The 287,263-nt window shown below is 47.1% G+C and overlaps 1 protein-coding gene across 3 annotated transcripts; it reads left to right on the top strand.

Moving 5' to 3' along the window:
- The first annotated feature begins 5,625 nt into the window (after positions 1-5,625).
- Positions 5,626-187,945, top strand: CDK5RAP2 (CDK5 regulatory subunit associated protein 2). Of its 3 annotated transcripts, XM_060154500.1 has the most exons (37): positions 5,626-5,729; positions 15,149-15,216; positions 18,202-18,269; positions 37,573-37,683; positions 41,455-41,531; positions 47,737-47,860; positions 50,365-50,519; positions 54,901-55,063; positions 56,521-56,574; positions 57,418-57,537; positions 60,174-60,266; positions 67,277-67,495; positions 87,854-88,024; positions 91,769-91,909; positions 100,428-100,525; positions 105,365-105,495; positions 107,009-107,118; positions 109,247-109,375; positions 116,447-116,542; positions 118,375-118,562; positions 127,104-127,536; positions 137,917-138,127; positions 146,485-147,061; positions 149,634-149,866; positions 157,472-157,520; positions 160,188-160,393; positions 164,678-164,797; positions 169,101-169,217; positions 171,262-171,451; positions 172,430-172,551; positions 173,591-173,839; positions 176,523-176,600; positions 177,627-177,892; positions 178,992-179,135; positions 183,829-183,955; positions 187,389-187,435; positions 187,853-187,945. In XM_060154500.1, exons 1-37 carry the CDS (start codon positions 5,671-5,673, stop codon positions 187,907-187,909), a joined length of 5,601 nt encoding a protein of 1,866 aa, XP_060010483.1. In that variant the 5' UTR covers positions 5,626-5,670; the 3' UTR covers positions 187,910-187,945. The 3 variants fall into 3 exon arrangements, with proteins under 3 accessions (XP_060010483.1, XP_060010481.1, XP_060010482.1); XM_060154498.1 differs by lacking the exons at positions 5,626-5,729; positions 15,149-15,216; positions 18,202-18,269; ... (2 more) ...; positions 47,737-47,860; positions 169,101-169,217 and having other exon boundaries at positions 50,369-50,519; XM_060154499.1 differs by lacking the exons at positions 5,626-5,729; positions 15,149-15,216; positions 18,202-18,269; ... (2 more) ...; positions 47,737-47,860; positions 67,277-67,495 and having other exon boundaries at positions 50,369-50,519.
- The last annotated feature ends 99,318 nt before the right edge of the window (positions 187,946-287,263 follow it).

Raw genomic sequence — 287,263 nt, forward strand, 5'->3', positions numbered from 1 at the left:
GTCAGAATGACTCATCTCTTTTCTTTGTGTCCCTAGAATCTTACACTTATTTTTCTTATACTAACAAAGTATTTCAAATGTTTTACTTTGATTTATAATTACTTATCTGCATTTTAACCAGCTGGTGACTGCAGGGATACTAGTAATTCAGTGAAAGGCAAATGGCATAATGATTAAGAGCCTGGGATTCAGAATAAAATTTGGGTTCAGCTCCCAGCTCCAACATTTAGCAGCTGGATGGTCAGGCAAATCCCTCTCCTCTCTAAGCCTCAGTTTTGTCAACTATAAAATTGGAGCATAATCAGTCCGTTTCAAATGGTTACTGTGAGGATTGAATGTAAGGTTTTAACATAGCGCCTGGCACACAGAAAGCACTCAGTACATGGTAACTGGTATCAGTTATTCATGGAATATCAGAGCTGAAGGGAGCCTCCATGTTTTTGTTTAATGTACTGAGTTTACAGGTAAGAAAAGAAGCTGAGAAAGTAGAATTGGCAGGTCTGAGATCATATGGTGTTGATGTGTATTACCCTCTTTAGCCTAATGATCTACATGCTCTTCCCTTGATATGGAGTATTTCTGTTTTCTTCCCATCTTGAGAAGTTAGGACTTGAGTTAATTTGGCAAACTGGCATTGAGCTATGTGCACAGCCTGGGGTTAGATGCTGGTCCTAGAAGGCATCACTGGCTTAGTGACCAAGCACACTATGGGGAAGACAGTGGGTAACAACTGGGAACTGGTCAGGGACTGCTGGTGGTGAGGGTTGGCTGGGAAGAGTTCCTGTGAGCAAGGGGGCAGGTGACAAGCCAGAAATACTGCTGACCTTGGGACCAGACAGACCTGGATCTGAATCTTGGCACACCTGTGTATTCAAAGGATGACTTGGCCAAAACTAGGACAATTTGGGCAACGAGAGAAATAATGATAGTAATGTATTTTAACTCACAAAATAAAGCAAATATCCACGAGTTCATACTGGTTTAAATAAACAACTGAATAAATGAGGGAGAAGAGAAAGCTCTTCCTTACAGTGGCATTCCAATTAATAAAGATAGAAGGAATGATGAAAACAGGACATTGTCAGCTGGCAAACAGCCCTGTGATAATTGTTTTGGGTGAGAATTATCAATGGGGGCTTCCCTTGTGGTGCAGTAGTTAAGGATCTGCCTGCCAATGCAAGGGACAGGGGTTTAAGCCCTGGTCTAGGAAGATCCCACGTGCTGGGGAACAACTAAGCCTGTGGGCTACGACTACTGAGCCTGCGCTCTAGAGCCTGCAAGCCACAACTACTGAGCCTGCGTGCCACAACTACTGAAGCCCGTGCGCCTAGAGCCCGTGCTCAGCAACAAGAGAAGCCAACGCAAAGAGAAGCTCGCACACCGCGAGGAAGAGTAGCCCCTGCTCACTGCAACTAGAGAAAGCCTGCGCGCAGCAATGAAGACCCAATGCAGCCAAAAAAAAAAAAAAAAAATTATCAGTGGATGCTAAAATAAGTAGGTGAAAATTTGATGAAAAACAGGATATTTACATAGTTTCAAATATCAACACAAGATTTTTATTAATTATAAAAATAGTAATTTTACCATGGAGAATCTTGGCAGATACTACCTTACGCAAGAAAACAGAGTTAACAGCACCAATTAATGAGACATATTAACATCACCTGCCTCCTGGTACCTGAGAAAGGCACAGCATCACTTTTGTGGTACTTTTGCCAAAAGTGCACAACCTCAGTTTTATCACGAGGAAACACCACATGAACCCCCAAATAGGAACATTCTGTCAAATAACTGGCAAGAACTTTTCTGAAGTGTCAACATCATGAAAGGCATGGGCAGAGGAATTGCCACAGATTGGAGGGGGGTGAGGAGACATAACAGCTAAATGCAATGTCAAATCCTGGATTGGATCCTGAGCCAGAAAAATGGCATTAATGGGAAAATTGATTAAATTTTAAAATGTCTGTAGTGAATCGTATCCTTTCAATGTAATTTCTTATTTTTGACAATTGTGCTATGGTTATGTATTGGGTTGGCCAAAAAGTTCATTCAGGTTTTTCTGTAAGATGGCAGGGAAAAATCCGAACGAACTTTTTAGCCAACCCTAAAATGTTAGTAATTTAGGAAGCTGGGTGAAGGCTATACAAGGAAATCTTTGCACACTTTTGCAACTTTTTTCTAAGCCTGAAATTATTTCTAAACAAAAAGCTAAGGAAGAAAGAGAGAAAGAGAGAGAGAGAGAAGGGAAGGAAGGAAGTGTGGCCTTGGGCAAATCTCTTCCCCTCCCTGAGTCTTGTTTCCTGACCTGAAGCGCAGGGCAGTCATCCCAATCTACTTCACAGTGTTCTAAGGATAAAATGAAATAGTGCGAAGTAGCAGTGTGTATGTATTGATTCTATAAAAAGCTATTCTTGCCGTTAGTAATGGCAGCTTCTGTGTCTTGAGGGTTCTACCCTAATGAGAAACATCTGGCTGCAAGGGACTTCCTCCCAGCCATTCAATATGACCTTGCCCAAGGAAATAATAATGCCAGCTTTGTGGCTGGGTGGCTGTCGTCAGGGAGATGGCGCCAGATAGCCCAAACAGCTGGTGGTAGTGACGTCACCTCCAGGCTTGGCAGAAAGAAAGGCCATGGTGAGACAGAGACAGGGCAAAGGGCTTCGTCCCTGACCATGAAAACAGGAAAACAACTTCCCAAATAGCCCATCTTTTGTGCAATTGATTCTATTTTCAGTTTCCTGGTTCACTAAAATGTTAGCACACAAACCAGGAATATGGCCATTCACCGAATGGGCAATGGATTAATCATAAGGAGAATTCCTCCCCGGCTCTTCCTTCTTTATAGATTCCAAAGTATCTAATGTAACCAAGTGAGCTCAGCATTGTCTGTCCCATTTTACACAGGAAAAACCGAGGAGCAAGGGGAAGAGACGCCAGGTCCCAGGATAAGTTGGAGGACTTTCCAAAGTCAGAATCCAGGCGCCCAGACTTCCAGTCCTGAAATTATATTGCCCACACTCAGATTCATCTCATGGCCACCTCGAAGCACATGCCCAACGAGTAGAGTCTGGTGAACACATCCCTGAAATACCGTTGTCTGAATGTAGACCTCACCTCTTAATCCTAAATTCTAAAGTGGAGAAAAACAAACAAATAGAGAAGACAGGCTTCCTGAAACAATTAGGGTTTTGGGGTTCAGAGGGACCTAGGCTCAAATTCCAGCTCTGCCACTTAGCAGCAGGGAGACCATAAATTATTTTTACCTCTTTCAGCCTCAGTCTTCTCATCTGTAAGAGAAATGGGGATAACAGTAACACCTAGCTGAGGGTGGTTGTGAGGGTTAGATGCGGTGGTGCCTGTGATATACCCGGTACGAGTGTCACGTAAGGAATGTCAAACTATGCAAATCCTCTTCCTTGTGTCCTTTCTCAAGAGCTTTCATCTGCTGGATGGAAAGTTAGTTCCTTCATCTGGGAAGTGATGATTTGTAACTCAGACTCCCTCACCAGAATAGAGCTGGTTGTGTGTTAGTAGCTTTGAAATCAACACAAAGAAATCTGCTCCAGAGCTGTGAGGTCTGGAGACATCCATCCAGTCCCACCCTCTTATTTTACAGCTGTGGAAACTGAGGCCCAGAGAAAAGGAGCAGTCTGGCAAAGATCAGAGAGAGTCAGTGGCAGAACCAGGGCAGGAATCCTGACACGCCAGCTTCCCTGCTTTTGGACACACTCATCTCATTGGTTGAACTTAGCATTGGCAAGGACTGTTGGTTCCAGGGATTCAGGGACTGCCCCTTCCCTGTGTGCCGGCTGGTTCCTGCCCACTGTCTTTCAGGCTGTTATTTTATTGCTGATTCTGGGGGTGGTTGAAGATCTGGGAATGGAAGAGGGACAGGTGCAGGACCATGAGCCTTGTAGCCTTCACTAAAGGGGTGTGTGTGTGTGTGTGTGTGTGTGTGTGTGTGTGTGTGTGTGTATGAGAGAGAGAGAGAGAGAGAGAGAGAGAGAGAGATGGGATTACCATTGACTGAGCTACTAAATGTATCTTAGGTCATCTCTACATTGTCATAAAAACCTTGCAGGATAATATGCAAACTATTATGTATAGAATGGATAAACAACAAGGTCCTACTATATAGCACTGGGAACTATATTCAATATTCTGTAATAAACTTATGGAAAAGAATATGAAAAAAATGTATATACATGTAACTGAATCACTTTGCTGTACAGCAGAAACTAACACAACATTGTAAATCAATAATTCTTCAATAAAATGGATTAAAAAAAAACCTTGCAGGATAGGTATTAGCCCCATTTTCCAGACTGATTGAATCATTCACTCAACATATATATTTAAACACCTGCTGGGTGGCAGGCACAGTGCTAAGTATCGGGGATACAGCCGTAAACAATTCAGAACACAGTCTTTGCCCTCACCGAGCTTCCAGTCTACTGCAAAAGGGATACAGTTAAAATAATTATATACGGAAGTATAGAACTGCAAAATGTGGTAAGCGCCACAGAGGAAAAATACAGATTGCTAAGAATACAAGAAAGGGCTTGATGTAGATTAGAGGATTAAAGAAGGCCTCGTTTGGAAAGAACGAGGAAACTGAGGCTGACAGAGGACAGGTACATCTACCCAGTCACTCATCTTTTCAAGTTATTTTCAGGCAGGACTGAGAACAGTCCTGACAGTCTGCAGAGAAAGGGTAGCAACACCGAGTTAAGAGAGGAAGGTCGATTTCACTGGCCAAGCTCTGTCAAATTATCTAGGTGTTTGGTGATTGCTATTTGCTTTAAGAAGGGCAGCCAGGGTTATGCAGAGAGCTCGGATATAGTTGGAACCACGGGTCTGGCTCCAGTTGACCGACTTATGGTACATGACCTTCGGTGAGGCTTTCCTCTCTCTTGGGCTCAGTTTACTGATCTCAGGTGCATTTGAGCCCTAACGGTAATAAAGGCTCACCAGGTGAGAGATTGGAGCGGGAGAGTCCCTGACCACTAGGCTCATAGGGATGAGCTGCTTCGTTTCAAACTAAGTGTGCAAATTACTGCTTGAGTCAGGATTCTGTAGGTAGGATTTTTCTAAAGCGAGGCAGCACCGGATTATCTGAGTTTCAACTCAAGGCGGAAGACTTTGGGTTGCCCAGACCCTAAGGTTCGGAGTCATTATTCTAGAAAAGTACATATCTGGCTAGGTACTCTGCGGGTACCAAGAGGTGCTGGATTCCCATCTCCCGCTTAAATTAACGGCCCACGGCCGATTCAGCCCTCAACAAAGATGGCACCTGCCCTGGCCTCGGCCCGAGCGCCCTCACTAAAAATGGCATCCTGCCTCTCTTTCCTTAAGTCTTGCTGGCGCAAGTGCAGACCCCCCGCCCCCTGCCATTAGTTAAGATGGCGCCCGCCCGCGCTGCCCGGCCCGGCCTCGGCTTCACAGCGCGCTCCTCGGTGACCCCGCCTCGTTTCCGTAGGAAGAAGCGCCGGGAAAGATGGCAGCGGCTGCGGTTTGAATTCCAGCGGCGCCGCCGGAGTCCCAACGAGACCTGGGTTGGAGGGGGCGGGGACCTTGGGAGCCGGGCGGGTCGCGACGGGGGGCAGGAGGGGGGGAGGGAAACCAGTGGCGACGCCACCAGATACCAACGCCGCCACCTCCTCTGTGTCCATGATGGACTCGGTGTTGGAAGAGGACGTCACCCTCCCCGGGATACGCAGCGGCTGCAGGTGCGGCCTGGCCTTCGGGGGTTCGCGGTAACCAGGCCGGGGTTCCCGCTGATTGGGGTTTGCTCCATCCGAGACTTGGGGTTTGCTCTTTGGGTGTTTGAGGGTTCTGGACGTGGTCAGTATGTGGGATGGGGTTTCTGTGGGGGGGAATCTCTTTGGAGACCCGCCCACTGATACTGAGTGTAGGTTGTTGGGCGGTCCCGACCTGCCCCACGCCCGCCTCTCGCATTTCGGGACATACTTTGAAGAGGCGGTGAGGGACAGGTAAAGGGTTCTCTGAAAGGGTGGGAGATGGGGACCTCTTGGAGTGTGCAGTTAGTGGGGGCTAGTTGAGGGGCGGGGACCTTGAGGGTACGTGATGGTTCATGCTGGTTTGGGGGTTTGCTTTCATTATGGGGAGTGCACTTGGTCTGTCCAGGCTTTGCTTATGGGGTCACATAGTGGCCACCAAAACTCGGGCTATGGAGTGCAGCGGTTAGGAACCTTGGCTGGAGTTGAACAGAACTGGATTCAAATCCAGCCCTTTAAACTAACTAGCTGTATGACCTTGATAAAATGGTTTAATCTACTTTCCCATCTGTAAAAGGAGGCTGGCAGTAATATCCACCCAACAGAGTTGGGGTGAGGATCAAAAGAGAAGATGCCCACCCAGCAATTTGCTTGGCAGGAGTAGTGCCTGCCATATAATCAGTGCTTAAAAAATGATTCGGAGGACTTTCCTGGCGGCCCAGTGGTTAAGACTCGACGACACCAATGCAGGGGGTGCGGGTTTGATCCTTGGTGGGAGAGCTAAGATTCCACATGCCACGGGGCGGGGTCAAAAGATAAAAAAAGAAAAAAGAGATTCGGTGTTGTCACTATCATCATTATCATCATCAACAGTAATACAAATTGGGGAATAATGTCTGAGAGTGGCCTCCCCACGCACCTGTCCCAAGAGGCAGTTGGAGTCCACATTGCTGGTGCGGCAGGGGTCTCTCCTGGTAGGAAGGCCTGACAGAGCCCTGCACTGCTGCAGGGTTGGGGCCCTTTGGTTGTCCTGGGCTCCTGGTTGGGGAGAGGGTAGAAGGTCTCAGAGGTGATCCCTAACTGAGAATCTGCAGTGTTTATCCAGCTCTGCTAGGGACAGGCTGCTTCTTTTAGTCAACAGATCCTAACTGAAATGGTGACATGTTATTTGTTGTGCAAATCTGGACGGTTTTAAGAGTAAAATGGGCACAGTTAATTTATGCCTGAGCAGCAGGCATAAACAGGTCCTGTCTTGGGCAAACCTTGGACAAATGGTTACTCTGTTTATTGAGGACCTACTAGTTATCAGGCACAGAGCAAGGCCCTTTGCAGCTCCTGCATCATGTCCCTTTCTCTTCATCTTTCTGCCACTGCCCCAGTATATCGCAGTATGACCTCTCATCTGGATTGTCGTGGTTTCCTTCACACCTCTGATAGCCTTTTTTTTTTTTTGCGGTATGCGGGCCTCTCACTGCTGTGGCCTCTCCCGTTGCGGAGCACAGGCTCCGGACGCGCAGTCTCAGCGGCCATGGCTCACAGGCCTAGCCGCTCCGCGGCATGTGGGATCTTCCCGGACCGGGGCATGAACCCGTGTCCCCTGCACCGGCAGGCGGACTCTCAACCACTGTGCCACCAGGGAAGCCCTCTGATAGCCTTTTATACTACAGCTTCAAAGCTCTTTTTAAAATATAAATCTGATTGTCACAGTCTGCTGCTTTACATGTTTAATGCTTTTCATTGCCGTTAAGGTAAAGTCCATTATTATTCTCTCAGACAGCTTTTCACATCTCAGCACCAGTTGGCCAAGCAGTTGGGTTTTGGGACCTAGACCTAACTGGGTTTCAATCCCATTTCTTCCACTTAAGAATCCTGTGACCTTGGGCAAGTCACCCTCTGTGAGCCTCAGTTTTCATTATCTGTAACATGGGTGAGTCTAAAAGGGTTTAGCCTAATGTCTGACTCAGAGTAGCAGCTCAACAGAGCATCAGATATTCTCCTTTCCCTCCTCTCCCTGCCTTTGCTGGTGATCCTGGTGCTGCATACATTCCTGGTAACTAATCTCTTACCCACCTACTTCATACCCTCCCTGGCTCCTCTCTGCCCTCAAGATGAAGTTCTTTAATATGGCTTCTGAGCTCTTTATACTCTGTCGCATCTACCTCACTAACCTCCTGTGCTCCCTCTTCCTTCCCCGTCTCCTCCGCAAGCCCGTCACTCTTGCTGGCTGCCAGACTGTTATGAATGATCTGCCTTGTTCTTTCTTACAGCTGGGCCTGTGTACTTGCTGTCCCTGCGGCCTGGATTGCCCCCCCGCCCCTTGCCTTATTATTTTTCAGGTCTCAGTTTAGATGGTACTGCCAGGAAGTCTTCACTGATATCCCCCTATCCCCACCTGGGCCCTCTGTTCTCCTCTAGTCCCCCCGTCACTGACCTGTTCACAGCCCTCATTGACCTCACTGAATTTTTTTTTTTTTTTTTTGGCCCCACTACGCCACATGCAGGATCTTAGTTCCCTGACCAGGTATCGAACCCACACCTCCTGCACTGGAAACTCAGAGTCTTAACCACTGGGATGCCAGCGAAGTCCCATGACTTCACTGAATTTGATTAACTAGTGTGGTCCAGTCAGCATATAATTTGAGCCACGTATGCAATTTAAAACCTTCTAATAACCGCATTAAAAAAGTAAAAAGAGACTGGTGAAATTAATGTTAATAATGTTTTATTTAACCCAGTATTTCCATATATTATCATTCTAACGTGTGAAAAAAATTATTAATGAGATATTTTATCTTCTTTTTGATCTTACTAAGTCTTCGAAGTCCAGTATGTGTTTTACACTTACAGCCCTTCTCAACTTGAATGAGCCACATTTCAGGTGCTCAGTAGGTCCAGGTGGCTGGTGGCTCCTGTACTGGCTGCTGCAGGTATGACTGTTAACTTGCCTGTCTCCCAGATCAGACTCTGACCTATGTGAGAGCAGGGGCTGCATGTTGATCATCTTTGTAACCCGACTTCCTAATGTGGTATCTGGCTCATAGTAGGGGCTCAGTAACCATTTGTTAAATCACTGAATAAACAATGATCTGGTGGGGTGACAGTTTTATCCCCCTTTTACAGGTGAGGACACTAGGGTTCAGAGAGGTGAAATGAACGGTCTGGGGTCCCACAAAAAGTACATGATTGAGCCAGGATTTAAATCCAGGCCTACAGACTCCAAAGCCTGGCTATCAGTACCAATTCTTGCCTTCCAGCCAGTTCTCTGAACCAATTCTGAGGGGATTCTGGGAGGATTTTTTGGAGCTGCTGGTGCTTGAACTGGCCCTCAAAGAGTAGCGGAAACGTCCTGAGAGAGTCAGCTTCTCTGTCAGGTGGTCACAGTGGATGAGAAAAATCCCTGCAGTAAAATCTCTTTTTATGCTAACATGAGTCCTCTTCTGCTTGCTAACATCCAAGCCCCAGTTTTAGAGACTAGACCAGAGTCCAGTTTGTCCTTGGACTTCCGTTGAATTAGGTCAGTGTGTGTTATTCTCTCCAAACCTGATCACCTGTGGGTGCCCCAAGAGCTCCGGCCCCTGGAGCCTCACCTGAGCTAAGGCCCTTCATTAGGGCCTGCCTGATGGTGTCGAAAGAACTTGCACTTTGTACGCAGGATGTCTGCGTCTGCATCCTGCCTCAGCCAGTCACTAGCTGTGCTGCTTGAGTAATTCGCTCCACCCTCCTAATCCTCAGTTTCTCTTCAGTGATAATATCTGTTTTGTTGGGTGACTTTGTGGATGAAGCAAGATTGTATGTATTAAGTACCTAGCACCGACTGGGGAGTACATTAAATGTTGGCTGTTTTTGTTTCACCGTTACCATGTTGTACTGTTTCCTGGACAAAGTCCTCTGTGCCCACACCCCTGGGTTTACCCGTTTGTTTTCATGCCCAGGATTCTGCCTCTCCCTGTGAGCTTCCTAAGGCCTGGCCCAGGCTTGTACATCTATGGGTTCCTCAAGTACATGGCCATTAAGTGCTTGCTGCCCCGTTAGGGGCAGACCAAAAAGACGTGTTTCTTATAGCTTTGTACACAGTTTGTACTTTCTCAGGCAAAGAGTGCCTTTATGGATTTTGTAGAAGGAGGTTGAGAAAGAGGATGGTGGAATGAAATTTCTGGTGAAGGCTTGAAAGCTTAATCCAAGGCCGACCTTGGACCAGAGGTACCCCTAGGCTGTGAGGTTTGAGGAGGTGTTCTCCGTCGCCAGTGTTGTTAGCTCAGTGAGCGCAGGCAGCACGTCTGGCTTCTTCCCCACTGTATCTGCCCTAGAACTGTGTCTGGCACATGGTAGAGGCTCAACAAATATTTGTTGAATGAATCAATTTTGTTCAGTCTCCGTTTAAAAAGATAAATACCATGAATATAGGCTCCATATTTAGTAGTAAAATGCTGCTTTTGTAATCACTGTGTGAAAAAGTGCACAACAGAGTGTCAACTGACACAGTCTTCATGGAACACAGTTTGGCGTTAAAAATGTGCCTTGTGGTTTTTTTTTTTAACAGCTTTTTGAACAGATACAAATCTAATTTATATGCTGTAAATTTCACCCATTTGCAATATACTATTCAATGTGTTTTTTTTAGTGTATTTACAGAGTTGTGCAGTCATCACCATAATCTTAATTTTAGAACATTTTCATCATCCAAAAAAGAAACCCTGTGCCCATTAACATTCGCTCCCTGTCTTAGCTTGGGCTGCTGTAACAAAAAAACTATAGGCTGGGTGCCTTAGAGACAACAGACGTTTATTTCTCAGAGTTCTAGAGACTGGAAGTCCAGGATCAGGGTGCCAGCATGGTCAGGTTCTAGTGAGGACCCTCTTCCGGGTTGCAGACTGCCTATTGGTACTGCTCATTGTATCCTCACATGGTGGAGAGCAGAGAGAGGAAGCAAGAGCTCTGGGAACCCTTAAGGGCACTAATCCCATTCCCAAGGATTCCACCCTCATTACCTCATCTAGACTTAACTATCTCCCAAAGGCCCACCTCCTAATACCATCACTTGGGGGGGTGGGTAGGGTTTCATCATATGAATTCTGGGGGGCCACAAACATTTAGTCTATAACATTCCACATTTCTCCTCCTTCCCCTCCCCCCAGCCCTAGGCAAGCACTAGCTACTTTTTGTCTATAGATTTGCCTATTCCGGACATTTCATATAAATGGGATTTTACCATACGTGGTCTTTAGTGAGGTTCATCCATGTTGTAGCATGTATTAGTATTTCATTCCTTTCTGTGCCTGAATAGTATTCCATTATATACAGGTATTGATGCCATATTTTGTTTATTCATTCATTGGTTGATGACATTTGGGTTGTTTCTGCTTTTTTGGCTGTTATGAATAATGTTGCTATAAACACTTATTTGGGTACAAGTTTTTGTGTGGACATAAATTTTTGTTTCTCTGGCAGTAGGGTTGCTGGGTCATATGGTAACTCTGTATGTTTAACATTCTGAGGAACTGCCCAACTCTCTTCCAAGGTGGCTGCACCACCTGACACGCTCACCAGCAGTATATGAGGGTTCTTATTTCTCCATTGCCATGTCAACACTTGTTATTGTTTGTCTTTGCTTATAGCTATCCTTGGGGATGTGACAGGGTATCTCATTGTGGTATTGATTTGCATTTCCCTAATGACTAATGATGTTGAACATTTTTTCATGTGCTTATTAGCCTTTTGTATATTTTCAAATCCTTTGCCCATTAAAAAAATGTGAATGTGTTTAGATCCAGCAATTCCACTTCTTGCTATCTATCTGACTAGAGAAATCCTCACACATGTGCACAATGAGACCTGTGTAAGGAGATCCAGCATTGTTTGTAAAAGGAACAATTTAGAAACATTGAACTACCATCAGGAGACCTGGTAAATACACATCTTTTCTCAGGTGTCTTTCAGACTGTGACCCATTGGCAACTCATGAAACTGAATGTAGTAGGTTGCAACCAGAATTAAAAAAAAAAATTGAGTAGAACAGAATAGAAGGAATTTCAAGAATGAAGGGTAATATATTTCCTTCTATGGGTTGGGGTCAATAAAATTTGCAGACACTGCTGTACATTGCTTTGTAGGAGTTAAAAACACTGAGGTAGATCTGTACTGTCATGAAAACATCTTTAGGACACATTAGTGAAGAAAAGATGCTGCATATACGATTACATACATAGGGAAAGGTTTGGAATGTCTTGCTGACAAGAGTGGTTACCTCTTAGGAGGAGACCAAGATGGGAGTGAGTAGTCAAGGAGAACTTGAAACTTGTCTATTTTGTATTTATATATATTTTTCTCTCATTAAGAATACATGACATAGAATGAAAAACAAGTTGTTGAAAGACAGACAAGACTGTACTTGGTATAGTTGTTTTCTGAATGTGATGTCCAGTCCGTCCACGGCTCTCATAGCACTTTGTCCGTGAAACGTTCCATCCTTGTTGGACCTTGCGTGGATGGACAGTTGTTGGCTGCCATGTACAGGCTCAGGAGATCGCCCCTTTTGGGTGGCGGTGGAGCGAGCTAGGAGGATGAAGTGGTTGGTGAAGCGCAGGTGAGCGTTCGTTCATTTACCCGACACATAGTGGACAGGAAGCAGCCACACGGCCGTGCGCTGTGCAGACTCTGGAAGGCCCTGCCTCGATTCATGGGGACCTCGCCACAGCCCCTTGAGGAAGGTGCTGGCGGGGGCCAGGCTGGTGTAGAGGCTAAGAGCACGGGCTTTGAAGTCAGGCCAACTTGGTCTTTCAGCTTATTAACTTTCCTGGGCCTCCCTTTTCCTCATTAAAAAAAATGGCAACATCTAAAAACTACCACCTACCCCTGAAGGGCCGTGGTGAGTAGTAGGCGGGAGGCTGCTTGTCGCTGAGCGTGGGGTCTGTTCAGCGCGGTGCCCCTGCAGGGTAGTGGTTACGCTTAGGCTGTGTTTTGCATGCGAGGAAACTGGCCCTGACTATGTGCCCCATTGAGTAGGAGCTTTGGGCAGCCCGGACGCTGGTTAGCGAGTGTCAAGGACACGGAGACACCGGGATTTTGGTCTCAGCTTTACTACCAACCGCTTGTGATTCCCCCCGCCGGTGCGCGGGCCTCTCACTGTTGTGGCCTCTCCCGTTGCGGAGCACAGGCTCCGGATGCGCAGGCTCAGCGGCCATGGCTCACGGGCCCAGCCGCTCCGTGGCATGTGGGATCTTCCCGGACCGGGGCACGAACCTGTGTCCCCTGCATCGGCAGGCGGGCTCTCAACCACTGCACCACCAGGGAAGCCCCCGCTTGTGATTTTGAGCAAATATGTTCCTTCCCTTTCTGGGCCTTAGTCTCCCCCATCCATACCATGACAAAATCATGTCTAAGCCCTTTTCCTTTGCTTGCCTAGTTTTGACTACAGGTGGGGCCCCATGAAGCCCCAACTTTAGTTCTCAGGCCTAGAGTGAATGATCAGAATGGGATACAAAAAGGTGAATTCTTAAAGGTGGAGGTGTGGCTGGAACTGACTGAGACTGCGCATGACAGAGGTTCATGGCATTTAAAAAGTGGGCAGGTAAAGTCCAAACGGAAATTTGGCAGGAACCAGGCCGGAATTGCTGCATTAAATAGTGGTTTCTTCTCAGTTGCGGTGTCAAATGTCATTTTGCAGACTTCGCTGGTTGCCTGTTGGAAATTTGCCTAAGACCAAATTCTCTGGCTTTGCCTGCCACGTGGTCTACAACGGTGATTGACCTTGGCTTGAGTAACTGATGGGCCGTTTCCTCCAATAGTAGTAAATTAATGGCCGTGGTGGAGAGAACCCCAAACTTGGGAATGTAGAGACCAGACTGTAGGCTAAGCTTGACCAGTAACCTGGTTTGTGATCTTGGGCCACTGGGCCACCATCTGCAAAGGGTGGTGATCGAACTTGATTTTAATTTTTACAATTCAGTTTAGAAAATGGAGTTTGTCCTTCATGTGATACTTATTGGAGGAAATTGAGAATTGTAAAATTAAAAAGGAGGAAAATATCTCTCATTTCCCTGCAAATTATGATTTTTAATATTTCAGTTGTCTTGTTATATATATTTAAAGCCCACCTAGTTTCCAAGAAGGATTTGAGGTGTCTTTAGTGTACATGTATTTTGTTTTTCAATAATTGAAGGCGTATTCTACTTAGGTTTTTTTTTTTTCCAGTTATCCTCAGAGCAGACACTTTTAATGTAATCATTTTCTTGATGTTGGAATTTTACGACATCCAGTTTTTGGCTTGGTTCTGATCTTGAAGGTTCATTCCAACACCAGAGTTTGGTTATCAGGCAAAATTGTCCTAGGAACAGAATGGAAAGAGCAAACTGCCAAGAAGTCAAGCTGCACGTCCATCACCTCTTAGTTTACAGCTTGGGACGGGGAAGCATTATTGGGGGTTAGACATAAAGGGCTCGGATTCTGGCCTTGGTTCTCTACTTAACTGCCGTGAGACTGAGTAGGCTGCTGAAATTATCTGGGCTTTAGCACCTTCCTTTGAGAAATGCATAGACCCTCAGGGAATTGGGCAATTCTCATGATGGTAAATCTTTTGTAAGTTATAGAGCATTGTATGTTTCAAGGTGACGCGGTGTTTTGCTCCCATTTATGGAATACTCACAATACGCCAGGTACTTGCCGGACACTTGTTGTCTCAGTTAATTGCCAGTTGCTCTATCAAGTAGCTGCTGTTCTCCTTTTACAGACGGAGGAAGCGAGGCTGGGAGAGGTATGTGGCAGAGCCTAGAACAGAATCCAGGGAGGTGTGTTTCGTGTTGAACCACACCTCCTGTTATGGTTTAGTTTTCTGTCAGTGTCTCCAGATCCTCACTGAACCTGTTTTTATAATTCAACCAGTAAAACTTCTTGAATCAGTGAGTTTTGCATTTTTGTTTGATATTCTTAAAGCGTCCGAATTGGTGCCTGATTCTTGGAAGCTTAGATTTTGGTTGTGATAGGCATATTAATAATGATAATAATAGTAATGACAAAAACAACGCTAGATGCCATTTAGCGAGCACTTACTGTGTGCTGAGTGTTTATATATTGATACATTAACTCATTTAATCTTTACAGGTAGAGGGTGGTATCCCCACGTAACGAATTAACAAAGTAAGACTCAGGAACATCAGTAGCGTATATTTGGCATGGTGCCTCTGCACCTAGCCCATCTGTGGCCCACAGAACCCTTGACGTGTGAATGAATGACTGACCTTACTCAGTTGTTAAGTGTTAGAGCCAGACCTCTGCCCCAAAGCCTGAGTTCTTAACCTCTGCACTGCATGCCTCACAGGTAGCTGGCTGGCTGTGACCTGATGACGGACAGTCCGTCTGATAGTCTCTGCTGTTCAAACACTGACGCTTCTTTTATCACACGTGTTCTCTCCTAGTGGCCTTGTTCCCAATTTACCAGATGACCTGGATGGCATCAGCCCCATTGCTGGTTTGGGAAATGGTGGTAAGTACACAAAGTAAGAACAAGGGAAGTAGACGCGAGGCCACGAGGGCCTTCAGGCCTTGAGCCTGGGCCTGAGCTTTGATGGTTCCAGGGCCCAGAGCTAGCCTGGCATGGCTTGGTGCTCCCAGGAGGTACACAGTATTTTGTATGCATATTGACCTGCTACTTAGTCCTTTCATAAACACTGGACTAGAGGAATTGATGTCCTTTGGGCCATATTTCATGAGTTTCATTTCTTGCTACCACGCTTATAGGGGTTCAGCCAGTGTTTGCTGAACTGAATGACCAGTGGAGGCTGGATGTTGAATCGGTGACTCGGTCAGGTTCGGAGGATCTGTTGGTCCCTGCTGCCGAGTGGCTGGAGGCCCCTGAGGGCTGCTGTCCAAACTTCAGTGTGCAGAGGCCTTCCTGGCAGGCTGCTGGATTCCAGTTGCCCGCTGAGGCCCAGCATTCCTACACGGGCCTGCCCTTTGGAGACAAATAGTTGGTTAGACCACAGGAGACAGCGCTGAGGAAATAGGCAGTCTGCTGTGTTGAAGCTGGACCATGAGGAGACTTTCTGTTTTGCAGTTTGGGTTTTGCTAAGCGCTCTTCATAATTTTTGTTTCCGAAAAAAGTGGATGCTATCCTAAGTATCTGTGGGAAGTGCTAATAATTTGCCACGTTGAAATATCTTAGAGATATTTTGACTTGTTCCCCCCCACCCCAGAATGATGAGATTATGTGCAAAAGGAAGAAGGTTTTAGAGCAGACAATGATGTAAGTTTCACAAGGTTTATTGCTGGAGACTCTTGTAACTTACAGGCCACCCTCAGGTTTTCCTTTAGAACCTATTAACTTTTACTTCAAACATACAATCCCGCAGTTTGGTTTCTCTTTTTCCTGCCCAGGCAGTTAGGAGCAGAAAAGTCATAGGCCTCCTCCTTAATTCAGCCCACGTTATACATCTGCTTCACGCCAGGCTCTGGGCTCAGAGCTGGGATTCCGATCATGGTTCCTATCAAGCCTAGAGGGCAGACAGCTAAAGAAGGATCAGGACAGATCACAGGGTCAGTGTAACGAGCGAAGAAGTAAAAGGAGCTGGGAGAGGGGATGAGAAGGAGATTTACCCTCAGATGAAGGAGGGGGTGGGCGGGAGTTTCCCAAGAAGCTGAACTGGAGCCAAGACTTGAAGAATGAGTGGGACCTAGGTGGGGACACAGACACAGGTGACAGAGCACAGCCCGTCTGAGAAACAGGAAGGCAACCCGCGTGCCCCGGGTCTGGCGCATGGGGCTCTGCACAGTCCCCCACTGCCCCGCTCCTGAGCCGCTTGTCGGCTGAGCGCCGAGCGCCACGCCCGCTCCCTCCTCTGGGCCTTTGTCCTCATCTGCCTGCTGCCTGCCTGAGTCTGTATGACTCAGCTCAAGCCCACCGCCTCCTTGGCTCTCCCTAGGCTGCCTTAGGTGTGCTTTCCTCTCTGAACCGTATGTATTTCCCTGCATTTCGTTTTATCTGTTCCCGTTGGCTACTTAACAAGTACCCAGAATCAGACCCCTTCTCACCCTCCCTCCCTGGCCTAAGCCATCAGGACCTCTGGCCTGGATTCTCCCAGTGTTCTCCTAACTGGTCTCCTTGTTTCTCTCAAAGCGCCTTTTAATCTGTTCTCAGCGAGGCAGGCAGAGGGAGCCTGTGGAAACCCAGGTCCCATAACGCTGCTCCTGAGCTCAGAATCCTCGGCGTCCTGAGAGGAGCCAGTGAGGCCATACCCAGCCCGTCCGCCAGCACCTGGCTCACCCACCCGGCTCACCCACATATGCCCCTTTATTGCTCTCGCGTCCATCGGCCTCGTGGCTGGTCCTCAGATCCACTGGGCATCTCCCACCCCAGGCCTTTCCCCTGTGCCTTCTCCAAGTTTGCCCAGAGGTCACCTCCGCAGTGAGCCGTTCCTGAATTTAACCACCTTATTCGAAACTGCAAGTCCTCACCCCACCCTTGCTGTTGGTGTTTCCTATCCTTGCCCACTGTATTTTTCTCCGTGGCATTTATCACCTTTGAACATACTCTGTAACTACCTATTGTTTTGTTTATTGTCTGTCTCCTCTTTCTAGACTGTCAGCTCCTTCTGTTTGTTTTGTTTCTAGAATGGTGCCAAGCAGAGAGTAGGCCCTCAGTGCATTCTTGTGGGAAGAGCGAATTCATTCATTCACTCAGCACACATTTCCTCAACACCTGAAAAGCGCCACGCACTTGTGCAGCGTGGAGCAGTTTGCTTACATCCCCGTCTTGCCCACGGGATCGGGATCCTCTTGGGTGCAGGATCAGTGTCTCTCTCACCGTTGCTTCCCCAGCACCTCGCGTGGTGCTTGGCGCCGAGGAGGGGTGTAATACGTGTTTGTTGAATTAAAGAAGCTGTGGAAAGATTTGGGTACTGGCAAAGTCTTGAATCACTCTGAAGCAGGATTTGCCAGTTTCTGACCCACTGCCTGCTTTTGAAAATAAACTTTTATTGGATCACAGCTTCTTTGTTTTTGAACTGTCCACGGCTATTTTTGTGTTGAGTGGTTGTGACGGATTTGAGGCTTTGTGTATGGCCTGCAAAGCCTAAAATGTTTACTGTCTGGCATTGTAAGAAAAAGTTTGCCAACCCCTGCTGTCAAGTCAGTCAGACATGGTTTGTTTTAATTGCTGACACGTGAAGATGATATCCTGTTCAGCAAAATAATTTTATGACAAGCAGTAAGGAAGTACATAGCGGGGCAGTTCTCCTTTGTTTGCCCCATGTATTCTTCGGATTCATCTTCTGACATTTACGTTGTTACATTGGGGCTGGTTCAAGTAGTTCGTAAATATTTGAAATACAGTGGCTTCGAGCTTTCTGTAGACTCAAATCACAAGACAGAATATATCGTGGAAGCTAGTCATTTTTATTTTTCTTCCCTAAGGGGGATGCTGGGCAGTCTGCATACCGTGACGTTTTCCTGTGTCTGTTTTACCTTTTCATAGCGCTCCCACATGTGTCGGAAGAAATGGTGTCTCCCACCAGAGCCCGGAACATGAAGGACTTTGAAAACGTAAGTGGAGATACCAAATTACCATCCCTCACAAATCACGTCTGCAGCCACTGTCCAGCCAGACCCAGGAGGGAGCTGTATTTCTTAAGAAGCATCCAGACTGGATAAGGCCAGGGTTGGGAGGAATGCCAGAGCTCGTGGGTGCTCTCTGGGTGACCTTCACATTCCTACACAGACGGCCCTTTGTACACAGGCCAGTTACGGGTTCCAACAGGATCAGTGGTTTCCAGCCTTGGGGAGTTTGGTGTATTTCTGGTGTCCCAAATAAGAGGATGTCACCATGTAGCACAGCTGAGAGGCACTAACATGTATTAAGGGCTTTCCTGTGATGTAAGCCGTGTTATTTATGGTTCCCATTGAATCCTCACTGTGACGGAGGTATTTTGTATTATCCGCATTTTACAGGTAAAGAATCTTAAGACTAGGGGAGGCTCGCTTACGGTCACATCATACTTGAGTGACAGAGCTGGGGTTTGAATCCAGGTTTTTAATGACTCCAAAGCAAAAAAGTTATTCTTTTTGCTGCGCTGTGTGGCCTCCTTGCATTTTGCAGGCTGCATCTTTGTTGCTGTCGAATGAAACATGAGCGGCCTGTTCCCACTGCTGTGTGGTGATTGTCTCAGAATGGATTGCTTAGTGATGGATTTGGCTTCAGTGCTTACTGTCTTCTAGCGTTGTGTGTTTCATTTGTTAGTGGACGGGGTTTGTTGTCAAGTAACAGGAAAAGAAGGTTATTTTCCCAATTCCAGTTCTCCTTAACAAGTTACCTGCTCAACGCTCTCATTTGTCATGGGAAGATCTAGACTCTTCTTCATTTGCAACCAAATGAAATCCATACTGTGCAGGACACGGGAGATATTTATCAGAGAGAAGATGGAGGACACAGAGGGAAGGACATACCACCATCATGTTTCTCTCTCTCCAGTTGTCTTTCCTGAAAAGAGTGGTACTGTCTCTGGATTTAATTTAGAATACTCATTACTGCTATCAGTTATCTGCAAACCACCAGTGACCAAATGAAGAAATGACTTGTCAGATCTCTAATGGAAACAAGTAATTTCTGAGCTTTGAGTTGTTACAATTTCAACTCTACAACCCGATCTATGCTGTGGGGCCTGGGGCCTGAAACAGATGAGATTTGATGATTCCACATCGTGTATAATTAAAATGTGCTCTACTATTAAATGGTTGTTCCTGCTTTATCATAAGAGTAATAATAGCTACTGTTTATTGAGCTCTTGCTCTGAGCTGGGAACTTGAAGCGTTAAGCTCTTCATATATATTACTTTAATATTGAAGCAGCTCTGCAAGATACAGAGTTATTTAAGTTTTGAAGGGCACAGTTTTGATTTTTATTTCTAGATGGAAGAATTTAACAGAATCTCAGAATTTCGGCTTCACGTTTTGTTGTCTGCCTTTTGAACTGGGAGAAATCTCTGAATTGAATCCAACCCTCTTTATTATATGTAGGAGAAACAGAGGCTGAGGGATGCAACATGGCAAAGCTGTTTTCAGAGGCAGTCTGTGCTGCCTGAGGACCATGGCCTCTGGAGCCAGACTGCCTGCTCATCCACTTCTGCTGGGTGACCTTGGGCCAGTCACTTAACCTCTCTGTACTTTCTTTGTCTTTAAAATGGACATGTTACAAGTTCCTACTTCATAGGGCTGTTGTGTGGATTCATGAGTAAATATATGTGAAACACATATGCCTAGCACAGAGTTCATTTTGTGTGTTACCTATTTCTCCTTCTTACTGTTCTATTTATTGTTGTTATTTTTGTCTACTCTGCCATGTGATTCACGTTTCCCTTGCTCAAATGTGTTCTTGATGACCCAAATACTGATTTTCTTAAAGGTGAGGGAGAGCCTTCTCTGCCAGTATGTTTTAGGATTTATGTTTTTTCTTCATGACTGTGGTCCTTTGGCTGCTGTTAGGTTTTTTATGGCATTGATATTTTTTATTGTAGCATTTTCAAGAGCAAATTCTGCAGTTGAAATTGAAATGACCACACTGTTCTCAGTGTCTCGCTTTCAGGTCTTTATAAAACACTGAACATTTTCCTCTGGCCTGAGCTACTAAATGCGTGATCTCTGTGTTGGATGCTCATAGGAAATGCTCCTGGCATCTGATGCTAATTTTAAAGTCCGTGTGCATGTTAAAGAGGGGACTAGAATACTTTTGATTTAAAGGGGAAACTCGTGGTTTCTTTTATTCTAGTCTTAGATGACAGATATCTGAACATCAGAGTCTACTAGCAAGGGTCTAGCAAAATACGGGCCTCCTGGTTTTGCTTAGAGTTCATCCATTCATCAGTGAATATTTTCAAATATATGTCCTGTGCCAGGCTGTGCCAGGGGCTAGGGAATTGGCAGTAAATTAAGACCCTGTAAGTCTCCCTGTCAAGAGGCTCGCAGTCTAGTTAGGGAGATGGATAGGAAAATAGTGCAGTGCTAGGGGTTAAGTACGGGGTGCTCTGGGGCACAGAGCAGGGGCCCCGAACCTGGCCTAGGGGACTTAGGGCAGCCTCCCTGGAGGAGGGTCATCAGGAAAAGTCGGGATTAGGGTTAGCCAAGGTGAGAGGACTGAGAGAGCACCCCAGGCACAAGGGCTCACATGTGACGACGTAGAGAGAGGCATGATGGCGTGTGAGGAGGTTGGGAATCTAAGTTCCCTTTGGCTGGAAGGAGGCGGTAGGATGGAGGGCCTGAGAGAAGTGAGGCCACTGAAGCAGGCAGGGGTCAGATTCTGTAGGCTCCTGTATGCTACACTGCTGCTTTTTAGTTTTTTCCTGGAGATGAAGGGGAGCCAGTGGTGGATTTTAATCTGGGGAGGGAAGTGACCGGAATCCTGCTTCAAAAGATCGGCCAGGCTGGTGACTACATGGATGGAGGAGGGAGCGAGGCTGGTGGCGCTGTGATGGGTTGAAAGACTACAGTGAGTCATGGTCGGGGGGAAGGATGATGCCTGAGCTAAGGGGAGGGGTCCAGAGGTGTTGGGAAGAAAGTCTGCCCGCATTGTCGGCTCACCCTACATCTGACACATGGGGACTCAAGCCCAGAGAGGCCGAGGGACTTCTTTGGGTTCTGACCGCAGGCCTCTGGCACAGGAGGTCTTTCTGTTACACTCTGAGTCCTCGTCTGACATGTAAAAGCCACACGCCTTCTTGTGGGCCTTTAAACCGGTGACCCATTGTCTAGTGCCCTCGTCAGCTGAGGTGTGATCACCCGCACGGCAGGCCTTATAGCAGGAGGTTGGCAGATTAGTTAGCAGATTAGCTGGCAGATCAGTTATCAGTCTGGTCTTCAGTGGGAGCCTTTCTAGCTCCCCACTATAGTGGGGGGCTCCCTGGACCAGAGGAGTATTGGCTGAGATGTGTTTTGTAAAGGACTGTGCTTACCTGGTGTGATCTGTTTCAGAGACTGCAGTTTCTCTCTCTCTGTCTCTCTCTCCCTTTGTTTCTTTCAAAATGTTTTGAGCAAGTGGGGAGACCCAGAATCTGGTTCATCATGTCCAGTCCGGGTAGCTATCTTTTTTCTTTTTTTTGCGGTACGCAGGCCTCTCACTGTTGTGGCCTCTCCCGTTGGGGAGCACAGGCTCCGGACGCGCAGGCTCAGCGGCCATGGCTCACGGGCCCAGCTGCTCCGCGGTATGTGGGATCTTCCCGGACCGGGGCACGAACCCGCGTCCCCTGCATCGGCAGGCAGACTCTCAACCACTGCGCCACCAGGGAAGCCCTGGGTAGCTATCTTTATCCGTATGTAGAAGCGTTTAATTCTGGCTTTTACTGTGACAGAGGGTGACACGTGTAGCTTTCCACGTCTGTTGATACAAGTGGCTAGTATTATTTAATGACTGTCTTAAGTTCATAAAGACTTGTTTTCAAAGGGATGGATTGAACCATAATTTACGTAATCTCTTCCTGTGCGACGTTCAGATTGTTTCTAATTCTTCACTATTATAAACAAAGCTGTGGTGAATATCCTGGCGCATGTGTCTTTGTACAGTTATGTGGTTATTTCCTTAGGATAGACCCTGCCGCTCTTGTTTCAAATCCACCTGCCCTGAGGTGCTGGTGTTCTCGTTTCAAGGCCCTTACTCCTTTTTGTTGAAAAGTCTTGGTCTGAGCAGAGGCAGCTGGTCAAGTTTAATGTTTTATCTGTGGTATGGCCAGGAGATTTGCATCTTCAGATTTGCTCTGTAACCTCCATATGGTGGGTTACTTCCTCACAGAGAATAGCCCCCTTCACTCTCCAGCCCCACCCGGCCTGCACGGCCCTTGAAGCTTCAGAAGCACGGTGGTACGGGGACATGACACGCACTTGGAGATGACCAGAATTGGGTTTTAGGTCTTGGTCCTGTCACTAACTGACCTGGGGGCTGATACGGTCTTTCATTCAGAATTGTCATGGGGGTCATGTGAGTTCTGGTGTGGAAAGCACCTAGCGTGATGCCTGGCACACAGTGGGTGCCCAGTGCCTGCTGGTGTGCCCTCTGAGCTGAGGATTCTATCACAGCCCCCTCGGTTCTGCCCCATCAGTTGTCAGTTTCGGCTGATCCTTCTGGGATGTTTCTTTGGCTTTGGAATGAAATCCCTAACTTCTTGCCACGGTCCCTGACACCCTGCGTTGTGTCATCGGTGGTACACTTTGTGCTGCAGCGCGCAGGCTGCTCTCAGCCACGCAGTTGGGCCTTCCCACGTCTCCTCCCTCTGCTGGGACCGCCCTTTCTCCTCCTCCCGAGGGGCAGGCCCCTTGCCCTTCACGTCTCAGCCTTGATGTGACCTTGTTCGAGAGGCCGTCCCTCACCCCCTTCCCCAGCTCGCTCGGGCCAGTCTTTCCCACCCTGAGTCCCATGACTGACTGTAATGGTGCATTTTATTGGTGTGGGTGCTTAACACGTGTCTCCTCTGCTTCGTCCCTAGTGCTCAGCACCGAACTGAACAAGATGGTAGTCACTTAATAAATGCTTGTTGATGAGATGAATTTGTGACCTTGTATAAGATACTAAAGCTGTAAACTTTGGTTGCCTTATCTGTGAAATGGGAAAAGTAATACTTAACTCCTAGGGCCGTGGTGAGGATGAAGTAACATATGCCAGGACAGTGCCTGGTATCCCGGGTCTTAAGCAGATGCAGGTGGCTGCCACGTTCTTGTGAATCAAGTGGCTGGAGCAGTGTAGCAGCAGGGAGGGAGCACGCAGACGCCCCAGTCTTAGGAGAGCAGGCAGTGATGAGGGCGACGGGAGGCTGAGAAGGAGAACAGGGACGCCTTTAGAACCAGGCAGGAGAGCAAGAATCGCGTGGGGTGCAGGCCGGTGGACGTGGTTGAGGCCAAGTCTGGAGCTGACAGAGTGGGTGTCGCCGCCACCCTGGGGTGCTGGCTCTGCAGGAGATGGGGCCTGTCAGTGCCTGGGGCCTTGGGAATCAAGTTGGGCTTCTGGCTGTGGGATGTCTGTGCTCCGTGCAGAGGTTCACTTGTGTGGTAGGATGGCCTCCTGTGTGTTGGATCGAATGCTGTGAGTTCTCGGACCTCTGCACGTCCCAGCCATGCCTTCCAAAGACCTGGCCAGATGGCGGGCTGGGCAGTGTAAATTTTTACAATCTTTTTTTTTTTTTTTTTTTAAGAAGCAAAACTCAACTTTTATTTGTAACTTTTTACAAGTAACAAGTTAAAAGATTTGTGGAAATGATCCAAAGTGATGAATTTTGTCTATAAATGTGGTCCAAAAAAATGATGTTGCAATTTTTATTGCTATTTCCTAAAATGACATAATGTTCAAAATCCACTATTTTAAAATTATTTTTGTGTGAACGCTTTTTTCTCTTTTGTAATTTTAAGCAAGCTACTATAGGTTTTAAAATTTTCAAACAGTGACATACAACTTAAGCATTACACAATAACAGGAAATCTTTACAATCTTTTTGAAGGCCATTTGAAAAGAGATTTTGATGGTCATACAAATAATTACTCTTGAGCCCGATAATCCATTTTGGGAAAATTTGTCCTGAGGAGACAACCCAGTGGGAGGAAGAAAGCTCTGGGCATGACGGTGTTTGTTGCCACATTGTACGTAATTGGGAAAAATTGGGAACAAGGGAATTATATTTTACGTTTGTTATCTCTTTGGCTTATTGCAACAAGCTTGTGATGAAGGTATTTCACAGGTGAGGAAGTGGCGGTTGGAGAGATTAATGACTTGCCCATGAGTTTAGCGTGATTGAGAAACAAAAAGAAGGCAAAATTGGGACTTCCTTGGTGGTCCAGTGGTTAAGACTCTGCGCTCCCAATGCAGGGGGCCCAGGTTCGATCCCCGATCAGGAAGCTAGATCCCACATGCCCCAACTAAGACCCGGTGCAGCTAAATAAATAAATAAATAAAATAAAACATTTAAAAAAAGAAGGCAAAGTTCAAACCTGGTCTTTCTGGTTGTAAAGCCTGTAGGCTTCTAGAGCACACTGGATCCATAAGTGGGCAAGAGAGAAAGGGTTAAGTGATGGACTGTGAATCAATTCAGTGGAATTTAGTGCAGTCATTTTAAGTGATAATTATGTGAATTATGCAGCAACATGAAAATATTTAAGATATGTTAGGGGAAAACAATGGATTATACAAATTCATTTATGTTATAATTTTACAAAAAGATGTGTATTCATGAGCAAAGGCTGAAAAGAACATAAATAGAGTTGCTTTCGTAAGATAGTTGTATTCCAAGTGTTATTTGGGTTTTAAAATTCTGTCATTGCTACAGTATTGTTTGTTAATAAATAGATGTTTGCCTAGTAACAGTTTTCTGGATGATTTGAGGACACCGGGCGAGTACTGGAATCAGAAACTAATTCCGAAGTGTCTTCCTCATTGTACTAACCTCACTTAGTTGCTGCTGGCAGAATTGCCTTACATGCAGTATTGTTTACCAGAGATGAACTCTGGGCAGCAAGATTTCATGGTTTTTTTGTTGTCTAGGTGAATGGTCTAACAGTTTTTGGACTTTCAAAGAGGATAAACAATTGACAGTGGCCCGAAGATCTGCGTATTGAGGGCTTAGTGAGAACTGGATTCCTTTTGAAAGCTATCCTGTGTTTTCTGCTTGCTCCGTGCCAGGCTCTGCCAGGTACTTTAGCTCATTTAGTTGTCACAACACCCCTGTGAGGTAATTGATTTTTATCCTCATTTTATAGATGAGCCGACAGTGACTCAAAGGTGTTAGTTTTCCCAAGGTTACGCAGCTTACAAGTGACAGCATTGGGAGTTCATCCGTTTCCTATTCTGCTGACCCCAGGGCCCTTGCTCTTATTCCTTGTGCCTTGAATTGAAAGGTGATCTGGAGGGTGAGCTTCAGCTTTGGAGGCCCAGGCTCTTGCAAGCCGTTGAAACTGATTGCCAGAGTTAGGTATCTTGCTGAGAGTTCAGTTGGTTGGAGTTGTCCTGATTCTTTTTTATGTTGTTGGCTTTTGTTTTTCTTCCCTTTTTGATGTGCTGTAGGCTAGGAAGGCCTTTGATAGGGGGTGGGGTTGGAAGTGGGAATGGGAGGAAGCCACAATGACCAACTAGTAGCTCCTTCAGGGTCTGTCCCGCTGCTGAGCTGCGGCCGCTCCAGCTCCTGGAAGCTCCACCCCATGATCAAGTTGGGATGGTTCCCATTTCAGATGTTGCAGCTCCACAGTCACACTTGAGTTGCAGGAGCCGGAATGTGGCAGGTACAGTCTTGTGTTAGCTTACTTTTTTTTTTTAAAAGTACTATTTTTATTTTTTTAATTTATTATTTTATTTATTTATTTATTTTTGGCTGTGTTGGGTCTTCATTACTGCACACGGGCTTTCTCTAGTTGCAGGGAGCGGGGACTACTCTTCGTTGTGGTGCACGGGCTTCTCCTTGTGGTGGCTTCTCTTGTTGTGGAGCATGGGCTCTAGGCATGCAGGCTTCAGTAGTTGTGGCATGCGGGCTCAGTAGTTGTGGCTCACGGGCTCTAGAGCGCAGGCTCAGTAGTTGTGGCGCACGGGCTGAGTTGCTCTGCGGCATGTGGGATCTTCCCGGACCAGGGTTCAAACCCCTGTCTCCTTCATTGGCAGGCGGATTCTTAACCACTGCGCCACCAGGGAAGTCCCTAGCTTACTTTTGAGCATTGAGTTTCTGTCATATTTGGTGGGTTTTATATTTTGAGGTATTTATAACTGCTGTATGGTAAGCTGTTTCCAGTGTTTCCAACTCAATTTTTTTTTTCATTTCTTGAACTTGTTTCAAGTACAGATGAAGAGTACAAATGAAAAGAATATTAATATTTTAAGTTCTTATGCTGTGCCAGGCACAATACTAAACATCCCAATTAATCTCCTTTAATCCTTATAATAGCTCTCTGAAACAGGCATTATTATAATCCCATTTTTATAGATAAAGGAACTGAGGCACACAGAAAAATGAACTTGACTAAGGTCATAAGGCTAGTAAGGTAGTCTGGACTGTATTCATTCATTAATTTGTTCATTTGTTCAACAAATGTTGAATGTCAACAAATTCAACAAATGTCTGCTGTTTTCCAGACACTGTGCTAAAATCTCAGGGGAAATAGCCATGAGCAGATAGATAATAAGGTCCCTGCCCTCTAGAAGTGGATTATATTCATATGACAAGCATGATAGTAAATAACACACGTGTAAATAAATAGTATGAATACAGATCGTGACAACCTCTAGCAAGAAGACAAGAGGTCTGTGTTAGAGAGTAACTTGGTGGAGGTGGTGGAGACAGGTCTGCTTTAGAGCAGGTGACTAGGAAGGGCGTCTCTGAGGTGCTGACATTTGAGCTGAGATGGAAAGGCTGAGACTGAGCCACCCCGGGAAGTGCTGCAGGAAGAGCTGTGCAGGCAGACAGGGTGGCTTATGTGAGGACCAGGAGGGAGGCCAGGGAGGCTGGAGCGTTGTGGTGAGGGTGAGGGCTCTACCCGAGGCCGATAGCGGAGCCAGATCACACAACCCTGGGGCCACAGCAGGAAGCTTTATTCCAAGAGTGATAGAAAAAAAGCAATGGAGTGATGTTAACCAGATTTGTCTGACTCTGAAGCCTATGGATCTCTCCTTGCCTCACTTTGCCTTCAAGAAATTCTTAAATGTGTCCATTCATCCGGCCATTGGGTATTTAGCGACCATCTCTTATGTTTTAGACTAGAATACACACAAAGATATGGTTCCCCATCTCTTAGAGATGGATTGGGTAGAAAGGCAAATAACCCAACTGGTACAATGCAGTGTGATAGTTGCCATGATAAAGGAATTAGAGGGTGTGTGGCAACATTTAGAAGGACCCCAGTACAGCCTGATGGGGTAGTCAGAGAAAACTTCATGAGGGCAGTGGTATTAAGCAGAGAAATGAGGCTGACGTTGTTGCAGAAAAGATGTTGCCTGTATTTCATTGTATTCATTTGGGCTTGTCTGGCATTTGCAGTGACCTTCTGAAGGCTTATTTACCTTCCTCTCATTAAAAAAAACCACAACAACTTCTTTACCTATAAATAGGACAAATATTCTTTCAAGTGTTGCTAAGAATTCTAGCAGTGCGCACAATGTGGGCATTCTAAGCCCACTCCATAAATAATTTATTGGTAGCCGAGTAATAGAATAAGGTTTCTCTTTATAGGAAGCATCTGGCGGGGTAGACTTTTTTGTTTGAATGAATGTTTTATGTGCTGTTTCCTTAAAACATTTAAAAGGAGGCTTTAACGAACCTACCAATTGTTTCTTGCGCTGTTCTTCTTAGCCACAAAATTGAAACCTTAAGTGTTAACAAGGGGCCAGGGGCAGAGAGTTTGAAATATACTTAATGTAGAATATGTTAATCTCTTTCTTTTATCAGTCATAAAAGTATTAAAAAGTTTTTTAGAAAGAGTATTACATACTATTACCAATTATTTTTTAAAATGCTGAAGAAAAATGCCAATGAACGTATGTTTATGGTGATGTATTGGCATTCAAGTATGGCTATTAATATTTTGCTATATTTTATTTTACTTATTTTAAAATCAACTTTATTGAGATATAATTTACATGAAATAAAACTCACAAGTTTAATTTTTTAAATTTATTTTATTATTTTTTTTGTGGTACGCGGGCCTCTCACTGTTGTGGCCTCTCCCGTTGCGGAGCACAGGCTCTGGACGTGCAGGCTCAGCGGCCATGGCTCACGGGCCCAGCCGCGGTATGTGGGATCTTCCCGGACCGGGGCACGAACCCGCGTCCCCTGCATCGGCAGGCGGACTCTCAACCACTGCACCACCAGGGAAGCCCTAAGTGTTGGCTGAGTTTTGACATATGTATAGTCCCTTGTAACTTTCGTCATAATCGAAAAAATATATATTTATTTATTTTTAATTTTTTTGGTATAGGTGTATACGGCTTTAGGCTCATGTGACTGTCAACCACAATCAGAATGTTCCGTAATGCCAAAAAATGCCCATGTGTTGCCTCTTTGTGGTCAGACTGTTCACCCCAGACCTCTGGCAGCTAATCCTCTGTTCTTAGTCCCTATAATTTTGCTTTTTCCAGATATGATATAAATGGAAGCATACAGTATGTAATCTTTGAGGCTAGCTTCTTTTCCTCACCATAATATCTTTGAAGTTCATTCATGTTGTCGTTTATCACTGTAGTTGAATATTTTTCCATCATATGGATGTACACTTTATTCATTCACCCTTTGAAGAACATTCAGGTTCTTTCCATGTTTTGGTGGTTATTAATAAAGCTACAGTAAACATTCCTGTGTAAGTTTTTTTTGTGTGGACATAGGTTTTTGTTTCTCTAGGGAAAATACCTAGGACTGGGATTGCTGAGTCATATGGTAAGTGTAGTTTTTTTTTTTTTGGTAAGAAACCGCTAAACTGTCCTCCAGAGTGATTGTGCTATTTTGCATTCCCATCAGCAGAGTATGAGAATTCCATTTGTTCCACATCTTTATCAGCATTTGGTATTGTTAATTAAAAAAATTTTTTTTAAGTCATTCTAATAGCTGTGTAGTGGTATCTCATTGTAGTTTTAATTTGCTTTTTCCTAATGGCTGAAGATGTTAAAGATCTTTTCTTGTGCTTATTTGTCATCTGTATATCTTCTCCTGTGAAGTTTCTTTTCAAATCTTTTGCCTGTTTTTTGTTTTTCTTTTAATTGAGTTGTTTTCTAACAATTACATCTTGGGAGTTATTTATGTATTCTAGATGCAGTTCCTGTCTTGGATTTGTGATTTGCAAATATTTTCTCTCTGTGTAGCTTGTCTTTTCATTCTCTTAACACTGTGCTTTTCCAAAGCAAACGTTTTATTTAGATTTTGATGAAGCTCAGTTTATTGATTTTAAAAAAAGTTTTTTATGCATCATATTATAGCTAAGAACTCTGCCTCGCTGTAGGTCCCGAAGATTTTTCCCTGTGTGTTCTTCTGAAAGGTACTGTAAGGTCGAATCTTAACAAACGGCACCACGAAACAGAGGAAAGCTTCAAGTGAGCTTTATTAGGGAGCACTCCCGGGCGAGGTTCACTGGTCTGAGAGAAAGGGGGCTAGAAGTCGCACCCCGGCGAGGGTTGGGCAAGATTTTATAGGGGAAGAAGGGAAAGGGGTGTGGTGAATCTGGGAGGGCGCAGGGTATTCCTTATTTGGTGATCTTTTCGGGTATCCTGGGGGACCGTTAGCCCCGCCCCTCGAAAGGCGGGAAGGCTGGGCTGGGTTCAAAGTCCCCAGGTCAGTTCCTGGAACTGGGTGGTCCGGAATGTCTCCAGGGCAGTTTCTGGAACTGGGTGGTCCGGAGAATTTCGGTCTGATGCAACCTGTGAATCTGATTGTGTTCCCCTGCCTCGGGCCAGTTGGCCTTACAGGTACAATTTTACGTTTTACATTTAGATCTGTGATCTAATTTGACTTAATGCTTGTTTAAAGTATGATAGATCAGGGTTCATTTTTTTGTAAATAGATGTTTGATTGTTCCGATGTCATGTGTTGAAAATGAAAACACTATCCTTTCTCTATTGAATTGTCTTTGCACCTTTGTCAAAAATCAATTGGCCATAGTTGTATGGGTCTATTTCTGTATTCTGTTTCACTGGATTCTTTTTCAAAATTGTTTTCACTCACCTAACTCTTTTACTGTTCCAAATAAATTTCATGATCAGCATGTCTTTATCTATAAGAACTCTTGGGATTTTGATTGGGATTGTGTTAAATCTATAGATCAATTTGGAGAGAATTGACAACTTTATTATATTGAGGTTTCCAATCCATGAATTTGGTAAGTAAGTCTCCTCACTTATTTAGGGTCTTGATTTCATCAGCATTTTGTGCTCTTAAGCATATATAATGTCTTATTAGGTTTATACTTAAAAATTTCACTTTTTGGAGATATTGTAAATGGTATTTAAAAAATTTTCAGTTTCTGATTGTTCATTGCTAGTATATTGAAATATGATTGATATCTGCAAGTTGACTTTGCTAAACTCACTTAATGAATTCTGGGAGCTGTTTTTGTAGATTCCTTGGGATTTTTTAATATGTATGGTCATTATATACAAATAAAGATTGTTTTATTTCTTCCTTTCCAATCTGGATGCCTTGTTTTCTTCCCTTGCCTTACTGCGCTGTCTGGGACTTCAAATACAGTGTTGAATAGGAACTGTGAGAACCGATATCCTTTCCTTATTCTTGATGTTAGGGGAATAACATTCAATTCTTCATCTTTAAGTAAATATGTTTTTTGTAGATGTGTGTTTTTTTGTAGACATCCTTTAGCAGATAAAGGAAGTTTCCTTTAATTCCTAGTTTGCTGAATTTTTATCCTGAGAGGCTGTTGAGTGTCAAATGCTTTTTCCTGCCTCTGTTGATGTGGTCGTATGTATTTTTTCTTCTTTAGTCTTTTAGTTTGGTGGATTACATGGATTGACTTTGGAATATTGAAGTAACCTTACATTCCTGGGATAAATCCCACTCATGATGTGTTAATATGTTTTTCCAACTCGTTAAAATTTAGTTGAGTATTTTGTGTCTATCATTCCTGAAGGATTTAGTCTGTAGTTTTCTTGTAATATTTTGGTCTGATTTTATGAGGGTAACGCTGCCCTGACAAAATGAAGTGGGAAAGTTCCCTCATCTTCTATTTTCTGGAAGAGATTGTGTAAAATTGGTAGAAATTTAGGTATTTGGTGGAAATTGCTACTGAAATCATCTTGATTTGAAATTTTCTTTTTTGGAAGGTTTTTTATTACAAATTTTAAGTTTTTAAGTAGCTATAGGACTATTCAGTTTCTCTTATTTCTTCTTTGGTGAATTTTGATAATTTGTACCTTTGAAGGAATTGTGTTATTTCATCTAAGTTCTCCAATTTCCATGCATAGGTTTGTATGCATTATTTTCATATTATCCTTTTAATTACTGTGGGATCTGTAATAATAACTCCTCTTTCATTCTTGATATTGGTAATTTATGTCTTTTTTTTTTTTGCCAGTCTTGCTAGAGGTATGAGTTTCATTGATCATTTGAAAAGAGCTATCTTTTTTTTTTTTAACATCTTTATTGGAGTATAATTGCTTTGCAGTGGTGTGTTAGTTTCTGCTTTATAACAAAATGAATCAGCTCTACATATACATATATCCCCATATCTCCTTTTTAAATTGATTTTTCCCTATTGTTTTTCTCTTTTCCATTTCATTGATTTCTGCTCTTATGTTTATTATATCCTTCATTCTTTTTGCTTTGGGTTTATTTTGCTCTCTTCATGGTTTCTTAAAATAGAAGCTTAGATTATTGATTTGAGATATTTCTTCCTTTTTAAAAAAATTTTTATTGGAGTATAGTTGATTTACAATGTTGGGTTAGTTTCCGCTGTACAGCAAAGTGAATCAGTTATACATATACATATATCCACTCTTTTAGATTCTTTTCCCATATAGGAATACAGAGTATTGAGTAGAGTTCCCTGTGCTATACAGTATGTCCTTATTAGTTATCTACTTTATATATAATAGGTATATATTTCTTCTTTTCCAAAGTATTTAATAATATAAATTTCCCTCTAAATATTACTCTAACTGCATCCTACAAATTTTGATTTATTTTCATTTTCATTTATTCAAAATATCTTTTGATTTTTCTCTTTTACCCATGGATTGTTTAGAAATGTGCTATTTAATTTCTAAGTACTTGGGAATTTTCCAGTTTTCTTTCTGTTATTGATTCCTAGTTTATGTCCATTATGGTCAGGGAATATAGTTTGATTTTAGTTCTTTTAAATTTGTTAAGGTTTGTTTTATGAGCCAGGATATCTTGGGAACTGTTCCACGTTCACTTGAGTTGCTGGGTAGAGTATTTTTATAAATTTATTTATTTTTGGCTGTGTTGGGTCTTTGTTGCTGCGCACGGGCTTTCTCTGGTTGCGGTGAGTGGGGGCTACTCTTTGTTGCGGTGTGCGGGCTTCTCATTGTGGTGGCTTCTCGTTGCGGAGCACGGGCTCTAGGCGTGCGGGCTTCAGTAGTTGTGGCACATGGGCTCAGTAGCTGTGGCTCATGCGCTCTGGAGCACAGGCTCAGTAGTTGTGGCGCACGGGCTTAGTTGCTCCGCAGCATGTGGGATCTTCCTGGACCAGGGCTTGAACCTGTGTCCCCTGCGTTGGCAGGTGGATTCTTAACCACTGAGCCACCAGGGGAATCCCTAGAGTATTTTGTAAGTGTAAATCAGATCTAGTTGGTTGATGGTGTTGCTCAGCATTTTTATATTTTGTTTATTTTTTTGGTCTATTTTTTCTTTGAGAGATGAGTATTGATGTCTCAAACAATAATTGTGGATTTGTTCATTTCTCCTTTCAATTCTATCAGTTTTTGCTTCATGAATTTGAGGCTGTAATGTTAGGTACATACACAATTAGGATTGTTATTTTTCATTATTATGTAATGTCCCTTTTATGCCTGAATACTTTTCTCAGATATGAAAAACCATTCCAGCTTTCTTTTAATTAGTGTTTGCATGGTACCTCTTTTTCTAACTTTTATTTTTAATCTACCTCTATCATTATATTTGAAGTGGGTTTCTTGTATACAGCTTTGGGTTTTTTATCCATTCTCATAACCTCTGTATTTTAATTGTTGTGTATATCATTTACATTTAACATATATCAATGTATTTTAATTTAGGCCCACCATTTTCTTACTTGTTTTCTGTTGTTTCTTCTGTTTTTTTTTGCGGTACGCGGGCCTCTCACTGTTGTGGCCTCTCCCGTCGCGGAGCACAGGCTCCGGATGCACAGGCTCAGCGGCCATGGCTCACGGGGCCAGCCGCTCCGTGGCATGTGGGAATCTTCCCGGACTGGGGCACAAACCTGTGTCCCCTGCATCGGCAGGCGGACTCGCAACCACCACGCCACCAGGGAAGCCCTGTTTCTTCTGTTTTTGATTCTTCTGTTTCCCGTTTTAAATCTTCTTTTGGATTATTAGAATTATTTTACTGTTTCATCTAAATTTATCTATTGAGTTTTTGAACATATCTCTTTGTATAGGTTATTTTAAAACATTAAAGAATTTTTAGTGGTTGCTTTAGAGATTATAGGAACTTTTCATTTCACCATAAGTGAAATGTAAAAACATTGCCACACCTATCCCCAGTATATTTTATATCCAAAAACATTGAAAATACCACCAGACTATGTTTTAACTTTTGCTTTACTGTCATAAATGTTTTAAAGAACTTGAGGTGTTTTCATTTCTACTGTTCTTCTAGATAGTTATCTAGATATTTATCATTTTTTAAAAATTGAAGTATAGTTGATTTACTACCATTTGCTTTTCTCTTCCTTCCTTCTCTCTTCCTTCTTCCTTCATTTCTGAAGTTTCCATCTCTCTCTGTAGTATCACTTCCCTTTGGTCTGAAGAACTTCCTTTAGCATTTCTTTTAGAGCAGATCTTTTGGCAGTGGATTCACTTGGTTCTCCTTCATTTGAGAATGTCTTCATTTTACCTTCACTGCTTAAGAATTCTAGCATGACAGTTTCTTTCAGCATTTTAATAATATTGTTCCACTGCCCTCTGGCCTCTATGGTTTTGACTGAGAAATCTGCTGTTATTTGAATCTTTGTTCCTCATAAATGTGTCATTTTTCTCTGGCTGCTTTCAAGAGTTTTTGTTTGTTTGTTTTTGTTTTATGTTTTTTGTCTTTATTTTTCAGTGGTTGCTAGATGTGAATTTCTTTGAACTTATCCTGTTTGGTGTTTGATAAGCCTCTTTAGTCTGTATGTTTTGTGCCTTTTTCAAAAGTTGGAAAGTTCTAAGTTGTATTTCTTCAATTTTTTTTTTATACTACACTCTCCTAATTTTCTCCTATTTTTCTGGGACTCTGATGAAAGACCTTTTGGTATTGGCTCAGAGGACCCTGAGGCTCTCTTAATTTTTTCTTTTCTAAGTTTTTTCCCCCCTGTTTTCATATTGGATAATTTTTGTTGATCTGTCTTCAAGTTCACTGAGTATTCTGTCATCACCATTTGTTGAGCCCATCCAGTCCATTTTTATTTGGTTTTTGTATTTTCCATTTCTAAAATTTTTATTTGGTTCTTTTCTACGTTTTCTGTTTCTTTGCTGAGACTTCATTTTGCCATTCATTTCAAGACAGTTCACCCTATGTCTTGGCATTTTGCCAACATCTTAATCACTTGACTTTAAACCATGTTTATGAGTCTTTTTGTAGTTAGAAGTCTTACATTTTGATATAATCAAATCATATAATTTATTCTTCATTCTTTGTGCCTTTTGTTGACCCTGTCTTAGGCATCCTCTATACAGTATTTTATTTCATTTAGTACTGACAAAAGCGTATTATCTCTATATTATAAGTGAAGAAACTGAGGCTCTGAAAGGTAGCAAATCTAGGGTTACTCTATGAGAAGCGTTAGGATTGAACTTCGTGTTGTCTCCAAAGCCCCTGATCTTTCTGCTTTGCCTTTGAGAACTGAGCTGGAGTAGTGACTTGGAGAATGGAAGGGGAACAACAGATGCATGAGTTATGGCTGGGGCAGACACACTGGGTTTAATACAACATCATCAGCAGTCTCTTCACAGTTCAAATAGTCTTTAAAAAGGATGCCTTCATCTAATATTATTTTTAAGTTATTTTTTGTTAGGAAATTTATACTAAAAAAATTCAAAAGGTAAAAAGGTTATATAGCATATACTTCCAGATACATACCATTTATATCAAGCAAGTAAGCATATCTTCCCCTTACTTTTTACAATGGTAGCCTGCCACATATAATATTCTATACCATAGTGTTTTTGTTTAACAGTGTGTCTTGATAACTTCCTTTGAGTACACAGAGTGATCTCTTATTCTTTTCAGTGGCTCCATAAGATTCTGTTGAGTGGCCATATCATAATTTACTTATAACCATGGACTGTTGACTTTCAAAAATGTGAAAAATGAACTGTAACATACATGTAGGAGCACGTTTAAATCACGTGAGAACGGTTCAATAAATTATCAAAAAAGTGAACATAGGGCTTCCCTGGTGGCGCAGTGGTTGAGAGTCCACCTGCCGATGCAGGGGACACAGGTTCGTGCCCGGTCCAGGAAGATCCCACATGCCGTGGAGCGGCTGGGCCCGTGAGCCATGGCCGCTGAGCCTGCGCGTCTGGAGCCTGTGCCTCGCAACGGGAGAGGCCACAACAGTGAGAGGCCCGCATAATGCAAAAAAAAAAAAAAAAAAAAGTGAACATATAAGTAGCTTTAGTGTGTATGCTAATTTCTGTTCTTGGAGTTAGGTTAACCTGCTTTAGAAAGCTTGCTGGATGTTACAAATCAATCAGGTGTTTTCTGTAGGCAGTGAGGTTTACTTGACACATCATAGTCACTAGAGCCAGACAGCAGGATATGAATCTCAGCTTTTCCACTGGCTATGTGATTTTTGATCATGTGTATAGCGGGGGTAATCTGCTCTCAGAGTTGTTTTAGGGGTGCAGATATTGTATTTAAATTACCTAAGCTCAGTGTCTCTTACATAGCAGGGTCTTGGTAAATACTAGTTTTCTTAATCTGTTTTTTTTTAATTTCCAACTTTTAATTTTAACAAATCTTAAACTTATGGAAAAGTTGCAAAATAGTACAACAAACAACCATATATTCTTCATCTAGATTTATCAATTAATATTTTGCTACATCTGCTTTATCTCTTTTTTTTCCCCTCCCTCCCCACTTATTAGAGAGCTAGTTGCAGGCATGTGACAGCACCCTTAAGTACTTCAGCATGTATCTCTTACTTAGGATATTCTCCTACAAAATCGTAATACTCTTACCTTATATAAAATTGTTATTCAGATTCCCCCAGTTATCTCCATAGAGCTTAAAAAAATTTCAAGATTCACTATATGATTTCACTGTACTTAGTAGTCAGGCCTCTATTACTTCCACTTATTTAAAAGAGTCCCCCAGCCATTTTTGCCTTAAGATTGTCATTAAAATTTTTGAAGAGTCCAAGCCCGTTGTTTGTAGAATGTCTTTCAATTTGGATTTGTTTGATTGACAACTCTTGATTAGACGCAAGTTAAAGGTTGTAGGCATTTTGGGAGTTCCCTGGCGGTTCAGTGGTTAGGACTCGGTGCTTTCACTGCCGGGCCTGGGTTTGACCCCTGATCGGGGAACTAAGATCCTGCAAATGGTGAGGTGCAAGAAGAAAAAACAAAAAGACTGTAGGTGTTTTAACATTTTAAATGCAATTGCTTACTTTCAGTGACTTAGTTCAGGAGGCACGAGATGTCATTTTGTTCCACCAGGAGGTGGTATTAAATATATTCTCTTGATTAGGGTGGTGTCTAGTAGGTTTCTAAATTGTGAAGATACTCTCCTTTTGTAAATAACAAGCCATCTGTGGGGTGATGTCTTGAGACAGTGGGAATATCGTGTCTTCCAGTGTTCTTTCACCTGACGCTTTACGCATTGATGATTCCTGCCTGAGTCAGTTATTACCATAGCAGTTGTATAAGGGTGATTTTCTCTTCCTGTTATTCTTCTACATTTATTAACTGGATCTCTTTTGTAAAGAAGAGCTTCCCCTTTTCCTTTCCTTTTCTTTCTTTACCTGTTTACTCACTGTCAGTGTGGAGTCATGAATCCTCTCTCCACTCAGTCATCATTCATTTCAGTGCTCAGATGGTCCTGAGTTTGGCTCTTACTTCTGGGTTAGTACAGTTATAGCAACGGTAAGCTTTTACTCCATTTGTAGCCTTGGAAGCTATGGGGGTTCATGCAGGTATTGTCCCTTAGATCTTACTTTTGATGACCCATCTGTTCTTATTTTCTAGCAAATCACTGAATTGAAGAAAGAAAACTTCAACCTAAAGCTCCGCATCTATTTCCTCGAGGAAAGGATGCAACAGGAATTTGATGGCCCCACTGAACACGTCTACAAAACTGTGAGTGCCCTGCTTCTTGCCGCCATTCCCAGTGTCTTTTCTAACAGTCATTCTAAGCAGAAGTTTGATTAATATTTGTTCTCAGAGTTGGCATGAGTAGAGAGCACTGCTTTCACTTCATTTGAATTGATTACAGGGAGCATGAAGAGATAATAGGATGACCTTAATATTATGCAAAAGGCGATACAAGATTAATTTTAAGGGAGTCCTTCTCTCTTCTTAAAGTGGGAATTCTGATTTACCATATCTCAGTTGCCTTTTTCTCATTATTTATAATTTAGACAAAGACAGTGAAATGGTAGAATGTCTTTGGAATTGAATCCTATTGTTACTGACTAACTTGTGTAACTGTAGGCAAGTCACTTCAGCTCTCTGGGCTTGCTTCCAGAGTTAAGTGATAATCCCTCTGTCTTGGGGTTATTTGTGTGGATTAAAATGAGTTGACAGATGAAAAGCCTCAGCACCCAGTCAGCGCTTGACAATGATCATCATTGTCTTCTTGGGGCTTCCGTGGGCGGCCCGAAGGTAGGCTTGTCATTTTTCCTGTGATCTGACTCTTCTGTATTCCTGGTGTGCCTGCTTATCACTGTCAGAAGAAAGAGTCTATTCCTATCTCAAGTCTTGACCTGGAGGTCTCTGCCTGAAAACAAACCTTGGTTCTGAAAGTTGAAAGAAGAACTTGGCTTTCTTGAAGAGACATGAGTACAAACAATATTTTAGTGCCCGTTTCTTGACTTTCTCTAGGAGATTAGCCCTTGGCCTGAGAATTCTTCCATTTTTTCTATTCGGAAGTTTGCACCAGTGGAAGCTTTTGAAGGAGGAAAAAGAACTCTCCTTGAGTTTTAGCGGACGGACTTAAATGGGCTTGTCTTGAAGAGGGATTGTACTGTACTTCTGGGCCTTTTCAACCATTGAAAAGCTCCCTTGTCCCTCAAGACACGATTTCTCTTTCTTTATTGTGGGAGAGAAGGACAGTGAGGGTCTCCCCTTCTCTGGAAGGAAGTGGTGGTGCAATCAGAATTTTAAAGAAAACCCAGTAACCGAAAATATTTTGTATGCAAGTATGATTATCATGTATCTCAGAACGAATATGGGTGTTAGGACATCAAAGTAAGTGAATTGCCTCCTCCTGGTCGGGAACCTGTCCTGGGCATTTGTGCATTCAGCAGCTTGTTTTAATTCTCAAGACAGTCCTGTACAACAGAGGTGGTCCTCACCTTGCAGGAGAGGCAGCTGAAGCTCAGGGAAGATCAGCAACTTGCTCCCTGTCGTATAGCTGCTGTGTGAGATGGGTTTTGGGCCCGGGTCTGCCTACCTCATTCTACTACACAGTTTCAGCTCTTCTTTTCCACTGTTTGGCTAGATGACTTGATTTAATTACACTTTTATTTAAATTTTAATTTTTTGGATAGGTGTACATGGTTCAAAATCAAAAAGCGTAAAAGGTATACACTGGAAAGACTTTCTTCCACCCTTGTCTCCTAGATTCCCTGGATCTAACCAATATCATTCATTCCTCAGGCAGAGAAATTTGATGTGTACACAAGCGAGCACTGTGTGTGTACGTACATGTGTACAGACCCCCTTTTCACATAAATGCGAGCATGTTCTGCTTTGCACCTCGCATTTTTCCTTAACAATATCTTGAATGTCTTTCCTTAATAGTGGTTTAAGAGCTTCTTCATTCTTTTTTATAGTGATATTCCATTTTATGCTTATAAGGTGTCTTGATTTTTGGTTTAGACATTATGGTCGCCATGTATATAAGTTTATAACTTGAAGTATTGAGCTTGCAGAAAAAAGTCTAGTGGACCTGTTAGCAGTCCATTCTTTTAAATTTGCTGGGCTGGGGTGCCAATTGGTTCATCAGAAAGCAAAGCACTTAGAACATGATATCAGCTGTTATATAGAAGCTCTCTGCCCTTCAGAGAGCTGGAACAGGAATCTTCTCTTTGAAGGGTGTTTCTGCAGTTTTCACAAAACCACAGTTGAAGACATTGTGCACTGTCACTCAGTGTCCTTTATGCCAAGATCAGTTTCTTCTAGAAAAAGTTCTGCTGCAGAGATGACTTCTTTAGTTCCTGTTGTTTGACAGTGAAAAAAATAACACAGTCTGAGCCTTGTCTCGTAGCCTCTTCTCATTTGTTAGTTCATTCAGTCCTCAAATCCACCATGTCAGGTGGGCTTCATGTTTTTCGTGTGACACTTGAGGGATCCAAAAGGAGACACCTGCTCTCTGACCTCCTGGGCTTGTGTTTCTAAGGACAGTTACAGGCTCGCACTCGCACTTTCATATTGGATGTGAGCAGGAAGGCAGGGCCTGCGTCTGCCTCGTCTACCGTGGTGGCCTTGGTGCTTAGCCTGTGCTTGGCCTGTCACAGGGGTTGGTGTATGTCTGTGAGGTGAAGGAATGAGTAAATAAACGAGTATCCACTGACTTGCCACAGTTTCCTCCTGGGAAGGAGTGGAGGCAGAATTTGAAGCCAGGTCCGTCTAGTCCCAAGGCTGTGGTCTTTCCATTCTGGCTGACTTCTCAGTCAGGGGTGCTCTTCCCCCCAGGGCTCCTTGGCTAAAAGGAGGTAGACCTGTCCTCGGAGATTGTAAATTTTACCGGAAATGGTATTTTTATTTAAAATAATACACATGTAGTATGGAATAAAATGTAAAGTTGGCATAAAGTATTAAAATAAAGCAGGAGCAAGAGTAGAGAAATCTTGGATTTACAGCAGTCCCCTGCAGGCTGCGCACTCAGACCTTCCTCTTTACTGCATGAATTCACCTAATATTCCGTCTGGGGTACATCTGTGGACTGGTTTGCGAAGCTGATCTCTCCCCGCTGCCTCATGTTGTGACCCGTGTGCCAAAGAGTCTGTCTTTGGATTCTCACGTGAGTTACAAGCCCAGGACCATGTGTGTCTCCCTTTGTTCCAGTCACTTACGAGGAAGACGGCTGGGGAACACTGTGGTGTCCCCTCTAGACAGCGGGCCCTATGTGGTCACGGCTCTTTGGGAAGGGAGCACCCTGAGATCTTACACTGAAATGAGACAGGCAGTGATGTGGCTTCCTGCTCATCCATCCACAGGTTTTATGTTTTTTTTTGTTTTTTTTTTTTTTTTTTTTTTGTGGTACGCGGGCCTCTCACTGTTTTGGCCTCTCTCGTATGCGGAGCACAGGCTCCAGACGTGCAGGCTCCGCAGCACGTGGGATCAGGCTCCAGACGTGCAGGCTCCGCAGCATGTGGGATCCTCCCGGACCGAGGCACGAACCCGTGTCCCCTGCACTGGCAGGCGGACTCTCAACCACTGCGCCACCAGGGAAGCCCGGTTTTATGTTTTTGATGCTGTAACACATTCCCACTGCTACACCACCACATGCATGATTGCAAACAACCAGAAGTAATTGCCTTGGAATGGTAAAAGCAAGCTGCAGAATTGATTGTAAACTTGCCTGGTGGAGGGCAAACAATTTTTAAATCAGCCTCACTTGTATGACATTTATGCCTGAACGTTTGAATGCTCTGGCTCTTAGAAGCTTGGAAAATTTACATAATTGTTCCAAGCCTTGAGAAATCCAGGGCCTTCTTTGGAGCCCACCAGTGTTCAGTAATTCCCTTTTCCCTGTGCCCCGAGGCTAATGAGGGTTTGAATCTAATATCCGTCTATTATGAGCATCACGGAGCCAGTCCGTGCTGAAAGCAGGTTTCCCACTATAGGCATTCGGATGTCCTGTGCTTCACACTGTTTCTTTTCTTTCCTAATCTTGTCTGGAAGAACATCGAGCTCAAGGTGGAAGTAGAGAGTCTGAAGCTGGAGCTCCAGGAGAGAGAGCGGCTGCTCATCAAAGCCTCGTGAGTACCTGTCCCCCTGCCGCGAGCTCACAGGTCGCCCAGGGTTCTGGTGGTGGAGGCTGGGTGCGTCGGTACAAGAGAACCTTGTGTTTCTAAGCCAGTTCTTCTCCAGCGGGGCTCTGAGGACCGCGAGGAAATTTACATTTTTATTTAATTATTTTTCAACAAACTTTTAAAATGTAACATACTTACAGGAAGATGAACCGATCGTAAGTGTACATACAGCATGATGATTGTCACAAAGCAGGCACAGCTGTGGGCCACCTTCCAGATCAGAAACCAGAACATCACCAGCCCCCCGGACGCTTCCTTTGTGCTCCCAGAACTTACCTTCTCCCTCAAAGATAACCGCTGCTCACCGCTAGCATCCGCATTGCTTAGTTCTGCCTGGTTTTGAACTGTATAGAAAAGGAATCGTACACTGTGCACCCGCCCTTTTGTGTCTGGCCTCTTTGCTTAGCCATGTGTCTGTGAAATCCATCCCTGTTGTCAGTTACATCAGCAGCTCCTTCATCTTCATTGCTGTGAAAGGCTGGGGGGCCTCAGGGTCCTGAAGGACTCCTGCGGTGGGTGAGGCAGGGGGGCGGAGGGTGGGGCTTCAACCAGAGGAACTCGTTCTTGTATGTGTTTTATGTACTAGGATCCCTTGTAATATTTAGTTTATAAGAGGGGTTCTACTGCTTTAAAAAATTTGAAAACTATTACCTTAGTCAATCAATCAGTTAATTAATTTAAATATTTATTGAACAACAAGCCCAGTTCAGAGGATACAGTCTGTGACTCAGTTGGTCATTCATTCATTCGTAAACATTTCTCACGTAAGTGTGCCACACACTGAGGATTTGAGAAGAGATGTCCCTTCCCTCAGGAGCTCATTGGAGACGGGTGAGCCTGTGAACGGGGTATGCTGGAGGTGCAGTGACAGAGGGCGTTTGTGGGCACGGGGTGAAGCACCAAAGTGTGCTGAGTTTCGCTTGGTGAGAGAGGAGTAAGACTTCCCAGAGTTGACCCACCACGGACCTGGCTGGAAGCTTACATGGAAACGCTTCATCTGTCCTAGCAGCAGAGCTCCTGCTGGGTACGGCTGCCCAGGGGCGTAGGGCCTTTGGCCTAGGGCACAGCTGCGCTGCTCTGGGCCAGGCCACACAATTCCTTTTATTGTCACACAGCCAGCAGCCGGCATGGACTGCTGTGGGCTCTGAGTAGACTAGAGGTTCCCTGGCCCAGGCTTCTCTGAGTTACGCTGACTGTGCACACGTGGTATTTTCTGAGTGAGTGAGTGATGAATGAATGAACGAACAAACTAGATTGACACTTTTTTTTTTTTTGGCCATGCTGCTGGGCTTGCGTGATCTTTGTTCCCCATCAAACGCGGGCTCAAGGCAGTGAAAGCGCCCAGTCCTAACCACTGGACTGCCAGGGAATTCCCTTAACACGTTGTTTTTGTTGGTTGCCTTTGTTGTTGTTGTTTGGAAGCACATCGTTCTCTGGGCAGGAAGTCAAATTGACTTTACCAAGCCTAGAAGTCAGTAGCAGAATTCTGTCTGTTTCCTACTCTGTTCACCCTGCCTGCTGCAGATCTCAGCCAGGACTTGTTTCTAGCCAGGCGTGTGCACATGGAAACCCGGACTCAAAAAGGCCACGTGCGTGCCTCAGTACCAGCGCACCGAGCTGAGCGTTTGGGGGCTGGTGCCCGTGTCTGTATGCACAGATTTTCCAGCTGCCCAGACTGGTGTCCAAGGCCCTTTTTGGTCTGACCAGCTTTATTAATTTATTCAGAAAATATTTATCAAGCAGTTGTCGTGTGTGGCACTGGCCTAGGTTCCTGGAAATAGAGCCATGATCCAAACAGACACATGGGGCTTACATTCTGGAAGGAGTGATCGGGATAGAATACTTGGAGTAATAGATATATAAATACAAGTTGGGAAAAGAGCTGTGAGCGAAAGGGAGGAAGCTAGGAGAGTTAGAGCAGCAGGAATAGGTCCGTAGCTGTAGGTGTGTGGCCGGGAAGGTGGCATTTGAGATGAGATTGGATCTGGCGGTAAGTAGGCCTTGACCAGGGGGAAAGGGTGGAGAAGGTGTTGAAGGAGGAGGGACTGTGCAGGTCTCAGGAGATACGACAGGTCTAGGGTGCTCGGTCTTGTCTTGCAGGGTCTTGCGGCCTCACTAGAGATTTTGGTCTTTATCCTGAGATCAGATGGAAAACAGTCATGGGTTTTAAGCAGCTGACACAATCGGGGCTTTGTTTTTTTCAAAGGTCACTCTGGTTGCTGAGTGGGGAATGTTTTGTGGAGGGAGCCAGGGTGGAAGCAGGGAGTCGAGTTAGGAGGCTGGGCCAGTAGTTTAGGCAAGAGATTTGTGATGAGCTGCATGGGGGGACTGGGGAGATGGTTGGGAAGCAAAGTCCACAGGGCTTGGTAATGGTGGGAAGGGCGATGTCAAGGATGCCTTCTAGGGCAGGGGTTCTGTTTAAGAAAGTCACAGTGACTTCACTGCTCCAGCTTTCTCTCCACCAACACTTTATCCCAGTAGTGCACAGGTACTGAAAGTGTCCTGCCCCTGCTGCTCTAGCTTTGCCTTGGCAGGTCTCTTCTGCTTCCCGTCCCCTCCTGGCCCAGATGCCTTTCCTGTCGCCTCCCCTCCATAAAGGCTCATGCTGAGTCCCGTGGCTGCCCGTGGTCCACATCTCAACCTATGTACAGACTGCTCTGGCATGTAATGGCAATCCCATGTGTATGTAACACTTTACAGTTTATAAAACGCTTTCACATCCATTTATTGATACATTCCATCATTATCCTGGGAGCTAGGCAACTTTCTAGGAAAACCTTTTGTAGCGGGGGGAACTTAGGCCTGGAGACGGGAAGGACCATGACAAAATCACTTAGAAAGATCAGAGCTGGGATTAGAACTCAAGTCCCTGACTTTTAGCCTAGCACTAGGTTTCATGTTCTTTATTTTCCTGTATGTGATTCTCACTTCTCTAACATGACTGTACATCTTGTGAGGCCAAGAGCCTGCTCCCCTACTTGAGTGGAGATGGGGCCAGTGGAAGGGGCAGGGGCTCTGGGTTGGCTCTGCCAGTAGGTGGGTCTTTGGCTTCTGAGTCTTGGCTTCTCAGCTGTTCCTACTTCATGGGGCCTTTGTGAGAATTACCTGCCATGGGCTAGGTGCCCTGTCCACCACACGTCTGCTAAAGGTGCCTTTCTTTACCCCGAAATGCCCAGCACCTGTCACAGGAAAAGCCCCTGCTTTTTCTAAAAAACTATAATTAGAATGGAAAGAGTCAAGAGGAAATGTTGAGGGTTAGAAAGGGTAGTGAGGGTGGTGTTTATAGACAGTTCTGTCTTATATTGGGTGGAAAGCTGGATTAGACCAGTTTCTGTAAACCTTTCCTCTCCTTAGGCCTTGCTGTCTATCTCATCTGTTGCCCCAGATTCTGTAAAGAGAGAAAGGGCAGAAGGAGAGAACGAATGTTTACTGAGATCCTGCTTTGCCCCAAACCCTGCACCTGGCACTTGACATGCTTTATTGCAGTTGATTTTACAACAGCTGTTTGAGGCAGCCAGTGTTCCCATTTGAGTGGAAAGAAAACTGAGGCTCAGAGGAGTAGGAAGTCTTGCCCAGGTTGGTGACAGAACTGGGACTGGCCTGGTCTGAGCTCGCTCTGCCTTGCTCTGGAGTAAGTATATAGTTTGCCGGCTTTCTATTCTTGTATTTCTCACTTACAGTAAGGGGGCATTAAAAACGAAAGCAGACATATTGTCGGGAGTAAATTTTATCTCTGTGGCTTTAAAACACAAACAAAAACAATAATTCCATCAGGAGGGGAAAATTGCGCCGTACTGCTGAGTGTAAATTTTATTGCTACAGAGATACAAAGATGATAAATGAAAAGTTGGAACATTTGTTATTGGGAATATATTTTATTGGTATAACTAAAGTACAGCCAAACTGAATAATACCAGTACTTGTTAAAAATTGTAGTCAGCCCCTCGACGATGTATATGATTCAGACTGCAAAACAGAAATGTTTGATCTGGGCTGATAGGAGGGAGCCGGTGTATTTGCACGTGCTGGGTGGTGGAGGCAGGGGGAGGGGGAGGCAGTCGAGCGGGCCATTTTCTAGAGAAGTCTCTATGAAGCCCAAGGGCTAAAACATTTCTGGTGGTTAGTGGAAATTTGGGACTGGAAAAATCCTGTGTCCAAGGCTCAGGAGGGAGAAGCTTCTAGTACAGAAATCTTCCAGCCATGTATAATGCCTCTTGAGGAGTGGTGGAAGTGATTGTGAATCATTGTGAATTCCAGACAGTACTGATCAGGAAATGAGCTGAGGGAGTGGCGGCTCAGGACGTTTCATAGCAGTGATCAGGAGGTGACCGTGGTGGTCTTAGTTCTGGCCAGAGAGGGTCCATTCTCAGCTCAGATGCCAGCAGAGGCGGTGGAACGAGGCCTCTTACAGTGGTGCAGCAGGGGCCAGTGCTGCGGTGGCCTCGGGGACAACAGGCCAGCAGGCAGCACTCAGATCAGAGAGGAAGGGCACCGCGCTACGGCCACCACATGTGTTAGCACATTAGTTCTAAGAGGTAATCATCTCATTTTTCAAATGAGGAAACTGAGGTGTAAGAGGTAATTTACCCAGAGTCACGCTGAGGACATAAGAGAGTCAAAATTTGGAAGCAGATCTGTTCAGCCTCAGAGCCACTGTTCTTTCTTTCCAATTGTTCACATTGAATTCCATTAAAATGGTATCATGACACTGGGGCCTTCTGAAGGCTTATTGGTGAAAGGAAACAAGATATGAATAAAGTCTTTATTTGCAGGCGACTCATGTTCGAGGCAGCAAGGATGGCCCTCTTGACTTTGCATTGTTCTCAGTCAGAAATTCACATGGCCTGTGCATGTGAGTGTCTGATCACGTGGCCCCTGGTTGGAAAAATGTTATATACCCTTAAAGTAGGGCATGGGAGGCTGGTGGTGAATAGACTTATCCTTTTGCAGCTTTTCTGAAAAGCTAGCTTTAGGTGGAGCCGTCTCCTTCATCATTCTGCCTTCTGGAAACCCGCAGTCATTTTAGAAATCTGATGAGACCTGCCTCTGAGTCTGTGTCTCACAAATTCACATCCGGCGCTGTTTTTCGAGAACCAAAATGAAAGGCGTCTGTGGTCGTAGCGCTGTGTCTGGTGTTGGTGGGCCAGCCCCACCATGCTGGTCAAGCAGAGAGAATGTTCCACGATGCCCGGCGATGTGAAGTCTGCCTGTTATGTTGGAGGTGGTGGAGGGCGGGTAACCTCCTCTCCTCAGGCCCTCAGTTGCCGCTCGTGCTTGCCGAGTGGTCGTGCTGTGTTTGAGATGCTCCTCCCTCCAGTGGCAGAAGACCTTTACCTGCAGGTTTATTTTCGTTGTCTCCAGCTCCTTGCTCACTGGTTTGTCACACCAGCGCCCTGCCTTTCCTGCCGCCGGTGGAGGTGTGCTTTATCGGAAGTTTCGTGGTGGGGAATTCGGCAGTAGCTGTCGAGTGTCTTAAAAACGAGCTTATCCTTTAACCTAGTAATTCCCTTTCTAGGAGTTGACCCTAAGAAGATCACTGGATAGTATGCGAACTATGTGTATATATCATATATGTGTTTTATTTATTTATTTAAAAAAAAAATTTATTTAATTTATTTTTGACTGCATTGGGTCTTCGTTGTGGTGTGCGGGCTTCTCATTGCAGTAGCTCCATCTTGTTGCGGAGCACGGGCTCTAGGCGCACGGGCTTCAGTAGTTGTGGCACGCGGGCTCAGCAGTTGTGGCTCGTGGGCTCTAGAGCGCAGGTTCAGTAGTTGTGGCGCATGGGCTTAGCTGCTCTGCGGCACGTGGGGTCTTCCCGGACCAGGGCTCGAACCCGTGTCCCTTGCGTTGGCAGGCGGATTCTTAACCACTGCGCCACCAGGGAAGCCCCTATATATGTGTTTTAATTGAGATGTAATTGGCATATAACATTGTGTAAGTTCAAGGTATACTGCACGGTTGACTTGATACATTTATATATTGCATTATCTGTGCTTTTGAATTACAAATCTTAATTTAAAAAAAAAAAAAGCTCAGAACAGGTCTGTGGGAGAAGTGACCAACAAATATTCTTTGTCTCTTTGGAGCGGTTGGAATCACCATCTGACTGTCACTCTTGTGCATTTTATGCCTTTGCCTCTTTTCGCAGCAAAGCAGTTGAGAGCCTCACCGCAGGGGGTGGCTCTGAAATTCAGCGGGTGAAGGAAGATGCTCAGAAGAAGGTGCGGCAGGTCGAAGAGCTCCTAACCAAGAGAATACTCCTTTTAGAAGAGGCAAGTCCGGACTTCCCTGGCCGTCCAGTGGTTAAGACTCTGTGCTTCCACTGCAGGGGGTGTGGGTTTGATCCCTAGTCGGGGAACCAGATCCCGCATGCTGCGTGGTGCGGCCAAAAAAAAAAGAGAGGCAAGTCTGAAAACCCTGAGGAGAATGTGTTTCCTACAGCGGGTTCGTAACCGAGTGGGCAGAATTTTGTTCCTCTTGTCATAAACTGTCAGGGTTTCAGCAGGGAGAAGAGCCCCCCGTTGCTGAGCACCTCTTGCGCTCCAACCCCGGTCTAGGCACTTTGCGTATGGAATTTATACCCTTACACCCTGCGCGCTGGCCTTTATCGTCTCCATCCTCTAGATGAGGACACGGAAGTACAGAGAGAAATACTAACTAGTCCACGTTTAGTCCCGGATTTAAGTTACAACAGCTGATTTTACAGCCTGTGTCCTGACTGCAACACCACCCTTCTTTTTATCTAGTTTAGTTCCTTTACTTTACAGAAGAGGGAGCTGAGGCCTGAGGCCCAGAGAGGGAAGGCGACCCGCCTAACACAGCTAAGCCTGGAGCCAGGTTTCCTGACTCGTAGGCCATGCGTGGCCACGCAGCCCCTGTCCCCAGAGCCCAGCCTCCATCCCACCTGTGCCAACTGCCTGCTTCCTCTCGGGGAGCCGCTGTGTGTAGCTCTTCTTTCCCCCCATTCTCAGCCTGTGGTGGGAATCAGGACGCTCCTTGGCCAAACAACTTTATCTCCTAGTTGTTGAAAAGCTTTCCTCCATATTAAGCTCGTCATCGAGTGATACCAGTTCCTTTTAATTCTTGATCTTTGAAGTCTGTTGTTTCTCTACCCAAAACCCTGATTCTTCTTGGCAGATAAGAGGAGAAATGACACCACAAAGCACTTCTAGATACAAAGAGCAGATTCATTTGTACTCTATTTTACAGCTTATAGTGGTCATGTTCACATCGGCCCCCTGAGGGTGTGTAGATCCTAGGTCCAAACTACAGACGAGACCGGCTCAGAGAGCTGCGAAACTTAGTCTTGGTCATAAGCAGTAGAGCTGAAACCAAAAGGAGGGTCTGCTGAGCCCGAATTCTGAACTTTAGTTAAAATGTAATTCTGAGACTTCTAAGAGACTTAATCTGTTGGTTCAGTCATCTTATTTTTTCCAGTAAGTGCTTCCCCAGGTTTTAGGGTAGCAGCGTGACTGACAGTACCGCGCTGAATCCCTGCTCTATCACTAGCTTGTCACCTTGGAGAAGACATTTGCCTTCTCTGAGCCTCTGCTGCTTCATCTGTGAAATGAGGCCAGTGGTGTCTGCCCTGCAAGGGTAATTGTAGTACCCGCAGTGAACTAACGATTTACGGAGGGCTTACCATGTCTGAGGCACCCTTCTCAGCCTTTTCATACACTGACTTAGTTTATCCCTTCAGTAAACGTATGAGGTAAATGCTTTTACTATCCCTTTTTAGGAACAAAACCAAAAACATGATGACACAGGCACAGAGTGGCCAAGTCACTTGGCGCAAGGTCACCCAGGTAGTAAATGCCAGGTGGTCTGGCTGTAGAGCCTGCATTCTGGGCTGGTCTAGTGTCTCTGTCAGTATGTAACTTTCTAGGATTGAGTGAGGATCAAAGATAGTATAAGTAAAGCTCCTTGCTCAAAGCACCGTGGAGGGAAGGGCAGGGAAGAGGAAGCCAGCGTATTTTGAGCTTCCTGTGACGCAGTAGGCATTTGACAGTCTCCCAGCAACTCTTTGAGACGGTGGTTATCCCTGTTTTATAGGTTAGGAAACGGGCTCAGAGAGGTTAAGGGACTACTCAAGGTCACCCAGCAAGTAAGTGGTGGGAGAGCTGGGTTTTGAATCCAGTTCGATTTGCCTTTCATCTTTGTGATGCAGTCAGAGGCAGCGGCATGAGGGCTTGGAGACTCACATCTGCTATCCGGTCCCTTTCCTGAGCACCAGGACCTTTTTCCCCAACACAGACGCTGCCTGCGTGATTTAGGCAATTTCCTTTTTGGCTTCTCTGAGCTCTCAGGAAGAACATAAGAGTTTTTTACCACCTAAATCACCTTGGAGATACAGAAAATGCACTTTAGAGTTGTGTAGTCATTATCTTAAAAATAGTGAGGGGGCAGTGGGGTGTGGGAAGAATTTGCATGGAGATTATGGTGACTCCTAGGAATTTATGTATGTTTAGGTATCGAGAGGCACATTTCTCCTCGTTCTCATTGAAACTGTAAATATTGATCGGATTTTTCAAAACCCAAAATACGGTTCTTGTAGAGTCTTTTCCATTGGAAATGCCTATTATTCTTCAGGATACAAGAGGGGAAAAGTACCTGGTGAATGTATTTATTACTGATTCTCCCCATGTGTAGTACAATTCAGAGAGGGGAAATGTGCTGGAGAAAAAGTCATAAATATTTATATTTTAATCCAATTTCCTTTCAAAGTGTTCCCAATTGTATTGAAAAATTGCATCAAATGCGTTTAATTTAACTCTAGGATGTGAAAGTCGCCCAAGCAGAGCTGGAAAAGGCCTTTGCTGGAACAGAAACAGAGAAGGCTCTTCGGTTAAGCTTGGAAAACAAGCTTTCAGAGATGAAGAAGATGCACGAGGGGGATCTGGAGACGGCTCTGGTCCTGGAAGAGAAGGACAGGTCTGGCTCTTACCCCTGTGATGCTCTGACATCCATTTATCTGGCAGCATGATCCAAAAAAAACGGAAAGAGTTGTTGCCTTCCTACCCTTTTCCCCTTCTTTTTCTACTTGTTCCCCATAGTGAGAAAACTAGGGATAAAATCAGGGTGAAAGGGAAAGGAATAGGGTAGTGATATGAGGACAGAGATAGAATTAGTAGACAGAAGTTCATGCCGAAAAGTTCTACTCAGATACTAAATTTAGCATTCAGGTTTTGGCTATAAGCTTCCTGGTAGCCAAAGGAAAAAGGGAAAAACAATTTTGGTGGACATAAGATTCACATTGCTCACAAGACAAAGCAAGCTAGTAACTCAGGAGAAGCCCAGTTTTACTTGTCATTGTCAGAGAGACATTTCTCTTGTAGATTTTCCCAAAGGGAGTAGTAAGTGACTCCATCCCCACAGTAAAATACTAGTGAATTTTTTGTGACCGTTCTCCATCATGTCTTTTAATGCAGGCTGAGGGCCCAGATTAGTACAGTGCGAGGGACCAAAACAATGTAGACCAAGTACAGAGCTCTTCAATGGTCCAGAAATAAAACATGTGCCGTTTGGTCCAGAGAAGTGCGTGGGCCATACGGCTTTTCAGCAATCTTAAATGCCCTTTATGTCTTGCAACCAAACTTTGAATCAAAACTGGTCAGGAGAGGGTGGAGGTTTTATTCTTTACCGTTTTTGCATTTTGATACTCTTGCCTTGCTTTGGTGGTTACTAAGTGGAAGGTTGAGTTAACTAAACAAAAGTGAGACTTCCGGCTAACCTCTGGCCCATCCATTGAAGAGCCAAACTAGTTTGGAAGTCGACAGAAATTGTTCTAAAGCGTGATCAAGGAACTGGAAGAATACAGCCTGGCCGAGTGTCGTGGTCTGGAACGGGGGCGGGGCGATAGGAGGAGCTGGGGAGAGGGAAGCTGGGGCAGGTCCTGTGGGCCTTTTGGTAGAGTTTGGGTTTTGTCCTCAGGGCATGTGAGGAGCCACTGAAGAGCTAAGGATGGGGGTGGGGGGAATGACAGGATCAGATATAAATTTCGAGCCCTCCCTCTGGCTGCCCCCTGGAGGATGGATTGGCAGGGGGGATGATGCTGAAGTTCAGATAAGAGGACCGAGGTGACAGAGCTCGGGTTGGGGAAGAGCAGGCAGAGACACTGGGAAGGTTGGACTGGCGTGATGGCTTGAAGGGCTTGATGGCTGCTGGACCTGTGGATGAGGGAAGAGGCCGCAGAGGTCCCCCCGACCCAGGTCCTGAGCGTGAGCAACCGTGGGATGGGAGGGCAGTTTGCCGAGTTTGTGGGAAAAGGGGAGAAAGAGGAGATGTTTTGGGGTGGAGGAGGTGGGAAGATGAGCTTTCAGTTGGGACGCATTGGGTTGAGGGATTGCAGGCACCAAGAGGAGAGTCCAGGAGATGCTGGGCCTGTGGAGTGAGGCCTGAATTAAAGGAGATGCAGGTTCATTCCTTCCCCAGCTGCTGAGCCTAGCCTCGGGCTGGGTGCCAGGAATGCAGAGGTGAACACTGTCTTCCTTATATGGAGCTCCCATGTGGGGGAGGAAACACGCGTTAAAAACAGAAAGTCACAAGTCACGATTGGTGCTGGAGGTAAGTTCCGGGTCTGGGCTGTGACAAAAGCCAGGGAGTGATCAGCTCTGCCTGGGTGTGGGGCAGGGAGAGCTTAGGAGAGGAGAGCTCTGGGCTTGGGGTGAGGCACCCTCAAAGGTGGGACGCGTGGCACAGTTTAGAGCAGCCTCGGTCCCTGTTAGCATACGCTGGAGAAGCTTGGTTGCCCATCGTTTTGGCAGACGGAGCCCTTTTGGGGAAGGGTTAATGCTTGCTGAGTACTGACTGTGGTCCGGGCAGTGGGGTCTCCGTGGACGTGGGTGATCAGGTCGGGGCCTCCCTAAGGCTGCCTGCTCCTGGGGTCTCCTACCGGTCCGGCTGGGGAGGCACCGAACCGTGATGTGTCAGTCCTGCAAGTGCACCCGTCTCTCAGGGATAGAGGTGCCTCAGGCACGCTCCCGGCAGCCAGCTCTGGGTTTCTGCCCGCTCGCTTGGGTGTGGCCCTCTGTGGTGGAACTCTTCTGGGCCTAGGATCAGTGTGTTCCGCCCCTGAAGGCAGACCTGCCCCAGGAAGCTAAATTGAGGTCAGAGGTGTGAGTGAATTGGATGGAGCAGGGGCCCTTCGTCACGCCCTGGTGAGCTGGATCCAGGTCTGCCGCGTGACTGACCACCACCGCTGAGCAGGGCCCTCACCAGGACGGACACTGCCCGTGTCCTGGCCTCCCGCCGGCCTTTTCAAAGGTACATGCTTTAGCTCCTTGATTTCCTTCAACTGGACCTTACAGCTAGTCCGTATCTCTAAGACAGTCAGCCTTGAGGAGCCCTGCAGGTCAGTATGGCCAACAGACATATTTTATTTGACCCAAACAGTACTTTGAAAAGATGGAATTTGTTGCCGATGTTAAAAAAAAACCAAATGCCTAATTTCACGTGAAAGTCTAGATTTCCAGCTTCTCTTGAAAACCTGGAAGGCGTGGCAGGACTGGGCCAGGGTCTTGCTGGACTGAGGCTGCTCTCTTAGGCGGGCTGGTGCACTAGGCTGGCGACAGTCCCCACAGGCCTTCCCTGCTCATTTCCATCCCTATCTAGAACTTGCTTTAAGGTAACTAAAGCAAATCAATTTTATCGAAGTATAAGTTGCACGCAGCACGACACATCCATTTTAAGTGTGTAGTTTGGTGACTTTTTACCTCTCCAGTTGACTGTGTGATGATTTCAAAGTTGAACCCCTAGAGGGCAGTCTTACTCCTCCGAGTTTTGCGGGGCACCGCGCTGGTGCTGCCCGGTTCCCTCTGTACCCAATTATTTTAGTCCTTTTGGGGCGCCATAACAAAATACCACAGATTGGGTAGCTTACAAACAATAGAAGCTTATTTCTTACAGTTCTGGAGGCCGAAAGTCCGAGATCAGGGCGCCAGCATGGTTGGGCGACGGCCCTCTTCCAGGTCGCAGACTTCTTATTGTGTCCCCACCTGGTGGAAGGGTGGGGGATCTTTCTGGAGTTCCATTTGTGCTGCCATTCATGCGAGTTCCACCCTCAAGATCTTATCTCCTCCCGAATGCCCCACCTCCTAATCCTGTCACCTTTGGGGGTTAGGATTTCAGTATAGGAATTTTGGGTGGACACAAATTTTCAGATACTCAAATACGCATTGCTAGACGCTTTAACTGCTTTTAGCTCACTTCTCACCTTCGCCCTGGGAGCTCGGGAAGCTCTCTCAGACTTGCAGGCCTTTGCTCTTTCTACCCTACTGAGTTGCTTTCTAGGCTTAGCTGCAGAGACTCTTCTGAGAGTCCTTTGACAAAATGCTAATTGCTCAGTGTTTTAAAAAAAATAATTATAGCCATATAGCCACTTGTTATTTGTTGAGTTCTGCCATGTGCCTGGAGTTGTGCAGCATTTTAAATAGCTTATCTCCATTCCACATAAGCAAGTTATGGCCACTTTATAGCCGAGGCAGTGCAGGCTCAGAGAGGTTAAATGACTTGGCCGTGGTCAGGGGTAATTCGGTGGCCCGGAGAAGGGTGTGCTCAGCTCTTCCTGAGGAGGGCCTCTGGGGTCTTGAGGGGATGTAACGCCTCACTGGCGGTGGCGGGATGAATGGGTGTTTATCAGGTGGATGCAGGAGCAGAGGTGTGAAGGGCATTCTGGGTAGAGGGCGTGGTGTGCGCAGGGCAGCCCAGCTCCTGGACAGGTGTGGGAGGGAGGCTCTGAGAGCCAATGAAGAGGGTGTCCGTTTCCTGTGAGAGGCGCGACGGACGCCGTCAGCAGCACCTCTGATCTACTAGGCCCGAAAAGACAGGGCCGCGATCGCCTTGCTGAGGAGTTTGGCCTTTATTTTGGAAGCCAGTCTGTTTTAGACTTTGCCCTGGGAAGCCTTGGCAAGACGCTCTCTGGTTTTCACGCTCACTGGAACCATTCTGCTTTACTGGTCAGGTTTGTTGAGTCTCACTGACAGATTCCTTAGGGAGAGATTTCTTGCCCCTCCCCACCCCCCGCCCCCCAAATTCATAATCCACTGCTGTCGATGGTGGGGGCCAATGAAAGTCTTTGAGCGGGAGTGTGACTTGATGAGACCGTAGTCTGGCAGCTCAGAGGATGGATTGACCAGGGCCGGGCTGGAGGCGAATTCTGGCCCCAAATCTCCCACCTGCAAAATGTGGTTCCGTTTATGTTCGATCGTTGGACGTGTCTACTTTGAAGATGTCTGGCCCTGTTACCTACCTCCTCCTGCTACACTGAGCTAAGAGAACAGCTTAGAATTAATATTTAAATTTTGTTCTCTTTCAGACTGATTGAGGAGTTGAAGCTGTCTTTGAAGAGCAAAGAAGCTTTAATTCAGTGCCTGAAAGAGGAGAAATCTCGGATGGCATCTCCAGATGAAAACGTGTCATCTGGAGAGCTCCGAGGACTTTCTGCTGCTCTGAGGGGAGATGAGGAGAGAGGGACCGAGGTGAGGTGACGGGACATGGAGGGGAACTTTAATTAGCAGACCTGATCCCCCTGTGGGAAGTGGATGCACATTCAGTCCCCAGGGTTCGCACACAGTGGCCTTCAAAATATTAGCTCCCTGTTGTCTGCTGAGGAATTACCAGAAAGTTCCTTTGTCAGGGGCCCTGGCATTTCTTTTATCCTTCCAGTCTCGTGTTCATGTAGAGTCGGTTGAAAAAAAAACAGTCCAGGGACTTCCCTGGTGGTCCAGTGGTAAAGAATCCGCCTTCCAATGCAGGGGATACGGGTTTGATCCCTGGTCAGGGAACTAAGATCCCACATGCCTTGGGGCAAATAAACCCGCAACTACTGAGCTTGCGCGCCTCAACTAGAGAGCCCGCGTGCCACAAACTAGGGAGCCCACACGCCCTGGAGCCTATGTGCCACAACTTGAGAAGAGAAAAACCCGCACACCACAACTAGAGAGAAGCCCGTGCGCCACAACGAAAAGCCTGCGTGCCACAACTAAGACCCTATGCAGCCACGCAGCCAAAAAAAAGAAAACAAAACCTTTAAAACAAACAAAATAGTCCACACCTGCACGCCTCTGTTTTCCTATGGGTTAATTTGTCGATGCCCGGGGACTTTATTTGCACCCACTGGGTTTGGTTTGTCTCTGTGGTTAGAGGCAGACTTGAGGCCACCTTCGGTTGGAAACTTCAGAGGCAGCGGGGAAGGGAAATAACTTGTATTGGGCCTGGCAGCACTCGAAGGGTGTCAGCGTGCACCTCAATTAATCCTGGCACCTTGCAAGGCAGAGATCACGGTCCCCTCGTCGGGTAGAGAAACACGCTCAGAGGCGTCGTGATATTTTCCCAGGCTCCAAGAGGTGGGTCGCTGGTAGAGACCCCAAAGCCCTCCTGGACCCCTGCCCCTCCTCCCCCAGGCCACCTCCATGCCCAGCTGTTTTGAAGTGGGTGGGCAGGCCTGGAGGTGCAGGCAGGCCTGGTAGCGGCTTTCTGGTCCTGGTTGGACCCCGGGTGGCTGCCGTGTGTGGTCCCTAAACGCCAGGGGACGTCTCAGCGCTCATGGACTGTCTCAGTCGCTTTGTGGAGCAGGGTCTCCTTTGTCCCCTCCGGCCTCCCCGGCTAGCTGTTGGCTGTGATTAGCCCACGTCTGCTCCTCCTTCCGGCCCTTCTCGCCCCGCGGGCGCTGTGCTTCAGTGGCTTTTGCGCCGTCCCGTAGCTCTTTGGTTCACGCTCCATGGGGCTGGTGGTCAGCCCGTGCGGGTTGCTTGTCTTTACATTTTCTTAACTTGGGTGCATTTCCGGGGAGACAGAAGGAGTGGATGATTGTTTTCATGAGTTCCTCAGCAGTGGGGTGGGGAATGGAAAGTAAATGCAGTGCTCATTCTAACCGTTCTGGGGAAGCTGCTGGATGCTGGATCCCTTCCGAGCACCAATGAATGCCTTTTCTTAGGCTGCACAAATGGAGGAGGAGAAGGAGAGAAATCGCTTTGAAGAGAGGATCCAGGTATGCTGACACAATTTTTACAAACGTATTGAGGATTTATCCCTGCCTCTTGCTTTCTTCTGAGTGCAACAGATAATCCTGTGTGACAGTAGCTGTCACTCGTTGAGTCAAGCTCTAGGTGTGTCAGAGAGGAGGGTTTCGTAGCCTTCACGATAACTCTGGAGTAGGCGTTCCCATTTTGCAGATGTAACACATGGGGCTCAGAGAGGTGAGGCTCCGTCCCCAGGGTCACAGAGTTGGAAGAGGTGTAGCAAGGATTCAGACCTGCCAGGCCAATCGCAGAGCCACTGCTGCAGGGTCCCCTAGTCACAGCGGCCGCCATTTGTGTAGCGCCTGCCAGCGTAGAAAGTGCTTTCACGTCCATTATCTCATTTGATTCTCACAACAGCCCGGGAGGGAGGCAGCAGTGAATATCTTTAGAAATGAACTCAGACTATAAATGTATATATTCGGTCTCCATCAAACCAAATTCTCTGCTGGCTTTTGTAGCATTAAGGAGTGAAATTAATGATCTGTCATTTCCCCCAAATAACCTGCTACGGTTTCAAAGGCTCTGCTGTGACTGTATTCAGATTCCAGAAGGCATTGGAGTCCTTTCCACGGGAGTAGCTGTCATCGTCTTAACTGATCTGATCCCCTTCCTACACCCAGCCTTGTTGCCGCGAGTGGTAAAGCAGTAACTTGGAGCTGATGCCACGATTCTCAGCTCTACTTGGAAACATTAATCACAGGTTGACAGGAATGATAGAATAACTGCGTTTGAGTGTGCTCTTAAAGTTATATTTACAGTGCATTTTGGTTAAAATGCATCAACTTAGTGAATCTTTTTCTAATCTAATTTAGGCACTTCAGAAGGACCTGAGAGAGAAAGAAAGAGAAATTGCTACGGAAAAGAAAAATAGTTTAAAGAGGGATAAAGCCATTCAGGGTCTAACCATGGCACTAAAGTCGAAGGAAAAAGAGGTATGTCTGATACACCTGAAGTGAGACTTTTCTTTATTAGCTTCTGTGACAGGCCTGTCTTACCCTGAATTTTTAGCTTTAGGTAAAAAGTTTATAAGAGAGGGAGGGAGGGAGACGCAAGAGGGAAGACATATGGGAACATATGTATATGTATAACTGATTCACTTTGTTATAAAGCAGAAACTAACACACCATTGTAAAGCAATTATACCCCAATAAAGATATTAAAAAAAATAAATAAATGAAACTCAAAAAAAAAAAGTTTATAAGAGAGCTGAGATGAGTATAGAAAGTGGGGAAAGGGTCCTGTAGTCAATTAGAAGTTCTTTTGTAGAGTAATTCAGTGCTGTCCAGCATGACTATAATGCGAGTTATGGATGTAATTTAAAATTTTCTAGTAGCCACATTAAAAGAAGTAAAAAGAAACAAGTGAAATTAATTTTAAAATACATACATGCCGGATGTCAACATGTAATCAATAAAAGAAAAATAGCAATGAGGTATTTAACATTTTTAAACTCTGACTTTTGTCACCATATTGGACAGCATGGGTCTAATCTTTTGAAAGACAACAGAAGATTGAGATAAAGGCGTTTTGGGAGGCAAGGCCATGACTGCGACATCTCACCTGGGTGGTCTGCAGGCTCCTCAGATCCGGCACTTTCTCAACAGACCCATCACCTCCATCGCCGCCCCCATCTCACCATCCTACTCCATTTTCTCTGCTCTTGCCTGCGTTGGTGGCACTACCGTATCCCTAGTCGTGCCAGCCAGAAGTCGCCCTTGCCTTCCGCTTGTTGCCTTTGGGATCCAAGGTGGTGGCTCATGGTTCTTTGCGGTTCTCCTGTCACGAGTATAGCCATCAGTTATGTCTCAGTAACTCCTCGGCACAGATACAGAGAAGAAAACACAGCTCTGCTTGCCAGTCTAGTGGGGAAAAAAGACAGCATGAAGGTGTTGTGATTGAGGGAAGTGCAGGGGGCTGTGGAAGCAGAGGGGAGGGGGCCTGGTCCAGGTTAGGGTGTGGATGCGAGGAGCGGGGAGCGCTTCTTCCTGGAGGAGGTGTCTGAGCTGAATCTTAAAGGAGGACCAGGAATTAGCTGGGAAGGGAGGCGGAGACTGGGAGGCCATTTCGCGCAGAGGGGAGAATGCTGGTCAGAGCCTGACGTTAGGAAAGAGCCCCTTGTGTGTTTGTGGAAACAGAACGGTTTGAGGTTCTCAGAGATCAAGCGCAGAGCTGAAGTGAGGCGAGAGGAGAAGCTGGAGGGGTTGCAAGGGGCAGCGGAGGTGGTGGAACTCAGAGGGTAGCAAGGCCACTGAAGGCTCCGAGCGGAGGGGTGTGGTCACGTTTGCATCCCAGAGCAGCCTGTGGCTGTACTGGGAAAGGGGACGGCAGAAGGGCAAGAACGGAGGCAGGGAGGCCAGTAGCTGAGGTGAGAGCCCCCTAATTCAGAAAGGCTGAATTAGAGCAGCGGTCACAGTAAGTAGGAGTGGAGGGGTGGGGCGTATTCAAGAAATACAACTAGGAATAATTAAAAATTAGAAGTGAATTTGGGGAACTTTGATGATTAGATGTAGGACTCGGGAGAAGGAGCAGTCAAGGGTGACTTCTGGCTGCGTGACTGGGGATATGGTGTGCCACCACCTCCCTTAAAAGCATAGACAATGGAGGATCATGGTGAGGTGGGGGCGGCGATGGAGGTGATGAGCCTGTTCAGAAGGTACCGACTTTGAGAAGCCCATGGACCGTTCAGGTGAGAAGTCCAGGAGGCAGATGGATCCGCGAGTCTAAAGCTTGGAGAAGGCCCAGGCCTGGAGGTGTAGGTCTGGGAGTCAGTCGTATACAGATACGAGTGAAAATTCTGAGAGTTGATCTACTTATCCGAGGATAGCGTGGGGTGGGAAAGGAGGCTGAGCATCGGGCCGCAGGGGACAGCAAATTTCAGGAACAGGGAGAGGAATGCACAAAGGGGGCAGGAGGAATGGCTGCAGGAGTGGGACGCCGACCAGGAAACTGGGGCTGAGGAAGCCAAGGAGGTAGGAGTTTGAGTAACCACCAGTGCCAGCCGCAGCGGAGATTTGGTTCATAATCGTGGTCAGTGTGATTTGTCTCGGGTGTGGGGAGTTCAGGGCCCAGTGGTCGTCGGAGACCCTCTGCTGTGCAGGGCACCGGTGTTAGGGCAGTTCTGGCTGCTGGCAGAGTTCAGGGTGTGGCCAGGGGAGTTCCTCGCTGACTCTGGGCCAGAGGAGAAGGTCACTGGAGGGTGAGGAGTTCTGGGAAGAGCCAGGCTCGGTGGTTGGGTGGGTCATCTCTGTGGACAATAATAGTAACTCTTAGCGTGAGCCGGGCATGACTTGAGCGCCCGTACCTCTTAACGTTGTTCAAGCCTCACAGTGCTGTGGTTGGGTGAGTGGTCGTATCTTCGTTCTATAGTTGAGGGAATTAAGTCTCAAAGAGATGAAGCGCCTGGCCTGAAGTCATCCAGCTAGTAGACAGGCAAACTAGAAATCCCGCTTTTCTGACTACAGAGCCCTCGGTTACAAGCCCTTCCCAGTCCAGCAGGAAAAGCTTCTGGGCTGAGCACAGAGAGGAGAGCCCAGTGCATACTTGGCTGCTCTTCCTTGTTTTTACCCAGATTGAAGAACTTAACTCTGAAATTGAAGAGCTCAATGCTGCCTTTGCTAAACCCCGAGAGGCCCCCCAGAAAGCACAGACCCAGAAATTCCAGGTAAGTGTTGGCTTTGTTTGAAGTGGCTCTCTCCATGATCCTTCCTCCTGGGGATGTCAGGGCTTTGCAGCTGAAAGGAACCAAGGGAGCTCTGCGTGGTCTTTTTAAAAATTAATTAATTAATTTATTTTTGGCTGCGTTGGGTCTTCGTTGCTGTGTGCGGGCTCTCTCTAGTTGCGGCGAGTGGGGGCTACTCTTCGTTGCGGTGCGCGGGCTTCTCATTGCGGTGGCTTCTCTTGTTGCGGAGCACCGGCTCGAGGCGCGCGAGCTTCAGTAGTTGTGGCACGCAGGCTCAGTAGTTGTGGTGCACGCGTTTAGTTGCTCCAAGGCATGTGGGATCTTTCTGGACCAGGGCTCGAACCCGTGTCCTCTGAATCGGCAGGCGGATTCTTAACCACTGCGCCACCAGGGAAGTCCTCTGAGTGGTCTTTAGTAGAAGAGTTCACTCAGTCTAATTAAAGGAGTATCTTCTGCAGCTTGGGTGCTTCTCCAGCCCCTTTCTCAATATGACAGTGAAGATGGTGACCACTACGCCCACAGTTAGGAGTGCTGAGCTTAGGCTGTGCCAGGAGTAGACCGTGCGAGATGTGTGGATTATCTCATTTAATCTTCACCACCCTGTGGGGAAGGTAATTTTCACCCCCCTTGTATTTGAGGGGTTTGTGAAGTTCAGTGAGGGTATACAGCTTATTCACGGTCACACAGCTTTGCAAATGACAGGACCAGGGTCTAAATGTGGTAATTGCTGCTAATAAAAGCTGCCATATTGAACATGTACTATGTGTCAAGCCCTGTGCCAGGTGTTCTCCGTGGATTAGCTCAATAAATCTGTACAGCAGCGCCACGAAGTAGGCACTGTTAATATCCTTGTTTACTGCTGAGGAAATCCAGGTTCAGAGATTCAAGTAGCTTGCTCAGGGTCACAGAAGCGGTAAGTGAAAGAGCTAGGATTTGACCCCTGAATCAGTCTCGCTCCCAAGCCTGTGCTTTTCCCTTCACCCACTACGTCTCCTCACCTGGCTTGCCTGCTCCCTGCCAGCTTTCTGTTCCAGGCTTTGGTTATTTGACCCGCCTTTTGTTTTCCCTCCAGCGTTGCACAGCAAGGGCTCCTGCGGTCATCCCCTCAATCTTCCCTCTTGCTAATTTTAGTTCAGTGTTTTTTTTTGGTTTTTTTTTTTTTTTTTTGTGGTACGTGGGCCTCTCACTGTTGTGGCCTCTCCCGTTGCGGAGCACAGGCTCCAGACGCGCAGGCTCAGCGTCCATGGCTCACGGGCCCAGCCGCTCCACGGCATGTGGGATCTTCCTGGACCGGGCACGAACCTGTGTCCCCTGCATCGGCAGGCAGACTCTCAACCACTGCGCCACCAGGGAAGCCCAAGTTCAGTGTTTTGAATTAACATTTTCTTCCCATGTTTCTAGTTTCCCTCTACAGTGTATACCTGTTACTAATAACTAATGAATCAGTAATGCTCCATCATGGGATTAAGCCCATACTGCCTTAAAGCTCCACCCTCCCACTTCTTCCTCCCATGTTGTTTTTGGTTATAAAGTAGAAGTTAGGAGTTAAATCTAATTTAGGACTGTTTGGTTCTTCAGATTCATATCCCATGCCTTATCTTTTCAGAGCTTTGGTTCACAGTAAGAGTAATTGAAGTAATTTGGTTTAAGTCCGGGTGCACTAGAAGCAGAGACAAATCTCTGTCTTTGGACTCACAGACTTACCTTCCCACCATTTTGACAGTGGTTGATGAAATGGAGCTGAGATTACACTTTACACTGAGTTTTTTTCCCTTGCTTAGAAAATAACAAGGCTTAAAAGCTGAATTCTTAGCAAAACCAATTCCTTGAGAAGAAAAAGTGTATGTTGGCAATTGGTAAGCAGAGACCAGACATCCTTACGTCTTGTGATATTTTACTTGTTGGGCCTTGAAGGAAGGAAAAGAGTCTTACACGTTTACGTGTTACCCAGACTTATTACATCCATTGATTAATTTCATAACGCTCAGTCCTCGTCTAAAAGTGATCTTTGAGGTCTTGTAGTTTACAGTGTTGGCCGGGTTTCTCATCTTGCAAGGTATGGAGATCAGACACTGTTGAAATTCCTCAGGTTCTGCATGGCACGTTGGCTGTTCAGAGAGCACTCATTTAATCCTTACCCACGGAGGCAGAGTGCTCGCCCGTTTGACAGGTTGCCAGTACTTGAACTCAAAGTCTGACTCCAAAGTCTCTGCTCCTTCCATTTTTCTGATTATGTGTGTGAGTCAGTACACACCAGACCCTTATATCGGCTAATTCACTGCGAGGTATGTATAATTTGAATGTTGCACAGACATTTGAAAATGCATTGTCTTTCACATTTTGGGCCCTTTTTGGGATGTCAAATGATTTGAACTAATTGCAGCATGAGTATAAGAGCTAAAGCTCACAGGGGTGGCATCAAGCGTGACAGTGACAAGTGGTATTCCGACTCTTGGAGCAGTTACCACAGTGCAGAGAGGTAGATTCTCATCACAGGTGTGACTCTGCGAAGGTTGCAGTGTGGCCTGGCTGTGCTACCTCTGAAGCCATTTAAACAATGTATTTTCAAATTGGAAGTAGCGGTTATGTCTCCTCCCCTCCCTGCTCGGCTTTATAAAAGTAAAATTGCACGTTGCAGGAAACTCATAGAATATTTAAAATGGTGGAAAGAGGTTGATAAATGTCACCAGTAAACTCACGTCTAAAGATGTTCACTGTTAGCACCTTGACTCTTTTCAAAGCGTATTTGTACATATATATATATATATCACCTTTGAAAAATTAAATAGCATTATAATATGTATTTTGTTATGTAATCTCTTCTGTTTTAACATTTTTTCCCTGGCAGTATATATAGATCTAACCAATCTTTAAAAAAATATATTTTGAGATAATTGTAGTTTCACATGCAGTAGACTTCTGTGTACTCTTTACCTCGTTCTCCCAAAGTTAGCATCTTATGTGACATAGGACAGTGTCACAACCAGGATATTGGTGCAATCTGTTGGCCTTACTCAGATTTCAGCAGTTTGACATGCAGTCATTTGTGTGTGTGTGTGTGTGTGTGTTGTGTGCTTTTTATACAGTCTTTTTAAACAGCTGCATATAGTCCATTATATGTATGTATCATATTATTTTTACCCTGAAGAACCTGGGGTGGGACACGAATTTGAATCCTAACTCTGCTTCACTAACTTGTATCATCTTGGGCAAGATATTTGCACTCTCCCAGCCTGCTTGCGCATTGTAAAATCTGGGTAGTCACATTTATGTCACATAATCCTTACAAGGATTAAATAAGAACATGTATCTGGGCACAGGTGGTAACTCAGTAAATGTTAACTCATCCTTAAGTTGGGTGATGTAGTTCTGGCATGACAATATAGTAGTTTTTACTTTGGTCTATTTTCAGCTTCTCAGTTAATGGTGTTATACACGTAGCTTTTAGTTTGAGGAAACTCTCCATATTATCTCTTGATTGGGAATGAAAGATAATAGAGTAAGTGATGGAAAAGGGAACCTAGATTTACTTATCCTGCACCTGCTGAAATGGGACTTTATGTGTCAAATTTTACCTTCACAACAACCCTGTGAAATAGAGATCATTCTCACGCATGCGGAAACAGAACTTCAGAGAAGTTAACTTCTCCCAAGTCACACAGCTAGAACTGGTCTTTGAACTCTGGGCCTTCTGACTCTTTCTTTATTGGACTCATCATGTTTCTGTACTGTGGGGAAGAACAATTTGTTTCATATTATTTGGGCTTTAGTTTCTTTTTTAGGGGGGTGGGTAGGGGGTGCTTTAGTTTCTGACCATGTCTAACTGGGTCAGGTATTTGCCACCTGATTTATAAGCACCTGACTGGTGTTATAGAATCTGAAAGTCAGGGTGTCTTGCAGGAAAAGGTAAAAAAAATTCTCCAAAGAAGTTTTCCAGAGGGCCATCTCAGGGAAAATTAACATGGGAAGTATTTTTATGAAGTGAATCGAATGTATGAATTTGAATTCTTCGAGCTCAGATTTTTCTAGAGGCTTTGTTATCGTTATTTACATGATAATCCCACAGAACTTTGATCGCTTGATAACATCTATTATTTTAGTATCAACCATTGCTATCCTTTGTTTAACAAGCTCCTAACTGGTGTTCTCCCCTTGAATTCAGTCTGCTTGTTTTAATTTTTTGTAGTTTATTGGTGTTAACTGGAATCTGCCCAGGAATGGGCAAGACAGAATAGTGCTCTGGGAAGAACACAGGCTCTGGAGTCGTTTGAATCCCGGATTTAATCACTTACGGTCTGATGACAGGCTAGTCATTTAACAGTTTTGAGCCTCAGTTACTTAAATAGGGATAATAATGTGTACTTTGTAGGGTCCTGTGAGAGACTGAGATACAATACGTGTAAAAGTGCCTGGTTTAACCCCGCATACATAATCAGTGCTTAATAAAAGGTAACTACGAAAATTGTTCAAGGTGAGCGTTTTCCCAAATCATTGTTTATCTTCTTTTCTCTTTTTGAGTTTATTTAAATAAGCACTGCCCCAGATACATTTTTTGGGTGGGCCCGTGACCTAGGTTTCCCATTTCTTTATTTTAATTTTAAAGGAAACTAAAACAGAAGCTTCTCATAAAACCTACTTTGGAAGTTGAATGGCTTTCTCCCTCAGCCTCTGTTGCTGTGTCCTAGACAATAGTTGGGGAAGCATTGGACCAGATGGCTGGGTTGTAGGGGCCCAGGAACAGCGGAACCCCTCTGCCTCCGGAGTGACCGTGGTTGTAGCCCACCTCTGCTGAACAGCTAGGACTTCACTGTCCACAGAAGCAGAGATGGATTTCTTGGGAGGGCCCGGAAGCTGGGGCCAGTCCCTTTACTCCACAGTCTGAGCTGCGACCTTGACAGCTCAAGTGTCCCTTGCTTTAAAATTTTTAATCTTGTCCTCAATCTAATTCAAAAGACAGATTTTGTAAAAAGTTAATTTTCTTCTGAGTATAAGTATTATATATGTTTCAAAAATTTTTTCAGAAGACTGGCAAGAAGGGAAAAAAGGGAAATCAGGAAGTCCCCCAACCACTATTAACGCCTTGTTGTTTTTCCTTCTAGGCTTTCTCCTATGCATAGATTTTATTTTTTAGATCGTTTACAATTTGATTTTTTTAAAATTTATTTATTTTTGGCTGCGTTGGGTCTTCGTTGCTGTGCGCGGGCTTTCTCTAGTTGCGGTGAGGGGGCTACTCTTCGTTGCGGTGCATGGGCTTCTCAATGTGGTGGCTTCTCTTGTGGAGTACGGGCTCTAGGTGCTCGGGCTTCAGTAGTTGTGGCTCGTGGGCTCTAGAGCGCAGGCTCAGTAGTTGTGGAGCACGGGCTTAGTTGCTCTGCGGCGTGTGGTATCTTCCCGGACCAGGGATTGAACCTGTGTCCCCTGCATTGGCAGGTGGATTCTTAACCACTGAGCCACCAGGGATTTTTTTTTTTTTAATGTAACATAGTGACTTAGAAATATTCACATATTATCAACTTTTTGTAAATGTAGTTTTAAGGTTTTATTGTGTGGCTTTGTCTTACTTTATTCGCTTTCATATTCTTGCACATTTAGGTTGTTTCTTATTTTTCACTGTTTTAAGTAGTTCTTTGATGAATGACTTTTTTTTTTTAAAAAAAGAATTTATTATTTATTTATTTATTGGCTGTTTTGGGGTCTTCATTGCTGCACGTGGGCTTTTCTCTAGTTGCGGCGAGCGGGGGCTACTCCCTGCTGCGGTGCGCAGGCTTCTCACTGCGGTGACCTCTCCCGCTGTGGAGCATGGGTGCCGGGCACAGGGGCTTCAGCAATTGTGGCTCGCAGGCTCAGTAGTTGTGGCACACGGGCCTAGCCGTACCGCGGCATGTGGGATCCTCCCGGACCAGGGCTCGAACCCACGTCCCCTGCACTGGCAGATGGATTCCCAACCACTGCGCCACCAGGGAAGCCCCAATGACTTTGTATATAAGGCTTTTCCCCCTTATATTTTGGATTCTTCTCCGAGATTGAATCCTAGGAATGGAATTATTGGGATGATTGTGAACATCTTTATATAATACACACATACTTGATGTACATAATCTGTCCACGGGGAGTTCTGTCAATGTACATTCCTGCCAGCATATTTCTTGGCTTCTAGATGCTTGGTCAGTTCTTGAAACGTGAATGTTAATTGTGCCATTTCCCAATAAGTTTGCCAGCACTGGATATTCTCATTAAAACAATCTCACTTGTTAAGTGAAAGCTTGTTTTAATTCGCTCTTTTTGATTAGTGGTGAGTTACGACATTTTTTCATATGCACGATAATCACATATGTATTTTCTCTAATAAACTGTATTAATGAAATAAACATGTTCTTGACACGCGTAGACCTCCGACTCTGCTGAACTTGTAGCCTCTTGAGGTGGCTATCGATTACTAGGTTGACCTTCCTTTTTCTCTAGATGACTGTGGGTTTATCTCTAACAGAGATGAACATTGCCAGTGCTTGAATCCATCTCTGCTTTTCAAATAAAATTCTTTATTTTCTATCTTTTAAAAATAACTTAAATTGTTTTTTTAAACTATTACAGAAATAACATGCTCACTAACCTTACAACATTTGAAAATGCAGAGAAGTAAAGGAAAAAAATCATCTGTATTCCCACCCTACTAAATACAGTTACTACTAACATTTTGTGCTTTTCTTTCTCATCTTTAAAAAAAAAAGTTTTTACACAATAATTGTAGCCTTTTCCCCCTTAACATCAACGTTGTAACATAAACACTACCCTGTGTTATTTCAAAACTTTCATATTATTTGTGCTGTGGGTCCTGAATGTTATGTTAATCTCCACCTCCCTCCACCCCACCTCCCCCCACCCCCGACCAAAAAAAGAAAAACAAAACTGGTGAACAAGGAGCACTGATTTCTTGGTTTGTTTCCTGAGCTGTGAAAATCAGCCCAACTCCCCTTCCCCTCCTCTTCTTCTAGGGGTCTGAAGATTACGAGGCTGCTCTGTTAGAAAAGGCAGCCCTTTTGGCTGAGCTGCGCTCAGAAAACCTCACCAAGAGCACAGAGAACCACAGACTGCGTAGGAGCATTAAGAGAGTCAGCCGGGAGCTGAGCGACCTGCAGCAGGAGAGGGAGAGACTGGAGAAGGAGCTGGAGGCAGCCCACCAAGAGAGGAGCAAGGGAGACCGCATCACCCACGTGAGTGCCGCTCGGCCCTCGAGGTAGTGGGCAGGGCGCTTGCGCTGGCCGGGGCTCTTTGGCTGTTTTAGGGAGACAGATATTCATCGCCGAAAGCTTAGAAAAACCGGAAGAATATAAAATATTTCACTCACCATCTCATCACCTAGAAATGACCAGTCTTAGCTATTTGATGTTCTAGTCCTTTTATTCTCTCTCTCTCTCTCTTTCTGTCACACACATGCACACACACACACACACACGTGCACATTATTGGTGCACATTATTGGTGTCAAGCTGAAAATGCATTTTTGTATTGTTTCTTTTTTTTTTTTTTTATTCAATGTTCTCCCTTTGGTGTGGGGCCGTCATGAGTGTTCTTCAAAAACGTGTTTTTTTGTGTGTGAACATAATGGTTCATCACTTGAATGTGCTACAGTTTATTTAACTAGTCCTTACTGTAGGATGTTTAGTTCATTATATATATATTTGCCTTATAACAAATGCTGCAGCAAACATCCTTGTACATAAATATTTATCCACTGATTATTTCCTGATAGAGGTATAATTACTGGGTCAAAGAGTATGAATATTTTAAAGACTATTTTATAGATACACCCAAATTGTTCTCCAGAAAGATTATACCACGTTTCCCTAGGTGAGAGTGATCTTTTTTTAAGACTACTCTATTTAGCATTGGATGTTAGTATTTAAGAAATTCTCTCTGAATTTGGTAGACAAAAAAGTTGATCTTTTACAGTTTCTGTTAGGTTTAAATGTAAGTATTCCGCATCCTGAGAGTCACGTCCAGATCCACAGCCTCGGTGCAGTCGGGTAGCACAGGGACTGAGTCTGAGTGATTGTTGACACTCAGGTTAAACGAATTCCCTGCACGGGCGCCTGGGGCAGGCAGAGTCATTGGAGTAGAGAGCTTGAAGGAGAGCCCGCAGGTACCAGAGGTTAGTTCTCTGGTGGCTGCTGTTGGCAGGGACGGGACGTCAGGACCATAGTTTGAAATCCTAAGGCTGGCACTGACAAGAGGATTGAAATATAAATGTTTGTCTATTTTAACAGAAATTTTAATGAACATCAAGAGAGAAATAATGGAAACTTAGGAAAATAAGAAAATGTAGCCTATAATTCCACCACCCTCATAAAGTAACTCTGTTTTTCAGTATCACCCTTTAGTGCTGGTGCATTTGGGGCCCCAGTCCAATCAGAGGCTAAATGCTGTTGTGTGTTCTTTGATCACTTTCTCTCTCACGGCCATCTCCGCGTGTTGTGTAGGCTCCGGAGCAGTCATGCTGAATGATGCATACGCGTCATTGAATAGATTTCACGTGATTTACTTAATAAAAATTTCCTGCTCTCTTGGACGTTTTGGCTGTTTAAGTAATGCCACAATGAACATCTTTGGGCATAAAGGCATTTTTTTTTTTTTTTCTTGAAATCCCAAGGATAGATTCTGAGGATTATACTAGTTAATCATGCTGCCAAATTATTTGTCCAAAGGGCTCACCCAGTTTATGATGCAACCAGCAGTATTGGTGTATACCAGTTTATTGCATGTTATTAAAAGACCTGATATTTATTCAGTGTTACTGAAAACCAAATGTATCTAGTTGAGATGCTGATGGAAATACATGGCATGAGCCCTGAATGTTTTATTTTTTCCTTAAGGGAGGTGAAAATGTTATACATGACAAAATGCAAAGCAGTGTAAAACCCAGAGCTAATTCATGCAGCTTACGTAGTCAGTGCGAAAGATCCTCGTGGGACAGAGTAGTCAGGGAAGCCTTCTAGCGGAGATGACACTTAAGTTGAGTGAGCAGTGTGAGGTCTGAGTCGTGTGCCTCTGTGGATGAGGTAAAGAAAAGACTGGCCAGAGGGTCCTTCTCTAGAGGTCAGTTTTCATACCAATTCTTAGATCGTTCACTGTTGGATAACATTTTTTTTTTTCAGTTTAGTTTGTCCCCTCCATCCCCCTGTATCATATAAAAATGTTTATTCAATAGAAATTGGATTCGGGAGATACACACACACACACACACACACACACACACACACACCCCTAGGTGTATAAAATATGTAATTGTTTCTTTACATTATAACTTACACTTGAAATGGCTATATAACATTACATCAAGTGGATACGCTGTAATGTATTTACCAATCCCTCTATTATCAGACAATGTTGGTTCCATAATTCACTTATTCATGAAAACTCTAGTGCTTCTAAAAGAATTTTGGACTGCTGTTGATAAGATTTATTCCTAAGTAACATGCATACGCCTTCATAAGGAAGCAAGGAATGCTTGGCAAGGAATGGAAGGGACATGTGACAGTGAGAGGGAGAGACTAGAGTGAAGTATACTACGGGTGGGAGTTCTTTTTTGTTGTTGGGGATGGAAACCCAGGTTTAAGTAACTTAGGCAGAAAGGGGAATGCATTGCCTTGGGTAACTAAATGGCTGGAAGGACAGGGGTGACAGGAACTCTGCCGGGACCGAGTCCGTGTCTCTCTGAGAGCTGGCTTCTCTTTCTTTTTTTCTTTTTTTTTTTTTTTTGTGGTATGCGGGCCTCTCACTGTTGTGGCCTCTCCCGTTGCGGAGCACAGGCTCCGGACGCGCAGGCTCAGCGGCCATGGCTCACGGGCCCAGCCGCTCCGCGGCATGTGGGATCTTCCCGGACCGGGGCACGAACCCGTGTCCCCTGCATCAGCAGGCGGACTCTCAACCACTGCGCCACCAGGGAAGCCCTGGCTTCTCTTTCTTGCGTCCTCTTACTCCAGCTCCAAGTGGTTGGACCCAGCATTGCCAGCCCTGCTGGGATCACAGCTCCCCAGTTTAGTAAATGAGATGAAGGAGGACTCTCACACCCCACTACCCCTGTTGTCCCCTGGTCTGGAGGGCCAGACAGGTGAGGTATCGAGAGGCCCAACTTGGGTCACATGCTCATTCTTTGTCAGAAGTGAGTGTGTGTGTGGTTGTGCGTGCGTGCGTGAGTGTGTGTGTGTGTGTGAGCTCGTGTATCATCACTGGCAGCTTCCCCTAGAACCCCATGTTTGGAGGGAGTGAGCAGTTATCCAGAGAAGGCACGGCTTTGTTTCGGGGCCGTGGGCACCAAAAAGCAGCTGTGCCTCTGGATGCTCACATCAGGTGAGCCTGCCTGTGACTCAGGGCTTCCTAGTGTCTCGTCACGGCTGCTTTTCTACATCGAGTCATGCACGTTTCTGACAAGAGGATCTGGCCGTGCTTTCTTTCTTTTTGAGCATGTATCGCATCACAACAGTACCTCTGCTTAACTTCTGGTTTCATCCTAAGAATTTGACTGTGTCCATCTCGTGAGCATGCTTTGCACCCGATCTTGGGGGCACTGGCCTGTTCAGCGTCTGGGGAACCCTGCTGGGGATGACTTTGCCTTATGGTGCTAGGACGCATGCAGAGGTAGAGTGTAACCCACCAGCCTTGCATGGCTTATCAGCTGGTTCTGTTAACTAGGCTCTTTAATTAACTAGAGCCTCCCACTCACCAGTTGCTATTGCTGTTGCTTTTGGATTGAAACAAACAAAACCCCAGGCCTTTTGGTGGCCCCTGTGTCTGGCTTGGCAATGGAAAGGACTCCCATTCATGCATTCAGCCACATTGAACGCTTTGTGCAGGCCCTCAGCTCTGCCTGGGGACAGTTCCGGGACGGAGATAGGAACAGAGTAACCACGGGAGCACAGAGCAGGATTGGAGAAGGCTCCCCGGGAAAGTAACTTTCGAACTGGTTCTGAAGTTTGAGTTGAAGGTTACCAGCTAGGCGAGGGAGACGAGGGTTTCGTATAGGAGGTGAAGGTACACAGATGTGAGAGAGTGTGGTGTTTGGGGGAAGAAGAGTTTGGGGCTGTAGTGAAGGGTGGCTTTAACCTAGAGAGAGGCTGAATTGTAGAGGGCCTTGGATACAGAGTTTGGGAGTGTGGACTTGACCTGCAGGCAGTGGGGCCGCTGTCGAGGGGGAGTTGAGCAGAGGATTGTTAGATTTGCAGTTTAGAGAGACTTGTCTGATGGAGGTCTGGAGAATGGGTTGCCTGCAGAGAGCCCGGAGACAAGAAGATGAGAAAAGGTACGTGACGTGTGTCAGGCTCCGGGAGGTGGGGGATAGAGGGGAAAAAGAACCTGCTCCTCTGTAACGGAGCCGCTCAGGTGTGGCTTCTGGGCTGTCTGGGTGCATAGTAAGCTCCCCTCCAGGACTCGTGAGTACTCAGCATTTACTCGAACCTCACTGCATCCCACAGGTAGAGCTGAAAAACACCGGGAAGAAAATGTGTTCCAAACACTGGTCTTTTTCTCAGTCCACATTCAGCTCAATCCTCAACACCCTCTGTTAATGAAAACTGCTGTTACAGAGTGATAGAAATGAAGCAGATACGATTTCTTAGGCGTATTCTTCTCCAGTGCACTTTACAGTTAATACAAGGACTGCCTGTCTTTCCCTTGGTGCTCACAGCCCTGTGATTGGGCATACAAAAGGTTTTTTCCCATTTTATAGATTAATCAGAGCCTCAGAATTTTTGTTTTTCTTTAATAAATTTATTTATTTATTTTTTGCTGTGTTGGGTCTTTGTTGCTGTGCGCAAGCTTTCTCTAGTTGCGGTGAGCCAGGGCTACTCTGCATTGAGGTGAACAGGCCTCTCATTGCGGCGGCTTCTCTTGTGGAGCACGGGCTCTAGGCACGCAGGTTTCAGTAGTTGCAGCACGTGGGCTCAGTAGTTGTGGCTCGCGGGCTCTCGAGCGCAGGCTTAGTAGTTGTGGTACATAGGCTTAGTTGCTCTGCGACATGTGGAATCTTCCCTGACCAGGGCTCGAACCCAGGTCCCCGGCACTGGCAGGTGGATTCTTGAATTTTTTTTTTTTTTTTTTTTGTGGTACGTGGGCCTCTCACTGTTGTGGCCTCTCCCGTTGCGGAGCACAGGCTCCGGACGCGCAGGCTCAGCGGCCATGGCTCACGGGCCCAGCCGCTCCGCGGCATGTGGGATCTTCCCGGACCGGGGCACGAACCCGTGTTCCCTGCATCGTTAGGCGGACTCTCAACCACTGCGCCACCAGGGGAGCCCCGGAGCCTCAGAATTTAAATGGCTTGATCATGGTCACATAGAAAGTGATAAATATGTGACATGGATCCAAGTCTGTGGACTCTTAATTTCAGGACTTCACCTAAGATACCATGCTGAGGCTGTGCCAAACAATATTTATGTTAAGAATACTGTGCTTTTAGCAAAAAGGAAGATTGATACAATTTCAGCTTTTCAGCGGACTACAATAATCCGTTTTCAAGACCACCCAACTTGAAGTATTTTGGTTATTTGAAGCTTTCAGACTTGTAATTTCTTTCTTTCTGTGTTTCAAAAGCATTTTCAGAGGTTTATGTAAAGTCATAAAATTAAATGAGATTAAAGGCATTAGGGTCACGGAACAGTAAGGGTGACCAGTGAAATGGAGGCAGATGAGTAAGGAGAAGTGCCGCTTGTGAGAGCCGCCACAGTGCTGAAGAGGGACTTAAAATCCAGCTGGGGCTCCTGGCAGCGAAAGTAAAAAGGGAAATTCAGTTACAAGGTCTCTGGTGTCTATAAGAACACGTTAAGGTAAAGGGACAGCTTTTGCTGGCACTGAGGCCTGAGGGAACTATTTCCTCTGGTGGGTTTTTATAAAGAGTTCTCTGAGCAGTATACAGACTCTTCGACAATACCCCATTCAGTAGAAGCAGTTTTGCACAGGGCCAGATCAATGTCACCCAAGTCTGTTAAGCTTGTAAGTATTAAGGTTTTCAGTCCCTAGGAATCTCTAGCTGTTTCCCATTATTTTCGTTTCTTGGACAAGAATTTCAAAATAAGTGGGAAATACTGCAGCCCTGTTGAGAGATGATCCCCAACTCAAAGCCTTTGCAGTGGTCCCCTGTCAAGCAGTATGGGCTTTTGTAGCATTGCCTGAATTCTTTCTGATGGCAAGCCAGCCTCTCTTGGATGTGATCAAACCATCCTTTGCTCATGCCAGAAACATGTATTGCCGTCTCATTGTGCCTGCTCTTGAGCATTTTGGAGGGAGACAATGCCTGTCTGAAAATGCAGCTTGGATCCGAGGCATCTGGATTCACTGTGTCTGATGGTGCGTGAACACTGAGACGTTTGGCTGTGAGAGTCAGCTCATTGTTTGTTTGTTTTAATTGCCTGTGATTGCAGTGACCTAGTAGTGCCAGGCAGCTCAGCACGTGTGGTAATTTGCAGTTTGCTCATTTGTTTATCCAGGGGACATTTATTGAGCACTTGCAGTGGTGCAGGCACTGTCGGTAGGCTCGAGTGAATCCAAGCTTTGGCCTCTACCTCGGAGTCTTTTACGAAAAGGAAGGTCAAAAAGTGAGGATCTCACGGGTAGATTCCCTTCATTGTGTTATACCTCCTTGCCACCAGAGGGACCCACATCCCTTCAAAGAAATTGAGGAGGCCTTTGCAAAAAACAAACAAAACCCCCCACTATTCCCAAGTCGGTGTCCTAACTGTGATGTTTAAAGTGTCCCAGCTTCTGTGGTCTAACAGGAATGCTGCTTGGATTCTCACATCCTTGCCCTCACATCCCTTGTTTGGCTCCAGAGACTCAAGGCACGTGTGTGTGTGTGTGTGTGTGTGTGTGTGTGTGTGTGTGTGTGTGTGTGTGTGTGTGTTCAGGCGTTCTGTGCGCTGCTCGGGGTGGGTGCAGGCAGGAGAGGAACAAGTCATAGTCTTTTTCTTCTCCTTTATAAGCACCGTTTATTAGACATTGGTTTAGCCTGTTCCCCAGACTGTCTCATAACGCTCTCATCTGTTACGAGACCTGTCACCCACTACTCTGACAAGTGTGTGCTTCAGTACCTGGGCCCTTCGCTCTGTGGGGATGCATTTGCTGGCTACAGCCCAAAGATCTAATTAAAGTTGTACCCGTCACCCAGCTGGCTAATCCTGTGTGCTTTGACAGGAGCGGGTTTAATTTCAGGGTGGCTCAGCCTGAACCCCTCCGGTTCTCACGTGTGTTTATTGACGGATAGCTCCAGATGAGGTTGCGAGAGCATTCAGGACATCTTTTGGTGAACCGTCATCAAAACCTGGCATTTGGAGACAGTGTCTGTAGGCTGTAGGCTAGTTGGTTTAGGGCTAAGACCACAGACCTGAGGTAGTGTGATTTTTACCAAGGGTCAGAGCTCCCCCCGCCCTTTTTCTTAAGGTCAGGTGTAAAGATTTTGAGTCGGTATCCTTGTAGAATGGGCAGTTTATATGACCTGTGTGGGAGAAGTTTTGTCTTTGCAAATTCCAGTTTCTCATAAGAGAGGCACAATGCAGAGACTTGGGAGTCAGACCAGATTTGAATCCTGGTTCCATCGCGTGCTGGCTGTGGGGCTGGGAACCAGCTACTTTGCCTCTGCAGACTGTGGTGTCCATTTCTTGTCAGAAAAACAGATATCAGTTGTGAGGATTCTATGAGATAAGGTATAGCACTTAGCGTTATATCTGGTGCATCATAAATGATCAGTAAATATTAGCTGTTTTGTTGATGGTGATGACGTCACTGCCTTGGGTGCTAGAAACTTAGCGATTTAGTGGGTATATTTGGGACAGGGGAAAACAGTGCCGGACTTAGGTTGGAATCTCAGCGTCAGCAGGTGCTTAACTCTGAGCTTCCAAGCCAGTTACTTAATTTTTCTAAACTAATGTTTACTCCCCTAAAATGGGGTTAATGATATCTAATTTAGGATTAAACAAATGGATAATAAAATTTAATGCAGGAGTAAATGGCTACTGTGGTTCCTGGCTCACAGAGGGCGATGCTTATTACATTAGATTCCTTCTTTTCCTTCCTCTTTTCCTGCTTTTAATGGTGTGTCTCAAGACTTGGGGTGACACAGCCCAGCCCGCTAGACTCTCTGACAGGCACTGCTGACTCGTAACTGTGTTCTGCCTTTTCACCAGTCCAGGCAACAAAGCTGTAAATTTCTTCGTTGATCAGCACTCACCTCTCCTCTGAAGAAAGTGCTCGTCTGTTCCTTTTCAACTGATTAATCCCTCTAGGAAGGGCGTCAGAACCCTTTTTGAGTGACAGGCCCTGGGTGTGAGTGGCTCCTGTGTGGGCCTGCTGGGGAAGCTGGTTTAGAAGGCTGTTCCCATCACTTTTCACAGGGAATTGCTATCGTGTCTGGGGTGCAAACAGAGAGGCTTTCCCTTATCTCTGGTTCTTCCTTCATCATTTCTGTGCTAGGCTCTGTCCTGGGCACTGAGAGTACAGGACTGAATCAAGTCAGACACAGTCTCTGAAGGAATCTAGTAGAGAAATATAAAAGAAACGCAGACAAGAGCTGACTAAAGTATAGCATGACGAGGGCTGATAGAGGGATGGCCCAAGTGCTTTGGGAGCACAGAGAATGCAGCTGTGCTGAGAGAGGTGCCGGGGAGGGGGAGGGAGGCTTCACAGAAGAGGTGGGTTTGAGCTGAGACCTGAAGGCTAAGTAGCAGTTTGCCTGGGGGTGAGGGGGACAGGAGGTGGAAATGCATTCCTGATAGAGGGAAGGCCAGTGCAAAGGCTGGGGCATGAATGAGCCTGGCACAGGGGGAGCGGGGAGGGGGCTGGAGGAGAGGGCAGGTGGGGTTTTGGAGACGTGTGGTGCCTCGCCTGGCGCCTGACAGCTGGGCCTCGGCCCCCGCACAGCTTGCGCTTCAGCACCTTTGTCCGTTCGTTCTTCCCCAGCTTCCTGGTGGAGCCTACACGGAGCTCCCTACTCAGAACTGCACTGCTCGCAGCCAGTACCACGCATGTTTGTTGGTCTCTTTGGCAAGGACTGTCTCATTTCAGTGGTTTCTGTTTATTTATTTTTTGAGCATATGAATTCGTTGTTCAAATGAACTCTTCTGGAGAGAAAACATAGAAAAGTGGAGCTGCTCAGGGTGGGGTGGGGTGAGGTAGCAGGCCTGGGAGCCCCTCTCTCCCCACCTCGCCCCGCTCCTGCCTCAGCCCCCAGCAGCCACGCAGCTCCTTAGAGCGTGGCTGGAACGCCAGTATCTCCTACTAATTCTGGAGATTCTTACATCACTGAGTTCCTGTACCTCATTAAGATTTTGGAGACGTTTCCTTTGTATATTTAAAGGTAACCACTGAGCACTTTGACAAGCTTTCTCACAGTGAAACCTGATAAGATGGAAATTTGATGGATGAGAACCTTCTCTTTCTCCATCTGGCTAGAGATAAAACAAACCAGCTGCCTGGAGAAGGAAGTGTGAGGGCCTGGCTTTTCATTTCTAACGTGATTCTAAGATTACAGGGATATTTTATTTTTCATACAGCCCACTTAAAAAGAAAAAAAAAAACTGCCCTGAGAGAGCTCTGATATGCAAAGGCAACGCTCAGCTCAGTGTTGGCCCAGAGTGTGCCTGGGAGTCTTCAAGGAATATGGCCCATTTGGGTGGAAATTGAGGCAGCTCAGTTCATGGCATCATGCAGACTCGCTGGGGCCATTCTCACTTTAAAGCAGGATGGTGGTCTGGTGTAGGATAGGGGTCTTCAAACTTTTTCCCCTTGTCTCTTTGTTCAGAAGCAAGTAAACAAATGTACGTAAGGGAGCTCTGCAGATTCCTGCATTAAAACCAAATATAAATTTCCATGCTTTTCCCCAGCCAACCGACTCAGTTTCTGGAGGAAGGCCCGGGAACATGTAGTTAGATGATGCTGAGAGCCGGCCAGGCTTGGGCATTGCTAATCCGAGGGCTTCGCAAGTTCGGTTTGAAAAACCACTAGTTTAGTAAAAAGAACACAGATAGACCTGGTTTTAAATCCTGATTCCACCACTTTTTACTTTGGTTAAGTTGCTTGAGCTCTCTGAACTGCAGTTTCCTGATTGGTACAATGGGTGTAATCAGAACCTCTACTCTGTAGGGCTGCTGTGAGAGGTGGATGAGGTGTGATGGAGGTAAAGTGCCCAGCACTCTCCGAAGTGCTGTAGAGGTTTATAGAATGAAGTGGTGGGTAACATTTTGGGAGGATGATTGCTGAGGGCCAGAGCAATCAGGGAGGGCTTTGTTCGAAGGGGTGGCCCTTGGATTGGCCCTTGTAAGATAAGCGTGCTGTCTCCAGGCAGAATTGGGGAGATTTTACTATTTTGTTTCCAGATGGAGGGGACGGGCTGGAGGCAGGCGGGGGCCTGGAGTGCTGGTGGAGCAGTTGGGTGAGATAAGGCTAGATGGAAGGTAAGCTGGAGCTGCTGGAGGGAGCCCACCGGAGGGAGCCCAGAGTGACCACTTGTTAGGAGACTTCGTCCTGCAGTTAACTCAGAGTCCCTGAAGGGTTCTGGGCAGAGAGGTAATGATCAAAGGAATGCATGTGGTTTGGTGGGTGAACGCAGTCAGGAGAGCACTTAAACAGCGGTTGCCGTTGACCAGATGGGAGCCACGTGCTGAAGAAGGCAGTGCGGTGGGCTGGAGGGAGGGAGGGGGTGCTTCTCTCTCTGCCCCCAGTGCTTCAGCTTCGCCCATCCTGCCTTCTAATGCCTCCTCCAGGGAGGAGGAGGGGCTGATCTGGTTAATCAGAGTCCAGGATATTCACTGGGCCGTCCTTGCTCCTGGGTTACTGTACCTTAAGAACACAGCTTCTGGATTCTTCCGCTTTCCTGCTGCAGACCTAGCCAGGCTTGGCCCTTGCTGGGCTGGCTGACGTCCTCATTTCCTCAGTCGTCTTCTTTTTCCACTTCTGCCTCTACTTGAGTAAGAGGACTCGGATGGCTCCCTTAAGCTGCATATCCCCTCCCTGTTCCCCCCACCCCTGCCCGCCCCCCCCGAAAAAAAATAAACAGCCCTCAATTTTATTAGAAAGCTCTACTGTGGTTATGAGATTGTCCAGACTTGTACTTTGCTTCTCAGTTCTGCGATTGTTTCCTATGTTCAGTGCCTCTGAGAACTCTGGGGGTGTGGGGAGGGCAGTAGGAGTGGATGGCAGGGCAGGACTTGGGCACTCATGGCCATGTAGGAGCAGCAGAATCTCACTCTTCATCTCTCACGGGCTCTGTGTGGAGGATGCGCTGGACCTTCAGGCCTGGGTCTCCTGTTGGATGAGGAGGTGTGTGTGAGAGGCAGGGGGAAGAGCTGAACCTTGGATGGCAATGCTGTGCCCAGGCGAGGAAGCGTGGGAAGAGAGATCGTTCTGGAGCGGGGGTTGGGGGCTGTAGGGAGAGGCGGAGGTGACACAGTATTGTCTCCTGGGCACCTGCTTCTGTGCCGGGCACCCATCTCTCAATTAACCCTCCAAGAATGCTAGGAATCTATATTAGTATCTCCATTTACTGGAAAGGAAACAAAGATTTAAGTTATCTATCTCTGGCCGCACAGCTAGTTAGCAGTAGAGCCAGGATTCAAGGCTAGGTCTGCCTGTCTTCACAGCCCAGAAATATTGAAGGAGGTTTGGGGAAACCACCCAAGTTTATCAATTTTCATTTCTGATTGTTTTGCTCAGGCGAGACATGCCGTTTCCATACCTCCCCTAAACATTTATTATGACTCTGCTGGTGCCGAGCCCATGAGCCCATCAGCTGTCTCTGTGTTGCCATGGCAGCCACTCCTCCTCAAGGCCACCTTGGCACACATTTCCCCCTCCCTGCACTGGTCCTTTGACTTCAAGCCTTCTCCGAGTGCTCTTCATGTGAGGTCCAAGATCCTTGTTCCTGCCTCGTTCATTAGCTGGTTTATTCCATCCATCCCGAGTCCTTGAGAAACTATAAAATTAGCTCCGGGGAGTGGACTATTGACCAGTGGAAGCCCGTGTCGCAGGGTGGTTTTATACTTTCTTTGGTTTTACCAGTAGTGCAGCTGAGTGGGAAGAGTACAGAATGTGAGGTCAAACTGACTTGGGTTTGATTTTCAGCACCAGAACTTTCTTGTTATAAAGCTTTGTGAAAATCTTTCAGTCTCTACAAGCCCTAGGTTCTTCTCTGTAAACACAGGACTAATAATACTTACTGTGTAGGCAGTTTTAAGGGTTAGAGATGTTTTATGTGAAAATGCCTTGGCCTTGGTAAATAGTAGTTCTGTTACTAAGCTTATAAGAAGAGAAACAGTTTGTACCCTTTGGTGTCCTGACTTTCCTTGAACTCCTGATTTACGCTGAGAGCGCTCTACCCCCCAAAATGTACACATGAACAAATTTCCATGGACTCCCAGGGACCGACCTGTTCAGTGGCCCTCAGGTTAAGAACCCCCCAATCTGGAGGAATGACAAAACTATACGTCCTTGGTGGGATCCTGGAACAGGTATGTTGTTTTCACGTTGTCAGCTCTATTAGGTTGAGGGATACATGGGGGAGAAAAGCAACAACATAGTGGCTTTTATCACGTAAAACATGTAAGAAGTTGTTAACCTAGGTTGCTGAATTAAAAAAAAAAAGAACTGGAGAATGGAATAAATGATTGCCGAACACACGCACATAGACAAAACCTTGACCAGACATCAAAATACGGGTCTGATAGGTGTTTTATAAAGGAGGGAACTGAATCTGGGAAATGATGTTAAGTGGACCTGTAATTACTGTGCACATGAGCAGTGTATACTTTTTACTTAGCATAATACACACATATTTTAAAATTAAAAAGTAGACAGGATCTTTCTAGGATGGCAGGTGAATTTATTGTGAATTTAAAGATGTACCTAAGTGGCTTAACAAAAGATTTCATTGTCCCTTTCTCAGCAGTTTTCAGGGGGAGGTTTGTTTAAAAGCAAGTGTCAGATGACCATTGAGTGGATTGGGATCACTGCATTAGTGGCTGATAACGAAGAAATCCAAACCCTTGTCATGTGTGGAAGCGAACTGAGAGGCTTGGAATCAGACAGGTGCTGTCCCTTAGTGACTGTGGTTTTGGGAGAATTACTTCACCTATCTGGACCTGTTTCCTCGTTCATAAAATGGGAGCAGTCCCATCTACCTCCTTCATTTATTCAGTCGTCCAGCAGATATTTACTGAGTGCTGTTTTGGTTATCTGTTGCTACATAACAAATTACCCCTGAACTTGGTGTCTCAAAACATTACCATTTTACTATATCTCATGATTTTGTGGCTTAAGGGTTTGGGCAGGGCTCAGCTGGGTGATTTTCTGCTCTCCATGGCCCAGGTCACTCATGGCATTCAGCTGGTGGATGGGCTGGTCTGGAGGATCCATAACTCTTCACTCACATGTCTGCTACCTTTTGGGGGATGGCTGGAAAGCTGACACAGCTGGGATTGTCAACTGGAGACCTGTGTGTGGCCTCTCCAGCATGGCAGCATTAGGGTAGTCGTGCTTTTTGGATGGTGACTCATAGTTCCAAGAGACACGAGTTGGAGGCTGCCAGTTTCTTAAAGCCTGGACCCAGAAACTGGCTTAGTGTCACTTCTGCCATATTCTATTGGTCATGGTAGTCACCGCACTGCCCAGACTTAATAGGAGGGGACACAGACGCCACACCTTTCAATGGGAAGGTCAAAGAATTTATGGCTATCGTAAATCTGCCATGAGTGCCTACTATGTGCCAGGTACCATTCTAGGTGCTGGAGATAAAACAGTAAACAAAATACACAAAAATCCCTGCTTTCATGGTAGGGGAGACTACAACCAAAACATACACATAATTAAACACCGTATGAGCAGATGCGATGAGGAAGAATAATGAAGGGAAGGGATATGGGGAGTGAGGTTGCGGTGGGACTTGTGGCGGTTATTTTAGGTGGGCCGGGCTTGGGAAGACTGGACTGAGAAGGTGACATTTGAGCTCAGACTTGATGGAAGTGAGGGAGCAGCCTTGGGGAATTTTCCAGGCAGGGAGAGGAGCGAGTAGAAGAGCCTTGAGCTGGGAGTGTACGTGGTATGTAAGAGAGACGGCAAGAAAGCCGGGTTTGCCAGAGCGGAACAAGTGAGGGGAGAGCAGCAGAAGAGGTCAGCGAGGTAGTGGGGGTCGAGGTGGAGTAGAGCCTTGCAGGCCACGTGGGTTGTGAAGGTTACGTGGGTTAACGCGATTTGACATACCGCAGCTTTCTTAGCAGTGGAGCCCAGGCGTGGGCGGTCCCGGGTGTGGGCGGTCCCGGGGCAGCCCCAGGCCACTGCCCACCAGCCGTGCCTGCTCCTCTGCGCTTGGGCCCCGTCCTCGTTCGGACTAGGACAGCTCGCTAAGCGGTCAGGAAGGCAAGACGATCACGAAACGTTCATCATCTGCCTGTTCTCTGGTAGCATTAGTAAGACAGATGGACTTTGTCCTGGTGGCCTTTCTGATGTCGGGGGACTGTGAGAGAGTGTGCGAGTGTGTGTGTGTGCTTGTGTACGCTCACCGTGGGCGATTCTTGAGAGATCGGCTTTTCCTTAGAACCGTCCTCAAAACTACTTTCATGAATGGCTAAAGACAGTTTGCACAAGGGGAAATCTAGATAATCAGATATATCAAAGCTGATGGTGGGGGCCATTAGAGACGTGCTCATTCAAACCCTTTGAAGGACCATCTGATACCAAGTAAATTAGCAAAGATTTAAGAAAATAGTGCTGGTGAGATTGTGGTGAAACGGGAAACTTAGGCTTTGTTGGTGGCATTTCAGCCACTGTCTTTTGGGAAGAAAGTGAATTCTTTTGTAGAGAGAATCCTCGGACCATGCTTATTATTATTACTCTTTGGTCTAGTAATTCCACTCTTGGAGTTTTAGCCTAAGAAAACAAACCAGAAGTTAGAAAAAACCTGTTTTATGCACAGAGCTGTTCTTTGCTCTATTCCCCGTAAGAGCAGACAGAGACGGTGGGGAAATAGGAGAGGTAGGATACTCTCATTAAAATGGATAGATAGGAAGATTGTGCATCACCCGGTGACCTCATCTAGCCTTTCTCTGGACTCAGAGGAGGACAGCCAAGTCGTAAGCTCAGGCGCAGCAGCTCCGGGGACCTCCGTCTTTTGTACTTTTTTTTTTAATAATTATTTTCTGGATGTTACACTCTTAAACTTTTCTTTTTAACTTCTAAGATTTTTTCTTTATGTGTCATCATTGTTTAATTGGTGTGTGCTCTTTGTAGCTCATGGTGTAATGGAATAAAGTAACATTTTTGGGATAAAATCCAAACCAAAGTTAAAATTGTATAAAAATTATGGCTGCAGATGGACAAGGGCTGACAGGAACGTCTGCAGTGGGAAAATGTCTTAATTTGTTGGCCCAACTGTATTGTGGGAGAATGTTTTTATTCTTTAGCTTTAGAATTCTGTGACTGTTGCTTTATAATAAGATCTTCTTTCCTCCCCCTAGAATTGAATTTCTGTTTACATTTATAATTCATGATAGGTTCTTGGTCCGGTTGTTTTGGATTAAAGGCTTAGGACAATCTTATCATCATCTGTTTGCCCAAGAAAAAGAGTAACATTTAATCTTTGAAGTGGTTTCTCTCTTTTTAAAAAATGTTACTTTAAAAATGTTTACTTTATCCCCCATTATGAATGTGGTCTATACTTAGTATAAAATGTTTTAAAAATTGAGAAGAAATAATTGAAAAGATCATCCATGGGCTTCCCTGGTGGCGCAGTGGTTGAGAGTCCGCCTGCTGATGCAGGGGACACGGGTTCGTGCCCCGGTCCGGGAGGATCCCACATGCCGCGGAGCAACTAGTCCCGTGAGCCATGGCTGCTGAGCCTGCGTGTCCGGAGCCTTGCTCTGCAACGGGAGAGGCCACAACGGTGAGAGGCCCGCGTACCACAAAAAAAAAAAAGGTCATCCATAATCATGTGTTTTGGTAATTTCTTTCAGGTTTTTAATCATTACTTTAAAAAAAGTACTTACTAAAGAAAAATGCCAATGCACAGAAAAGGAGAGAGGATAGTACATTGACCCTCTGGTAATTGTCACCCAGCTCAGCACTCATAAACTCGTAGCCAACCTTGTTTCATCTGTACCCTGTACTCCCAACTCCCTCTCTTTCAACACTCAAGTATTTTAAGCAATTCCCAGGCATATTATTTTGTTGGTTTTTCAGTGTGTTAAAAAAATTTTTTTTTCCACTTCAGAAAGATTAATAATTTCTTAATATTACCAACTAGCCAATTAATGTTTAGATTTCCCTGTCTTATTTAAAAATTGTTGTAAAACAGTTTGTTCAAATCATGATCTGGACGTTGTACTGATTGATAAGTCTCTTTTTTAAAAAGTTTTACTTTTGAAATAATTTTAGACATAAAGATTCGAAATAATAACAGAGTTCCCATGTATCCTTCGTCCTGCTTCCCTAATGTTCACGTTTCACATAACTATGGAACACTCAACAGAATCAGGAGATTAACACTGATACAATATTGTTATCTGCAGACTGTATTTGAATTTTGCCAGTTCTCCCATTAATGCCCCTTTTCTGGTCCAGGATCCACATTGCCTTTAATTGTCATGTCTCCTTAGTTTTGTCTAATCTGGGACAGTTGCTCAAGTCATTGTCTTTTGTGACCTTGACTCCTTTGAAGAGTACTGATCAGTTATCTTGTTACTGTCCCTCAATTTGGGCTTGTCTGATGTTTCTCTCATGATTAGATTGAGGTTATACATTTTTGGCAAGAATAGCGTAGACGAGATATGTCATATCTGGAGGTGCATAATGTCAATCCGTCTTATTTCTGGTGCAGTTAGTGTTGGTCACTTGGCTAAGGTGGGGGTCTCCTGGGTTTCTCCACAGTAAAGTTACTATTCTCCATTTGTGATAAGTATTTTGGGGGGAAATACTTTGACACTATGTAAATGTCTTGTTTCTCCTCATACTTTTAAGAATCTTATTGATGACCCTTACCTACAACAGTCATTACTGTGGTGTTTGCTGAGTGGTGATTTTCCATCATTCCTTCTACACTTATTAGTTGTAATTCTACTGTAAGGAAGGGCTGCCCCTTCTCCTGCAGTTATTTATTGTATAGTTGTTTATATCAGTATGGACTCATGGATATTTGTTCTATTCTGTAGGTTGTTAAGCCGTTACTATCGTGTTTTATTTTCTTGTTCAGATTGGCCCAGATATGGCCATTGGGAACTACTTCAAATTGATTGCTGTGTCTTTAACATTTCTTGAGCACTTCCATACTTGTTAGGGTCACAGGATGTCCTGGACTCTTCTTGTATTTTCCCTAACCCAATCCTGGAATCAACCATTTCTCTAAGGATCTCTGGTTTCCTTTATTGGAGAATGATATTTAAGAACCAAGATCTGAATGACAGGTACCCTCATTACTACTGGGGTGTCAGTACTTCTAGGCCTTGGCAGTAGACAGAGCTTGAAAATATGTTTGCATACATGCACATACACATCTGTATTTATTTCTATGTCCAGCTCTGTGTGTGAGCAAGTGTGCGTGTGTTTGTGTGTGTGTATTAAGAAAAGGAAGCTAGAATGAACTCAGAATGAATCAGTAGAATCAGTATGAATTTGTGAGTTCACACTAGCCTTCCCTAACTTTCTTAATTATTATTTAATCTACAGGTTATCTCTCCTTTTTTTTCTTTGAAATTTATTTGTTGAATAAGTTGGGTCCTTTGTCCTTTATTGTTTTCCACATTCTGGATTTTGCTGATTGTATTTTTGTAATGTCATTCAACGTGTTTCTCTGCTGACTTTCATTTCTAGTAAATTGGTAGTTAGATAAGGTGCACGATCAAATTCAGGTTTAATCTTTTGGCAAGATCACATCATAGGTGGTCATTTGCACTTCCAGCAGGAGGTACATTGTATCTGCTAGTCCCTGTTTTTGTGATGTTACTTCCAGCAGGAGGTACACTGTATCTGCTAGTCCCTGTTTTTGTGATGTTACTAGCCGTGGATGATTGTTTGCAAAATGGTGATAATCTAATTTCATCATTCCTTCTTCTTTTATAGCTGTATACTTGTATGAAGAAAAATTTGTTTTTCATTATCTATTTAGTTACTCTGGGGTGTAGTTCATACAAGAAAGACAACGGAAGAATTCCCTAAAACCTTCTAAAGGTGACTGTATTAGTTTCCTATTGCTGCTGTAACAAATCACCACACCCTTGGCCGCTTACCAACACACACCTGCCCTGTAGTTCTGGAAGTCAGAAAGCTGAAATGGGTCTTACCATGGCAGGGCTGTGTTCCTTCTAAAGGCTCCAGGAGAAGATCCATTTCCTTGCTTTTTCCAGCTTCTAGAGGCTGTCTGCACATCTAGACCCGTGACTCCCATCTATCTTCAGAGCCAGCAATGGCTGGTGGAGTCTTTTTCGTGCTTCCCTCTTCCACTTTTAAGGATCTTTGATTATATTGGGCCCACCTGGATAATCTCTCTATTTTAAGGTCAGCTGATTAGCCACCTCCATTCCATCTTCAACTTTTATTACCCTGTAATTCAGCATAGTCAGAGATTCTGGGGGTTAGGATGTGAACATCTTTGGGGGGCCGTAATTCTGCCTATCACAGTGACCAAAGGGTTTTTTATTTTTTAATTATTATGAACTCATAGCTTTTTAACATTTTTGATGTATTTTAATTCATTGTCATCCTTGATATTCTAATTGTCCTATCTTTCGACAGTGAAAAAGCTTATTCGAGTTGATTCCTGAGTTCTCTGGACGTGAATGTGTAATCTGACAGCTTCCTTCCTTTCTGACATGATAAGATGTCTGAGCTCATACTATATATTCCTGCCCCAGGCCTGGAATCATCCCTTTCTATAAGGCAAACTCTGGTGTGATTTAGAATCACCTGGAGGGCTTATTAAAACACAGCTTGTTGGGCCCTCTTTCCCTCCCTTCATAGTTTCTGATTTAATAGGTGTGGGTTAGGGCCCAGTGATTTGCATTTGGGGTTCCCAGGTGCTGCTGCTAACTCCGTTCTAGGGACTACACTTTGAGAACCACTGTTTTAAAGAACCCTGTTGGTTTTTTGTGGTGAGCAATGATATTTAGAGGAGGATAGGAGGATACTGATTGTAGGCTTTTTCAGTGAAAGGAAAGAAATAAAATGTAAGTTCATATTTGTATTTCCAATTCAAATTTAGAATTACATGTTTTAACTTCTTTTATATTTGTATTTGTTTTCTCTGAGGCTTGGTTCTTATGATAGTGATAATTACTTATTTAATAAATATGTATATATCTATGCACACAGTTTCAGAGTAACAATACGAATATCATTTCCTGCAACATGATTACTGAAAACAGTTTGCGATTTTTGCAGCAGTCCCATTGACATTGGAGAAATATCCCACTAGGGGTGTACAAATTAGTCTGCTTTTACGTTACTGAGATCATTCCTCTCTGGTTGGTTAACCAGTCACTTTGATACACAGTTAAATTCTTTTTCTGTTTCTTTTGCTTTTAGTTTTAGGAGATTATTATTTTATTTTTAAAATAATTATCTGAACATTTAAACAACTTCACCGGCACATCTGTAAAATGAGTCTACTCTCTCCTGTACCTCGTTCTCTCCTTTTCCGTACAGGCAGCCATTATTTATGGTTAAATAAATGGCAGTATGCTAGACATACATTTTTTTTCTCTTGGGGTCCACACCACTTTCCACCCCACATGCCCACCTGCGCAATATGTTTAGAAGATTACTTGAGGGCGGGATATTTGTAGAGTCCTCATTCCTTTTCCTTTATAGCTTCAGAGTGCTCCGCTGTGAGAATGCACCAGAGTTTGTTCCTCCGTGGGTGGACATCCGGGTTGTTTCCAGCCTTTTGCTGTTATGAATAGTGCTTCAATATTATAAATAGTACAGATTTTGAGGTAGTTAAAAATCACACTGTATACTGTTTGTTTTCTGTTTTTTTCCTTAACAATATAACATCAGCATTTTCCATGTTATTATAAATGTCATTTTTTAAGACAGTTTTTTTCTGATTATGAAAGTAATACAGACTTAGAGATTTTAGAAACTCAGAAAAATGAAAATCAATGCAAAGTCACCCATAATCTCTCTACTTGGGGATACTGTCATTATTTTGGTGTGTTTCCCCATAGCCTTGACAATATTTTGTGTAAATGCTTAGAAAACAATCGCATCATATTACATAGCATCCTGCTTTGTTTTTACTCATAATTGTGATTTTTTTATACCATATGCTTTTTATAATTAATTCTCTGTTGCTAGATTTAGACATTTAGTTTCTTTCTGGTTTTTCAGTATTGTTAATAATTTTGTGATAAATGTCTGTGCATTGAAGCTTTCCCCAAATTTATTATTCTTAAAAGTTGGTTTTTATAAGACTTTAAATGGGAAGGAAGCTCACGTTTGTTAAATATATCTATTTAGCTTGCTCTCTTACAACAGTAAGGTAAACAGGTGAAAGATTACCTTGAAACTTTTGTCAAGTAAATTCCATTTTTTCTTTTTTCTTCTGGTAGGACCTTAGAAATGAAGTTGAGAAATTACGCAGTGAAGTGAATGAAAGAGAGAAAGCAGTGGAGAATCGTTATAAGAGTCTTTTGAATGAAAGTAATAAAAAATTGCACAGTCAAGAGCAAGTGATAAGAAATCTAACAGAAAGTGCCAGTCAGAAGGACTTGTTGCTTCAGGTACCACAACAGTTTTTCTTTTGTATTTAAATCTTTTGACTTCGGCATAGGTTTTTTTTGTTTTGCTTTGTTTTTTAAACTTTTTTACGGGAATGCTTATAAAAAGGTAAGGCTGGGCAAAAAAAGACTGTGGTCTTCACTGTTATTTATCGGAGCGCTGTAGAGCTTTCTTTATGCCATTTGGACATCAGTCACCAGGGAGGTAAGTTTGTAGAAATGAAAGCTTCGAGAAGAGAAGGGAGTTGTCCTGGGTCACGTGACTAGTAAACGGCAGGGCCTGATTCAGGCCCTGGCCTGCTTTGCTCTAGCGCCAGCCTTCTGCTGCGGTCCTGGCTTTCCTTTGTGCCATGCTGTCTCACTCCTTTGTATTTTTCTTCTATCTGTTCCTTTTTTGTCATGGACTACCCTTATCATCTGATGGTATATTGGATTTTTGATTCAGCTCAGAATTACGGGTAACCATGGTGGAGTGAACATGCGTGTTTGACACTGCTTCCTCCTGAAGCCTCATTAACGTGACGGTGAAGGGGTGAAAAGGTATAAACGCACAGGACGAGGAGAATGGGAATGGTGGAAGGGCAGGTTGCTGTTTGAATGATAAGTGGTAACTACATAGGATTCAGCTTTCTCCCGTCTGCCTCATGTCTTGGGGATGAAAAGCCAACAAGAAGAAGCTGATTAATCCTACAGAACCCAGGAAGGCTCAGCGGGCAGTGGGGGTACCTGGTACCTTTGTCAGCAACAGAGGTTGCTGGAATGCTGGGCAGTTAGGTGGCCTTATTGTCACCAGCACTATATGGGAGGTTTACTCTGTGGGGACCTTAAACCAGAGAAGCTCTGGCCTGGGGCTCACCAGGTGCAGCTGAAAACAGGAGTGGATCCCTCAGTGAGAAGGAGTGGAAATGTGCGTACCAGCACGGAGAGTCCTCTGTGGACCCAGAAGACTGAAAGATGCTGACTGACAGTAGGGGGTCCTTCAACCAAACAGCCGAGTCCCCGCCTGATCACCTCACAGTGAGGCTGCCGTTGAGGTACCTTTTCCACACTCACAGAGCTTCTGGACACTTCTACCCTTAAAGATACGTGGGTGGCCCGAGTTCCTCAAACAGGAGAAAAGCGTCTAAGAGGAAAGACAAAGACAGAACAAAGCTACGTAGAGGAAACAGAAACAGTGGAGGCGGAGAAGAAAACTAGACAGCTTTTCAAAAAACTCAGTACTGTAACATCTTCAGATAAGAAATGAGTTCGGGATCTGATAAAAAAGATATTTGGGAAAAAGAGGGATGACCTTATTGGAAATTGGAAGTATGATTACAGATATAAAGAGCCTAATAAAAGAGTTAGAAAAGTTGCACGAGAGTCAAGTACATCTTCCAGAAAATATAGTTAAACATAGAAACAAACAAAAAGGTGAGCAAATGAGAGAAGAAAGATAAGAAAATCAGAGGCTCGAGTCAAGGGCTCCAATATATGACGAACAGAAGTTCCAGAAAGATAGAAGAGGCAAAGCAGAGGGAAGGAAAAGTTCAAAGTAATAGGAGAAAACTTTTCAGAATGCAAGGGCAGATATCTCTACCTTGAAAGGGCCTGCTCTGTCTCTGGCACGGTGAATGAAGAAAGACATCTATCGCAATTTCACAATCCTGTGTCACTGTGAAATTTCAGAACACAGGGGCAGAGAGGGGATCTGAAAGGCTTCCAGAGAGAGGAAAATAATAGGTCCCATACAAAGGATCCAGACCCGAAATGACATCAGAATTCTCAGCAGCAACATTGAAAGCCAGGGGAGGGAGGGAGACGCAAGAGGGAAGAGATATGGGAACATATGCATATGTATAACTGATTCACTTTGTTATAAAGCAGAAACTAACACAGCATTGTAAAGCAATTATACCCCAATAAAGATGTTAAAAAAAAACATTGGAAGCCAGGAGACAGGAGAGCAGTGCTTTCAGGGTTTTGAGGAAAAGTGGTTTCCAATCCAGCATTCTGTAGTCAGCCAAGCTGGCAGCAAGAATGAGGGCAGAATAAAGGCAATTTCAGGTATTTGACGCCTAAACTCATCTTGCCTCCATGTGCTCCTTGCAGGAAACTGCTGGAGGACGAGTCCGTACAAACGAGGAAGTAACACAGAATGGGATCCGGAAAGTAGGGAATTCACCTGGCATGTGGGGAAGGCAGATCCCAGCCACTTACGCAGAAGCCCAGATTTGAGCCGTTGAGGGAGGGCTTAGTTGGGATTTTTTCAAGAAACTGAAATAGAGCCCATCATTTACCTGATGTGTCTTGACTCCATGTAGAAGAATTTATAAGTTTGGAGATAAATTAACACTAAGTACATAATTCAGTTTTATGAACTAAGTAAACACAACAAAGCAGTTGTTGCTAATTCCAAGAAAAGCAAGGAATTAAACATGAACGGAAATGTCGCCATGGAACACCATTTGGCTGGGCTGTGGACAGTATGTGCGTGGCCATAATCACGTAAATGCAGAATGTTGATTTAACCAAAATCGTGATGTAACTATTAGGAAAAGCATTGGGGGGTGGATGATGTGAGAGCTGCATCCTTAAACTTCTATGACAGGAGCCAGTTAATAAAATCTAACCTTAGGAAATCAAGCCATGTGAGCATAGGAGCGCAGTGTAGAAACATGGAAGTAAATAACAGAAATCAGTAGAGTCAAAAGCGGTTTTTTTCTGCGAGTGGGACTCAGAGGTGAGAAGTGGCGAGCTAGGGGTGGCTGTTCCCTTCTAAGCCTTGTGGGCCCGTTTGTTAATGTGTATGTATAGTTGGACTTTTAAGAAATAAAAATGAAAATTGTAACTCAAGCGCAACTGTATGATGGTAATTCTGAATTTCTGTTTTGGTTATTTGATTCCCTGTTACAGTTCAATGGGTTTTTACAAAAAATTGCTTCTACTTTCTTGTTTGTGTTCAGCTATTTTAGAAATGTTTGACATGATGAATTAATTCTGATGGGTGATTGGGAATGAGATGAGGTTCTCACCCTTAATTTCCCACAGAGAGTGGACGGACACTTAGTGCAGGAGTTACCAGGTTTTAAATTGTTAGGAATAGATTTCTGTGCTTGAATTTGGCCGAAAGACCAGAGAAGTGGTTTCCAGGCCTGCAGTATCGTTGGATGTGACCTCGTCTGAAGGAGCTGGTGAACTGGGCTGTATGGTGTCTCATCGTGAAGGAGGAGCTTTCACCTGTGACCAGACCCCCAAAGTAGTTGCAGTCTTGCCTTTTTCTTCCTGGAAGTCAAATCTCCTCGTAGATATGGACGGTTCAAGTTTTGTCAAATTTGTAATGTTTCAGGAGCGCCTAGACTTTGTTGGGTTTCGATACACAGTCCCTCTAATCACTGCACTAACCCTGTAGCATGGGAAACAGAAATCACACCCTGGCCAAGGAGGACCCAGGATTGGAGCCTGGGTCGTGGGACCAGAGCCTGGGCTTCGTCTTCTGTACCCGCTGGGAGGTGTCCCAGTGGTGGCGAGAGGGGAGGTTTGTAATGACTGCCACTGTCCTTGCCTGTGCCTTGCTGGCGTGCTGCGCTCCTGGTTGTAATAATGCACAAAGGGATTGCATTACCATTTGTAATTGCCTAATATGTGGGGATGTTGGCAATTGTTTAAATTGTGAAAAACAGTAAATCTTCCCTTAAAGAGTTTGGGACCATCGCTTAGTATTTTTTTCTTGATGACAACTTCCTTATGATTTGTTTTCTTCCTTAGAAATTCAGTGAAAAAGACTTGGAAGCAATACAGCAGAACCGTTATTTAATGACTGCGGGGGATCTCGATTTCAGGAGTGAAGACTTAATAACAGAAAAGTGCTCTTCTCAGTCACCAGGCAGCAAAAGCATCTTCTCCGAGGTAAGCCCGCCTGAAATTGGACATTCACATGCAAATTCATATCCTTTCCTGACACATATTTGATGACTCCTCTGACCTGAAGATCCTCCAAGGCCCTTGTGCTGGTAAATGAGCTTACAGCAGGTAGGAGGAGGGGTTCTCAGTCTTCCCTCCTTACAGATTAGTATCCTTCAGCTGAGTGTTAGTATTTGCACTGCTCAGGAAACCGAGAAACTAGAGCTTGTTCAAAGATGAGCCTCATGTTTGCCCTCCTGGGGGCAACTCTCTCAAGAACTATGTAATCTCGAGGTAAGAACATTTTCCAGTTGAACATTTCCATGCACACCTACAAGGGCACAGCAGGCCCTTTGTGATCTGGCCCCAAGCTAGCTCTCCATTCTCCTTTTCTTTCATTCCCCATCATCTCTAACAGCACCTCACTTCCTGCAGATTCCCGAAAACTCCGTGTTTGTACCTCTCTGTGCCTTTGCACATGCTGTTCCATCTGCCTGGAATGCCTTCTTCTTCCTTGTTGACCTGGTGGCTCCTGCACACCCCTAGGGCTGCCGCTCTGGTGTCACCTCCTCTGGGCTCCTTGCCTGGCCTGCTGAACGCGACGTCTCCTTGTCCACCCCCTTGTGCGGCACTTTGCACATCCATGCACCGTAGCGCTTAGCCCTTGGGTTGACGTATGGAGCCGCCTTGGTGCTTCCCCTCCCTGGAGCCCTGCGCACCCCAGGAGGCACCTCAGGGGAAGGGAACTGGTGTTCGTGTCTGAATCCCAGTGCCTGGCTCAGTGGACGTTTGTTGATTGAATGACTGATGATATTGGTTTGTGGAGATGCGTCCAGATTGTTCTGATGTGCAGCTTGCCTGTACTACAGCTAGGCAGCCAGAGGTGGGAAAGAAAGGCGTTCACTGTCGGCCAAGGTTTGTTGTTTTTTTTTAAGCCCGGCTTTAATTAAGTACATACGTTCAGAAAACAGGGAATTGTTATGCAAATTTTTCTCTGATGAATGACTCTGATCATGACTTGTGGTTTTTGTGAAGGATGATTCTCAAAATAATTAACAACCAGTGTAGCACGGGCACAGCCATCAGAACAGACTCAGGCGCTAGGGCTGGAGTGGGGTCCCGGAGGCCTCCTCTTGTGCCAGGCACCAACCCTGTAGTTCCTGGGTCTTGGAGAGGGGCTGGGGTGGTTGGGGTGCATGGATCAGGGGTTAGTTTACAACTGGTGTAGACGTGTTTCCGTATTTTAGCACCAGTACCGGCCGTTGCACTGTGTATCCGCTCCGTATCAGCTCTGGTCCTGGAGCGCACCGCTGCCTGAGCGGTGGGGGTTCCTTCTTAACTCTGACCATTTGTGGATTTGCGTTTTGCCATCCCTCTTGAATAAGAATGTCAGCGAGAACTTGGCCATTGGGCTGGGCCGGAAGTCTGGAGGCCTGGATTCCTCTCTTGGTTCTGTCACTTCACTTGAGTGACCTTGGGCAAGTCCAGTAACTAAATCTCAGAGGGCTAATGTTTTGTGATTTAGTTGCTTTATTTTGTGAATAGTTCCTTTATTTTGACCAAATTTAGTTGGATATTAAGATGCACGTTAACCCATAATCAGACACAGTCTTGTTTAACTGTTTTTTAAAAATTGAAGTATAGTTAATTTACAATGTTGTGTTAGCTTTAGGTATACAGCGAAGTGATTCAGTTATACACGTGTGTGTTTGTGTGTGTGTGTGTGCATATATTCTTTTTCAGATTCTTTTCCATTATAGGTTATTACAAGATACTGAATATAGTTCCCTGTGCTATATTGTAGGTCCTTGTTGTTTATTTTATATATAGTAGGGCGTATCTGTTCATCCCAGATTCTCAATTTATCCCCTCCCCCCTTCCCCTTTGGTAACCATAAGTTTGTTTTCTATGTCTGTGAGTCTCTTTATGTTTTGTAAATAAGTTCATTTGTATCGTATTGTTTTAGAGTCCACATATAAGTGGTATCATGTATTTGTCTTTCTCTTTCTGACTTGCTTCACTTAGTATGATCATCTCTGGGTCCATCCATGTTGCTGCAAGTGGCATTATTTCATTCTTTTTTTATGGCTGAGTAACATTCCATTACATCTTCTTTATCCATTTAGCTGTCGATGGACATTTAGGTTGCTTCCATGTCTTGGCTATCGTGAATACTGCTGCTGTGAACATTGGGGTGCATGTGCCTTTTTGAATTAGAGTTTTCTCCAGATATATGCCCAGGAGTGGGATTGTAGGATCATATGGTAGCCCTCTGTTTAGCTTTTTAAGGAACCTCCATACTGTTTTCCATAGTGGCTGCACCCATTTACATTCCTACCAACAGTGCAGGAGGGTTCCTTTTCTCCACACCCCCTCCAGCCTTTATTATGTGTAGACTTTCTGGTGGTGGCCATTCTGCCCGCTGTGAGGTGGTACCTCATTGTGGTTTGGATTTGCATTTTCTCTAATGATTAGCGATGTTGGGCATCTTTTCACGAGGCACAGTCTGTTTTGAAACAAGATGGAAGCCCATCAGGTTTTTTAGATGGACAAATAATCACTAATTTGAATACATTTAGTTAAACTTCACTATTTTGAATCATGTTTTAGATATGTAAAAAGTGTCTAAATGTTGAACAGAATGTTTCTAAATTTACTAACAGAGTATTTTAATATTTCATGTCACTAGTTTGATCATCTGTACCGCATTGTTTTTTAGTTTTTTGTGCTGGCTGCTGTCTGTACTTCTTAGAAACACAAGTATAAAGTCATCCCGTGGGCATTTCAGTCATATTTTAGATCCTGGTGATGCTTAAATGCCTGTGCAAAATACCTACATATTTTAGCAAAGGTTTTAATTCTGTTCTGCAAGAGTAATTGCAAATCGAGGATAAAAGGTTATAAATGATCATTTAGGAATTGAAAATTTCTAGGTGTCAGTTTAAGAAATCCCAGCTGTTGCAGCCTACGGTATTTTCCCCCCAAGAAAGGTATACTTTTCAGGTTGTAGTTCTTTCTTTGTAGGAAACATGGATTTATTCTGCTCTGCCCTTGGCCATTTTGTGTTGATTTTGGGTTTATCCTCTGCCCATTTCTATGAAGAACTTGAGGCTGTGATGATGTCTCCGTTGGCTCTGGGCAGTCTGTTTTCCTTCTAATCATGTGTGATCCTGAGAATTAATGCTAGATGACCAGGGAATTGAAGAACAGAGAGTAAAACACACTGACCATATTTAACTTGCTGCAGCCAGAGATTTATAGTTTGGCTATTGACATGGTTGGGACATTGCAGCTGAATTTCCTGAGTATTAAAATAAATGTCTTTGTTGCAGAGCTGTGATATAGCAACTGAAATAGACACCATCTGTCAGGCCACTAAATTGCCCTGATTACCAAGAAGTGAGCCATTAAGGTCTCTCTTTACATATCTGCTGCCTCTTCAGATTGTGGTCTGCCCATTACATACGTTCCCTTCAAGTCATTGAGGAAACTATGGTGGAGTAGAAAATGCCTCGGCTTTGGTGTCAGAATGTCCGTTCAGCCGCTTATTAGCTCTGTGATCTTGGGCAAGTCACCTCCTCTCACTGAAGCTCACCTTCCTAATCTGTAAATGGGGAGTTACATGCCTACCTCCTGAGAGGATTAAAAATAGTGTGAGTGTATTTGTTAAGGTTCTTTTAATTGCAAGGTGTAGGATCCAACGCTGAGGAGTTTGAGCAAAACAACAATGAAAGGGAGTATTTACTGGGAACATACCGGAGAGTCTCACAGATGCCAAGGGTCGTAGACTCTGGGGCTCTGTCTTGTTTGGAGAGGCAAGGTGGAGGGCAGGGGTGGAGAGTGGGGATGGCGGGCAGAGGGTAGGGGACAGGGGGGTTGGTTGCTGCTGCTGAGCAGGGGCCCCCTCTGGGCCACTTGGCCCTCTGCCTCTGTGCCGAGGAGACCCACTGGTTTGCCAGCTCTGCCGAGGGAGCCAAGCGACGTCGTTCTAATGGGGCATGATTCAGCGCAGGGGAGCAGGTGATTGATGCAATGGGACCCAAATGGCTCTGAAGAGTTCATTTATTTAACATGGGTGAGCAATTTGCTTCTAGGAAGACGTTGACTCACTCTGACTTCCATTATGCAAAATAGCCACAGGAATCTCCGCTCTGAAGAGTCACATTGGTCCCTGTGTTCCCCTCTTACCTTTTTAATCATCATTTCAGCGAGCATCTGTGGCAAGCACTGTGCCTGGATCGGGGTGCTGCTGCCCGCAAGGGGTCCCCAGGCCTGTGAACATGTGGTTGGTACACGAGCTCCGGGTGAAGGTGAACCAGGGTGCCGTGGGGCTGGAGGAGGGTCTCTGTAAGGGACCATGGAGGGTGTCAGTGGAGAGGGCTCGACTGATGAAGCGTGGTCTGTGAGGAGGAGGGAGTTTCCTGGTTCCACGGAGATGGAAGGGCAGGAGAGCAAGCACAGGTGTGGCCGGCTGCCAGGTGGAGGGTGGGGGCTGAGGTGAGCAGTGACCTGGAAAACCTGGTGAAGGTTTGGAATGGCTGCCTGAAAGGAGGGGAGGGGAACCAAGCTGGGCACCCAGGCCCTGCACCGCAGTGGGCAGTCCTCTAGGGCTTCCAGCCAGGCCCACGGTGATCCAGTTAAGATACAGGGTCGCGGGCTTCCCTGGTGGCGCAGTGGTTGAGAGTCCGCCTGCCGATGCAGGGGACACGGGTTCGTGCCCCGGTCTGGGAAGATACCACATGCCACAGAGCAGCTGGGCCCGTGAGCCATGGCCGCTGAGCCTGCGTGTCCAGAGCCTGTGCTCCGCAACGGGAGAGGCCACAACAGTGAGAGGCCCAGCATACCGCAAAAAAATAAAAAATATATATATATACATATATATGTGTGTATATATATATTTTTTTTTTATACAGGGTTGGGATTCTTTCACTGGATATGTACATCCCACAGCTGAGTCTCCCACATCCACCTGAGGTCCACATTTATTCATGTTTTTTCCTAGTCCTTCTTGGTTGGTTACTTATCTAAGCACAAATTCTGACTGCCACTTGTTAGCTGAATGGACTAAAACACATGACCTGTCGTCTCAGAGAATCAGTTTATTCATCTGAAAAGTGGGAAGATTAATATACCTCCTTGGTCGTTATTGTGATTAGAGATGACCTATGTAAAGGACCTGGCCTAGCATTGGAGCGTAGGAATGGTAGTTATGGTTGACACTCCTTAAGTGTTTACTCTGTGCCAGGCATCCATGTGAGAATTTTGTATAGATTAGCTCAGTTAATCTGTTTCACAACCCTATGAGATATGTAGAATTATTACCTCTACTTACAGGTGAGGCTATTGAAGCACAGAGAGATTGAGTAACTTGTTCAAGGTCACACAGCTAATAAGGTCACACGCTCTTAACAGTCCCTGCCCTTGGTGGTAGATGCTCAAGAAGCAGTAGGTTTTTCTTATTTTCGTCGTCACTGTTGCCTGGCCTTTATGTGGCTGACAGCGACTGTGTCACCTTTGTCAAACTCCCAGTGCTTTGCATCCATCATGGGTCATTCACGGGTGGACCAAAGAGCACAGGCCCTGGAGCCTGGCTGCCTGGGTCCACACCCTGCCTCACCACCCTGACTCCGTGCCTCGGTTCCCTCATCACCAAAATGGGGAGAGTGGTAATGCTTGAGCTCACTGGCTTGTGAGGATTAAGTGAGAAAATGCTGGAGAGCACTTTGTACCACGGCTGACATCCTGAGGACATGGTAGCCTCTTCGTCTTGATCCCCGGGTGAGTTCCTCCCAGGCGCTCCCCTGGGGCCCTCTGTCTACGTGCGGTGCGTACGGGTGGGAGCCGACACTGGTGACTGTGTACAGAAGGCAGGTGGGAGCTCCTTGTGCCAGTGTCACGTGGCACGATCTACAGAAGGGCCTGACATTTCTAGCAGTGTGGGTGGCCAGCTTCTCATGACCAAGCTGGTGGGTTAGCATTTAAAACCCTCAGTTGGCAGGTGCTGCCTTTGCCTCGTTTCGTTCAGGGCTAGAAGCCCAGCAGCGTTCTCCTGGGTCAGGGGCTGCTAACCTTTTTGCCATCTGCATCCCTTGGGTAGCGTGCTGGAGCCAAGGACCTCTTCCCTGGAAAAGTATTTAAATGCACAAAATATGTGCACAGGATTATAAAGGAAACCAATTATTTTGAAATTTGGTTATCAAAATATAAAAACAAATCAGCTGTAGAAACGGTGCTTCCTTATTAATGTGTTAAATAACAAGACCTAGTGGTGAAGAGTGGCTCCTGCCCTTTTGGGGTAGTGATGAGAATAAATACTTTGAGATACTCGCAACATATACAGAGTAACTATTGCTTTTGATGACAAAATCTCAGGAACACGCCGAGTACTACTATGGTTTGTAGCAGTAACAGTGTTCCTTCAACCCCTAAATGAAGGAAACGCTCAATTTCAGTTAGAGGTTAGCGGCAATAAAGATGTACCTTTTTCCCCTCGTTCATGTTTGAGTTTTCATTAGGGTTGGAAGCCCTATCCTGGGTCATTATCTGAACTTTAGGCGACAGGCTGAGTCCACGAGACACAAGGGCTGCTTGCAGCCCCTCTCTCTCCACTGACCCAGTGTCTCCCTAGCATTAAGGAGCTTCTGGTCTGCGCCAGGCGCTGTGCCAGGTGTCCTGCACGCTTTACTTCTTTATTTTAACATTTTCTTCTTATTTTGAGATAATATCAGATTTATAGGCAAGTTACAAGAGTAAAGGGTTTTGCTTGTCCTGAGCCATCTGAGAGTAAGTTGCCTGTGTGAGGCCCTGTCAGTTCTGAATACTTGAGTGTGTACTTCGTGTCAGCAGGGACCTTTTCCTGTATGACACAGCACAGCCGTCACAGCCAGGGACTGAGCAGAGACCCTCAGACTACCATCGAACCCTCAGGCTCATTCGTGTCTCACCAGCTGTCCCGTAAAGCCCTTTGTAGTGGAAGGAGCCAGTTCAGGATCTTGTGTTGCATTTAGTAGACGTTAGTCTCTTGACTTTCACGGCCCTGAGACTTTTGAAGCATCCAGGCCAGTTCTGTCGTGGAGTGTCCTTTCGTTGGGTCTGTCTGATGTTTCTTGGTGCCTGGCTTCAGGTGAGGCATCCTTGGCAGGAGTGTCACAGGACCAGCGCTGTGTCCTCAGTGTGTCCTGTCCGACAGTACACGGCTTAGCTTTGTTACCTAAGCATTACCGGCCATGCTGACTTGGGTTAACTCTGTGAAGGTGGTGTCTGCGTGGTGTCTCGACTATGCAGTTACTCTTTTTTCCTTTGTAATTAGTAAGTAGTTGAGGGGAGGTATTTTGAGTCTATGTAAATACGCTGATCTTCTTCAAACTTTCACCCGTTAGTTTTAGCCTCCTTTTATGTTTCTTCGCTGAATAGTTTCTTACCATGATGGTTAGCAAATGGCGATTCTTCTAATTCCATTATTCCTTCTACATTTATTAGCTGTTCTGTAAAGAAAAGCCCGTTCTTCTTCCCATGTACTCATTTACTCATGTCCGTGTGGATGTGAGTTTCTGTTTCACTCAGTGGGTTATAATGTGTTACTGTCATTGTTTTGATGCTCAATTGTCCCAGGCTTGGCCTTTTCAAACTGGCTCCTGTATCCTTTTGACAGTGCTCCATTATTTAAACACTTCCTTATTTTCTGGTGTGACAGAATGCTGTAGACGTGGATTGCTTTTGAGTTTCATTGCATCAGTACTGGAATTGGCCATTTCCCCTGGGATCCTTGATTCCTTCCAGCACACAATTGAACTTGTATCTGCTCTGTAACTCCATAAGGTGGTGGCGACTGTTGTCCAGCATTTTACAGGTGGCTCTAGTAAGTAACTTCCTGAGGTCCCAGAACCAGGAAGTGACAGAGCCGAAATTTGAACTCTAAAAAAATTTTCACATTTGTGAAATTCACAAAATTACATCCTCACTTCATCGATGAGGAGCCTGAACCTCACAGAGGTTTGTTAAGCTGGTTAGCTGAGGTCACATAGCTAGTAAGTGGCAGAGTCCCCCTCAGATCTCTTTATCATCAGTCTGTTCATGGTGCCTTGAAAGCGTGGCTCACCTGACCCCTACTATTTTAATGTAAGTCCCTTGTCCCTAAAACTTGTCAGGTTTTGGTTGATGAATTTCTTTTCTTTGTAGCAAGAACAAGCGTGGAAGGGCATTCTTTGTAGTTTTGTGAAAACAATGACCAGCAGCTCTGAGCTGGGTTGGGGCGGGGGGGAGGGCAGAGGAAGTTTCACGAAGGGCAGTTGGGTATTGTCGGGAGCACAGCGCTCGGCTTTCTTCCTCCGTGAGTGATGTGCGGTCATTCCCCACTCCCCCTGCAGGTGGTGCCCTCTGACTGCAGCCTGATCCGGAGCCAGGCACAGGGGTTCACCTTTGTTTGGATTTATAAACCAGAACTATCCACATGTGTTTGCATAATGTAAGGATGTGCGCTTTCAAAATTCTTCTCTTAATGACAGATGCCCATTGTCGTTTTCAGGAAAAACAACAATTAGGCTATGAAGAGCTGATTCAGGTCTTAAAGAAAGAGCAGGACATCTATACACATCTGGTGAAATCTCTGCAGGACTCCGACAGGTAAGGGTTTCTGTTTGGACATCACGCGCATGCGTAACACACATATTCTGAATAAATGCTGGTAGTTTCTGAGGCAGTGAAGCCTTCCCACTTTGCTTAGGAAGCTTAAAGTGCTTGGATGGTGATTGCCTTATTTAAATCAGATATACCTATTTCCTAGCAGGAATTGTCTGATTTTTTTGGCAGCAAATGTAGGATAAAAATATCATTAATACTAATTACTCAGGTTTTTATAATACTTTATTATAGATTTAGAAAGCGCCTCCACGTGTATTATCTCTTATAATCCTCACTGCTGTTCTGTGAGGTAAGTAATATCATTATCCCTACTTTCCATAAGTGACTCGGAGTGACTGGTGTCTTCACAGAATTGCCGAGGTGATTTGGTGCAATGAGATGTGGGGAGGAGAGCTGATTATAGGCTAGTGGTCTTGCCACTGCCCTGCCTGTGTCCACGGGCAAGTGACACATCTGGGCCTCTCTTGGCCCAGCACTGGGTTGGCCTCAGTGATTTCTCCCATGGAGGAGTCACCTCTCTGCACACTGGGATGGTTACGGGTGGAAAGATATGATGTCTGGGGTTCATTTCCACACTGCACAGCAGCGCAGGGAGCAGGCGGGGACACCGATGGAACGAGAATGGCCACGGCTCCTTGGTTGTTGGGACAGGGGTGTGGGCAGGTGTGTGTGTGTGGGGGGCTCATTATACTGACTTGTCTTCATGTGCTAATGTCTAAAATTTTCCATGATAAAAAGTGAAGAAAACCCAGCCCTCACTGCTGCCTCTCTTCTGCCCTTCACTCCAGCCCTAATGGGGTCCTCACTGTTCCGGGGCGGGGTGTCTCCTGTCTCTGCTTTCAGCAGCTATCTGCACCCTGCTCTGCGTCCCCCTCATCCTTGAGGATTTGCCTCAGGGGTTCCCCTTGTCAGGAGGCCCGCTCTGTTCCTCTGCCCTCACAGCTGCCCTCACCTCCCTTTGTTACTTGGCTGCTGTGGCCTGCGTCTGGGCCTAGAAGGTGAGCACCCCCAGGGCAGGGGTTCTGTCTTGCTGTCTGCATTTCCCAGTGCCTGTTACGGGGGCTGGTATGGAGTAGGCACTTGGGAAGTGTTCCCGGATGAACCCCCTCCCAATTCTTCTAAGTTATGAGTTTTCAGGATTTTTAATCTGAAGCGAGTTTAAGGAAAATGAAAACATGCTGATGAAATTCTCTGAAAGTGAGCTTTTTCGAGAAGCCTCAGCTGCTCATCATTTTCACTTGGGGGAGGGGTTGAGTAGCGCCGGGAACCTCAGAGGGGGAATGGGCACAGTGGGTTTAATTGTGTGGCTATTCCGACGGGAGCCAGTTCTGACTCTGGGCACCGAGAGGCCCTGGGGTGGATGTGGCCGCTGTCAGGCTTCCTCAGCGTCACTGATGGCGGCTCTGAGTTTCATAGGCTCTTCCTTAGTGAATAACAAGGTGCATGGGACCAAGGTGGGTCAGGGCTGTGACTAACAGAGATGCTTAAAAGGTTTCCTGTTCACCTTCAGAGTCAAAATACATTCAGCAGCTCTGAGCTCTTGGGTAGGTCACTTTTCACCCTGAGCCTCAGGATATGTATTTGTGCAATTGAGATTGGCCTGCCTATAGACCTACCTGTTTACCTACCTCCCTACCTACCTTCCAGGGTTGTTTGAAACGAGATGATAATGTGTAAAGTCCTAATTCTGCCTGGCAGATAGTAAGCACTCAACAAATGGTAACGTTTATTAAGACTAACAGCAACGTGAAAAGCCTCCATAGGCCTCAGTGTGCCACTGTGCATAAACTCAGCTTGCAGGGGGTTTTGAGCCTTCAGACCTTGCCCTAGCGAGCGGGCAGAATTGTGGGCTAAGGCCGGTGGAGCCCCCTGGGGTAACTCCAGCATTGCTCACTCTCTGGAAACTGGCAGTGAAAGCTGGATGACTCTGGAGACGTGTGACGTACTTGTAACTAAAGTTGGAAAGGGGGAGCGGGAGGGAGGAACTGACCAAGGGCAGCTGTGTGCCTGGTCCTTTCCCGACACTTCAGCCCCATATCACAGAAGTGGAAATCTGCTCTTGGAGATGTTAAGGAGATGTTGAGGGTATTTCCCAAGCTCCTACACTTAGGGATTCTCAGAGCTCAAATCTCCATGGCTCCTGAGCCCAGGCCCTTACTGAGACAGCTCTCATCTGGAGGACAAGGACAGTTTATACTTTGCCTATAACTCAGGTTTTCTCAACCTCAGCAGTGTTGGGATTCGGGGCTAGATAACTTTTTGTCCTTTTTTTGAGGGGCCGTCTTGTGCATTGTAGGATGTTTAGCGACATCTCTGGCTTTTGCCACTACATGGCAGTAGCACCCTCCCTGCCCCAGTTGTGACAACCAACAGTGTCTCCAGGATTGCCACATGTGCCCTGGGGGGTTTAAGTCATCTCCAGATGAAAATCACGCCTGTAACTCAGGAGTAGCAGAAAGCTTGGCATATAAATGTCTGCTGTATGGGAGTCATTAGAATACGTGGAAGGAAGGAGGTGATGTTTGTCGAGCACCTCGTGTGTGTCAGGCACTGTGCTAAGCTCTTTCCGTTATAACATCTCATTTAATCCTCAAAACACTCTTGAAGGAAAGGCACTGTCCCCACTTTACGGATGAGGCTGGCAGGACTCAGGCAGTTTAGCTGACCGCCAAGGTCATGGAGCTCGTGAGTGGTGGCACTATGGGGGCGTGCGTCCTCCGGCTCCTCCCCCACTCCACTCCAGAAGGAGGAAGGCTCAGGGCTGTCCTTTCTTTCTGAGTGAAGCTCCTTTTGTTCCACCGACTCCTCACACCTTGCAGAGATCGTGGAGTTGGGGAAACAGAAATGACAGACGCAGGAGCAGCAGCTGTGTACTTTTCACCCTGTCAGAAGATGGAAGAGGGAGTGAAGCCGTCGCTTTCCTTAGCCCTCATTGGAGGAGCTTCGCTAAAACAATCTCCTTTCTTCCCCCACTGGTTAAACGTGTCTGCGGCCTAACCGCATCCAAGCGAGTGCTGTGCTGTGACACCTCTGTAAGGTTTCCATCAGCCTTACAAATTGATCATTATGATTGTCTTGAAATGGAGCTAGGTACAGGCTGCTGGGAGGGCCCCTTCCCTTGCAAGGAGGCTGCTTCACAGTGAACCATCTTCAAAGCAGCAAGCATAGAAGATTAGACATAATGGTTTATTTTCCTTCCAATAGATGTTGATTTATGTGTGCGGTTCGATGGACGGAGCTGGAAGGAATTGCTGGAGGATAAGTGGGGCTTGAGTCTGTGGCGCACATATTTTAGAGCGACGGCTCCTAACCATTTGGGGGCTGTGGACCCCTCTCGAACAGTCTGATGAAAGCTCATGGACCCTCTCCCTAAAACAAATCCACATTTTCATACACTTCTTCCAGCAGTTTCAAAGTGTTGATGGACCCTTTCAGGGAAAAATAGGTCAGACGCTGGACAGAGTGACGTATTTCTTGGTATTTAAAAAAGGCTTTCTGATATGTTAAGGCGTTTTCGTAGTCTCAAAAAATGTTCACATACTTTGACCCAGTAATTGCACTGCTGGCAATTCTTAAGAAGCTAACCCTGAGTATGAAACAAGGCTTTAGGTGCAGAGATTTTCATTGAAATAATATTTACATTACTCAGGTGTCTGCTGGAGCCTCTGTTCCTCTGAGAGAACCGGTTCAGACCCCTGCCACGTGCACATCGGTAGGAGTCCGGAGCCCTGCGTGAGGAACTGCACTGCCTAGTTCAGTAGGCACTAGCCATGTGACTGCATACATATAAATTAAAAAATTAAGCATTCAGTTCCTCAGCATGTAGCCACATTTCAGATGTTCAGTGGGCACGTTCAGCTACTGGGTACCATATTCAGCAGCGCCGATACAGAACATTTGCATCATTGGAGGCAGGTCTGTGGGACAGTCCTCCCCCCGTCAGTGCAGATTCTGGGAGGTGTGCTTCTTCATGGCCTCCTCTGAGTTCTGGGTTGCTGGCTTCTTGCAGGCTCTCTGTGCAGGTCAGTACCATATTACACTGACCCAGACGTGATACTTGACATCACCACCCCTCCAATAAAAATCCATTCTACTCTGCATTTGTGAGTGGCCAACCCATTACTGTAGACTTCTTTTGACCCCTAAATTGGGCCTTCTCTTCCTCCTATTATTGACTCTCAGTCTTCTCCTTTTCTTTTTTCTTGTCCCTGCTGCCCCTCACCTTTACCTCCAGTGCCACCTCTTTTAGGGGTGACATGGCCGACGTTCTCCTTGTCGCCTTCTCTTCTGTGGAGAGCCTTCCTTCCATACCCAAGCCCATGCGAGGCGTTATTCCAGAGAAACATTCTGGGGAATTAAATTACTTCCACCTAGCTACATCTGTAGCAAAAACTTGGAAATGACCCAAATGTCCACTAATAGGGGATGAGTTAAATGGTTGGACATTCACCCGATTTAATGTTATATAGTCATTAAAAATGACATTTGCAAATTATTTCTGAAAATGTAGGGAAATATTTAAATGAGAAATGCACAACTTAGTATTATATGTCCAGAATGATTTCAACCTTATAGAAATACTCAGGGAAAAAGATTGGGAGGAAATAGTCTGCCATGTGTTTTTTGGTAGTCGGGTTATGGTAACTTTTGCTTTTTTTTTTTAATACGTTTCTATTATAAATGTTCTATAAACATGTATTTACTTTTATAACCAGAAAAAACCCCACAAATGGCATAAAAATCAAAGGAAGGCTTGCTGGGCTTTGCATCTTGAAGCACAAGTAGGTCTGTTTTAAAATTCCGGTGTCTTGTTTTACCAAGTGTCAGCAACCTGCAAGCTGAGTTGAACAGCATCTTTGCCCTGCGGAAGCGGCTGGAGCGCGATGTGCTCTCCTATCAGAACCTGCAGAAGGCCCTGGAGGAGCAGATCAGTGAAATCCGGCGGCGAGAAGGTACGTGCTCTCTTGTATGTATTTCCCTTTGGTTTTCCCACCTGGAGGGCCTTGGCTGAACTTTAAGAGAGTCCTAAGGCTGCGGTAGGAGGCGAGGCACCCCGGGGATTTTGTCTGGGAAGGCTTTTTTGCAGTGATGGTGTTACTGTTGCTCTCCTGGTCTGTACCTGTCTGGCTTCGGCTTGTGGAGTCAAAGGGCCCAGCAGGTAGTGTTAATTCCGCAGAGGGCCTGCTGCAGGACTGCTTCCTCGCTGCCTCTGCTGTGTTCTGCATTGTTTGACTCTTCTAACTCCAGATAACCTTGGGGCCTTGCCATTTCCTTTCTGTGGTCATCACCCTAAACATCTGGGCTCTGCCTACCACAGCGCCCACTGCAGAGAGCCCCACTGCACAGGCACGTGCGGGTGAAACCTCTGTTTCCTGCTGAAGCATCGCTTTTCACACTGTCATGACCGCACGTGGATTCAGCTAGGGAGGGTCCTGTGGTACGGGCACTGCTGTGCTCATGACAGCTGTATCTGGCTCCCTCCTTTGCTAGAACCTGAGCCCCGTGGTGTCTGGGTTGGCGTTTTCCTTTCCTTATCTCTAGCCTTCCTTTCCTTTCTCTTCCTCATTACTGATTGTAATTCCTGCTTACAATCAGTAATAGCAGTGGTAGGTTTGACATTTCCTGAGCGCCCGCTGTGTACCAGGCACAGCGGCAGGCGCTTAACTCCTCACCTCTGATCCTGACCGTTGTCCCACTGGATCGAGTAGACATTGACGTCACATCACAGGTAAAGAAACCGAGGTGGCAGTGGGGGTTGATTTACCCAGATTGGAGGCAGGACATCTTCCTTCGAAGTCTAGCTCTTTCCTCTATACGAGGCGTATCAGCTCTTACCCACATGTGTTGAGTGAGATCATGCTTGTGGATATGCTCCACTCAGTGAACAGCGTGACCCTTCTCTGCACCTTTGCTCCCTGTGAGAGGGTGACCTTTGGTGCAGAGAAGGCCGACCCTTCCGTGGGTGACCCGAGAGTCTCTCATCATAGATCTCATAGGCGGTTTCTGTACTCGGTGTGCTCGCTCCCATGGCGGGCTCTGGGGCCGGTAAAAAACACATCAGGCGCTTTTGAGTTCTACCCTTGAGGCTCACATCTAATTTTCCTGTATTTTCACTTAAACAGAATCACTCCCTCATTTAAATTGAAAATCACTATTTGCTTGTGCCACTCAGAATGGACTCCAGGTACAGCACTGGATATGCAAATTATAATTCAGAGTTGGCCACAGTGAAAGCCTACAGCCCACGATGAAACCATACATTGAGATACCAGCCTGTAGAGAAAGAAGAAAATTACTTTTGCTCCAAAGGTGGTGCATTAAACTCCCTGTGTGTGCTTATCTCCCTTTCCCCCGCTACCCAATTCAAAGTGCCTTAGATGGATTGCACGGGGAATTGTCTGGGAAGGATCTACTTCTGATGTTCTTTTTCTCCTCCTCCCCACTTTTTTTTTTCTTTTGGTGCAGAAGAACCATTTTCATTTTATAGTGATCAAACATCTTATCTGAGTATTTGCCTTGAAGAGCACAATCGGTTTCAAGTGGAACATTTTTCTCAAGAAGAGCTTAAGGAAAAGGTATTGACCTATTAACTTTCAGTGCTTTGTTGGTTATTTGTTGTCTCTTGGGTTCCTGATCAGAGGTGTAAGATTCTGAAAGCCCTTCTCCCCGCCTCTCTTCCCTCTCTCCCTGCCTATCTTTTTTCCCCTTGATGTACGTTCCCTGGAGTCCCTACCCCGTGTCTGATGCACGCCTTCTGAGGCTTGAGGACCCCACCCAGGCTCCGTCTCCCCTGGGAAATGCTCTCTATCCCCCCTAGAATTAGCCACCTTTCCCTCGGGTCATTCTCCTCTCTTCTTGTACCTGACTGCACTGATGTCCTTCTCATACTGATCTATAATTATCTGGGTATTCTTCTGTATCTCCACTAGGCTGTGAACATCTTAAAGCGAGTGAGTGTATCTTATTTATTTCTGATTTCCCAGTGCCTGGCACACATAGTGGGAGGTAATTGATGCTTTTTGAAAGAATAAAGGTTCAAGGTTGATCGGTAAATCTTTTCTAAAACTGGAAAGGTTTTCAATCTGTTGATCATTGGTGTGGTTAGAGTGGCTTTGTATTTCAAGGTTCTAAGAGCCACTGATAAGAACAGGAAGTGTGAGCCCAGAGGACACTGTGATTTATTATAAAATTACCATCTATGTATGACAGGTTGAGTTTCTGTCTGGGAATAACTCACATGCCGGTGGAGTAGACAGTCATGTGAAGGAGCAGTGGCAATGTGGAGTGCAAGGGTGGCTGTAATAGGCAGAGGTGCGAGGTTTAGGGGTAGCCGAGAAGGAGAGGTTAGCTGTCGGGGGTTGGGAGGTACTCACTGGATCACAGGAAACTTCTCAATAGAAGTGAGACCTGAAGTGGTTTTGGAGGTTGAATAGGAGTTTATATAGTTGGAAGGCTTTTTCAGCAGAGAGAGAGAGGAAAAACAGCAGATGCAAGATGCAGAAGAGATAAGAAGGAGAACTATAAACATGTTGGTGTTTTGGGAGGAGTGGAGCAAGAAGCATTGAGGCATCTTTTAGTGTTTCGAAGATGAAAATAGACATGGTAATAGCCACTGCGCGTACCTACTGTGGTTGTGTTAAGGGCAGGAGCTAGTTCCCTTTGTTGGCACTTAGTGAATGTTTGTAGAATCAGAATGTTTTCTTCTTCCCTCTATGATATAACCTCCTTGAGGTTGGGTCCGAGTTGTGTTCATGTTTTGGTGCAGTGGACACCTGCTGTGTGTGGTCAGGGTGGGATTTCCCACTTTCTTTGAGGGGCTAATGATTACCCCCTTCAGAAGGGTTTGGAAAATCACTAGCCGTTGTGATTTGAAGTTTGCAGGGAATGAAGGCAGTGTCTGCTCAGATGCTTATGTACCTGGCCTCGCAAGGCCTTTGCCTTAAGGAGGAGCCCTGGACCGGGAGTCCAGGCCCGGTTCTGCCTCTGTGCGGGCAGCTGCCCCTGCCCACACGACCGGGCACTTTGGCTGTTGTTGTATGTCACTTAATTCTCCAGGCACCCCAACTCTGGGACCTTGGGCAGTGAACTTCTTTGTGTCTCGGGCTTCTTGTTGTAAAACGGGGACAGTCATACTGCTCTCCGCCTCCTCGGGATTTTTGTAAGGAGCGACTGACTAAAGCTTGTGGGAGTAGTTTAGCAGCCGTGAATTGCTTTATGACTGAGGACTGTTGTTATTATGGACGGTGCTAGAGAGGCATAGAAAGAGGAAGGTGGATGCTGTAAAATAAGCCTCTGGCAAGCCTCGGAAGTTTCAGTCTCGGGGGGTTTTCCTCCAGAGGGTCTCAAGTACAAGGCAGAGGCCATATCTGCGTCACGGACAGAGTACTTAGACCGTGCCGAGGGCTGTAGTGTGCTGTGACCGTGATCACGTTCAATGCTCACGGGAACCCATTCCACAGATGTAGAAATGGAGACTTAGACCAGGCAGCTTGCCCAGGATCTCTTTGCCTTGAAGTCTGGCGCTGGGGTTAGAATACAGAAATGCTGGTGTTTTTCTCACTGTACCCAGGGTAGCCTGAAGCCTGGAGTCAGGCCACCTGACTCTCCGTGACTGTGATGCAGGACGTCTTCTCCGTAGCCGTGGCCCCGGGAGGCAGCAGTGTACCCGTGGGTAGTCAGTCCTCTCCTGCCCTTATCTCCCAGGTCGGTGACCTTATCCAGCTGGTGAAGGAGCTGTACGCAGACAACCGGCACCTGAAGAAAACTATTTTTGATCTCTCCTGCATGGGCTTCCCGGGAGAGGACAGGCCTGAGTCGGCAGATCAAATGGAGGTAAGAAAGGATATTCTCGTCCTCGCGTGCTAATTACACAGAGAGTGACACCCCCCCCACACGTCTCCAGGCTGCATCTCTTCTGGGAGGTCTCTGTTGGAACTCCCTCTGCCGTAGACGGGGCTTGAGGGCCCTCTCAGGTCAGCAGGTCTGTCGGAGCGTCCCGCAGGTTTGGGTCGTATCCGCGTGGACACACTCGATGTGCTGTGATGCTTTGGACTCCAGTCCGGCCCTGGGATCTGGGCGTAGATGGTACATCTGGATGATTGGTCTGGTCTCAGGGGCCTGGAGAGTTGCCACGTCACCCACGTAGCTTGGGTGGTGTAGCTGCAGCCTTAATGAACCCCTTACCGTGGAGAAACACACGAGAAAACACACTTTTCATTTACTTTTTGTATTAATCCTCTAAATGCGTCTTGTCACTCCCACGGCATCTGGCTTCTGGATTTGACCAGATGTGTGCAGTTTATTCCCACGCGTACCCAGGATCCCCTGCACTCTGCCGTGTACCGACGACCCGACAGGGAGTACAGAGTCGGCGTCCCGTGAGCCCACAAATTCAGCTTCCTGACTATGGGAGTTTTCCACTGGTGGCATTTGAAAGTCTGGGAGGGCCACGGAAGGTTAGATCTGGTGTCTGCACTAAAGCGCGTGTGGTTCCTGGGCTTTTGTACTCACTGAGGGTGTGGGCCCATTCCGTTAGCCCACCCCAGGGAAAGCGGCGGGAGCCCCTTCACCCTGTGACTCTGGCTCTCTGCTCACCTTTGTGGTGTGTTGGCTCCGATTTTCTCTGTTCTCAACCCGACCGCACAGTAGAGGGCCCTGATGTTGTGACAGCGAGGAGAAGCTTGCCACTTCCTCCCTCTAGTCCCTACCTGGCCTGACGCTCCCCCAGGAAGCGCCTTGCTCCATGCCTGTGTTATGCTACTTAGTTTCAGAAGACTGGAACTGTTCTCATCATGAAATGCACTAGGGCCTTTTGTACTTGGATCCCCCAGAACCTTCCTGGTTGGGGTTGTCTTGAACTCAGCCTGGCGTGCCAGGTAAATGGAGGTCTCATTGCCACACCATTTCTGGGGAAGGATTTGTCAGTCTTCAGCTGTCTCCTCCCACGTTCAAGGTGGGAAACGCTCAAAGGTGTTTATGCGGAGCTCTGGCCATCTGCTCCCTTGGAGAGAGGGAATGTTATTGAGCTTAGTCTCCAGGGCTCCAGATAATTTTGAAAAGCAGGAATATCTGCAGCCCATTTAGGGAGAAACAAGTCTCTTGGTTTGTTTTTCCCAATGTGGCATTTTTTTTTTTGTGGCATTTTTAATAAGCAGCCCATTCGTCACCTGCTTCATTTGAGTGTCGGACGGCGAGTGTTTGTTCATTTGCCCTTTGAAAGAAATCTGTTAAATGTCCTATTATGTCCTTTGGAGAACAGAGGGATTTTCCTCTTGCCACTCTGAGATCTTAATAGCAGCCGATTCAGATTGGAGTCATCTGTCAGGTTGCACATCAACTTGATGTTCCCTATGAATAGTCGTGTCCTTCGCAGCACAGGCCCCGTCTTCCCCGGCAGGCGATGGGGAGATCCGCACGGGCAGGATGGTGCTCCCACGATAATCTTGAGCTGAGGGAGGAGAGGCTGTTAGGGGTGAGGGTGGGATGGCAGCAAGGAGAGGCTGCTGTTCCCTGGGAGTGTGTGTGGCTCTCCTTGGTTGAGCAACGAGGCAGAGACAAACGGGAAATGCCTCCGTGGTCCACAGCCTTTTCTGGGCAGCAGGGCTTGTGGAGTAGGGGCTGGCACTGCTCCAGTGCTCTGGGAGCCTACAAATCAGAAAAGGAAAAAAACAGACAATTTAAAAAATTCAGTAGTTTTTCCTCCAATATTTAATTAACCCACAGCATTGCCTAAAACTTGGAAAATAAAGAAATGACCCCTAATCCTGTCACATTAAAACACAGTTAATTAACATCCTGGAATCTTTCCTTCTCTATGTGTGTATTCGAACGTGTGCGTGCCCACCCACAGTACATACACAGTCCTGTTTCCTGTTTCTTTCCAGTGGCTGCTGTGTTATAACCTCTTATGCCATCTTAGAGTGCTAGCTGCGCCACTGTTGTCGGACATGTAGATATTTCCGGTGATGCACCTGATGAATGTCTTTGGACACAAATCATTTTCAGGGTTTAGGCTTTTTTTCCTTAGACTGTGTTCCCAGATGAGTAATGACTAGGTCAAAGGTCCAGACACAGATAGATATGTATATAAAATAGGCACGTGATTTATTTTCGTATTACACACCCCTGCCTCCGCAACTTTTAATTCGACAAAGGCTATAAAGAGTAGGAAGCCCTTGATTCATTTTGGCAGCTGTGTCTTCAAAACGGTGGCCCTGGGCTGGATTCCCTCCTGCTGGGCACACAGCGCTTATTCCCTGCATGCGGGCAGGTCACTGAAAAACCAGCCAAACCAACAAAAGGCCAAGAAGAGGCATCCTTTTATTTTAAAGTACATCAAGAAAAAAAAGAAAAAATCTGTAATGAGGTTGCCCCTATTTCCTTGTATTTATTTACTGGTTATAGTTTATGTATTACAGAACGGTGTGGTTGAGAAATGCCGTTCAGGAGTGATTTGAGCGGACTGCAGTGGCAGCGGGGGGGCGGTGAGCATCGTAAGCCATGAGCTGTGTGACGTGCCGTTGTCACCCCTGGGGGGTGGGATTCGTGGGCGAGCGCTCAGAAGCGGTTAGTCGCTGTCATTATTTACTTATGTTGTCATTTTTAGGGGATGGTTAGAAAACTGCTTTTTTTTTTTTTTTTTTTTTTTTTGGCATGGAGAGGAAACATGGATTAAGGGGCATAATTAATTGAACTCAGATATATGTAGGGCTGTCCTTTTGAATAAGAAATAGACCTTGGGCTTCCCTGGTAGCACAGTGGTTGAGAGTCCGCCTGCCGATGCAGGGGACATGGGTTCGTGCCCCGGTCCGGGAAGATCCCACATGCCGCAGAGCGGCTGGGCCCGTGAGCCATGGCCGCAGAACCTGTGCTCCGCAACGGGAGAGGCCACAGCAGTGAGGCCCGCGTACCGCAAAAAAAAAAAAAAGAAATAGACCTCATGTGACTCAGAGGACAGAAGTGGTACTCAGAAGTAGAAGGTGCTTGTTAACATCTGTTATTATCAACAGAATGAAATTTGGTTTGTCAGAAGCAGATTGAATTTCATTGAAAGGAGGAAGTTTCTAACATTTTGACTTCATAAGTTATTATGAGTTGTACCCGATTTATAAAGCCCTTGGCACCGTGCCTGGCATGTAGTAGGCACTCAATATGTAAAACACAGCTATTTTAATTTTACTTTTTTAGTAAATTAGTGGCAGAGTTGGAACTAAACCCTTTTCTGAGTCTGTTCAGTGTTGTTTTAGCAACACCATAGGGCAGTGCTTCTAAAGTTTACCGTGCGTGTGAATTTCCTGGGGACCTTGTTAACGTGAAGGTTCTGGCTCAGTGAGCCTGGCACGGGGCCCGGGAGTCTGCATTTCTCACAAGCTTCCGTTGCTCCAAAGACTACACTTGGAGTAGCAGGACCGGGGTAATCCCGAAAACCTGTTGGTTCCAGCTGTCATTTTGAAAAAAGTCTTGATTCATTTGTTTGTCCTTTTAGCAGTGTTGTCTTGAGCACCAGGCCCTGGTGTTAAAGCGGAACACAGACATGGTCCCTGCCCCATGGAGTCCGTGACGCAGATAAGCGGAGGTTGGCGAGGGCCTGGAGGAGTGCACGCGGGCGTGGAGACGGGCCCGGCCTCCTCTTGTGAGGTCAAGGGAATTTCCTCCTGGAGGAAGCAGGGGGCCTGCAAAGGTCAAGAAAGAATAGCTCAAGAGGCAGGGGGAGAACCAGGCCAGTGAAGTTGTTAGGGAGCGATGCTTAGGGAGGGCGTGCTTATAGTGTCACGTACTCTGAGAAAACAAGAGAAAAACGGCTGGGAAATCATTCGTGACCTGGGCAGTTTCAGCAGAGTGAGGGGGACCGAGGCCACGCGGTGGTGGATGGAGGAGCGGTGAGGGTGGGGAAATGAAGGCGGCGCCGGTGGGCGCTTGGAGGTGTGGGGCACTTCTCCAGGTGGTGGTGGGCCCGAAACAGAGCCCACCTGCAGTGACGCATCAGTCTCTCTGGGATCTTGCCTTTGAAAACTGATAAGTCACATATGGCATGCGGGACATTTCTCTGTGTCCACAGCATTGAATTTCTTGATCATTGCTGGAAACTGGCTTTTAATTTTAATCACGTCTGCAGAGGTAAAGAGAAATGGAAGAGAATGTTTATTTCAGTAAGTTGAATCACGGTGTGGTTGTGGTTCCGGAAATGAAGGATCACTCGGATGCTTTTGCTGCTCCAACTGGAATGACACGGGTTCACAGTACTCTGCTCGGCTAAACTTCAGGGAGACCCTTCTCTGATCCACAGGGTTGGGGAGGAGCGCCTTGCTGCCTCTTCCCTAATCCCAGGAGGGTTGGTTCCATCTCCTGCATTAGAAGGTCTTGGGGAGCTTTCATGAGCAGTTTCTGGAGGGCGTTGGCAGCAAAAGCCACGCTGCAGAAGGTGAGGATGGAGAGTTCTTTCGAGAAGCTTGGAGAGAGGCAGGCAGCACTCAGTGACCAGAGCTGCTGATGAACCAGGAAGGAAAAACGTAGTTATTTTGCTCTTTTTCAAATGAGAGCGGCTTTCCCCCAGCATTTTATTATGAAGAAATTCTAGCAAAGTGAAAAGAACTTCATGGTGGACACCCATATACTCACCCCTTAGATTCTACTATTAACCGTTCCCACCAGCCATCATATCTTTTTGATAAATTTCAGTATAAATCAGAAACATCAATACGCTTCCCCCTAAATACTTCAACATGTATATCTTTTCCTTCAATATGTTTATAGTTATTTTTTCTTTTAAGTTTAAATTTACACACGATGAAATACAGAATTCGTAAGTCTTTGTTTGCTAAGTTTTACAAATGTATGTACCTGTGTAACCCAAACTTCTATCACGATCCCTCGTGTCCCTTCTAGTCGATTCCCACTCGCCCCCGCTCCAGCCGCTCTTCTCATTTTCTTCCACCATTAGTTTTGCCTGTACTAGACTTTCATAGAAACGGAATCATAAAGCATCTTCTCTTCTGTGTGAAGCTGCCTTCACTCAGCGTGTTTTTGAGATTCATCCATGCTGTTACGTGAATGAATAATTTGTTCCTTTTTATTGCTAAGTAGTATTCCATTGTATACATATATTCTAATTTCTTTGTTCGTTCTGCTATTGATGTACATTTGGATTGTTTCAGGTTTTGGTTATTATGATAAAAGCTGATGTGAACATTCATATACAAATCTTTTTTTTTTTTTTTTTTTGCGGTATGCGGGCCTCTCACTGTTGTGGCCTCTCCCATTGCGGAGCACAGGCTCCGGACGCGCAGGCTCAGCGGCCATGGCTCACGGGCCCAGCCACTCCACAGCATGTGGGATCTTCCCAGACCGGGGCACGAACCCATGTCCTCTGCATCGGCAGGCGGACTCTCAACCACTGCGCCAGGGGAGCCCTATATACAAATCTTTATGTGGACATATGTTTTCATTTCTCTTGATGAATACCTAGGAGGGGAATTCCTGGGTCATAGGGTTATTAGCTTTATAAGAAATTGCCAGGACTTCTTCTAAAGTAGTTTAACATTTTATACTCCCACTGACAAATTTGATTGTCCTAGTTGGTAACTTGAGCATGTTTTAATAATGAGGGAAGAAACCAACAGAGGGAGAGAAGTTCCTCATCCGTATTCAGAAACTTTTATGCCTTAGGAAATACACTTACACATGTTTAGCGTATTGAATGCTTGATAGTGTAGTAAGATTTGTAGACTCATCAGTCCTCTTTGATCCTGATTAGGATGGTTGGGTTGAATGTATTCTGATCCTGGGAAGTTTTCTGTAAAAGACTTTGTGAAGTCAGTTTGCTTTGTTTTGTTTTTCTTCTTCCAAAAAAGGGTTTCTTTTAGAAGGAAGATCAGAAAAGTTTAACTTGGGCTGGGAAAATTATGGGGTGATTGACTAAATGTGGGAATTCATGAAATCACGGTATGGAGATAGAACCTTAGATACGTCGTATGTACAACATGCCCAGCAGGCGGCTGGGACTCAGCTCATGTTTTAATGCTGTGGTGCAGTGGTCACTACTTCATTGGTGAGATGCGGTTTGGTACAGTTTTTGAAACAGCGTTGGCTACCTTCCCTCTCACTTTTTATTTGGTTAATCCGGGTGTCTCGTGCCTAGAATTTTCCCTCTTCCAGAGAGCTGAGATCTGGCCCTGTTGAGAACACTGAATTGTCTGTTCTGTAGAACGCAAACTGCAGAAGCTTTGGGGTTTACACTTCTTCAGAGCATTAGGGATTTACGCAGTCTTTAGAAATAACTCTCTTTCATTTTCAAAAGCATAAAGTTATTGTCAGGGAAGCTGGATACTCTACTCATTAGCGATGAGGACTTTTTTGTCAGCAAAATGGCAGTGTGGCTGAGACTGCCCGTCTCAGATGTGTGACAGTACAAAAAGAGGTTTATCCCCTGGGCTAAATAGAAGGGATGCATAAATTGGACACACCGTAAATTTCATTTACTGCTTTCTCGCTATTTGATGGTTTCAATTCCATCAATAGCTGTTTTCCAAAATCTTGTTACTTTTATATAATCTGAAAGTGAATTCAGCAATGGCAGGGATGGGAGCAGCACAGCGGACAGCACAGTCAATTTCCAGCAGCTCAGGAAGGCCATGCGAGGGCAGGGGGAAATGGCTTTCCTTATTTCTTGGGGAATTTGTCCTTAAATTATGCATGATCCCAGGCAGCTGTGTGTGATTTGCCAGAACTAGCAGCTCTGACTTCGGCTAATTTTTATTTCTTGGCTTTGGCATTTGTCTCTGCCTCTTTTTTTGGTTTGTTTTTTGTTCTGCATCTTTTAAAAAAGACATCACCGACTTATTCATACATATTCATGCTGCACTCATTTTTGGGTTGCATTTTCACACCATTCCATGCTCCATGTAGCTTCTGGCTAGCAAGGAGGACGAGGACTCAAGCAGAATTGGAGAGGATGACAAGAATAATCTGCTGAGTGGCGAGCGTCTGGAGCAGAGGAACAAGGTAGGAACATCTGCCCCTCTCTGTGCCCAAGCCCGCCTCCAGTCTGGAACGAGTCCGACGGGTTTTCTGTTCCTTCCGTCTGTGCGGAGTGCCTGCCGTGCGCCAGCGGGGAGCACAGAGAGGAGGTCTCTTCCCTTCCGGAAGTGACAGACGGGGTGGTGGAGCCAGTCATGAACCAGGAAAACGAACATATAGTTGCAAATAAAAACGAGTCTGTTGCAGGAGAGTCGCAGGCATTGGACACTGGGCCTGGGCAGCTCTTCAGAGCTCTGACCCAACGCATTCATTTTACGCATTGGAAACTGAGGCCTAGGAGGGGAGATGGTTTATCTGGGGCTCAGAGTAAGGCAGTGACAGAGTTGGGACCAGAGCCCTTGTCTCTGGACTGCTGTGAACTCCCAGATCATCTGTGTGTAGTGTAAGGAGCCACTGATAGAACCAGACTTCCCTCCTCTGGGTCCGTCTGCAATCTCCTGGTCTGAAACCCAGCGTAGCGTCATCTGGGCGGTGTTGAGAATTTCACTCCAGGCACACTGAGGCTGAACATTTGGAGCAGATATTCTCCAGGGTTGAAAGAACCGTAAACACTGGATGTGGTGGGAGACAGGAGGCTGCAGATCGGGCGTTTGTGGCCTTCAGGGTGTTCAGGTTCGTGGAGTCTTGAGTGAGAGATCATTCTCATGAGCGTTTTGGACAGCAAAGCAGTTAAAAGTGGGGGCTCCGGAATCAGGTCTGATTTTGAGTCTTGGTCACGATCTCTGTGACCTTGCGTTAACCCTTGCTTAACCCCCAAGTCCGAGTTTCCCCATCAATGAAGATAATAACACCGCTTCCTGGTTAGAATTGTTGTGATATTTAAAGAGAAGGTATGTACTAAGTGCTCAGTAAGTGGTAGCAATTGCTCTTTTTATTATTATTATATTCTAGACTTTTCCTTCGGTGGAGGTTGCTTATTTAGGTGGATTTAATGACTAGATTGGTGGCAAACAAGACCCTATAAATGACAGCTCATCTGTGTGGGTCTTGTCTTCCGTTTAAAAATCTTCATCATTTTACACATGTGGAGAGAGGGGTGTAATGGCCAGTGTGTATATCACCAGCAGTAATGAAGTCAAGAGGAGTTATTTATAGACTGATAGAAGAAATTTACAGCTTTGGAAAGTGAGAGAAGGAATGCTAATTGCAGCACCTCAAGACATGCCCAGCACAGGCTTTAACTAGATGTTTCCTTGGTACCACTCCTCTGGGACCTTCAGCGACCCAAGAAGGTGGATCTGTGAAGAACACGTCTCCATGGGAATTAGGAACTCTCCACCGTCCTGATGAGACAAATCAAAGTCACAGTAATGAGGATGTGTCTGTAAAGAGGTTGCTTTCTGATATATAATGAGGAGGATACATTGCAAGAAGCATATAATAAATGTCCAAAGCATTGTTAATGGCAGTTAACAATGTTCCGGACCCTTCTTAGAAAGAATTTACAGGAAGTAGGCCGTGGGCTGAGGGAACACAGCTGTAGCGGGTAAGACACTGCGCCAGGAACTTAAGTGGGCCAGCCATCTCATTTTGTTCTCGTAGCCGCCATGGGAGGTGGCGTTACTGTGCCTAGTTACGGATAAGGAAACTGAGGGTGAGAGGAAGTGATGTAAACATCTCCGTGCCCTCAGATGAGCGTGTGTGGACCGCGTGCACCCTCCCTCTCCCCTTTCATTTTCTCTCGGGTCTGCTTGCCCTCACTCATCACTGTTTGTCTCCATCCTCTCTCTCTTTTCCACGTAACCCCCTTCCCCTCCTTTGTAGTCCATTATCTGACCACATACTTTGATTTGCAGATTATGGAGGTCAATTCCAAAGGGGGCTGCAAAAATGGATATTTAAGGCACACAGATTCCAATATTGTAGACTCCGACGGAGCCCACAAATCCGGCTGCCCCGGAGACCAGAGTTTGGAAGAAGGCGAGCTCCTGAGCCTGCTCGCCCCTCTCTTCAGTGAGAAGGCCATACGGTTACTGGAATCCAGGTAGACATGGGACCCAGGCACTGCAGTTGTCTCTGGTTTGAGGGGAGAACAAACTCATTTTGCTAAATGGATTTAGATGGCGGTGCTGTGTAATTTACCTGGGAGAGCTCCCGAAATGGCTTGGAAGGAATCTTGCCAGTTGTGCAATTAAGTAATTAGGCTGCCTGCTCCTTGGCCGCGAGGGGACTGCATTCAGCAAAGCCGCATGCAAGGCCAGCGTAAAGAGGAGAGAGAAAGCTTCCTTCAGGATTGTTCCCGGGAGCCCGGCAAGGGCTGCCTGGCTGTCAGCGCGAGGAATCAGCCCTCCCGAGATCCCTTCCGCTTTCTACAACAGCCTAAAAAACTGCCCCTGTACTTGTGACTCTGCTGTTTCATGTTGAGCTTGAACTACAATTCCCTTCTCATTATATCTGCCGGGAGTCTTTCCTATGTGAGGAGACACTACAGGGTGTTTTCCTTAAAACGAAAAGGGAGAAATATTCAGTACATTTGTATTTTTAAAATTAGTCCTTCAGGAGCGGATTTCCTTTCTTTCCCAGTCTTTCCAGGCCACTAGCAGCTGCTCTGGGCTTTGGAGCCAGAGGGAGCTGTGCTTGCTTTCCTCTCTCAGTGCCTCCGTTTCTCTGACCACTTCTTGGGGTTGCTGTGAGGAGTGGAAAAAATGCTATTCAAGGAGAATGGCTGGCACGTGGCGTGTGTTCAGTGAAACCTTTCATTCTCCTCCAGCACAGACAGAGAAAGGGAGCCGGTACCACCACCCAGGACGGCTGGCAGGAGCCTAGCAGTTCTCATGTCCTTGGTGGGCTCAGCCTCGTACACATTTTTTCAGCTTTAAAAAGGACGGTAGTGTTCTGTGAGCTCCGGGAGGCTACCCTCCCCAGCCCCTGACATCTGCTTAACATTTTTCTAGCATGAGTCCTCATGCTAGGGGGACACGCCCAGTGGCTGTTCTGGTATATTATCACAGGCAGTTGGGTGACCATAATGACACTTGAGAAATGGAGGATTTCCTCGGCATCAGGGGCTCCTGTGTTAAGAGTTAAAAGGTGCACCTCGCTCTCTCTGAGGACCGCCTAGGAATGCACTTGGGTGATGTGACCTGGGAAGGTAACAGTGGACTGGTGGGAGTGCAGGGAATTGGGGCCCACATGCTCCCTCCTGGCAGGGAGGAGCTTTTCAGCCCCAAATCATTGTTGTCATGCCAGCCCGTGGCCTCAGAGCTTCCAGTCTTTCAGTAGAAGCCCCAAATTTGTATGCTCAGTCTCCTGATTTTTGAAAATTTAGACTTCATTACAGTTTTAAAGAAAGCGCTTTACGCGCCGACACTCCGCAGGCAAGCTTGGGACATCAGCCATTCAGTTACCTGTTCCCTTGTAGGCGTCTGTTCCATCAGCTTCCGGGCCATCGTGGGCCAGCTCTAGTGTTAGAAAAGGCTTTCTTAAATGCTGGCCGGCATCTGCTGCTCTGATCCTGCTTTCTGTGCAGCTGCCTTTCTTGGTGCACCGCTGAGCCCCAGGACGGCAGGTTCACGGCTCCGAGGGCCCTCCTGAAGGCCCAGCTGTGGTCTTTTAAAAAGACCGCTTGGGTAACTAGGATTCTCATTGGCCAGGGAAACACTAATTTTCTGCCCAGATAGTCTCTCCAGGAGTTCGGTGTTTTGATCCCCCCAAAAAGCAGGGTATTAGAGTCAGACAGACCTGTGCTCCGGTCCAGCTGTACCGTTTAGACCTTGGGACTTATCTCCCCATCTTGGTTTCCTCACCTGTAAAGTGGGGGGTGATGACACTTATCGACCCTGTAGGGATCTTGTGAGAATGAAATGAGATAATGTGTGTCCATAGGGATCCAGGTTGGTATTAAGTGGGGCTTTGGTGATATTACTGCTTAAAATGTGCCTGGCCAGTTACTCCTACCCTTTCCCCGTTACCCTCAGGTAAGATTCATACCACATGCAAGATACGTCGGCCAGCCCGTGATTCAGGCCTCTGTGTTCATCGCGGAGCCCATGTCTGATACCCTGATGTGGAGCGCGATAGGCTTAGGCCCGAGACTTAGGCCTCTGAGCTCTGCCACCCTCTAGCCGTCCACGCTGGGGCCTAACAGGCTAGCAGAGTAGCTGGGCCCCAGGAGTAAATCTGATTCAACTTACCCATCCACTGGGATGGAATAAGGAAGCAGCTTAGCCTGATTAGCTGTCTTGCACTTGACCAAGCCGAGCACTCGTTCACCGGGGCTGGAGTGAAGGGTCAGCTCGTGGAGGACGGGCTGGCTGGCCCTGCTCTCCCACGGTCTTCACCATGTGTGTGGTTCCCAACCCTCCCTTCACGTGCTTCTGGTTCGTTTGCCCCATTCCCTAGAGGACATGGTTTAGGATTTAGTACCTAAGTGTTTCAGTCTTTGTAGCTAAACTTAGGTGTGACATTGGAAAAAGTCTAAAGGGGGGCCCTTGGGGTTTTTTTTTTTCAAGGCTAGTATTGCATTCTTGAGCCATACCTAGTAGAAGCAGAGAAGCTAACTCCTAAAAAACCTGGGTCTGCTCTTCTGGGCATGGTGAAGGGACAGGTAAGGGACCACCAGAGCGTGGAGCTGGCGAGGGGTCTGAAGAAGTTAGCAGAGAAAGACCCAAGGAGACTCGGGTGTGCGGGCTGCGGGGAGAGGACACGGCGAGTGCTTGCAGGCAGATCCTGTGTTACGGAGGGACTGGGTCTGTGGGCTTCAGACAGAAACCCGGGGCCCTCCTCGATCCTCCCCTTTCCTTCACCTCTCAAACCCAAGTCCTGACCCTTCGCCTCCCAGATGCGCTCCTCCCATCCCTGTCTCCTCCTCTCCACTCCTCGCTTCCATCACACTTCTCTGGCATCCCTGCAGTTGCCTTCTAACTAGTCCTCTGCAGCCATCCGTCCCCCTTCCAGGCTGTTTTCCATACTGTATCCAGAGCGGTTACTTAAAATGCAGTGAAGTCACTCCTCTGCTTAAGACCGCTCGGAGACGCTCCATTTCTCTTGGGACCATTTTTCTTGGGGCCAGGCCCCGTGTGATCTGGCGACCCCCTCCTTCGGCGCTGTTCACACCGTCCCCGGCTTGCTTTCTGTGCTTTGCCCTGGGGCACAGTCCCTCCAGTCCCTGGAACGAGACCCCTTTCATCTCGTTTCAGAGCCCGGGCACATGCTGGTCCCTCCGGATGGGCACTCGCGGTTGCTTCCTCCGCGCTCCCCTCCCCTGAGCAGCGCAAGGTCGTCAGCTGGGGAGGGGAGAAGAGAAGCTGCCGGGTGGTGCTGAGCGCCCATTTTGAAATGAGTGACGATCAATACAAAGTGTGACCCCTCCCGAGGACGCCTGTAGCACGAGTAGCTGACCAAGCCCAGGTCTGAAAGCAGGGTTGGATGGGACAGGTGAGGGGTTACCTAGGCCTCTTCATCTCAGCCCAAGTGCTTCCATACCCTTTGCTTCACTTATCAAGGTCAACTCCAGTTTGCAAGTTGTGCATCCAGTGGCCAGTGTCCGCTCTCCCGCAGCGGTGGCCACGCTCTCCGGCCTCTGTTCACAGCTCCCCTGTCTATTTTCCTTCTCCCTCACCGGCCTCTCCTCCTCAGTCTCCTGTGCTGGCTCCTCTTCCTCTGCCGGATGCTGGACGCTGGATGTTGGAGTGTCCCGGAGCTCCGTTCTAGCTCCCTTTCTCTCTCTCTACCTCCTTTCTCCACGGCTGCAGAGTAAGCTGTGTGACCTCCAAATTCATACCCACGGCCCAGACTCCCTCCTTCAGATCACACGGTCAGCTGCCTACTTGCTGTCTCCTCCTGTGTGTCTGACAGGCACTTTCAACTCTAATCGGTTTATTTTCTTTTATTTTTTTTAATTTTTAATTTAAACAAATGTATTGATTTCTTTATTTTTCGCTGCATTGGGTCTTCGTTGCTGCGCGAGGGCTTCCTCTAGTTGGGCTACTCTTCATCATGGTGCGCGGGCTTCTCATTGCGGTGGCTTCTCTTGTTGTGGAGCAGGGCTCTAGGCACGCGGGCTCAGTAGTTGTGGTTCGTGGGCTCTAGAGCGCAGGCTCAGTAGTTGTGGCGCACAGGCTTAGTTGCTCCGCGGCATGTGGGATCTTCCTGGACCAAGGATCAAACCTGTGTCCCCTGCGTTGACAGGCGGATTCTTAACCACTGTGCCACCAGGGAAGTCCCTCTAATTGGTTTAAAACCCAACCCCTGTTCTAATGTGCTTCTCTGCTGTTCTTCCACGAGTCACTTAATAGCACTGCTGTGGCCGAAAGTGTAGCTTCCACAATCCTCATACCTATCAGTAAGTCCTGTTGTTCCACGTGGAAAATGTATCCCTAATCCACCCACTCACGTCTCTACGGCTTTCCTGTTAGTCCAGCTTAGTCCAAGCTGTCACATCTCGTGCCTGGACTCCAAAAGCACAGCCTTCTAGATTGTCTCCCTGCTTCCGTTTCTGCCTCTCTGTAGCCATTCTCCACAGAGGAGCCAGAGCCAGCTTTCAAAAACTTAGATGAGATTATGTTTCTTCTGTGCTTAAAGCTTTCCAGTGGCTTTCCGTTACCTTTAGAGTAAGATCAGAGCCCCTTGGCCTGGCCTCTGCCTGTTTCTGTGTCTCTATCAGCTACCTCTCTTGTTCACACTCACCTTTCTGTTCCTCCGTCATCCAAGCTTGTTCTCACCTCAGAGCCTTTGCAGTAGCAGTTCCCGCTACCTGGCACACTCTCTTCCCGGGATGTGGTGGTGTCTCAGCTCTGTGGAGAGGCCTTTCCTGACCACTTTGTCTAACAAGAATCCCTGCTTCTACACTTTGTCTCAGGACTGCCGCCCTCCTCCCCTCCTTCTCGTCCCTCCGTCCTTGTACTTCTCCTTGCCTTGCACTGTCTTATTCAGTTACCCGCGTCTGTATGGATGTCTGTCTCCTCAATGAAACGTCAGCGCCATGATTCTTTTTCACCATGCATTTCCACCGCCTTACGTGACAAATGGGAGAAGCTCGATGAATATTAGAATGAATGTGCAGACTATTAGAAGCTCAGCATCATAGCAGAAGGTTTAAGTTTAGAAAACTAGAAAGAATGCAGTGCTTCTTCGGAGTCAGAAAGGTCTGCGTCTGCAGTCTTCGCTCTGCCACTTTGCTGGAAGATCTTGAATCTTCACGAGCCTGTGTTCTTCATCTGTGAAATGGGGTCAGTAACAGCCCCCATCTCGGTCTTACTCTGAGGACTAAAGCTATTTAGTGTATTTAAGGGACCTGGCACACCGTTAAGTGCTTAGTAAATGTCAGTTCCTTTCCCCTTATGCCTTCTATGTGGCAAAGATGCTCAGGTTATATAAACAATGTTTGGGCCTCTGACAGGACCCTCAGACTGAACCATTAGAAAGGTCCTGATTATGGCGATAGCTTAATGAATCTGCTGTTCAGATTTCTAGCAGAGTAACACTTGAAATGTTAGCAGCTCTGCCACTTTAGTATATTATAATGGCCTTTTTTTTTTTTTTTTTTTTTTGCGGTACACGGGCCTCTCACTGCTGTGGCCTCTCCCGTTGCGGAGCGCAGGCTCAGCGGCCATGGCTCACGGGCCCAGCCGCTCCGCGGCATGTGGGATCTTCCCGGACCAGGGCACGAACCTGTGTCCCCTGCATCGGCAGCCAGACTCTCAACCACTGCGCCACCGGGGAAGCCCTATAATGGCCTCTTTCACCACCTTTTACTACCCGTTTGTAAGTCTTTTTTCCTGGATTTTATTGTGTGTTGTTTGGTAGTGAGTAATGGTCCTCCTTTGGCTAGCTCAGTAACAACTGTTATTATTTTCAATCTGTATTAAGGGAAGGAGAGGAAAGGAAAATTTAGTTTAACATTCTTGAAATACCAGAAATATTGTTTTGAACTCTGGGTTTACTAAATTTTAAGATGGTTTGTGTAGTTTAGATGATCCCATATTAGAAGTGAAAAGTGTACCACACGTTTTAATTTTGTTTTTCATACTTTTAGTTTTTCCCCTGTTTCAGTGTGTTGAAGCTGTTTAAGTTGACTTAAATTGATTCTGCCCCAGAGCTGGACGTTAGGAATCCAGGTAAGAGTTAAGGCTTCATCCCTGCCCTTAGAGGGCTCGGTGGGAAGACAACATGAGGGCACCTGTCACTTCCGGTGGGAACAAAGATACAGAGGAAGGGGAGGCCAAGGTATGTTAAGGCAGTCCGTCGTTCCGGTCTCTGGCAAGGTTTTTTGAAGTAATGCAGGCAAGAGAAACTGCAGAGAGGAGAAGGATCTAGCACTGATGAGGGCCTCTTCTCTCCCCCGTCTCTCTCCTGACTCGCCCCCCCATCCTGACCACATCTTCTTTTTCCCAGAAGATAGCAACAGCTTTCCAGCTGGCCCTCCCTCAGTGCTTGCCTCCCCTCCAGTCTTCTTTTTTATAATTTTCTGTCTCAGTTTTATAACTTCCTCTCATTTTTATGAGTCTCTTTTATTTTTTAGATGATTGACACGTACTTATTTTAAGTCTTCTTCAGATTGCTTTGTTGTTTTTATTTCCTCGAGTGTGAACTCTCTCCTCTGTCCGATTGCTGTCTTTCATAACAGTGGATTTTGTTTGCAGCAGTGGTTTGTGTCAGCAGCCCCGCTCCGCCCGCCACCCTTGCTCCTCCCCGTGCAGTGCTTTTGAAGTTGCCTTGACTTGTCTCTTACTTTAGGGGCGTGAAATTTGCGTGGGTCTTCTTCCAACCGTGGGAGTTAAATTTCCGCTTTCTGCGGATGCCCTCTTTATCATGGCAGTGGGTCTCCTCCTCTGTTTCTGACCTTTGGATACATCTTATTTGATTCTGAGTCCTGTAGTGCACCTTGACCATTTTTTTGTCTTGTCTGTTTTGCTGTCATTTACGTATGTTTAGAGCAGATGGTAGGGGCTCTTGAGTGTACTCTCACCACTGTCCTGACGGGAAATCTCTCCATTCATTCTCTACGCACGGCACGTGTGTGGCCATGCACTCCGTCACACAGAGCCTCCCAGTGGCTCTCCTTTCCTTAACATGGCTGAGGTCTCCCTGCCTCACCTTCCAGCCTCGCCTCCCTGCTCTCCACAGTGTGTCTTGACTCCGTTCATAGTGTTTTCCATGCTTAGAAGGTTCCATTTCCCTTCCCCCAGCTAACCTCTCATCAACTCTAGAGGCCCTTTTTTGGCGTTCTTCCTGCCACCCCCAGTCTGGACGCCCTGGGATGCTTGCCCGTAGCTTCCCAGACTTCCACGGTGCCTGTGTTTCTCTTTTTAGCCTGTGGAGTAGTGACTTGTTTACACAACTGCCTCTAACACCAGGCCCCGCAGGCTCTTCTGCAGCCCCAGCGCCCATTATAGTGTCTGGCCCAAGAAACACACTCACGAGGGATTCTTCTGGAACTGCTCCAGAGTCTTCTACATGTTGGCTTAGTTTGAGTTCCTGGGAAAGCAGAGCCTGAGGTAACCACTTGGGTACAAGTGGTTTATTTGGGATGTGACTCCAGGCAGAAGGAAGGAGGGATGAGGGAGACTAAGGTAGGGATGGAGGCAAAGCCAGGAAGGCTGCCTTATGATCTGGTTGCGACTGTGGGCAGCTGGGCCTCCGCCCTGCCAGCCACCCTCTGAGGGACGGTGTAGACCCTGCGTCAGTGCTGGCCCTCTGAAGGACGGGAGACTGGGATATTCACCCAACAGCTCTCTTCCTCCACTGGTTAGGGTTTCCCCTGGAGCTATAAATGGGTCCGCACTTGCCCGCTGCCCTGCTGGCCGGCTCAGAGAGCTCTGGGAAAGGGCCCAAGGCAGCAGAGAGATGCCGTGGGCGCTGGCGGAGGGACTGTCTACAAGAGCTGTCAACGCAGTTGCAGCTGAAATCCCAGGGAGGCCCAGGCCATGTGGCAAAGGGGCGTGAGAAGCATCTGCTACCCATACATGCTCTCGTTTAATCCTCACAGCGTCCTGTGGAGGAAAACTCACCTTGCTTTCCAAGAATCACAGAGTTAGAATCTGAAGCCATCTTGTCTGATTTCAAAGCCACTGCTCTTTTTATCCAGAGCAGTTCCCAGCATCCCTTCATTCGATACCTTTGCTGAGCACCGACTGTGCACCCTGATGGACCAGGTGGCTCATGGATCTGCCAGGTTGGCTAGATTCATCCAAAGCCATACTTGTCCCTGGATGTAGGGATGGGCCCAGGGGGGTGGGCGGACCTTGCAATCGTCATGCATACCTTATGACTCTGTTTGCTCTTCCGAAGCCCAGCCTGCGTCCAGGTAGCTGTGTGCCCCCCTCACTTGCTGTGCACCTGCGTCAAATCAATTCTCTCCTTCTCCTCCATGAAGGAGACATGTGGTACCTACCTGGTGTGGTTGTTCTGAGGTGACCTGGATAGCATAGTTGGCCTGGGTCCTGGCATGTGGCAAGTGCTCACTGTGTTTAAATTCAGCAGAATCTGGGCCAGAATCGATGGGGAAAACTTAGGAAAGTGGGTCGGTGACAAGGCCATAGCAGAAAGCTGAGTCCTCCCACTTCCTTCCCTTTTGGAAAAACAGGCCGGACCTTCTGAAAGTGCTCCGAGAACTGCTTCTGGAACAGATATGCTTGAGAGAGCAGGAAGCTTCGGGAGAACACCTTGACGGTAAAACGGAGAAGACACTTGGGCAGATGGCCGTTCAGCTGAGAGGTGAACTCGGGCATTTCATCCAGGCCAACTTGTCATCCAAGCCACGTGATGAACTCGAGCGGCCTCCGGGAGCCCAGCTAGCAAAGGCGGCAGAGGCGTCCAGGGTGGAGCAGAAAGATGCCTCCGTGCAGACCATGGCTGTGGAGGGCGACACGGTCAGATTCAGACACGGGGGCACGACAGAGCCTTGGGAAGAGAAGCCAACGGACGCCGTATTCGGCGCCGAGCCTCAGCCGGAGAGCTTGTGCGGGATGCCGGGGCGGCAGGCCGCTGCCCTCTCCTTCCCCAGGGGGACCGAAAAAGTAAGTTTCCCCACATATTACTTACTTAGTTACTTACTAAATATAGACCAAAAACTTAAAAATCACCTCCGATCCCACTGCTTTTTAAAAATTTGTATGAGGTCTGGTGTCTCTCTCTGCCTGTACTTAACCTTGGCCTCTACCTGGAGGTGTGTGTCCATCCTGAACTTCCCCAAGGTGTTACCAGCATTTCCTCCCTCCCTGTCTCCTCCCCCATCCCAGCCCTCTCTTATTTATCTATAACTCATGATATCCGTGTGTTTTCATTATAAAAGCAGAGTCACGTGTGTATATCTGTCTGTGGCTTACTGTCCCATGTTATGTATCAGGAACATCTTTCCTTGTAACGGCTGCTAAAATTCCACTGTGGGGAATGTGCCAAAGTTTACATAATTTTCCCCTGTTGATGGACCTTTACTTTTGCCAGTTGCAGTAAAACTGGAATGACCTGACTTTAGGGTAGGGACGAGAACCTAGGTTTTATTTTGTATGGACTTTGTGTCTTAGAGGTACCGTTCTGTGGGCTTTGTCTCCATTCTCTTATCCTTACAACACCCGGCAAAGGTGAGGAAGCCAGGTCCCGAGTGCCCATGGTCAGCCAGCTGTGAGGGGCCTGACTGCACAGCCGTGCCCTTTCCCTGGGTCAGGCTCCTGTCTAGCCTGTGCTGGCCCGAGTGGTAGGGTCTGGTTTTGGTGGGTGAATGCCTGCATTTTGCTTCAGTCAAGATCCTTTCTCTAGATGCTTCTCCTCAGATACCATCAAATATGCCAGATAGTGAAAAACCAGACTCTCCTGGCAATGTTTGATCGGACTTTTACTAAAACCCTCCTGGGGAGGAGGGGTTGGGATTGAGGGGCCCCATAGCAGCGAGATGGGAGCGGCTTGGGAGAGAAGGAGAGAGGTCGTGTTTGTGGTAGGGCTCCAGCGACTGGTCTCCTTGTTTCTGATGGGTGTTTTGTCTCTGAGAAATCAGCTGTGCACACTGCTTCATAGCATCAGAATGGAGAATTAAGTTTATTTTCTGACCAGTAAATTACCGCTTTTGTGCATACCAAAGAGAGTTAGATATATCATTAGCAAAATTGCTTTTGATTGTTTTAAATTATGCACCAAAACTGTAATTTCTAGAAAAGGGTTTTCTAAAGATATCAGTAGAGACCCAAAAAAAAAAAAAAAAAAAGACACTGCCATTACATCAACAGTACTCGAGATGCAGATTTGTGCAATTTGGCTAGAATAGAGATGCTCTCATCTGCCCCAGCTAGTTTAGTTTGTACCTGTGTATTAGGAAAACTAGATGTTGTGTGTGTGCATGTGTTTTTTTTCCCCCTGCTATCTATGAGGGAGATAGCATCCTATATTCAGGAAAATTGGATAATCAAATGAACTTAATTTCCCCAAATATATTGAAAAACATGTTCCATTTGGCATTATCTTCCTGCTGGTATCTTCAAAAGGAAGGCTACTGTGTTTATTTTTTTTAGCATCTGCTATATATGCCAGGATTGTGCTAGATATTCTATTCATGTATCATCACAGTTAATCTTCTCACCAAGCATATTAGTTAGGTGGGTATTACCTACATTTTGCATGTGAAGAAATATAAGCTCTGAAAGGCTCAGAAAATTGTCCAGAGTGACTCAGCCGTTGAGAGGAGTAGCAGGGGCGTAAAGTGGAGTCTGGTTTTAGAGGCAGACAGGGATATTGTAACCCCACCTTTCTCAGGAAGGGAGGAGCTCTCTTACCACCAGTTTGGCCTCCGGTCTATGCAACGTAGAAGAAAATTTAATGGTCTTCTCTGTGGTCTTTGGTTAGTCAGGGAATCAGTAATCCTTGAGCTTAGGCTAGAACTGTGGCATCCTGTTAAAAAGAACATCTTTGCAGCCCAGGGGCGAAACAGGGAGACGGGACATACTTCTGGTTGAGTTACAGGGGCGAGATGCTGGGCTGTACAGATACACCTGTGATTGCATTGGGCCTCGCCGCTCACCTGCTCTGAGTCCTTGGGCCGGTCACCTGACTTTCAGTGGCTCCAAGGGGATCACTGTGACCTGGCACCCGGGGCTGGCGTGCTGGCTCGGTGAGGCAGTGTGTGGCGAGTGCCTCGGGCCGTGTCCGTGGTAGGAGCTCAGGGTATGTGCATTCCTGTCCCCCTTCCGTCCCCAAGTGAGAAGTTCCAGGATGCCATCTTTAATAAGGTGGTAGGTGGGATTCTGTTCGGCGTCCATAAGGTAGCATTTTGTGTGGTGTTATTTTGGAAGCGGCGTTAGGGTGACTGACGGCAGCCTTCCAGCCTGAAATTGGCTTTGGCATTTGTGCACTTGCAGCTATCTTCTCTGCTGCCATATGACACACAGATTTGGATCCAAGAATAGAGATTGGTGGAGTCTGAGGACCAAGCAAGTGACTTATTTTCCAGCCCTTTTTGATGAGGCGTCCACCTCCTCCCGAGTGGTCCCTGACACCACCGCAGACTGTTCTTGTCCTTGAACCTGTTCTCTCCTCTTGCGTGGAATTTCAGGGCAGAAAGGCTCTCACTTTTCTTAACTGGGCAGTAGAGGTTGAAGAGCTAGCCTGAGGCTCAGCTCTCCAGCCGCCTTATTGTATGATACTGGGCTGGTTGTTTGACGTCTCAGTTCTTCATCTGGAGAAAATAGGTATAATAACTTCTGTAATCCTCTGAGCTCTGGGAATGCATAGTTCACCCGAGGATTACGGGAGTACATGCTTGAAAGCATTTGACATCCTAGAACGTGCAACAAGGGCTCCTTCTTCTTCTTTGCTTCTTGAGAGGCTTTGCTGATTTCCTCCTTTCCAGGGTCCCAACCATTATCGACTACAATCAATTTTAGGACATAACCTTATCCCAGGCAGAAGCCCCTAGCCCATTAGCAGTCACTTACTATTTCCCCCAGCTGCGCACCCCTAGCTGAAGGCGGCCACTAAGCTTTTTTCTGTCTTTATAGATTTGCCTGCCCTGGATATTTCATATAAATGGAATCACGTAGTCTGTGATCTTTGGTGACTGGCTTCTTCCACTTAGCATAACGTTTTCAAGGTTCGTTCGTGCTGTAGCAGGTATCCGTCGTTCATTTCTTTTTATGGCCCAGTGATAGTCCGTTGTATGGATACCACATTTTATTTATCCATTCATTAGTTGATGGACATTTGGGCAGTTGCTACCTTTCGGATATTATGAATAATGTTGCTGTGAACATTCATGTACAAGTTTTTGTGTGGACCTGTGTTTTTATTTCTCCGGGGTATAGATCTAGGAGCGGAATTGCTAGGTCATCTAGTAATTCTGTCTAACGGTTTGAGGAACTGCCAGACTCTTTTCTAAAGTGGCTGCAGCTAGTTTACGGAAGTTTCCACCAGCATGTGAGCGCTCCAATTCCGCCGCATCCTCACCAGCAATTGTGATTATCTTTTCGATTACAGCCATCCTAATGGGTAGGGAGCGGTGGTATTTCATTATGATTTGATTTGCATTTCCCTGATGATGAATGATTTGAACATCTTTTCATGTGCTTATGGACCATATGTATATCTCCTTTTGAGAAATGTCTTTCAGATCCTTTGCCCATCTTTTAACTGAGTTATTTGTGTGTGTTTATTTATTTATTTATGGCTGCGTTGGGTCTTTGTTGCTGCAGGCAAGCTTTCTCTAGTTGCAGCGAGGGGGTGCTACTCTTCATTGCAGTGCGCGGACTTCTCATTGCGGTGGCTTCTCTTGTTGCAGAGCACAGGCTCTAGGCACGTGGACTTCAGTAGTTGTGGCACATGGGCTCAGTAGTTGTGGCTTGCAGGCTCTAGAGCTCAGGCTCAGTAGTTGTGGCACACGGGCTCAGTTGCTCCACGGCATGTGGGATCTTCCCGGACCAGGGATCGAACCTGTGTCCCCTGCACTGGCAGGCGGATTCTTAACCACTGCGCCACCAGGGAAGTCCTAGGCCTCTTAAGTTATTATTTGTATGTTCATTCCACAAATAGATGTTGCGCACCTACTATATTACTAGTTCTTGTGCTCAAAGCTGTGGATAGAGTATGAATAAGAAATGCAGAATCCATGAGTTCTAAAGCTTATAGGCTGGTGCAGAAGATAGACGAAGAACAAGTAATTGCATAGGCATTTAATTATTATGGTCCTAATCTTTTGCTGAGGAGAATTCTGAGGGGGCAGTGAGTATATAACAGGGAAATCAAGGCCCGTTCTCCTGAGGAAGGCACATTTGATCTGAGTCCTGATGGATGTGTTGGGATTAGTGGGAGAGGTGGGGGTGGGCAAGAAAAAGTATTCTAGGCAGAGGAGATAGCATATGCCAAGGTCCTGAGGAGGAAGGAACAAAGCATTCTGAGGAACTGATAGGAGGTCTCTGTGGCTGCAGGTTGGGGGGTTGGGGAGGGGCAGTAACTCAGGCTGTAATAGTGCACAACATGTGGGCTGTGGTAAAGACTGTGACCTTGGCCATACGAGAACTGGGGAACAATTAAAATAGTTTTAAGCAGGAGCAGGGGTGTGTTGCCTGTTTTGGTGCAGTATGGCAAGTGGGTTAGAAAGGGCAAGAATGAGTGTGGGGAGACACCCCAGGAGGCTGTTTCTGTGGCCTGGATGATAGCTTACAGCATCTTGGAGTTGGGGGGTGGCCGCGGAGGATGAGAAGTGACAGAAGAATTCATAGATACTTTGGGAGTTGGAGTTAGTGGAACCTGGTGAGTGATGCAATTGGGCGAGGTGCATAAAGGGAATTTTATTTTATTTTATTTTATTTCTTATCATCCCCCCACCCCCATCACCCCCGCTGCTTTCCCCCCTTGGTGTCCATACATTTGTTCTCTACGTCTGTGTCTCAATTCCTGCCCTGCAAACCGGTTCATCTGTACCATTTTTCTAGGTTCCACATATATGTGCTGACATACGATACTTGTTTTTCTCTTGCTGACTTACTTCACTCTGTACGGCAGTCTCTAGATCCATCCATGTCTCTACAAATAACCCAATTTCGTTCCTTTTTATGGCTGAGTAATATTCCATTGTGTATATGCACCACATCTTCTTTATCCATTCGTCTGTCGTTGGATATTTAGGTTGTTTCCATGACCTTGCTATTGTAAATAGTGCTGCAATGAACATTGGGGTGCACGTGTCTTTTTGAATTATGGTTTTCTCTGTGTATATGCCCAGTAGTGGGATTGCTGGGTCATATGGTAATTCAATTTTTAGTTTTTTAAGGAACCTCCATACTGTTCTCCATAGTGGCTGTAACAATTTACATTCCCACCAACAGTGCAAGAGGGTTCCCTTTTCTCCACACCCTCTCCAGCATTTGTTGTTTGTAGATTTTCTGATGATGGCCATTCTAACTGGTGTGAGGTGATACCTCATTGTAGTTTTGATTTGCATTTCTCTAATAATTAGTGATGTTGAGCAGCTTTTCATGTGCTTCTTGGCCATCTGTATGTCTTCTTTGGAGAAATGGCTATTTAGGTGTTCTGCCCATTTTTGGATTGGGTTGTTTGTTTTTTTAATATTGAGCTGCATGAGCTGTTTATATATTTTGGAGATTAATCCTTTGTCCGTTGATTTCGTTTGCAAATATTTTCTCCCATTCTGAGGGTTGTCTTTTCGTCTTGTTTATGGTTTCCTTTGCTATGCAAAAGCTTTGAAGTTTCAATAGGTCCCATTTGTGTATTTTTGTTTTTATTTCCATTACTCTAGGAGGTGGATCAAAAAAGATCTTGCTGTGATTTATGTCAAAGAGTGTTCTTCCTATGTTTTCCTCTAAGAGTTTTATAGTATCCGGTCTTACATTTAGGTCTCTAATCCATTTCGAGTTTATTTTTGTGTATGGTGTTAGGGAGTTTTCTAATTTCATTCTTTTACATGTAGCTGTCCAGTTTTCCCAGCACCCACTTATTGAAGAGACTGTCTTTTCTCCGTTGCATATCCTTGCCTCCTTTGTCATAGATTAGTTGACCATAGGTGCGTGGGCTTATCTCTGGGCTTTCTATCTTGTTCCTTTGACCTATGTTTCTGTTTTTATGCCAGTACCATATTGTCTTGAGTACTGTAGCTTTGTAGTATAGTCTGAAGTCAGGGAGTCTGATTCCTCCAGCTCTGTTTTTTTCCCTCAAGACTGTTTTGACTATTTGGGGTCTTTTGTGTCTCCAAACAAATTTTAAGATTTTTTGTTCTAGTTCCATAAAAAATGCCATTGGTAATTTAATAGGGATTGCATTGAATCTGTAGATTGCTTTGGGTAGTATAGTCATTTTCAAAATATTGATTCTTCCAATCCAACAACATGGTATATCTCTCCATCAGTTGGTATCATCTTTAATTTCTTTCATCAGTGTCTCATAGTTTTCTGCATACAGGTCTTTTGTCTCCCTAGGTAGGTTTATTCCTAGGTATTTTATTCTTTTTGTTGCAGTGGTAAATGGGAGTGTTTCCTTAATTTCTCTTTCAGATTTTTCATCATTAGTGTATAGGAATGCATGAGATTTCTGTGCATTAATTTTGTATCCTGCAACTTTACCAAATTCATTGATTAGTTCTAGTAGTTTTCTGGTGGCATCTTTAGGATTCTCTATGTATAGTATCATGTCATCTGCAAACAGTGACAGTTTTACTTCTTCTTTTCCAACTTGTATTCCTTTTATTTCTTTTTCTTCTCTGATTGCCGTGGCTAGGATGTCCAAAACTATGTTGAATAATAGTGGTGAGGGTGGACATCCTTGTCTTGTTCCTGATCTTAGAGGAAATGCTTTCAGTTTTTCACCATTGAGAATGATGTTTGCTGTGGGTTTGTCGTATATGGCCTTTATTCGGTTGAGGTAGGTTCCCTGTATGCCCACTTTCTGGAGAGTTTCTATCATAAATGGGTGTTGAATTTTGTCAAAAGCTTTTTCTTCATCTATTGAGATGATCATATGGTTTTTCTCCTTCAATTTGTTAATATGGTTTATCACATTGATTGATTTATGTATATTGAAGAATCCTTGCATCCCTGGGATAAATCCCACTTGATCATGGTGTATGATCCTTTTAATGTGTTGTTGGATTCTGTTTGCTAGTATTTTGTTGAGGATTTTTGCATCTGTATTCATCAGTGATATTGGTCTGTAATTTTCTTTTTTTGTGGTATCTTTGTCTGGTTTTGGTATCAGGGTGATGGTGGCCTCATAGAATGAGTTTGGGAGTGTTCCTCCCTCTGCAGTTTTTTGGAAGAGTTTGAGAAGGATGGGTGTTAGCTCTTCTCTAAATGTTTGATAGAATTCACCGGTGAAGCCATCTGATCCTGGACTTTTGTTTGTTGGAAGATTTTTAATTACAGTTTCAATTTCATTACTTGTGATTGGTCTGTTCATATTTTCTATTTCTTCCTGGTTCAGTCTTGGAAGGTTATACCTTTCTAAGAATTTGTCCATTTCTTCCAGGTTGTCCATTTTGTTGGCATAGAGTTGGCTTGTTACAGTAGTCTCTTAGGATGCTTTGTATTTCTGCAGTGTCTTTTGTAACTTCTCCTTTTTCATTTCTAATTTTATTGATTTGAGTCCTCTCCCTCTTTTTCTTGATGAGTCTGGCTAATGGTTTATCAATTTTATCTTCTCAAAGAACCAGCTTTTAGTTTTCTTGATCCTTGCTATTGTTTTCTTTGTTTCTATTTCATTTATTTCTGCTCTGATCTTTATGATTTCTTTCCTTCTGCTAACTTTGGGTTTTGTTTGTTCTTCTTTCTCTAGTTCCTTTAGGTGTAAGGTTAGATTGTTTATTTGAGAGTTTTCTTGTTTCTTGAGGTAGGCTTGTATAGCTATAAACTTCCCTCTTAGAACTGCTTTTGCTGCATCCCATAGGTTTTGGATCATCGTGTTTTCATTGTCATTTGTCTCCAGGTATTTTTTGATTTCTTCTTTGATTTATTCAGTGATCTCTTGGTTATTTAGTAACGTATTATTTAGCTTCCATGTGTTTGTGTGTTTTACGTTTTTTTCCCTGTAATTCATTTCTAATCTCATAGCGTTGTGATCAGAAAAGATGCTCAATATGACTTCAGTTTTCTTAAATTTGCTGTGGCTTGATTTGTGACCCAAGATGTGATCTATCCTGAAGAATGTTCCATGCGCACTTGAGAAGAAAGTGTAATCTGCTGTTTCTGGGTAGAATGTCCTATAAATATCAATTAAATCTATCTGGTCTGTTGTGTCATTTAAAGCTTCTGTTTCCTTATTTATTTTCATTTTGGATGATCTGTCCATTGGTGTAAATGAGGTGTTAAAGTCCCCCACTATTACTGTGTTACTGTCGATTTCCTCTTTTATAGCTGTTAGCAGTTGCCTTATGTATTGAGGTGCTCCTATGTTGGTTGCATATATATTTATAATTGTTATATCTTCTTCTTGGATTGATCCTTTGATCATTATGTCGTTTCCTTCCTTGTCTCTTGTAACATTCTTTATTTTAAAGTCTATTTTATCTGATATGAGTATTGCTACTCCAGCTTTCTTTTGATTTCTATTGGCATGGAATATCTTTTTCCATCCCCTCACTTTCAGTCTGTATGTATCCCTAGGTCTGAAGTGGGTCTCTTGTAGACAGCATATAGATGGGTCTTGTTTTTGTATCCATTCAGCAAGCCTGTGTCTTTTGGTTGGAACATTTAATCCATTCACGTTCAAGGTAATTATCAATATGTATGTTCCTGTGACCCTTTTCTTAATTGTTTGGAGTTTGTTTTTGTAGGTTCTTTTCTTCTCTTGTGTTTCCCACTTCGAGAAGCTTCTTTAGCATTTGTTGTAGAGCTGGTTTGGCGGTGCTGAATTCTCTTAGCTTTTGCTTGTCTGTAAAGCTTTTGATTTCTCCATCAAATCTGAATGAGATCCTTGCCGGGTAGAGTAATCTTGGTTGTAGGTTCTTCCCTTTCATCACTTTAAGTATATCATGCCACTCCCTTCTGGCTTGTAGAGTTTCTGCTGAGAAATCAGCTGTTAACATTATGGGAGTTCCCTTGTATGTTATTTGTCGTTTTTCCCTTGCTGCTTTCAGTAATTTTTCTTTGTCTTTAATTTTTGCCAGTTTCATTACTATGTGTCTCAGCGTGTTTCTCCTTGGGTTTATCCTGTATGGGACTTGCTGCGCTTCCTGGACTTGAGTGGCTATTTCCTTTCCCATGTTAGGGAAGTTTTTGATTATAATCTCTTCAAGTGTTTTCCTGGGTCCTTTCTCTCTTCTCCTTCAGGGACCCCTATAATGTGAATGTTGTTGTGTTTAATGTTGTCCCAGAGGTCTCTTAAGCTGTCTTCATTTCTTATCATTCTTTTTTCTTTATTCTGTTCCGCAGCAGTGAATTCCACCATTCTGTCTTCCAGGTCACTTATTCATTCTTCTGCCTCAGTTATTCTGCTATTGATTTCTTCTAGTGTGGTTTTCATTTCAATTATTGTATTGCTCATCTCTGTTTGTTTGTTCTTTAATTCTTCTAGGTCTTTGTTAAACATTTCTTGCCTCTTCTCCATCTTTGCCTCCATTCTTTTTCCAAGGTCCTGGATCATCTTCACTATCATTGTTCTGAATTCTTTTTCTGGAAGGTTGCCTATCTCCACTTCATTTAGTTGTTTTTCTGGGGTTTTATCTTGTTCCTTCATCTGGTACATAGCCCTCTGCCTTTTCCTCTTGTAGTTCTTCTTGCTTCTGCTGTCTGCCCTCTGGTGGATGAGGCTGTCTAAGAGGCTTGTGCAGGTTCCCTCAGGGGATTTTAAAAATGGCTCCAGTTTTTGTCTGTGCAGCAAGTGGAGGGTGGTCTGGTTCCCCGAGACAGAGGTCGTCTGAGTGCTGGAGCTGTGGGATGCAGGCCTGGGGTGATAGAATGAAGGAGCCCAGCTTTCAGTTGACTTGGGAGGGCTGGTGGGCCGTCAGAAATGTGTAGGTTGGGCAGGTTCGGAGCTCTGGGCCTGAGAACTAGCCATGGGACTAGGCACCTAGTGGCCCCCGAACAGCTGAGTAAGGGGTGGTTCTGGTGGCCTGGTGGGGTGAGAGGCAGATTGACTTAGGCTTAGGAGAGGGTGGGAAGTGAGGCAATAGGTAAGGAGCTAGAAGACGTTTCCCAGAAGGTTGTGTGGGGAAAAGGACTGCCGTGTAGGGAGCATCTGGAACGTTCAGAGAGACACGGCCAGGCTTAAGAGGGTGTCAGGGAGGAACAGCTTGGCACTTGTCAGTCAGAGGAGGGACCTGCCAAGACACAGATCTGCAGGCCGGGGGACAAACGGAGGTGCCGTTATCTGGACAGGCACTTTGAGTCCTGTTTTGTAAGGTTGGCACGAGCGTGTTGACTGTGTGACCAGAGGAAGTGTATTCATTGTCTCCCTGGGTGTACTTTCAGGCCGTGAAGACGTCCCGCTTGCCCATCCTGATAAAAGCATCGCGGCCGCTAGGGAGTGTGTGCCAGCCCCCTGCCCCCCAGGAGGTGGTGGCCCGGCAGCAGGGGGAGCTGAAGGAGTTCAAAATGCACGACAAGCAACGCCACCAGCAGTTAATTCTGGCTGAAGCGGTGATGGAGGGGAGGCCAGCACCAGAAAAAGCGCTCCTGAAAGGTAAGCACCAAGGAAACCGTATCCTCTGCGAGAAGATGAACGGCGTGACAGGACGGCCAGAAACGTCAGCCGCGTTGTTTGGAATTGCAATACGTTTGAGTATAAATTTCATGAATTGCAGTGACTAATCTTGACTCTTGACAAATATACAATCGAGGGAACACGGTAAGGAAAGCTCATTTGTTGCTTTCATTTTATTCCAGAGGGGGCAGAGGGGGATGGTCGTGCTCCCAGGCCTGTGAGGTCACTGCCCCCTTCACTTGCAGTTGTCTGGGGACTCCATCTGTGGAGGCCTCAGTCCTCTTTGCAGGGTTCTCTGGATGGCCAGGCCGCAGTTGTTCGGGTTCTTCGGGGCTCATTCTAAACCCTACTGACCTTATGGCTTCTAGAAGTGACCTGCCTCCCTACTCACTTGGAATCTGCTGTCTTTGCTCTCCTGGGAGCTCCCCAAGTAGAGAGCCTTGGGGTTACAGAGCATCAGGGTGAGACTCCTAGACTTGGAGGGAGCACGTCAGTGGGATCCTCTAGCCCGAGACAGTGGTGCTTAAGAGATGTTGCCCCTTTGAGAGTCTGGGGGAGGCTGAGGGCCTTCTCATGCGTGGAGCACCGTCCATCATCTTTAGAGCGCTCGTGAATCCACAAGAGCACTTCTCTTGACTGCTGATTTTTTTTTTTTTTTTTTTTTTTTTTTTTTTTTTTTTTTTGGCGGTACGTGGGCCTCTCACTGTTGCGGCCTCTCCCTTTGCGGAGCACAGGCTCCCGACGCGCAGGCTCAGCGGCCGTGGCTGTCAGGCCCAGCTGCTCCGCAGCATGTGGGATCTTCCCAGACCGGGGCACGAACCCGAGTCCCCTGCATCGGCAGGCGGACTCTCAACCACTGCGCCACCAGGGAAGCCCTTGACTCCTGATTTTGAACTTCTGCTCTAAGCGAATGACAACAGCATGCAATAACAAGAACGGCAACAGTGGTCTTCTATGTATTTATTCGGAAAGGATGTATCAGGTCCTCCTGTGTGCCAGGCACTGGGGAGATAGTGAACAAAAGAGACCGAGTCTGTGTCCAGCTTGTATATCACAGGGGTAGGAAGACAGTAAGCCGTGAGCAGATGTATCGTGTGTGAAATGATCGGTGCTGTGGAGGGAGATAAAGCTGGTGAAGGACACGGGTAACGTGGAGCGGGGGTCGGGTTTGCTAAGGTACGTGGAGTCGTAGAGAGCGCCTCCCCGATGAGGCGATATTCGGGCGGAACCAGGAGGAGAAGGGGTCAGGGTGGTGGTAGACCCGCTAGGCCCTCATAGGCAGTCTAGGGCTTTGTCTTTTACTCCGGGTAAGGTTGGAAACGGCCAGAGGGTTTTGAGCAGCGGAGTCACGTGATCTGACTTATGCTTTAAAGCAGGGGTTGGCAAACTGTGTCCTGTGGACCAGGCTCGCTGTGGGTTTTTGTAAAGTTTTATGGGAGCACAGCCCCCTGCATTCATTTGCGCGTTGTCTGTGATGGCCTTTGCGCTGTGATGCAGGGTTGAGTAGTTGTGATGGAGACCCCGGGGCTTGCAGTCTCAAATATTCGTTATTTGGCTTTTGAAGAAAAGTAGGCAGGCCTCTGCTTTAAAGGATCACTTTTTTAAAAAAAATAATTTTATTTATTTATTCATTTATTTATTTAATTTTGGCTGCGCTTTGGGTCTTCGTTGCTGCGTATGGGCTTGCTCTAGTTGCAGCGAGCAGGGGCAACTCTTCATTGCAGTGCACGGGCTTCTCATTGCGGTGGCTTCTCTTGCTGCGGAGCACAGGCTCGAGGCGTGTGGGCTTCAGTAGCTGTGGCACGCGGGCTCAGTAGTTGTGGCGCGTGGGCTTTGTTGCTCCACGGCATGTGGGATCTTCCCGGACCAGGGCCCGAACCTGTGTCCCCTGCATTGGCAGGCGGATTCTTAACCACTGAGCCACCAGGGAAGTCCTAAAGGATCACTTTTAATGTGAACCATGGGAAGGATGTCATACCCTGAGGTGGAAGGATTGAGGAGAGCCAGGCTTGGAGGGCCTCAGGGGTCTGGTTTGGAACTCTTGAGATGCCTGTTGGAGGAGAGGTCTGGGCCCAGGTCAGCATGTTGCGGTATTTGAAGCTCTGAGGCTTGGAGACAAAGGAGGTAGGTCTGGGAACCGAGCCTGGGCCTGAGAAGGAACAGCCAGTGGGGTGGGCAGCCCAGGGAGCATGGCCTCCCGAAGCCGAGTGGGGAGCAGATTAGCTATGTCGGATATGCTAGTGAGACAAGTAAGTCAAGGACTGGGGCTTGGCCTTGGGATTTAGCGTTGGGGGAGTCCTTTGGGGACCTTGAAGGGCGCTGTTTCCATGGAGCGGGGAGGGCTACTGGCGTGGGTTCCGGAGAGAATGGAGGAGAGAAATTGGATACAAGAATAGGCAACTCAGCGGGGGGGGGGGGTTGCCATAGAGGGGTGGAGAGGAGCAGGGCAGTCGGGGGCCACGGTGGCCATGAATCTCGAGGGATTCCATGAATCGGGACGGTGGGTGTCTGCAGGAAGGCGGGTGTCGTCAGTGGTGTAGTCTCACAGCATGAGCTGTGAAGCCGGAGTTTTTAGGGAAGAGAGAGAATGGTCTGGAAGTGTCCTTGAAGAGCAGAGGTGCTCACACATTTCCAGGTCCATAGTACAAGGGAGAGAAGCATCCACTCCTGGGGAGGTTGCAGGAGAAGCAGTGTTTGCTGAGGAAGGGTTGGAGACAGGGGTGGCCGATTGCGTCCGAGCGGGGGGGTTTTCAGAGCGGTTCCGGCCTGGGAGGTGCCTGGGGGCCTCGGCCTGCCCGTGGTGGTAAAATAAAATGAGTGCCCGTTACTGGCTGAGCCCCGCTGTCCGCTTTCCGTGATCTTGTCGAATCTCCTGACAGTCCCCTGAGGCAGGGACGCTAATTGTTCCCGTTTGATCGTTGAGGCAGCAGTTTCAGAGATAAAGGGACTTGGCTGCGGTCACACTGTTGCCGGCATCCCAACCCGGATCGGAACCAGCCTGCCTGATTGCAGAGCCTTTACTTTTCCTCTGCTGTTTCTGGGAGCCTAGTATATGATACCGTGCGTATGGCTTTTACGATGAGCCGCGTAGCCAGAGGTATTTTCTGTTTAATCTTAGGTTCTCTTTTGGGTTTACCACAGTTGAGGTTTTAAGATAAGTTGGGCTTTGGTAGGATTGCTCTTCCCTCCCTCCTTCCTTTCCCAGCGTCCTTCATCCATCCATCTACCCATCCAGGCACCCATTCACTCATGCAGTGAATGTTCCCCGAGCGCCTGCTGTGTTCCTGGCCTCACGCACAGGGTGTAGGGGAGAGGCAGGAAGAAGATGCAGTCTCCGCCTTCTGAGGGCTCCCTGTCTCCTGGGGCGGGGACCGCGGCAAAGGTGGCTGAGCCGCACAGGGGCCCTGGCACCTTGCCCAGGGCTTGCCATTTGTGCTTAACAGTGTTTTGATTTCTTGCTGAGACCCTGGGGTGCCTCAGCCAGGGGCTACTTCTGCAGCTGCCTGGAAGGCCCCGGAGGCCCCTCTTCTTGGGAAAAGCGGGCATGAGTCTATAGAATTCATTTTCTCACTCATGGTTTTAGAAGAGCCTGGACTTAAACCGTTTCAGACAAGCTGCAGTATATTTATGCTTTTTATGTCCTGTTATGGCAGCTCGATAGATTAATTTTATCTTATGAATTGCATTTTGCCTCCCCAGTGTTTTTATTTTCCCTGTTGTATCTTTGTGTTCTTCTTAGTTGCTTGGCTAAGTTTCAGGCCTGTGGTTTTATCTGGTTTTCTTTCTCTTTGTGGATGCCTGTAGCCCAGCCCCTCGTGGGAGCAGCCTACCAGGACCAGGACAGCCTGGGAGAGCAAGAAGGACTCAAAGCCACGCTGTGTGTCTGGAGAGACAAGGAAAGGGACAGGGATCAGCAGGCCAGCTGCGAGACCGGTCAGAATTCCCCCCCTGGCCTCTTGAACAGCTACTTTGTGTCGGGCACCATTTGGGGTGTTTTATACAAAAATTATTACTAAGCCCTGCAACAGCCATCCTAGGGCGTGTTCCCATGTAACACTTGAGGAGGCTGAGGGTTTTGAGAGTCAAGGTATAGTAGGGTGTCGGAGCTTATAGTCCGTTTGTCTGACACTTTTCTACCAGGCAGTGGGGCTGGGCTCTGGTGGTTCAGCCTCAGAGGACTCAGGGCCTGCCCTCAGGGGCCTCGCCCTCAGCCAGCCGTCCTCAGCATCCCTGCAGTGCTGGCTGTTGTTAGGTGTGCACGGTTGGCCTCCCGCTGCCCGGGGGTGGGGTGGACGAGGGGCAAGCCTGAGCTGACACCTGGTTTGGGGGTTTGTCAGGTGGGTCAGAGACATGGGCAAGGCCCCAGGCAAGCTGTATCCTTCTTAGAATTATGAAGTATCGCAGGCATACAAATAAGCACAAAGAATAATAACAATATTCATGATCCCAGTCAACCACGAACAGATGCTTAACATTTTTTCTTTTACCTTAGATTCTTTTTTCCCCTCTTAATTTAAAAAAAAAAAAATCACCATTAAGGCGGCCCTGATTCACTCTGTAAGAAATCATTGTCTTCAGGATCCTAAATTTGTCATGGGGTGGCCGTGGGGAAGGACAGTCTCTGGGGAAATACTGAGCTGTGGGCCCTGTTCCCAATGGCGTATGCTTCCCAAGGCCTGCAGTCAGTACACCGAATGCGTGGTCACAGGCTTCCGCGTGCGTTCTGGGCTTTGAGGAGGAAGCCACTCCCCCAGATAATCAAGTGCCCTTCAGCTGAATTGTGGGAAGGTCCCAAGCGGCCCTGTTTCCTGTAATGTAAATGAATGGCCCTGGGGACAGCTTCTGATTCCTCGTTTGTGGTTAGTTGGTTACTAGAGGCTTCTCGACTGACTGGCAGCTTCCCCTTTCCTCTCAAATCCCCATCGTTAGTGACCTTTTTTCCTTCTTACTGTGCTTTTGCCTCCTCCTGAATTTCCTCCCTTTATTTTTTTTTATTTATTTTTTAATTTTTTGCGGTATGCGGGCCTCTCACTGTTGCGGCCTCTCCCATTGCGGAGCACAGGCTCCGGACTTGCAGACCCAGCGGCCATGGCTCACGGGCCCAGCCTCTCCGCGGCATGTGGGATCTTCCCGGACCGGGGCACGAACCTGCGTCCCCTGCATCGGCAGGCGGACTCTCAACCACTGCGCCACCAGGGAAGCCTGATTTCCTCCCTTTAACTGTTGCCCAGCTGATGCCTCATCCTTCTGGTCTCTGCTTAAGCGTCACTTTCCAGGGAAGGCCTTCCTGAACATTCCCATCAGCCCGCCACGTCTTGGTCTCGTAGCGACTTTGCTCAGTGACTGCCCTGCACGAGGCTGGAACTGCCTGTGAGGGCTTCACTGCTGGCTCTTCCTCAGTAGCTCCTGGGCAGAAACTGGAGAAATGGATGAAGGGGGCGCCACAGTCATTACTGGCCTTCACATCAAGGGTTGAGGACTGTCTTTCCTTGTTATGCCCCCCCTGAGATGGGGACCCCAGTTGCAGGAGGGATATATCAGGAGACAGTATTCAGACGGTTGGACCACCAGGCTTGGACAGCTGCTTACTTGCCCTGAACCTTGGGCAAGTTCTTATCTCTAAACCTCAACTCCCTCTTTTGTAAAATGGGGTTATGAGTGATGCCTCACAGGGTTGTTGTGACGATCAAGTGGACAGCATAGGTGAGGAGCTGGGTGCCTGGGCCAGGTCCCAGCACATAGCTATGTGTCCTGACGCCTTGATACACCTGCAGGTTCACACTGTACACTACGGCTTATAATCCTCCATCTCTCACACTCTCTATGCAGTGATTTTTTTTAATGAAAAAATCCTCCTTTGGACCTTTATTGAGGGCTGTGGAGCGGAGAATGCAAAGCCGCATCGCCATGCTGATGTGAGCTGTGAGACTTGCCATATACTGGCCTGGGAGCCTAGGAGTCAGATCCTTGCCTCTGCAAAGTCACAAATTGCTGTTGGTTAGGGACACTTCTCAAGTCAAAATTACGAGTGTCAAGTGTCTGAGTGTGTTTAAGGAGCAGAGTTTAAAGTGGAGGTCTAAGTGTGGACGTGAGGATGAACCTCCCACTCACGATGAGGGTGTGTGTGTGTGTGCGCGCGTGCATGTGTGTGTGTCTAAACAGTCTGTGTCACAAAAGGACACGTGTACAGGGCTTACATTTGTCTTTGCCTCATGATTACTGAACGAAAGTCATCAAAACTGATCTTTATTCCCATGCGTGAACATCACTTCTTGCCATGAAATTCCATTATCGTGAGGTTGTTATAGCAAAGATATTTCCTTATCTTGGAGTGTGATTCACTGGAAAAAAGCCTTGTTGAGATTTCTCCCTCTGTGTCTCTTACACTCGTTCAGCCAGCAGGACTTACTGGGTACCTTCTCTGCTCCAGGTCCCATGCCAGACACTGGAGAAGCAGGTGAATGACGTGGTCTCCACCCTAAAGGACCTCAAGAGATGAGTTTTTCTAACACATTTTGTGCACTAAAAATGCTCTATCAGGAGTGCTTCCTTGAGGTCCCGTGGCAGCAGCTTTCTAAAATAAAAAAGTGTATTTTATGGTATTTGCATCATGGGCAGAGAGACAAGGATGGGCTTAAAGCCACGAGGAGCAGCCGCAGAACCCAGAAATTGGAATGTGCAGCCTGACAGGGGTTTGTAGGTGCCTTTCCTTCTGAGAGGTCTCCTAGGTCAACGCATCCAACCCACACTGCCGCCCTGGCAGTGTTTCCCCAAGTCCACAAGCCTTTGTTCGCGAGCCTCCTGTGATAGGCATCCTCTTCCATCTTTGAACACCTTCAGGGAAGCAAAGGATATTCGTATTAGTTGGTCTCCTTGGCTGCCGTGTGCCAGACACTGTTAGCCTTCTTGCGGGTATTGTCCCATTTGATCCTGAAAACAAAACAGAAGCCTTAGGCTTCGCGGTAATTGATGTTCTCTCCATTTTGCAAATGAAGCTCCTGAGGCTCAGAGAGGCTGAGTCACTTGCCTAAGGTCACGCAGCTAGTAAGCGGCAGAGCCAGAGCTTGAAACCAGATCCATTGGATTTCAGAGATGGGTTTTTCTACTACATTCTGCTGCTTCTTAAGTATTCAAACCGCTCCTTGTATCGAGCTGAGCTTTCCCTGGACAGCAGGCATTGTGGTATGTGGTTAAGGATAGAAGCTCTAGACTCAGGCCCGACCTTGAAACCTCACAACAAGCACATAAGACATCTCTTTGGGGAAACTGAGGCTCTGGGCAGTGAGTTACTTGCCTAACGCTGTGCAGCCAGCAAGTAGCAAAGCTGGGTATGCGCCCTCTTCTCTTTGGCTTCACAGCTGCGTATTCTTTCTGCAGTACCATTCTGCCTCCCACAGGAGTTCGGCCACACACCTGGGGATTTAAACTAGCTGTAAGGAGATGTTTCCTGGTAGGATTGTGAGTCAGTGGAACAGCCTGCTACAGGGGACATCATGGCATCCCCGGAAACACGTCGATGTGGAAATGAGAGGACGACTCTCATCTGCTGTGGATTTTAGAATTACTGGGTTTTGATGTTCCTTCACTCATTCCCCAGTATTTTTTCAGCCCTTCATTTACACCAGGTCTGGGCTGGGTACTGAACAAGGCACTGAGAATGTGAAGATGTAAGGCCAGTCCCTGCTGGGAAGGAACTTGCAGTCCAGGGAGGGAGAGAGGAACCCAAGTAACTAAGTGCTGTGTAAATAAATGAATAAGCCAATTGCCAGTCATACGCTAGCACCGAGCACATGGTACGTCTGTCTCGGGTGTTGTGTATGAGGCGCTGTGGAAGCACAGAGGGGAGTGACTGTTTTGCATAGCTTGAAGATGGGCTTGCAGAGGGGAGAAAATCAGATCTAGGTGTTGAGGGATGAAGAGTTCACTGAGGAGGAGTCAAGGAGGGAGCCAGGTGTATTACAGGCAGGGGGAACAGGACATGCAAAAGCATGGAGGCGTGAGCAGCCTGGTGTGTGCAGGGAATTATGGTTAATTTAGTAGGGACTCTCCATCGGTGGTGCCAGGGGTTGCCTGGAAGTAGATCAAGCAGGGTCTCAGATGCTGTGAGAAGAAGTTTCGATTTAGGGGGGAGTTGGTGGTTATCGTGGTTGAATTCACTTTTTAGAACAGTCGCTCTGAGGAAGAGGACGGATTGAGAGGGAAGGCCAAGAGCCAGAGGGGTTGGTGGGAGGCTCCCGCAGTGGTTTCTGCTTGGCGGTGGCTGTGAGGAAGGACCGAGGGGATGGATTTCGGCAGTGGAGATGGAGACACCGACATAAATGTGTTTTGATTTTCAGACTCCGAAATTTACCAGCCTGATGACCTTGCCATCTTTCCACCATGCGAAGAGAATCCTTCTGAAGACATTCCAGATGCCACTTCCGTAGCTACATACTTGAGTCCTAAGAGTCAGTTTTCCGCTAAAGTCAGTGTGGTTGAGACCGATCAGCTGGAGAACAGCGATACCTCAAATGATAAAGAAACCTTAAAACGGAAAATCTGTGACTTGGAAACCGAGCTCGAGGTCTACCGGAACTTCATAATGCAGCTTCAAAAGCACTCCCAGTTCAGTGAGGCCATCATCACAGTTTTGTGTGGGAGAGAAGGGGCCCAGGATGGCTTGAACAAGTCCAAGGGCAGTACCGACGAAGAAGAAATGACCTTTTCAAGTTTGCACCAAGTACGTTATGTGAAACACATGAAAATCCTCCACCCGCTGGCCCCAGAGATGATTGACAGCAGGGCGCTGGAGAGTCTCAGACTGCAGCTGGTGGACCAGGAATATGAGCTGCAGAAGGAGCAGAATTTGAACATGGAACTTTCCGGTGAAATCCATAACCTGCAGAATAAGTTCAGAGATCTCTCACCCTCAAGGTACGTCCCACCTGTCTTCTCCCACGTTTAAGCCTGCAGTTCCCCAACTTGCCACTAGATGGGCGCCCCCGAGCTAAAAGGGAACGCTGCCCTGTGATGGGGGTCCGGTGTGTGCTGGGGAAGGCTTGAAGGCACCGTTAAGGCAGCTACGCCTGCGGGGAAGTGACATGTGAGGACACAAGGCACAGTGACTGTGCACATACTAGTCTGTGTCTTCTGAAACTGGCCAAGCAGGTTTTGCCCTCCTCAGGTTGGCGACTCGGGGTTAAAGGTTTTATACCAGTCACTTGGTGAGTTATAGTAAGTTTGCCGAATGGCAGTGTTTACCCCTGACCCTGTTAATGGCTTTTACTGTGCTGACAGGGGGGTGGTGAGGTGGAGGGGTTCGGCGTGGAGAGGGCGGTGCTGAAACTGATGTCCTAGGCAGGGTGGGAGGAAAGTAAATACTGGCCACATCTTTACCCTTCAAGGTCATCTTAGAGAAATAAGCCTTTGTTGAAAGAGAAGAATCCTCAGGCCACGAAGATACGTTTTACGGGCATAGATATATACAGTTTTGCTTCACGAAATTCGACAAACATGGGATCATTTGTAAAGCTGACCTTCACTGGACACTAATTTGAGACAAACACATTGTTTTGAATTGTCAGGAGCCAGGGTGCATGTTTCAAGACCTCCCAGACCGTGTGGTTGAAGGCAGCTGGTATTTAGTGAGAGGCAGTTGGGTCAGACCCCTGGTTAGGCATTTTTCTTACTTGACCCTCACAGTCACCTGAGAACAAGGTGTTCTTTTTTTTTTTTTTTTTTTTTTGCGGTACGCGGGCCTCTCACTGCTGTGGCCTCTCCCGTTGTGGAGCACAGGCTCCAGACGCGCAGGCCCAGCGGCCATGGCTCACGGGCCCAGCCGCTCTGCAGCACGTGGGATCTTCCCGGACCGGGGCACGAACCCGTGTCCCCTGCATCGGCAGGCGGACTCTCAACCACTGTGCCACCAGGGAAGCCCAGAATGAGGTGTTCTTAAACTGTGTGTTTGTAGGTGAGGAAACGGGGCCCCAGAGAGGCTGCCGTGACTGAGAAGGTGGCCTGGGAGGGTTCGCAGAGCCAGCTGGTCCGGTCCACGGTACCCTGTGCTGATGCTTGGGCTCTTTCTCGTCCATTAAACCGGCCCCACCTGCAGTGCTGCTGTCACGTGATCTCTCTGTGCTTACGTGGGGTTGAAGGTGGTCGCCAATCATTGTTTCAGGGAACAGGGAACACGGCGAACGGAAGGGTCAGGGTCTCTGGCAAGCCACTCTGTGGCCAGCTTCCTGCGCCCACAGTTGGTAAGGAAGACAGAGCCACGCTTTCCTGAACTTGCGTTTTTCTCACTGCCGACTAATATTTGTGGGCTCACATAGGGAAGGACGGATGTGGCATCAGGAGGCGGTGTTGTATGGACAGAGTTGGGCTTTTTTTTTTTTTAACACCTTTATTGGAGTATAATTGCTTTACAGTGTTGTGTTAGTCACTGCTGTATAACAAAGTGAATCAGCTATATGTATACATATATCCCCACATCCCCACCCTCTTGCGTCTCCCTCCCACCCTCCCTATCCCACCCCTCTAGGTGGTCACAAAGCACCGAGCTGATCTCCCTGTGCTATGCGGCTGCTTCCCACTAGCTATCTGTTTTACATTTGGTAGTGTATATATGTCCATGCCACTCTCTCACTTCGTCCCAGCTTACCCTTGCCCCTCCCCGTGTCCTCAGGTCCATCCTCTACGTCTGCGTCTTTATTCCTGTCCTGGCCCTAGGTTCATGAGAACCATTTTTTTTTTTAGATCCCATATATATGTGTTAGCATACGGTATTTGATTTTCTCTTTCTGACTTACTTCACTCTGTATGACAGGCTCTAGGTCCATCCCCCTCACTGCAGATAACAGAGTTGGGCTTTGAAGGCAGAGCTGTGTTTGAGTGAGATGTCTTCACTGTTTAACCAACCTGCCATGTCCAAGAGTCCGTTTCCTCTCCTGTAAACGGGGTGTTCATACAGTTGTTGCGAGATTGAGAGGAACAGATAACTTATAAGAAAAACACTTGATTCAGTGGCTGACAGGTCGTAGACCCTCCGTAAATGGGAGTTAGGATTATGATTATCCTCTGACCTTTCACGTGAGAGGAGAGGGTCCTGTTTTTGTTTTCCTGCCTTACAGTTTCTTTTCTGTCCTTTGTGAGAATTTGTGCTGGGTCCCCTGACCCTTGGAGCGCTCGTTTCTACAATTCGGACTAGTATTTTTGAAGAGTGAGTGGAAACTAATTGTTCTCCTGAGTCCTTGCCAATCTGTACTTTAATTGGGGGCTTCGTAAGGTTAAAAATATTGCAGAGCAACCTTTGTTCCAGCATTTGTTGGCTGTTTTGAAATCGAAGGAGGAGTGACCTTGTACAGTTGCAATTTTTCTGAAAGTATAGATACTTGCATAGCTGCAGGCTTTTCAAAATTGTGCTCTGTCATTTCTCCAATTAGTGTTAAAGTCGTGGAAATTCAATTCTAAAACAGTCCAAGCATTTTCTTTTCCCTCCTTTTATCAGATATGATTCGTTAGTTCAGGCCCAAGCCAGGGAGCTCTCCCTTCAACGACAGCAGATTAAGGACAGCCACGGCATCTGTGTCGTTTATCGTCGGCACATGAACGCCATGATCAAGGCCTTTGAGGAGCTGCTGCAGGCCAGCGACGTGGGTTGCCGTGTGGCCGAGGGTTTCCAGGAGCAGCTGAGTCAGTGCGCGGAGCTGCTGAGGCAGTTGGAAAATCTGTTTCTCAAGGGTAAGTGGGGCGAGGGACTGCGGGTCTTAAGACCCATCAGGAATTGATCCAGGACTTCTTGGAGGGCCCCAGGAGGAACGGACTCCTTGGCCTCTCCTTCCACCCCTCTGCCCTGATGAGATGATGGCAGAGCCCCAATGGCTGCTGCTTCCTCCTGGTGGCCACTTCCGCGTGGTTGGCAGTCTGCAGTGTTCCAAACCTGGGGTCCAGTGGAGGGGCCTCGGGGGCCAGGCTGGTGAGGCGTGGCCACATGGTTGCCAGTTCCTCCAAATTTTCAAGAGAAGATGGAACCCGGGGTTTGGCAGGTAAAGACTTATGGATTTTAAATGTTGGCAGCAACAAACAAAACAAACAAATAAGAAAACCCAAACTTTCATTGGTTAACAGCATATTCAAGGGTCAGAGGTGGTCAGAGAAAGGATGAAAGAAAACCTTTGCTGCATGCTAGGTACTTGAATAGATGTTATCGCATTACAATTAAAAAATAATAATTTGCATTTTTTTGAGATCTCAACAGAGATCTCCCTTATACCTTCATCCAGCTTCATCCGTTTTGCCATGTTTGCTCTCTCATTCTCTTTTTCTCTCTAGATAGACACACACATACATATGCGCGCGCGCGCGCACACACACACACACACACACACACTCTCTCTCTCTCTCTCTCTCTCTCTCTCTCTCTCTCTCTCTCTCTCTCTCTCTCTCTCTCTCTCTCTCTCTCTCTACTGATAATCTTTCCCAACCCTCTGAGAGTGGTTGCGGTTGCTCCTTCTCCCTTGGGGAATCTCGTCCTCCCTTGGCTCCTAAGAGGACACTGTTCGGAGTCAGTACTCCCGCCCACCCGACTGGCTGCCCCTTTGAAGCCCTGCCATCGGCGCCGGTTCCAGATCTGAGCGGGTTTCCCCCTCCCTGCCGCCACGGCTCCAGCTGGCTGCCGTCACCTCGCCTGGGTGGTTGCAGTCCTCTCCTCTGGCCTCTGTGCTTCCACCCTTGTCCCACAGCGGTCCGTTTTCACTGTAGCCAGAGTGGCCTTTACAAAGTGTAAGTCAGGTCATGACCGCTCTCTGCTCAGCATCAAAGCCTTTCCTTTGTGAGTCATGAGGGTCAAGTTAAATCATGGACGTGAGACCTTGGCAGAGTGCGTGGCTCGGTGCATGGCCCTGGAGTCCTGAGTGCTTACTCGCATCTGTACTTGTGAGCCTGGGGGCTTCATCCTCAGAACAACTTGATTTATGTGAGGAACTTGGCCTTAACAGAGGGAGGTCAGTTGCTCAAAGTCACAACTGACATGGCAGAACCTGGATTTGACCTCAGTCTTCGTGCCTTCATACATCCACACAGATGGGTCACGAGGGTCCACGTGTGTTCAGTGTGATGCCAAGATAGAACGTGGGGGTAGTTTGGCCTTCTGGGCTCCGGGAATGTTTTTCCTCCATTTTTAAGAAGGGCCCAGCCGCTTAGGTGCGTCGCAGGCTGATTTTCTAGTACCAGCTCCCGGGACCTCTGACACAGGAGCACTTGACTTTTTCCAGCTTTAGGAAATCTACTTTTATTCTGGCTAAGGTTTCCCAAATAAGCTAGTTTCCATTTTATTATTGGAGGGATAAGTGGGTCCTCAAGAGAGAGCTGTGTCTTCCCGGCCCGAGGCATTTTCCATCTGTCTCTTTTCTTCCTACAGGCCCTCAACCTGGGAGTGGGAGGCTGAGAGAGACTGCCTCTGGCACCAGATGCCCTCCCTCCCTCATCCACCCGCCTCCCCTTGATTTATTTTTTAGTTATTTACCTTGACAGACCCAAGGAGATCTCACTTCTTGTTTCCTATGGGTCTGGAAGCAGAAGCATTTCGGGCTTAGCAGGCAACACAAACACAGAACTTAATTCTCTTCTACAAAAGGCATAAAAGTCTCAGGAGCCTCACTACAGCAGCTCTTTTTCTTAGAGAATAAAATGTAACAGAGGTGGGTCTTTCTGGGATGCCATCTGAAGAGTCTGGCTCCTGAATTATGAAATGAGCTTACCATAAAGTAATTTTATATTTGAGGTAGTTGCGTAGCATGAGTTCTTAAAAAATTTAAATGTAGCCCTTTTTTTTTTTATTAATACAAAACGGTACATGCTTATTGTGGGATAGCAGATGAGCGAATACTCCCATAATTTTATCATTTATACAGCAAAACATGAACACCCTGGAGTGTATACTCTCCAGACCTTTTTTATACATATGTGTATTTTTGGTGGAAGTAGGACGCTTTGCAACCTCTCCCTTTGTTCAATTATAGATAATAAATGTTAATCTACGTTGTAGGTTTTAGTGGCTGCAGAGCATTCTTTTGTATGAATGTACCATAATTAATCATTCCCCATTAGATGGATATTTAGTTCGTTTCCAGTTTGGGGCTATGATAAAGGACAATGGATTGGAATCTTTGTGCATATCCTTGCTATTTCTTTAATGATTTTTTTTTTTTTTTTTGCGGTACGCGGGCCTCTCACCGCTGTGGCCCCTCCCGCTGCGGAGCACAGGCTCCGGACGCGCAGGCTCAGCGGCCACGGCTCACGGGCCCAGCCGCTCCGCGGCATGTGGGATCTTCCCGGACCGGGGCACGAACCCGTGTCCCCTGCATCGGCAGGCGGACTCTCAACCACTGCGCCACCAGGGAAGCCCTCTTTAATGATATTTAATTGGTAGAACCCAAGAAGTAGGATGGTAGTGTGCCTTCTTAATGCTGGTAAGGATTAGAGCTGGGATTCTTGCCTCTCTCCATAGGCTAGGGAGTTCACTAGGGGTCTGGAGCCTTGCTCCAGATTTTGTGAGTGTTGGTGTTTTTCTGGGGTGATAATCTATAAATTTTAGATTCTCAAAGTGGGTTGAGACCCCAAATAGATCAAGGACTGGTGTTGCAGTCCCAGGTTTTCCACCATATCCTTGACCGTGGTGCCTCCTGAGAGCAGTAGCATGAATCAGAATCAGGAAGGCCGTGTTTTTGTCTTCAGGTTTTTTTTTTTTTTTTTTTTTTTTGCGGTATGCAGGCCTCTCACTGTTGTGGCCTCTCCCGTTGCGGAGCACAGGCTCCGGACGCGCAGGCTCAGTGGCCATGGCTCACGGGCCCAGCCGCTCCGCGGCACATGGGATCCTCCCGGACCGGGGCACGAACCCGTGTCCCCTGCATCGTCAGGCGGACTCTCAACCACTGCGCCACCAGGGAAGCCCTGTCTTCAGGTATTTTTGAGTGAGTGCCGAGGAAGAAGATGGTGAGATAGTCCCTGTCCTCAGCAAGCTCACCGTGTGTGTCAGGGTTTAGCCGCATGAGTAGAAGACAGTTGCTGGGATCCCTTCCCTTGGTGCTCCTTTGCCACAGGGATGAACCCGAAACATCCATTTCTTTTTTAAAAATTAATTTTTATTGGAGTATAGTTGCTTTACAATGCTGTATTAGTTTCAGGTGTACAGCAGAGTGAATCAGTTATACGTATACATATATCCACTCTCTTCTGGACCGAAGCATCCATTTCTTTCAAGGGCTTCCACGGTCTGCCTTTTCCAGCCCTCTAACCTCGGAATGATAATGATGAATATGAAGGAGAACCAATGGGGAGGGCTGGTCTTACTGTATGCCAGGCATTGTTCTCAGCCTACTATTTAATATCCTCATTTAATAATGAGGAACAGAGAGGTTAATTTACTTGCTCAAGGTCACACAGGAAGTGGCCGAGTCTGGATTTGAACCCAGGCAGCTTGTTTTCACAGCCTAACCTGACCCCCATGAGGTCATGCCCCTCACACTCCTGTCAAATTGGGTGTCCTTGTCAACAATTTCCATGGGCCTGGCTTTGCATTTCCCCACTTCTGGGACTTTGTTCAAATCAGTCCTTTTCTAAAAGGCTTTTACTCCCTCTCCACTTCTAGAAATTCTGCCCGTCCTCCAGGAAGCTTCATTTGTTCACTTCAAGTGAAAGCAAACCTATTCATTTTCTTTGTTGCCGGGTTGGTTGTAGCTCTCATATGGCATCACTTCTGGCCTTGTGATGGGGGCCACGTGATGGGGGTGGAGAGAACAGAATCTTTGGAACCAGACAGGCCTGAGTTCAAATCCCAGCTTTGTGGTTAAGGGTCAGATTTCCTCTGTGAGGTAATAGCACCTGTCTGGCAGAGTTATTGGTGAGGATTGAGATTATTAAAGCATCTGGGGTCCTCCTGGCCAGTAGTGGGAGCTCAGGAGGTGACAGCAATGATTTCTTGTAGGCATATTTTATTTCTTCGGAGCGTAAGCTCCTGGAAGGTGGGGGCCTGGTCTTGTCCTGGCCTCCCAGCCTGGGAAGGGACCAGACAGGTAGTGCCCGGTCAGGATTTGCTGCTGCTGCTGGGAGTTTTATGTGGTATGGACCTGGCTCTGGGGTGCCCTTGGATGAAATGTGCTCTGCCTCTGTCTGGCCCACATAGTTGAGCTTGGAGGGGGGGCACTGTGGACTCTGAAGGGAGGCTTCCAGGAGGAAAGGATATTGGAGCTCAGTCTTCCACAGTGGGAGGATTCACAGCTGGTGGGAAAGGGTGTCTTGAGGGTGGTGATGGGGCGTGCAAGCTCTGGTTAGCTATGTGCGCCAGGCTGTCCGATGGAATGGAGGACTTTCTCTCCTGAGTGTCTGTGGAATCTGCCCTCCACACAGCACCTTAGCTGCTTCTTACCTTTATAAAGCAGTTCTTTCCTGCCTGAAAGATCTAGATCAGTTGTCACCTCCTGTAAGTTCTCTGATGGTCCAGGCTGGATCGTGCTTGTCTCCTCTGTGGGTCCTCCCCCAGCATCCGATGCTGCCTCTGTCACAGCGCTGTCGTGTAGTTGTCTTTGGGGTCCACCGTCCCCACTCAGCTGTGAACTCACTGGGGCAGCCCCTCACTCATCTCTGTATCCTCAGTGTCGGGCACAGGCACCCGGGAGGAGGACTGTAAATATTTAATATGAATTACCAGTGAGATGGGAAGGAAGAAACATTTGGGTCACGTAGGAGATGCCAGGCTCTGATATTTGAACTTAATTTCGTACGATTGATGGGTTTTGACCTAGGGAGTACCATTTCACAAGAGGCTTCTTACGTGGTGGCCGAGTACAGAGGGGTCAGTGAGGGGAGGGGACTGAAGGCAGGTCCATCAGTTACAAGCCTGTCCTGCATCGTGATTCTCGTGCTTGTTCAGCCGTGTGTCGGATAACTAGATGTCTCTTTATTTGGAAAGATGAAACCCCCCCACTGCCACATACTCCACAGCTTTTTAGGTGTAGCAATAAGATTTGCCTGAGAGGTGGGAGAGTGTTTCCATGACGTGCTTCCTAAGCTTCTGGAATAGCCTGACAGATGGTACCCTCTCACCTGTGTGAAGGCAGATTCCACCAAGAAATTCAATGCATCAGTTGTACCGACGATCTCCCTATGAGTCCCACAGTAACAATTTGTCACTTGGTTTTAAAGAACTCTGTGGTGGAAGCGAAACGAGTGGAGTACAGTTGTTGAGTCATTACAAGCTCCCCAAAGCATCTCTGGTTTGAAGAAGGGGAGCCAAGGGTTGCTGGTGGCATCCGGGTCACGGACTCCATCTGTGGTCGTGGACTTTGTCAGGAATCGAGGAGAGTTTTTTGTGCTGGTTTTAAGATGAGTTTACGGTTAGGTGAGCCAGAATGCTTGAAGCCTGTGCTGGGCCAGTTGTAGTCCCTGAGGCACGTGCCTCTGAAGAATGACGGTAAATGTGAAGCGGATGTTGCGTTATTGCTCGCCTGCCTAGCACGTGTAGAGCCCTGAGCTCTTTGGAAGGCTAGGCTGGGGCAGACGGCCCATCCTTAGGGTCTAAGGGCCAAAATCGTATCATTAACTGAACATTAGTAAGCAGCCCTGTGCAGGTGTGAGAGGAAAATGCCAAGTGAGTTCTTCTTCTAAGGTACACTCATCCATGCCCGTTCATGTGGGACTTGGAATGTCAGGGTCTTGGAATCTGACCAGTCAGGGGTATCAGATATAGATTCCCCCCTTGAGGCGGGATGCAGAGGACAGAGACGGGGAGCCCTTGAGAGCATCCCCTGGGGTGGAGGCCTGTCAACCGCTCCCTACCTCTTGGGGAGTCCAGATATCATACCAGTTTCGGTCGCGATGGAACCAGAGGATGGAGATGGAGATTTGTGGTGGGGCAGCTGTGAGAATGTCTCCATTGCCCTTGCTTCACCGAAGCAGTAAAGTAGGTGAGAGTGGAAAGTGGGGAGAGTGGGAGAGTGGGAACATTAGACCTCCTGGATTTCACGTCTTTACCGTCAAACGGAGATCCGGACACTGTGCCCCTAGGGTTGTTGTGAGGCCTGAAGAAGACGGTGGCTACCGAGGAACCGCCCTCAGCACCCATTCCCGGAGCCCGTGCGCCCTGCGTGGTGCTGGTGCCCAGGGCCCGGCCCGGTGGGCGGAGAGGGAGCCCTGGCAGCCACCCAGCTGGCCTGGGGAGCTTGTGGGTGGGAACCACAAGATACAGAGCAGATGTGCGTGTCTCCCGTGATCTTTTCCTCCACACGGTGGTGTTTGAGAACTTTTCCTTTTATGAGTAGTTTTGAAAATGGTACGTGTGGGTGCAGTTTAATTATAGCCTCATCTTTCCACCGCTGCCGTAGGAGTCTTGTTTTTCCTTTAGCCACGCGTTCGTTTCTTCAACGAGCTCCTCCCCGTCTGCGGTTTCCAGCGTTCTGAAGTACCTTTAAACTAAAGTTGTCCATCTCTGAAATCTGGGCTCACATGTTCCTTTGAAACAGCGCATGATGACACGCAGGGGGCGCAGAACATTGTCCCCGGCTGCGTTCTGAGCCACTTACTTTGTTTTCTTTTGTCTTTTCTTCTAGTCATTCCCCCTGCTGCAGGCACCAGCTTTTTTAGCTGCACTCACAGCCTCCTTGTCCTAGGAATCCCGCTTCTGAGAGCCTTTCCGGAGGAGAGAGTTTCAGTGTAGATAGAGCTGTATGCACAAAGAAGTTTATTTTATTTATTTTTTAAAAGTGAAAAATTGGAGAGGGCCTAGACATCAGCTAGGGAACTGGCAGAAACTGGACCATGTCCACCTCCAAGGGAATATTCACGTACTCATTAAACATGCCGTTACTAAGGCAAATTTGGTAAGTGAAATGCTCATAATAAAGGCCAAAGTGAAAAATTAAGTCGTGATACAGTATCACCCATGTCAAAATGCGTGGAAGAAAGAATGGAAGGAAAGCCAGTAACACGTCTGTGGTGGGTACCTGGAGGGTAGCGATCTTCTTTCTCTTAATTCTGTTACCCGTTTCCTATAACAAGCCTGTATTCTGTTAGTATCAGAGTTTTAGAGAAGGAAGAAGAGCCTCTGCACCCAGCAGCGCCTTTGTGATTGCTTTTTAGATTCAGTGCCATCACCTTCCTCCTGGAACTAGCGCCAGAGCAGTGATAAAGGAGGAGTCTAGAGTCTGAGTGGTGTTCTTGGTAATCCTACTTTAAATATCCGGGACTGTTATGAAGAGTGTTTAAACAAATGGATGAGGAAGAAATTGTTAGGGAGCACTTTTTTGTTGTTTTTTTTTATGTCTTCCTTCTTGATGTTATCTCTGCTTCCAGGAAATTCAGTTGAAGTGGAAACGAGCACCCAGAAGGAACTGAGAGAGAGGTGAGTGTGTGGCATTTTGGTAAGAAGACGTCATGGGTTAGGTTTGTCTGCCAGCGTTTTGAGTGTTCTGCTCCCTCCTGTTCTATTAGTTTCCTGCGTCTTGTAAATAAAGCAAAAATACCTGTGAAACTGACAGTGGTCATACAAAACCAGAAGTTCACGCCGTATGTCCCGCAGCCTTCATTCATTTGCATTAGGTTGTTCCTGGCGTTTCTGTCGGGTGATTTGACCCAGATGACACATTCCTTCTGTTGGCTCCTGGATACTTGCAGGATGAATTCCAGGCTCCTGAGCCTGACCCATCTTTCTTTTTCATCGTGTACCCCATGCTTCAGTCTTAATCTTCGTTTTGATTGTTCTCCAGACCACGCCTGTACACAAGCGGTACACTGCCTTCTTCTGCTTATAATATAAAAATCCTTCTTCAGAGTCAGTTCACATGGAAACGGACCTTGCTCTCCCCGACACCCCCATCTCTCCGCTGCATCCCAGCATCAGTGATCCTTCCTATAGCAGTTGGCACATAATTACACTATAGCACTTACCACATGGTATTATAATATTTTCTGCATTTATCTTTCCGTGCCCAGGATCCCTTGAAAGAGGTAAGGAGACAGCATTAGCTAGGTATGGTACATGCCAGCTGCTGCCCTAGGCGTTCACATCCGCTATTTCTGACCCTACAAGGTGAGCATTATTGTTCCCAGTTTAGGATGAGGACCCTCAGGGTCAGAGTTGCATACTTGCCATTAAGAGGCAGAACTGGGATTTGAACTTGAATCTGTTATGCTCCAACACCTGGGCTCTTATTGTTATTGCACATTGCCTTTTGAGGGCAAAGACTTCTTTAATATCTGCACACCTGCTCTAGCCCCAGCTATCTGGCATGTGGTTGGAATTTTTTAAAAATGTTCATGGAATAAATGGATTGCAAGCACTCTTAGCTTGCCTCTGTGGCCAACTGGAAACGTCAGGGTCTCGCCCTCTTCTGTTGACTTGTTCAAGGTTCTGACTGTCATTAGTGCCATTGCTGTTTCCCTCATCTTTGGAGCTGCGACCCTTTGGACTCCTGGGGGCAAAATAAAGAAATAAAGACCAGTCTGGGGTGCAGAGTTTCAGATTTTACTGGCATCATGAAGGCCTCCAGCATCGTTAGAGTGGGCAGGCAGGGAGGTATCACAGCTCTTCACTGGAGGGCATTTTACTCAGGGCTTCTGTAAGTTTAGAAGAAACTTTCCTCTCCCACTGCGGTATTCGCAAGACCCCTCCCAGTTCAACCCTCCACTTCTGTCCTGATAATAACGGTGGGTCATGTCCCACTGGCAGGCTGCGGAGAGGGCAGTAAGGGCCTCCCCGAGTGGAGATGGTCTTCGCTGAGATCTGAAGCACGAGGCTCCAGGGCGTGGCTTGTTGGAAGAGTGTCCCCCCTCGAGGTGACGGAGACACGACCCCTTTGAGCTGCGTGGCTGGTGCATGGAACGTGAGGCTAGAGAGGCAGGCCGGGCTGCCTTGGGCTGGTCCTCAGATACTGCCTTAAGAGCCCAAATCCTGTTCTACAGGAAGAAGGGAGTCTTTGAAGGAGAGTAAGCTGGGACTAGACATGATCAGATTGGCCATCTTGAAAGCCGACCGTGGTTGCTTGGAGAATGGCAGGGAGCCTCTTTTGGCCTTCCTCAGCCACGTGTCACCCTTCCCTTTCTGGCAGGTTTGTTTCCGTTCCTTCTGTTCTGCTGTTTTCAGCTGTAGGCTTAGTGCTCACGCTAATTAAATGTGTGCCCTCGGCCCCTTCTGCACTCTGCAAGGCAGCAGCAAGCCGTCGCATCCATCACGCTGTCTGAGCACAACTGCATCTGCTGTTTACCTGTTGGTGGATGCGCTGCCGCTTTAGAGTCCTCTGCTCTTGTCTGAGCTCATGAATAATGAGACAGGAAGGAATAGGAAAAAGTGGGAGAAAAAAGAGCTTAAATTAAGGAGCTTATCTGTAATGGGGATTCACGTGGGCTCTTCACAGAGTTCAGGGTGGTTTTCCTCCCGGCTTAGGTGGCCCTTGGGTAATACAGGTCACTAACCGGATGATTGCCTCAATGGTGATACCGGAATCAGCTTGCGGACCGTGAGGGTTTTGAGGTTTTTAAACCCGTAAGTCCACCTCGTGGGTTTGGGTTGGCCCCCCACGTTCTCCTGGGGCCTTGGAGCCAGACAGACGTGGATTCAGATGTGTGCGCTGCCACGTACAAGCTGTGAGACTGTGGGCAAGGTTCTGATGCGCCTCCGTCCCCGCAGCTCTAAATGAGGATGGTCCTCCCTACCTCAGAGGGATTCTGTGAGGACCAAGGAGGACAGTCTGCGTAAAATGCCTGGTACAGAGCAGCCAGTTGATAAGCAGCTGCCGCTGACTCATGCCCTCTCTCAGGGTCCCTCCACTACCAGCCGGACGGTGGCTCCCCCTCCTTCACTGGCTCCACATCAAGCCCACTGAGCCCTTCTTGTGTTTGTTTTTAGAGTATCCTTGCTAAAAATGCTCTAGGGAAACAAAAAGCCTCCAGAACACCATTGCAAATGTGGGTAAATTACAAAGAGCCAGTCATCTTAAGTGTTCTTAAGTCATGGTCCTGGTTTGGGATCTTAGTGTGGAAAACGATTTCTCTTTCAATCCCAATGGTCAAGGACTGAGGAAGACAGCTTAAGCTACCAACACATTCTCCCTGAGTCTCCTGCGCCCTCAGCCTCACGCGCGCTGTCCGACGGTCACACGCTGTCCGACGGTCACATGCTGTCCGACTGTGAAATGTCCGCGAAGTCCTCCTCACGAGACCAGAAGCAAGACAGCGAGACCGAGAAGACTTCGGTCCTGGCAAACAGCGTTTCTCAAGGTAAGCCAAGCTTCACTGAGCGTCGTAAACCTAGCCAGAGTTTCCTGCTTTGAACGATAATTTGCTGTCTTGCCTTTGTACTAAAGCAGAGTATAGTGACATTGGAATAGTTACCAGGTGAGAGGAGATCCTGCGAGGGCCCAGGCCCATTGTTCAGAGTTATCGTGTATCACCGGGGAAAGCTACGGTTGTTGGAAGTGTTGGAGATTGGGAAAAAGTCCTTTTTATTTTTTAATGATGACGTGTTACATGCCTTGCCATTCCTTATCTGGCAGACTGGAAAGCACTGGGGTTATGGATCAGGTCTAGGTCTGGCCCATTTCTTGCTGTCTCTTTCGAGCTCTTCCTAAGGTGGTGTCGCTTTGAGGACCGTTGCTTTGAACTGTACAGGGGCCCTAGAGTACCTAACCCCCTGTTTGGAGATTTTGAATTCAGTAAATCTGCTGTGTTTCTCTTCAGTGTGACCCTCGGCCCTTTCCGTCAGCCCCTTGTCCTGCCTCTGGGCACGGAGCCGTGGGCTCAGTTGGCAGAATCAGCCTCCCGTGACCCCACCTGCCTCTGAGCTCCCCTTTACCCCTTCTGTGTTTGCAGTCTTGATTGCCTCCTGTTGGGCATTAGGTAGGGCTTACTGTTCATAAGTTCAAGGACTGGTATAGACCAGAACAGACAGACCTTTTCCAGTAAAAGACTGGATACTGTGTGCCTCAGGCTTTGCAGAGCATATGGTCTCCGTTGCAGTTACTCAGTCGTGCTGTCGCAGCATAATGCAGCTGTAGAAAATACGTAAATGCGTGAGTGTGGGTATGTTTCAATAAAACTTTATTTACCAAAACAGGTGGTGGGTGGATTTGACACAGGGGCCATAGTTTTCTGAGCCCTGGTATAGCCTCTGACCTCAGCTCACATCCTCTGGTCTCTCCTTTTTCCAGTGGGTTGTTTGCAAGGTGCCCAGAATGGACCCAGGGAACAAATCAGACACCTCCCTGCTAAAAACTCTTTGTTGACACCAGATCACATTAGAACCAGGGTTTCAAAATTTTTAAATCTATTTTTTTAGCAGCAGCAATCCCCCCTCCCCCCTTTTTTTTTTTTTTTTCAGATGAAACTGAATATATGTAAAAGATATATAAAAGATACACCTTAGGCTTCCCTGGTGACGCAGTGGTTGAGAGTCTGCCTGCCAATGCAGGGGACGCGGGTTCGTGCCCCGGTCCGGGAAGATCCCACATGCCGCGGAGTGGCTGGGCCCGTGAGCCATGGCCGCTGAACCTGTGCGTCCAGAGCCTGTGCTCCGCAACGGGAGAGGCCACAACAGTGAGAGGCCCGGTACCGCAAAAAAAAAAAAGATACACCTTTTTCCCAAAGGAGTGGAGCCTTTATCCCCAGCGGCACCTCCGAGGCTCCTTTAGGATACGCAGGGGCCAGGGGAGCACGGTTTGGAATCAGACCTCGAGCATGAAGTGTACACGTTTGATGTAACGCAGGTATCAGCTGGGGTCCTCCAGTAACCAGTTACCTAGATGTGCTTTCTTTGGGTTCGTGGCCGTATCCCTCTGCAGTTTCTGTGAGTTTCTGTGTACTTGGTTTCTCTCAGTTATTTCTGGCTCTACTCTCTGCCTTCTCCTGCTTTGGGTTAGACCATGAATTGTTTCCCTGTCCCTTGTGCTGCCTCCTGCTGCCCGAGACCACTCTCACAGGGCCTTTGTGGGAGGAGCAGACTGAGGTGTCAGGGACTAGAGGGGCGGGGTTTACAGTGCAGCAAGCCTGATCCTTGACGGGCTATTTGTGATCCCTGTTCTTTAAGACCCTCCTGCTACGGTGGTACCAGGCACTTCCTCTTTCTCCCCCAGCCTGCCCTCCTTTTTCTCACTCTAGGCCCCATCCGCCACCCCAGCCTTGGTTTATTTCCAGTGTAGACCCATCTTTTACTTCTTAGTCCTCTGAGGACCTATGACCTTGGGCTTCTCAAGTGGATTATCCGGCACTTTCCCGAATGGGGACAGTGCTCTCTGGAGCTGTCCTAATTAACCCACTGTTAGCTTTTTTGGGTTTGTTTCTCTTCAGACTTTTGGTCTCTGCATCTGTTTTTCCTTTTGTCACGCTTATAATCTGAGCAGAAAGATAATTTAGTACTTGTCCTTTTTTCACTTAGCATTATATCATAAGTTTTCTGACGTGTTACATAACATCATTTTCAGTGGCTTTGGAAGAGTCCGTTGAATGGCTGAACTGCAGTTTTCCTTATGTTCCCCTGTTGCTGAACATTTAAGTCATTTTCTAAAATTTCACAATTGTGAACAGTGCTGCAGGGAGTAGCTTTGAACATAAAGCTTTCCCCTTATTCTGGGGCATTTTCCTAACCTAGATTCTATAAATTGGAGCTACTCGGCAAAGATATTTATACCGTCGCTTGTGGTGGCTGCTGCTTGCAGGATTTATGGGTTTAGAGAGGCGGCGTTTGTCAGAAGGGTATTATTGTAAGAGGGACAGATATTTTTCTCCTGTGTTAAGATGAGTATAGTATTTCTTTCTGCCCAGTTAGGGCTGCATAATTAACAAGCGGTGTCCAATTCGACCGGGAATGTTTCCTTAAGGCCAAGGGATGATTCCAGCTTCCAGCCAGTCTCAGTAGAAGATGCGTTGTACCGATCGCTGCTGAGGGTTTTTGCCCCAGAAGCCGGCAGTATGTGACGTGGATAAACCAGGAAGGAAGGCTGCAGTCAGAACAGATAAGTTCCTGACTCACTGAGACCTGACTGGCCGCTGGAAGATTTGCGGGGCAGCAAGGCAGGAACGGGAGGTGTGTTGCCGTGCTGCTTCAGTTTACTGCAGGCGGGGTCCACAGACAGTCAGTCCGCCAAATGACTTGCTGCGCTCCTGGCATTCATAGGAGATAGCTGAAGATCTGGGAATTAAGTCATCCCATAAACATTCAAATTCATGGCAGAATTACTATTGAATTAGGAAAAGATCTGTAACATTGTGATACTTTTAAATGAAAGTCATTTTGGAGGAATTAAAACTGGGTCATAACATTAGTATAATGTTTTAAAACAAACATTACCAAGACAAAACCGAGTATCCCCTAATTGATGAATTAAAGACATTAGTTTTGCCTTTGGATACTTAATGTGATTATGCTGTAAACACTGATACTAGAAACCTACCTCTGGACTGGAACTGCACTTCCTCCTTTCTTTGTTAAAGTGAGCCATGGCAGAGGCTGAGAAATTAAAAGCATGCTCATTTTAGAAAATTCAGAAATTTTAAATTTCTATATATTGTTAAATATTATGTTAAGATATAGTATTAAAGTTTTGAGAAGCCTAAGATCTACCACCTAAAGGCGACCTCTGTTAATATTTAGGTGTATTTCCTTCTTTTGCATATATGTGTCTTAACTGTCTGCAGATTTTTAAACAGAGTTGTGATTATGCCGAATAACCCATTTTGTATCTGTATTTTTTCATGATATTATATGGTCTTCATAATATAATTTTAATAGCTGTGTAACACTGCATCACAAGGGATGTAAAGCAGTTAATGTAATCATTTGCGTTATTTTCAGTTCTGACTGTTATAAATAGTGCTAAGATGAACCTTTCCAAACATTCTGACAAATGATTGTCAGCATCTCCGGTGATCTCTTTAAATAGATTCCTAGAAGTAGAATTATTTGGTAAAAATCAATTGGAAAGAACCTTTCTAAGGCTAATGACAAAAATAGTCCCCAGAGTCATACACGTTTATACTCGTGCTAACAGGATGTATTCCTGGAGAGCACCCTTCTTACCATTCTCACCAGTGTTGGGATTATTGTTTTGCCTTGTTTTTAAGTCTTGAATTAGTAAGTGATAAATGGTTAACATATTCTTCTCAAAGGATTAGTCTCAAAAATATCTGAGTTCGTTATGAAGGTGGCTTAATCAACTCTCAGGCAATTCAGGCGAACTTGAAAGTGATCTTTTAGTTTCCCTGAAAGGAAGATTTTAAATTAATATTTGATATTTAGAAGAATAAAAGGCTGTATTAGAGTTAGCATTAAAATTGTATGGTGTGTAATTTTTCCATGTGATATAAAGTATCTTCTTTGTAGAGGGCTGCAGAGAATCATCACAGACTGGCTGTGGGCTGTGGGCAGTAGCTCTGCCTCCCCAGGCCTAAGGAAGACTCTCTTAACATATCCAGTACTATTTAGAATTTCAAGATCACTGCGTAGTCTATAAATTATTCAGTTTGTTGGGGGCTTCAGACTTTAAATTAAAAATGTCCTCCTTCCTGTAGACTTACTAATGGAACATATACAAGAAATTCGAAGTTTGAGAAAACGTTTAGAAGAATCTATTAAAACAAATGAGAAGCTACGGAGACAGCTGGAGCGACAAGGCTCTGAAATTGACCAAGGTAAGGTGGACCTTCCCAAAGGGCGGTGAGGGCTTCCTCTGTGGCGCATTTGCCTGGATAAGCGCGTTGTGTATTGGGAAGAGCTTTGGACTTGTGGCCAGAGAGATTTCAGTTCAAATCCTGACTTTGCTGTTTACTTCACCTTGCTGACTCTCAGTTACAGTAATTTATCTGTTAAATGAGGATAATAATTCCCATTTTATTCTGGTGGCGATGAGAATTAAGTGCGCTAACTTAAGCGGAGTGTCCCGTAGTCCCTGGTGCAGAACAAGTACTTGATAAATGTTCATTTCCCGGTCATTGGAGGAGTCTGCCAGCCTCTGGCATTGTGAATTGTGGTTGCCTCCTCATTTGGCTCTAGAAGCTGAAGCAAAATAGATAGGTATGTTAAAATAAAACAAAGCAGTAGGGCTTCCCTGGTGGCGCAGTGGTTGAGAGTCCGCCTGCCGATGCAGGGGACACGGGTTCGTGCCCCAGTCCGGGAAGATCCCACATGCCGTGGAGCGGCTGGGCTAGTGAGCCATGGCCGCTGAGCCTGCGCGTCCGGAGCCTGTGCTCCGCAACGGGAGAGGCCACAACAGTGAGAGGCCCGTGTACCGCCAAAAAAAAAAAAAAAAAAGTATTTTGTCTTTTTGTTAATAATGCATTTTGGCAATCTGGTAACTCCCACGTGCCAATCACGAGGTCCCCAGTGTTCTTACATAACCACAGTTAGCTCAGAATGGACTATTCTTCCATGAGAAGCTTAAAAATACATATTTTTTCCCATAGGCAAGACATTCATGTGGTTCAAAAATTAATATCACCATTCTATACCCATTAGTCCTGTTCTCCCTTCTCTCCTCCCACTTTTGTTAGTTTTCTTCTCTATCCTTAGAGTCTTAATGCAGATACAGATGTATATTCTTATTCTCTCCTTCACCTGCCCGAAAGGTAGAATGCTTTATATCACTGCTCTGTTCCTTCTTTCATTGAATAATCTATTTTGGTCATCTTTCCTTGCTGCTCCAAAGAGAGTGTCCTCCCTCTGGTCAGAATATATCTTGAGAGCAGCTCTGTGCACCAGGAAAAGCCTGAGTTTGTTTGGGAGCCAGACTGGCCTGGGTAGGGACCCAGCTCTTCTGCTGATGAGCTCCGTGACTTTGGGCAAGTCACCTCTCCCTTCCAGGCTTCATTATCTTACAAACTGGGGTCATTGTGAGATTAAATGAGACAGTGTTATACATAGGGCCTTGCTCAGTGCCTCACCCAAGAGATGGTGGTTTTCTTCATCATCATCAGTTTTATTTTGTATAACATTATTCGTTTAACATTGCAAAGCTCTAAGCTCTGCTCCGGGTGGGGGCACTAATGTCGTTGCCATTTCTAGGGATGAGATAACCGAGTTCTAGAAAGATGTAGTCAGTGGCAGCACTTGCTTCTTTGCACCCCTAGTCACTGCATTCTAGCCCATCATAGCCTTCAGCCTAGAAGGACATCTTTTCAAAGTACCATATATGCTGTAGCTTGCAAGGTAAACAGAAAGGTTCCATCTCTCTCTCTCTCTCTCCCCCCTCCCCCTCCCCTCCCCCCCCCCCACCCCAGCGGCATCCTCCCCCTCCTCCCCCTCACACTCCCAGGGAAATTGATTAATCTGAGTTATTAGTCACATCAAACACAGGAAAGAAATACACGCCTGGGCCCATCGCAGTCACTCTTGGTAATGCCTGAATTAGATTCATTCTGTTTTACATTTTCCCTGACAAATCCAATTATAGAATTATTTGGGGGCTCAAATGGCCACCAGCTACAGTGGAGCAGGCAGTTGCTCTGGAGAGCAATTCACTCTGATGGGAAGGTTTACAAAAAGGCATTCATAAAGTATTTATGCTGGTGGGAAGACGTGCTGTTCTCACCATGTTGTCACAATCCCTGAGAAGACAAAGAAATAATAGTGGTTCTGCCTCCCTCCTGCTGTGAAATGTTCATCTTGGGAGCAGGTTTGAGAAAGGCATGGCTCCTTGTAATGTTGAGGTGGAACGTTGTTAAAAACTGTCATCTTATGTGTTACATCTTCCGGCTTGTCAGCGGTTCTACAAGCGTATAGTGATGATGTTCAGAGGAAAGATGGGCCTCGTAGCATCTGAAGCGGACCCTGCTAGCTCAGGCTTTGTCAGGAACTGGTCCTTGGCCTGATTATTCCTTTGAAAAGTCAGCACCTTAGCTGTGGTTGCAGGAGACTTCTTCTGTAGAATTGTTCCTGTTCATCCAGGTTGCTCTTTGGTCTTCTTTTGGCTCCAGCCTGTCATCAGTGGTGTATTGACACATGGTAATAGCAGTAACAGTAACATCCATCCATCATTTTTATTGAGTTAATAGAGGCTTTGGGGACGTTATGTGACGTGCCTGAGATCATGCAGCTGCTAAGAAGCGGGAGCCGTGGTTCAAGCCCAGGTGTCTCTGGAAAGACACCAGAGTTCCTAGGGGAGAGTGGAGGAGGATAGTGGGGAGAGATACACGTGAATAAAAAAAACAGATGACATTGTAATCAGTGAATCGTTAGCATGAGAAAAAGGTAGCACCTGTAGAGTGGAAAGAGAATGAACTCTGGCTTCCGGGAGACACAATACCATACCTTCCTTAGAGGGAGTTTGGATATTACAGGTCCTCAGTTGTGTATCAGGATGTTTTCAGCTGCAGATAACAGAATATGAGTAGAAACTGGTGTCAACCATGGGGATTTATGTCTTCGTACATAACAAGAAATCCAGAGGCAGGCGTTTCTAAGGCAGGTCTGAAGTCTGACTGACTGGTAGCCGGGCACGGGGTTAGTACCTGTGACGGCTGCAGCATCCCTTCCTCTCAGGACAGGGTCCAGAGTGGGGAAGGAGGAGGGTGGCACGTGCTCCTGCCTGTCCTCCTTTCATCCGGGTGGAAAAGCTTTCCCAGAAGCTCCCAGCAGGCTTCCTGTCAAGTTTCATCGACCAGAAGTGGCACATGACCGTGTTCTAGCCGGACTGGAAGAGCAGGTGTCTGGCATGTGGGCTCTGCGGTGTGGTAGACTCCGTCAGTAAGGAAGGCCGGGAAGCATCCGCCTGCCAAGTGTAGAAAGTGCCTTGCACACAGCAAGTGCTCTCCAGGGGTCGCTGTGAACATGAACATCATACATCGTGCAGCCGTAGAAAGTTCCGAGCATGGGCAGTGCTGAGGTGGTGTGTCAAGGGAGCTGCCCAGCCGGAGGGAGGACTAGGATTTCAGGAGATAGACAGTACCCGGGCAGGTATTTACAGATAAGGAGACCGATCAGAGTTTGTAAGTTTCCTCACACCCAGGCTGTCCAGCTTTAGAGCCTGGTCTTTTTAGTCTACACTTCGGGGCAGTGAGTATGAGCTACGAGTTGAAAGGTGAGTGTGATTTTGACAGGTGAAGAAGGTGATAGGCATTCTAGGCAAAGGGAGTACCTCATCCTGTAAAGCCAGTGAGGTGTGTGACCATGTGTGTGGTGTGTGTTTGGAGCATGCATGACTCAGTCTGGCTGCGTTTGAGGACACCAGGGTCTAGTGTGAGAAGGAGTGGGGTGTAGGCCTTGAGATTCGAGCTAAATAATAGAGATCTGAAGTTTGGACCTTGTGTTTGGTTGTGTGATTGTCTTTTGCCAATCACACAACCAAACACAAATACGTGATGGTGGGGCCATCACGTATTTTTGAGCAGAAAAAAACCTGAATGGACCGTGTTTAGGATGATAAGCTCATTGGCAGAGGCAACGGGGCAAGGTATAAGGCTGAACTACAGGGGCAGAAAAGAGGGGGCCAGCGTCTGAGGCATTTTGGAGGAAGAGCCAGCAGTCATGGTTGCCTGACCGGGCAGTGGAAGAGAGAGGCCTTTAGTCTGGCTCCCAGGTTTCCGGCTCCGGTTAGGGTTAGAGGCGAGACCGTCTACACCCGCAGGAAACGGGAGGGAGGGCGGGATTGGAAGGGTTGGGGGGAAAGGTGAAGAGTGGACCGGAGCCTCAGTGGAGAGGTCCCCTGAGGGTTTGGACCTCAGGAGAGAAATCGTGGAGGTTAAGACTGTCACCCGCCCCGCCAGCCCGGTTCTCCTTTGTTCACCCCGAGGCCGGGTAGGATGTGGGGAGTCTCCTCCGTCTCCTCTTTCAGGCTTCCTCTCATCTCCCTTTGGGCTCTGGTAGTACCTTAGATAGTTCACAGGCGTAATTTTCATCGTGTGTTGTGTTTCCTCATTATTTAAAACTGTTTTCCAAAAAGTTCCATCCATACGGGCCTGGAGACTATCTATAAATTACTATTTATGTGTGTTTTTATAGGTTCTTCAAACATTTTTGCTTACGGTTCAGAGCTACATAATTCTCTGACATCAGAAATATGTTTCCTGAGGAAGCAGAACGAGGCCCTCAATACGATGCTCGCTAAAGGATCCAGAGGTAAAAACGAGAGGAGCCGTCCGCAGCCTGGAGCTCCACAGCCCTCTGTGGCGTGGAGAGAACGCAGGCGCTGGAGTGAGACCAAGTCCTGAGGCCCTGTGACTTTGGGCAGGTCGCTTAACCTCCCTGAACCTCAGTATGTTTTAGCTGTAAAATAGGAACGCCTCAGAGGGCTGTTGTGACACCTAGGCAGTGTCCAGCCCGCAGCCTGGTGCCTCTGACAGGGGCTCAGTAAGTGCTACTTTCCTTACTTGTCACCCTCCCCTCTGTGCAGCCGCCTCTCAGCTTGGCTTAGTTCACAGTGGGAGAGAAGGGCTGGGAATACATTGCTCCCCAGATTTCAGAGATTTCCTGCTGTCAGGCAAGTTTCTCCAGTATTTTAAAGACGCTTCTTTTAATTCCGTCTGTTTGGAGCTTAACCCACAAAGAGCTTTCACTTAAAATGTTTCTGGGATGACGTTATTGTTAGTCCTGTTTTACAGGTGAGAAACTGAGGCCTGGGGAATTGACTGGCCTGCGGCCGCAGAGCCAGAAGGTGGTGCAGCTGGGACTTGGGCCCGTTTATCCCACTTTCACTAGAGGATACTGATGCCGATTCTGGCTTAAGAGATGAAACGGGGGCTTCTGCAGATATCCATTCATTCATTCATTCAGCAGACACTTCCTGGTTCCTCTTCTGTATCACAGCCTGTGTAGATTCTGATACAGAATTGAGCGAGACCCGGTTCCTTCCCTCAGGGGTTCATGGTCTGATGGGAGAGAGAGCCAGGCAACCCATGGCAGACCAGGGTGAGGATTAGCCGTGATAAAGGCTCGGGGGCGCAGGACCCCGGAGAAAGCATCCTGACCCAGGGGAGGCTGGTCTTTAAGAGCTGAGTCTGGAGCATTAGTAGGGGTTAGCTGAGGGACCTAAGGTTAGAAGAGCCAGGGCATTTTAAATAGAAGAGAGAGGACAGAGGCCCGAGGGTTAGAGGCTGGCGGGGGTGGGGGTGGGGAGTCTGGACCAGTCAGGAGTTATAGGAGGCTTAGCATGACTGCAGTCTGAGGGAAGAGGAGAAAGCTTGCTCGGAGATGATCATACCGGGGTTAAGAGTAGAATCAGAAAACCTGGGTCTGAATCCTGGTTCTGCCACTTACTGGCTATGTGACTTCGGTGAAGTCTTACGCTCTTCGATCCTTAGTTTCCTGTGTGGAAAATGGGGAGTACAAAAGTACCTACATGGAGGTGTGCTCTGAAGAGCAAGTAGGGTGACACATGGGGAGGTGCTAAGGTAATGACTGCAGTGAGCACGGCGGCGACGTCAGCTGTTACCGCCACCAGCACGGCTAACAGCCTGCCGGAGTGCTGGCAGCCTTCAGCGTGCTGTGAGGCCCTGTGCGAAGCCCTTACATGTAGTGACTCAGTTACTACTCCCGGCCACACATATGAGGAAACTGAGGCACAGAGGAGTGAAGAGCCTGGCTCAAGGTTGTGGGGTCAGCGACCCCACAAGAGTATGGGGTACTCTTGAGTAAACGGAAGAGCCTCACTCCAACGTGCCCCTCTGCCTCCAGGCTGTGCCCTTGACCATTGGTCCCCGTGCCCCCGTGTGTCTCATCCTTCAGCAGGCGTGCTGGCCTCATGGCCTGAGAGTGACGGCTGGGTTGCTGTCCGCACAGCCCTGCTGGCCTCCTTGGGAGGCTTCTGGACTTTCCCAACACCCGTCGCCAGAGTTCGGGGCCCTGTTTCTTGCCTCTGTCTTTAATTTCTACCCATTGTTTGCTCTGTGAAGGCAAAGTAGCTAGGTTTGCACAGCCCATTATTTAGTAGAAGACTAAACGGGCCCATTTCATCCCAGTGATGTTTAATCTGCACCCTAGATGTTGACAGATTTATCTGCCCAAAATGCAGGAGATAATTGGAATGTCACAATCATAAATGCCAGATGAAATCTCGTTCTCTTTTGTATTCTCTGAGCGCTCCAGCCCAAGCGCCGTATTTGCATAATAAGGGTGGAAAAAACAAATGGTGTCTCCTCTCATTGGTGCTTTTTTGTGCACGCAGATAAACAGAAGGAGAATGAGAAATTGCGCGAGTCCCTCTCCAGGAAGACCGCCGGCCTGGAGCACCTTCAGCGGGAGTTCGCCTGTGTGAGGGCGGAGAACGACAGACTGCAGAGGGAGGTGGACGAGAAGGAGAGTCAGAACCAGCGGCTGCTCCGGGAGGTCTGCCACAGCCGCAGTGAGCTGAGCAGGTAGGGGTCAGGGTGCCCCGGACCTGCCGGCCCTGCCCGGTGCCCGGGGACGGACACGAAGCACACAACACGTGGCACGTCAGGTGGGAATAAAACACGAGAAGCGAAGTCATCTAAGGAAGGGGGACAGGGCCTGGGGGCGGATTGCTTGTTTTATCCAGGGTGGTTCAGGGCCGGCCTCTCTGAAAGGATGCCATCTGAGTGGCCACCTGGAGGCCGTGAGGGCGTGAGCTCTGCAGATCCTGGGGGAAGATCCTTTTCCTCGGAAAGGGTCAGGGCCCCGAGGCAGGGTGTCCTTGGCCTGTGCAGGGCAGAGCCAGGACTCAGCGCAGCTAGAGGAGAGGCCGAGGTAGAGAAGGACACGGAGGTGACTGGAGGCCGAGCCCCGCAGGACCCCGAGGCCTGGTGAGGACGTCGGTTTTCACGCCGAGTGACTCAGGAAGCCACGGGAGTTTCTGCACAGAGGCGTGCGGGAGTCTGCCTTAGGCTGTGAGCGCATCACTCTGACTGCCCTCTGCGGTCCCCCGGAGACTCCCATCTCGTCCCACGTGTTTCGGCGGTTCCGTCAGCACTCCGGACGCCCCACACCTTTAGTTCATGACCTCGCCCTCACTTCCCCAGGGTGGTGCAGTGATTTGCAAGGTCACTGTCTTCACCATCACACAGTGCTGGCTTCTCTCCTGCGCTGTGCACCCCTGGGTGAGACATAACCTTATGAGCTTCACTTCCTCATATCCGTGAATTGGGGATTAGAGAGCACATACCTTTTAGGGTGTCTGTGAAGATGACGTGAGATCACGTCTGTAAAGGGCTGGGCCCGGAGGAGCCCTCGGGAAGCAGAGCTGTGAGGGGTACTCCTCCCCATGCTGTCACTCTTGTCCACACTCTCTGGCTGACGGTGGAATTGCCTGCCCTGTGGGTCAAGTAAGCCCCTGTGTGAGAATAACCTCTGCTCCCATGGCGCCGGGGCCTTTCCAGGGTGCAGGAGGAGGTGAAGGTGAGGCAGCAGCTGCTCACGCAGAACGACAAGCTACTGCAGTCCCTCCGGGTGGAGCTGAAGGTGTACGAGAAGCTGGATGAAGAGCACAGGAGGCTGCAAGGTACTGGGTGCCCTGGCCTGTGAGCTCTCCCGGACGGCGGGCTGCCCTCTTTCCTGAAACGCTGTTCTGAAACCCCAAGCTCGCCTCCAGGGTAGAGTAGATGGATGCTGAAGCAGGCTCTCTGGGCCACCCTTCTCAGGTGGCAGCGGGAGTCTGGTGAACGGTGGTCTGGGTTCTCACGGCCTCGCGTCCCAGGGTATGCCTTCCACAGGTCACCTCATCCCTTTGGGCCTGCTCCTTCCTCTGTAAAACATGTCTACTAATCTCTGTTGTGTACAGTTGTGAAAATTAAATGAAATCATTCATTAAGAGCGTCCTAGCACGGTACCTGGCACATAGTAGACACTCAAGAAATCACTTTATGATCATTTTCCTGCTGGTGTGTGTTTGTTTTTGTTTTGCCCATTCATTCAGCAGACAATTACGGAGCACCTACTACGTGCTGATAGAGATGGTTGCTGGCCCTGGGCCTCGCTGTATCCCAGAGAGATACCAGATCAGAGCGACTTGACTGTAAACTCTAATGTTTTAGAATCCGTTTTGAGGTGTGGTGGGGTTTTTTCTTTTTTTTTTTTTTTTCCGCAACTAATTTTCCAGATGGTTTCTCCCTATTGAAAGTTTATCTAGAAAAGGGTCACCTCTCAGCTCTCATTTTCTCCTCAGGTTGCTTTTCTTATTCTTGCTGTTGTGTCTTTTAAATATACCGTGGCTCTTAAAATCAGCCCTTTCATTATATAACTCCAGCCCAAATAGATTTTATTACTCCTAGACATAATTTCAGGGTTTGGTGTGCAATTTGTCAGGCCTTTATGGCCAGAAGCGAAAATTAATTTCCAGCTCTTATTTAGCCTGTGGAATAGCGGCAATTAAGTCTGCGAGGACTTTTGTTTTTCAGGTCGAGTTGTTATGTTCCATGGCACCTGGGTCTTGGGCGGGGGAGGGTGGTGATGGCAGCGGTGGAAAGCGCCGTCACTTGTCTTCGGTGGCTGACCCTCTGGCGGTTGACAGTGTCGAGGCCTCCCTTTGCTTGTGTTTGCAGAGACCGGGGCAGAGGCATCGGGAGAAGGCTGGAGGGGGCAGGACCCTTTCGGCCACCTGCATGGCCTCCTGACAGAGATCCAGGCTCTGCGGGCGCAGCTGGAAGGGAGCATCGAAACCAACAGCACGCTGCAGAGCAGGCTGGAGGAGCGGTTGGCACAGGGCGGGGAGAAGGCCCAGGAGGCAGATCTCGCTTTGGCTCTCCAGACCCCGTCTGTCCCCGAGCGGCCCCAGCAGCTGGACAAGCCCGGTACTGCCCTGCCTCGCCTCACTGTTTGAAATGCAGCCCTGTGCGTCTGTGCGGCACGTGTGAGCTTCTGAATCCCGCCCTTGCCCCATGGAGGTGTCTTCTCACTGACAGCAGACGCGCCGTGTACCCTGGGAGCTTGGGACCCGACCGCTGAGTAGCTGTCACCTTTGGCAAAACAGTGTCATCTGTGGGGCCTGCTGATTCTCAGGGCAGTGGGGTTTGGGCTTCCAGCGCCCTTACCGCCTCCAGTCCTGCTGTATGCCACCCCCTTAGTCCTGTCCACATGATCTACTGCTGAAAATCCTTTTCAGTCCCTCTTAACTGCCTTTAAAAGAGCATCTTCACCTCTTCCTCCGGTTGTCAGCATCTCAGGATCTCAAAAGCTTCCCGGCAGGTTTGAAAACTGGTTCAGTTTGGCGTTTACCTCTGGCTTTATTGTCTAGCCCTGCAGAGGCTGTGTAGGGAGGAGAAGGAGGACAGACTGGGCCTCGTCTGCCCGACTCCTGCATAGGGCCAGGCGTAAACCGGCAGGTGGCCAGGCTCAAATCAGTCAGCCAGGCCATCGTCTTTGCTCTTTGGATGAAGGAACTAAAACCCAGAGAGGGCACTGGACTTGCCCAAAGTGACACAGCAAGTAGGTGGCAGAGCTGGAGCTAGAAATCATTTCCAGCTCCGGGTCCAGTGCTGTGTCTGAAGTACCACCTGGCCTTCAGGAGCCCTGGTGTCTGGGGGTCATCATCCCAATGCCCAGGTGGATGGGTGTGCGCATCCAGGGGACAAGGAATGACAGCAGACTTTATAAACAAGTAGTGTAGAAAAGTTTGGACTTACCTTTACTTAGATTGGGAATTACATCTGTCGCCTTTAATTAAAAAAACTACAGTCTCTCAAAGAACCCCTAGTCACCCAGCTCTGGAACTTACAGTGACTCGCTCATGGGCTTCTCCTTGGTAAGGATTTTAAAATTTGAACCAAAAAGATGATGTGACGATATGGAAAAAAAAAAAATCCTTCATGGTTACAAAATAATAATTTTTTGCTTTGTATGTGTCTCTTCATTTGGTAATCAAATGTAGGTGTGAATTTATAATGTTCAAATTGGTTTTGGGGCCATTCTGTGTCCTTTCTTTGTTTTTGCCCAACATTACATCATAAATGTTTCCCCTTGTTTCACACGGGCTTGCTAATTATTGTTTTCAGACGATTGTCAGTCACCAAACCGTTACCCTGATGATTATTAAAGTGGTCTCTGATTTGGAGCTTTAATAGACATCGGCGTTAACACGCTTTTTCTGTTGAACAGTATTCTTAGGATAAAATCCTGCAAGGGGAACCTCACAGGGCTGGGAAGGGGCCCTACTGCCGCCTTCTGCACAGGGGATACATCGGCAGTGGGCCTTGCCGTATTTAAATAGGGGTCTGCTCTGCTCCTGGCCCTTCTTAGGGCTTTGAGGAGATGGGACCGAGGAGGTTGTCGATGTGAGCTAGGGAGACTGAAGCAGGGAGAAGAGTTCAGTGATTGGGGCGCCCAGGAAGGACCTTTGGGGCAATTGAAGTGAGGCCGTTGAACAGCCTTTGCCTGTTTTTGAAATTTGTCCAGGGTCAGCCCTGGGGCGGGGGTGGGGGGGGCGGTCTCCAAAGAGGCCTCTAGGAGGACGTGCTCAAAGTTCACAGCGCCGTCTCCGTGGAGAAGTTTTCCAGTTTCCTCAGGTGAAGACTAGAATTATACAGTAGGCAGCAGCATTTCTTCCTTTGCATAGGACTTTTCAGGACGATATTTAAATGCAGCTGTCTGAAAGTTCTGGCCTAAAGACTGCTGTTTTTGCAGGAAGTGATCGCTCTCGGGCCAGCTCCACAGAGCTGAGCCCCGGGCGCCTTGGCCCCAAAGTTGAAGTGTACTCTTTGGAGGGGCCTGGGTGGGGAGCAAGCTGGGCAGGACACCTTGAGGCCTGGACACAGTCCTCTCTCTGCCACGGACACGCTGGGTGATGCTAGGCAGATCACTTCCTGTCTCTGCCCATTGATCTCCTTTTCCAGGAAGCCTGAATTACAGTGCCATCCTGCCCCCGAGCTACTGAGAGTTCAGATGTGAAAGTGCTTTCCTGAATTATAGAGTGTGGCCATCATCTCGTGCCGCATGTGCCTGGTTTTGCCTCCTTGCATTGTCTCGAACGCATCACCTCCCAAATCCTACTTCGGGTCACTCTTCTGTCTTATGTGGGTTACTGCAGCCGCCTCCAGACCAAAACAGGTCTCAGCCTGACACTGTCCCGCCTGACGTCCCCCACTTCGTGCTCCCTGAATGTGTCACGAGGGCTCCCTCCACTGTGCCTTGGCATCTGCTCCTTCCTCTGCCTACATTTCTGTCTCTCCTCGGGTTACTCCCTCACTTGAGCTCCCACAGCCCCCGTGCCTCCCTCCCTTAGCCCTGACCCCTGAGGGGAAACAGCTTGTTTACTTGTCTGGACAAGAGGGTCCTTCCGGGGAGGCAGCCGGGCCTGCTCCCTCTGTGTCCCCCGTGTCCCGCGCAGGGCCTGGCGGGAGAGATGCCCAGCGAGGATCTGAATGAATGCTTGTGTGTGTCTGGTGCCTCGCTGTGTTTCCATTCAGTTCTCTCTCAAATGCTGATGAGAGCGAAACTAAAACATTTGCTGGTTTATTTCCCTTATTTTGCATTTTGTAGATGGTGACAGGTGTCCTGTGGCAGCTGACAATTCGTATGATCTGTTTGATTCCACCCCAGCAGTGCCACCAGGATCAGGTGCAAAGCTAGAGGCTGGGTAGCTGTGGCACAGTTGGGTTTGGCAGTGGGACTTTTTAAATTGGAGGAAAGGGGGGGGTCCCTGGTCCCAACTCAGCAGGGTATTTGGCAGGATTTGGGGGGTTGTGTTCTCAGCATTTCCAGCTGGCAGTCTCGTTCTCCAAGCCCAGGTGTTACCAACCTTAGCGACATCATTGGTTTTGCTCCCTGTTGTCCTGGGTTAAAGTGTGACTGCCTTATCGTGGCTTTCAAGGCCCTGCAGCATCCAGCCCGAGTGGGCCCGTCCAGCCACACACCTCTGGCCTCCTGGTGCCACACGGATGGGTCAAACCATCCTGCGGTTGGGCCTGCACTTCCCTGTCACTGTGCAGCGTGGCCCCCGCCTTTGCCAGACCGACTTTGCCCACTTCTGTGCCAGTGAAAATCCTGCTGCTTCCCGAAGACTCATCCCGAATGCAAACTGCCCAGGGAAATGTCTTTCCTGATGGCCCCGGTCCGAATTATCCGTCCGTGCTTCTGTTGATCCAAAGGTGGAAAGCGGCAGGCTTTTACCTCTGTGTAGCATAATTCTTGCTACCCATTCAGCCCGGCGCAATTGTGGCTTCTTCTAGGAAGCCGTCCCTTCCCGCACAGAGGCTTGATTATTCTGTCCACTGAGCTCCGGCTCTTTGTCGTCACGCTGTTACACCTCCCACACGGCATCTGTGTTCCGATTAGACCACGGCCCCTGAAGCGCAGGCCCAGGCCTGATCCGTCTGTGTGAATCAGGCTCTTCTGCGGAGCCGGCGCCTGCTGAGTGCTGGTTGGATTGAAATGAGCTTCTCCCACAGGATGAATAAGCCTACGGCGGGTAATACACAGACTGAGGTCCTGGCTCCAGGCCTCCTTCCCCTCGGGGCTGTGTCAGGTGGCATTTGGGCCTGAGGGCTCTTAGCCCTCCTGGCTGGCTAGACATCGTTGAACGCAGCTGATCGAATGCAGGGTGCCGCCCCTGATAGGTCTGACATCTTCCTTCTCGTTCTGTAGCTTCAGAGACTCCTCCACTCTCTGGAAATGACATGGACGCCCTCTCCTGCGACAGTGGCAGCTCGATCACCAGCGCCTCAAACGTGTGCCGCCTGGTCCCTGGCCACCGCCTGTGGGCCAGCAAGAGTGGCTGCCACGTCCTGGGCCTGATTGAGGACTACGGTGCCTTGTGCGAGCAGATTGGCCGGGGCCAGAAGCTCCTCGCCGAGATGGACGTTCAGATCCAAGAGTCTCCCAGCCCCACGAGTCAAGAGCTGGCAGCAAAGGTAACCTGAGCGACAGAGCTGGAGGGAGAGGGATGCACAGCGGGGCAGGAGGTGGAAGGTGTTGGCCGAGGGCACTGGGGGCGAGGGGCTCACGGGTCCTCAGTAAGGCCCTGGGAGGAGGGGCCAGGGAGCATCGCGCACGAAACTCACGAGGTCAGGTCCGGGCTGCGAGGCTGCTCGTTGTTCTGCGGGAGGGACACCGCTGAGGTTTGTGCCTGTGTTACCGCGGTCGCTTCGCTGGGCTCCGCTGCACTGCCCCTCCACGGCCTGTCCAGTGTCTCGTCCATCCCTCTATCCTTCAGTCCTGCAGTGTGTCCATCCCTTCTCCCACCCAGTCACCTGTCCGTCGCCCTCCCGGCCTCCGTGCTCAGGCTCTGGGGCTGCTGTGGTGAACGGGGTGCCTGAGGTCCTGGTCCTCACGCAGCGTGTGGTCTGGTCCACCACGCTGCCATCTGTGATGCGCTTGCCGCCGCGAGCCATCCTGCAGCCGCCTCAAGATGGTTGGCGGCCGCCGTTCTTACACAGGACCTTTTAGGATCGTATTTTCTTTCATCCCAGAGCAGCCTTTACAGTGGGTGATGTCATTCCCGCTGTGCAGGTGCTGAGGGAGAGTAGCTCAGAGCGGTCGGATTTGAACCCAGGTCTCTGTCCGCCAAGGCGCTCTCTTTCTCCGTCATCCTGCTCCCTGAAGAGCGTTGCAGGTCACCCCCCTCACCTGTGCGGGCACCTCCGCCTCCCGCCGGCGCCGTGCAGACTCCAGGGGAAACATGCGTCTCGCGTCGCTTGCCGTTGGCGTCGTTCACCTTCCGGAGAGGCTCCGTGGCTGCGGGGACCCTCTTCTTGGCACAGTAAATGGAGTGAACTCAGGCGGCCATTAATCATGCTTACTGACCGGGCTAACGTCACCACCGAAGTTCTCTCATAATCTATAAGTCACCGTCTTTAAGAACAATGAATTGGTGTCGCCCGGCAGCAGGCTCTTGCCTGGCGTGCGGAGCACAGGCCCTGCGGTCTGGGGATTTATGCTGCCCATTAAAGCTGGCTCGTCCATAATCTTTTTCAAGACCGCACGTAACAGCCTTCTCATCCCCCCACGCAGCGTCCACACCCGGCGCCCCTGAGCAGCTTCGTCACCGGTGTCGGCGCAGCCAGGCTGACCCTGGATGAGGCCTCGAGGTTACTGACGCTCCTCTGGAGGGTCTCACTGCCCACCAGTGGCCAGTGCACGCTCCACTGTGAACAGGTGGGTGGTGGCACGTGGGTGCAGAGGCTCGAGGGTGCCGCTGGGGCCTGTGTCTCAGGCTTCTCCATGTCCAGCCCGGGACCTGGCCTCCAGCAGGCGTGCCCTCAGTTTGGGGAAGGTGGCGGGGGGCAGGGAGGGCGCCATGTTGGTCGAGTGACATGTCCGACACCGCGCTGGCTGCTCCAGGCCGGTTCTGACCTGATCCCCTGGGGCCCTGCAAGCTTGGCCTGCCGCCTGGACCCGACCATGTCCCCACCGCCAGCACATCTTTGTTGAGGGAAACCCTGTCCATGTTCTACACGTCAGGAAACTGAGGTTCGGGGAGTGAGGCACGTACTCAAGGGTGCAGAGCTGGCTTTGAAGGCACAGGTGTTGAATCCCAAGGACAGGCTTTGATTCATAGGCTGTAAGTCCTAGGTTTTCCTCGTGGACTAGGTCATTCCATTCTGCTCAGAATGTCTTTCATTTCTGATGCCTTTCTCTGGACTGTCTGATCCCTTTCGATAGCTTTCAGCATCCTATTTTAGTGGGGTTTGTAAATCTATTTTAACTACTTAGAAACTACTTTTTTTTTTTTAACCAAACAAAATCATTTATTACAAAACCATTGAAATTTCCCTTAAAAGCTAGACGTTGCAGTAACTTGAACATGACTGAATTAAGAACGGTTGCTCCCATATCCATCTGCATCCCCATCTGACATGGCGCAGAGCAGAGCCTGTCCCCTGGGTCTGTGTGTGTGTGGGAAACGTCGTATTATGACAAGGTGAGCACCTGCTCTGATAATCAGGGAAACCTCCCTGGAAGAAGGAGCCTACTTGTTAAGGAAGAGTTAGAGCTCTTTGCTTGGTGGCCTGATAGATATTTCCCCCTTTATCTAACCTATAAATTTTTACCAAAGGCCATCAGGAAGGCAGAAGGGAAATGTGCATTCCACGTCATCACTCATCTAGTTCACCCCTCTGACAGCTCTCGGATCTCCCAACCATGGCAAAGAAGTAGCAGTGAAGCAGCTCTCTCACCTCGGAAGGTTCTGCTGAGCCCGTGCTTAGGTTTCTGTCTTGGGATCCTGGGGAGGAAGTTTGGTGCCGTAAACTCGGGGAAGTACACGAGCAGTCATTGTGCAGGGAAATCTGTACACGGAGTGGAAGACGGCGTGTTGGAGAGGAAGGGCGGCCCACTGGGTTCCAGCCCCACACTGGCCTTGCCTTTCCTCCTAACCCACCAAGCTCTCTTCCATCTTGAGCCCAGAAGGCACAGGTGCTCTCTCCTGGCCGACTGGCTCCTTCTCACCTCTCAGGCCTCAGCTTAAATGTTACTTCAAGGTCAGAGAGGGTTCCCGGTCACTTTATCATAGCATCCTCTTCTGCTTCATCCTAGCCCTTATCACAAGTTATAATTACACACTTGTCTGTTTAATGTCTGTGCCCCTCTGTTTTCCATGAGGGGCCATGTCTATTTTGTTCATATTTTTGAATGAATGAATGAGTAATTTCCTTTCATCCTCCCAAACTGGTACTTGCCCATATGATTTTTTTATTCCCATATGATTTTTAAAGCATGTGTCTGAACTAAACATTTCACCCTTGATGCAGTGTTTTTGACCTCAGTACATAGTAATGTCTGTTAAATAGATGGAATGCACTTATTTCTATTATGTGAGTGTGTATAAATGCAAATTAGAGTCACATTGATCTCCCCCGCTAGCAAATTAGTCTAGGGACTGGTCAGTGCCTGTGATGATTTGCCCCTTATTTCCGAGGGTTTCTCGGGTAATTGATTATGCTCACTTTAGCATCACAGAATTTTAGAGCCAGAAAAAGGACCTTGGAGTTGCTCTGATATGGCTGCTGGTGTACACAGACCCCTGTGTGGTGTTAAATTGCCTCTAGCCACTTTTCTGTCCCTGTCTGTTTCATACAGTGCCTTTTTCTTGGTGTGAAATCTGTGCAAAGCAGATTTCCAAGTTTCCACCAGCAGCTCCAGTGGTTTTTTACTACCTGGTGTTTTCTCTGAGTGTCATTAAATTGCCTTTTGCATCTCCTACAGTCAGTCCCTGGGACTACTCTGGAAAGTGTATATCATGTATATCAGTTTATCTAAGAAAGTTGTGGGGAGAGATACAAATATGTACACATATTCATTTATAAAAATGTTTTTAAGTGGAAGGATGAACAGTCACAGAACAATCTACATGTAGGGGTGGGAAGGAAGAGGATGGAAGGACAGGGATAGAGGGTAGACTTCTCTGAATTGACCTTGTTTCATAAATTTGACTTTGAAACTGTATAAATGTTTTACATAATTATAAATAAAAATAAACCCAAAAATAAATCCACTTGACAGATGGTCTCACAGCACCTACTCCATGGCAGACGCTGGGGGTCAGAAGGAAGAATTGAGTTCTGCCCTCAGGGAGCTTGTAGTCTAGGAGGGGAAGCAAACAAGTAAATGACCAGTTATAATCCACCATGAAACGGGCAACGTTAGAGGAAGCACTGGGCACGATGGGTGCCCAAAGGAGCAGTAACCAACCTAGACTCCTGGTAGAGAAGGGTCTGAAGGAGACCTGGAGGGGGTCATGCCTGAGCTGACTTTAGAAAGAGCAATAGAGGTTAGCCAGGTTTGAGCAATAATCATTCTCCCTGTCTTCAGGCATCCTCTCATCTGGGTCTCACTGTACTGCAGTGTGACGAGAGGGTCAGGCATCATCCCTGTTTTACAGATGTGGACCTAAGGCTCTGAATGTAGAGTGACTTTGTCCCAGAATGTGTGGTCTACAAAGCCACCACCAGCACACAAGTCTCTGGGCTCTCAGCTTGAGGAAGAATCAAAGAAGACCTTATGTTTAAATTAGGGTCTGTTTTGGAAGCACAGTTGAAGTCCTTGTAGCCGACACAATTGGTTAATCTTAAAAGTAGGTTCAAGTAGGGAATCAAAAAATGATACATACCTTAAACATTTCAGTTTAACTTAAAACAGTTAAATGTACATTCATTTGCCACTCTTTTGATGTAGGGCCAGGGCCTTTTCTTTGAATATGGGTCTGCTGATTGAAGTTCCACATCTTCTTTCTTTCATAAACTATATCCATAATGTATGTCTGTCACTTCCAATTTCCGTTTCTTTAAGATGAAGAAAAAACTTAGGCACTTGCAAAGCAATTTGAATATAGAATCCTTCTAGACTGTGTTCCTCCCACATCTTTTATTCACCCACACCTAATTCGCCAGAAATGTGGTGTTTTTAGTGACTCGTCTTTATCAAGTGTTTCCCGAAACATATGTTAGTTTTCATTCAACCGGTTCTCTCTTTTCATACACATAATTCATAGGTTTACTTAATACTTAATTAAATCATATAACTGATTACAAGTACAACAGCCATAAACAAGTTTGGGGACAAACTAAAGTGGCTCTTCGTAAGCTGACAGCCCAACATCTCCCCTCTTGGGAGCAGAGGTATTTCAGTGTAGCACAGGGTGGCCTGTGCCGGGGTATCTCACAGTCCGGGTATTTTATGAGAAAGGGAGTGTCCTTAACCCCGTGAACTAGTTCAGTGGAGATTGGTTAAGACGGCCGCGATGGTGTTCACATGTTCACTCCAGAGGTCTGGGGACTCTCGTTTTGCCACCCATCCACTCTCCTCACCTCTGGAAAATCAACACAGGTTCTCCTAACAGATCATACTCCCCTAATAATACCTTTATGTTCTCTTTGTGTAAAGTAGACAGCTAGTGGGAACCCTGCTGTAAAGCACGAGAAGCTCGGCTCAGGGCTCTGTGATGACATAGGTGGGTGGGAGGGAGGGAGGCCCAAGAGGGAGGGGACATAGGTATACGTACAGCTGATTCACTTCATTGTACAGCAGACACTAATACAACGTTGTAAAGCAGTTATACTCCAATTAAAAAAAAAAAAGATTGAAGCATTAAAAGAATACCAGCATTATAGTCTTTGGGAAAAAACCCCTCAATGCTGATAAATTAAGAAAGTGATTATTCCAGATCCCATCTCTCAGAACTAAAACACTATAAACATTTTCGTGATGTCTCTCTCATCACGTAGTTTAGACATCTTGACACACACACCTATGGATAGAAATATATGTGTTCAATTTTACGGAACAGGAGTGCGTGGCGCGCAATAGCTGTTCTGGGCACTTTTGTCACTAATTATGATCATCTTTCAATGTCAATAAATGAAGTTCTACGGCATCATTTTTAATAGCTGCAGAATCATTCCATATTATGTAAGTACCGTAGTTGAGTTCTCTAAATCCCCATTGAAACAAATGAGGTGGGTTTTTTTGTGTCCTGCCGTGAGCAGTGCTGAGGTGAACACCCTGGTGCGCAGGCGTCTTCTCATGCGTTACCGTTCCTTGGGGTAGATGCCCAAGTGTAGAATTGCTGGGTCAGAGGCTTGAGCACGTTTTGCATTCTGCTGCGTCTCGCCGGGCGTGGTTCCACCCGGGCTGTGCCAATGCGCAGCCCCACCAGCGGTGGTGGCAGGGCTTTGCCCACACCCTCCCCGCCATCTGACCAGCAGAGCAAGCCTAGGAAACTAGGCTTCTAGCTTTTATTCAGATACCTTTGTTTGTAAGGTTGAGCACTTTTTACGTGGTTTTGTAATTCTTCCTCTGTGATCTGACGTTTATGTTCTGTGTTCATGTTCCTCATTCCCTTTCTCTGTAGACTGGAGCGTTGAAGGCAGAGATCAGCAAACTACACAAAAAATTGTCTGAACAAGAAAAGAAGTTGCAAAACACCATGCAGCTGTTGCAGCTGAGCAAGAGCCAGGAGAAAGTCATCTTTGACCAGCGTGAGTAGCTGGGCGGCGGCCACCACGGCTGACCACTGCCTGCCTCTGAGGACCAAAACCCCAGCCCTGGGCTGTCCTCACACCTCCTGCTTATGGGTTTCCTTTCATACTTCACCCATCCTGACCCGCCCAGACAGATGAATTCCCTTAACAGACCTCTGTGGAGGGGCCGCTCCGTGCCAGGGACTGTCACCTCCCTGGGGAGACAGGTGTGTGGCGTGCAGTGACGGGAACATGTGTAGGGGCTCGGGGAGCACTGAGGTGGGATGGGGAGGGGGTCACTCTGTCCTGGGAGGTGCCTTCTTGGACGAAGAGACACCTGACCTGAGTCTTCAAGGAGGAGTCGGTGTTGGTCAGGTGGACAGGGGACAGTGTGGGCAAGGGCAGAGGGACAAGGAGTGAGACTGCCTGTGAGGAAAGCCGACAGCAGCTCATGTTGCTGGAGTTGGAGCTGCCCGTGGCAGGTGGAGGTGGGAGGGGCCTGGGGCACCGGGGCCGCCGCGTGAGAGGCCTCGGGTGGGAGCCGCTCCAAGCGGACTGTCCATCTGCGTCGAGAAGGGCTTGCTGGCGGCCGGTCCAGGCAGGTGAGGAGGGCCCGCGGCCGGGCGGTGGGATCCAGAGGAGGGCACCGATTTGAGAAAGACACTCCTAGACAGACACGGAAACGCAAGGCCGGAGACATCCAATGACGCTTGTAAGGTGGCCCCAGCCCTGGCCCAGGGGCTTCAGAGGCGCAAACCCCCTGCCCGCTTTCAGCCCCCGGCACCCGTGCCCTCGTGCGCGCGGCGGAGCCTCCTAGCAGCACAGGCCCCGCCAGGCCTTGGGTGGCCAGGCCCTCACATCCCTGAGTCACGAGGGGCCTCGTGGACCAGACCCGAGAAGGAGCCGTGGGGCTCACGGCGTCCATCGTGTGTTAGGTCGCCTTGGCTGAGCACGGAGGGCCGGGGGGCGGGGCGGGGCTGAGAGGGGGTGAGGAGGCGGCCCTGGCGGACCGGTGGGTGTCCGTGGGGTTCCGCCTGGGGGTTCAAGCCACTGGCAGAGAAGAGGAGCGCTGGAGGCGGCGGGGTGTGGGGAGAGCCATCGAGGCCGTGCCTGGGGTAGCTGTGGGCCAGGTGGGTCCGGCCCCGGGAGCGGCTCTTGAGGGGGTGGGAAGCGGGCTTCTGTACAGCCCCCAGGTCCAGGGAACACTGGCGCGCTCGGCGTTGGCGTTGCCCCGTAGCCGGTGTCCCAGGCAGTCACAGGGAACATGAAGTTACCCCTGTTTGCAGGTGAGCATATTTCGGAAGTAGGTTCAGATGGACGGCAGGTCCAGAGGACAGAACCCAGCCCTGAGTCCCGGGTCGCTGAGCCTGCCATCGTCAGTGAGCGCAGCTCAGATCTCCGCTCTCCTGTGTGACCTGGAATAAATGACTTGAACTCCCCAAACCCCGCCAGCCTCCCAGGGTCTGCTCTGGCTCTAAGGGACTGAGTGGAAGTTGGGTAGTGTCCCCTCCTCTCCCTTCCCCACCTGGTGACGAGGAAGAGTAAGGGCCTGGGGCTGCTCCCTGCCTGGGCCAAGGCGAACACTCCAGCTCCTCCCAGAGTCCGCAGGGAGAGGAGGGAAAGAGTGACCGTAAGACCCTCTCCACGTGACCTGGAACCGCCCACTTCACTTCCCGCCTGTAGACGGGAATCCCTGGGGGGTGTGCACTGAGGTCACAGCTGGCAAACCACCTGTCACCGCTGGACACCACTGAGGCTGGTGTCTTCCTTGCCAGTGCCCTGCTGAGGTGGGAAGAGCAGGTGCTGAGTCAGACAGACCTGGGCTCTAGTCACGCCTCTGCCTGGGGCCAGCCTTGATTTGGGACAAGCTCTTCCCCGCTCTGTCCCTCGGGCTTCTCATCTCAGTGGGAGTTTCTTGCTCTGAACGTGGGCAGTGCTGTTCAGACGTGGGGCCCCTTCACACTTGCGCCAGGTGAGACTTAGCTCGTTCCGTACTTTTAGTACTGTTTGAACATTATTTTTAACCTCCACAGCCATGGTACCGAATCTTTTCCGGGTCACAGGCTCCTTGGCGAACCTCAGGAGAGGGGATCTCTCTCCCCAGAAGGATGCACGCATCCTTGTACACACAAAGATTTGCACATGGTTTCTGAGGATTTAGGACGCTCCAACACATAGCCTTGGGCCCAGCTTAAGAATGTCTGCCCTGCAGCGTGGGGCTGGGGAAGGGCACAGAGAGGCAGTGGGCACCTCTGAAATTCACTTTGCCCAGTTAAAAACAAAGCCCACACCATCTGTCCCCTCCCGCGGTGTCACAGATTGCAAACAGACTTCGTTGCCTCCAGATGGAAATTTTCGTGAGGCAAGAAATATTTTCTCAAGGCCACCACACGGCACCTATTCCGAATAAGCCGTTGGGCAGCTGGGCCGTGTGTACCGACAGGGAGACTGTCTCAGCCTTGGGCCCCACTGGCCAAAGGCCCAGTTCCAGAAGCCTGTGTGTCCTCCCTGGGGGTAGCCGGAGTCCCTGGCCATCACCAAAGCCTGTTTAAGGTGGATCCCTTATCGGGCCGATCTCCCCTCAGTGGCGGCATTCCTGCTGCTGCTGGTGTTTGTTGGACAAGACACGGACTGAGGGAAGAAGCCACCTTACTTTACAGTTGCTGCCCTGAAAGCGGGCACTCCCCCCCCACCCCCACCCCCGTGGGTTCTGATGCGCTGGGGATCTGCCTCACGCAGCTCGGAGGGCATCAGTCAGATCACAGGGACCTGTGAGATCATCCCGCCCCGCCCGCTGCTGTCCAGGTAGAGTGTGCCTGGCCCAGGGGGCCACTGGAGGGCAGCTCAGGAGAGAGACACCCACGGTTCGGTCCTCCTCCCCACCATCAGGCCCCCGCTCCCAGGACTGCTGTGCCCCCGACCCCCGACTTGGCCTTCACCTGTGGGTTTGCTTGGCCTTCACCTGTGGGTTTGCTTGGCCTTCACCTGTGGGTTTGCTTGGCCTTCACGTGTGGGTTTGCTTGGAGCGGGCGCACCCCCTTCCCAGCGCTGCTTCTCTGGGGGGCTGAGGGGCCCTAGTCAGGTACAGGCCTCTCCCCTGCCCGGCACCACGAGCCCAGCCCGCAGAGGCGGGCCCTGGGGGTCCCACTGGCCCTGCAGAGCCTCAGTTTCCGTCTATAACGTGGTGTCGCTCTCTGCCTTCTAGTATCGCTGAGGTTGTGGCTTAGCCTGGACTTGAGGAGGGGTCTCTGGTCCACCCTCTCTGATGGGTTATTTGATGCTGGGATGTGTGATGGGGCAGGTGGGGCCTTACACGTCTGGGTCTGGATGCTACAGGGCTGACCACACGCCTGAACCATGTGGGGCTTGGGGGCTCCTCCCTGCGTTTGGCTTTTACACTGTCTTCCTGGGCATCTATGTCTAATCATCCCGTTCTTTGCTCTTTCCTTAGTGGTCGTTACGCACAAAATCCTTCGGAAGGCCAGAGGAAACCTGGAGGTGATGCCCCTTTGAGAAAGCCATTTGGGGGATGGGAATGGGTGTGGGGCTGGCAATGACTTCTTTTGAAAAACGAAGTTGAAGGTGAAACCCGGTCACGTGTTCTCTGTCAGTTGTATTTTTCTGCCAGCAGCGCACGGGAAGTTTCGTTTCATCATGCCGTGCTGTTGATGGTTGTTCTAATTATTGGTGTGCTGTTTCTTACCAGTGAGAAATACAGCAGACGATGCCTGGCCCATAGTAGGCGTTTGATAAATATTTCATTATCATCTGGTTCTATAAATATTTACTGATCAAACAGTATGTCTTTGAAAGTAGTTTCAGAATAGCATTCTCACCATTAATTCTGTCAGTAATCTTACTCCAGAGACCCTCCGTGGGACCTAAAATTCTCATTTTTTCCCCCCCTTCTCCTAGCTTAGGCCCGGGAGTGCCCATCCTGGAACGTCCAGTCCCAGCAGGCCAGGCTCCTGAGGAGAACTTCCAGCCAATAAAGCTCGTGGTTCCCCACTTAGCTCGTCCTGTCTCTTTGTTTCAAGCGTGGTTCCCGCTTACTGAGGGGAGAAGGGCTGTCTGGCCAAAGGAGGCCTATCTTTCACCTTAAGATTGGCGTGGAGTTGTTGTCAGATAGGGTGGGAGCTTCCAGACGCCGGGCCTCTCACGTCCGGGGCCGGCGCGGAGCTGAGGCATTACTCTCAGGCCCGGGGGTGGGCTCGCGTTCCCCCCGCCGCCTCCCCTGGATTTGCTTGGTGCTCAGCCAGCCCCGCAGCTGGAAGATGCTCACTTAACGACTCATTCAACCCGGTGATGCCGTTATTTTGTGCAGAGCCTAAAGCCCGGGACAGCCTGGGGGTCTTGGGACTGGCGTGGCCCTCAGAGGTCGCCTGAGCTCTGTGCTGAGCCACCCAGTGTCCAGAGAGGAACGATGCCACGTGGTGTGGCCAGGGTGCCCGGGGCGCCCTCGGCACTGCACAGTGACGGCACGGTGACGTCCGGAGCAGCGCCCTGCGGGGGTGCCGTGCCCAGCGTGGGAAAGACCCAGCGAGGCCTGGGGCGGGGACTTGGCATCGCAGTGTCCTGACGGTGGTGGTGGTCTTTCCTCCCCACTGGCCTGCCTGGTGCATTGGCCACACCTGAGCTGCATTTGTCCTGCCCGAGCTTCACAGTGTCCCCGAGAAGTGAACAGGGTAGGGCTTGGCCCCGGGTTCAGATGAGCCTGCAGACTGGCCCAGGGCACCCCAAGAGGCACTGACCGAGGGGGCCTCCCCGGCCATGCCCTGACGCGACGCTGCACGCCCAGCTCTGCTCTCTCTGCCTCACGGCCCCGTGCCCACCACCTCGGAGCCACTGAGCAGCCGGGCAGCTGGGCCTCGTTTGTCAGCCCACAGCTGGGAGCATTTGGAACCCTGACTGGGTCTCTGTCCCTCTTCCTGCCCTCGTCCTGGGCCTTTCTGCATCCACCCTGGTTTGCTCTCCCTGTGCATCACTCGTGCTGACATTCTGCCCTGTCCACCGCCTCCTGTCTGTCAGCCTGCTCACTCCCTTGTCCCCCCCTCTGCTTGGACCGCTTGGAGATCCTCGTCTCTGCTCCCTTTACCTCTGTCTCCGGCCACAGGCGCCTTTCTGTGGTTCCTCTTCCTTTCCCGGCTGGTCCCTCCTTGGTCCTGCAGCAGACCAGGTGTAGAGAGGAAGCGGGTCTGACCACCGTGCCGTCCCGCCCTCACCCCTAACAAGTCCCTGGGGCCCCGGTCTGCTCCTCGCCTCGCCCCCTTGCCTCCGCGCTCCAGGCAGACGGCGTTGCCTCCAGCTCCGGGGAGCTTCCCAGCCTCGGCCCGGGACGCTCCCTCTCTGGAATGATCTCCCACCATTTGCTCGCCGAGGCAGCTCCGAGTGGTCCTTCAAGACTCCGCCCCCACCGTGGGGTTGCGGAGTGACGCGGCTCCATCGCGCAGTCCGGCGCGGTCTGTGGGCCCCGCACCCCACCCCCGTGACCTCCCCGGAGGTGGGGACTCTGGGGAGGTCAGGACCACTCCCGTGTTCACAGGACAGCCGAGTGACCCGTCCAAGGTCCTTAGCTTATGAGTGGTTGGTAGGGCCGGGCCTTGACCCCTCCTGTCCTTCCAAACCCCGACCCGCTCTGCGCTGCCGCCCCTGCAGCTCCCGAGGCACGACGGTGACCTGAGGTGATGTGATTGCATCAGCCGGAGGCAGGGGGCGTCGGGGAGCGGAGGCCGGGCTGGGAGTCGGCCTGGGCCTCTCATCCCAGGGCCGCACCTCTTCTCCTCTTACCCATCAAGTGATGGGTGGGTACGTGGTCAGTAAGGACCCTCTCCGCTTGGGTTCCTGTCATGGCGCTGCGGAGGGAGCGGGAGGCCGGGATCTAGACCCGAGTGGGTCTAGACGCTTCTGTTACAGGTCTCTACACCTGTGAAATGGGGATTACCTTTCAGCCCAGACCTGCTCACACGGGGTGAACCTGTGTAATTTGGAAATAGCTGAACAAGAGCCTTTCCAAAAATCAGTGACTCCTCTTCAGTGGCTAGTCTCAAGCGAGTTTCGGAAGCACTGTTTTAAGTTCCCATGGCTGATGTGCACAAACGCAGGAGTGTAAGTGGGGGGTAGGGGTGGAGTTGGGGGTTAGGTGGTGTAGTGCAGTGGTCAGAGCTCAGGCTAGCCTTGGAAGCCAGACCCCGATTCAGATGCACCCACAGTTAGTGCCTGCTTCATTGCTAGTTCTGAGTATATTGCCTGGCACGTGGTTGGCCTGTGGGAGCTGGAAAGGCTGTGAGGGGAGACCTTGGCTCATCCCGGCCCACTGGGTGGTAAACCCAGGATGCCTGAGAGCAGGGGCTTCTGGGAATCCAGCCGGCCATTTGCTTTAGTCACCCACAGCTTTTCAGGAACACAGTAATCCAAAGCAAAGTGTATTTTTATCCCCCAGTTTGGAATCGAGTAAAAATATTCCCAGCCTTGGGCTAGTGAAGGCCCGCCCTCCTCTGGGAGGTAGAGGAGCGAGCAGCCCGACGTGGCTGGGCTGGATTAGGGCCAGGAACAAACTCCACAAATAAAGACAATTTGGACCCTCCGGGAAAGCTCCATTGTCCCTGGTGAGTTAATTTTACCAGCAGCTGAGTTCTGGAGGCCCTGAAGCCCTAATCAGAACCGTGTCAGTTTCCCCCTTGGTGAAATTAACCACCACGTGTGCCTGAGGAGCCCCCTGAGAGAAGCAGCTGCAGGGGCTAAATACCCAGCGGGAAGGAGGGGGAGAGAGGCACCAGCCCTCTGCCCGTGGGCCCGCTCACCCCCCACAGGCTGGCACCCAGCTGATTAGCGGTAGCCACACTGGGCATCGGCTCGTTTATCTGTACCACCTGCCCATTTTACAAGTGAGAAAACTGAGGGGTGGAGCGTCACCTGAGCACATGCTGGAGCCAGAATTTGAACCCGAGTCTGTTGAAACCTGTTCTCGAAATGATCCTGTCCTCTGAATTATACAGGGTCTCCCTGAAACGCTGTCTCTTCCCAAACCTGCAGCCCTTCCCTGCGTTTCAACCCAAGTATTCTCTCTCTGCCCTTTCCACCAACACGTCTTTGGGTGACCAGAGCTGGAGCCCAGAGACACACAATTGAATTCTTTGCCACAGCAGCCCTGAGAACTGCTTGTAAATGGGGCCGTGGACGGGGGGAAGAGTGATCTTGTTAATAAGTCCTCCACGGTGTGGAGCAGAGAAACCTGCCTGGGGGCTCCCGACCCTGCCAAATTGCCTCTTCACTCTTGGCCATATTTTAAGTCTAACTCCAAAATTCAATTATCGAAATTACTCATCCCGGTCTCCAGAGAAGCCCAGGACGCTGCCTTGGGGCCAGTCGTGTTTACCTCTTGCCGCAGATGGGGCCTTCCCAGCTCACTCTGCTGGGCGCCAGGTGGGGTGGGCGTGGGCAGGTCCAGAGGCCCAGGGTCTTGCTGTGGCCCTTGGGGCTCCTAATAGAACCTGCTTCCATTTCCTCATCTGCAAGATGATGATGGGGAAGGATAAAGATTTATAACGTCCGGGAAGCCCGGACATTGGCCAAATCACTGGGGTTTGCTTGTTCGTTCGTCTCTGTGAAGGTCCTGCCTCTGGCCAGCAGCATGTGCTGGAGGCGTCTTCGACACCACCTTCCTCACCCGCTGTGTCTCATCCCCAACCATGGCCTCACTATCCACTCTACCTCTCAAGGCCATTCCTCACTCATCTCCAGATGGTCCACCTTGGACCATCGTCTCTCACCTGGACCACTCGCTGCAATGGCTTCCCAGCTGGCCTCCCCACATCCACCCCTACCCTCTGCAAATGTCCCCACCGACAGCTAGAGCTCAAAATGTAAAGCAGATCCTATTATCTTCTTGGTTTAAAATGTTGAATGCTTCCCATTGCACTTAGCATCGCCTGCAGGCCCTGGCTGTGCTGAGCCCTGCCCATTCCTCCTTCCCCACCAGCCACCTGCCCTCTCAGCTCCCCACGCTCCAGTTTCATAGGGCGTTCCTCTCTCCAGCCACAGGGCCTTTGCACGTGCTGCTCTCTGCCTAGCACGCCCCCGTCCACTTCCCTGGCTTCTCTTGTTTCTCTTGCTAGTTGCCTCAGAGCCTAGTCAGAGGATTCTTTCCGATCAGGAGCCCCTGTCTTTCACTCTCACATATGATGATTCCCCCTCTCTGGCACGTGGCCACAGTTGTGGCTTTGGATTGTGTCAGTGTGATTTTGGGGGGCTTATGCCCCCCTCCTCCCCATCACTAGCTGGGAGGGCATGAAGGCACAGACCCCGTGTGATTTGCTCACCACTCTGGCCCCAGTGCCAGCCACAGGCCAGCAAATATATTCATTCACCAGACATTCCCAAAACTTCTCCCACCGCCTTCTGGAAGGACTCAGATTGATGGGGAGAACAGACAAGTAATGAGGCCAATAGGGAAGGCTTGTTCAGGGGCTCCTATGAGCTGGGCAGGCATTGTAACGTTATCATAGGTCATCATGTGAAACCCTATGGGGGAGATGCTGCTTTTCTCAGATAAAGGACTGACTGGGTCACAGAGTGACCTGCCCAAGATCACACGGCCAGTCGGCCATGGAGCTGGATTCAGACGGAGGCCAGCAGGCTGCAGAGCCCAGGTCCCCACCACTGTGCTACGTGCAAGCACAGTTCAGTATGGTAAGTGCAAGGTGGCTCAGGTGGGCCGGGGTGTGATCCTCACTGGCAAGATGTCCAGAAGGTTCCTGCTTCCAGTTCCAAAGCCCGCCCTGTCCCAGGCTTGGCCTCAGCCTCTCCATCCTGAACAGGAGACGCGGAACTGGAGCCGCCTCTAGCGAGCTCACCCCTCTAGCCTCCGTCCAGGTTTCCCAGGGCCCTTTCAGCTCATTCATTTTGACCCCATCCTTGGAGAAGCGGTTACCCCCACCTGACCCCAGAGGGCAGCACTGGGCCTGGTGAGCCCATCTCCTACTGGATCACGATGTGAATAAAACCACACAGCGTTTTCACCGGCCACCTTCGCACACGCTCTCTCAAACGCTGGAATCACGTCGTTTTTAACAGGCATTCACATGAGAGCATAATTACAGGTTTTCAGCTTTTAAAAGATCCTCTGTTTGTATTAATGCTGTTTTCTTCTTCCAAACAGAACTATGTGTGGCCCCAGCTCATTTGTGGCGCTGGATGCCGGTGACGGCAGACGGCAGGGAAGAAAGAGAAATGGCCGTCCTGGCTCCAAAAGGACGGCGGGGTCGGGGGTCACGACACGGGAAACCAGATCCTGAGGCTCTTTGGCTGCAGAAGCCAATGGTTGGAAGCCTGAGTGTGTGTGTGTGTGTTTTCTTTTCTTCTCTTTTTCTTCCCCTCTTGAAGCCTCAGTTTTCTTCTCTGCAAAATGGGCAAACTATGATTTTGGCTTCCATCTCACCACGGTTCTTTTGGCAAAGGTCACTTTATTTTGATGACACTGGTGTTCCTGGTAATTCAGGGTCCCCTCACATTCTCTCCCTAGAGTATTCAGAGAACCTCACTGATGCTGTGGCCTCTGCCTGCAGGCAAGGCCATTTCTCGGGGGGTCGGGGCTGGACTCTCAGCATAGGAAGGGTTTCAGAGACATTTGGTTTTTTGTTTTTTTTTTTGCAGTACGTGGGCCTCTCTCACTGTTGTGGCCTCTCCTGCGGCGGAGCACAGGCTCCGGACGCGCAGGCTCAGCGGCCACGGCTCACGGGCCCAGCCGCTCCGCGGCATGCGGGATCCTCCCGGACCAGGGCACGAACCCGTGTCCCCTGCACCGGCAGGCGGACTCTCAACCACTGCGCCACCAGGGAAGCCCAGAGACATTTGTTTTTAATAAAATTCACCATCTTCCGTCACTCACCTTCGCCCAGAGCTGGTGGGTGAGAGGCCAGCACCCCATTATGTTACGTCATGTAAATGATAATGACAGGGACACCTGGCAAAAGGCCTTGCAGGTGGGCAGGGAAGATGCCCTGCATGCTGTGGGCGAGTGGCGAAGGCCGGCTGGGAACTTGTGGGGATAGACGGCTTGGAGAGGTTGACGAGGCCTCAGGTGCCAGCAACCCCAGGCAGGCAGGCATCCTGGGAGCAGCAGGGGTCCCGGGAGGGTGTCAGGGCAAAGGCCAGAATGGCAGGGAGGGAAAGCGCAGGGGGGGCAGTCAGGGGACGAGGTGAAGCTGCTGGGAGGATCCAGGCCAGGGCCAGGCACAGGACGGCGCGGTGGATTCGAGACTCTTAGGAGGACTTGGGGAGCTGTGTGTGTGCGCGGGTGTGGGGGGCTGTGCATACATGTGTGCGTGCTGTCGGTGAGGGTGAGGGAGAGAAGTCTGGGTCTGGCTCCGCAGTAGGGAGGGTGTTCACACCGCCTGTGTCCTTCAAAGTAGGCAGAGGGTTATGGGGGCGAGGTGTAGGGGAGGGGCGCTCCAGGCAGAGGGAACAGCCTGTGCAAAGGCACAGAGGCCACCAGGAGACCCATGATGGTGACTCGAGGCCAGGGAGTCAAGCGAGAAGTTGTACACAGGATGCCCAGAGTTGGGGCCTTTTATTTTGTGGCCTTGGGGAACCCGTGGTGATGGTTGCAGTGAGAGGAGAGAGAAAGCCCAGGGAAAGGGGGACAGGCAGGAAGAGAAAAGCTGGAAATAAGGATGGTGGGAGACTCAGACCATCTCCAGGCAAGGGAGCCACGGCTCTGGGGACACGGGATCCCGCTCTCTTCTTGCTGCTGCTGCAGGAAGCCTGGTGCAGGGGCAGTGGGGAGGAGACCCGCCTGGAGGTGGCCTCCCGGGGACCAGCTGGGACTCTTGTTTCATCTGCTGACTCTGCATCTCGCCCTAGAGTGACCCGGTGACCCGAGGGCGGCAGGACCACGCAGTTGTGTAGGAAGGACCCGGGATTCAGCCCCACAACTACCAGCTGACCTCGGGGAGGGGTCTGAACGCTCCCGGCCTCAGTTTCTTGTCTTTAAGGTGGGAGTAATATGCATCCCTTTCCCCCCAAATCGCTTCCTCCCTTAGGGGCTCCCTGTCTTTGAGATCAGCTCCCTTGACCTCCTAGATACTTCAGTCTCCCCAGAAGGATGTCCTCTCACTGCCTCTCACCAGCCCACCCAGCCTCCATCCTCTCCTCTCCATCCGCCTCCTCCTTACTGGCCTGGGTCCTCACGGGTCTCCCTGTCTCCTGCCCCTGCCTGTCCGGTCCGGTCTCTGTGCACAGCCCAGGTGAGCCTGTCAATCACAAGCCCCATCATTTCACTCCCTGCTTGCACACACCCTCCCAAGACCGCGTGCCCCTTCCTCCTCGGCATGCAAGCTCTCCCCGGTCGGACCCTGGCCTTCATCTCCAGTATCTTTGGATGTTAACCCCACTCCCACCCATGAGGGCCAGACTTGCCACACTCCTCATAGGCCCTGAAGGCACCTCCTGTTCTCTGCAGCTCTGGACTTTGCACATGTATCTCCCACATCCTCAGCCTGACTCACTCCACTCATCCTTAAAGACTCATCTCAGCCGTCATCTCTGGGTCTCCATCTTTAAGCCTCAGTTTATCCCCCTATAAAATGGGCATGATCTTATTTGCCCCTTGGAACTGGAGACAGATTTTGGGTTTTTTTGTTTGTTTGTTTTTGTTTTTGTTTTTTTTTTGCGGTACGCGGGCCTCTCACTGTTGTGGCCTCTCCCGCTGCGGAGCACAGGCTCCAGATGCGCAGGCTCAGCGGCCACGGCTCACAGGCCCAGCCGCTCTGCGGCATGTGGGATCTTCCCGGACCAGGGCACGAACCCGTGTCCCCTGCATCGGCAGGCGGACTCTCAACCACTGCGCCACCAGGGAAGCCCAGATTTAGGGTTTTAATTGCCTATAATCAGCTAAGTTAACTGAGACCAAAGAAGAAGGGACCTCAAATGCTAGTGGTACCTTGGCTGCATTAATAGAGGTATAGAGTCCAGACAAGGTTGGTGAATAGCCTTGCTTCGTCCATGATTGCCATACTGCACTGAGAGCCTTGAGATCATTTCCCATGGCTTGCTTTTGGAGGGATATTGACAAAGCAGATTATCTCATTGATATTTTCACCCTGGTTCATTGAATGTGTTTTCCATTCATCAAGCATGTATATGCCACGCTCTACACATATATTTTCACACTTAATCCTACAAACTGTCATGTCCTTTTACAGACGAGGAGGAACTCACAGTCTGTTTGGTATTGTAATAATGAAATAACGCCCATGGCAGGCAGAACAGTGTGCCCCAGAGATGTCCAATCTCTAATCCCCAGAACTTGTGAATACTTACATTACGTGGCAAAAGAGAATTTACAGATGTGCTTAATGTTAAAAACTTTGAGCTGGGGAGGTTATCCTGGATTATCCAGGTGGGACACGCTAATTACACGAGTCCTTAAAAGAGGAGAACCGTTCCCAGCCACGGTCAGAGAGACGTGACAACAGAAGAGGGGTCAGAGAGTGGCTGGCTTTGAAGGTGGAGGGAAGTGGCCACGAGTCAAGGAGTGCAGGCGACGTGGAGGAGCTGGAAAAGGCAAGGAAGCAGATGCGCTCCTAGAAACTCCAGAAGGGGGCACAGTCCTGCCAACTCCTTGATTTTAGCCCAGTTGGACCCAGGTCAGACTCCTGATCTATAGAACCACAGGAGAATAAATTTGTCTGAAGCCACCAAGTTTGTTGTGCTTTGTTATAGCAGCAATAGGAATCGACTATAATGCTTTAAGTAGTCAGAATAGATAAGATCATATGAATTTAGAGATCGCGTGCCGTATGCCTGCAGTAGTGTAAGTTCCTAATGACAGGGCCCTTCCAATAGGTAGCCTGGGGGGTGGGCTCCCCGTGGTCCCTAGAGTGTGGCTGCAGATGTACCATTGGGGGTGTCAGAGAGGGGATTCCTGCCCCCATGGGCAGGTGCTTGGACAAAGGGCCTCCTCTGAAGAGCCTCCGGAGAGCAGAGTCACAGCCAAGCGGCCCTGGGCTGAGACGATGGCTCTCCCGGCCGGCTAGGAGGCCTCTTTGCCACCCTGTTACCACCCACAGTGTCCTCCCCTTGGGTGATTTATTCTATATGCTTCCAGGACTCCATTCCTTCAGAACGCATTGTAACGCATTGAAGGAATTATTGAAATGTGTGATTACAGTGTGCATTGTAATATAAAACAAGTCTATTATGTTCATTTGATGGAACTGTGCTCCATAATCTCTATTCTAATATAAAAGATTCTGCCATCAGAGTGTTATATTGGGTGGTGATAATTGTCCGTCTTCACCCGGTTCCCACGCTTTCTTCATGATGATTCTGCCGGCGTGAAATCAGGATACCCGAGCTTCCGAGTTGGGAGGGCAATGTGGGGACCTTTGGTCCAACCCTCCTTTAGACAGATGGGGAGGGTGGATCCTTGACGGATGAGGCGATCCATGCAAGGTCCAGACCTGGCAACGCCAGCATCTCCCGTCCCAGCCATCGTCCTGCCCGTGGTCCCCAAATACCTTCTGGGGGAATTGGAACCCCTTCTGAAAGAATCTCATATACAAGCAGACCAAGGGGTCAGCTCTGCGGGAAGCCGGGACGGGCTATCCTGGGTCCTGACCACTTCGGAAGCCTGCTACACCTCCAAGCCCCTCTCTGAGGCCTCTGCACAAAATACTGGGGCTCCAGGGGACCCCCTTTTGCAAACCAGTGGCCCCACGCCTTCTTTGTCCAGATGGGGAAGTGCTTGCCAGAGATCATATCCCAAACTGGGCAAAGCTGGGATCAGCGCTCACGTCCTCTCACTGGTGCTCAGACCCCTTCTCAACACTCAATCATGGGCACTTGCTAATTATCCAGATGGGGGGCCCAGCCCTAGGGGCTGAGCTGTGGTGGGTCTGTGGGGAGATGCAGGAATCCCTAAAGGGCACGAGTTAAGACGGCTTCCTCCCGGTCAGCCCTGACGGAGGCCTGTTCTCTGCGCGGTTGTCACCCTTCCATAGACACTCAGAGCTCCTTCTGTTCAGCAGCCGCTCTTCTGGGCCCTGGGGACACACAGTGGACAAAACAAAGACCTCTGCTTAGATTCTAGCTGTGAGAGAGCAGGACAGATGAGCAAAGCACCCTGTCTGTCCCAGGGTGAACATGCTACATCCCAGAGGGAGGGGCGCAGGCGGCTGGATTTCACCCGCAGATGCAGATGCAGGGAGAGTTCCTGTAAGCAGGGCTGGAGGAAGGTGAGGGAGGAGGGAGGGAGCGGTTATTGGGGTAAGGCTCTCCCAGGCCGAGGTGACAGCTGCTGGAGCAATGCCCGGAGATGCCCGAGGAGCAGTGAGGGGGCACTCGGATGGGGGGTGGCGAATGGCATGAGATGAGCTCAGAGGACAGCAGGGCCCGGGAGGGGTTGGCCGTGACTCTGTGAGGTGGGCACACGGTGCAGGGTCTGCGGGGGAGGAGGGCGTGCTCCGACTTAGTTTTTTACAGCATCACTCTGGCCACTGGGCCTGGAGGCTTGACCCGCCTCTGGTCCAACGCTCTGGTTTTCCCACACAGCCAGGGTGTGGCCACCCAGGGAGAATATTGGAGAAAGGAGGAGGCCACTTGGTGTCCTGCCTGCTGTGTGTTGGATAACAGAACTTGCCCTTTCTCCTTCAGAGTGTTGCCATCATGACAACAGGGTGTTCCCATCATCATCATCCTTGTTGCCTGAGCCTCCATTTTTGAGATGTTTTAAGTATATTCTCTCCCCATTAAGTCTCCCAGCAACAGTCCTGTGAATTAAGCTTCATCTCCTTTTATTTTGTACTCGAAGAAGCTGTTCAGGGAGGAGAGGAGAACAGCCCGAAGTCACAGAGCAGGTCAGTGTGACCAGGACGGCCCAGAGGCAAGCTTACTTCTTGCCCTTGCTTCTCACTAAAGTGGGATCCCTGGGAGGGTCACCCTCAGGCCACTTGGATTCTAGCAGTGAGAGGACATCCATCCCAGGCAGGTACATGTTATAGTGTGATCCGGGCAGAGCCACACACAGTCACCTTTGTGCCCTGGGGACTCTTGTCTTCCCACTGGAGCTGCCAAGGGATCTCTTCCACTCCCAGGAGTCCGAGGGCATGGAAATGTGCCTTTCAAAGGGGCAGGGGGTGGTAGCAGGTATTTGCCGAGCTCACAGTGAAGGTGCAAAAGTTGTCCCAATCCCTGCGTCTCCTGGACCTGTGCAGTAGCATGTTGGGAACAGAGAAAGGGAAAATGCTGCCTCCCAGTTCCCTGGTCATCTGCCTTGTCACTGGGCTCTCAAGCCACCTGACTTAGGCTTTGGTCCCTCCAACTCTGCTTGCGGCATTGAGGTGCACAGTGGTCAGACCCCAGCCTGTCTCTGCCCAGGGAGGCTCCCTTCACAGAAGCCCTCCTGGCCATGTGATTAACCCGTGCCGGTAAACTCCTCAGATTCACTGGAAGAAACAGATGCTGAAGGCTTCTTTGCAAAGCTCCACGCGTATAATCTCAGTTCTTACAACATCTGTATGGAGTTGGTTTTAATCCCCCCATTTTGCAGAGGAGGAAATAAATCTGTGAGGTTAATTCACTTGCCCAGGGTCACATACCCAGTGAATCAAGGAGCTGGTCACGCTGCCATGTCAGGAATGTTGGCCGAACTGTGGACCAGAGGCGTGGCACGTTGGGCTGGTTGATTTAGAACCCTTAACAGGCCATCGGAGCCCGTTATTCAAATCCAGCGACTTCTTCTTTACACTAACCGTCATCAAAGGCCACTGTTAACAGGAACCTGCATCTTCCTTTGTGCATCTGAAAAAGTTCCATCTCAAAGCCATCACCGTGCAGTGACCAAGGAGCAGTCAATTGGAATTAAATCAGGAGCCAGGAGCGGGGAGAAGGAGAAGGTCATCTTTTGAAATGACAAAGAGGTGCTGTTCTCTCAGTTGGGTAGGCGTGGCTTTGGTAGCACCAACTGGGCTGCAAATTTTAATTCTAATCTCTGCAGCTGCTAATGTGCTTGTCACTTGGAGAATAGACACTAATTGACAAGCAACTAAATAAATAATGCGTAACATGAAAGCAAACACAAGCTGTAAGGGAGAAGAAAAAATAGCAAAAAGGATGCAATTAAAAGTGCAAAGGTGGGGTGGGGGGGTTGAAGGGGGTTTTCTGCACTCCATCAGGGTGACATCAAAAGGCTTTCATGATATTTGTTTTATGGTGAAGGTACAGTTTGGAGTCACCTGAGCTCTTTTCCCCCTGCCGCCTTGCCGGAGATCAGAGGCGGTGCAGTGAGGGGAGGGGAACAGATTCTTCAGAAGGACTTGGAGAAACACAGGCAGTGCCAGAGGGGTGATGGGCCAGCCCCTGTCTTACAGGAGGACAGGCTGAGGCCCAGAGACGGAATGGGCACAACCAAGGTCACACAGCGCATCCCTGGGAGGTGTGGCCTCTGGTATGGGTGGAGCTGTGTCCCCCCAGAAAGATACTTTGATGTCCTAACCCCCAGTATCTCAGAATGTGACCTTAGTGGAAACAGAGTCGTTGCACCTTATGTAACTAAGATGAGGTCATACTGGAGGGGGGTAGGCCCTTAACTCAAGGAAACTGGTGTCCTTATGAGCAGAGGTGAGAGAGACATGGGGGGAAACACCAAGTGAAGACACAGTGACACACAGAGAAAGCCATGTGACAACAGAGGCAGAGGCTGGAGTGAGGCAGCTGAGAGTTAAGGAAGGCCGAGGATTGCCGCCACACCAGAAACTGGGAACGGACGGCAGGGAAGGATTCTACCCAGAGTCTCGTAGGGAGCCTGGCCCGTATGATGCCTTGATTTTGGACATCTAACCTCCAGAACTGTGAGAGGAGAAATTTCTGCTGTTCTAAGCCACCCGTTGATGGTATCTTGTTACAGTGGCCCTCTGGGGCCTGTGCTCACGCTACGCACTCGGCCAGAGTGACACGTGTAAACACGTGGCCCCAGTCTCAGCTCAGTCACAGCCTCTGAGATTCCCCTGGCTTATTCCACCCAGTTATCCCCTGATCACCGTATAGCCATGTCAGGTCATCTGTGTTCCCCAACTGTAATTTTTTATATAGTTCTTGCTACCTAGACTATAAGAGCCTTCTTAAATCACAATTCAGTTTGTTCGAGCACATCCTGAGCTTTTAACGAGATAGGCCTGAATCTTCCAGCCTCCCAGGTGGTCACCCTCTGGCCTCACCCCCATCATCTTTCTTATCACTCCCTCCAGCCCAGCCCCCCTGCCCCTTGGCTTTTCCCCCAAACATGCCTGGCGTGCTCCCGCCTCAAAGTTTGGGTGCTCCGTCTGCCTGGAATGCCCTTCCCCAGCCTCTGTGTGGATTATTCCCTCACCTCCTTAGAGACTTTGCTCAGATGTCCCCTATCAGTGGGGCCTATGCTGACCCCTGTACGATCACAACCTGCACCCTGCACTCCAGCTCCCACCCAGCCGGCCTGAAGAAATCACCTAAATGCACAGAAATAGCGATCTGGCTAAATCAATTATGGTAATCCTTATGTCATGTGGATTTACAGTCATTGACGTGAAAAGCTATCCACGACATGTGTGCTGTACTTGTTGCTTGTTGTCTGTATCCCCTTCATAGCCTGTAGACTCCTTGAGAGCAGGGACCTTGTCTGTTTTGCTCATTTGAAGGGCACCTAGTGTGCACTCAGAAAACACTTGTTGGGTGAGTGACGCTCCCCTGGGGAGACTGATACATGGAGCTTAAAGGGCTCACGATATCGTAGGGGACAGCGTAAGCTAACAGCTCCAACTCCGGTGCCATGTGCACCAATAGATTGAATGGCATGGCCGAGGGAGTGGGTGAGTCCCTCTTTCTGGGGTGGCCAGAGGCCTTCGGTGGAGGTGTGGTCTGAGATGAGCAGGTAGGTGGTGGTAGGAGGGACTGGCTGAGGGAACCAGCGTGCAGAAGTGTGGCAAGGTCTGGTCCCCACGCTACTGTGGATACGTGGTGAGGTGAGGCTGTGTGTGACAGACACTGTTGCGGGAGGTGAGCTGGAGGAAGTGCGGGCTGCAGTCTGGAGGGCCTGGTATACCAGCCTCCTACTCGTGGCTCCCTCCTCCGGAAGGGGGAAGGGACAAGCAGGCAGGGACATTCCTGGGTTTCAGAACATGCACTTTTAGCCCCTTAGCCCGTGGTGTTTGGCATCACTGACTAGAGGCAGTTCCTGGACACATCAGGCTGGGCTCCTGTTTTCTTCCAGCTCTACAAGCTAATCTATGCCCGTCAGACCCCCTAGGGCAGCAAGTGACAGAAACTCCATTCAGACCAATTTGGACCACAAAGGAGGTTTATTGTCTGTGTGCCCAGCTGGGAGGCCACAGGTGGAGCCGGCCTGGGGAAGAGCTGGAACCAGGGACTCACACAACTTAGCTTCACCTTATCTCTGTGTCTGACCCCCTCCCTGCTGGGGGGGCTGGAGGTGGGGGACTCGGCCACAGCCGCTTTCTGGCTCACGCCTTCTCAGCTTCATAACCAGAGAGGAAAATGCTCTCTCCCAGCAGCTGTGGTGAGAAAAATCCCAGGGAAGCCCCTGATTGGCTTGAATTGAGTCATGGGGTGACCCTGTGAGCAGTCCCCGTGGCTGAGAGAAGGGTCCCAGATGAAGTGAGCTCCTCTCATTTGGGTTCCTGGCTAGCATGTGGGGTGGGGAGGTCGGATGGGGGAGCAGACCCCCAAACAAGCGGATGAGTTTACCAGGAGAAGGGAGAAGGGGTAAGGGACAGACTAAAACTGGAATCCGGCAGGACCTGTCCTGTCAGCATCTGGGTCTCAATCACAGGTCTTCAAGTGGAAATTTATAACCATCACCATTTCATTTTCAGGATGAAGTGGAAGAGTTGTCAGATTTGGAGTCGGAGCCTGGATTGAAATCCTTTATTCCAACATGTCCGAGTAATGCCTCCTTTTTGGGTGTCAGTTTCCTCACCTGTAAAATGGGATGGCAGGCCCTGCTTCAGAGGGTTTTTGTAGGGTCAGTGAGACATGCACGGGGAAGCACATCATGAACTCTTGAGGGCTGTGCGTTTACAAGGCCAGCGCCTCAGTATCACCCCTTCCATGGATCCTGGGACGAGGGAGGGATGAGCTCATGGAACCACAGACAGCGGGGCAGGTAGGGGCCCTCAGGAGTGGATTAGTGGAATGTGTTCATCTCTCAGCAGGGAAACTGAGGCCCAGGAAGGGAGCAACTCATCTGAGGCCCCTGGTTCTTGGGCTTTCGGGTCTGACACAGCCCCAGGAAGGGAGAGCCGATGCGACAAACGTGCCGAGGTGAGTGCCTGGCATAAAACGAAATTGCTTATGAGAGAAATAATGCTAAAGGTAAACTAGACCGCACTGACTTCGTAATTTTAAAAATTAATTAAGAATAAAAAGAAGATGCATCTCGAAGGAAGGGAGAAGTCTAATTTTGACAGGCAGTAATTAATTCCTCTGTTCAGGGATTCACGAACGGCCTGAAGTACCAATTGCTCCTTCACAGGACCTGAAACTCCCTGGGGCCCGTCTCAAGGCAATGCTGGGGGCTGAGGGCCCATCACAGGGAGGCCACTTCTAGGGACCAGTGTCTGGGACCCCAAGACTGACTCCTGACTGTACTGCTCCGACCATTGGAGTGGTGGCCCCGGGGGAAGTGACGGCGGGGCTCCCTCCCCTATCATGCCTCAGGCAGGCATGTGGGCCCTTGGCACTGAGTACCCTCTGTGTGCTGGGGCCGGGCCTGGGGTCGAGTGCTGAGTGCCCACTTGGAATTGGACAGACTTTGCCCTCGCTGAACTCACAGTCAGATGGTACTATCCTTATAACACGGGCTACATGGGGGCTAGGATTGGGGAGGGAGGGGGGCTGGGAGGACACGGAAGCGGGAGGAGGCGCCTTCTGAATGAGTTCGCGATGATTAGGAGGAGAAACAGCATGGCCTCCGGGAGCTGCTAGAAAGTGACCTTCTGGAGGTCACTGGCCACTTCTGGAGGTCATGCCACTAACACAGGATGCTCGTGGTAGAGCTGCAGCGAGACCCCAGGCCTGCCCTTCCCTAGCGCAGACCCTGGAGTAATGAGAGGTAGCAAATAAGTCCAGCTGGACGGGGGCGCCCGATGAGAAGTCGTGAACGTGGAGCAATGCCATCCCTTCTCCGACGTGAGCTCCACTTCCTGGCTTGGAGGATGGGCACTGGCTCCAGGATCTCTCTGGTGGGTCCTCTCTTGCCTCTAATCTCCTCTCGTGCCCCCTCCTCTTGCAGATGGGACAGATGGGGGACCTTAATTATGCAGATGCAAGGTCAGTAGGCACCTGATTTTCGGGGGTTAGGGTGGAAGGCAGCCGTTTATTTTGGGGGTTAGAAAACTGCACATTCACCTTCTGGGGCTGGGGGGCTGAGAGGGAGGGGCTTATGCACATAAGGAGCGCAGAGCCTTCTAGAAGGACATGGCTGAGAACTTCTGTTTCCGGAGATCGGAACATGGGAGCTCGGTCAGGGAGCTCTGGCGTGGCCCTGGGTGAGGATCAGACACAAGGGGGGGGGGGCCTGTGAAGTAACGCTGCCCTTTGGGGAAGGGGGACTGTCCCTGTGCGTAGGTGGTGGTGGCATCCCTCAGGACCCACCGCCTAGCGTCACGGATGTGGTACCGGAAACCAAGGGAGCTGCAAGGCTAAACCCATCCATTACGACAACACATACACATGAACAGATAAAAAAATGTCAGGCTGAGAGATCAGTAGTGAACAACTAGGAGATCTAAAATATCCAACATTAGGAGCTTGATTAAACAGATTTTGGTACCTGGAGTATTACGCTGGTCAAAACAATTTTTAATGGAGTGAGAATACACTCACAATATAGTGTTGAATGGAAAAAGCAGGGTGCAGTATATGACATGATTTCAGAGGTGTTAGTAGAACAGCACGGAAGCCGCCAAAATGTAAACAGGGTTTGTATCTGGATTGTGGGATTGTGGGGGACTTTTATTTCCTTTATCTTTCAACGTTTTCTGCAATAAGCAATATTACTTATATTACAATAAAAAATTACCGTAAACAATTTTTAGAATAAGAAAAAAAAAGTGTAGAAGTTTACAAAAGGAACCTAACCCTACATAACTTGTAAATGATACTATCTCAGTATAAAGCCATTACAGTGGATTTTCTTACTGTCTCTCCAGAGGCACAGGTCACCTGAATTTATATCCTGCTACCTTAAAAAGTCCCCTTTGCCACTTCATGAGGATGGCATTTATTTTTATTCTCTTCTTTTTAAAAAATTTATTTATTTAATTTATTTATTTTTGGCTGCGTTGGGTCTTCGTTACTGCTCACGGGCTTTCTCTAGTTGCAGCGAGCAGGGGCTACTCTTTGTTCTGGTGCACAGACTTCTCGTTGTGGTAGCTTCTCTTGTTGCGGAGCACGGGCTCTAGGCGGGCAGGCTTCAGTAGTTGCGGCATGTGGGCTCAGTAGTTGTGGCTCGCGGGCTCTAGCGCACAGGCTCAGTAGTTGTGGCGCACGGGCTTAGTTGCTCTGCGTCATGTGGGATCTTCCCGGACCAGGGCTCGAACCCGTGTCCCCTGCATTGGCAGGCGGATTCCTAACCACTGTGCTACCAGGGAAGTCCGAGGATGGCATTTATAAAACCAAAAAAAAAAAAAATTGTTTTTATAAGATAGTAGAGCTAAAAGAAGAACTAGCTAGAAGGGTGCCAAACCTCGTAGAAAGAGTGAGGAGCCGCAGGAGGAGAAAATGACGGCAATTTCGGCTGAGTGACAATGATTGCTGGGATAGGAGTTTCTCCCCAGTAGTTAGAAGGGGCTGCAGTGAATCCTTCAGGCTCTCTCACCCTCACCACCTGGGACTATAGCTTGCATTTGTGGGGTGGTTGGGGTAGAATTAGGGGTTCAGTCTGTGGTCAGAGAACAGAACCAGTTTGACCAACCCAGGGACCAAACCAATCATCATATAAAAGAAAACCCGGTGTGGCTTATAAAGTGTATTTTCATCTGTTATTTCAACCCTCTTCACAACCCCAGGGGATAGTCCCCACTCTCTTTGGGTACCAGAGCTGAGGTCAGTGTGGTTAAGAATCGCATCTAAGTTGCACTGCTCCTGGATGGCAGAATGGAGCACAGATGGGTAACACCTTAGGGTCATCACGTGGGTTGTTGTTCTACCTCTTTTTCAATGCCAGTGAATCCCAGATCCTCCTAGAAGATTCCTTGGATCAGTACCACCCATCAGCACAGCACGTGAGCCAGATGGCTGCCCAGGGCATTTTATTCATTTATTTTAAGCAAAAGGGGAATTCACTGAGTAGGATAACAGAAACCGGAACATGATATAAACTTCAGCACATCTAGGGACTCACTAATGTCATTTGCCCTGATTTGCTTCAGCCTGTACTCGGACTCATGCCCAGTAGTAAGAAGATGGACACAGACAAGCCCAGGTTCACATTCCCCCAACTTGACAACCCTGGCTAAGAGTTGGTATCTTCCCCAAGAGTACTGACCAAAAAGTCCCAGGGGAGGCTCTGATTGGCCAGGCTGAGTCATGTGACCACCCCCATAGCCAAAAGGGTAGGTCAGCCCCACCTTAACCACACAAGTGGATAATCGCCAAAGAAAGAAGTTATCTGAAACCAGACAAAAACAGATATGTACCAATAACTGAAGTCTTTAAGTATTATAATTCTATTTCTTGACTTATGTCCTTCAGTCAGTATCTATTTCCTCTCTGCTAAGAAAAATGAGAAATTGAGCACAGTTTACTATCTTTCACCTCTTCTTTCCTTTACTGAATTTTGTAGTTATGGTATTATTCCGAATTCTTCTACAGATCGCCTATGTAACTTTTAATACCATACTAAGTCTCTATTTCTTGATTTATACATTTTGAACTATAAGTATTGATCTCTGCTATGAAAAATAAAGAAATCTTTTATTTGTTTTGTCAGTGGTCTTATACTTTCTTCTTCTCCTGCACACCCCCCAATTCTTGTTAAATAATTCTTCTTACCTGGTCAAACTTCATAACATTTCCATTCTCTCTGTTACCATAACGGTCGTTCATGATTTCTCTATAGGTTGGTTCTAAAATCTTAAACCCAATAAAATGCCATTTATACACTTTAGGCTACGGAAGTATTCACCTCAGAACTAAGTGATGTGATTAGATCTATAGGGAAGAGAATGTAATCCTGTGTCTTGAAAGCTTTGCTGCTTCGTTAGGAACGTTCTAAACACCAGGGCCAGTGGATTCTCCTGTAATTTTGTTTGCACTTTCCTTGATCCTAACTTATCCTTAACTGCCACTGTTTCCCATGTTTACTCTTTTTCTCTTTCCTAAGTTTGTTTAACATAAAATTTACTATTTTAATTATTTTAAAGTGTACAACTAAGTACATTCACCATGTTATGCGTCCATCACCACTCTCTAGCTCCAGAAGAGCTCTTTCATTGCTTCAGAAGGAAACCCTGTACCCATTAAACAATTATTCCTCATGCCTCTCTCCCACCAGCCCCTGGCAACTACTAATATCCTTTCTCTCTCTGTGGATTTGTCTATTGCGTATGTTTAATGTAAATGGACTCGTGTGATATGTGGCTCTTTGCATCCGGCTTCTTTCACGTGACATAATGTTTTCAAGGTTCATCTATGTTGTAGCGTGTAACACTACTTCCTTCCTTGTTTGTGACTGAATGGTATTCCAGTGTATGGATAGACCACATTTTGTTTATTTACTCAAAAATTGATGGACGTCTTGGTTGTTTCCACCTTTTGGCTATTGTGAATAGTGCTGCTATGACCATTTGTGTACAGTATCTGTTTGAGTCCCTGCTTTTAGTTCTTTTGGGTGTATACCTAGGAGTGGAATGACTGGGTCCTATGATAATTCTATGTTTAACTTATTGATGAAATGCCAAACTGTTTTCCGCAGTGGCCGCACCCGTTTACATTCCCACCAGCAATGTACGAAGGTTCTAATTTCTCCACATCCTCTATCCATCCTCTTGCCACCACTTGTTATTTTCTGGTTTTTGCTGCTAGCTGCCCTTCTTGGTGTAAGCAGTAGCTCTGGTATTGATTTGCACCTCCCTAACGACTAATGATGCTGAGCACCTTTCCATGTGCTGATTGGTCATTGTGTATCTTCTTGGCGGTAGTACCGAGTCCTTTGCGCAATTTTAGATTGGGTTGTTTGTCTCTCTGTTGTTGAAATATTTTCAAAAATATTGTTATTTGGCTGTAGAAGCATCTTAATATACATGTTTTTAATTTGGGGGCAGAGTGGTAAAATCCTGAGTTCCTGGGAATCATAAAATATCTTTCTTTTGCCCTCCCCCTAGTTAATAGTTTGTATAGAATCCTTGGATAAAAACACTTTTCCTTAGAACCTGAAAGCTGTGACAGGCTGAATAATGCCCCCCCTCCCCCCAATACCCAGAACATCCCGGAAGCCATGAATATTACCTTTTAGGATAAATGGGACTTTGCAGATGTGATCAAGGATATTGAGATGGGGAGACTGCCCTGGATTATCCAGGGGGGCCCTAAATGTAACCACAAGTGTCCTTATAAGAGGAAGGCAGGGGGAGATCTGTTTACAGAGGAAGAAAGCAACGTGGCCACTGAAGCAAGATGCTACCTGCTGGCTTTGAAGATGGAGGAAGGGGCCCTGAGCCAAGGAATGTGAGGAGAGAAGCTCTAGAAGCTGGAAAAGGAAAGCAAGGAAATATGTTCTTCCCTAGGGTCTCTGAGGGAGCACAGTGGGACACCTCGCTTTCCACCCTGTGAGACTGGTTTCAGACTGCTGGCCTCCGGACTGTAAGAGAGCACACTTGTGTGGTCTTAAGCCTCCGAGTTTGGGGTGGATTGTCACAGCGGACATAGGAGGCTCACTCAGAGGCACAGCTCTACAGCATCCAGGCCTGCAGTATCCAGTGGGCAGCTAGCATCACTGGGTTCTGTGTTTTTGCTCTCTGAAGCTTTTGAAATGTTCTCTGTATCTGAGGAGTGCTGAAACCTCACCAGGAGGCGTCCCGTGTCTGTCTTTTTCATTTATGCTGCGTGGCCTTGTGCTTTCTGTTCTTTGAGGCCACAGCTACCCCCCGACATCCAAATGCAGCCCTTTGACATATAATCTAATGATGTTCTTGTGCCCAGGGCTGGCATGGCTACTTGCATTTGTGACACGGCCCCAGGAGCGTCTCTCCTGAGGCAATTGCTGCTGTCTCTGACCATGGTTTCCTCTGTCAATCCATCAGGGCATTGCTTTTTTACTTCAGACATTTTCAGATAAATGCAAAAGCCGTGAATAGTACAATGAGCTCTCGTCTATCCATATCTGGATTCAACAGTTAGCGATATTTGTCTCTATTTGCTTCACTCGCCCTTTTCTCTCTTCTCTCTCTCTTTGTTAAATCAGTGCTATTTTCCTTTTAAATCGGTGCTTTTCAATATTTAATGTGCTAAGAAATCACCTGGGAATCTTGTTAAATTCCAGATTCTGATTTAGTAGGTCTGTGATGGGGCCTGAGAATTTGCATTTCTAACAAGTTCCCAGGTAAAGCAGCTGGTCCTCCAGGGTTGCACCTGAGTGGCAAGTCTCAGACATCATGAATTTCAGCCCTATATACCTTACTTAGTAGATGCCGCTAAGATGCACAGAACTGGTGCACCTCTGAAATAATCAAACGTGCACACGTGTATTTGCTTGGTTCACATGTTGTTCTGTCCTTTTTTTCTACTAAATTATATCTGCTCCTTAAAGGAGCAGATAGGAGATATAGTACCTGCTCTTTCCTGTGAATCTTGTAAGGAGTTTCTTCCCCTGTCATTTCTCCCACAGGACCTTCCCTTTGACCTGGGAAGATTAAGGAAATTCTCTCTCTCTTTATCTGCACTCCCATGTGCATGGCAGCATGACTCACCATAGCCAACATGTGGAAATAACCCAAACGTCCACCGATAGATGAATGGAAAAAGAAAATGTAGTGTATACACAAAGTGGAATATTATCCAGCCTTAAAAAAAAGAAGGAAATCCTGCCCCTTGCGACACGGATGAACCTCGAGGACATTATGCTAAGTGAAATAAGCCGGTCACAGAGGAACAACTATTGCATGATTCCACTTCTAAGAGGTATTTAAAATAGTCAAGCTATGGCTTGACTATTTTAAATTCCTCTTAGAAGTGGAAGAGTGGCAGTTACCAAGGGTTGGGGGAGGGCGAAATGGGGAATCTGTTATTCCATTGATACACAGTTTCAGTCACACAAGATGAATAAATTCTAGAAATCTCCTGTATGACAGGAGTTAACAATACCTGTGATCAATAACCAATAACAGTGCCTGTAGTTAACAATAGCGAATCGTGCACTTAAACATTTAAGAGGTTAGATATCATGTTAAGTGTTCTTACCACAAAAAACCAAAAACAGGCAAAGAAAGAAAGGGACACAAGGAGCCTTTTGGAGGTGATGGATCTCTTTATTATCTTCCTTGTGGTGGTATCACAGGTGCATGCATACTGCCAAACTCATCAAATTGTATACATCAAATATATGCAGTTTTTTAACCTCAGTTCAGCTGTTAAAAAAAAAACACTCCTCTTGTGGACAACAAAACCTTTCTCTTTCCTCATGATTGCCTTGCCCAAGCCACTGCTGTTCTGTTCTGAAATGGCAAACACCAAGTCCCGGGGTGGAGGAGGGGGCGTGGTTTAGAATGTGTGGTGGAGGGGGAGTGGTTTGGGAGGTGAGGATCTGAGCAGGGCTGTTAGGAGTCATCCTTTTAGCCATTATTGCTTTGGTCACTCCTGTGCTCGACTCTGGAACCGGCTGCTCTCAGTTTCCCTTCCGCACTGCAGGATCCAGGCTCCCCACTCCGTGGTTGGTCTCTGTTTCAACAGGCAAAGGAAGGGCTCAGAAAGAAAGTTGGCTCCATCACAAAAGAGATGAAATAATCTCTTGGGAACTTCTTGTCTAAATCCAGACTTAATCCAGACTTCAGAAAGGACATCAAGGGTCACCCTTTCCCTCTCCTGAATGATTAGTACTTTCAGATCCAGTGACCCATCCGCGGGCGCGCTGCCAGGCTTGTGGCAGCAGTGGAAGACAGTCCTGTCCCCTGCCCTTGTTGAGTTTCCCCCTGGGCTAAGGAGAAACACATTTCACGTTTCTCTGGACCACTGGGTAGCAGGGAGCTCTCCAGCATTCTTTGCAGTGTTTGGGACATAAAGATGCTTAGGAAATATTTGATGAATAAATGAGTGTGCTTTTATATTCTTCTTCAAGAAATGGTTTGGGACCTCTGGAAAACAATTGCTGGAGAAATGAAGAAGAATATTGTTCAAAATTCAGAGGATGACGAGGTCTCTGAAAAGTGTTTTCTCTTGATCCGGAGGAAAATTTTAGAATCTTGTGAGGAGCCTCATGTAAATGCAAGGAGAGGGTGGTTTTTATGAAATTAGAGCAAAATCATATAGGGAGAGGAAGCTGAGATGAACAGATACCTTGATGAAATATAAAGAGAGATGGATGAGATAAGGAAGATTTACAAGGGACCCACAAGGCGATAGAATCGTTACGATGTCCTGGGAAGCATCACAACAGCCGAATCGACTGGATGGAAAATCAAGTTGGGGGCGTGGAGGACAATCTTAAAAGTCTCCCTTAGAAGAGTCAGAAGAAAAGGATAAAAACAGAAAAGACGGGGCAATATCGATATGACGGTACTTCTTGAGGAAAGAGCAAGACAATTGGCACCAAGGCAGAATTTAAAGACAGACGGTGCAGGTCAGAAACGTCCCCTCCTTCCTGACCAAGCCAGTGGACAGACCCCGGATAATGTGTTGAATGACAAGGAGAAAGATCAAAGCCATTAACATGCAAGGATTCTGACAGGAGAAAGTGACACACCTAAGAGGTGACCCAGCAATGAACAAGTCGGGCTGGCTTCAGACTTCCTCTGAGAAAACAAACTAGCATCTACAGAGTCATGGCCCAGTGATTTTCTGTTCTTCGGAAGAATCTTACGTATAGAAAGGCAAACTGTTTCTGCAGCCGTCAGACAGGGCTAGTAAGAGTTCTTCCCTATAGGATTGTTAGAGCGCCTAGTGAAATATGCATGGATTTAGACACTTAGAACGGTGCCCAGCCTGGGGTTTCATTCATTCTGATTGGCCTGGTGCTCTCCATAAATGAAGATGCTGGCTTCACTGGGGCCATGTGGAGTGGGAGGCATCTTGGACATCCCCAGATGTCCAGAGGGTTACTGGATCCCTGGGTTTGGAGCTCAAGAGAGAGGTCTGGGGAGGAGATGGTAACTAAAGCGGGAGGGGCAGATTAAATCACCAAGAAAGTGTGTCTGGTGCAAGAAGAGGTTGCAGGAGGACCACCATTGTGATGAGCAAAGGGGGACCTGAGAAGGCCTGAGCCCAGCCTGCGGTTTAACGTGGGTTCTGTTCTTGGCTGTGGAGCCCGCCAGAGAATCGAGGTCAAGAAGTTACTTGACAAATATACAAATATCTCCCGTGGAAGTAACTCTGCCATATGGAAAGGCCCAGGAAATGCCCTAAATTCTTGCCCACTGCAGGTGGACCTCACCAAGGCCCCTCCCCTACCCGGAGGGGAGGTAACCTGCTGGTATCCGGGGAGGCCCTGACTTTTATTTGGGATCAATCACCAGTAACTCTCCTTTTGTCGATAAGGATGTCTCCCTGCTCCTTCCAGATTAGGGCAGACTAATTGGGACTAGAACGTTCAGTGTTTGAAGATTGTATGATTAGGGAAATGTACAAATTCAATTTTGCCCGGCCAGATTCAATTCTGCTCTAATCAGAGAGATAGAAAACTCCAGTGTGATAATGACAGGGAAAACGTCTTTGCTTAACACTTCCTGGGAGCTGAGGCCTCTGGACCGGCCTTGCCAGGGTTGCGGGAAGGGCAAGGGTTTGGTGGTGCTTGTTTACCTGATCTTGATACGTTGTCAATATCCTCTTTTCCTGGACAGCCTTTGAATGATGCCTCTGGCAGAGCTTGGAACGTGATGGCGAATAGTGTCATAGGAAGAGCTCATCCCTCTGCTCGGCTCTGAGCTGGCCCAGCTTTGCATCCTGCCAGCGCCTGTGGGTCCAAGGATGAATCCGAGCACCTGGTGGCAACCCTCTGGGCTGAGGGGAGTCTGGAGCTGGAAACATTGCACAAGGAGTGATGACCAAGGCTGGCAGAGAGTGCCTTGATCCCCCAGCCTGTGCTCCATGTACCTCCCTCTCTTTGTCTTGCTGTTTTCTCCATTAGTAATGCCCTTTCTCCCCTGCTCCACCTGGTGACCTCTTATGCATCCTTCAAAGCCCACTCCAAATGTCCCCTCTGAAGGCCCAGTCATCAATTCCCCCAGACAAATCAGGTCACGCTGCTCTGTCCCATCATAGCTCAACATCAGTACCTCTTATCACACATCTGCTTTTCTCAAGGAAAAAACTAGTTAGATTGAACTCAGGCCATTTCTGTCCCATCTAGCTGGGGCCAAGCTCAGTCTTAGAAGGAAACTGAGGCAGACACCATTCTACAATGTTGGCCATGCTGGGGACCAGGGAGACCCTCAGGCCAGGGTCATATGATCATGTGTCATATGATCTTTGTGTCATATGATCCTTTGTGTCATATGATCATGGTCCCCTCCAGCTGCAGGCCTGGCCAGCCAGGACACTGGGTATCTGCTAGAGTGGGTTAATGGACATAAAGGCCTTGGCTTTTGGTGAGGGGTAGGCTCCTAGCTTTGTGTTCAGGCCACTGAGAAAGGATAGGGAATCTGGGCCCAGGGTGGCCATGGCATGTGGCTGGGTTGGGTGGCAGTACCGATGGGGTAAAAACTGTGAGCCCTGGAGCCAGACTGTGGGTATGAGCCCTAGTGCTACCACTTCGGGGACTTCCTTAAGCTCTCCAGGTCACGGTTTCCTCATCTGTAAGATGGGGATGTCCACAGGCTTTCCTTGTAGAAACGCTAGAGGATTAAATGAAATCGCAACGTGAAGCTCTTAGGACGGCTCACAGGTCAACACTCAGTAGTGCTGGCCTCAGCAGCAGGGGATGTTTGGACTTCTCTGTGGAGAGGGATCAGTGTCAGAAGTGGCAGGAACAGTCTTCAGGAGGGATCGTTTGAGATTCTGGGTTCCAGCAATGTCGCTTTGGGCCCAGAGACGCAGTGTGTTCTGGAATTGGGGAAGGGGCCGAGGCACATGGCTACTTTCTGGGAGCGTGGGAAGTGACTTAGCATTCTGACATAGGGTCAACCCTCAAGGAGCGCTTACTCTCTGAAAAACGCCTTGTAAGCCCGTTTGTAACAATCTTCACAAGAACCTCAGGATATCTCAGTAGTGCTGGAGACCCATTTTGCAGATTGGGAAACTCAGGAGATCTGATCACCAGTGGGGATGGGGGTTGACACCAGGATGCCAATGCAGGTCTGACCAACTCCAAGTGTCTCAGGTGTTAACACTCCAAATCTTTGATCGCCTTTCGTATTCCCAGGGGTCCTGACCATTGGTGCGATGCTGCTCATTTACCGTTGAGAAGACTGAGGCTAGAGATGATCCAGTGCCATTCAGTCCATGAGTTGCAGGACCAGGATTTGGTCCTAGGCCTCCGATCTTCATTTTTGAGGCCACCAGGCAGCTTAAGGGGAAGGGCCGTGGTGCTGATGGGGATCCTCTCTTCCCACCTTGCTTGGGGACCCAGGAACCTGACTCACGGGTGACAGGAGCACCTTTCCTGTGGCGAGTCATGTACCCAGATAAGCATTAGCGTCATTTAATGCCGGCCCCAGGATCATCACTGTGGCACCATTGCTTTATGTCTTCTGAAATTTAATGACCTATGAATGATACCAGATAATTTGCAAATTTGACATAATCAGCACTGGCCAATTCCATTCAATTATTTGTTAGTAAACACCAAGACCCCCAGCTGGAGTTTTACGCTTCCAAATTTGAAATAAAAAGCTGAGGGGCTGAATAGAATGCAGTATCTGAATATTTATAACGAACTTCATTTCGGCAGGCTTGGTGACACCCAAGGTTTACTTGCAGTTCATTTGCATTGTGAATTTTTTTAAAAATAGTAATTATCTGCAAAAGGTCAAATATTTGATTTATCTATATAATTCAATTTCTCAAAGGCCTTTGGGATTCAAATGAACGCCCTTGTAACATCTTCATTGAAAAAGAAGATTAATTATGCTTACATAGAACTTAATTTGGCTTATCAGACCTTTAATATGGCTGTGATCGTGAATGCATTTAAATTTAGGATTACGCGGGTGATCCGGTCCCTTATTTGGGAGACTTTTAATATTTGTCATTATTTTTATGCATATCATTTTTCCCGCCTGTTCAGGAAAATTAAAATGTCAGTTCTGAAAGAAATAAACATTATGTATTGACATTGGTAATTATGTTTTGGTATTTAAGGATGCATAAAAAACAGCACACAGAGCCTCAAATATAAATTTGCAGTTAACACCCTCAGAAGGAAACTGGAGCGCTTTGACTTGACTCACTAAATTGGAAACAGGCTCTCTCTGGGGTTGCTGGGATCTAGGCACGTAGCTTGTACTGGCATTCAAGGATGTTCAAAGGTTTGAGGGGCCACAGGAACTCTGGCTTTAGGGTCAGGAGGCCTGGAGTTTCTCTTTGTCACTAAAGTATTGTGTGACGATGATCAAATCAAAAGCCCCTTCTGAGCCCCAGGTTCCTATCTGTGAATGGTAATCATTTGCTCAGTTGTTCTTGCTCACTGGACTGTCAGTTCCTCGGTGGCAGGGCAATATCTCATTTAGTCTTGAACCTCCAGATCTGTCAGCACAGTGTCTGTTGCATGTGGGCGATGTGAAGGGCTTTGACCCTGAATGAAGGCAGTGGAGTTGGAGATAGTAGCGATTGTGAACTAGAGTTTGGCTCTGTATCAGTAAGCTATTGCTGCATAACAAATCATACCGAAACGTAGTGGCTTAAAATGAGAACTATTTATTATTTTTCAAGACTCTGCAGGTCACTTGTGCTATTCTGCTGATCTGGGCTGGATCGGCTCATCTTGACTGGGCTTGTTCACATATCTTGGGTCAACTGGCAGGTGGGCTGGGGGCTGGCTGGTCTAGGAGGACTTTGGATGTGATGCTTCATGTATTCTGTAATGTAGAAAACGTTACGGAAAAACCTGAACGAGCTTTTCGGCCAACCCAATATTTGCTCATTCTCCGGCCAGCTAGTCTGGGCTTGTTCTCATGGCAGAACAGGGGTTTGCAGGAGGAAGCAGAAGCATTCAGGTTTCAGCTTGCATCTGGTGTGCTACTGTCTCATGGGCTAAAGTAAGTGATATGGCCGCGCCCAGAGTCAGCGTGGGAGGGACTTACAAAGGGGGAGGGATCGAGGGAGGCAGCAAAACTTGGGGCCAGCAAAGCAGTCGACCTACCACAGGCTCCATCTTCCTCCATCTTCACCCTGCCACTGCTAGTTATGTGAGCAGAGGCATGAAACTCTGTCACAGTCTCTTCATCTGTCCAATCTGGCAGAGATGTGATGAGGTTTAAGTGAAGCAAATGTATCTTAAGTCTTTGGCACCAGGTACCTGGTGGCTGTCCAGGATAGCTTACCTGACAGATAACTATCCAAAGATGGGCACTGCAGGTTTGTTTATAAGCGTTGGAAATCAGAAACTACATAAATGCCCATCAGAGGGGGCCTAGTAAAATAAATCAGGGTGCGCCCATGTAATGGAACCCTTTTTGTCCCTTAATTCAATAGATCAATATACCAGTGTGGAAGGCTGTCCACGAAAGATGGTTGAGTGGAGAAGAAAGCAAGTTTCAGGACAACTTGCGATGTATGATGCCATTTCTGTCAGCGTGTGAAATGTCAGCCATATGTTTATCCTGGTTTATAGAGAAATGTCTGGAAAACTATGCTCTAAACTATAAATAGTGGGATTTAATACTTCTAGATGTCTTAAGTTTTCATAATGAATGTGCATTATTGAGAATGCCTGCACTTTCTGAATAGAAAAAGAAAAAAATTAGAGAAAAATTGTAGGTAAAGAACATTAAAAAATGCTGGCTTTTAGGTTCTAAGTTATCTGAATGATTGATAATAATATCTAGTAATAATAAAAATGATAAACTAATATAAAAATGATAACAGCTACCATCTATCAAGGACTCATTGTATGCTGAGTACTTCACATCCTGAAAGGTAGGTGGCTTCCCATTTTCCAGGTGAGGAAACTGAGTCTCAGAGCAGAAAAGTAACTGGCCCAGATGAGAGCCGCTTCCCCAGGGCTGACTGTCGGACCCCTGCCCCTCATGGAGAGGCCACGCCACACTGGCTTGTAAAGCAGAGGTTCTCCATGCCTGGCCGCCCATCAGAAGTGCTGAGTGGCTTTTCCAGATACAGATTCCTGGGCCCCACCCTATATTCAATGAGCCGTTCCTCTTTTGAAAGGGAACTCAGGAAACTGTATTTTAACATGTGCCCACAGGGATTTTGGGGCAGTCAGCCCGGCATTAAGGAACTGCTGCCCTAATTCCCTTTGTCTTGTCTGGTGGCTCAGTTGATCTTCACAACACAACACCCAAGGAAATGAGCAAAAGGTAGATTGGCCATCACTGTCCATTTTACAGATGAGGAGGCTGAGGCTCAGAGAGAGGAAGTCACTAGCTCAGAGTCCTGGAGCTGGGAAATGGGATGTAAGCCCCGGCCTGACTCTAAGCATATGTTCCTCACAATGGATGGGCTGGTATGTGGGGAAGGCCTTTCTGAGGGTGACAGGGAAGGAGGGACATTTCTGGATATTGGGGGGCCACCTGGTAGCCTGTGGTGGCCAACTGCCCTCCTCCCTGGGCCCTGGCTGTTGGAGTACAGATGGCAGAGTCTCTGTGGCCCATTTCTCTGCCAGGCATTTGGAGGCTGAAGCTGGTGTGGAGCTGTGGTGGGATTATTGGCTTTACCTGCAGTCTACTGGGGGGACCCCCCCTCAGATGATCCCAAAGATCCAGCCCAATAAAATGGGGGTGAGAAACAGGCCCTAACTGGGCCACTTCTTCCTCTCTCCCTTCCCGGCTACTGGAACTGTGACGGCGCTTTCTCTCTTCCTCTTTACAGTTTCTTGCTTCTTGGCTTTTATTAGCAAATTTCAGGGGAATTTGCTGGGGAGATGATAAAAGTGATTGTAATCAGAGAGCTTCGAGCCATCATTGAAGATATGGGTGCCCGAGGAGTCTCCACCTGCCTTCCCGGCCTTCATAGCTGGAAGGAGACAGCTGCTTGGGGACGTGGGATTGGGGACACAGGCTGGACTGGCAGGAGGCCCTGCAGGCCTGGGAATGTCTCCTGTGTCCCCCCAAACTTCAGAGGGAGTCATCCGCCACCACTTCCTCTGTCTCAGGTCCGGGGGCCAAGACGTGTCTCCTGGTTTCGTCCCCAGGACGAGGAGCCCCATGATGGGAGCTCCTTTGTCCCCTGTCTTCCAACAGAGCTCTTGTCTCCCCTCAGCTCCTAAGGATCTGTTCACAGTTATTTTGTTTTATTTTAGTTTAGTTTAGTTTAGTATAGTTTAGTTTTTGTAACAGCTTTTTTGAGATATATACCATACAATTTACCCATTTAAAGGGTATCATTCAATGGTACAACTGAATGGTATTCCAAGTTGTGCAACCATCACCTTGTCAATTTTCAAATATTTTCATCTTCTTTAAAGAAAGCCCGTTATCCTTTAGCTGTCACCCTCCAACCCACCATCCCTCCCAGCCCTAGGTAACCACTAACCTACGTTCTGTCTTAATAGATTTTCCGGTTGTGGGCATTTCATATAAATGGAATCATACGATACATGGTCTTTGGTGACAGGATTTGTTACTCAGCATAATGTTTGCAAGTCGTGGCATGTGTCAGTACTTCATTCCTTTCTATGGCTGAATAATATTCCATTGTTTTGATAAATGGTTAAATATGCCATCATTTATTTTATATTAGAAGTATTTTTTTCTTCTTGTTCCTCCAAAGATTTACCAATCACAAAATGCAAAGAATACTGTCAGATTAAAAAAAAAAGAAAGAGAGTATATCTGAGAATTTTTCATCAGAAGAATATTGCAGAAATGGGAAAAATAATTGCACCAGGAATTCCATGGCAGCTTGCTTTGTAATTGTCAAAATGAGAAATCACCTAAATGCACAGAAATAGGGATCTGGCTAAATAAATTACGATAATCCACATGTCATGTGGATTTATAGTCATTGACATGAAAAGCTATCCATGACATGTAGTTGAGTCGATTATACAATCCCATTTTTATAAAATTATATTTTCATTTCATGACCATCTGGAAGAATGTTCACCGAAATGTTCACATGAACATCTCTGAAGGGTGGAATTTCAAGTGGTATGTATGTATTTTTGTTTGGGGGGAAAAAGAGTAAGGAAATTGGAACTAGGAGTAAATAAATGTAGTGACATAAGATATACCCAAGGGAATGTTTGTTCCCCCAAATGTATACTGGGGAGTCCTCTGCATTTGTGGAAAGGCCCTCTACATTGTCCCCTCTCAGTGAGCCCTAGAAAACTGATAGGGCTGGATGATTAAATTTATACATGGCTCTGAGCTCCCCGGCAGCCAAAGCAAAGAGGGCAACGAGAACCTACAACTTATTTATAGAGGAAGATCCTATTCCTGAGAGAGGCTGAGAGAGCCGTTCCTCCTGGGTCTTAGGGAGAGGCTCCTTCCTGCTATGATGAACAGCATCCTCCATGCATCTTCTCGGTACACACGAGAGTGAGACTCCTAAACGTGGGCCATGAGGGCAGTGATGTGAGCTTATGAGGGGAGAAACAAGGCAGGGCAGGGGACTTGCTCTCCACTGTCAGCGCCTGCTGTTTGGGTGTGTGCCTGTGGGGGCTTGGCAGGCTGTCCTGCAGGGGAGGCGATGGGGGGCCCCTCATGGGTGCCTACCCCTTCTTATACTTTCATTTCATGACCATCTGGAAGAATGTTCACCGAAATGTTCACATGAACATTATCTCTGAAGGGTAGAATTTCTGCTCATCCTCGTGGGTCTCATCATGTGCACTCTGCAGCCGAGGGGGCCGAGAGGAGACATCAGTTGTCTGAACTCGTGGAGCTGAACGAGCAGAGCAGGAAAGCCTTCCTAGAGCTTGCTGTCCCAGAGCCAGGGCTCTTGGGACCCTACACCCAGCCTCACAAGGTGGAGCCCTGGTCCCAAGCAGCCCTGTCCCTGAGGCCCTGGCATGCTCTCTGTTCTCTGAGGCCAGCCAGTCTTCTCCACTCACTGCATCCTTACTGCTGTGTGACCTTGGACACGTTACGTAAATTCTCTGGGCCTCAGCTTTCTCATCTGGAAAGTGGGGATAACAGTAGTTCCTCCACCATCGCTTCTGGTGAGAAGGAAATGAGTTAATAAACAGGTGGTATAGTGCTGAGGGCCATGCCTGGGCCACAGGAAACACTCCCTGTCTTCCTGAGTCTGGTTTAGTCCCCTCCCACTTATCCTCTTCTTTGCATTGATCAGATTTTTCTAAAATGCACCTCTGAGGGCGCCATTTCCCTTTTCCTTCACGGAAGTCCACTCTTATCAGCAGGATGTCTGTGCCCCGGGGTCCAGCTGGCATTCCCAATGTCCTCTCTCCCCAGTCCTTCCCTCACCTTCTCTGCTCCATCCTCCATCCGTTTCCACAACTAAGCCCTTTCTCACCTGTGCCCTCTGCTTGGCTCTCTCTCCTTCCTCCCTTCACTCAGACAATGCCTCCTTACGTTTTGAGTTATGGCTGAGATACCTCCTCCTCCAGGAAGGCTTCCCTGATCCTCCGGCCCTCCACTGCACCCTCCCCACCCTCCCCCTTCCTGGCACGGGCGTTGGCTGCTTCCTTCAGCATCTCCCTTCACCTGGAGTTCGGAGGGCAGTTACCCTCAGCTTGCTCATGACTCGCAGAGTGTTTGTCTTCGGGCCAGTTGAATATTTGATGGATGCCTGGAGAAAAAGTAGGACTTGGCAGGAGGAGACCAAGCCAGGCTGATGGACTCACGTGAATGAACAAAGGCCTGGCGTGTTCGGGCTCAGAATAAGAGCTGACTGCTGTGCACACGTGCGGACGAATCTGTGTCACGGGCTTGACCATCAACCCCATTTGACGGTTGAGTAAACTGAGGTACAGAGTAGTTATCTCATCTCCCCAAGGTCACCAGCTAGTGAGAGGTGAGCTGGGACTCACACCCCTGGTGTCTGACTCTAGATCATGGACACCAACCACTGTGCGCTGTCTGCTCCCAGGCTTCTCGTGGAGAGACGGATGGGCCGTCCTAGAAATCAAGATGAGAGGAGGACATTGGGGTCAGATTAGCATTTTAGTAAGTTTACTTGGGTGCCTGTGGTGTGGATAATGGACCCACAACTGAACTCCCAACTGTACACCTCCTGCTGCGTGCATGGATTCCAACACGGACGCCCTCAGGTGGGCAAATGTAACCCACACATTTGAATGTCAAGCAGAGTGTACCATAAAGAGATGTACAAAATCACCCCAAAATATTGAAAGGCAAACAGACAATATACCCCAACACAGACATGCACAGAGTCATGAACACGGGCAGAAAAACATGTACACACACACACACACACACGCACACACACACGCACACACACTTCCCAGAAATTTGCAAATGGAAGGAAAACCCTCAGGAGTGAAGTCTAAAGGGGCTAGGAGGTGGATGAAACAGGGAATCTGTGTCTGGGATGTTCCACTACTGTCCCCCAAGTTGCCTGTCAAATCAGGGGTTGCTCCCTGGTGGCATGGCTACCGACCCTGAGTCAGAGGACTGTTTCTCAGATGATAATCTGACCACTTGACTTCCTGTTTGGAACTTGGTAGAGGCTCCTACTGTGCTCACACTTGCAGTCTTTGTATGATTTGGCCCCTCCTGCCATTCTGCCTCTCCCCTCAAGTCTCGGCCCGGCCACACTGAACTCTTAAGATTCCTCCACTAGCACTTCCCTGCCCACACTCATGATCCTTCTGGCCAATTCACACTGGTCTTCCAGGTCTCAATTCAGATGCCACCTCTTCCAGGAAGCCTTCCCTGACTTCCAAGCCTGGGTCAAGGACACTACTCTGTACCTACCTCTATCCTAGTCCTCATCAAGCTGAACTGTCATCCTCATGGCTCTGTCTCCTTTACCAGCCAAAGGCTCTTTGAGGGCATCTGGGTGTCTCTGGCATCTGACACAGAGTTGGGCCTCAGGGTTCCAGGCTCGACCCTGCCACTCACTGGCTCTGATGGTCGCTTTCCATCATTCGGAGCTAGCATGTGAGACAAAACCTCTGTGTGATGCAGGACAAAGCATGGCACCAACCTCCGTAACCTAAAGTAAACCTGGTACTTTCTTAACACTCTCCAAAGCTCTCCCGTTACCTCATTACATCTCAGTGCCTATCCTAGGAGCTACACAAGACTGGGGTCATTGCCTCCACTTTACACCTGAGACAACTGAGGCTCAGAGAGGGGAAGTGGCTTCCGTGCGTGCAGACCCAGGTCTCTGGCCACCTCCTGCTGCAGGAGCTGGCGTGATCAGGGAAGCCTTGGCAACGAGGAAGCACTTTCGCTGGCCTCCCAAGTCTGGGTGAGGCGTGGACACAGGGAGGCTAGGGGGAGGCCTTTGGGAGGAGGGACAGCCCGGGCAGAGGCATGGTGTGGGAAACTGCAGGATGTGGGGATACGCCTACACTCCTGGCCTTGCTGAGCCTGGGTGAGGAAGCTGGAGAGGTAGGTCAGGGCTAGATCCTGGGAAGCCTTGCCAGCCTGACCGAGGACTGAACTTCATCCCGTGGGTTACAAGGAGCTGGTGAAGACTTTTGAGCAGGAAAGAGACTTCGCTCCAGAGCAGGATGAATCCAGGGTTTGGGAGGCAACTGAGAAGTCTGTAGCCGCCTCCCAGCTAGGCCGGTGGTGACAACAGCTGGAGTGGAGGGCACGCCCCCTCCCTTTGTCTTCTGTCCGACCTTGGCGGGGATTCCCCGGGATACAATCCCGTTTGCCCTGCTGTCTCTGCCTCAGAGGCGGCAGCTGCTGAATGGCCCTCCTTGAGAACATCCTGGGCTGCTGCCGGAGGGCCTGGTTGGGACGGTGGGGGTGGAGATGGGAGGGAGGGGGAGAGGGGATGCTCGAGGTGGGAGGAGTCGCTGACGCCTCTGACTTCCACAGGGGGTCAGTGTAGCATTAAAGTTCCTCCGGACAGCTCTGCCCGGCACACATACCCTGATGGGGGCCCTTGGGTTCAGGAATCTGGGTCAGCTAGTTATATTTGGAACCCCTGGTGGGCAGGCACAAGGCAAGGTGGGCTGGGGGATGCAGAGCCACTTGAGAATCAGTTTTGTTTGCTTGTTTTCTTTTTTGTGTTGACCTGAAGAGTTTCAGAAGGAACTTCCTGAGAAAGCCGCATTTCTGTAACATGGAGAGGACCATGCCCTTCCCTACCCGACGTCCCTGGTGGGTTGGTGGAGACCCCTTCTGTCTCTGCTTTCACCTGGTAAGGTGGGGTCCACCTAAAGGGCAGTTCTATGCAAATGACAGATTCCAGAGCCCTAGGGAATCTCAGAGATGACCTAGATCTCCAATGATCCTGCACACTTGACAACTTCCTGCTTGGTTGTTCAGAAAGTTGAGAAACTGAGACCAGAGAGGTGGCCAGATTTGCCCAAAGTCTTGCAGGGAGTTGGTGGCAGGGCCAGGATAGAATCTCGGTCTCCTAACCTCCACCTGGCTCGGATTTCCGCGGAACCAGCCCGGGATGTGATGTCACCAGCAAAGAAGGCTCGTGTTTACATCACCAGCTGTCAGTTATATAAAGCTTCCCGGCCACTCTCTCAGCTGGTGCTCAGTGAACTTGCAAGTGGGGGGGGGCACTGCCCCCTCCATCGCACAGATGAAGAGTCTGAGAAAGAAAGAAAGGTTGAGAGGCTCCCTCCCCGATCTCGAGCTTGGATTCTTCCGTGTGCCCAGTGTTCCACAAACTCTTGGGGAACTTCTTTGAAGTATCGGTCCCTGAGCCCCACCTCCAAGGATTCTGATTCACAAGGTTTGGGGTAGGGCCTGGGGATCCGTTCTCTAGACAGACTCCTCAAAGAATTCTGAAGCAGGTCATTGGCAGATCATACCTGGGTTTATCCAGACAAGCTCTAGTGCTTATCAGACTTTAATGTGTATACAAATCAACCAGGCGCTGTGTTCAAATGCCTGTTCAGATTCAGTAGATCCGAGGCGGGGGCCCAAGAATCTGTATTATGTCTAACGAGCTCCCTGGTGATGCCGACCACACTCTGAGAACCAAGGTGGTTGAGACCACACTCTCATCCCCTGGGCACGCGCTAGGGCAGATAAGTTGAAAAGCTAATAAGCGTCCACTCTGCTGTCCCCTGATGTTTTATGGTATCACATCACTTTTTGAATTTCTTCTGACTCTCAAATCTCGTCACTCACCCCCTCCTCTCTATTCCCTACATCAGAGATGAGGGAGTCCCAAAAGTAGAAGAAAGAAAAGGCAGAACTCTCACCAGACTCCACGGCTCAGAGGAATCCACAGAGCTACTGGTGTTGGCAAAATCTCCCCTTGACGTCCCGAGAGCTTGAGAGGGACAGGAACCTTTGAATGTTTGGGGAAACTTAGGTGGCCCTAAGTCCCCAAGGATACCTTTCCTCTGTCTCTTTTCCACACCTTCCCAATATTATTTCTACCCCGCTTCCTGAATCTTGTCATGTTAATAGTTCCCTAAGTATTTTTAATTGGATTTTCCAAGCAAAAGAAAGTTTCCAAAGTTAATTAAAAGTTGCCTCGCTGTAATTGTATAAAAGCAGCTTTTGCTTCTGAAAATTAAATTCTTATAATTAAGCTCCTCTATCTGTTTAAAGAGTTCGGTGGAATGTTTTTGTTCATTTATTATGAAGAAATCTTGGGAGGGATGCTGCTCCCACAGCCAGGCATTGGTCCATCTGACACTGTGTCATGGACGCAAGTTTTTCCTCCCTCTGATGATTTCGTGCCTCTGGGAAAGAAAGATCAAATCCTGTGTGAGTTAGGTTGTTGTGATAAATGCAGGATTGAGCTGGTCCCCAAATCCTGGCGCACTTTGCAAGACAGGCCACATCCTGAATCGCTTATATGTGTGGCTCCTCCCTGTTGGTCCTTCATTTGCATCAGGATTGGCCATGTGACTCCCTCTGTCCAATAAGCGGAGGAGAAGTGATGTGTGTGACTTCAAGGAAGAAGCTTCAGGAGCCGCACGTGGTTTGCCATGATCATCTCCTGTGTCTCTGCCATTATGACTGACAATGTCCCAGACACACAGAGGCTGCCCTGCCTCTGCCCACCAGGGAGCAGGGACGCAGCTGACTGTGATGCCTCCCAAGTTTTGTGTGTTACTGACCCCTTCACCAGGGCAATGCCTATCTAATTCTGATGACTCGGCTTAGCTGTCCCTTTTTATAAACTTAAAACTAACAAGGCAGGATTAGTTGTCCTTCCTATGAGCTCCCACAGCTTCCTGGGCTTTCTGATCTACAGACACCTATGCAGCCGTGTCTAACTGAATAAATGCCAGGGTCCCCTTAAAATTGAATGCATTGAAAGTAGACACTGCGTCTTATATCTGTGTACCTATAATCCAATATAATGGCACCCCCATACTTATTGAGGTTTGGGGGGGGTCAGACAGATCTGGATCCACATCCCAGTTCCACGGCTCACTCTTCAAGGGGAGATGGACAGCTCATTGAACCTCTAGGCTTTCTTTTTTTCATCTTTAGGATGAGTTTGATAATAAAGCCTACTGTTGACTCCTGGTCCACACCCCACCTCTGGATGGGCCCTACCTTCCAAGAAGATGGTAACGACAAGGAAATAATGTAAGCTGTGGGCTTCCCCACTTCCTCCTTACGTGGAGCCCCAGGTCGGTGAACATCTGCTTTTCTCCATACTTGACTGAGGAAATCTGCGCTTTGCTCTGGGCAGCGATGCTGATGAGTCAGCCTGGTTACGCAGCATGGATATACAGCTACGTGATTTACTGCTCAACACAGAATCTGGCTTGATCGAGGAGGAGAAACAACAGGTCGACAAGACTTGGATGGTAAAACTCTTCTTAGGCTGGAGGCTCACACTGGCCATACGTCAAGAGTCTTTCCTCATGTATCTTTTATGGTCTGGGGCACAGCCCCTTCCAAACTTCTCTTCAGATCTTTCCTTAGGGTTGTGCTAAGTATAACATGTGTGGTTCCCCCTGTGGGAAGCAGAATAAAGGCTTCCCCCAAAGGTACCTGTCTTAATTCCAGAACTTGAAGATGTTGTGTTACATGGCACAGAGGAATTAAGATTGCACATGGAATTAACATCGTTACTCACGTGACCTTAAAAGAGGGAGATTATCCAGATGGCCCGAATAGAATCACAGGGTCCTAAAAAGTGGAAGAGGGAGGCGCGAGAGAAGTCAGAGTTAGAAAGAGAGAGAGATAAAAATGCTGTTCTATTGGCTTTGATGATGGAGGGAGGGGCCATGAGCCGAGGATGCAGGTTGGCCTCTAGGAGCTGGAAAAGGCAAGGAAACCAAACAGATTCTCTCCTTCAGCCTCTGGAAGGAACGCTTCCCGCCAAACACGTTGGTTTTAGCCTAGTGAAACCCATGTCAGACAGCTGACCTCCAAAACAGCAAGATAATAAATACATCTGTGTGGTTTTAAGCCACTAAATTCACGGTAATTTGTTAAAGAGGCGAAAGGAAACAAATACCCCCCCCCCCACATTTACTGTTTCTTTATTTCTAAACGTCCTTCTCCTTATTGTAATATCATTAGTATAAAGTGATTTTCTATTTCCAGGGCCTCAGGGAGTGAAATATTAGCGGGTGGCTTTGATGGAGACTTTTGTCTTTCCCAAGTGGGCGTCCCTCTTGAGATTAAAAAGAAAAAAGAGTAACCATTCCGCAGTCCTGCCTGTTCTTTCTCTTGTTTTCTCAACAAGATCTGAGTGGTCTGCAGAGTTTCTCCTGAATTTACCAACCACTGTTTTGGTGTTTTTCTAGCTACCCTGATACTTTCCCATCCTCCTAGACCAGAGATTCCCTCTGATCAATAATTTACATTTAATATTATCCCACTTTCCCCAAGTGACTTTTACATTTTTTATCTCCCTGTTGAAAGGAAGCCATTTGTGATTGTCCTCATTTCCTTCCTTCTTTCCTTCCTCCCTCCCTCCCTTCCTTCCTATTGCTTTGCTACTATTATGGATGAATAACGATACTCTGAAATATTATAATTCTCTGTTTTAAGCAACAGAAAATACCAACTACCCCAATATCCAACACCGGCTCACTCTTTGCCAGACCCGGAAGCAGCATCCTCTCGCCACTGTGAACAGCCCTGACCTACCTTATCTCACTGTTCCGGGCGTTGTTATCCCTCAGTGTATTTTAAACCATTGGGTCATGTCCTCTAAATTTAAACTTTCTCACCACTCTGTTACCCAAAGTCTGACAAACTTTTTTTGTTTCTGTTTGATTTCATTGCGCTCTGGAGGACCGAAAGTAAAGCTCTGACTGAAACAATCCAAAGAAGTCTGTATTCTGGCGGGGAGGAGAGACCACCTGCACTGGCTCCTTTAATTTTAATTTCAACTCTTCTTGTACTAAACACCCGCTATACTGCATAGTTTCACAAATATTACATTCCAGTGGTGGGGAGCAGAGGATGGGGGCCATTGGCCCTCAGGTTGAGGTTCAGATGTGAGACACACGCTTTCAGTATCACAGATAGACTCTCTGAATACATAATAAAGATGAAAGTTAAAGGCTGAAGATAGACAAATACAGATGTTGAAGGTTTTGTTTAAAATCCTCTCCTAGTTTTCTCTACTGGAACTCCAAACCTTAATTTTTTTTTTTTGGAGAGTTGGAGAAGAAAGTCTTCAATGCTTTAACAAGACAGAAATTGACACTCTCTAATAACTAATGTTATTTGTATATCATGAACGTATTGCAAATGTACGGGCAGTTGAACAATGAACTCAATCAAGAACCCCCAAACATTTTCCAGTCAGTTCAGCTCCACAGATATCTATAAGGATTTCTTTGTTTTTCTTCCTCTCTATTCCCAACTTAAAAAAAATTGTGGTAAAATATGTGCAACAATAAAAGTTACCCTTTAAATCATTTTTTAGTGTACAATTCAATGGCATTAATTACATTCACAGTGTTAATGCTGCCAACGCCCTGAACAAAACTCTGTACCATTAAAAGCAATAACTCCCCATTCCCCCTCCCCTTGCCTACCTCTAAGTTACTTTCTGTCTCTATGAAGTTGCCTATTCTAGAGATTTCACATAAGTAGAATCATACAATATTTGTACTTTTTATGGCTGAATAATATTCCCTTATGTGTATACCACGTTTTGCTTATCCATTCATCTGTTGACGGACGCTGGTGTTGTTTCCACCTTTTGGTTATTATGATAATGCTGCAATCAACATTGTGTATAAGTGTCTGAGTCTCTGTTTTCAATTCTTCTGGTTACATACCTAGGAGTGGAACTACTGGGTGACATGGTAATTCTACGATTAACTTTTTGAGGAACCACCAAACTGTTTTCCACAGTGGCTGCATCATTTACATTCCTACCAGCCATGTACAAGGTGGAAGAAGCCACAGCTGTCCATCTATTTCTTTTCCCACTATCTTTCCTTTTACTAGAGCCATTGTTAAACTCTATTCACCCTCACCTTCCCATTTCTTAGAGGCCCTCAGGTATGTACTTTTAAAATCAGTGTTCTATGTTCTCATTTTTACCCAAATTATTCATCAAGATTGGCCCAAAACATGAAAACATACGAACCCTCACCTGAAAAGAGCAACATCCCTGATGTCATGAAGCTCCCACACTATTGACTGAACTGGGTTCCCCGAACCAGCCATAACATATCCAAAAACAACTGGATTACGGCACATTTCAGTCCAATTCCATTCCAGATATCCCCAAAGACCAAATAATTCCTAGATATTTTTGGCCTATTCCCAGGTTTTAAAAATTCCAACATAAAAGTACAAAGGTTCAACAAGTAATAGTTATAGACGATTTTAGTGCAAACACTCCAAACTTTAGCATGAATTAACACATGGCGGGTCTGTCCCCATGATTTTATACTCTAAGGTCCTTGTGAAACCACCACAGAGATAAAACACAGAGTCACCTTTGAAAGGAATTCAGACTCACACGAAACAAATAAAAAAAAACAATCGACCTCAAAGAGATTTCTCTTTCTTCCACTTAGAAGGATTCCTTCAATCTTGTGTGGGATTCAGTGCATCAGTGTGTGGAAAGCACATGGTACAGGCAGGCACACAGTATATGTTAGTTAATAAAGATTATCTGCATGTGTCATTTAAGACTTAGCCCAAACACAGATGGGGAAACTATGGAGCAGAAAGGATGTGTTTAGCTAAAACTCAAAGCTGGTAAGTGGCTGGGACTGGATGTGACTTAGGTCCCCCAGCCTCCAGTCCTGGGCTCTCTCTATTTTACTGGTTCCCTACCTCCACCATCAAGCGCTTATCCAGCGCTTGCCATATGCAAGACACTTCGGTGAGTACGGATGTCTAGATGTAATCCCAGACCAGCCAGGGATATAGATCATGTAGTCAAGCAAGGATTGACCATGTGCTGAGTTAGAAACACAGGACTTAGTGTCAGAGAGTTAAATTTGGGGGAGGTCATGGTGGGGATGATAAGTGAAACTTGTCAGATAGAACTAGGTTCTAATTCTGGCTCTTTCACCCTGATTCTAGCTATTTAACTTCCCTGATTCTCAATTTCCTCACAAGATGGTTGAGGTGTCTTCTGTCAGGAGCAGGTATTTTGTGACTGTCGGTTCTCCTTCTACCTCAAGTGATGGATGTTTTCCAGAAGCCCAGGGGGAAGTAACACCATAGTCATGCCCATGGCTTAAGGGATGGTGTTTACGTTTCCAAGATGGCGGGCGATGCTGTTTGTGCTGTGAATGCCTCTGGTATGGTCCTGACAGTGAGTAAGGACAGAGTCTTGTATGATGCATAGTTTTCAAAACTGTGCTTGTTTGAGTCATTTCCAGAACATTTTTTCTTTGGTCTTCTGGAGACAGAGACCTCAGATAATTGGATCTCAAGGTCAAATGAATTGTTTCTAACCATGCCATCACCTTCCTATCAAATGCCTTCTTTCTTTTCTTCATCCCTCCGTCTCTTCCTTTCACTGACGTTAGTTGAGCATCTCTTTTGTTTCAGACCCTAGGCTGGTTAATGGGGTTCCATGACAGAATGAGACCTTGTCCTTGCTCTCCCAGTCCTAAGTGGGACACAGCTAAAGAGGCAGACACTTACGATGCACCCTGGGAAGTATTGCGGTTGAGGAAATCCACAACTATGGAGACAGTTGAGGCTTGAGGGAACTGGGAGGGAGGTGTCACAGAGGCTCCCGAGAAGAGGTGGGGTCCAGGCTGCAGCCACCAGGAGGCATAACACAACCTCTCAGTGTTGCTCAATTTAGCTGCCCCGTTTTTCTGACTCCCCATTCTCAGGCCAAGTCTGGGAAGCAGCTCTCCGCCAGCGGCACTTACAGACCCCCCAGCAAGCACCGGCAGAGGAACAAAGGAATAAACCTCACACCTGGCCTGTCTCAGACGTTTGGCAGCTGGTTCGTTGGACGGATCTTCTGCTTGGAGCACTGGTTTCACTTACATTCTCCTGAAGCGGGGGCCATTTTCACTTTTCTCTCTTTGGCAAACTTGACTTAATCTTATGTCATACTTAGGAAAACTCAGGGTCCCATTAGCCCCCAGAGCCCCATCTTCTTCTGGGTAAAGAGACGAAGAGACCTCAAAGCTTGGCTGGGAGGGAGAGGGGGGAATAGCAATCTTATGAGTTGCCTATGTTCATAGTCTTTTTTTTTTAGCTTTAAAATAATAATTTAGGTGAAATTCACACAGCATATAATTATTTGAACTGTATGATTCAGTGACATTTAGTGCAGTCACAATGCTGTGAAGCCACCAGCTCTCTCTAGTTTCAAAACATTTCATCACCTCAAAAGAAAACCCTGTACCCATTAAGTATTCACTCCCCATTTCCCCCTTCCCCTGGCCCCTGGCAACCACTAATCCGCTGTCTGTCTCCATGGATTTGTCTATTCTAGACAGGCCATATAAAAGGAATCATATAATGCGTGGCTTACGGCTAAATTGTGTCCCTCAAAATTTGTATGTTGAAGTCCTAACACCCAGTATGTTAGAATGTGACTGTATTTGGAGATACGGTTTTTAAAGAGGAAATTAAATTAAATTGAGGTTATTAGGGTAGGCCCTACTCCAATATGATTGGTGTCCTTATAAGAAGAGGAGACTAGGACACAGGCACATACAGATAGAAGACTATGTGAAGACACAGGAGAGCATGACCATCTACAGGCCAAGGAGAGAGGCCTTGGAAGGAACAAACCCTGTCACGCCTTGATCCCAAACTTCTATCCTCCAGAACTGGAAGAAACTAAATTTCTGTTGTTTAAGCCACCCTGGTTGTGCTGTTTTGTTACAGTGAACTAATACAGTGACCTTTTTAAAAAAAAAGACTTTATTTTTTAGTGCAGTCTTAGGATCACAGCAAAATTAAGCAGAAGGTCCAGAGATTTCCATGTATCCCTGATCCCCCATATGTGCATATGCAGAACTTTCCTTGCTATCACCATCTTGCAGTGGGCTTTTGTGGCTGGCTTCTTCCACTTAGCACAATGTTTTCAAGATTCATCCACATTGTAGCAGGTATCATTACTTCATTCCTTTTTATGACTGCATACTATTCCATTGTATAGATATACCACAACTTATTTATCCGTTCATCTGTTAATGGACATTTGTGTTATTTCCATCTTTTGGCTATTGTGAATGAGCTTGCTGTGAGCATTCATGTACATGTTTCTGTGTGCCTGTATGTTTCCATTTCTCTTGGATATATATCTATGAGTGGAATTGCTAGGTCATATGGTAACTCTATGTTTAACTTTTTGAGGTGTTTATAGGCTTTTTCTGTGATGACAATTATTTGTGGTGTACCTATTGCCTGCCCAGACCTGGTATAGTGTCGTAGTGAAGAGTATGACTCTGGTAATGAGCTGCCGGCTTCATATCCTGCCCTCACGCTTTACCGGCTGGGAGACCTTGGGAAATTTATTTAACTCTGTTGCTCATTTTCCTGAGGTGGGTGTTGTAGGATATTGTGCAGATTAAATGAAAATGGGTGCAAAGAACTTTATGAGCCATTATGCTCACTACTTCAAAATCCCTGCAGGAATCCTCATGCTCATAGTAATGGCTCACCTTATTGGCTATTCTTTATTCTTGCAGTTCACTTTGAGGAGTTGGACATGTGAGTAGCATTTTAAAGGAGAGAATGGAGTGAGTAAAGGTATAGTGTAGGAACGCATAGGGAAGGTGTACTTGGCTGGAGTGAGGTGTGTGATGGAACGTAGCAAGAGTTAATTTTCAAAAGTAGGTGGGGCCAGACTTCATAGGCCTTGAGGACACCCTACTCTCAGCAGGGCCTTGAATGCCAACCCCAGTCTCAATCTTGAAGTTCCAGAGCACAGGGGCAGAGGTTATTGAGACTGGAATGAGAGTAGATAAGTGTGCATGCTCCTGCCTGATTGCACAGGAAGCCATTAGCGATTTCAGCTTTGCTTGTGGTATTTCGTGGGATGGGAGCTTGACAGTTATACTCCAACTTTTAAAATTTGTGGGACAGAAGAGATCTATTTAATGCAGAGTTCCTTAAAACTAATGCAGAAAAATGTGCCTTTAACATCATGATAATCTATGGAAAGGCCACTACACAAGCCCTTTGCCAAGTCTTGCAAAAAAAATAAAATGGGAGAATGCAAGCAAAAAAAAAAAAAGAACAAAAAAAGACATCACGTTGTAAACCAGGGCTGGCATGAAAAAAAGGGATATAGTTGGCATAAGAGAAAATGTTTTTCTGAATCCTAAAGAAGATAATTGAGGAATAAAGTTACTTCCTGGCAGATACTTTTTAAAAGTCAGTTTTTCATAAAGTTAAGTTTATTCAACTTACGTGATTACCCTTTGTCATGAAATTAAGACTCTCCAAGTGTACACAATATATATATTTAACAATATATAATATATGTTATACATCAAAATATATATTTAATGTATTAGAAATATAAAATCATTGGCATATATATTATTTACTATTTTAATAATTAAATGTTGTTGAATAAAAATAATACATGCATGTGCTTTAAAAACGAAACGATCTGATTGAAAAAGAAAAGCAATAGGGCTCCCAGAATTGCACTCACCAGAGGCAATCACTTTTCATCCTCACTGAGATGGTTTTTAATACTGACCGACCTGGTTCATGTTGGGGGCAAGTGTCTCCTAGAATTTGTATTTATTGTATTTAAACGGTATGTCAAACTTTTACTGTTTTTTTCTACCAATGCCCTGTTTTAGGTCCAGCCAGCGCTTCCCAGGCAGGTGATGTGGGGGCTGGCAGGGGATTTCTGGGAGGAGGAAACGGCGTCAGGCCTAACATCTTCCTTGTAGCACAAAGTGTCACTGTACATAACTTCTTCTAAATTAAGAAAATATATCTCCAGACCAACAGAGTCATTCTCTGAATTAAGCCCTGGTCCTGGCTACAACATTCCCGAGTGTCTACCGTCTCTCTGTCACTGGAGTCAGGTGGAAAGAGCACAGGGTTTCAGTAAGAAGGCCTGAGACACATGTAATACTTTACAGTAAGACCCTTCGTGATTTTGCAGCTGAAACCCCAGCCAATACAAACATCTCCCCAATTCCCGTATTCCAACATGGTAAACTGAGACCCAGAGAAGGCCAGGGACTGAGCCAAGTTCCCTGAGATGGCGACCGATTTCCGTTTGCACGATGTTGACACCTGGGCTCTCAGCTTCCCTCTTCCTGGTGTCCAGGACTTACACAGGCTGGCAGGGAATGGGGTGGGCAGGCGGGGAGGGGCTGGCAGCATCCGGTTAAACGTCATGTGTGGCTCCCGAATGCTTTTAGCCACTTCACATGGGCACATGGACCTGAGACTGTGGCCATAGGGTTTGAGGTGGGATGCTGGGTAGAACTCTCTGGATTTTGGGATGTGCGATGTGAGAATGGATACCCAGAGAAGACTTGGCATGTGGATGGTTAAGCATTAGATTCTAAGGGTCAGCAGGGGCCTCAAGAGTTACCTCGTTCGAGCCCTTCTTCAAGATTTGACTCTTCTCCATAGCACCATCTCCGCAGGGATGTTCCGACTTCACTCCCAGCGACAGGGAGCATACCACTGTCACCCCCAGGTCATATCTGCTGCCTGGCCCAGTACGGCGTCCCGGGATTTGTACTTTCTCTCTTCTCCAGGTTGAGGCCTCCAGTTCTTGTCCCTCACGAAACATAGATTCTGACTTTTGCTAGTGAATATTCCACAGGTCCCTGTCCCTCTGAAAGGCCAACATCTGGGGTGAAAATCCAGATGTGGCCCTGAAGGCACATGGGGTTCCTACCTGCCAGGTTTCAGGAGGATGGAACCAGTGGCTCTGGCAGCCCGGCCCAGCCTCGCGAGCCCCCGACTACAGGCTGCTGGGCTGCAGGCGTGCCATTTCATTAGTGCCAGCAATCAGATGCCAGCCTGAGTGGGGCCTGATGCCAGGAGATGGAGGATAATAAGCCCTTTCTATCTCTCCCACTCCCTCTGGCTCTCACATCTGGACCTGAGAGCATGAACTTCGCTCTTCCCTTTCCCCTCGCAGATAGAGTTTCCAGCTCTTGTGAAATCACCACTGGCAGGACTGGAAGGTGCTCGGGAGCTCGTATGCCTCCAGCATTCTTCCTGTGCCCTCGGCTTCAGATGTCACCTCCAAGCTGGCCTCCCAGACTGTCACCTCTGGCCTAGGTGCCTTCCTTAGGTTCTCCTGATCACAGATCATGGACACCCCCATTGGGGTGACTGTAGGCGCCTCCCACTCAATATGTCCCAAACTCGCTCAACTATCTCCACCCACAAGCCCATCCTCCTGAGTGAACCCTCACTTCAGTGCACACACCTGTGTCACCGAACCACCCGCAGCCCCGGTCACCACAACAGCCCTCTGATCGCTCTTCCCTCCCCGACCCTCCCTGGTCTCTTCCCTCCTCATGGGCACCAGCTTCCTGATGCTGAAGTCAGCTCTGCCCACGTCACTCTTGCTCACAGTCCTTCACTGGCTCCCCATTGCCTTGTTATTAAGCTCTCCCTTCCTCTCCTGCCCGTCTTTTCAGCCTCATCCCAAACCGCCTTTTCTCTTGCATTTAACTCCCCTGTCAGATGAAACCGTATGAAATACCCGTTCTCTTCCGTACCCTCTAGCTGTTCTCTCCAAAGAATGTCGGCCCCTGCTCTCTGACCTGAGCACCCTTCTTAGGTGTTGCTAACCTTCTGAAGCCTCCCTCAACATGACAGATATTTACCATACCTCAGCCTACTTCCGTATCCTATACACATCATTCATTCATTAATTCAACTGAAATTTGTTTTCTTCAACAAACATTTGTTGACCATCCGCTAGACATTTTTTTTAACATCTTTATTGGCGTATAATTGCTTTACAATGGTGTGTTAATTTATGCTTTATAACAAAGTGAATCAGTTATACATATACATATGTTCCCATATCTCTTCCCTCTTGCGTCTCCCTCCCTCCCACCCTCCCTATCCCACCCCTCCAGGCGGTCACAAAGCACCGAGCGGATATTCCTGTGCTATGCGGCTGCTTCCCACTAGCTATCTACCTTACGTTTGGTAGTGTATATATGTCCATGCCTCTCTCTCGCTTTGTCACAGCTCACCCTTCCCCCTCCCCATATCCTCAAGTCCGTTCTCCAGTAGGTCTGTGTCTTTATTCCTGTCTTACCCCTAGGTTCTTCATGACATTTTTTTCCCTTAAATTCCATATATATATATATATATATATATATATATATATGTTAGCATACGGTATTTGTCTTTCTCTTTCTGACTTACTTCACTCTGTATGACAGACTCTAGGTCTATCCACCTCATTACAAAAAGCTCAATTGCGTTTCTTTTTATGGCTGAGTAATATTCCATTGTATATATGTGCCACATCTTCTTTATCCATTCAACCGATGATGGGCACTTAGGTTGTTTCCATGTCCTGGCTATTGTAAATAGAGCTGCAATGAACATTTTGGTACATGACTCTTTTTGAATTATGGTTTTCTCAGGGTATATGCCCAGTAGTGGGATTGCTGGGTCATATGGTAGTTCTATTTGTAGTTTTTTAAGGAATCTCCATACTGTTCTCCATGGTGGCTGTACCAATTCACATTCCCACCAGCAGTGCAGGAGTGTTCCTGTTTCTCCACACCCTCTCCAGCATTTATTGTTTTTAGATTTTTTGATGATGGACATTCTGACTGGTGTGAGATGATATCTCATTGTAGTTTTGATTTGCATTTCTCTAATGATTAATGATGTTGAGCATTCTTTCATGTGTTTGTTGGCAGTCTGTATATCTTCTTTGGAGAAATGTCTAGGTCTTCTGCCCATTTTTGGATTGGGTTGTTTGTTTTTTTGTTATTGAGCTGCATGAGCTGCTTGTAAATTTTTGGAAATTAATCCTTTGTCAGTTGCTTCATTTGCAAATATTTTCTCCCATTCTGAGGGTTGTCTTTTGGTCTTGTTTATGGTTTCCTTTGCTGTGCAAAAGCTTTGAAGTTTCATTAGGTCCCATTTGTTTATTTTTGTTTTTATTTCCATTTCTCTAGGAGGTGGGTCAAAAAGGATCTTGCTGTGATTTATGTCATAGAGTGTTCTGCCTATGTTTTCCTCTAAGAGTTTGATAGTTTCTGGCCTTATATTTAGGTCTTTAATCCATTTTGAGCTTATTTTTGTGTATGGTGTTAGGGAGTGATCGAATCTCATACTTTTACGTGTACCTGTCCAGTTTTCCCAGCACCATTTATTGAAGAGGCTGTCTGTTCTCCACTGTACATTCCTGCCTCCTTTATCAAAGATAAGGTGACCATATGTGCGTGGGTTTATCTCTGGGATTTCTATCCTGTTCCATTGATCTATCTTTCTGTTTTTGTGCCAGTACCATACTGTCTTGATTACTGTAGCTTTGTAGTATAGTCTGAAGTCTGGGAGCCTGATTCCTCCAGTTCTGTTTTTCGTTCTCAAGATTGCTTTGGCTCTTCGGGGTCTTTTGTGTTTCCATACAAATTGTGAAATTTTTTGTTCTAGTTCTGTGAAAAATGCCAGTGGTAGTTTGATAGGGATTGCATTGAATATGTAGATGGCTTTGGGTGGTAGAGTCATTTTCACAATGTTGATTCTTCCAATCCAAGAACATGGTATATCTCTCCATCTATTTGTATCATCTTTAATTTCTCTCATCAGTGTCTTATATTTTCTGCATACAGGTCTTTTGTCTCCTTAGGTAGGTTTATTCCTAGATATTTTATTCTTTTTGTTGCAGTGGTAAAGGGGAGTGTTTTCTTGATTTCACTTTCAGATTTTTCATCATTAGTGTATAGAAATGCCAGAGATTTCTGTGCATTAATTTTGTATCCTGCTACTTTACCAAATTCATTGGTTAGCTCTAGTAGTTTTCTGGTAGCATCTTTAGGATTCTCTATGTATAGTATCATGTCATTTGCAAACAGTGACAGCTTTACTTCTTCTTTTCCGATTTGGATTCCTTTTATTTCCTTTTCTTCTCTGATTGCTGTGGCTAAAACTTCCAAAACTATATTGAATAAGAGTGGTGAGAGTGCGCAACCTTGTCTTGTTCCTGATCTTAGTGGAAATGCTTTCAGTTTTTCACCATTGAGGATGATGTTGGCTGTGGGTTTGTCATATATGGCCTTTATTATGTTGAGGAAAGTTCCCTCTATGCCTACTTTCTGCAGGGTTTTTATCATAAATGGGTGTTGGATTTTGTCAAAATTTTCTCTGCATCTATTGAGATGATCATATGGTTTTTCTTCAATTTGTTAATATGGTTTATCACATTGATTGATTTGTGTATATTGAAGAATCCTTGAATTCCTGGAATAAACCCCACTTGATCATGGTGTATGATCCTTTTAAAATGCTGTTGGATTCTGTTTGCTGGTATTTTGTTGAGGATTTTTGCATCTATGTTCATCAGTGATATTGGCCTGTAGTTTTCTTTCTTTGTGACATCTTTGTCTGGTTTTGGTATCAAGGTGATGGTGGCCTCGTAGAATGAATTTGGGAGTGTTCCTCCCTCTGCTATATTTTGGAAGAGTTTGAGAAGTATAGGTGTTAGCTCTTCTCTAAATGTTTGATAGAATTCGCCTGTGAAGCCATGTGGTCCTGGGCTTTTGTTTGTTGGAAGATTTTTTTTTTTTTTGGGGATACGCTGGCCTCTCACTGCTCTGGCCCCTCCCGTTGCGGAGCACAGGCTCCAGACGCGCAGGCTCAGCAGCCATGGCTCACGGGGCCCAGCCGCACCGCGCCATGTGGGATCCTCCCGGACCGGGGCACGAACCCGCATCCCCTGCATCGGCAGGCGGACTCTCAACCACTGCGCCACCAGGGAAGCCCCTGTTGGAAGATTTTTGATCATAGTTTCAATTTCACTGCTTGTGATTGGTCTGTTCATATTTTCTATTTCTTCCTGATTCACTCTTGGCAGGTTGTGCATTTCTAAGAATTTGTCCATTTCTTCCAGGTTGTCCATTTTATTGGCATAGAGTTGCTTGTAGTAATCTCTCATGATCTTTTGTATTTCTGCAGTGTCAGTTGTTACTTCTCCTTTTTCATTTCTAATTCTATTGATTTGAGTCTTCTCCCTTTTTTTCTTGATGAGTCTGGCTAATGGTTTATCTATTTTGTTTATCGTCTCAAAGAACCAGCTTTTAGTTTTATTGATCTTTGCTATTGTTTCCTTCATTTCTTTTTCATTTATTTCTCATCTGATTTTTACGATTTCTTTCCTTCTGCTAACTTTGTGGGTTTTTTGTTCTTCTTTTTCTAATTGCTTTAGGTGCAAGGTTAGGTTGTTTATTTGAGATGTTTCCTGTTTCTTAAGGTGGGCTTGTATTGCTATAAACTTCCCTCTTAGAACTGCCTTTGCTGCATCCCATAGGTTTTGGGTCGTTGTGTCTCCATTGTCATTTGTTTCTAGGTATTTTTTTATTTCCTCTTTGATTTCTTCAGTGGTCACTTCGTTATTAAGTAGTGTATTGTTTAGCCTCCATGTGTTTGTATTTTTTACAGATCTTTTCCTGTAATTGATATCTAGTCTCATGGCATTGTGGTCAGAAAATATACTTGATACAATTTCAATTTTCTTAAATTCACCAAGGCTTGATTTGTGACCCAAGATATGATCTATCCTGGAGAATGTTCCATGAGCACTTGAGAAAAATGTGTATTCTGTTGTTTTTGGATGGAGTGCCCTATAAATATCAATTAAGTCCATCTTGTTTAATGTATCATTTAAAGCTTGTGTTTCCTTATTTATTTTCATTTTGGATGATCTGTCCATTGGTGAAAGTGGGGTGTTAAAGTCCCCTACTATGAATGTGTTACTGTCGATTTCCCCTTTTAAGGCTGTTAATATTTGCCTTATGTATTGAGGTGCTCCTATGTTGGGTGCACAAATATTTACAATTGTTATATCTTCTTCTTGGATCGATCCCTTGATCATTATGTAGTGTCCTTCTTTGTCTCTTCTAATAGTATTTATTTTAATGTCTATTTTGTCTGATATGAGAATTGCTACTCCAGCTTTCTTTTGATTTCCATTTGCATGGAATACCTTTTTCCATCCCCTTACTTTCAGTCTGTATGTGTCCCTAGGTCTGAAGTGGGTCTCTTGTAGACAGCATATGTATGGGTCTTGTTTTTGTATCCATTCAGCCAATCTGTGTCTTTTGGTGGGAGCATTTAGTCCATTTACATTTAAGGTAATTATCAATATGTATGTTCCTATTCCCATTTTCTAAATTGTTTTGGGCTTGTTATTGTAGGTCTTTTCCTTCTCTTGTGTTTCTTGCCTAGATAAGATCCTTTAGCATTTTTTGTAAAGCTGGTTTGGTGGTGCTGAACTCTCTCAGCATTTGCTTGTCTGTAAAGGTTTTGATTTCTCCATCAAATCTGAATGAGATCCTTGCTGGGTAGAGTAATCTTGGTTGCAGGTTTTTCTCCTTCATCACTTTCAGTATGTCCTGCCACTCCCTTCTGGCTTGCAGAGTTTCTACTGAGAGATCAGCTGTTAACCTGATGGGGATTCCCTTGTGTGTTATTTGTTGTTTTTCCCTTGCTGCTTTTAATATGCTTTCTTTGTATTTCATTTTTGACAGTTTGATTAATATGTGTCTTGGCATATTTCTCCTTGGATTTATCCTGTATGGGACTCTCTGTGCTTCCTGGACTTGATTAACTATTTCCTTTCCCATATTAGGGAAGTTTTCAACTATAATCTCTTCAAATATTTTCTCAGTCCCTTTCTTTTTCTCTTCTTCTTCTGGAACCCCTATAATTCGAATGTTGGTGGGTTTAATGTTGTCCCAGAGGTCTCTGAGACTGTCCTCAGTTCTTTTCATTCATTTTTCTTTATTCTGCTCTGCAGTAGTTATTTCCACTATTTTATCTTCCAGGTCACTTATCCATTCTTCTGCCTCAGTTATTCTGCTATTGATCCCATCTAGAGTATTTTTCATTTCATTTATTGTGTTGTTCATCATTGTTTGTTTCATCTTTAGTTCTTCTAGGTCCTTGTTAAACGTTTCTTGTATTTTCTCCATTCTCTTTCCAAGATTTTGGATCATCTTTACTATCGGTATTCTGAATTCTTTTTCAGGTAGACTGCCTATTTCCTCTTCATTTGTAAGGTCTGGTGCGTTTTTATCTTGCTCCTTCATCTGCTGTGTGTTTTTCTGTCTTCTCATTTTGCTTATCTTACTGTGTTTGGGGTCTCCTTTTTGCAGGCTGCAGGTTCTTAGTTCCTCTTGTTTTGATGTCTGTCCCCAGTGGCTAAGGTTGGTTCACTGGGTTGTGTAGGCTTCCTGGTGGAGGGCACTAGTGCCTGTGTTCCGGTGGATGAGGCTGGATCTTGTCTTTCCGGTGGGCAAGTCCACGTCTGGTGGTGTGTTTTGGGGTGTCTGTGGACTTATTATGATTTTAGGCAGCCTCTCTGCTAATGGGTGGGTTTGTGTTCCTGTCTTGCTAGTTGTTTGGCATAGGGTGTCCAGCACTGTAGCTTGCTGGTCATTGAGTGAAGCTGGGTGCTGGTGTTGAGATGGAGATCTCTGGGAGATTTTCACTGTTTGATATTATGTGGTGCTGGGAGGTCTCTTGTTGATCAGTGTCCTGAAGTTGGCTCTCCCACCTCAGAGGCACAGCACTGACTCCTGGCTGCAGCACCAAGAGCCTTTCATCCACATGGCTCAGAATAAAAGGGAGAAAAAGTAGAGAGAAAGAATTAGTAGAGGAAGAAAGAAAGAAAGGAGGGAAGGAAGGAAGAAAGAAGAAAAGAAGGAAAGAAAGAAAGAAAGGAGGGAGGGAGGGACAGTGGGAGGAAGGAAGGAAGGAAGGAAAAAAGAAAGAACATAAAGTAAAATAAAATAAAGTAAAATATAATAGTTATTAAATTAAAAAATAATTATTAAGAAAAAAAATTTTAAAAAAAGGATGGATAGAACCCTAGGACAAATGGTGGAAGCAAATCTATACAGACAAAATCTCAAACAGAAGCATACACATACACACTCACAAAAAGAGGAAAAGAGGAAAAAATAATAAATCTTGCTCTCAAAGTCCACCTCCTCAATTTGGGATGATTCGTTGTCTATTCAGGTATTCCACAGATGCAGGGTACATCAAGTTGATTGTGGAGATTTAATCTGCTGCTCCTGAGGCTGCTGGGGGAGATTTCCCTTTCTCTTCTTTGTTCGCACAGCTCCCGGGTTTCAGCTTTGGATTTGGCCCCGCCTCTGCTTATAGGTCGCAGGAGGGAGTCTATTCTTCGCTCAGACAGGACGGGGTTAAAGGAGCAGCTGATTCGCGGGTTCTGGCTCACTCAGGCGGGGGGGGGGGGGAGGGAGGGGCACGGCGTGCGGGGGGGGGGGGGGGGAGGGAGGGGCACGGCGTGCGGGGCGGGCCTACGGCGTCAGAGGCGGCGTGACGTTGCACGAGCCTGCGGCGCGCCGTGCGTTCTCCCGGGGAAGTTGTTGCGGGATCACGGGGCCTTGGCAGTGGCGGGCTGCACGGGCTCCTCGGAAGAGGGGTGTGGAGAGTGACCTGTGCTCGCACACAGGCTTCTTGGTGGCGGCAGCAGCAGCCTTAGCGTCTCATGCCCGTCCCTGGGGTTCGCGCTTTTAGCCGCGGCTTGCGCCTGTCTCTGAGGTCCGCGCTTGTAGCCGCGGCTCGCGCCCGTCTCTGGAGCTCCTTTAAGCAGCACTCTTAAGCCCCTCTCCTCGCGCACCAGGAAACAAAGAGGGAAGAAAAAGTCTCTTGCCTCTTCGGCAGCTCCAGACTTTTCCCTGGACTCACTCCCGGCCAGCCGTGGCGCACTAAACCCCTGCAGGCTGTTTTCACGCCGCCAACCCCAGTCCTCTCCCTGGGATCCGACCGAAGCCCGAGCCTCAACTCCCAGCCCCGCTCGCACCGGCGGGTGAGCAGACAAGCATCTCGGCCTGGTGAGTACCGGTCGGCCCTGATCCTCTGTGCGGGAATCTCTCCGCTTTGCCCTCCGCACCCCTGTGGCTGTGCTCTCCTCCGCGGCTCCGACGCTCCCCCACTCCGCCGCCCGCAGCCTCCACCCGCGAAGGGGCTTCCTAGTGTGTGGAAAGTTTTCCTCCTTCACAGCTCCCTCCCACTGGTGCGGGTCCCGTCCCTATCCTTTTGTCTCTGTTGTTTCTTTTTTCTTTTGCCCTACCCAGGTACGTGGGGAGTTTCTTGCCTTTGGGGAGGTCTGAGGTCTTCTGCCAGCGTTCAGTAGGTGCTCTGCAGGAGTTGTTCCATGTGTAGATGTATTTCTGGTGTATCTGTGGGGAGGAAGGTGATCTCCGCGTCTTACTCTTTCGCCATCTTCCCCTCCGGCCTCCCGCTAGACATTTGATCTTTACCTCCATACAGCTTGCGATCTTGGGGGAGAGTTTGACATTTAACAGACATACACACACACACACACACACACACACACTTATAAATTGTGATATGTGCAACAAAGCAAAAGAATAACAAAGACTAGAACATACTGGTAAATGGTTAGCTTAGGGAGTCATGGGAACCCTCACGGAGTAATAAGTGATGTTTGTGCTGAGAACTGAGTAGGCGTCCTCTCCTACTTCCCCAGGGGAAAAACAGAGAAAGAGCATTGCAGACAAAGCAAACAGCTTGTGCAAAGGCCCTGAGGCAGGAAGGAGTGTGGTGTGTTCAATAGAGTGAGGAATGTGAGAGTGGCTAGATCTCAGGGTGCAAGAGGGTGGGTAGGGTGAGACCAGCCTGGAAAGAAAGGAAGGGTCAGACCACGCAGGGAGACAGGAGGGTGTCTGGGACCAGCATGGTGCCTTGGGTGGAGATGTGGGTGCAGGAGGGTTGTGGGAACTCTGCCGTTTGCCCAGATACCTTCAGCAAAGCCTGCCTCTCACACAGTTGTGGGGCAGGACGCTGGTAAGGGGTCGGGGGGAGAGGAAGTCAGGATGTGTCACTGCAGGTGAGGTGGAAAAGGGACAGTGCTTACAAGGTGTAAGCAGAGTCACTGCAGCAGAAACACATGCTGGGAGCCAGAGCCGAAGTGGGAGAAATTTAAATTCCACGTTCAGGAAGCTCGAAGGGAGGCTGGAAGTGACTTCGGGTTTTTGACCTGCGAGGTGAGATGGGGGTTCAGACTTAGTGTCATTTTACTCTCAAAGCTGCAAGGTGATCCTGGCAGCCACCTGTGTGACCTTGACATCAAGGCAAATTCTCAGTAAATGTTTGTGGGCGTGAATGGAACTTGAGCGGCTCCTTAGACCTGCGAACCCTCAGAAATGCCTTAATCCCAGATTAACCAGACCCCCTTCTCTTTTTCTGGCCACCCCTCTCCATTTGTGACTTGCAAAAATTGTCTGGTGTTTTGTCTTTAAAGAATGCATTTAACGGTGAGCCCCTCTCCCCGGTAGCCCCTGCTCCTTAAATATGGGGGCCCTGAGCTGCATGGGGAGAGGGCTGCACCGCACTCTGGTCCAGCCTTCTCTAAGCCAGACCCCTTCCCCAGCTCTCAAGCACTTACAGCAACCCTTGCAGAGTCAGCGATAACTGGTCCCTCTGAGCAGGAAACACACAGTTCAGCATTTAGCTCGAGGCTGCTAACGTGCCTGGACGTGATTGTTTAGACAGTCCAGGACTGGAGCTGGGGGTGAGGATGGCACTGGGACTGCCAGCCAGGATTCAGACTGATTTGTTTGCTTTTGATGACCTCAGCAGTGAAAGTGCGATGTGTCTTGTCTGGGACTCTTTCCCGGAGCCCAGTGGGGACTGGCACGTAGTAGGAGTCCAGGAAGGACCCTGGAGGACAGGGTGAAGGGACAAAGGTCCCATCAGTTCCTGGTCTCTCAGGAGGGCAGCAGGGGTGGTCATGGGTCACTGAGGAGAATGACCAGGGAGGCGGGAGGGAAGAAGCTTTAGTTTGCTCTCCTGGAAGGGACTGTCTCCCGGGCACGCCCTCCGGCAGTCTACTTCCCCATCTGTATACAGGAGACAATGACGCCTGCCTGTCCCAGTCTAGTAAAGACTAGAAACAGACTCACAGACTAGAGAACAAACTTATGGTTACCAGGAGGAAGGGAGGTGGGAAGGGATAGTTAGGGAGTTTGGGATTGACATGTACACACTGCTATGTTTAAAATAGATAACCAACAAGGACCTCCTGTATAGCACAGGGAACTCTCCTCAGTGTTATGTGGCAGCCTGCATGGGACGGGACTTTGGGGGAGAAAGGATGCATTTATATGTATGGCTGAGTCACTTTACTGTGCACCTGAAACTATCATAACATTGTTAATCGGCTATACTCCAGTATAAAATAAGAAGTTAAAAAAAAAAAAAAGACTACAGAGGAAGTTTGTACAGTGCCTGGCACCGTAGATGCTCAATATTTGGGGGTTCCTCAAAATCACGATCATAACAGCCAACATCCTGGCTGCCATTCCTCTATTCCAGTCCCAAATCCTCCACAGTGCGTCCTTCAACCCCACATGAGCCCATCAGCCCCTCTGAGGGCCTCCCTTTGCCTGCATGATAAAGTCACAACTCCTTAGCTCGGCGTTCAATGCCCTCCAGGTTCTAACCCAGCTTCCCTCTGACTGAATTTCCTACCACGTTCCCCACACTGCAGACATCCTGAACCCACTATGCACTTGACTGTCCGTGGATGCTGTCAAGTGCATGGGATGCCCTTTCCCTCCTTCTCTGCCTGGGGAACACCGCCTCCCCTTCTCCTCGAGGGCCAGCTTGAACCTCATCAACTTGCATAAGCCCCTTCTCTCGTGCTTACCCTGCTCTGTGGACACATGGGGTTGCAGCGTGGCAGTGAGACATGATGGCTAAGAATGAGTGTGCTCTGGCCCTTGCTAGCTGTGTGACTTTGGGCCAGTTACTTCACCTCTCTGAGCCTCAGTTTCTTCATTCCTGTAGATTGAGGATAGTTAGCTCTTAATAGCTAGAAAATTGGGGAAGTGTATGCATTGGGAAAGTGCATGGCCTAGCGACCTTGACTTAAGAAAGGGCTTAATCAGAGCTGGTTGCTGTAATTATTGCTACAGTGCCGTGTGGTTGGCCATTTTTGTATTTGTCTTCACTGTTAGGCCATGCCTCCTTTGACCTCCTTAGGCCTCAGTTCACTCCTGTACACAATGGGAATTTAGGAGCCATCCTTTAAGGATATAATCGTGTAGAGCCCGGCTCAGTGCCCAAAAGAGAGTAAATGTTGGTTTGTTCCTCTTTCTCAAGAGAGGAGCTTGTGGCGTCTTCTTCTCTGAGTTCTTTGCTCCTGGCTCAGTGCTGGGCATCGGGCATCAAGGACCCAGGATGTGTCCTAACATACAACGCTGGTCACTCCAGCGCTCCCTGGCTCTCCAGTGCCACCTGCAGCTCCCCAGGACCCTCAGGTAAACTCCAAGCTCCTTAACTGGCCCCACGAGGTCTCTTTTCAGCTCTCACGCCTGCCTCTGGCTTCCCAGGTTCCGGCCACAGCTCCATTCAGTTCTATAAATGGGTTGCACGCACTCTTAATTCGGGCTTTGGTTTATTTTGCTTCTTCTGTAACCCTTCTCCATGCCCCTGCTCTCCCTTCAGCGAGGGTGGGCACGCCTGTGTCGGCTGGCTAATGCCTGTGTATCACCCTGGCTCTCAGCCTCCTGCCCACACCAAGCCTGGGTACCAGGCATCACGTGAGCCCCGAGTCAGGCGGCTGAGATTTGAATCCCTGCCCTTCTGCTTACCAGCTGACTAACCTTGAGAAAGTCCACGTAACCTCTCTGAGCCTCAGTATCCTTATCTATAAAACACTGATGCTAAGAGCGTGCCTCATGGGTTGTTGTGAGAATTAAAGGAATTATACTCCCCATGCCTATATCACCTCATGGTTGCTGCAGCGTACGTTTCCCTTTAAGACCAGAAATGCTTCCTTGAGGACGTGCAGGTAAATATTCCCTCCCTAAATATTTGATTTAAAGAACTTCAACATCACTAATCATTAGAGAAATGCAAATCAAAACTACAATGAGGCGTCACCTCACACCAGTCAGAATGGCCATCATCAAAAAATCTACAGGGTTTTCCTGGTGGTGCAGTGGTTGAAAGTCTGCCTGCCGATGCAGGGGTCATGGGTTCGTGCCCTGGTGCGGGAAGATCCCACATGCCGCGGAGCGGCTAGGCCTGTGAGCCATGGCGGCTGAGCCTGCACGTCCGGAGCCTGTGCTCCGCAACGGGAGAGGCCACAACAGTGAGAGGCCCATGTACCGCAAAAAAAAAAAAAAAAAAAAAAAAAAATCTACAAACAATCAATGCTGGAGAGGGTGTGGAGAAAAGGGAACCCTCTTGCACTGTTGGTGGGAATGTAAATTGATACAGCCACTATGGAGAACAGTATGGAGGTTCCTTAAAAAACTAAAAATAGATCTACCATACAACCCAGCAATCCCACTACTGGGCATATACCCTGAGAAAACCATAATTCAAAAAGAGTCATGTACCACAATGTTCATTGCAGCTCTATTTACAATAGCCAGGACATGGAAGCATCCTAAGTGTCCATCGACAGATGAATGGATAAAGAAGATGTGGCACATATATACAATGGAATATTACTCAGCCATAAAAAGAAATGAAATTGAGTTATTTGTAGTGAGGTGGACGGCCTAGAGACTGTCATGCACAGTGAAGTAAGTCAGAAAGAGAAAAACAAATACCATATGCTAACACATATATATGGAATCTTAAAAAAAAAAAAGGTTCTGAAGAACCTAGAGGCAGGACAGGAATAAACACACAGACGTAGAGAATGGACTTGAGGACACGGGGAGGGGGAAGGGTAAGCTGGGACGAAGTGAGAGAGTGGCATGGACATATATACACTACCTAATGTAAAACAGATAGCTAGTGGGAAGCAGCCGCATAGCACAGGGAGATCAGATCGGTGCTTTGTGACCACCTAGAGGGGTGGGACAGGGAGGGTGGGAGGGAGACGCAAGAGAGAAGAGATATGGGAACATATGAATACGTATAGCTGATTAACTTTGTTATACAGCAGAAACTAACACACAATTGTAAAATTATACTCCAATAAAGATGGTAAAAAAAATTAAAAAAAATAAAGAGCTTGACTTGGAGAACAAAATAAAGCAGCGGCTTTTTTGCCACGTATTATTAATACCCATAAACAGCTGAATGTGTGGGCTCTCTGTCCGATGTGCCATTTTGGGGAACAGCAGCCCTTTAAACAGGTTTCAGTTCTTGAAAATAGGGCTGTAAAAGGCGGGAAATGAAATCTCTTTCCAGGTAGAATGATGAAGACCTGGCACAGGTATCCTGACACAGGGGCCAGGGGAGGACAGCTTGTAGGACCCAGAGACAGCAGGGGAAATAGAGTGGCTTCATTCATTCACTCAGGCATTCACCGTCCCTGTTTCAGGGTGGTTTGGTCATCACACGTCCTCCCCTTTCTCCCTCTGTAGCCCCTCCCTCCCTCCTCCCCTTCTCTCCTCCCTCCCCTCTTCCCTCCCTCCTTTTCCTCCCCCCCACTCCTCTCTTCCATCTTTCCTCCTTGTCTTTTTTCATGCTCTATACCACTGATGGAAGTGGAAAATAAAACATTATCCCCACTGTAGAGATGAGAAAACTGCACCTCGGAAGAGTGAAATTGCTTGCTAACTTCACACAGTGGGGAAGTGGTGGAAAGGGAGTTTGGACTCTGCTCAACGTCATAACCCACTTGCAGGCGGGAGTTGTGTCTGGGTCATCTTTGTCTTTCCAGCTCCTGGCTGGACATATGGTTCCCCGAGGGTGCTGGTTCCTTGTCAGGTGATCCAAGAAGGCTTCACGGAAGAGGGGGACTTGAGACTTTCCTTCAAGGACTGGAAGGACTTAGAATTCAAAGCAGAAAGAATGGTCTTGATCATCAGTAAAAATCATGGTTACCACTTACCAAATATCTACTACGTGTACTAATACTAGTACATATATAATCGTACTAATTCTCACAACAGCCCTAGGAGGCATTTACCCACTTTGCTGATGAGGAAACGGGCTCAGAGAGGTGAAATGACTTGCCCAAGATCACACAGGGAGTCAGCAATGCGAGTGGGATTTGACCTAAGTCTGTCTGACTCCAGAGCCTGTGTGTGCTCTTAACCTCCGTGCTAAACTGCTCTTAACGTTGACCACGTGAGCATCTAGCTACGAGCCTTTCTTACCAGAAAAGGAAGTGGTTGAGAAGGTGATGATCTCTCTGGGTGCCCTTTTGCCACTGACCAGACCATGTGTGCTGCTGCTGAAATTATCCAAACCCTGTCATAGGGGATATCCCTACCCCCATGACTCCCTCCTTCCCTCCATCCATTTGGTTCTTTCTCAGGTTACCTGTTGAGTTTCCACTCTTGAGGAAAGAGAGCAAAACCTCAGCTGCTCTCTCTTGATGCTTTACAGGAGATAGGGACCACGTAACGCTCCAAGCAATCCCCTCTGGGGAGTCTGCCTTGGAACCAAGGGAAACTGCACAGCCCTTCTCGAAGTCAAAGGACATCTAGTACAGGGTTCTCTGTCTGCAGGTAAAGAGATCTATGGAGCTAGTTTAAAAACACTGAGCTGGTTCAACCCTCTTCTTTTATGGAGACCGGTAGAGTCTGATGTACTTGTTCATCCTTGCCAAGTCCCTCTGTCAACCTAAGGGGGGGAAATTCACTCTGTCATGGATGTGAACTCTGAAGAATGTCCAGTCAGGACTCACTCTACCCACACCCAAAATCTAACTTCTTGCTGGTGTCCTCAGCCCTGGGATGTCAGGTTATGGTGTGGGGAAGTCAGGGATGCCCGCTGGGCTGCTGGCTTGAGCAGCTGAGGCAGTGATGATGTCATGGCCAAGACCAGGGTCATGGGAAGAAGTGGGGAGCCTGCTGAGCTCCATTCTGGACAGATGGAGATGAGTTTGACACACAGATGGAGATGTCCTCAGGAAGGCTGGCTATACAGGTCTGGAGCCCAGGAGAATGGCCTGGGCTGCAGACAGAGACTTGGCATCTGTGACTCCAGTGGTTAGATGGTAAGCCCAGAAGGGGATAAACTTGCCTGATGACTGTGACTATAATGAGGAGAAATGAGCCCTGGGCATTGAAGATGTACTCGGGGGTCATGGACCTCATGAAACAAACCAAGATAGGGAAATCCTGTGAGCTTGGAGCTTTCATGCCAGTGTCTCCACCACCGCTGGTGCTGGTTAGATTTCAGATTTGGCCTTTTTATTCACTTTGATGAACAGACAGTGGTAGCCCCTGAGCTCAAGATGGGCACACAGAGGCATTGAACACGGGCCTGCCCACTAGAGCTTATGCTCTAGTGGGCAAGCCAGATGGTACCTTGTGTGAAGGGTGGGGACAGACAGCTTCACACCAGCCCATCCAAAGGCATCACAGGCTGGAGAAAACAGCACCTGCAAATGCTTCAGTAAAGGGAAGACCTGCGAAGCATACTAACAATACTGCCTGTGGACAGGGAGGTCCCCCCTCTTGCCGCAAGATCAAATTGATAACAGCTGTTCCTTTATGGCACCTGACTTATCTGCCAAGTGGATATCTCCCCTGTGCAACCATGTTGCTATAGCCGTCACCCCCAATACAAAGACTAGACAAATGCCCTCTCTAGATTTCAGGTACCAGTAGGAGAATGAAATCATAACTCACTTTAGAAGCCAGTGGTACATATTTATAATCTGACTGGTGCAGGCCTGAAACAGGTCTTCACTTTGTTGCGTTTTCTGGCCGTGGACGGGCATCAATCTTCTCTCCAGCTTGTTAACACGGCTGCCACTCAAGCCAGAGGTACCGTGACTGATCGTGCAGAGACAGTTCATCATGGGAACGTTTGCTTAATTTGCCCCATCCGAACTGTCCCTGCAACGCTGATGCCTCATTTTGCTCCGTAGATGACACTTCTTTTCTGTTGGAAAAAATCTTTCTGCCCCCGTCCCCACCCACTCTTGTGTTCTCTCCATCTTCTTATTTAACGGAAGGAGTAAATGTCAAAACTACCTATAACTCTATAGAAGGGAAGTCAACATCTGAGGCCAAACAAAACTCATGTAAACTGTCCTTGGTCCACACGGAATTGGCCAGATTTAATGAACTGGGCTAATTTCTTTTAGGATATGTGGCTTGGAAAGTCACAGAAAACAACAACCTGGTTTCATTCTTTCTATTCTCTCTGGGGACCATGTGTCCTCTCTTCACAGTTTCTCCTGCAGAGCTTTGAAAGTTCTTTCTACGCTCTTCTCAACCTGACTCCAAGTTCAGTTTAAGCACCTGCGCTGTGTCAGATGTTGACATGGGGGCTTTTCACGCATTAGCTACTTTAACCAGGGGAGGCAAGCATCGTTGTCCCCATCGAAGTTCAATGGTGTCAGAATTTGCCAGATGGATTGAACTCCCTTGGATCTCTCTGATGTCAAGTCCATGAGCATTCCTTATACCTTCCAGATTAAGTTCTAGATTTCCCAAAGGTCAAGGAAGCCTTTAAATTGTCTGTGTAGGGTGGAGGGATGTGCTGCAGACTCTATCCCAAGCCTTTAGGGATGTAAGAGATAACTTAAGTTTAATGGGGTTTATGGCATGCCGAGTACTTTGGTTACTTCATTTCATCCTAACACCTGTCCTAAGTGGAATGTTCAACTTCTGGGCTGCCTCTCACTCAGCCCCTTGGGTTTAAATTCTACTGCTGTTACCTCATGCCTATCTCCAAATACAATCACATTCTGAGGTACTGGGGGTGGGTTAGGACTTTTAACACATGAATATTTGCGAGGACACAGTTCAGCCCATTACAACAATCAACTAAAAGAAACCTCTAAATGGAAAGGTAGAAAGGTACCCTTTGTTCAGAATAAAGTTGGTAGCTCTCTTTAAATTTATTTATAAATTCAATATGATACCAATAAAAATAATAGCAGATAAGGACAACATTAGTCTAGGGTTCATATAAAAATACAAACCTATGACAAAAGACAGGAAAAATCTGTAAAAGGGGAGTGGGGACTAAGCCTGTGAGATATTAGAACACATTGTAAAATGGTAATGATGAAAATAATATGACACTGAATATAGACAGAGGGTCCAGAAAAAGATTCGAGCATGTGAGAGGATTTAATGTTTAATAAGATGGCATTTTGATCAGTGTGGAAAAGACAAATTTGTAAAAAATACAAACACATGGAGGCTAAACAATACACTACTTAATAACCAAGACAACACTGAAGAAATCAAAGAGGAAATCAAAAAATACCTAGAAACAAATGACAATGAAAACACAACAACCCAAAACCTATGGGATGCAGCAAAAGCAGTTCTAAGAGGGAAGTTTATAGCAATACAAGCCCACCTTAAGAAACAGGAGACATCTCAAATAAACACGCTAACCTTACACCTAAAGCAATTAGAGAAAGAAGAACAAAAAACCCACAAAGTTAGCAGAAGGAAAGAAATCATAAAAATCAGATCAGAAATAAATGAAAAAGAAATGAAGGAAACAATAGCAAAGATCAATAAAACTAAAAGCTGGTTCTTTGAGAAGATAAACAAAATAGATAAACCATTAGCCAGACTCATCAAGAAAAAAAGGGAGAAGACTCAAATCAATAGAATTAGAAATGAAAAAGGAGAAGTAACAACTGACACTGCAGAAATACAAAAGATCATGAGAGATTACTACAAGCAACTCTATGCCAATAAAATGGACAACCTGGAAGAAATGGACAAATTCTTAGAAATGCACAACCTGCCAAGAGTGAATCAGGAAGAAATAGAAAATATGAACAGACCAATCAAAGCAGTGAAATTGAAACTATGATCAAAAATCTTCCAACAAACAAAAGCCCAGGACCACATGGCTTCACAGGCGAATTCTATCAAACATTTAGAGAAGAGCTAACACCTATACTTCTCAAACTCTTCCAAAATATAGCAGAGGGAGGAACACTCCCAAACTCATTCTTTGAGGCCACCGTCACCCTGATACCAAAACCATACAAAGATGTCACAAAGAAAGAAAACTACAGGCCAATATCACTGATGAACATAGATGCAAAAATCCTCAACAAAATACTAGCCAACAGAATCCAACAGCACATTAAATGGATCATACACCATGATCACGTGGGGTTTATTCCAGGAATTCAAGGATTCTTCAATATACGCAAATCAATCAATGTGATAAACCATATTAACAAATTGAAGGAGAAAAAACATATGATCATCTCAATAGATGCAGAAAAAGCTTTCTACACAATTCAACACCCATTTATGATAAAAACCCTGCAGAAAGTAGGCATAGAGGGAACTTTCCTCAACATAATAAGGGCCATATATGACAAGCCCACAGCCAACATCGTTTGCAATGGTGAAAAACTGAAACCATTTCCTCTAAGATCAGGAACAAGACAAGGTTGTCCACTCTCACCAATATTATTCAACATAGTTTTGGAAGTTTTAGCCATAGCAATCAGAGAAGAAAAAGAAATGAAAACAATCCAAATTGGAAAGAGGAAGTAAAGCTGTCATTGTTTGCAGATGACATGATACTATACATAGAGAATCCTAAAGATGCTACCAGAAAACTACTACAGCTAATCAATGAAACTGGTAAAGTAGCAGGATAAAAAATTAATGCATAGAAATATCTTGCATTCCTACACACTAATGATGAAAAATCTGAAAGAGAAATTAAGGAAACACTCCCATTCACCACTGCAACAAAAAGGATAAAATACCTAGGAAGAAACCTACCTAAGGAGGCAAAAGACCTGTATGCAGAAAACTATAAGACACTGATGAAAGAAATTAAAGATCATACCAACAGATGGAGAGATATACCATGTTCTTGGATTGGAAGAATCAACATGGTGAAAATGACTGTACTACCCAAAGCAATCTACAGATTCAATGCAATCCCTGTCAAACTACCACTGGCATTTTTCACAGAACTAGAACAAAAAATTTCACAATTTGTATAGAAACACAAAAGACCCTGAATGGCCAAAGCAATCTTGAGAAAGAAAAACAGAACTGGAGGAATCGGGCTCCTGGACTTCAGACCATATTACAAAACTACAGTAATCAAGACAGTATGCTACTGGCACAAAAACAGAAATATAGATCAGTGGAACAGGAAGAAAACCCAGAGATAAACCCATGCACATATAGTCACCTTATTTTTGATAAAGGAGGCAAGAATATACAATTCTTGAGAAAAGACAGCCTCTTCAATAAGTGGTGCTGGGAAAACTGGACAGCTACATGTAAAAGAATGAAATTAGAACACCCCCCAACACCATACACAGAAATAAACTCAAAATGGATTAAAGACCTAAATGTAAGGCCAGACACTATCAAACTCGTAGAGGAAAACATAGGCAGAACACTCTATGATATAAATCACAGCAAGATCCTTTTTGACCCATCTCCTAGAGAAACGGAAATAAAAACAAAAATAAACAAAGGGACCTAATGAAACTTCAAAGCTTTTGCACAGGAAAGGAAATCATAAGACGAAAAGACAACCCTCAGAATGTGAGAAAATATTTGCAAATGAAGCAACTGACAAAGGATTAATCTCCAAAATTTACAAACAGCTCATGTAGCTCAACGTCAAAAAAACAAACAACCCAATCCAAAAATGGGCAGAAGACCTAAATTGACATTTCCCCAAAGAAGATATATAGACTGCCAACAAACACATGAAAGGATGCTCAACATCACTAATCATTAGAGAAATGCAAGTCAAAACTACAATGAGGTATCACCTCACACCAGTCAGAATGGCCAATCATCAAAAAATCTACAAACAGGGCTTCCCTGGTGGCGCAGTGGTTGAGAGTCCACCTGCTGATGCAGGGGACACGGGTTCGTGCCCTGGTCTGGGAAGATCCCACATGCCGTGGAGTGGCTAGGCCTGTGAGCAATGGCTGTTCGGCCTGCGCGTCCAGAGCCTGTGCTCCGCAATGGGAGAGGTGGAGAGGGTGTGGAGGAAAGGGACCCCTCTTGCACTGTTGATGGGAATGTAAATTGATGCAGCCACTATGCAGAACAGTATGGAGGTTCCTTAAAAAACTAAAAATAGAACTACCATACAACCCAGCAATCCCACTACTGGGCATATACCCTGAGAAAACCATAATTCAAAAAGAGTCATGTACCACAGTGTTCATTGCAGCTCTATTTACAATAGCCAGGACATGGAAGCAACCTAAGTGTCCATCGACAGATGAATGGATAAAGAAGATGTGGCGCATATATACAATGGAATATTACTCAGTCATAAAAATAAACAAAACTGAGTTATTTGTAGTGAGGTGGATGGCCTAGAGACTGTCATGCACAGTGAAGTAAGTCAGAAAGAGAAAAACAAATACTGTATGCTAACACATATATATGGAATCTAAAAAAAAAAGGGTTCTGAAGAACCTAGGGGCAGGACAGGAATAATGTTGCAGACGTAGAGAATGGACTTGATGACACGGGGAGGGGGAAGGGTAAGCTGGGACGAAGTGAGAGAGTGGCATGGACATATATACACTACCAAATGTAAAATAGATAGCTAGTGGGAAGCAGCCGCATAGCACAGGGAGATCAGCTCGGTGCTTTGTGACCACCTAGAGGGGTGGGATAGGGAGGATGAGAGGGAGACGCAAGAGGGAGGAGATATAGGGATATATGTATATGTATAGCTGATTCACTTTGTTATACAGCAGAAACTAACACACCGTTGTAAAGCAATTATACTCGAATAAAGATGTTAAAACAAAAAAGAGGAATATTGGAGTGGCAAGCGTTCTTCTAAACATCACATAAAACCAAAAGAGATAGACAAATGCATTACATATAATTTAAAATATTTCTGTCTGGTGAGAATGCCATAAATAAGCTAAAAGGCAAACACTGAACTGGTAAACATATTTGTAACAAATGATAGAGAGAACATTTTCTTATTAATCAAAGTTCTTAGAAATTCCAGTGGAAGAGCAAAAGAGTAAAATTGGCAAAAGGTATAATCAGAACCTTTCCATAGAAAGAAAGGAATAAATGTCTGAAAGATGCTCAACCTCACTTATAACTAAAGCGATAAATTCTAAAATAAAAATAAACTTGCTTTTTATAACAGATTGGTATATTTTTAAAAGGGAAAGTGGAAAGCTTAAATGTTTTACTCATATAATGGTACTTGATTTAGCTGCAGAATTTGGCCCTATCTAATACACCCAGCAGTTCTATTTCTAGGTGTATTCTAGAGATGATCTTACTTCTGCATGTAACTCGATGGTGACTGTGATGCAGTCACTTCGCCTGTGGCACGATTTCTCCGTCTGTAAAGTGGGAATGATACAGCCTGATTGGCGATAACATGACAGCTGCATTCCTAAGAAAACCTCACATTCTCAAAACTTGTATTTTAGAAACAATTTTTTTTTCGATGAGGGGGGGGGAAAAGTGAGTAACCCGTTTCAAACTCACAAGTAGTTATTTTCTCGTAGGAGTTTGAATGATGAGAGAGTTTTTCCCAATAGATTTTGAGATTATTTTGTCATGGCACCTCAGAATAGCAATTTGATTAATTGTCCCTAGTCAGATGAAACTGAAACAATATATTGTATCATATCAAAACCAATGCATTTCTAACAATCAAGTTAAATGACAGCTACTCACTTAGGCGAAAGAACAGCTGAAACTGTTAAGTGTCGGCCCCCTGCTCTAAGCTGGTTTCCTTCCAACTTGTTAGTTTGTCCTGGGATGGAATCAGGGAAGGGTCGCCGTGTTGTCAGTTGTGTCCCCTAACTAACTCTGGCTTTCTAGCCCATCTGTGTTAGGGAGCTTTTGTGCAGGAGGAGAAATGTCTTCAATGCGAAGCCTCAGCGTCCCCATCTTTTGGGTGTACTTCCAGAGGTCAAGGACCTGGCTCAGTGCCCAGGAGGTAGGAGACACAACAAATATTATTCTTATTATTCACTTTCTCCATCCCAGCTCCTCCACTGTTCCTCATGGGCCACTGTTCCCGTGCTCGTTTCAACAGTCTACCATTTGGAAAAAACCTTCAAGGAATATGTAGTCTGGGGGGCGGTGGGCATGTGCCTGACTTACCATCATGCTGTGTGTTAAGTACTGTAAAGAAATTGGGTGGGGGGAGAAGAGAAGCAAGGCATTAACTCCGCTGGCTTTGGGGGTGTTCACATCTGACTGTCATGGAAAGATGGCATCCAGGGCAGAGAAGCAGTGGAATGACACCCAGTTACAGGGGGCAGTGGCAGCAGAAGCCTGCAGGTTCTGTTCTGACTTTAGGGGTTCCTAGAAGAGGCGCACATAGAAAGACCACCCATCCTGGTAAAGCAAAGTGAGAGAACGTCATTCGTAGGCCTGGTGCAGGGAAGGGGCTCAAAGCCGCCAGTCCCCGTGGTCAAAGGTCCGCTTCTGGGGCCAGCCTTTCCCTGGTGTGAAGCGTGAATTAAGCTGAGTTCCCTGAGGTAGTGGCTGAGATTTCCATCCCCTGTGAATCTGGCTTGTTGTTCGGCTTCACTGGATTTTAGTCAAAGTCCATTCCGAGAAGTGGTTGTGACCGGTGGGGGGGGGGGGGACCATCTGACAAGCAAAATGACCAAAGGGAGAGGACAGAGCAGCCCCGGGAGGACACAGGAACCAGCCTCATTATAACCCCACTGTCTGGCTGGCTGGCTGCTGCTCAGAAATGCCCATGCCCTGCTGCCTGGGGACATGGGGGACCTGGGAGTTGGAGGGGCTGTCACCTGGGGGATTTCATCTGCTGACCCCATCTCCTGCCTGGACCTTCTGAGAGTGAGACTGAGCTGGGAGAGGTTTAGGGGGCAGACCTGGCCTTGGCTTGGGGGCTACCCTGGGGCTGGAACTCTGATGTGGAGAAATTCCCAGTCTTTCCAGCTCTCAGGGGGCTCTCAGGGGGCTTGCCTTGGAAATGTAGTTCCCTTCATCTTCTGAGACCCCATCAGAGGGGCCATCCTAGGGGCTGCCAGGTCAATGAGAAAATCCTGTGTCCAGTGGAGGCACTGGTCGCAATAACCCCTGCCAGGTACCGAGAGTCTACCGTGTGCCAGGCACTTTCCCACTGAATATCATCATACCCATTTTAAAGGTGGGGAAACTGAGGTTCAGAGGATTGAAGCGGCTTGCCAGACGTCACATAGCACGCAGTGAAGCTGTGTGTTAAAAAAATAATTTAATCTCTAAGTATTTCAGATCCTATTTCGAAAAGATTAGGACTTAAGAAACAAACACCATTTCCCACGTAAATGAAATTAACAGCAGTTCCTTATGAAATCAAATATCCCCTGTGTCTGTATCTCCCCGGCCATTTCTAGTTCCGGCTCTGAGTTGGATCATGATAGGTTGATTCATGGCTTAACTTTATTTCAATCTGTAGCTCCCCTCTCCATTTCTGTTTTCCCTCTTTGCAATATTTTGTTGCTGAAACCAGGTAATTAGTTCTGTCAAATGTCCCACAGTCAGGATTTTGCTGATCTGAGGCAGACATTTGAACCCAGATGTGTTTCCAGAGCATAGGTGCTTTTTAGGCCACTAGCTTTACCCTTTTCAGTCTCTTCTCTCTGTAACAGCCAAGTTGTTCTCAAAACAGGATAAGATCATAACATCTATCTGCTCGAAGTCCTCTGCCTCAGCGAAAAATCCAAAAGTCCTCACAGAGCTGAAGCCGAGAATGACAGGGTCCCTGGCCCCTGGCTGCTTCTCTGATCTTGAAAATCCCTCCTGACTTTGGTCTGGCCACACTGGCCTCATCCCTGTGCTTAGGGCACTCAAGCTCATCCTGCCCCCCTCCCCCCCGCCACGTCACGGCGGAGCGAGGTGCCCCCCCATCTCCCAGTCTGCAGTTCCCACGTGTGTCTGCACTCACACACCACCTGCTGCTGCTGCTGCCTGTTTACTGCCCAGTCTCCCTGACTGGCCGGGCTCCTCTCCCACCTCTGCAGCACCAGGTGCTTGCATGTGTGAACTGTATCAACCTCAGGGACCCTAGAGGGAATGCAGGAAGCTTTCCCACCCCCAGGGCCCCTCCTTCCTTCGTCGGTGGGTACACCCCTGCCCTTCCCGCCAGTCCAGATGGTGGGCAGCTCACGTCAGCACTCCAGTGGGCAGACTCTAGGTTGGCCTTTGCTTTGAGCTCACTCTCCAGGGAGTCTGCTTCCTGGGTGCCCCAAAACTCACTCACTCAGCTCAGTCCATGGGGTTTGGCCTTGGTTTCTGTGCTGGGCATGAAAGGACATACTCCCCATCCCCGCCGTCTGCCATTATTTCAATCCGTAGGTTCCCTTTCCATCTCTCTTTTCTTTCATTGCAATATTTGGTTGATGAAACAGGTAATTAGTCCTGTCACATTTCCCACAGTCTGGATTTTGCTGATCTGAGGCTAAAATGTGAACTCAGATGGCGCCTCGCTTGCGGGGGATCCAGTTCTTAGAAGTCCCGCCCTTCATGAGTGGGTTCCTGGCTGGACCTCCCCCCCTCCTCACCCCCGAAACTACTTGGTACTCTTCTCCAAAGCACAGCCTGAGTCAGGCTGGGGTCTGTCTGATTGAACGTGGCTCCTACCCAACCTGCCCCGAGCTTTCACAGCTGCTTCAGTCCAGCCTGAGTCGCCCACACCTTTGTGGGCGCTGAGTTTTTGAGTTTCTGGTCATTAGTTCTGGCTGTTATTAGCCTCTGCCCATTCATTCATTCACTCATTCATCCGAGAAACACACATTGGGGCCTTCTCTGCCCTGGGCTCTGGAACACAGCAGCGAGTCAGAGTGATGACGGCCTGCCCTCGAGGTGACCATGAGGGGACAGAGACAGGCACCCACGTGGAGACTATGCAGGGCGATGGGTGCTGCAATAGAGGAAGAGCAGGATGCTTTGGGAGCACAGAGTTTAGGCATTTAACCCACAATGGGGGGGGCGGTCAGGGAAGACTCCCTGGAGGAAGGACATCTAAGACGCTCTCTGATGGGGGATTAGGATTTGATTGGGTGTGTCAGGTTGCTAGGGCTGCCTGAACAAAGTACCACCAACTGGGTGGCTTATCCGCAGAAATTTATTGTCTGCAGTTCTGGAGGCCAGAAGTGCAAAATCAAGGTGTCAGCAGGGTTGGTTCTTTCCGGGGGCTGTGAGGGAGGATCTGTTCCAGACCCCTCTCCTCTTCTGGGTGTTTGCCAGCAGTCTTTGGAGTTCCTTGGCTTGTAAATTTGTCACCCAGATCTCTACCTTCATCTTCATGTGGCGCCCTCCTGTTTTCATGTCTGTCTCCAAATTTCTCCTTTTGTAAGGACACCAGTCATTTTGGAATAGTGCATACTTTCCTGACCTCATTTAAGCTTGATCATCTCTGTAAAGAGCCTGTGTCCAGAAAAGATCACATTCGTGGGTACTGAGGGGTAAGACTTCATCATATGAATTTTGGGCGGGACACAAGTCAACTCATAATATTGGGTCTGAAGGCAAATGCTTGGGTGAAAGTTAGGAGGGAGGGAAAAGGATTCTGGGTTGGAGGGGAAGAGTGTACAAAGTCTGGAAGTGAGAGAGGATGCAGTGATTTTAAGGACTTAAAAGTTGTCCAGTCTGGCTGGGTGGGACTCGGGGGTGAGACAGGGAGTGGCACAGGTAAAGTTGCGGAAGTTGGTGAGGGCCAGATTGGAGAATCTTGAAGGCCCTGGAGAGGAGTTTGCCACTTGTCCTAGGACAGTGGGAGCCACTGAAGAATTTTACACAAGGGCATGACCAGGACAGAGGCTCTGGCTGGGAGGATGGGGTCTGGGCCAGCAGGGAGGCAGTGGCTGGGGAGAGAAGCACATAGATTTCAGAGATATTTGGGAGGGAGTCTCAGCAGGGCTTCCTGGTGGATTGGCTGGGGAGGGATGAGGAAAGGGAGGCTCTGGGATGATGTCCTGGTTTCTGTTTCATCTGGGTACTGGGGTTGGGGGGACATCAGTGTCTGGGGTCCCAGGAAGAGTCTGACACTTAACGATGAGAATGTTCTTGGCCTCACGCACCTCCCAGATTTGCACCCCTTTTGTGGTGACATTGAGCTGAGAGTTGGTTGCTCCCTGGGACACAGAGGGGTCAAAACGCTGTGACAGCTGGCAAGGACGGTGGTTGATGCTGTGAAGTTGCAGAGGGCAGATGGAGAGCCTCCTGCATCCTGGCCTATGTGTCATCAGGGAAGGTGTGGCCTGAAAGACTTGCTTGGAGGCAGATCCTAAGTGGCTCTCATTGCCTGTCTTTTACGTCATGCTTTACCCAGAATGTAGCCCAGACTTGAGGCCTGGCACTCAGGACCCTCCAGGGTCTGGTTTGAAGACTCCCAGCTTCATGCTCTGTGACACCTCGTCAGTGGGACCCTCTGAAGAACAGAGCAGCCACTGTCCCACCACCGTTCTGGTAGCTCAGCTTTTTCCTCTCTTCCCCACCTTCTCCACATCGTATGACCCTGCACCCTCTTCCACTCAGCCCCTCTCATGTATTCCTTATCTCCCTTATTGCATTATAAGCTTCTTGATGTCAGGGGAAAACGTCGGATTCACCTTTGTAATCACCTGTACATAAGGAAGGAAATAAATGAACTTCTTGAACACCAGTTAAATGCCAGTCGCTACGTCATTGGTTTTATGAACGCATTCAAGATAATCCCTAGGACCCCCCAGGTCTGGTCTTTCAGGTCAGCCCCAATCACAGGTGAGAGCACAGGCTCAGAGACAGAAGAGACTTGCTCAAGTGACTTGATAATAAGTGGCAGAGCTCTAAAGAGTGTGTGCTTCAACTAGTTGGGTTAGTGCTTGTTGAATGAATGAATGAATGGGTAGATGGAAGTTCAGAGGGATGGAAGAGGTGCAGAAGGGCACTTATGGCCTCTCTCATTTCAGGATCAGAAAGGAGGTAAGGAATTAAGGCAGACAATCTGTCCAATAAATAAAGTTGATGAGGACTGAACGTGAAGTTCTGCCTGTATACTATACCGCACAGCCCCTTGGAGGTGGCTGGAGGAGAAAGAGCCCCTGCCCTTCATCTTCGGGTGAACTTGGGCAAATAACTCCCATGGGAGAAAGAAGGCTGGATACCCTGCCTTAGAAGCTCCCCCATCCACTGACCTTGTCTCAGTTTCAGTGACTGGGCCCATGAACTGCCGTGGTGACTGACCACACGCTGGTCTTCCTGAGAGCTCAGGGCAGAGAGTGGGGAGCGGAACAGCCTCGGAGCCTCACTTCTTTCTTGCAGGGCCCTGATTGGCTCAGCAGTTGACTCAACTCAGAGGGGACAAGACCATTTCATTCTAATCAGGGGTGGTACACTCAGGTGCAGTCAGTTCAAATGAAGCTCTGCTCTTCAGTCTGCTGGGTTAAGAGGATTTTTCCTTGTTCAGTGGAGAGAACAAAGGTGGGAGGGAGCACAGGGTGTTAGAGTCAGTTATAAACCAAGGCTCTTATAGTCCATCAACAGATATGGAAATGCCGAATCCTGCCTGAAGTCTCTTTTTTGACTCCCTTCCCGCTGACTTCCCACACTTTTAAACCACAAGATGTCAAGGCTCCTGGAAACCTTGGTGGATGAATTATACTCTGTCCTTCCCAGTCTGGTGTCGTCGCTCAGGCTGAATTAGACCAAAAGCAGATGACATTTGGAAGCACAGGCTTCCAATTCCTCCTCCCCATAAAAATCATAATGTGTCTTTTCCTCCCTCCCTCCCTCCTTCCCTCCTTCCTTCCCTCCCTCCTTTCCTTCCTCCCTTCCTTCCATCCTCCCTTCCCTCCTTCCTTCCCTCCTTCCTTCCTTCCCTCCCTCCTTTCCTTCCTTCCTTCCTTCCTATCTTCCTTACTTTCTTCCTTTCTTTCCTTCTTCCCTTTCTTTCTTCCTTCCTTCCCGCCTTCCTTCCTTCCTCCCTTCCCTCCTCCCTTCCTTCCTCCCTTCCCTCCTCCCTTCCTTCCTCCCTTCCCTCCTCCCTCCCTTCCTTCCTTCCTTCCTTCCTTCCTTCCCTCAAAAGTGATGATAGCATCTATGAAATTCTAGGCCTTCCTCCTTCCTAGTAGGAAAAAAGGACCTCAGTTTATCACTAAGTTTAGGATTTCCACGGGCAACTTTACTATCCAAAGTTGCCTCCAATAAGGGAGAGCAATCAACTCACTATAGTAACTATATTGCTGTTAATAATTGCTTGTTAATATATTGCTGAGGATTTCTGCTACTGGGTTCATGGGAGAAATTAGTCTGTACTTTTCTCACAATTTATTTTTCAGGTTTTGGTATCAAGATGATGCTGGCCTTATAAAATAAAATGAGTTGAGAAGTATTTATATTCTCTGGAAGAGCTTGTGTAAAATGGCATCATTCCCTAAGTACTGAGTGGAACTCGTTAGTGAAGCCACTTGGGTGCATCGAGGTTTTTGTGGGGAAGGTTTCCTTTATGAATTCAGTTTCCTTGATGGATATGAGACAGTAGTCAGATTGTTTGTTGTCTTGTGTCAGTTTTAGTGGGTTGTGTTTTTCTAGGGATTTGTCAGTTTCAATTTTCAAATTTATTGACATAAAGGTGTTCATAATATCCTATTATATTTTGAATTTCTATACAATCCTGCCATGATGTTCCCCTTGTTATTACTGACATTGGATATTGGTTATTAGTGCTCTCTTGCTATCTCTCTTATTCCTTGATCTGATTTGCCAAGGGCTTATCAGTATTACTAAGCTTCAAAGAATCAAATTTGCATTGTAAAGCAACTTTACTCCAATAAAAATTAATTTAAAAAAAAGAATCAAATTTGGCCTTTGTTAATCAACTCTATTGTACTCTGTGTTCTCTTTCATTAATTTCTGCTTTTTATTTCCTTTCTCCTACTTCCTAAAGTTTTATTTTGCTGTCTTTATCTAACTTCTTAAGATGGAAGCTTAGATCATTGATTGTCAACCTTTTTCTTTTCTAATATATGCAATTAAGTCTACTATTTTCCCTCTGTGCACAGTAGTAGCTGCATCCTATAAATTTTGATATTTTCATCATCATTCAGTTAAAAATATTTTGACCTTGGGAAAGTTGCTTAACTTTTCTGTGTCTTAATTTCCTCATTTGTAAAATGGTGTAATAGTGCAATCAGCTTACAGGGTGGCAGTGGACAAATGACCTAAAATTTATAAAGTGCTTAGAGGAGTGCCTGGCATATAGTAAATGCTACAAAAACGTTTGTTAAAGAAACAGTTAAGGTTCAGAGAGATGACTGATCAATGTAACTAACACCACAAAGCAGGTTAGTGGAAACATGAGGAGTCAGACTCAGGTCTCTCTGACTTTCGATGTTAGGATTTTGTCGTTGCACCATGCTGCCTCCCAAATCTTACCCCAATCAATGCCTGGTTCAGGGATGGCAAGTAGGTATCCTCTTATTTGCCAGTTGGATCTATTGGTGATGGCCCTGGGTTTGAGTAGGAGCCTGAGCTCAGTGTAGGTGTGTGCCCCAATTGATTGGATGAGGTGGGGAGTGGAGGCACCGATGGCATGCATGTACCATCCCTGGTCAAAGCCAGGGGCCACCTCTTCCAGGAGATGTCCTTCACTGCGTCTTCACACACTGGGCTCTCCCTTCTTTGAGGCTCTTTGAGTGCTGTCGTCACCACTGAACCTGGAGGAATGAGAATCCACATGCCTATACCCAGAGTGTCTGAGGAAGAAATGGCAGAAGCTACCTACAGTCTCAGCCAGGAGGTCTAAGAGTTTGCCTTCATGGGGCATATCTCCTGAGGATTTCTGTGTAAGTGGGAAGATTCTGAGCAGGGCTGAACTTTTCTCTTATAACCATGTGTGCCCGCTGTAGGGACATTATTTTTCCTTATCTGACCTGAGGAACCATGGATGCACAGGCTTCCTCATGGGCTGAACAGGTATGGTTTCTTTCTGTACCAAAACGTGAAGGCAAAGACCATTCTTCTCTGTGTCCTCCCTAGGTCTTAGCATTGACCTGGCCACCTAATAGAAGCTTAATAAATGCTATTGAATTCACCTGACTCTCATTTTGGTGGCTATAGTATACGCAGATGTTGTCCCAGTTAATCACACCTGGACATCTGAAGTCAGGACACAACTGGAGTCTCCCTTTCAAGACTCAGATTTATAGCTATATAATAGCTATATAATAACTATACCTCAGACTTGGTGTCATGGGAGGGAGAAGAGAAGGTAACATTTAATTAGCAATTACTGCAGTGGCAGGAATTTAGCAGAAAGTTTTATATCCTTTATATATTATCTCATTTAACTCTCAGAAGCCCTTTTGAGATATTATCGCCCCCATTTTACAGGAGAAGTATCTGAGACTCAGAGAGGTTGTGTGACTTGCTTGAGGATATACAGCCAATAAGTGGTAGTACTGGGATTTGAGCCCAGGCCAACATGACTCCAAAACACATGGTCTTTCCATTTTACCATTCTGCCTAAGTTTGTCCACCCATTCGTCCATCCTTCCAACCATCCATCTGTCATCCACTCATTCACCCATCCATTCATCCATCTACTCATCCATTCAACAAATATTTATTGAGCACCTACTGTGTACCAGGTAAACAAGGTTCATGCCCTTATGGGGAGATACAAAGAACAACCAAAAAAACAAAAAACCAAGAAACAAGAAAACTCATAAAACAAAAATGAGCTGGATATTACCCAGTAAGTTGATGCTACTGAGGCCCAGGGGAGAGCCAGGTTTGAGTCCCATCTCTGCACTGACTCACTGGCTGACCTTGGGCAAAGCACCTTACCTCTATGTAGCTCTGTTTCTCGTTAGTAAAACAAAGGTTTGGACTAGAAATATACTCTTGAAACCCTACCCACTCCCACTCCTCACTTGTCCAGACCCCGAGATTCTATAATTCTAAGTCCTTAAGGAGTTCAGTTCTCTCATTCCTTTTTCCATAAATAACACCATATGAAATTGTCAGGAAAAGCCCCAAACGGGTGCCCAAGGAAACACAGAGGCAGATTCCTGGTGTCTGAAATTCAAGGACTTTGTCACTTTCAGTCTGAGGACAATTTACCTGAATTCTGACCTATTCCCATTTGCTTTGGTGAATATAAGTTTCTCAGTCCCAAGCAGTTTTCATGCGGTAAACCCAGAGCTCTTTCTTGGGAAGGAGGTGGGGTTTATTTATCAAATTAAGCCCCGCTGTGGAAGCAGACTCTGTGTTTACACCGTTCATGCATTCAGCAAATATTGTTCCTTTTAAAGACAAGGACAAAAGTAAACTTCACCCTGAAAGGTCTGCATTACCATGGGTTTTCAATTCCAGGGACTCTTAAAAATCTCCCAGTACCCTTTTTTCCATTTTCATTCTTCTCCATTTGGACCTAAGATTGAACATTGTTAACCATTTCTTTTCTGATTAAAAGAAAAAAATTAAATTGCAAAATTAATGCATTCCCAGTGTTGAAAATACAGCAAAGAATAAATAAGAAAAACAGCCACACATAATGCCGCCACCCACAGATAAACACTGTTAACGTTTTACCATATTTCCTTCCAGTCTTTTTATACTTTGCAAAGTAGTTGGAATCATACTTTATAACCTTTTTCTATCTTGCTCTTTTACTTAATGTTATATCATTAAGCATTTTTCCATGTCATTAAGAACACTTCACAAGCGTCATTTGTAGTGGTGGCACAATATTCTATCTTGTACAGACAGTTCCATTTACTTAGCCATTGCCCCAGATCCAACATTTAAGATTTTCCACCCACAATATTTTCCTGTTACGAATGATACTGTGATGAGCATATGTTGCGCAGCCACCTTTGTCCACATATCAGATGATTTTCCTCAGAGAAATAACTCAGATCTAAAACTTACTAGGCAATTTGCTTTCCAGAAATATCATACCCAAGTGTTACTCTTTTCAGCAGTCTGTGAAGATGTCCAATGCCACCCTGCTCCCTTCACCAGCATAAACTATTATGAGGAAAAAGAAACTTTGCTAATTTGATGGGCGAAAAGAGTACTCATTCTTATTTTAGATCGCATGTCTTTCATGGTCAAAGAAATATTGTAATGTTTACTGGCTACTCGCATTTCTTCTTTTTTGAATTGTCTGTTTCTGTTTGATCATCCCCCTTTTTCTAGGTGCTCTTTTCTCTCTGACTTTTTGTCTAGAGACGTGAGTTTCCCAAATGAACAACAAAAGCAAGAACTCAAGAGCAAACAAGCTTTAGATTGAATCTCAATGGGCTCTGTTGTTCCCTGTAGAAAAGATGTTTTATAATCTATTACTGTGTAACAGACTACTCCAAAACTTAGTGGCTTGAAGCAACCATTGTATTTTGCTCATAATTTGAGGGTCAGGAATTTGGGGAAGGCTCAGCCGGGCAGCTAGTCACTGAACAACGTGGCATCTCCTGGGGCAGCTGGGGCTGGAATATCCACTCCCAAGATGCTCCTTCACTCGCACGTCTGGCGCCCTGGTGGGGATGGCTGGAAGGTTGGGCTTGGCTGGACTGCCTACGACAGTACCTACCTGGGTCATCTCCAGTGAGGCCGCTTCAGGGAAGCTGGGCTTCTTTCAAGAACGTTCGGAGCTCCCAGAGAGAGTGGTCCCAGATACAAGAAGTAGAAGCTGCTGTTTTCTCAACATGGGGCCTGAAAACTGGCCCAGCGTCACTTCTGCTGTATTCTGTTGCTCAGATCAACCACAGCACATGCCCAGATTCAAGGAGCAGGCACATACAGCTCACCTCTCGATCGGAGGAGGGTCAGAGAATTTGCAGCTATCTTTAATCTGGGAATAAATAAATGAATGAACAGGCATTTGTAGGAAGCCACACAGCAGACCACTAGGAGAGCCCAGACTTAAACTTTAGGGTATCATTGCTTCTGTTTAGCTCCAGAAACATTTCCTTCCCTCCAGGGAAAGGACTTATCTTAGCAAGATGGTTGGAAACGAGCTTCACATGGAATAAAATTTACAGAATGGAACCATATAGCAATCATCTCTTTCCATTGACTTCTCCTTAAACAACTGTGTTGTCAGAGGGCAAGTGGGGTGGTGGTGAGGGGGAGTGAATTAAAATATCTCGGTCTCAGAGTCAGTGTCATTGCGTGGTAGATTACACATGCAAATATGCATAATTTTCAAATCCTTATCTTTCTTCCCCAGACAAGTGACCTGGAGTTATTAGTAGAGCTCATAATGTTAAGTATTATAGGCTGAGATTACGTGGCATAACTGACTACTCTTCTCCTGAGAATTTAGCCATTTTCCTGACACAGAGAGCTTGGCCCAGTAAATTCCTGGGTGAGGATTGCCTTGGATTTAGTAATATGACAGAAAGGATACCTTTGCCTCATTTCAGTGACTTATTCTATACCAACAAAGGCCATCATACAAGCTAACACCTCCCATCAATTCCCCAGCATAATCAGAATGGAAGACTTTTCATTCGTTGACTCATTCATTCCTTCATTCATCCATCCATCCTCCTACCCACCCATCTACCCATCCATCCATCCATCATCTGTCCATCCATCCATCATCTGTCCATCCATCCATCATCTATCCATCCATCCATCATCTGTCCATCCATCCATCATCTGTCCATCCATCCATCCATCCATCCACTCAGTCAACAAATATCTATTAAGCACCTCCCATACCTCCATCAGTGTGTGGAGATGGAAAGGTGAGCTAGAGTACTGTGATCTCAGTGATCACAGAATTCCTTGCAACACTGAAGGAAGCTGGTAGGAAAGTAGATACATCAGGTGCCTGCTGTGTGCCATGGATGGTGCTAAGTACTTTACACACATGATTTGCTTTTGTCCTCACCCCTGGACTTGGGGATTAATGCCTGCCCTTTAGAGGGGGAGGAGACAGAGGCTCAGCGAGAGAAGTAATTGCTGAAGGTCATGCAGTTGGTCAGTGGCAGAGCTGGGATGGAAACCTTGGTCTGTCTGACTCCAGAGCCAACGCCACATGAATGACAGAAAGAGGGTAGCCACGCGTGTCTGAGTTCATAAGCTTTGTGCTCCATCACTGCCTCAAACCCAAAGCTATAAAGTGACCTACTTGAGAAAACTTGCGTTTATGGGTGTCCTCTGAAGGCAATGTAGAGCAGGACAGAACATCATGGTTTGGGAATCAGGAGATCTGAGGGCCTCACTCTGGTACCATGTGACCATGGCAAGTCCATTCCCTTCTCTGATTTAGGTTTTTGAAATCCAACACTGGGACTGGGCATTCAGAGTGAGTGTCCAGGCTGTGGGTAAGGGGTTGGCATGAGCACCTTCTGTGAATGGCATAGGGGATGGAGGAGGCTGGATCTAGTCCTCTGAGGGGGAAGAGGTTGGCCACAGTTAGGTGGGATGTCAGGGTCCCAGCCCAGCAGGCCAGACCCCCATGGAGGGAGATGGGCACAAGGAATGGTCCCTGGGCCTTGAGACACTCAGACTGGAGTATGGATTAGTCCATTCAACAAGCAGCAACTCAGTGGCGACTACATGTGTTCAGTATACCCCGGGGGACAAAGAGGTGGAGTCTTTTTTTTTTTTTTTGCGGTACGCGGGCCTCTCACTGTTGTGGCCTCTCCCGCGCTCATGTGGGATCTTCCCAGACCGGGGCACGAACCCGCATCCCCTGCATCGGCAGGTGGACTCTCAAACACTGCGCCACCAGGGAAGCCCCAGAAGAGGTGGAGTCTTTGTTGTTATGATGCTCAGTGGAGACGGAGACCTGAATTGAATAATCAACAAAGAAACCAGCCCGACAATCTTGGACTTGAAGGAAAACCCCAGGGTTCCATGAGACCATAAAGCAGAGGATGGGGCTGTCTAGTCTGGGGACTGGTGGGGCTCAAGTCAGAGGTAGGTTTGGACCCAGAGTTCCCCCTCCTCTTGCTCCAAGCCTTCTTGCCTCCATCCTGTCCTGTGTCTTGAATGCATCTCATGAGGTGTGTGGGGTCCTTGCCTCTTCTCTTTGCCCCTCTCAGACCTTTCAACTTGAAGTTTTTTACCTTTTTAAAGGGAAACTGGAGGACATTTATTTTCATTATTCTCTTAACTATTTTTTCATCTCCATTTTCATTTCTCTCTTTCCGATCTCCTATCTCGATGTCAGTACTTCGATTTCTGCTCCCTGGATTAGTTGTTCTTTCAATTAATTAATTAGTTCATTCTTTTTCCTTCAGGGAGTTTTTCTCAATCTCTTTTCCCATTGACTAATTCATTCTTAAGCTATTTATCCTAACTGCTTTGTTCATTATAGAAACAGTTCTATTTTCTCTATGCAATATTCTGCTCGATCTTTTTATTTTTCTTCTGTTCCTCTTGTTTCATATGGCAAATACCTTCCCTTCCCTTCTTTTATGGGTTGATTAGGCTAATTTTAAATTCTTATTCCTTCTGATCTAATAGTCTTGCTTCTCGATGGAATCTGTATTCCAGAACGCTAGTTTGTTTTCTTTCTTTTCGTATAGGTTTGCTTCTCAAATATTTAGTTGTGTTTCCCTGTGAACTAATTTTTCCCCAGGGAACATACCTGGGGGCGGCAGCCAGTCCCAGGCTCAGTGGACTCAGGGGGCAGGCTGGGGAAGTGGACAGGCCATATCATCACAAAACCACAGCCAGTTACCCTCGCCCCACCTGACAGGTGTTTAGCTTGAGGCCTCACCCTTTGCCCCGGAGCAAAGCAGAATTTGGAAGAAATCCTCCTTGGATCGCAGTCCCCCAGCCTTGGGTGTGGAGGGGAGAAGGTGGTGAAAGGATTCCTGAAGTTAACTAACCCCCATCTGTTTTTCTCAGCCTTTCCCAAGCACAGGGCTCCTGTACTTCCCTGATGTCACTCCTGAGGATACCTGGGCCACTGGTGTGAGTCCCTGCAGGTGTAGGAGAGGCACTGTTTGTCCCAGGACAAAGGTGGCTGAGAAGGAAGAATAAACAATCAGTTCCTTTCCTCTTTTATCCACCTATCCAGCTGGGCTGGTTCCTTGCTTGGGTCAAAATCACTCCTCCACCCATTTAAAAAGGATCCTTCCCCAAGGGGTTCATCACTGTTGACTTGCTTCTTGGTGTCCTCTCTCCAGGTCCTTTGGGGCTTGCCTCGGGGGAGGGAACCAGTGTCGTGTTAGCTGGGCTTTTTAGTTTGCCATCCTGCCCAGTTCACCCCAAACTTCCAGCAATTTCCTAAACACACCAGCCCTTTCCCAGTTTTCTGTCCCTGCTCACACTCTTTCCATCGCCCTGAATATCCACCCTGGTGAACATCTACTCACACTTTGCAGCTCAGTTCAAGTACCCTCTTCCCCATCAAAGTTCCTCTGACCTTCCTGATAATGATTGTAATAAATGTCTTGAGCTCTTACTCTAGGGTAAGCCCTGTATTAAACTCTTTTCATGAATTTTCCATTTAATTCCTACCACAATCCTGGCACAGAGAAGTTCAGAGACTTGTACAAGGTCACCCAGCAAGTTAGTGGTGGTGCAGACTTCATACGGGCGTCAAATGCTAATGCCTGTATACCTAAGCACTGGATCTGCTGTCTCCTGGTTTTTATAGGACTTTTCCATCTCTCCAGCCTAATAGTTACCCAGCATAGGTCCTGGTTCAGACGAGGTGAAGGAATAGATGGATTAGTCTTCATGTCCCATTCCTGCCAGATGCTTTTTGAGGAGCAGAACTGAGCAGACTTCTCTACATATAGTAGGAACCAACTAACCAACCAACCAACCAACCAACCAACCAACCAATCGACCAACCGACCAGTTAACCAACCAACCAGCTAACCAACAAGCTACATAGCCTGCCCTAGGAGGGAACTGAGGAGGATGTCATATCCTTGCTGTAGTTGATTCGTTGTGCTTGAGAATTAGTTAATTAAACAAACATTTATTGTGCACCTACTATGATCAATATCTTTTGACTTGATCTTACAGATTCCACCAGGGAGTTTTACCTCTATGCTCTGATACTACTGCCCTTGGGCAAGCAGGTATCAGGTACTTGACAGCTGGTGATCTAAGTCTGGCAGAGTAGCCCTAAGAACATAAATCTTTGATTTAGAAATCAGAGAAATAAGAACTCTGGATTCTCCACGTTTATGAACAAAAGATAAACTATTCATGAGCAAATAGCAAAACTAAGTAAGCATAATACAAAATTAATAAGACATAACCTTTAGAGCAAAGTAAAGGAATTAATAATAAACTACTATTTACTACTGAGAATTCAACTCCCCCCTGCGGGAAAAAAAAAACCTATTTGATGATCATATGATGTCAGTTTGATATCGCTATAGAGTTGGCTGTGGCCGCTAAAACCAGGTTTTCTTTAGTTCATGCTCCTTGCATTTCTACTGATTTTTTGGGCACCCTTTCTGCTCAAGATGGAGGCAAAATCCTTAGATTAAAAACGGCCCATTTTACGTGGGATATACTTTCTTCACACCTAATCCTGTATATTTTCATAGCCACTTAACACTGCCTTACACTGACATACTGCTTATAAGAAAGCAAAGGTGGGCACTGATGGTTGCCCATCCAATTACTCTCTTTTCTTCCTTTTTTTTTTTTTTTTTTTTTTTGCGGTACGTGGGCTTCTCACTGTGTGGCCTCTCCCGCTGCGGAGCACAGGCTCCGGACGCGCAGGCTCAGCGGCCATGGCTCACGGGCCCAACCGCTCCGCGGCATGTGGGATCTTCCCGGACCAGGGCACGAACCCGTGTCCCCTGCATCGGCAGGCGGACTCTCAACCACTGCGCCACCAGGGAAGCCCTTCTCTTTTCTTTCATGCTGATTGAATCTTGATTTTGGTTGGGGGAAATGTGCCCAGCATCAGGGGATAATCAGGAATTGTCCAAGACAATCATGGAGATACTGTTCTTCTTGGCAGAGGTCATGTGGGTGAGATGTGAGGGGAAGTCTGTGGGGAGAGTTCGAGAAAGATTTCCCTGTCTTAAAAGGAGGATACGAAGGAGGAGAAAGCCCTTCCCCCACTCCTTCCCTCCTTTCCAGTGTTGGCCACTGTCCAGTGAGGAACGTGAGCTACTTCAGCCCTTTTGAGACCCTGCCGGGAAAGCCAGAAGACCCTCCGAAGGGCTGACCCAGTGCTCTGATGCTACTGAGCTGCTGAGGAAGCCGATCTTGGATAGAAATCTGGGCTTCCTGTCATGTGAGATGATTGTGTATCTTTATTACTCAAGGAATTACTTATTGGCTGATTCTGTTACTTGCAGCTCACTTGTGCAACAGGTCCAGGAGGCTGCCCTGATTTCTCCTGCATATACGGTACCCCAGAGTATATTACTCATAGCCTCACACATATGCATATAAAATTCTTCCTTTTAACCTTTGACAGTGTCTCGTTAGTACCAAAGACATTGTTGTCTCCTTTTTTTTTTAAACATCTTTATTGGAGTATAATTGCTTTACAGTGGTGTGTTAGTTTCTGCTGTATAACAAAGTGAATCAGCTATACGTATACATATATCCCCACATCCCCACCCTCTTGCGTCTCCCTCCCACCCTCCCTATCCCACCCCTCTAGGTGGTCACAAAGCACCGAGCTGATCTCCCTGTGCTATGCGGCTGCTTCCCACTAGCTATCTGTTTTACATTTGGTAGTGTATATATGTCCATGCCACTCTCTCACTTCGTCCCAGCTTACCCTTCCCCCTCCCCGTGTCCTCAAGTCCATTCTCTAGTAGGTCTGTGTCTTTATTCCTGTCTTACCCCTAGGTTCTTCATGACATTTTTCCCCCCCTTTGGTCTCCTTTTAACAGAGTGGGAAATAGCCTGAGAGGGTGACTTCTTTTATGATAAATGATGATGGTGCCAAGCCCCCTGTGCTTTGGTTGCTGAGATTCTCCCAGTAGCATGGCAGATAGGAAGTAATCAGACGCACTTCCACGCGAGACGTGAACAGCACTGTCCCCTTAGAGTATCTTGGCATCCGATTTAGGAATTGTGATGGTTAATTTTGTGTGTCAACTTGACTGGGCCATGGAGTGCCCAGATATCTGACCAATCATTATTCTGGGTGTTTCTGTTAGGGTGTTTTGGGATGAGTTTAACATTTAGATTGATAGACTGAAGAAAGCTGATTGCTTTCTCTAACGTGGGTGGGCCTCGTTTTATCGGTTGAAGGTTTGAATAGAACAAAGGATTAATCCTCTCATGAATGAGTGGGAATTCTTCCTGCCTGACTGGCTTTAAGCTGAGACATTGGTGGTTTTTTCCTGCCTTGGGACTCAAATTGAAACGTCAGCTCTTTCTGGGTCTTTTTTTTTTTTTTTAATATTTATTTACTTATTTGGCTGCACCAGGTCTTAGTTGCAGAACATGGGACCTATGTTGCCACGTGCAGGATCTTTGTTGCAGCATGCGGGATCTTTGCTTGCAGCGTGTGGGATTTTTAGTTGCGGCACGCAGGATCTAGTTCCCTGACCAGGGATAGAACCTGGGCCCCCTGCATTGGGAGCGTGGAGTCTTAACCACTGGACCACCAGGGAAGTCCCTCTTCCTGGGTCTTGTGTCTGCTGGTCTTCTGACTGGAACCACTCCAACAGTTCCCTTGGGCCTCCAACTTGCAGATGGCAGATCTTGGGACTTGTCAGCCTCTATAATCATGTGAGCCTATTCCTGAGAATGAATTTATTTCTCTCTATATACATCCTACATGTTCTGTTTCTCTGGAGAACCCTTTCTAATCATCTGACTCTGAAGCAAGTAGGATTTCCTTCCCAGCACAGTGAGGGGAAAAGGAACTAATCCTTTCTGTGTGGCCACAGCATGCCAGGCACTGACAAGGTGTTTTTCACCCAGTAGCTCATTTAATCTTTTAACAGCCCAGAGAGGGGGTCCTCCTGGTGCCTCTCATCACTGGAGGGAATGGAGACTCACAGCAGTGGAGCAGCTTGCCCAGGGCTACAGAGATGGTAAAGACATAGCTGAGATTTGTGAATTTTCTATAGAAATAACTGTCTGGGAGATGCTGGAGGAATTTGTGGGAGAGTAAGTTTCTTTGCTTGTTTTCCCATTCATTCTTAAGGGAACTGTCTGCTCCCTTGTTTGAGGCTGAGACCTAAATCACCATCCAGCTCAGGGTTTCCCCGTGGTTCTTCTCATTCACTTGAAAAGCTGAGTGATTTACAAAGACAATTCCTTGCAGAATCAGACGACATTTGCAGCATTTCTAGCAAAACGTAGACAGTTCATTTTGAGGCTCCTGTGAGAAACTCCTCCTCTTCCCTACAATCTTTTTTTTTTTTTTTTTTTGCGGTACGCGGGCCTCTCACTGTTGTGACCTCTCCCGTTGCGGAGCACAGGCTCCGGACGCGCAGGCTCAGCGGCCATGGCTCACGGGCCCAGCCGCTCTGCGACATGTGGGATCCTCCCGGACCGGGGCACGAACCCGTGTCCCCTGCATCGGCAGGCGGACTCTCAACCACTATGCCTCCAGGGAAGCCCCCTACAATCTTTTTTTCCCTCTCCTTTTCTTTCCTTTCTTTTTTTTGGTTTTATTCTCAACATCCCCTCTCTTATTCCTTCTACCCATGAAAGCAATTTTAACTTCATGAAACTAATTAAAGTTTTATGTGCTTACATTCCTTTACTGGACTGATCATAGATTTCTTAGATTGAAATGGAACCAGGCCAAGAGGGAAAAGTTTTCTGGACTCTCCTACAAGTGTGGGGTTGGGGGGTGACTCAAAATGTCAGCCAAGCCTTGGTTTGGGGACCATAGGACTAATTGATGGAATCCAAATTCCTTAGGGCTAAGATAGTGTGATGGGCAGTCAGGCAGATGCCAGTGGGTACACAGGACATGTCTGTTGAATAGACAAATGAAAAATGGACAAATGAGTAAATAGAAAATAATGATTAAAAAAGAAAATTATGATTAATAAAAATGAATTTTTTTCATAAATTAGAAGTTTGGGATTAACAGATACACACTACTATATATAAAATAGATAAACAACAAGGACCTACTGTATAGCACAGGGAATTATATTCAATATCTTATAATAATCTATAATGGAAAAGAACCTGAAGAATATATATGCATATATGTGTATATATGTATAACTGAATCACTTTGCTGTACCCGCGAAACTAATACAACATTGTAAATTAACATACTTCAATAAAAATGCATTATTCTGGGAAAAAATGAATTTTCAAAATGCTATTGATAAAAATAATCATTTTTGAGTGCTTACCATGTGCCAGGGGCTGTGCAAAAGGTTTTACAGCCGTTAGCTCACTTAATCTTTCATGGGTGCCTTTAAAATAGGTATTATTATCCTGTTTTTACAGATAGTGAGACTGAGGCACAGCTTTAAGAACTTGCCTGAGCACACTCAACAAATCATTGGAAAACTGAGATTCAGAAGAGAAGTATTTGATCTTGAAGAGTGTGCTATCTGAGTGCTGAATACATTGTGTCATCTGTTCAGTTACTCACTCCTTTCTTTGCCACGCTTCCCTGTAGGTGGAGTGTCCTTTCCACCCCATTCACTTTGGGCTTGGCCACGTGCCTTTCTTTGGCCAGTGGGATGTGAGGGGCGCCATGTCTGTGCAGCGGCTTTGAAGACACTCTGCCTCTCATGTGCTCCTTTTCTCTGCCACGAGAAAACATGTGTCCAACAGCTGCTGCCCCTTCACCCTGGGTCCCCAAACAAGAAAATGCATGGAGCAAAACTGACACATAGAATTGACCCAAAGTCTCCAAGCAGCCCTCTGGTAAATGTGAACAAGAAACAAATGTTTGTACTCGAAGGTACCGAGATTTTGGGATTGCTTGTTACTGTAAAGCTGACTAATACAGTCTCCAAATCATGGAGACTATTCTGCATTGCCTCCTGGAAGAGGTGGAATGTAAACTCAGACTGGAGAAGTTTTTTATTAGGCTGAGAAATGGGGAAAGTTCACTTTAGGAGGCAGAAAATGAGTGAACGAAGGCATGGAGGTGGCACCATGCATTGGAATATATGAGGCCAATGAGAAAACAGCTTTGCTGAAGCACCATGATAGGGAACAAGGGGAAACAGTTGCAAAATTAGACCATGGATAGCAGTGAACACCCTGCTGGGGATAATGAACTTTACTTGGAAGGTGCCAGAGGGGGAGCCACTGAAGGTTCACAAACCAGGGACATGGTGTGTTTAGGAACTTGCTCATGGTTTCCTGCCATGGGTGGAAAATCATTGCTGGTCACGTCTTCCCTGTTCTAATTCCTGGCTTATCCTGTAAACCTGTGCCTCCAGCGACAGCATTTGCCAGCAGCCAGGAGTTTGATTTCTTTCTACCTTTATCTGATGTCTATCAGGATGGGTTACTCTGTTCTGCTCAGGGGAGGAAAAATGAAGCGCCTCAAGAATAATAATAGTGATTTTCTTCTAAAAAAAAGTTTCCAAATCCTATTTATATGTGTTGAGGAGGGCAAGGTCCAAGATAGAGGAAAGAAAAAGGTCCCGCAAATCTGAGGCAGCTATCGTGTGTCAGCAATGTTGGGTTCCTGTGTGTGCCCTGTGGACGGCACAGGACCTTCCACCCAGAGCGGTCCTGCACTTGCTCTAATGCTCTGAGATCACACCTTAAAATTCTTCATAATTTGGAACAAGGGTCCCTGCATTTTTATTTCACACTGGGTCCTGCCAATTGTGTAGTCAGTCCTGTAGTACTTAGGTGTTGTGATACTATGCACTATTCATACCTTCTTTCATTTAATTCTCCTGACAAATCCTGTGAGGTAGGAATGATCATTCTAGCCTTACTGTTGTGGAAACTGAAGCTCAGAGAGGTTAAGTTATTTGCCCAAAGTTACGCAGCTGGGATTTGAACCCTTACCGCATTGTCCCCAAAGCCCACCCTCTTTCACTTGACATGTTCACAGAACATTTTGGTTTTAAGGCACGGTTTCCCCCCATTGTTTCAGCTTGAGCCTCCCACAGCCTTGTGAGGTCAAAGTCATTATTCCCATAGAAGAAGAGTGACTGTCTCCCAGCAAGTCATCACTAGAGCAGGACTGGAGGTGAGGTCTTTCAGGCCAGGGCTCCCTGAAACCTGGGTCAACAGACCCTGTTTCCAGAAGAATAACTCCATGGAAACATGTGAGATCCAGGGCTGTCAGAAGCCTCCCAGCCTCTCCACCTACCTTCTCATCTCTCAGTGACTCATGGCTTCCGTAGGCCATGCCCAGAGATGATGGATGACCCAGACAATGGAAGTTCCATGACAGCACTGGGTCCAAACCCTCCCCTTTCTATATGGTGGAACCAGAGGCTGAGAGAAGGGCAGTAACTTGCCCTAAGTCACACACGGGGATCTACCATTGGCCTTCACACATTTATTCTTCCAACAAATATTTCTAGGTTCCAGGTACCATGCTAGGTGCTGGGGTACAGAGGTGACCAGGCCAGGCATAGCCCTGCCTTAAGGAGCTCATGTCTAGTAGGGAATGAACAAGGGACCTAGGTCTTCTGACTCCAGGGGCCCTCCACCAGGCGGGCCATCCCTCTGCACAGCAACAAGCAGGCTGAGCGCCCTCCAAAGGAAAGCCTGGAAACTTTTTGCTTAGAGAGGTCGGAACCGTTCGTTCAGAGCTGATGCCGGCTTTCAAATCAATTTGCATAAGATAGGTTCTATCCTGTTAGAACAGCAAATTAATAGCTCATTTTACGGATTGAGCAATCAACACTTACAGCCCATTAAATTTAACAACAAATGCAGCTGACGATCAGGCGTTCAGCCTGGTCCCACCATCACCTCAGGAGCTTCCTTTTCCTTCCTCCTGACCTTTTTATTTCCTTTCATCTCCCTTCTCATGAACCCCCCTCCTAGATCCTCACTTTCTCATTAGTAAACACAATGTTCATATAACTCCCCAGTATCCTTTGCAGCCTGGGGCTAGAGGGCCTTCCCAGTCCCCCAGGTGGGTTCTGTCATCTGTGGCGTGTCCCAAACTCCAGACATCAGCACACAAGCTCATTTTGGGGCCCTTGGCTGGGCCAGTGGAATGAGCAATCAATATTTTATAAAGGCGTTAAGGCGGTAATAAAAGATGCATGAAGTGGATGCAGGGGGGAGCTTGCTGACAGAGGAGTGGGTGACATTAGAGCTAACCTTGGTGGCTATGACTTACGTGGATGGAATTTGCTAAGGAAGTCTCCACTCTGGTCTTCCCAAGGAAATGGAAGATTTTTCGTAAGGACATTGTCAATTTCTTAGGCCCTCCAACTTAAGCTACCTTAAAAGACTTCTAATTACTTTAGATATGTGGGTTGTATGAATAAGCGGATGAGGTCCAGATGATATGCTTAACTAGACCTCTATTAGCTGTGCTTTCCCATGAATTTTGCATGTCCCTCTAGGTGGGAGCATTTTGCATGATGATTGTGCTGTATTGGCAGGGTTTGAGGGAGACTGGAGCTTCTGGATAAGTAAGATGGTGTGTGATAGACTGGGTTATTGGTTCCAGTTCTTCACTCCACTGTAATAGGATAATACATTTGCACCTTTTGCCATGCCTTGCACACTGTGGAGTATATATTGGGCTTGTCTGCCTGAGGTGCTTTAGCCAATGGATTGATAGTGGATGGGATTTGTTCAGAGACCTTACATGAGTTCCTACAGTTTGGTTTGGGCTCTCGTACTTCTACCATTTGCCATGAGAAGAACGCACCAGCGGTGCAAGGAACTTGAGAGACGTTGAAGTGGCCTCGAGGCAAACCTGCAGCCTGAACCCAAGCCCAACCCAGCACATCTGAAGTGCAGGCTGAAGTGGAGCTGCCCAGCCAGTCCAGCCTTGATCAGCCAAACTACAGTGACCTGCATCTCTGCTTGACTTGAGCACGAGAAGAAATGCCTCGTATTTCAAGCCACTGAGTTCTGGGGTGGTTTGTTAGGCAACATCAGCTTCCTGATACAGGGCAGAAATGGACTATTGCTTGAAATTCTTCCCTTGGTTGGTTCTTTGAGGCTCCTTTTAGCATGTCTGTCTGATTCAGCGCCGCAGAAAAGTAGATCTTGGAGACTCCTTCACCAACCTAGCCATGAACCGCCTACCCTGCCCTGATCTGTGCTCAGCATCCTGAGTACTTCCGTTCTGCAGGGCTGCTCACCTTGTGACCTATTTCCTGACTGAGGTGGGGACTCCGGGTGACCTTACCTCTTCAGGGATCCCTTCCTCACATCTTGTCTGGGTCTAGTGTAGCTTTTTCCATGAGCAGAATTTGAACATTGTCCTGGGTTCTGAAACTGGTGCCTTGTCTTGGGTTCCCATCTCAGTGGGGGCAGCCTCTCACTCAGTGCCCGAGGCAGAACGCTTGGAGCTCATTCATCAGTGCTCATTCCTTCCTTCATGCAGGCATGAAGCTGTGAGGGGCTACCCTGTGCAGGATCCTGTGCTGGGAATACAGACAGAGAAAAGTCTGGACCCACTGTTGAGGGGCTTACATTTTAGGGGGAAGACAGATAATTATCCCTCCTTCAAGGGGCCACCAAGTTCTGCAGTGTGTCTCACTCCCTTCCCCTCATTCCCATCAGGTCACCATCACTTCCAGCCCCAATCACTGCAGCAGCCTCCTAACCACCTCGTGCGCCCACCAATTCTACCCTTTCCCATCAGCCTTCCAAATTCTCCTCCAAACTCGTGACCAACCTGATCTTTCTAAACAAAATCTGACTGTGTCACCGTTCTGCTTAAAAACCTGCTAATGGCTTCCCCTCACCTCCTGGACGAATCTGTCTGCTCACTGTCTTCTAAGACCGTTCGTGATTGGGGTCCTGCCAACCTCACCTGACTCACTTCCTCAGCCCCTCCCCACTCACTATTTGTCCTGGGGCTCCCCATGAGCTGCCCCACACATTGACCATGAACTTTCCCATCTCTGCACTTTAGTACATACTCTTCCTTCTGTTGGTCACGTGCTTCCTCTATTCCCTGCCTGTCAAAAACTGCCAACATCACCTTGGGGAGGCCTCCCTAATGCTCCCTTGGGCAGAATTCACACCCCCGCCGCTCCCATACACCTTGCCCATCTTTCTCTGGTGCAGTATTTATCACACTGTGTTGTAACTGTTTTTGTGCGTAATAAATTTTTCTTTTCCTGTTTATAAGGCAAATTGCTTTTAAAGAGAGTGGAATAAGTTAATAGGCAAGCACCTTGGTGTATTTGTGTATAAACAACTTCTAGGCAGGAGCCAAAGTTGAATCACTTTTTATGATGGAGGGAGAGAAGCTTGAAGATCCAGGAATGGGGTTGGGGGATGGGAAAATAATTTGGGGTGGGGGCCAGGGAGAGAGGAGTCTCTGAGATTGGACATTGTATGGGGGCAGAGCCAGAGATGGAAATCTCCCCTCCACCAGCGGGGCAGCTGAGAAGGCACTTAGGGAGGACGGAGTGTGTGAGATGAGAGTTTTAAGTTGATCACTGTAGGATGTGCACTATGCCTCCACCATCTTCCCTTCAAGATCTTTAGGCAAGTCTATATCACTCACAAATGCTTTTGTGCATGTTGGGAAATTGGCAAAGTTCAGGTTCTGCTTTGGAGAGGATTTAGAGTAGACACAGAGAGAGCAGCCTCAGACCAAGGTGTAGGCAGAGGGGTCCAGGAAGACACACGTCTCTGGGAATGAGAAGAAGTCATGAGAATTGCTTTGTACTCTTGGAATGAGGATGTCTGAGGCAGGCACCTGCATCTCTTGAGGGCCAGGAGAGTCCAGTTGGCGTCTTGGTTATATTCCTTTTTATGCTTGTCTCTCCTATCAGATTAGTTCTAAGGTGGAAGTCATGCAACATTTGTCAGGATTCTTTTCCTGGAAAGGAATAGACCCGTCTGAAAATTAGCTTAAGCAAACAACAACAACAACAACAGAACTATTGAATCACATAACTGAAAGGTTCCAGGGAAGCTGGATCAGGTAAGGCTGGATCCAGGTGCTCAAATGATGTCATTAGAATTTAGTACTTCATTTTCTGTTTTCCTCCATGTTTGCTTTGTTCCCAGGGAGTTCTCTCTATCAGGTGGACCTGGCAGCACTACAACTCCCTCATAGCCACGTAGCAGGAAGAGAGCTTCTCATGTTTTAGGGGCTGAAATCATTGGAGTAATTTGGATCTGGTCCTCACTCCAGAATGAATCACTGACCTGAAGGATTGGTCAGACCTGGGTCGTGTCCCATCTTTGGTTTAGGGTGGGAGTGGAGGTTAGAACCAGTCCTATCTGGGTCACCTGGGCTTTGAGTAGGGGTAGCTGGCATATTTTCCTAAAGAGCTGATACCAGAAACAGGGGAAATGGATGCAGAGGCAACAAAACATGCCCACAGATAATCACATTCAGGGCCTCCAGTCATCTCTGTAGCATCGTACCCGAAACAGAAGAAAGGCTGTTAAGTTTTACTACATTTGGCTTAGAAAAACAAGCAGAGAATTCGGTTTTGTCATACTTTCAAAATTATCCCATCTGTAAGAATCACTAATATCACCTGTTACTGATGGTACTGGCCATGAGGTACAAACAAGAAACAGCTTTACTTTTCTCCCTCCACTGCCTTCAGACATGTTCTCCCCGTTCTCACTTCCCCACCCCTTCAAGACGTCTCAGGCAGATCCCGCAGACTTCCAGTCACTTTAAAAAAAATCTTTGCCTTGATTTTATTTTTTAGAACAGTTTTGATTCACAGAAAAGTTGAGAAGATAGTACAGAGAGTTCCTATATTATCCTAGTTTCCTGTATTATTAACACCTTACCTTAGTGCGATACATTTGCTACCATTAGTGAACCAATATTGATACATGATCATTATTCAGTCACTTTTAGGTATTAAAAATCGTCCTCCTCTCAGGGGTTAAATATCCCAGTCTGGTCCAAATCAGAACTTCCTTCCCCCTGTAATTCAGAGCTTCTCCCCTCCCCCAGCCCATGCCTACCCTATGGTGTAGGGACTTGCAGTGGGGTGGGGGCTTAGTCTTCTCATTTGTTCATTCTCACTTAGCTTTTTCTTTTCGTTCTTCCCTGCTTGGCGATGGTCAGAGCCCAGCAGTGAAGGGATTAGGGGGAAGAAAGAAGTCAGTACCCTTGTAACCACTGATGACCTCTGCTACGATAGGCTATCTCTCATGGGATGCAATTTAATAAATCTGTTGACTCTAATAATAAAAAATTGTGGCTAGCATTTTCTTTGTCTTTATTTTTCTTTCATTTCCTAGCTACTCATTTTTACCGTGTTTTACAGAAGTACTGGCTGGGGGTAAGCAAAACAAAACATTGGTCTTTCAACAAACAAAATTAAGAAGCATTGCTCTAAGAAGTGCCATTTGAAATTTTGTTGCACTAGCAGCCACTGGGTAAGGAAGAAACAAGGACCTACCGATTAGATCCCAGGCATTGTGCTAGGGTCTTTAATGACCATTATCTTACTTAGCTCTTACCATGACCTTGCAAAGGAGATATTATTATTTCCATTTTGTAGGTGAGAAAACAGACTCCAAGAGAGTAAATAATTTGTTTATAGTTACCCAGCCAGCAAGTGGCTATAATCAATTTTATTTTGCTCACAACTGTTCATCAGTACCTCCTTCCCCATAAGATTATAGGTTCACATCCATTACCATGTAACTTACCTGCCTCTGGTGGTTGGAGTATACATATGTCCCTTATTAATTTTGGGCTTTGGCCAATGAAATATGAGTGGAAGTGTCAGTGTTAGTTCTGAACAGAAGCTTTAAGAAACACTGCATATTTCCACCATTCCTCTGGAGAATCTGCCCTCTGCATGGGAACTTCATGTATCCAGTGGAGACTGCTCCTTCAGCCTGAGTCACAGAATGAGAAGACAGATGGAATAGATTCAAGTCCACTTGGTGCTGGGAATAGAGTTACAGAGCCACAGAGCTACAGCTGAACCTCAGATGACACAGATGACTGGAGGGACAAATCTTTGTTATTGAACTTCTGAGATGTTGGGATTGTTTGTTATGCAGCATTGCTTCAGTGAAACTGACTGATACAGTGCTAGAGCTGGGACTTCAAACCAACAAAGTGGTTCTGAGATAACTGTCCTCTCATCTTGTCACATCTGATTTTTATTAATACCATTATTTGTTGTTTTGATTGTACTTTCAACTCCTCTATAAAAAATGCAAACTTGAGTCAAATTTACGGACCCTCAAAGAGGTCAGGCTTATTTTGCTCTTTAAGCAAATGTCCTGAAATTTCCCTTCACTTGACCCAGTGAACCACATCATTACGGTGTCTGTAGTCTTTCCTGTTTTTAAGTGTCTCTATTAAAGGGCAAAGACCATTGGCAGATAAATAGTGTGAAACTTGTTTTGTTTACAGGTAACAGAGCAGTGAGGATAACTTGATGGTTTGTGGATTAGGGTCTGAGAATCAGGAAGGGCTCATGGGAGAGGGGTTTTTAAAGGGAAAATCTTCACCAATGTCATCATTTTGCTTAAAAACAGCCGTATTTATTTATTTATCTATTTATCTTTTTGGCTGCACCACACAGTGTGCAGGATCCTAGTTCCCTGATCAGGGATCGAACCTTCGCCCCCTGCGGTGGAAGTGCAGAGTCCTAACCACTGGACCACCAGGGTATTCCCCCTGCTTTGGTCTCTGCTTTGAGGTTTCACAGATAGCTCAGGCAGAGCACTCATTCTTTCATTTATTCAGCAAATGTTTCCTGAGATCTTAAGTCATGAAATCTTAGGAATGGACCCATATCTGACCATGTCACTGCCTTCCTTACCATCCTTCTGTCTCCCCACTGCCCACACTGCTCCCAAAGTCCCCATTGTCTTTCCTGAGCTTACTCTCCAGCCTCATCTCCCACCATCACCCCAGGTCTGACTCGTCCTCCATAAGGGTTAGGGGTTCAGGCTCTGGAGCCACTGTATGCAGGTTCAAATTCTGGTTCTGCCACATGCTGCCTGTGAGACCATGGGCAAGTTACTTAACCTCTCTGTGCCTCAGCTTCCTCACCTACAAAAGGGGACGTGAGAGAACACAGATGACAGCTCTCCGTGCCTACGTCCTCCTCCTCCAAGTCCAGCCATACTGAACTGTTCACAATTTCAGCATGCACTGTGCTGAGTCATCCTTTTGTACTTTTACATCTGCCTCTGCGTGGAGCACCCTCTCCCTCTTTTGCTGGAGAACTCCTACTCAGTTTTTAAGATTCATTCAGTAGACAACTCCTCCAGGAAGCCTTCTCTGGATGCCCACCTCAGTGCTTTCCCAGCCCTCTGGGTTTGTCTTCATTGCAGTTCTCACCATCCTCATGTCCTCATGGTCCCAATTGTCTGTTACTGTCCGATTGTCTTTTTAGTTATATCCCCTCCCGGACTGTTTAAGTTCCTTAAGGAAAACCAGGTATTTTCATCTGTGTGTATCTAGAATCTACCACAGATTACGTGGTTGATACGCACTTGTTTTGTTTGTTTTTTAGCTCAGAAGATAAAATGTTACTTGAACAAAAGTAAATTCAATTTTGATTTACAAAATTGGATTATCCAGGTGATATATGGTTTTGCTAATAGAAGGCTATTTTAGAAATCAGTGATTATAGTTTATTAAACTAGTCTTTAAAAATTAAATAATGCATATAAACCCAGTAAACCATGACATAAGACTATAAAATGAAAATTAAAATCTCTCTTCTTCATTCTATTCCCCACCGCATGGTGTTTCCTAAGTTGTTAAGTGTATACAAGAATTTTTGCACGACTCCTTTGAAACACACATGCACATACATAAACACACAGAGAGTCATGCTATACATAATGTTATGTACCTTGCTTTTCTCCCATTTAATATTACATCTTAGAGACTATTCCATATCAGCACACAGGGAGCCGTGTCATTCATTTCAATGGTTGCATAGTATTCCATTTTACAGATGTTATATATTTTGTGTAATCAGTCACCAATGAACAGGCTTTTAGCTTGTTTTCAGGTTTTTGCTGTTACAAACAATGCTACAAGAAAAATATTTGTTCATGAGTACATGCACAAAATGATCGGTTGGCTACATTCCTAAAATAGGCGTAGCTGAATCAGTAATTATAATGCTCTCATAATCATTATTTTTTCTTTTTAATTCTGAAGCATCACAAAATTTATTAAAATGTAAAGAAATAACTGTTACCCACACCCATACTCAGTTCTCAGATGTAACATGCATATACATTTGCCACATTACCTTCATCTCTCTCTCTCTCTCTCTTTTAAAGACAACAAATATCACAGCTGCCTGGGGAGCTCACCTTGGTCCTTTCCCTTACTTTCCTGGCAGAGGTACCCTCTCTCCTGTGTGCATCATTTCCACACAATTTTCACATGTATATCTGACCATCCATTATATATGTTTGTTTCCATCAGCAATATACAGCAGAGTATTACAGGTCTACTTTTTTTAAATAAATGCTCTCCCATTATTTTGCAACTTGCTTTTCCCCCCACTTAACAGTTTGTTGTTAAGTTTATTCCATGTTGATCAGTTTTAGCTGTTTTAACTTCTACCTTATATTCCACTGTATTAACAAATCGCTATTTCTGTGGTCTGCTGTCGAAGGACAGTGGGGTTATTTTGTTATATAAACAGTGCTATAGCAAGCGTCTTTGTAAATGTCTCCCTGTGTGTATATATGAGAGTGTTTCTAGGGTAGGGACCTAAAGCCGAGTTGCTGAGAACGTGTGCATCTGTAGCTTACTACATACTGCCAAATTGCTTTCCCAAGTGCTTGTACCAATTTGTATTCTCAACAGTAGTGAGTGAATACCTTTTTTCTTCTATCCTTGCCAATTCTTGGTGTTATCAAATTAAAAAAAGAATTGGCAATTAACTTGGTGTGAAATGTTACTTCATTGTTTTAATTTGATTGTCTCTACATATGTTTATTGGCCATTTATGCTTTCTCTTCCATGAATTGCCTGTTCATATACTTTGCTCACTTTCCTGTTGGGATTTTATTTTATTGCTGAGTTTTTAGTTGAAAATTTTTTTGGCATAATTATTGATTCACATACAGTCATAAGAAACAATACAGAAAGATCCACAGAACACTTTGTCCAGTTTCCCCCACAAGAAACATTTTGCAAAACAGCAATGTAAGATCACAGTGAAGAGATCGCTTAATACAATCCATTGATCTTATTTAGATTTCCCCAGTTTTACTTGTACTCCTGTGTGTATATGTGTGTGTGCCTCTTGTACTCCTGTGTGTGTGTAGATATTAAATTACTGATTACATTTCTGTAATGATTATAGACCTCTTAAGGTTTACATTTCCTTTCAAGTCCATTTCAATAAGTTATATGCTTTTAGAAAATTGACAATTTTGGCTAATTTTTTTGTTTGTTTATTATTTAATTT

This window comes from Lagenorhynchus albirostris, chromosome 7 (genome assembly GCF_949774975.1).
Source record: "Lagenorhynchus albirostris chromosome 7, mLagAlb1.1, whole genome shotgun sequence".
Classification (NCBI taxonomy): Eukaryota; Metazoa; Chordata; class Mammalia; order Artiodactyla; family Delphinidae; genus Lagenorhynchus; species Lagenorhynchus albirostris.

Bases quoted from the DNA above. Each gene is read 5' to 3' on its own strand.
- CDK5RAP2 (XM_060154500.1), top strand. From the start codon at position 5,671: ATGATGGACTCGGTGTTGGAAGAGGACGTCACCCTCCCCGGGATACGC. The intron at 138,128-146,484 runs GTAAGCACCAAG...TTTGATTTTCAG, and splicing joins AGAAAAAGCGCTCCTGAAAG to ACTCCGAAATTTACCAGCCT. The intron at 173,840-176,522 runs GTACTGCCCTGC...TGCATTTTGTAG, and splicing joins CCAGCAGCTGGACAAGCCCG to ATGGTGACAGGTGTCCTGTG.